Raw genomic sequence first — 241,991 nt, 5'->3', positions numbered from 1 at the left:
TCACATATGTGGACAGCAGGACAAACTTGTGAAATTTTAAGTAATACCAAGCTATAGAAAGTCAGATTGTTTTCATCAAATAGTTTATTATGTGTACAGGAGTGTTGATTATTAATGTTTAACATATGGACATTACAGCTGATTTTCTATAAAGCTGAATAATTAATTCTGATTAAAAATAATGGCCAGCATTATCAAATCACTGCCAACCATGCTAAAATACATTTTGCATTATAAAATTCTGAATTTATGTACTGATTATCATTGTCCTATGTCTGTCAAACAAGTTGAGTGGCCCAAACATCATCTGCAGCCTGAAACTGAACCTTTGGTCAGATTTTAGGAGTGAATACACTTGGCTGCATAGAAAGCTATAGGATGCGGCCTTGCTCCCTTGCTCCCTGTTTAGTGAATGACTTAACCTCCAGTGTGCTGTCTGTCTGCACTGGTCTCAGTATTTCGAAATGCACCTTATTTTTATCCTAACGCCATAAAAAGCCTCTGAAATCTTTTCAGCTTTTGCATGAATACATTTATTCCCAATGTGAAAATGCACAGTAAATATATAAGAATGCATTAACTAATGTTAATGAATAGAGCCATATTGTACAGGGATAACAAAAAATAAAATATAACTACATTTATATTAAATGACCCACAGATTTGTTACTGTGAGAAGTTATTCAAAATATCGAACATGTTTTTGGAACGTTTGTCAGAAATGTCCTCAGCACTCATCTGAGTACTTCATGTTTATTATGGCGCCAAAGAACGAAAAATTAACGAAATATTTAAAGCAGCATATCAAACGAAACTAGAGACGCTACTCTTTACAACCAAACAGGTTTGAGTGAAAATTTTTTAAGAGGTTTCTTACCAGAGGCACTTTTGCTGGTGCTGCGCCTATAGAAGCAGTTCACGGAAATCAATGCCATGGTAACGTGACTCGGTGCGTCAGAAGTTTAACCCTTAAATGACTCATTAGCATGTCCTGAACAGTATGCAATGGGTTTAAATTCATTTAAATTATGCGTTACGTATAGCGAATCCAAAATGGCGAGTCCTTGCATGAGGCCATGGGGTCCCACAAGGTTAAGCAACTAAAATCTGATTATATTCTGTAATTTTATACATAAATACTAGTAAAAATATGTCTGTACTTACATTTGAAGTACAAAAGAGTTGAATTTCACTAAAAGTACTAAAAATAAAGTCTCCAGTGCATTAAAAGCATGGTTGGTTCAAAACATAACGTTCATTTGCAGGGGTGGACTGGGAAGAGAAATTGGCCCGGGATTTTACATAGAAACTGGCCCAAAAGTTGTTGGGGGGTTGGGGTCGCTGTCCTTTTCTGCATATGGCTGCCCCCTTCGGCATATCACGGTGCCATTATGTGGCCCGTTCTGCGGCCCATTTCAGCTTATCGCGGCCCATTCAGCCCCGTTTCACGGTCGGCCCATCGGGAAGAGTCCCGGTTCTCCCGATGGCCAGTCCGCCCCTGTTCATTTCTGTATTACGAGTGGCCATAGTAAGTATTAGGCATATTCAAAAGTCATTCTGAAATCATTCAGGATAGTTATTCCTATTGTTTAGTCTAACAGTCACAATAATGGTGATACACTATATTGCCAAAAGTATTCGCTCACCCATCCAAATAATTGAATTCAGGTGTTCCAATCACTTCCATGGCCACAGGTGTATAAAATGAAGCACCTAGGCATGCAGACTGCTTCTACAAACATTTGTGAAAGAATGGGCCGCTCTCAGGAGCTCAGTGAATTCCAGCGTGGTACTGTGATAGGATGCCACCTGTGCAACAAGTCCAGTCGTGAAATTTCCTCGCTACTAAATATTCCACAGTCAACTGTCAGTGGTATTATAACAAAGTGGAAGCGATTGGGAATGACAGCAACTCAGCCACGAAGTGGTAGGCCACGTAAAATGACAGAGCGGGCTCAGCGGATGCTGAGGCGCATAGTGCGCAGAGGTCGCCAACTTTCTGCAGAGTCAATCGCTACAGACCTCCAAAGTTCATGTGGCCTTCAGATTAGCTCAAGAACAGTGCGTAGAGAGCTTCATGGAATGGGTTTCCATGGCCGAGCAGCTGCATCCAAGCCATACATCACCAAGTGCAATGCAAAGCGTCGGATGCAGTGGTGTAAAGCACGCCGCCACTGGACTCTAGAGCAGTGGAGACGCGTTCTCTGGAGTGAAGAATCACGCTTCTCCATCTGGCAATCTGATGGATGAGTCCGGGTTTGGCGGTTGCCAGGAGAACGGTACTTGTCTGACTGCATTGTGCCAACTGTGAAGTTTGGTGGAGGAGGGATTATGGTGTGGGGTTGTTTTTCAGGAGCTGGGCTTTGCCCCTTAGTTCCAGTGAAAGGAACTCTGAATGCTTCAGCATACCAAGAGATTTTGGACAATTCCATGCTCCAAACTTTGTGGGAACAGTTTGGGGATGGCCCCTTCCTGTTCCAACATGACTGCGCACCAGTGCACAAAGCAAGGTCCATAAAGACATGGATGAGCGAGTTTGGTGTGGAAGAACTTGACTGGCCTGCACAGAGTCCTGACCTCAATCCGATAGAGCACCTTTGGGATGAATTAGAGCGAAGACTGCGAGCCAGGCCTTCTCGTCCAACATCAGTGTCTGACCTCACAGATGCGCTTCTGGAAGAATGGTCAAAAATTCCCATAAACACACTCCTAAACCTTGTGGAAAGCCTTCCCAGAAGAGTTGAAGCTGTTATAGCTGCAAAGGGTGGGCCAACATCATATTAAACCCTATGGATTAAGAATGGGATGTCACTTAAGTTCATGTGCGTCTAAAGGCAGATGAGCGAATACTTTTGGCAATATAGTGTACTATTGGCTTAAACTATGCTTAAACATCTGGTTAATATGAGGGGGATTTGATCAGAAAAAAAAATTCCTCTTTCTTACCAGTTTGACAACTTTTTTATTGCTTGAACAGTGACAGACAGAATCAGCAAAAGACTTTAATCTCTCCAAAGCACCTCAGAAATATGGAAACAATACTCACAGCAGAGGATTTAACATCCGACAGTGATCGTCTTGTAATGTATTGTTGATGCGGCGCGTTGATGGCTGTAACAGCAGTGGTGCAGATATGCTTTAAAACTTACAGCATTAAAGAGACGAAACTTCTTGCAGAGGGTTTTACTGTGTCAGTGTTGGGTAAGTTACTCAAAAATAGTAGTCCACTACAAATTACTTCAGTATTACTTCTCTAAAATTGTAATCAAATTACTTCACTGATTACTTCATACGATTACTTTGCTTTTAATTTACTTTCTAAAACAATTTTCACAGAATAGTTTGTTTTTCCGCTCAATGATTTCAAAATAATGTCTATATTTCCTCTTTTTCACTGTTGTTGTTACTTCAGCTGTCACAGAAACACAAACAGACATACGTATGAACATAGTTTAAGTGGTTCCTACATAATGTTATTTTAGAAATGTGTAACCTAAGTAACGTACTTAAAAGTAATTAACTTTGAAAGTCAGTAACAGTAATATGATTACAATAATTTAAAATGCAATGCATTGCACTAGTTTTTGACTACAAAAGTAATTACATTACAGTAACTGATTATTTTGTATTCAGATTTCACACAACACTGTACTGTGCTGACTATTATTCACTATTAAGCACAGCAAGCTATAATCTCTCAATTAATTGTGTCTCCCATTAAAACCACAACCACTAAAAATTTTAATGTTATTAGTCGACCCCACTAATTGACTAGTCAGTTGTTGGACAACTGGTAGATTAGTTGTCCACCGTAGCACATCCCTAATATCCACCAGCCGACAGGATAGTGAAAAGCATAGAAATAAACTCCCCTTCATTTTGACAAATTGAATGAAACAATGGGTGCAAACACACTCCCCCTTGGCAATATATGTATGCCACAACCGCAGTGCTGTCCTTGCAGTCCAAAACGTGAAAGCCCTGCATGTCTGCCCGAAAGTCTTTCAAAGCCAAGAGGACTGCAAGCCGTTCTAAGCAATTTTTGTGTCATGTGACTCGCGCACCTGTTCAGGTGCCGAAAGCCAGACGACAGTCGCACAGCGCACCCCAGCCGTCGTGACAACTTTGCATCTGGCCACTTTTCCCAGAGCAACACCCTTCTTATAGAACGAGGGCAAGAGTGCACAGGTGTTTCCAAATTGCAAGTGCGGCTACACAGCAGTGTGTCACAAAAAGGTCTAAGCACTGTGTCGAGGCATTTTCTAGTTGACCTAGCACTGGAGAGGAGTTATGTGTAGTAAACCCAGAGGTGTGACAGTGGCTACAGTGGCCATCAACCGTTGCATAACGTATAACGTGTAAGGAAGGGCAGTCGGTGGATTTTCTGGTGCACCCCTAGAGTTGGTGCCCTAGGCAGACTGCGTATATGCATATTGCATATAGGGAGCGGCGGTTCTGCATGAATTGGTTCTATCACTCTACTCTCTTCTCTCCAGCAACAGCAGGTATGTGGTGAGTGTACTGGTGCACTATGGCTGCTGTCGCATCATCGACCCTGTCCCAGATCGCACCCTAAGCCCTTGCATTCCTCCTCTGAGTCCAGACTTTGGTGACATAAATGAGTGTAGACAGATGGGGCGCTAGTCAGCAAGTCCATGCATGAGTGATAAAAAGTGTGCATTTGGGACAGACTTCAAGACTTCAATCAGATGACAGTTTTTATACATTATGTTCTTCATATTCACGCAGCAAGTCGTCAAGTCATTTTTATTTGTATAGCACTTTTCACAACACACATCAAAGCAGCTTTACAGCAAATCATGCATTAAAAAAAATTAAAATAAAAAATGAAACTGTAATATCTATAAAGTTTTAGAGTGATCATTGTGTAGTTTGATTAAAAATGATTATAAATTGTGTATAAAAATGTAATAATTAAACAGTATTTATATTTAGAACCCCTTTGAGCAAGTTAAAGGTGACTGTGGCAAGGAGCACAAAACTCCATAAGATGTTGGTTAATGGAGAAAAATAACCTTGGGAGATACCAGGCTCACTGTGGGGGCCAGTTCCCCTTTGGCTAAACAACATGAATATAATGCCAGTATTAGTTATTTGTGTGTATTGCAAGTCATGGTTTAAAATGTGTAAATTAAGTAAGCGTTAAGGTCCAGTGTTAAAAAAATAAAATAAAATAAAAATATTTTTTTTTATGAACTTTAGGATTAATGACTAATGTGTTTGAAGTCAATCCTGGATTAACTGCAGAAGTTTACATAAATGCATTGTCCTTGTTAGTTGGCTGATGAAGGCTTTTGTTGGCAATTAAATGATAGTCTATTTATTCAATTTCAAGAGTGTAGTCCATCAATAGACAAAGGTGATGCAGGCAGAGATCAATGAGGTGGGGTTCGGTGGGGTCCATCCTAAATCCAAGGTTCAGGCAGTGGCATATGAAGTGTCCAATGTCTTACAATTGGAGATGGCATCAGTTCATCCTCTGAAGTCAAAAGACTGAAGTGATGTCTGGCTAGCACCGGCTGTAGTTTGTCACCATCACTCAGTGACACGTATCAGTGGAGTCCGACACAAAGCAGGAACGGAGCTGGACCTGGCCGGCTCTGGTAACCTCAAATATGAATCCCAAGGTTGAGACATGGAAACAAACATAATAACATTAGCGCAAATGCCATTCAATTGTATGCAGCGTTATATATCATGATAGATGTTTCTGGTTCCGGCAGACCTAACTACAGCAGCCTAATTGTGTGGTGAAGAATAAATTAGGTGTATGCCTGGCTAAATAGATGAGACTTTAGTCTAGACTTAAACTAAGTGAGTGTGTCTGCATCCCGAACAGTGTTAGGGAGACTATTACATAGTTTAGGAGCCAAATATGAAAAGGATCTACCTCCTTTTGTAGATTTTTATATTCTTGGAATTATTAACAAGCCAAAATTTTGTGATTGTAATGAACGTGACGGAATATAGCGTGTCAGAAGGTCACTTAAGTACTATGGAGCTAGACCATTCAAAGCTTTGTAGTAAACAGAATTTTAAAATGAATACGAAATTTAAAAGGTAGCCAATGTTACGACAACAAAATTTGGATAATATGATTATATTTCTTGGTTGTAGTCAGCACTCTGGCTAATAATCATTTGAAAAGTCTTGGCATTGATAGAAAGGGTAAAGGAACACACTTTAAACTTACCCTTAAATATTTGTTTTTATTAAATCATTCCAGGCAACACACTGACAATAAAGCATTAGATAATTTAACCAAGAACCTCTGAACCACAAAGCGCACATACTGTAAACAGTAACAACAACAGCAAAATCCCATCTTAGACTGAATGTTACTATATCAATAAATACAAGCAATCTTACTAGCTACAGCTATGTACAGGACAATACTCACTCATGCCTTAATATTTTAGAGATTCACAATAACATTAAAATCCTCTTTGAAACAACAATACAAAGGTTTAGTGTAGATTACTTACTTTAAGAATGCACAACTTCCTCAAGAAAAACTATTCAATAAAAACTGAATATGAATAATTTAATCTATGGAAAACTGAATAAAATAAAGTTTTAAACCAGTTATACACATCAGACAAAAAAGTGATACATTACACACAAGATAAGCAAGTGAACCGTCATTGACAATCAGGAAAAAACTATTATTGAAATCAATATTTAATCCGCAAATGACATTGCAACGTCCGCCAGGATTTTTCCTCCAGCATGGAAACTCCACTCCGCTGTCATTGGATGAGAGGATCAGCAGCAGGGTCTGTTGGGTAATAGATCACTGTAGAGCTCAAGTAGGTATAGACCTCACAGCAGCGCCATCTTTGATTTTTCACGGAAATGACAACAAGGCTGTGAGGGATAGACATACAGTCTCTTCAGTGGGATGTACTCCAGTTTAAATTGTTTTTGGATCTTTCCGTGGACAAAACATTCAGTAGACAAAAAACTCAGGACAACATGAGTTGTGGAAAATCAGATGTGATCTAGGAGCTTTTTACAGCTTTATAAGGTGTGTGCCATTGAAGAGATGGTATTCCTATCCCTCACAGCCTCGCTTTCATTCCCATTAAAAATAAAAGATGGTGCTACCATGAATAAGGCCAGAGAGACCTCCAAATGGGGGTGAAATCTCCTAAGAGGGCGGGGTTACTCCAGAAGGGGCGGGGTTACTCCAAAAGGGGGTTGTGCCAACTCCACAAGGGGGCATCACTTCCACTCACAGTTAAGGTTAGGGAAAGGGTTAGGGGCTCCCTATATCTTTGCTAGCAGTTTGCAGTTCCCTCCCCTTTTTGGAGCTCTATCTGCAACTATGGGCGCATTGAGGATGCAAAGGGGGCGCTCGTGAGCACCCTTCTGAGCGCTAAAACGTTAAACACCCTGCGGTCTCCTGGACTGCATTCATTCATCCTTAAACAACTGTCAGTTGTCTTTTAATACAAAATAGCCAAGCCTATTTTCTAAATATGAGTTACCATATCTTTCTCTCCCTCTCCTCCATGGGGTTCTTCATCATTATAAAACAACACTTGATTTAGATTTTGATCAACTTGTTAACATTCTAAAATAAAACATTATTATTTAGACTGTTAGAATCAACATTATGTTACAGCACTTCCTTTTGGTGGGATAATGTGCTTGAGTTAAACAAGCTGAATAATGAAAATAAATCAATAAATAAATCCAGCTATCTGCTCTCTTGCAGCTGGATTTCCAAGTGCACAAGTGAGTTTTGCTACAGGATTAATACAAAGGTTGTTGCAAAAGTCAAGGCGTGAAGATTTGAAGTTGCAGTGCCAGATTTGAGAGATTGTGAGTGCAGACTTGTGGTTTGTACTGCGAAACTGAATTAAAGGGGTTATTTAATGCTTCTTCTTTTTATTTTATAAAATTTGTATTACTATACTTATAATGTTAGAATAATAGAATAATAGAATTAAAACGTACAAGCGATTTACAAAATCGCCTAAAAGCACTCAGTCCAGGCAATCATTAATAGCTATATGTACCAATTTATGTGTTGCACGTAATCAATTTGTTGCTCCCCAATGCTTATACTATTAGGCATTCAAGTTTTGGTGATACAATAATGCTATATAAAGCTGAGAACCGTGAAAATAGTCCACTGAGGGAGTTGGACTTTTCTGAGGTCATAAGGGGAAATCCATAGAAAATGACTGTACAGTAACCATCTGGTTAATTTCACAGTATGCGGAATCGACTAATTTTAGGCAGTAACATCTGTGCATAGTTTAATATGACCTCTACAATGTTTCAGTCTGAAAAGTCACATTTAATGTTACCTGTGAGTTTTTCCTGAATTTTAAGGTTGCTGGGCATTCTTGCACACATACTGTCCCATATGGAATCCAGTTTTCTCACCGATCCAATAAGAAATCATATGCTTCATTATCTTCTCCGTCCAATTATTTGCATTATATATGTATAAAACATGCCAAATACCATCTGTCCTTGTATGCAAATATATTATTGCAAAACAGCTTTAAAATTATATAACTGTTACCTGTTATTCTGCCTGATGAAGCCTACAGGGAATAAATGTATCTGGTTCAGTAGCCGCAGTCAGCACTGGACAGCTGAACTCCTCTCATAAGAGCACACGGGCAATGCAGAATTCAGGCAACATTAAAGGTGCAATATGTAAAAAATTTCATGCAATATTAGCCTTTTTTTTTTCTTTTTTTTTTTATGTATCTACTGAATCCTGTCTGGCTAAGTGGGACGTGATCGTGGTCGAGCGTAAACTAGAGTGAACATCGGCAGGGCATTTGATACCTGGAGGGACCTTCGTTTGGTTTTTGGGATCAAAACCGACCCTGAATTGGCATTCTTCTTATTGGACAGGTAAGCTTACATAACTGCAAAGCATGTGAAATATAGTGCCATAAGGATTGATCTGTGCAATTTTAGCTAAACTACAATAACACATGAAATGAATGCTAGACAATGTTCAAGATAATGCAAAAAGCTCCATTCATTAGTGTAACGTAACTTGGTTATACAGAAAATATATACATTCTATTATTATAAAACAACAGCGCATCAATATATCAAAATGACAGTTGTGATGGAATCACATAAATACTGAATTGTGTCAACATATTTATTGTAATGATGCTGGCACTGGCAATGATGAAGATGATGACGAAGGAGTGAAAAGAACCCAAGTGCAGTTTATTTACAAAAGTGAAACCAAAACCCTAACTATAAACGTGAAACATGAACTTGACTAGACTTAAAAAATAACATGGCTTGACTTGGCTAGAACAAAACACATCCACATACATTCAATACTTGACAACTAGACAATGCAAACATGAGGGCTTAAATACAAGACATTGGGGAATATAAACCAATGAACAAACAAAACTGATAACAAGCTAATTAAACAATAAACCAATGAAAACATGACACATGAACATGGAGGGAAAACAGGAATCACATGACATGGGAAACAGGAACTAAACATTTCAAAATAAAAGACAAGAATCAACAAAATACATGACATATCCCCCCCACTAAGGGGCGGCTCCTGACGCCCCAACACATAAACAAAACACGTAAAACATGACATAAATTCAAAGTTCTGTAGAGAGCTGGGGGGGGGGGGTGTCTTGAGGCGTGGGGTGTGTGACCAGGGCAGAGTCTGTGGGGGGTGGAGCCATGAGAGGCTCGAGGGGCGGAGCCATGGAACTTGGTGCCCGGAGAGTAGCCGAAGACTCGAAGGGCCAGGGTGGAGCCGATGGCAGGGAGGACCAAGGCGGCGCTGGAGGCTCGGAGGAGCAAGGCGGAGCTGGGGGATCAGAAGACGGAGGTGGAGCTGGTGGGACTGAGGACCAAGGTGGAGCCGTAGGGAAGGAGGTCCCCGGTGGAGCTGACAGATCGGAGGGAGGAGGCGCAGCCTGAGGATTGGAGAGCCAAGGCGGAGCCAGGTGGCCGACAGACCAAGGAGGAGCCGGAGAGTTTATTTTGGTAATAAACAAAAAATTACCAAAACGGCAATTGGGAATGGGGCTATTGGCCACCCTAGCTCCGCCCCTGCCAAAGACAGCATTGAGACTAACACCGAACAGTAGAGCAGCAGTGCATCTTCTCAGGGTTGTCAATCACAACAATAGCAAAATAACTGTTATGAATCTGAAAATGGCATTAAACTTGAATGATTAGCTTCAACTACAAAACTGTGAGCGCACAATGATTGACAGGCAGAAAGCACATCAAAGTCTTCAGATTGGCTGATCAAAGAATGTGACCGCGGGTCGCTGTTTGCTGTTTACACTGTCTAGTGCTGTCACAGATATCTCAGGACACTTATTTCAGTGATATCTTTCAGGGAGAAGGAACATTTCCTGCATTCCAATCCATGAAAAATTCACATACAGCACTAACATACCTATTAATCCAAATGGTTTGATTATCATTTAGGCATTGCATTCTCACCTGACTCAGGAAGTGATTGAATTATGAACAATGATGATATAGACCTAGTTAGCATGAGAAATATGTCTTCATTCACACACACAGTTTGACGAACAGGTATGCAGCTATATCTAAAAAAAAATCACAGTGCTTCTTGAATGCCTACTACAATGCATATAACTTAACATACAATTTTCCATGTGATAATACTGGAAAGATTCAACTGATTTTAAAGCAACCCTTAAATTTGGAATCCCACCAGGGTTTCCAAAGGAAAATGTTCTTAAGAAAAAAAATATATGAACGTTCTTAGCGAAAATTATAAGAAGCTCCTAAAATCAAAAAATTGGCCACATTGGCCTTTAAGAAAAGGAGGGACGAGTCCAAATACATTTTTGTGGTAATTAATATTATTCCACAAATGCTGTCAAGTGAGCTCAACTTGTGTTGAACCCGGAACATTCCTTTAAAGACACATTAAGACACAATAAAGTCGGTAGCACTTTATTTTACAGTACTGTTCTACAACAACTATAGTAATTACTAGTAGCTAACCCTAAACCTAACCCTAACCTTAACCCATATTAAGTACATGTAGTTATGTACTACTACTCAGTACTCTCTTGGGTAAGCACACTGACAGTACACATACTGTATAATAAAGTGCAACCATATAGTCATAGCATTATGAAATTAAAGTCATAATATTTTGAGAATAAAGTCAAAATTATGATAATAAAATCATATCAATATGAAATTAAAGTCATAATATTTTGAGAAGAAGTCATAATGTGATGTGGACAGCAGCAAATTGGAGCTTCTGGGTCTGATACAATTAACACCACTAACCTGAGAGAAAACACTGGCTTTGCAACTTTGTTATCAAGTTAGCCAAGCTGAAATTGTGGGACGTTTTTGTGAGCTCTCTGTTCATGAATGAGGTGTGCATTAGAACAGGAGTTTTCAACCTGTGGGCACCTGTCCCTCAAGTGAAGCAAAACATAACTGGAACTGCTGTGAATTATATAGGTACATTTCAAGACACTGGATGTGGTAACATCCCCTCAGTTCTATTATTGTTTTGGGAGCAAAAACAAACAAAAAAGCAGACCAAGCATCACTCATGCCAAGCAGGACTGTGCGAATGTCTGTCTATTTTTTTCTCCTGAATAAATTCAATTTCCTACATGACTGCTGCAGTGTCCGGATACTAATAATAACTCCACCCTAATGCACCAAAAGACCAAGGATTTCTTTATTGCTACATCCTATCCTAAAGTAGGATCCTCCACATCTATACCTTGCATTGATGAATCTGCTGGCTCAGCTATCTATCTTTGTGATAATGACACGCTGTTTCTCATAATATTGTGACACAAAACACATCACATTTCTACATAAACAGCCCATTGCAACTTCCGACTCATAATAGAATGTGCAAATGCTGCCTTCATGTGCTTCTGAAGTGGTTCCGGGTTCACTTACATCGCTTATGTTGCGTTCAAGTGCTTTGTTGTCGGAAAGAACAGGAAACATGGACCATGCCAGGATCAGCCATACATATTTCTTGAGGAACATTTATTTTTTACACCATAATACATATTAATTAGTTAGCTTGCTGATGATAATGATAATGTTTTCACGGTGTAAAAATTTACAACATGCATCAAATGGTTGCTGATATACATAAATGAATATGACCAAAAACAGCAAGTGCTAACAATCTGCTGTATTTAGAAAACTCGGGAATCAAAATTATCTCCGGTATCCCAGTCATAATTATGACTTGAGGAGTTGGAAACTTGTATTTACGATAATTACGATAGCACGTGAAGGCAGAAAATGTCCCTTTCTTAGGCAAGTCAATCCTTATTTTAGGCTGGTTCAGCTAATGCACATGTGAAGTGGCCCGTCTCTGCTAAATTGTCTCTGGAACACATCACATTTGTAACCCAGTAAATTCAACATTTACCTTTTGGGATTTAAGACAACTGTGAGGTTATCCTAACTTTCAGATGTTATTTAAATTTTTTTTAAACTTTTTTTTCTAGAAAATTGTAATTCTTGAGTTGATTTTTTTGCTTGAATTCAATTTACACCTTGGATGAAAACGTCTCCGGTTATGTATGTAACCTCGGTTCCCTGAGATGTAGGGAACAAGACATCGCGTCGCTGACGCTTATGGGAAAAACTCCTTTTCTCCGATTTCTGAACTATTGGATCACGCCAATTCAGATGCAACTGAACTAAGCCAATGGCGTTCGCGCCCACACAGCCAGTGACACTGAGCGTGTGGTGCTCAGCTCTCTATATAAGTGGGCAGCATAACGGCATCAGTCACACTTTATCGACTGAAAGTGGCGGCATTAGCCGTCTGATAGTGACGTCCAGTAGCGCGGCTAGCTACGCGATGTATTGTTCCCTACATCTCAGGGAACCGAGGTTACATATGTAACCGGAAAAATTCCCTTTCGATTTTGGTCACTTACATCACGTCGCTGATGCTTATGGGAACGTGTACGATCACGCCGCGGTACTGGACATAGGACACGTAACACATAACACTCAAGAGTGAATCGTATAGTGTATAGAAGGCCAGGACATGAAATTGTGTCATACAGATACAACGCTTAGCTTACAGGAAGCATATAAGAAATCAACCTCGCCCTGACAGTTCTGAGGAGGCGAGGTAACAAGCACATCCGCATCACTCAGTAGCAGGATGCTTTGCCTTTAAGAGGGCTCCAAGCGGACCTAGTGGAGCACAGCCAGGTGCACAGTCCCGTAGTGAAACAGCTAGCTGAGTTCCACTAAGGGAAATACAGCACATATCTATCTTTTAACCAGAGAATGAGTGTCTAAGGCCTGACGAGACACAAGTATATTCATGTATTTGTGTGGGAAACACAATAAATATATATTCAAGCTGTATGGCCCGAGTGTGGCACCGCTTTACATTCGAATGTCTAAAGCACAGAGGAGACATAAGAGATATTGCATGTAGTGTAATTAGGCAGTATAAACGAAGTATGATGGCGCTTAACATGAAGGGCCGAGTATTGCATTGTTGAATAGAAAACGCTAAGCAGACCTAGGAGAGCACAGGCGCGTGCGGTCCGGAAGCGAAGTGAATTCATCGAGTTCACGAAGCGGACCTTAGAACACAATGAATTAATGCTGCTGCACAGACAATATCTGTGAAGCCACCGAATGCACGTCAAGGTTGTAAAATCGTTCAAAGGTGCTGGGCGAAGCCCAACTCGCCGCCAGGTAGATTTCTTGTATGGACACACCATTTTCCCACTCCCAAGTGGTGGCCATACCTCTCGTTGAGTGGGCCTGAATGCCAATAGAGCATTGGGTTCCCTGAGATTTATACGCCAGTGTTATACCGTCGACAATCCAATGTGACAGTCTCTGCTTTGAGACAGGCATGCCTTTCGAGCGACCTCCGAAACAGCGTGGCTCTAGATTCGCTCGGACCGAATTCCACCGAATTCCCTGGCATCCGTTAAGAGGGTGAGTGATCTGCAGGTGTTCTCAATGCACAGCTACTGTCTGGAATTCGCTCGGACCGAATTCCAGACAGTAGCTGTGCATTGAGAACACCTGCAGATCACTCACCCTCTTAACGGATGCCAGGGCGAGTAAGAGAGCCGTTTTAAGGGAAAGAGAACGCAGATCGATAGTCTCGATCAGTTCAAAGGGGGCTTTAGTCAGTGCGTTCTGCACCAAGGCCAGGTCCCATGTAGGGATTGTAGCTGGGCAGGGAGGATTCAATCGCCTCACACCTCTTAGAAAGCTGACCACGAAACAGTGTCTACCTACTGGCATGCCCTCTACAGCTGCATGATTTGCCGAAATAGCGGCTACATATACTTTTAGCATAGACAGAGTAAGACCTGCATCTAAGTGCTCCTGCAAAAATTCCAAAATGACAGAAATAGGGCAATTAACGGGATCGTCACTTCGCGTTTTGCACCATTTCACAAACACATTCCATTTGTGGGCATAGAGCCGTCTCATAGATGGGGCTCTAGCATGCAAAATTTTATTATTTATATATTTTATATTTATGCATTTGGCAGACGCTTTTATTCAAAGCGACTTACAGTGCACTTATTACAGGGACAATCCCCCCAGAGCAACATGGATTTAAGTGCCTTTCTCAAGGACACAATGGTGGTGGCTGTGAGGTTGGGGATTGAACCAGCAACATTCTGATTACTAGTTATGTGCTTTAGCCCACTACGCCACCACCTGTCTGACCATCCGATGCGACCCGCTCAACGGCCACACGTGTAGATTCCATAACTCCGGCCGCGGGTGCCAAATCGAGCCGCGAGCCTGAGAAAGAAGGTCTCATCTCAGTGGGATTTCCCACGGATGCGCATAAAGGAGCTCCACTATTTCTGGAAACCACGGTTGATTCGGACACCTTGGTGCAATCAGTAGTACCGTTTCCATTTCCTCCCTGATTTTGGAGAGGAGTGGAGGAATGAGGCGCAGCGGGGGGAATGCACACTTTCGACCCGCTGGCCATTTGTGAGCTAACGCATCCACCCCCAGCGGGACCTGTTCTGTCATGGAATACCACAGGGAACAATGAGAGGTCTCCTGGGAGGCAAATAGATAAAAAAAAAAAAATAATGACAAGAGACACTCTCCGCTCCATTTGAAGAGCTGCTGTGCGAGTGTCATCATTGTTGGAGATTGCACACCACCCTGGTGATTGATGTATGCTACTACCGACTTGTTGTTGGTGCGAATCAGAATATGACGCCCCGTTACCTCTGACTCGAATGCTTTTAGGGCTAAAATAACCACCAACATCTCCAAGCGGTTGATGTGCCAGGTCCGTTTCACATTCGTCCATTCCCTGAATGCCGGGCGGCCATCGCATAATGCATCCCCAGTCCGTGTTGGACGCATCTGTAATAACTACTTTGCATATGGAAACCTGACCTAAGGTGACCCCAGGCCGGTAAAACCCCGGAGCTGTCCATGGTGCTATTGCAGATAGACAGTGGTTGGTGACTACAACACGATGGTGCCCGTAGCGCCATGCCCGTTGAGGAACTTTGCGGTTGAGCCAGCATTGCAGAGGTCTCATGTGTAATAGACCAAGGAGGGTGACCGCCGCTGCTGCTGCCATAAGCCAGAGGATTTTCTGAAAGCATTTCAGAGGCAGAGCCCTGCCCAATTTGAATCTCGCTGCCATGCTGCATATCGAGTGCATTCTCTCAGCCGAGAGCGAAGCGCACATTGTTACAGAGTTCAAACGCAACCCAAGGAAGTATATTTCCTGACAGGGAATAAATGAGCTCTTCCTCACATTGACCCGTAGGCCAAGTGTATTCAAATTGCGCGAGCAGCCTGTCCTTGTGCGAGTGCGCCACAGTCTCTGACTGTGCTAAAATGAGCCAGTCGTCTAGGTAATTGAGTATGCATAGCCCCTTCACTTTCAGAGGGGCTAAAGCTGCATCCACACATTTTGTGAATGTGTGCGGAGCTAGGGAAAGGGCGAACGGCAGGACTGTGAATTGATATGCTGTCTCTTCTAATGCGAACCTCAAGAAGTGTCTGTGATGAGGAACGATCGAGATATGAAAATAGGCATCTTTCAGATCTATTGAGACAAACCAGTCGTTCTGACGGATGTGTGCTATGATCTGCTTTTGTGTCAACATTTTGAACGGGCAATTTTACAGTGCGCGATTCAGAAGCCTTAAGTCCAGAATTGGACCCAACACACAATCTTTCTTTGGGACAAGAAAATAACGGCTGTAAAGGCCCTTTTGATGCTCGCTGAGCTCAACAGGTCTATTGCTTGTACTGCTAGCAGGCTGTTGATTTCTGCATGCAGAATGTGAGTGTTTTGAGATGACATTGTGGACGGCATCATGCCATTGAAGCGCGGCGGCCATCTCGCAAACTGAAGTGTGTAACCGTTCTTTAGGGTTCTTAACACCCAATTTGATATGCCGGGAAGGGATTCCCATATTTTATTCACTCAAACAGTGGGGATAGTGAGATCACTGAAGAGGTTAACACGGTGCCCGGCCCAGGGGTGGGGCTGATGGTTTGTGGGATGTGTGTGGGTGCGTGAAGAGGAACATAGCTCTTTTCGTGAGTGTTTGTGTATTTTTTTCTTTTTGCACTGCCGGCAAGGCAGAGTGCACATTTTTTATACAATTTATTGGCACAGATAAACACTTGTGAACAATCTCTCGAACAGGAATGGCGGGAGGAGAGAACAGGGATTCTGTGCGAGTCCGCTTGGGGCCAACAACCCTGCAGTGAACAACGCAGACTCCTCTTCACGCTGCTGAATCCATTAGGAACGCTAAGGCTGATCAGAGGAAGGTTTTCCCGATGGGAGGGGCCCTTGGCACGGTGGCTGTGGATAGCGGTGCTTCGGCCAAGGCTTTTTTGGGCGAACGGCCGGCTCAGATGGACTCTGAGGGGCCTGGGGAGTAGAGTGCTGCTGTTTCGGGGGGCGCTGCGCTGAAGTGGAGCATGAGCGGCTGGGCTGAGCGGCGGTACTGCCTCATTTAGGCGTGAAATGCTTCATAGCCTGCTGCTGTTTTTAGGCTGTTTGGAAGCACTCCGATAGGGCTTCCACTGCGCTGCCAATGAGACCAGTGGGGAATGTCGGTCAGCGTCAGCCAAAGGTGAAGGTCTAGGACGACCAGATTTCCCATGGAATGCCCAATCGCTCCAGCGGTGGCCTTTGTTCTCTTAGCGCCAAATCGGTCATGACACGAAGTTCTTTAAACATGGTTGGGTCGGGACCTGATTCGTTCATTTTTTATTTTATTTTGGCCTGGTAGACCTGGGGTACTGCCATTGTGTGCAAGGCGGCACCAGCTTGCCCAGCTGTATTATAGGTGTGTCCCACTAGTGTCGAAGTAAGCCGGCATAGCTTAGACAGGAGCAGTGGGTGGGATCTCAGAACAGTTTGAGTCGAGGGACATAAGTGGGCTGCTACCGCCCGTTCAATGGGGGGAAGCGAGCCATATCCCATTTGGTCTCTGCGGTCGACGGATGTAAAGGCTGCTGTATTGGAGAGGTGCAGCCTCGCTGAGTATGGTGAACTCCACGATTTGGAGAGTTCAGCGTGGACCTTGGGGAAAAATGGGCCAGGTCTATGCAGGGCGGTCTTAGTTTGGCAGCCCGGCAAAAACCGCTCATCCAGACGAGAACAAGTTGGGTCTAACAGAGGTGACCATTCGAGCTCCAGCTCGTCTATAGCCTTAGTGAGAATGCGGACAAGCGCCGCATCCGCTGTCGAAAAACTTTCTCCACCTCTTAGTGGGGGAGAAGCAGTGTCCTCCATTGACGTGGACGAGGCGACAGTGTCTGAAGCCATGAAAGATACGCCGTCATCATTCTCCTCTTCTTCTCCATGTTCACCGCTGCCGAACTGCATGAGGGCGGAAGCACCGTTGGGCGGGCGAAGATTTTTAGTGAACAGAACGGGGGAAGAAGAGTGTGGGGGTGTGGGTACATGCGGGACCTGAGCCGGCGGTACAGCCTCACAATCCATTTTCTCCATATCCTCGCCTTGAGCATCATCGTTCCCCAGGTCCTCGAGGGATGGGGGAGGCAACGGAGCAAGAGCGGTTGGGTCATTGCGCTTAAACAGTGCTATCCGAGAGCGAAGCGTTTTGAGGCACATTGCCTCGCAGTGTGGACATTCAGCCTTGACCAGCGCTGCTTCTGTGTGGCCCAGGCAGAACACACAGCTCTTGTGGCCTTAAGGGTTAGCGACGCGATGTAAGTGACTGAAATCGAAAGGGAACCCAGTGACTCATTTGTCACCACCTACTCGCATAAAGATGTAATCTGCAGAAATAGTCACGGAACAATTCAGTGAATGAAATTAAAATATACAATGAATCAAAATCCCCACCACTATTTCGAAAGCAGGGAACACAGACAAGCGGAATGATACAAATAAGCATCTCCGTGCCGTTATACAAAATATCAGCACTCTCGAAACACTGCTTGTTCGATCAAATATGAGGCCACTGTTATATAATGCATATTTAGGGCAATGTAGTAAAAATATATATATATATATATATATATATTTAATATTTGCATACTGTTCACAGTACACACAGCAGATATACCTGTACTGTAGTACAAGTGTATGGTAGTATGCTATTCCAAATGTATGGATAGTATTTAATTTGCAGTATGAGAACCTTTTCAGAGAAGCTGGATTTACCATATACTGTAGCAAAAGGTTTTGTTTTTTTAGTTCACTAGATTTTTAAAGCTAGATAAACTGTTTTTCAAACTGGTTTTTGTTTTTAGGAATTATTATGAAAATTCAGTGCAGGTTTTCAGTGGTTCCAAACACACCCATAGTTTAAACTGCAGCTAACCTGCAGGGAATAAAGGCAAATGGCAGAACAGTCCTTTAACAGGACTATAGTTGAGAATGTTTATACTGTTTACAGTGCACAAAGGCTTAATATATATCCTGGACGTATCACAATTAACAGACATACCAGTCAACTCTGTAATCCTGCTACATTTATGTAAATGATTTATGATGAGTATTCATGTTTCCAACCAAAAAGACATGATTAATGTTTTTACATTAGTTCAGTGTATTTATGTGTAGCTCATGCAACAAATTAACCCACATTCATAAACCCACAAATAAATCTGCACAAGTTGCTACTGTATGTATGTGCATTACGGCTGTTTCAGAATATCGTTCTATTTTACAACTATTACTGATTTTGTACTGTAGTATGTACACTCTGCATAGTGTGCTAATTCTCTGTATGCATTGACTACCTGGATGACCTACAACATTTGCCAAAATGTGCATATACAACAGAGCAATTTTACAGTTTGAATAACATTACTATTTCAATTACAATGTCTTGGCACCAAGATACATATTGTTAAGGGCATACTGACGAGAGCTAAGGGCAACACATGGCTATGCAGTGACTGCATGCCTCTACTTGCCTATTAAAGAATGCGAAATATTCGCTTCCGTGTGCACAAAAAAACCCCTCCAATGACATTGAGAGGTGTGGCATTTATTGTTAGACGTACGTGGAAGTCCTCCTCCCTACAGAACAAATGGACCAATAACAATAGAACAGAGTTCCCGTTGTATCTCGCGATCGAGACCTCAGAAAAGTCATTGAGCATCTATAAATTCGGCCATTCCGAAAAGGGTTGGAGTCGAAGAGCTGCTGGTCAAAAGGGGTTGCGGGCCGTTGAGTGTGAAGAGCCTCGGAAGGGACTTTGGAAGAGCGTCCTTTAGCACAGCCAAAAATGACCGAGACCGCTATTTCATTCGCCAAGGATTTCTTGGCCGGGGGAATCGCCGCCGCGATCTCCAAGACAGCTGTTGCTCCCATTGAGAGAGTCAAGCTGCTCCTTCAGGTATGAGTTGCCCTTGAATTTGAGATGACACGATCTGTTCAAACCACTGATCGTGAAAGGTCGTAAATAAATGTAATGGAAATGTAGGCTGTGAATGTATTTCCCTTAGTTCAGTATTTAATCGGCTCTAGAAAATAGTCTAGCTTTCATTCATCAAATCATAATACGGTGTTAACCAACGACTGGTAAATTAATGGGAACTCATTGGTCAAAAAGTGCGGGTACCCTGATTGTTGCGTTACTTCGCTCTCTCTGTTTACACAACTTTATACGAATGTGGTACTAAACGTAAATTTAATGACACGACTAACTGACATGTTAGTGTACATTGTCCTCTAACTCTTGTAGTTTTGGTGGCTATAGCTAACTGATGAAAGACTAGTGAAAAGGACATGGTGACATTGGCGTTAACTACATTTAGTAAAATTAACAACTTTTAAATGCAGCGGGACAATAATACCAAAGTGTAGCTTTCTGAAACTAGCTGCTCATATTGAGGGCTTGTATTTGGAGCGTGAAAGTGATCCCTAATCATGTAACATTTAACGATTCTTTCAGACTAGTTAGCTGGTGTTCTGGCTTCTATCGAGTCACGAGAATGGTTATAGTTTAGTAACGACCGCCTCCACTGAATTGGCATTTGTTGTAATCGCTGTTAAGCACCAAGGTCGTGGCAAGGTACTCTATTTGCAGGAGCTGGCCTAACAACTTCATTAAGGGTCACGGGACTGCTACTGCCATTGACAAAGTCACACTTATAAATCAAAATTAGACTTGTGTGGCTTTTGGTCCATGTCTGATAGCGTTGAGGCCATCAATATGCTAGTGTACTCCTAAAATTGTATCACTTTAAAACAATTTACAGTCTTTCTCTTCTGACTAAATATATTGATGACTCCTCTTGCACTCATAGGTGTATCCAAATTTTTCAAACGCTCTCTAGAATCAGTCCCCTCACCTTAATACCATTTATTTTTGACTAGCAACACAAAGTAATACAATTAAAACGCATCAACCAGAAAGACCACTCCGCTTGTCAAGCCAGTTAGTTAAGTTTTGAAGAAGAGTTTTGACATTTTTTTCATGCTTACTGACAACTTTGAAGGGACTTTGCGGAGAACTAAATACTTTCTGAGCCTTTATATATATATATATATATATATATATATATATATATATATATATATATATATATATATATATATATATAAAATGTATCTTTTCAAACTTTTAAATGGTTGGAAAAATTTGCCTTTTTTTCTTGCAGGTCCAGCATGCCAGCAAGCAGATCACAGCAGACAAGCAATACAAAGGTATTATTGATTGTGTAGTACGTATACCCAAGGAGCAGGGCTTTGTGTCCTTCTGGAGGGGCAACTTGGCCAATGTCATCAGGTACTTCCCAACACAGGCCCTCAACTTTGCCTTCAAGGATAAGTACAAGAAGGTCTTCCTGGATGGCGTTGACAAGCGCACCCAGTTTTGGAGGTACTTCGCTGGAAACCTCGCCTCTGGTGGTGCTGCGGGAGCTACCTCACTTTGCTTCGTCTACCCCCTTGACTTTGCTAGAACCCGATTGGCTGCTGACGTCGGAAAGGCTGGTGCGGAGCGAGAGTTTTCAGGCCTTGGCAACTGTTTAGTGAAGATCTACAAGTCTGATGGTCTGAAGGGCTTGTATCAGGGCTTCAATGTGTCTGTGCAGGGTATCATCATCTATAGAGCGGCCTACTTCGGTATCTATGATACTGCCAAAGGTGGGTTGCAGTGGTTTTACTTGGGCTAAGATCAGTTATTTTTTTTTTTTTTTTGTCCTATTAAGTTGTACTGTCTAGGTGCCATATGTTTTGCAAAAAGCTATTCATTGGTAAGGTGAAAATCTTTTTGCTTTAATGGTGCAATATTTTGTACATAATCTATTACACCTAAAGAAATTAATAGTACTTTTGACAGATGTTTAAAGTGATGTACACTCTAGTCATATCAGTGTCCTAGAAAAATCTATATACCATTCCAGCCACCAAAAGGGAGTGATACCCTAGCCTTAAGGTGGATACATCGTTATTTTGTGTTGTCTCGCACATAATTAAGTGTTTGAGAATTTTGCCATGAAAATAGACAGAAGCTGGCATGGTGTTAAAAACAAAAATAACATGTCTGTGTTTTATAGGCATGCTACCAGACCCCAAGAACACCCACATAGTGGTGAGCTGGATGATTGCTCAGACTGTCACTGCTGTTGCTGGTCTCACATCCTATCCCTTTGACACTGTACGTCGTCGTATGATGATGCAGTCTGGACGCAAAGGAGGTAAGATCCAACACCATCAACCTCCCATATTCCAGTCCAAAATGGTAGACTTTGATTCATGGGTCTTTCGGTGTTTAGTTCTGTACAATCTTCAAGGTTCCCATGGTCGTGGTTGTTGATGAAACAAACCACTACGACCTGCAGCTCTCATGGCATGGATCGCGGATAAACAGTGTAACATCAAGCACCGAGCACACAACAGTCTCAGCCGCCAAAGAGCTTGCTAGGTCACAGTCCACGGCACAATAATGCTCATATTTGTTTGGATTGAATCCAAGAATGTCCATTACATGGGTTTGTGTGTGTTATGAGACAGAGAAAAACACAGACTACAAGTGGCAAAACAGAAAATAAACTTGGTGTGAAGCAGAAGCAGTTTGCAAACAAACTTGGTGCAAGCATGGCGAAAGGTATCAGTATAAAGTCTAAAACCACAGATACTATTGGGATGAATAAGAGCCAGCTAAAAACTTAGAGTGCACCTTTACACAGAATTTCTAAAAAAAATTAAGTTGGGGGAAAAAAAAAAAACCCGCTGATGGCTTCGATTAACAACTCATGGTAGGTCTGTCTTAAAAGTTTCTTCTAAAAAGATTCTTAAAATATTTATAAAAATTAATTCTCCTATGGAAAAAAAATTAACAGAGTTTTTACCTCTGGAACCCAACTGTTGTTGCTAGTTAGAATGAAATAAGTAATATTACACCCTGTTAACATTAGACGCATGTCTACATTGGAAGTGTTGAAGCGAACATTCTAAACGATGTGCAGAAAGCATGGATAAATCAGCTATGAGTTAGAGTACACTTCAGCAACAGTTAAATGGGTGATTACTTGTATATTGGGCAACCCACCCAGTATCTTTAATATGTTTAAAAATAATCATGTTTATATTTAAACCATCATTTTGATCCTGATTTTTAAGTTTCACAGTAAATTTGAATGAACGTTTAATTCTGTTGCTCCATTACCTTAAATGATTTAAACCTCAGTTAGGGATTAACTTAAATTGTAGCTGATGTAAGGCATAGGTGATTTTAAATAAAAATAAATCCTACAATTAAACATGAATGACTAGGTTAATGAACAATGGATGTGCCGTCAGCCCTCTGAGTGACATTTATCATACACTATATTGCCATAAGTATTCGCTCACCCATCCAAATAATTGAATTCAGGTGTTCCAATCACTTCCATGGCCACAGGTGTATAAAATGAAGCATCTAGGCATGCAGACTGCTTCTACAAACATTTGTGAAAGAATGGGCCGCTCTCAGGAGCTCAGTGAATTCCAGCGTGGTACTGTGATAGGATGCCACCTGTGCAACAAGTCCAGTCATGAAATTTCCCCACTACTAAATATTCCACAGTCAACTGTCAGTGGTATTATAACAAAGTGGAAGCAATTGGGAATGACAGCAACTCAGCCACGAAGTGGTAGGCCACGTAAAATGACAGAGCGGGGTCAGCGGATGCTGAGGTGCATAGTGCGCAGAGGTCGCCAACTTTCTGCAGAGTCAATCGCTACAGACCTCCAAAGTTCACGTGGCCTTCAGATTAGCTCAAGAACGGTGCGTAGAGAGCTTCATGGAATGGGTTTCCATGGCCGAGCAGCTGCATCCAAGCCATACATCACCAAGTGCAATGCAAAGCGTCGGATACAGTGGTGTAAAGCACGCCGCCACTGGACTCTAGAGCAGTGGAGACGCGTTCTCTGGAGTGACGAATCACGCTTCTCCATCTGGTAATTTGATGGACGAGTCTGGGTTTGGCGGTTGCCAGGAGAACGGTACTTGTCTGACTGCATTGTGCCAACTGTGAAGTTTGGTGGAGGGGGGATTATGGTGTGGGGTTGTTTTTCAGGAGCTGGGCGTGGCCCCTTAGTTCCAGTGAAAGGAACTTTGAATGCTTCAGCATACCAAGAGATTTTGGACAATTCCATGCTCCAAACTTTGTGGGAACAGTTTGGGGATGGCCCCTTCCTGTTCCAACATGACTGCGCACCAGTGCACAAAGCAAGGTCCATAAAGACATGGATGAGCGAGTTTGGTGTGGAAGAACTTGACTGGCCTGCACAGAGTCCTGACCTCAACCCGATAGAGCACCTTTGGGATGAATTAGAGCGAAGACTGCGAGCCAGGCCTTCTCGTCCAACATCAGTGTCTGACCTCACAAATGCGCTTCTGGAAGAATGGTCAAAAATTCCCATAAACGCACTCCAAAACCTTGTGGAAAGCCTTCCCAGAAGAGTTGAAGCTGTTATAGCTGCAAAGGGTGGGCCGACGTCATATTAAACCCTATGGATTAAGAATGGGATGTCACTTAAATTCATATGCGTCTAAAGGCAGATGAGCGAATACTTTTGGCAATATAGTGTATTTATGTTTATTATGGCCCGAAATGGGCCGTCAGCTGTGATACGTGCTTCCAAGTCTGGGGTGCGAGTTTGATGGCTCATCTCTGTGGCGGTGTGATTACCTGCTTCCCCTTCCTTTACATGCGGAGATTCGGGACACAGACGACTGTCTAAGTGAGAGGAGAGTGTTAATTTGGCATTTAACGCTAACTGTGAAAATTGATGCACAGCATCAAATGCACTGAATGTATGATATTCCTTAGTGCCGGTCTAGCCTTTTGGGGGCCCTAAGCAAAAATTGTGTACGGGGGCCCCCGTCAGTATGCTCGTAACATTACTTATAATGTCTTTGACAGTGTGGGGGCCCCCTGGCAGATCAGGGGCCCTAAGCAACTTCCTTAGTTTGCCTATAGGGAGGACCGTCACTGATAGTCCTAACTGTAGAGAGCACATCAGTCAGAAGACAATCCAAATCCTGGACATTTTTAGCCGATTTTGAAATCCCGGCTGGACACGATCTACAGCTTGGTATAGAATCCATCATGGTGGAAAAAATTATTTGCAGGTTAAAATTGCAATCTCTAAATTGTTAAACAGTATTTAAAATTAAGTGGTGCAACACAACTCAAATAAAACATACTTGGATCAACAAACCCTGGATTAGATCTAAACTCTGCTTAATATAATCCTTTTCTGTGCAACCCACACAATCTACTTACTATAGAATTATTATTGTAATGTTATGGTTTCTAAAAGTGTGTGTACATGTGGTTAGAAACAAAGTATTTAAATTAGTAGACCAGAGACCAGAATCATCATGATCTGTCTTTAATCTAACAGTCAGAAGTTATTTAAATATGTAGCAAATCAAATTCATGGTAAAATGATTCACATGTATGATATTTAATAAGTAAAATAATTTCAGACTGGATAATAAAGTGACTGGTGTATCTCTCTAGTGCGTCTGCAATAGAACGGGGTATACGTCTACTGTTGGTGCAGCACAACATGTCGCTATTTGCTTTTGACCTGACATGCTGCTCGGGTGTTAGGGGTAGGGACATCCTGATTCTAGAGCATCTTATTGGACAAAAATTGGAGTGCAAGATGCATCAATATTATTTGGTCCATTTTCCCAGAAGAAATGTGTATATCTGCTAAAAGTTAATTGAATCTACTTTTAGGCATACACTAGCATATATTTTGCCTCAAAGTTAGCAGACATGGAACCAAGAAAACTCCTTGGTCTGCTCTTAATATATTGAATTTGATGGAAATTTCTTATTGTGACTTGTGAGTATCTTAAAAGTTATTTTTACAAACTGGGGACGCACCGATGTATTGGCTGCCGACATTTATCGGACAATTATTGACCAAATTAAAACCATCGGCATATTGGTTTTAAGTATTAAAATGCTGACATGAAAAATTGTTTATTTATAATTAACTCACTTTGTAAAAACTCTATGAATTTAAATGCACAGTCCAGAAATAATAATAGCCACAATACAGGTGCATCTCAATAAATTAGAATGTCGTGGAAAAGTTCATTTATTTCAGTAATTCAACTCAAATTGTGAAACTCGTGTATTAAATAAATTCAGTGCACACAGACTGAAGTAGTTTAAGTCTTTGGTTCTTTTAATTGTGATGATTTTGGCTCACATTTAACAAAAACCCACCAATTCACTATCTCAACAAATTAGAATACATCATAAGACCAATAAAAAAAACATTTTTAGTGAATTGTTGGCCTTTTGGAAAGTATGTTCATTTACTGTATATGTACTCAATACTTGGTAGGGGCTCCTTTTGCTTCAATTACTGCCTCAATTCGTCGTGGCATGGAGGTGATCAGTTTGTGGCACTGCTGAGGTGGTATGGAAGCCCAGGTTTCTTTGACAGTGGCCTTCAGCTCATCTGCATTTTTTGGTCTCTTGTTTCTCATTTTCCTCTTGACAATACCCCATAGGTTCTCTATGGGGTTCAGGTCTGGTGAGTTTGCTGGCCAGTCAAGCACACCAACACCATGGTCATTTAACCAACTTTTGGTGCTTTTGGCAGTGTGGGCAGGTGCCAAATCCTGCTGGAAAATGAAATCAGCATCTTTAAAAAGCTGGTCAGCAGAAGGAAGCATGAAGTGCTCCAAAATTTCTTGGTAAACGGGTGCAGTGACTTTGGTTTTCAAAAAACACAATGGACCAACACCAGCAGATGACATTGCACCCCAAATCATCACAGAGTGTGGAAACTTAACACTGGACTTCAAGCAACTTGGGCTATGAGCTTCTCCACCCTTCCTCCAGACTCTAGGACCTTGGTTTCCAAATGAAATACAAAACTTGCTTTCATCTGAAAAGAAGACTTTGGACCACTGGGCAACAGTCCAGTTCTTCTCCTTAGCCCAGGTAAGACGCCTCTGACGCTGTCTGTGGTTCAGGAGTGGCTTAACAAGAGGAATACGACAACTGTAGCCAAATTCCTTGACATGTCTGTGTGTGTCTCTTGATGCCTTGACCCCAGCCTCAGTCCATTCTTTGTGAAGTTCACCCAAATTCTTGAATCGATTTTGCTTGACAATCCTCATAAGGCTGCAGTTCTCTCGGTTGGTTGTGCATCTTTTTCTTCCACACTTTTTCCTTCCACTCAACTTTCTGTTAACATGCTTGGATACAGCACTCTGTGAAGAGCCAGCTTCTTTGGCAATGAATGTTTGTGGCTTACCCTCCTTGTGAAGGGTGTCAATGATTGTCTTCTGGACAACTGTCAGATCAGCAGTCTCCCCCATGATGGTGTAGCCTAGTGAACCAAACTGAGAGACCATTTTGAAGGCTCAGGAAACCTTTGCAGGTGTTTTGAGTTGATTAGCTGATTGGCATGTCACCATATTCTAATTTTTTGAGAGTGAATTGGTGGGTTTTTGTTAAATGTGAGCCAAAATCATCACAATTAAAAGAACCAAAGACTTAAACTACTTCAGTCTGTGTGCATTGAATTTATTTAATACACGAGTTTCACAATTTGAGTTGAAGTACTGAAATAAATGAACTTTTCCATGACATTCTAATTTATTGAGAAGCACCTGTATGTAGAAGGGTTGGCACTCCTAAGAGCATGTAAAATTTCATTTCTATTCTTTCTCATTCTCACATTATTGTGGAAAAAAACACCATAAATGGACGTGATGGTTGTGAAAGAGGCACTTGCCTATAGACTACATGTTGAGGGAAACCATTCAAAATGCTTTGAAACCAGCAAACTTTGACTTCTGAGATATCGGTATGATATTCATTAATGCTGCATGATTGTTTGAATTAAGACTGAAAATGCAATATGGCCTTGCGCAATTGCTAAACCCTAAAATGCAGTGTTTTAAAACATTTTGCATTCAGGTTTAGTCAGTGCTGTGTGAGCAAGCGGTGCCCTCTAGCAGCCTGGATGGCATTTTCCAATATACCACCATAATACAGAATTTATAATGGGGTTGGTTCCTTTTGATTAAAACTTTTTATTTTTCAATGATGTGGTTGACATTTCTGGGGATTTGCACAACATATGCATAGTGCAGATTTGTAATGTGTTATATACAGTGCGTTAATGTAAAATGTGAGTTCTGTTGTGTTGAGTGCTAAAAATAAAAACAAAGGATAAAAGAACTTTTTTTTTTTTTTTTTTTGTTTTTTTTTTTTCATACATTTATCTTTCATTGTGGCTCTCTTTAAAATTTTGGCCTGTCATGTGTTCAACAGATCCAATCCATGTTCAATGGAAATTATTGATTGTTAGAACAGTTAAAAAAAAAAAAAAAAAAAACCTTTGTCCTTTTTTTAAAAGCATAATTTCTAAGAAAAACAGTTATCTGATGAGAAAATTAGGTAATTGGCAAAATATTGGTGTTGACCAGCAGGTTTTAGTTAATATTGTTGCATCCCTCTTAAAAACACTTATCCACAAATCACAAAAGGTATTTACATTTTTTAAAAAATTTTTTTTTTTTTTTTTTTAGCTGACATAATGTACAGTGGCACTATTGACTGTTGGAGGAAGATTGCACGTGATGAGGGTGGAAAGGCCTTCTTCAAGGGTGCCTGGTCCAACGTACTCAGAGGCATGGGCGGAGCCTTCGTGCTTGTTCTGTACGACGAGCTCAAGAAGATCATGTAAACACTGTTTATATAAAACATGCCATTGAAAAACAAAACATGTTCAAACCTGTAATGTATTATCTGGCTGGACCCCCCCCCCCCCCCCCCCACACCTGAATTCCCATGACTGGTTACCATTGTCATTCCTCTATGATCGTTTAATGCTGAAGACTCCCCTGTTCTCTCGTTGGTCTGTTTTTAATAATGACTTGAATAAAGTCAGTCCACTGAATAAACTGACATATGTCTGGTGTAATCTGCCATGGTTGACTTATCTTCTCATGGGTTTAACTAACTTTGTTCACTGTACATGACCACATGACCAAATATAATGGGATAAAATCGTGTTGTCTAATGGATTTTCTCATTGGCATCTGTTATATTGCATTTATTTGGAATTGTTTACCATAATTGGATTAATGTGTATGTTTTTTTTATATATATATATATATATTACACATACATACAGTCATGATATGCATTTCTTCTTTTCAAACAAAAATGGACATCGCAATAGTTTATGGAAAGGGCAAGTGCACCGTTAGTTCTTCCGATTGAAAAAAAAAAAGTGAGGATGAGCCTGGCTTTAGTGACAATGAAAATAATCAACAATATTGAAGAATGTACGATAACACGTATAATTTATTTATTTTGGAGTTAAAATTTTTTTATTTTTTTATTTATTTATTTTTTTTTATAATTTTTGTTAAACTACTTTTTCAAGTATTTTTATAATGTTTTTGTCAAATTTTCAGACAAATTTCGTAAAACAGCACAATATGGCTGTATATAATAACATTAACTAATGAACTGGTCAAAATGATGTTGGGGAACTACCCGCCCCTCCCTCTCGTCATCGTCGCCCCGCCTCTTAGGGCCGTCTTTCAGCTAGGCTCGCAACGGCAGTGGGCTGGAGACAAGGAGATGCGCAATTCTATAAGTTTGGGCAGCGGATGATGAGGCATACCTGATGTGAGTGGGGTTCTCATCAACACTGCCATAAAAACGCAGAGTGTGCCTCTCCTCGGGGAGCCGGCTTCTGTCTCCTTGTGTCTCCAGGAGCAGAGCGGGGAGGGTACCTGTCGATTTAGATGTGCGCCGAGGCGAATTAGATGCGACGCCGGGGAATTAGAGCACGTCTCGCGGCCGACAAGCATTCATAAACCTGAAACACTTCCTGGATCCTAATGTAGACATTCCTCATCCTTACACGACAGCCCCCTTTCACCGCGAGGACACTATTCCCCTTTATTTTGGATACTTTCCCCTTTAACGCTATTTATTCCCATTTTAAAATATGGTACGTGTATTATTATTTACAATAAACGCCTCTCCGAGGCTTGACGCCAAACCCACTGTGTCAGATTCTTGTTCACTCTGCCACAATGAACTAACAATGAAAAAATATTTACAGCATTAAGTCTATTAATGGTGGTGTACTATATACTATTGTTAATATTTAGTTTATAATGCATTCATGTTTAATAATAAATTTGCAAAAATGTTTTAGTATATGTATAACGAATACAATAAATACAAAAACGTACAATTTAGTGCTTGTGCTAAATTATGTAAAAGCAAAATGTTCCAAATTAGGATAAAGAAAATAAGAATGTTTTTATTAATCATGTACAAAATCAGAGTCCAGAAGTTTGAGACCACTGGTAAAAATGTGTTTTGCATTTTTTTTTTTGTTTTTACTCTCAATTTTTTTAAATTTGTAAATTTATTTATTTATTTTTTTTTTTTACAAAATTTTTTTCAAAACCTGCATTAAACATTTCATTCATTTTTCACACTTTGGCGTGCTGATAAACATGAAGTACTCGGCTGAGTACTATGGAGCGGTTTTCTGGCAGATGTTCCAAAAACATGTTTGATATTTTGAAAAACTTTTCACAGTAACAAATATGTAGGTCATTTCGCTTCATTTTAATCTAAAATGTTTTATATTTTTGTTTGTTAACGCTGTACAATAAGATGCTATTCATTAAAATTAGTAAATGCATTCCTATATATTTATTGTGCATTTTCACATTGGGAATAAATGTATTCATCCAAAATCTGAAAAATGTAGCTTTCAGAGGCTTTATATGGAGTTAGGATGAAAATAAGCTGCATTTCAAACTGTTCTGAGACCAGTGCAGACAGACAGCACACTGGAGGTTTAGTCATTCACTAAATAGGGAGCAAGGGTGCATTCTATAGCTTTCCTGCGAAGTGCATTCACTCCTAAAATCTGACCAAAAGTTCAGTTTCAGGCTGCAGATGATGTTTGGACCCTCAACATGTTTGCAAAATTTTATTTTAACACAATTGGCAGTGATTTGATGATGCTGGCCATTACTTTTAATCAGATTTATGTATTCATCTTTCTAGAAAATCAGCTGTAATGTCTATAATGTCTCAAAAACATGAATAACCAACACTCCTGGATACAAACTATTTGATAAAAAAAAAAAAGCTTTTCTATAGCTTGATATTTCTTACATTTTCACAGCTTAGTCCCACTGTCCACATATGAGGACATAGAGTTTTAAGAAAGCTATTTGCTCTAGAAAAAAACAATGTCACTGGCAAACGACTGAATGAAGTTGCGGGGGGGGGTTTCAATGAATTGTAAGTAAATATTCACTTCATTCAGCATTGTTTTTGTTCTCTATCTTCTAAAGCATCCCTTTACTGTTTTACTGTGTGACAAAGCGCTTCAAATGATTCAGCCCGCACGTTAGACAAATTCATTGAAAAGAACCGACTCAAAAGAGTGATTATTTCTTCTTGCATTGGGCATTGCTCTGATTCACGATCCCCGCTTGAGTCTATGGCTGTGTTCACAATGGCATACTATCCATACTACTCTCACTGTTTTTGCCAGACACAGATATAACAGAAACAGTAAGAGTAGTATGGTAGTAAGGCATTTAGTACGTGTCCTTTATGTTCTGTGGTGGGCGCCACAACACGTTATCGGAAAGCACAGGGCGCATTTTGTTCGAAACAGATTGGACACATGTTGAAATTGAAATGGTAGATCTGCGCCCCCGAATCGATGGCGCCCTAGGTGGTCGCCTAATGGGTTGACCGGCCCGGCCCTTAATGGCAGAGAAGTACGTTCTTCATCAAATGCAGTACATACTCTGACAGCACGCAAATCTGAACGCAGCACATGTTATCCCAGCATGATTAGAGAATGTTCCAAAAGTTAAAAAAAAAAAAAAGGTTTATTTCCAGGTTTTCAATGAATAAAAAAAAACTTGATTTTAGACATTTGGACCCCACTGTACTGGCTGGATACTGCATGTACATTTATTACAAAACCATATTTAGCATATTTTGACTTTGACCTAGTTAGCTTTATCTTCATGTTCATCATATATTTTCCTGTACTTTTCTTATAATCAAACTTAACAGACCTGTTGTATTGTCTTTTGTACTCTGAGGGACTCAAACTGGATTGCATTTTTTAAATTTCACATTAGAGTTGGGGTACTCGAGTTTGGACTCGGACTCGAGTCCAAGTCACGAGTCCAATTTTAACGGACTTGGACTTGTCACGGTCTCGGATGTGTTTTTACTTGGACTTGACTCTGGATTTTTTTTCTGAGTCCAGCTGAGTCCATGACATTTGTGATGCAATGAAAAAATAAATAAATAACAAAACAAATTAATGAACACATCTCTGTCTGCATGCAGCTGTATTAGCCCCTGAAGTCGTAGAAGTAGCCAGAGTTGTTGCACTGTTTAAGCAAACACATGCACACACACATACCCACGTCCACAGGCACACTCATTAGTCAGCCAATACACTTGAATGTTACTACAGAGACTACTGTATAACATCGACTACCGAGGTGGCTGGCACGACGAAAACATAAAGACGGGTATGTATCCAATGTAATAGAAACTAAACAAGGCAGTTTCACACGACACGGGACCTTACAACTGGTAAAATTGCATATGGCGTTTGTGCAGCCAAGACGTGGTTAAAAACGGTTTCATCGTGGTTAAAAACTTAAAATCAAGAACTTCATTGAGTCAAGTCACCCACATCATGTCTCTCATAGTTTACTAAAAACAGCATATCGAAATAAAAGTACATAAAAATTGTATTAATCTTGGATATTATGTCTTTTTAGGCGTTGGCCTACTGTATCTACACATGTAGGCTTCTGTAGTCTCTTGTGGTCCACGCAGTGTTGTCAGCTTTACCTGGTCCATAATAACTTGATGAATTAACTGTGTAACTTTTTAAAAAGTCGGGGGAAAAATGCGTAATTGCTAAAGCAGACATCAACTCTAAACAGAAAAACAGCACCTGTTTATTATTGATTGACTATTTTCAAAGAATTGAAGAGCTGTTTAAAATACATTCTTTTACAGCATTTGTCCACCATTCACAACATTCAAACATATTTTGGGCAGTGAAATGTTTTGTTTATAATTTAATTAGGCTATAAAATAAATGTATTATTCGATGACAGAGTTTGTGTATGAAGCTAAACTTCATGTTATGAGATGAATTTAGTTGGTTATGCTGTTTTTATTTTAAAATTTTATTTTTATTTATTTTATTTTTATTGTAAACCACCAGGTAGCCTACATCTCTGACACTTTTGAAGGACAATTCTGTTAAATTTATGACTCAAAATTATTATTCTCCATGATTTTGTGGTTAAAGAAGAGCTCAGTGAAATTTTCTTTGGTTGGTATGTAAAGATTTCAGACTGATTGCAGACCAACGTGGCTGGTCAAGCAAATCAATGATTTGTTTTTGTTTTTTTGATCTTCTGTGGCAGCTGCTGCGAGACGCACAGGGATTGGGATTTAGGTAGCTACATGAGCAGCACGCAGAACTGCCCTGCATTGTGTGGTTTCCCGCAAATTAACTAGAAAATCATGTCTGTGTTAAATGGCCCTAATATTATCAGTGGGATTTTCCAGTGTTTTAGGATGTAGCATTTGCAGTCAAATCTTTTCAGCAAGTGCTAATTACTACTGTATTGACTCATTTGTATGTAATGTATTTTTCCAAATCAGTCGGCAGATAGAGAAAAAAGACTCAGAAATAAATCTCAGTATAGACTATTATTTCTTTAGATAGGGATCATTTTAAATAAAGCTAAATTAAAGTTTTATTTAAATTGAATTGAATTGACAAATTAAAAAAATGAAGTAGAAATAAAAACTAAATTAAAATTAGGAACATAACCTTGGTTGTAATGACTAACGTAGCATTCATTTTCTTTGGTGTATGTTTGAGTGGAGGGAAAAAGCAACAAATAATTGAAATATCAACAGAACGCAATAAGAAGTGTGTTGAAGGACAGTTTAGTCTTCAAACACCTAAAGCATATACTTTCATTCTGAAACCACTTTGAAGTTTGTTCAGCAGGAAAGTAACATATATATATATGAAAGGCAACAGAGGTTTTCTTAGTTGTGAAGTTTAAAATATTGATGTTGAGTTTACGGTTACAATTTTAATTCAGATTCATGAACAGATTTATTTGGACTCGACTCGGGCCTTATATGGACTCGGGCTTGAGTCCAACTCGGCCCCTTTTTGACTCGGACTTGACTTGGACTCGATTGTTTAAAGACTCGGACTCGACTAAGGTGGACTCGAACCCAACACTATTTCACATTTGATGGTGATAAAAATTTTATTTAGGAAATTAAAGTAGTGAATTCAAATCCAAATCACAAAGGAAAATTGTAGTACAGATTAATTCTGTTTCTTTTTCACGATTAAAAAGGAATTAAAATGAGGCAGGGTCGATTAAAGACTGTATAAAATATCAGTTAAAAAACAATCACGCAAATAAAAAATGCTGACTAAATATTTTATACTGACTAACTGAGCTAGGATACATTACTCAGTCTGGATCTTATTCAACTAGAAGTTCTGGATCCTCATTCAACTAAATATTGAACATTTGCCAGCAAGACAATAAGTAGTAGCAGCATGGCAGGTGTGGCCTTTTCAGCACTATCGTTTATGTCAAGCGATGTTCCTCCTCCACCACCTGATAATTAGAAGATAAAAAAGCATAGAATTGAATAAAAGTTGTATGAATTTGTCCTTGTACAAATGTCATTAAAGGAAAAGTTCACCCAAAAATGGTAATTCTCTTATTATTAACTCACTCTTATGCTATCTCGAACTCAACATTATTTCTTCTGCAGAACACATGAATTAAACCCCTCCAGCTGTATGGATTACTTTTATGATGCCTTTATGCCCTTTTTGGAGTTTGAAAGTGTTGGACTCACTGAATGGACAAAAACGCATGATGCATCCTTCAAAATATCTCCGTTTGAGTTCCGCAGAAAAAAGTCATACAAGTTTTAAAATGGCATGAGGGTGAGTAAATGATGAGAGAATTATAATTTTTGGGTGAACTATTGCTTTAAATTGTGAAATAGGCTTTTTATTTGATCTTAAATTTTAAAAATAAAAACTAAAAAAAACTTAATGACCCCATGAAATGACTCGACGAGCGCAGTTTTCTTTGATTGTTGGGTGGGATATATCGAAGGGCTTTAAAAAAAAAATCAAATAACCATTAGTTTACATCAAAACTGTGAACCATGATTTTCCTCCTGCGATTGTTAGTCTAAAGTAAGTCATATTAGGAGGAGACATTCTCATTCTAGAGAGCATTTGATTGGACAAAAAAAAAAATATATATATATATTTTTTTTTTACACCCATTAGTGTAAGATGCGTCATGAATATTTTTGGTCCATTTTACCCCCTCCAAAAAATAAAAAAATAAAAATAAAACAAATATTTGCTAAAAGATTATTTTGTCAGGCTTTTGGAGTTCACTAGCATATAACTGACCTCAAAGGTAACAGACATAGATTAAAAAGCATATATATATATATATATATATATATATATATATATATATATATATATATATATACAATTTTACATTTGATTTCATCGTATCAATACAGGATTCCAGAATTACCCCAGTGTTTGAGGGGTTTTTTTTTATTACATTTTTTTTTTTACTTACTTTGGGTCAGAGTCGATGACTTCACATTTAGCCAAAACACAGTGCGCTGCTGGGCTACAGTGGCCCTAAGGAAGGAGCAGACAAATATTGAAGTGTCTTAACCAGTAGTCACTTCTTTATGGCTGATTTCTTATTTGGAAATCTCATATACTAATATAAAATGGAGAAAAGTATTTGCACACAAATGTAACATTGTTTAGATTGCACAATTTGAATAAACTAGAACTTAAGAGTGACAAACATGACAGTCATACAGTAAGAATGAGAGATTGTTATTGCCCACTCTTACATAAAGTAGACGTTTTTGGCTGTAGCTGGTGGAATCCAGGTATAAATGGTGGAGTTGTCTTTTATGTTGGTGTTGGCATGGGTGATGGCACCTTGCTGGTTTCCTGCACACTAAGAAAGACAAGTCTAATTTAGGTAACATATTTCCCAGTATATGACTGGAATTACCAAATTAATAATGACTGTGGTCGTGTTATATTTAGGGTCCAACGGGGCTAAAGGCCCCCCCGTGGTAAAAGACTCTTGATTTTATTTTCTCCCAAAACACTAAACAGAAACAAAAACTACAACAGTACTTTCCTTAACATCTGTTTGTCACTATACACTGCAAAATATTCCTGATCCATGAGATCACTGCATGCAATCTCTAAAGTTTGATTTTGAGGTAATTTTATCTAACATTTAATCATTTTTAAAATGTTGCAAATGTATGTAGCAAATGAGAATCCCTGAAACTATCACATTTATTTTGAGACAAAATACTTATTTGTCATTTTCAGTTTTGTTCAAGGTGATTAAATCAAACATTTTTAAATAACTGTCCAATAAGTGAAAAGATAGTATTTGGAGTTGAAAGGGCTTTTTACCCCAAATATTATCTTTTCACTTATTGGACAGTTATTTAAAAATGTTGCTGCAGGGGCTAAAGGCCCCCATGAAACACATTGTTTTTTTTTTTTTTTTTTTTCTCCAATTAACATTTTTATTGATTCATAAATATATAACAAAATAAAAAAAATAAAAAAACACAACATATGTACACTGAATCAACATTTAACCCCACCAATACCCCTCCCCAATCACCAAACCCACCCTAACCCCAAACAAACACCTCTATTGTCACAAATAGATACACAAAACAACAGCAACAACAACAACAAAAAAAAAACAATCAAACATAATCATATAATTAAAACAAAACATCTCTCCCCCCAGCCCCTCCCTCGAGAGACTCCCAAAAACACCAAGTAATTACCCCACTTCCTGTCAAAAAACAGATTGGTTTTCTTAAGTGGGGTCAATAGATTTGTTATGAAGAATGTTCAAAGTGGGCCCACACTGATTGATCCAATCACAGTGGAGATTAATATGTTTATAGAATACTTGTAAATGCCAAATGTGACTGAAATGAACAGAAAATGTTTAACCCTTTTTTGAAGTGGTTATTTTGAGTATTATCTTAATTTGTTACTCAAAAAAGCATCTTGCTGTCTTAAAAGTATTTTCTTGAGTTGACAAATTTTGCCCTATAGCTATTGTCCCTATATTTACACAATATCACTTTAATCCCCCTGGGGGATGTTTACGCCTTAAAATAAATAAATAATCAAAACAACCTTCCATTATTATTTATTTTCACACAAAGTTTGTTGCTCCATCAATATTCAATAAAAAGAAATGCATTTTTTTAAATCTTGATACACTTTCTTGTTTACAGAAAGGCACTTACAATGGAAGTGAACGTGGCCAACGTAAAATACCTTTTAGGTAACTAAGTAAATAAGGTATTTTGGTGGAAACTGCAGTCACCATGGTAAATGTTTGTTTTGAGTGCAATATTTTCTAACTTGTTGAAGTTATGATGAGGTTCTGTGTCAGTTAAAGGAATTTTTGGGTTCAATATAAGTTATGGTCAATCAACAGCATTTGTGGCATAATGATTAGAAACCAAAAAAAAAAAAAAAGAAATCAGTCTTGTGCCATGTTATAAAATAAATAAATAATAATAATAAAAAAGCAGAAATCACAGTTCCCACTACAATGGAAGTGAATGGGGCTAGTCCATTAACACTAAAATACACATTGTTACAAGACAAACATTATACACATTACATTATTTTAGTTTGATACAGTCACCTACCAACCTTATCTGTGTATAGTTTTCTCCAACATTACAACTTTGTTGTGATGACAACACAATGCTGGTATAGCCTGATATAGTTTTATCATACTAAAATCATGCATAACATGTATAATGTTAGTGTGCTGGGACTATACTTTTACTGTAACCATGATTTGCCTTTTTTCTTTCTATCTATTTTTTAATATATATATATATATGAGGGACAAGTTGAAAATAGTTTTTGTGCTAATCAACATTTTGCCACAAACCCTGTTGAATGAGCTTAACTTGTATAGAACTTGGAACATTATTTTTTTAATAAGTACAATAGAAGTGTGATAACTGACTCTACACAAAGCCTTACCTCTAAGAACTTTGTGTTGGTTGGAGGTGTTTGCCAGGTTCCTATTGCATTTGAGTCTGATCCAGATCGAGCCTCCAAGAGCACACCACGATAGTCTGGTCCTTTGATTACAACTTACAAACAAACAAACATTTTCTATCAGTGATGCTATCATAACTTTAAACATCTGAAATCAAAAGGCTACTTAATTTATTTGAACACTTTAGTCACACATGAATGTGTATAAATATAATTGCATTATACTGATAACAAAATATCAAGCCAAGCAGCATTCATTTCAAAGAAAGATAGTAAGACATGTTGTACTCTTAACATTTAAAGCCATGTTGTTACATTTCAAATGATAAAATGATAGGCTACAGTTCATAATAAAAACATACAGTATACTGTTAAAAGTTAAACATATTTAGACACTTTGTTGTTGTCAAACTTTAGTGGAACATGGCCATAGTTAATGTGATGAGCTACACCTGTGTGACTTCGAGGAAACTGACTTTTGGGGCCAGTTAGTCTGTGAGAATAGTACATAAATATGTGAGAGAATAGAGAGCAAACAACAATATAGAACAAAATTAAAGGTTTTGTTGCACACTTTTCATTATGGATGCAGTTCTAAATGAGAAATATTCCCCAAATTCCCTGATTACCTAGAATTTCATGGAGAAGATACAGTATATTTTCACAAAATCAAAACAAAACTGTTTTTTCAATATGAAGTTCTGTTTCCTAATACATTTTTCAAGGATGATATGAAGGATGATACATTTATTATGTTTTATATTATTTATAGGATATTTCATAATATAAGACTTCCATGCTATTTCAAGTATGAATCAATTGCAGTTTTTGCCGGGAGACTACTCAGTAACAACAATTCTTGACAGAATATGTAAGTATAATATAATCACAAATTAATTCACAAAAATACTCTTCCGAAACAGTAGTGGCGTCCTACCTGTGACAGGTTTGCCAGTCTGAAAGGTGCTGCTGCTGGGCTGTATGGTGTAAGGAGCAGGGCTTGGCTGTGGTTCAACCCCTCCATGTCTCGGTATCATATCCACACATGCTGAAGTTGGTGCTCCGTTTGGATAGCACATAGCACAGTGTAAAACCTGTAGTAGGACAAACCCTAAAAGCACAGCATCCACCATTCCTGTAATGGGCATCTTTAACAGCTTATTTTCAGTCAGACAATCCAGCACAGAGTCATTTAAACACACAAGATCCCGTGTTGGACAATCGACTTTTGAAAGGCAACATTGCTGAGTCACAGTGGCATGAAAATTGGTTTATTCATGTCAACAGAACGCTGCCACTCCTCTGCATGAAGTATTCACATGGTGTCAGGTGAGATGTTTTTTCATGAAGAAAAAAAAAAAACTCCTTGTTTTAGGGAATCTGCCATTGATCTAAATGGAGGAACAAAGACATCCTTTGTCATGAAGGAAATAAGCACGAAAAATCTCAATTTTCCTCCCTAGGATCATGCTGTTTCACTCTGTTGTAATGGTTGGGTGGTGGCATGTCGAAAAGGATGTTTTAAAAAGCATCTTTGTTAGACAGCCATGTAATGTTATTATGAAATACTTCAATTGCTAAAACTCATGCTCTAATGCTTATTATTCAGAAAATGTACACAGAATTACAGAGGCACCAAAAGTATTTGGAAACTTCATACTTTCACTAAAAATCACCAATTGGTTAAAAGTGTAAGAGCCACCCCAGTGGGCCAAGGAAAGTATCCAGTAGAGTGGTGAAAGTTTCTGGTCGCTTGTCTTTTCTGGCACATTTAGTTGTAGCGACTTAAACTATTTGGTTAAGTTTAGACTGAATCTGACTCCATTAACATTTAGTTTGACTCCAATTGTATAAGAACTCGAACTTGATTAAGATTCCAGTTATTACTGATTAATACTTGAGATTTTAACTTGATTTTATATTTGACTATTATAGTTAATTCTATACTTTAAATCGCACTTATTCATTAAGAATCTGTCGCTTAGGGTCTCGTGCTGGTCGTTTAAACGGATCCCACGTCACAATGTTTTTATTATATTTTATATTATTTTAGTATATTTCATAATATAAGACTTCCATGCTATTTCAAGTATCAATTGCATCAACATTTTTTGCCAGGAGACAACAATTTTTGACAGAATATGCAAGTATAATTTAATCACAAATTAATTCATGAAAATACTCTTTTACCAAGCTGAGACGGAAAGACTCAAATACAATGTATACAAATCTTTTTAATTCAACAATTTAAAAACAAGACAAAATCAATATTAAATTCATAAAGAAAATTGGCATCACACAGAAAACACTTACAGTAAATGGGTGCTGCCTACAGCTGTGAAAAGTTCTTGTTACACTAAGCTTACTGGCTGTATTTATTATAGTAGAAATTCCTCCAATAATTCTACAGAAAAGAGAAAGAAAAGAAACAAAGCGGTAGGTAACAGGGTTGGTGGTCCTCCAACACCAAACACACACCATCAAAAAAACAAAACAAAAAAAAACACAGAAGAAATTTGAACACCCCACAGCACTATTAATGTGTTCTAAAACTCATCCAAATAGGCACCAGTCTTCAATACCAGTGACTAACCACACCACGTAAAAGTAGCCTGCTGAAGGACTGTGAAGCACATCACCTGCACCCCCAACACCGTGCCACACTAGGAAAGAGAAATACAGAAAAAAAAAAACAGTTAGTTAATGGAATGAACACACCTCCAATAATCTCTGCATGGTCTCATAAATCAGCCACGAAACAAAGAAAAGTGATCTCTCAAAAAAAAAATAAAATAAGGTATTTATCTAGACTGTAAAGTAAACAGCAACCAAACTAAATAAGACAAACTTAACCAATTATAACAACAAAACTTTTTTCCACAGCATTCAGATGAAGAGAACACGGTATCAGACGTAAAAAAAGACATTCAAACGAAGCAATATACAGGTGCATCTCAATAAATTAGAATGTCATGGAAAAGTTCATTTATTTCAGTAATTCAACTCAAATTGTGAAACTCGTGTATTAAATAAATTCAATGCACACAGACTGAAGTAGTTTAAGTCTTTGGTTCTTTTAATTGTGATGATTTTGGCTCACATTTAACAAAAACCCACCAATTCACTATCTCAAAAAATTAGAATACATCATAAGACCAATAAAAAAAACATTTTTAGTGAATTGTTGGCCTTCTGGAAAGTATGTTCATTTACTGTATATGTACTCAATACTTGGTAAGGGCTCCTTTTGCTTTAATTACTGCCTCAATTCGGCGTGGCATGGAGGTGATCAGTTTGTGGCACTGCTGAGGTGGTATGGAAGCCCAGGTTTCTTTGACAGTGGCCTTCAGCTCATCTGCATTTTTTGGTCTCTTGTTTCTCATTTTCCTCTTGACAATACCCCATAGATTCTCTATGGGGTTTAGGTCTGGTGAGTTTGCTGGCCAGTCAAGCACACCAACACCATGGTCATTTAACCAACTTTTGGTGCTTTTGGCAGTCTGGGCAGGTGCCAAATCCTGCTGGAAAATGAAATCAGCATCTTTAAAAAGCTGGTCAGCAGAAGGAAGCCTGAAGTGCTCCAAAATTTCTTGGTAAACAGGTGCAGTGACTTTGGTTTTCAAAAAACACAATGGACCAACACCAGCAGATGACATTGCACCCCAAATCATCAGACTGTGGAAACTTAACACTGGGCTTCAAGCAACTTGGGCTATGAGCTTCTCCACCCTTCCTCCAGACTCTAGGACCTTGGTTTCCAAATGAAATACAAAACTTGCTCTCATCTGAAAAGAGGACTTTGGAACACTGGGCAACAGTCCAGTTCTTCTTCTCCTTAGCCCAGGTAAGACACCTCTGATGTTGTCTGTGGTTCAGGAGTGGCTTGACAAGAGGAATACGACAACTGTAGCCAAATTCCTTGACACGTCTGTGAGTGGTGGCTCTTGATGCCTTGACCCCAGCCTCAGTCCATTCCTTGTGAAGTTCACCCAAATTCTTGAATCGAATTTGCTTGACAATCATAAGGCTGCGGTTCTCTCGGTTGGTTGTGCATCTTTTTCTTCCACACTTTTTCCTTCCACTCAACTTTCTGTTAACATGCTTGGATACAGCACTCTGTGAACAGCCAGCTTCTTTGGCAATGAATGTTTGTGGCTTACCCTCCTTATGAAGGGTGTCAATGATTGTCTTCTGGACAACTGTCAGATCAGCAGTCTTCCCCATGATTGTGTAGCCTAGTGAACCAAACTGAGAGACCATTTTGAAGGCTCAGGAAACCTTTGCAGGTGTTTTGAGTTGATTAGCTGATTGGCATGTCACCATATTCTAATTTTTTGAGATAGTGAATTGGTGGGTTTTTGTTAAATGTGAGCCAAAATCATCACAATTAAAAGAACCAAAGACTTAAACTACTTCAGTCTGTGTGCATTGAATTTATTTAATACACGAGTTTCACAATTTGAGTTGAATTACTGAAATAAATGAACTTTTCCACGACATTCTAATTTACTGAGATGCACCTGTATATATACGAGTATTTGCAGTATTGGCAGGTCCAATACAATCAAACAAACAAAACAAAAGAAGAAAGACAAAATATTAACCTGTGGCAGACAAGCCTCTTGTTCATCAGAATGGAGGAAGCAGGAATCGGGTTATCAACCAAAAATACTTTTAATAAACAAAACACAACATAAAACTGCTTTTCAGCATAATCAAAACACATGTCGAGACACACACAGACACACAGCTCCATGTGTCTCTCTCTCTCTCTAACTGGCGTCTCCGGCTCCTCCTCATCTCTCTCTCGTTGATTGGGGCAACTCAGTGCCAGGCGTCCATCATCACGGCCCGGCCACGCACTCCTACTTGTCACAGAACAGCAGTGGCACAACTCCTAAACAAAATACCCACAAAACACAGTCATGCCACAGCTTTATTAATACCAACCAGTAGCGGTTCTAGCTTGTATGGCACCCTGGGCAAAACCCACTTTATCATGCCCCCATAGTTGTTGACCGGGGGGATTGTAAATGAGATGGATGGTGGAGTTCAGGGTGCCCACTTGTCTGTGTGGGCACCTCGTGCCACCACCGGCAAGATGCCGCCCTGGGCAGCTGCCCATGTCGCCCATGCCTAAATCCACCACAGATACCAACATTATCAAAATACAGATAAAAACATAAAAAACAGATATCACCTTCCAGTCATACCTCTCCTTTCTGTGTGAAGTGGAAATCTGGCAATCTCATGCTCTATCAAAGGCCACTTGCAATACATTCTGGTGTTCTTGAACCCACTCACAGACAACCCCACCCTCCGATTCACGAATGCGGCCAAGGAGAAAGTCAACCGGCAACTATGGCTCATGCCAAAATGTCAAAGAGTGAGTGGATAGTATAATTATAACTAGATAGGTACATTTCCTGAAGAAAATGTATGTGATGCTTGCCGTGGCAAAATTTGTCACCACGATGTCCCAGCAACTGCCCAAAGTTGAAAGGGGCCACCTCTATGACAGTAGGATATTCTGGTGCAGAGATATTGGTGTTGTTCAATGGTTGCTAAGGTAACCCCATCTGGTTGCTAGGCAGTTGCCGAGGTGATACTTAACATGGCTTCTTGCCATCCTGAGTGAAATAAGTCAATCCGGATGTCTCTACGATGTTCAGTTGCAGAGATATGTGATTTGTTACTTGGTTACTAGGGTAAGCCCATCTGGTTGCTAGGCAGTTACCAGGGTGATGCTTATCAAGGCTACTTCCCATTCTGAGTGAAATATGTCAACCCGGAAGTGTCTACGATGTTCTGGTGCAGAGATATGTGATTTGTTACTTGGTTGCTAGGGTAACCCCATGTGGTTGCTAGGCAGTTACCAGAGTGATACTTAATGAGGCTCCTTGCTCTCCTGAGTGAAATAAGTCAACCCGGAATTGTCTACAATATTCTGGTGCAGAGATATGTGTTTTGTTATGTGTTTTGTTATTGATATTGGTAGGGTAAGCCCATGTGGTTGCTAGGAAGTTACCAAGGTGATATTTAACATGGCTCCTTGCTATCCTGAGTGAAATAAGTCAACCCGGAAGTCTCTACGGCATTCTGATCCTGAGATACCCATCTTAGTGATTTTGAATGGAAGTCAATGGTGTTTGGTTGCTAGGGTGCTATAAATGGTTTCTAGGGCGTGGCTAAGTAGTTCCCTTGATGACAGTTGTAGACTGATTGCTCACCCAATTAAAACAAGCCAACTGTCATGTCTCTAGAACATTCTGATCCGAAGATATCACACTCTAAGTGAAAGCAATAGTGTTGGTCGCTAGGGTGTTCTAAATGGTTTCCAGGGCATGGCTAGCCAGTGAACAGAGAGATTCTTATTGGCTGCTTACTAAGCTGACTCATAAGAGCCAATCCCCAAGTGTTTATGACATTCTGTTCTGAAGATATTCTTCTGAGACATTTTGAATGGAAGTTAATGGGGGGTGGTTGCTAGGGTCCCATAAATAGTTGTTAGAGCATGGCTATGCCATTTCCAAGGTGATACTTAATGAGTGATTGGTATCCCGATTGAAATGAGCCCACCCCCATGTATCTATGTCATTCTGATTGGGAGATATGATCTGGCAACTTTCTTGCATTGACTGCCATAGTAGGAAAAAAGTTATCTTCCCATAGTACCCTATGGGACTTTTTGGTACGGTTTTTTGCTCCCCTTTTTACCCCATGGGTACATTTTACCCCCATACACAGGGTATGTTCGAACACGGCTTGCTAACCCGAATCAAATGAGAGCACCCGCATGTGTCTAGGACATTCTGATCAGAAGATATCACACTCAGCCATTTTGAATGGAAGTCAGTGGGGATGGTTGCTAGGGTGCTCTAAATGGTTGTTAGTGTGTGGCTAAGTAGTTTTTCAAATGGATACATGAAGACTGATTGCTCACCCATGTGAAATAAGCCAACTGCCATGTCTGTAGTATGTTCTGATCCAAAGATATCCCTGTCAGCCATTTTTAATGGAAGTCAATAGGGCTGGTTGCTAGGGTGCTCTAAATTGTTGCTAGGGTGTGGCTAGCCAGTGACCAGAGAGATGCTTATTGGCTGATTATTAATCTGACTGAAAAGAGCCAATCCCCAAGTGTCTACGACATTCTGTTCTGAAGATATCCTTCTGAGCCATTTTGAATGGAAGTCTATGGGGCGGTTGCTAGGGTGCCGTAAATGGTTACTAGGGCGTGGCTACACCATTTCCAAGATGATCCTTAAAGACTGATTGGTAGCCCGATTGAAATGAGCCCGCCCTCATGTATCTATGTCATTCTGATTGGGAGATATGATTTGACAACTTTCTTGCATTGACTGCCATAGTAGGGGGAAAAATGTTTTCATGGGCGAGACCCTTGCCATAGTATGCCTATAGGAAATTTTTGGGATGTTTTTTGGCCCCCCGGGGGTGCACCATACCCCAATCCCTTAGAAAAGTCATAGCACAGGTGTCGTCAATAGGCCGGTAGATTTGACACCTAATTCATGGGTCTACTACAAATGGTGCGGGATGAGTTAGGAAAACCGAAGTTTTGTATGGAAATAGAAGAATAATAATAAGTATGTGAGATTACAATAGTGATGCTTTGCTTCGCAAGCACCACTAATTAAACATCACTTGAGGAAGACACTGTGGCCAGTGTAGCTTCTGTTCCGCTGTAAGTGTCCGGGGAAGATTACCCCATCATGGAAAGGTTCTAAAATAGAAAAGTCAATGGCAACCACCTAGTTGTGTCTGGAAGCGAGCACATGGCCCATGGGGCATATATCTGTGGGAAGATTGCCTTAGCAACAGTGCACATTTCACACCCCTGACACCAATTCTTGATATCTTTGGCCATCCCATGCCAGTAGTACTGTCGCACCAATTCTGTTGTTCACTCTGAACCTTGATGTCCATGATTACCATGTAACTGCATAAACACCTCAGGCTGCTGACACTCAGGTAAGAGAATCTGAAAGACATCCTTTCACCCCTCTGTTTGATAAATCTTATGATGCAGCAGACCATTCACAAAAACAAGTAGATCCCATTGATGTAGGAATCCTTGTGCTCTCACTGACAACTGAAGATGCTCTGTACAGCTAGAGAACCTCTTCTCTTACCAAAAAGGTAAGATGGCCAACACAGCATTGCTCTGTAGCAACTTTGCAGTACTCAGTTGACTCAGAGGGTTATTATCTGTTCATACTACACACTGTTGACCCCACAGATGGTCATGAAACTACTCTGTAATGGCCCATTTCAAACCCAAAAACTCATTTCATAGAGCTATACTATTTCTCGGATGGATTCAGGCTTCAGTTGGCATAGGCCACAGGATGCACCTTCCCATTCTGTTCTTGGGAAAGCACCGCTCCTAGTCACTGATGACAGGCATTCACTTCTAGGATGAATGGAAGAGAGAAGTCAGTGAACTCAACACTTACAAACTTAAAATTCTGAAAACTGTGGTCACAGTGGTCAGACCAGTATTCATCAAATCTAACCCCCGGCCTTTCCGACTCTTTGCGCCACCTACTTCTGCAACTAGACAGTGAAGTGGAGCAGCCAGCTTGGAGAAGCCTTCAACAAACCACCGATAATAACTGGCGAACCCCAAGAATGATCTCAGCTCAGACAAAGTGGTTGGATGGGGCCAGTTGGCAACAACAGACACCAGGCTTTTACCTTTTCGCAATCAGATGTAGGTATGCGCCTATACCTGTTTTACGGGCTTGTCATCCAACAAAGGGAAATTATGAGACATACAATTAGTAAAACATAATTGAATATCATAGGCAGAAAACACTGACACATACCTTTGAAGCAAGGCCCTCACTTTATCCTATTCCTGATCAAAAAAGGCAGACAGATCAACATCCTGAATCTGCAATGACAACAAATTTGTCTGAACCTCATGTGAGTCAACAGAGGCAGTTGCACCATCAAACACCTTCACACATTCAGTAACACCTGCTGGTAAACTCACCATTTGTGCCTGTGTTAACAACCCCACTGGACTATCTGGATGAAAGGTCAACTGTGAACAGCACATTTACAAGGGGAGTAAATGCTGTACCCCTCACCACCAATACCGGTGCAGAAGAAACTAACAACCCCTCTGGCAAATTATAGCCATTAATAAGTGGCTCTAGCAACACAGCATTGAAAGACTTGCTAAGCTGACTGGGACAAGCAGCTGCTCCAGTCTTCATTGTACCCGCAGGTATACATGCAGGTTTCCTACCCCTGACCCTGGCTAATCTTGGCAGGATTCTTGACAAGCTGAGCTCAGCTTGATGACACTGTTGTAAAGCTTGCTGCCAACCAGAAGATGCATGCACTACAGGGGTAAGTTCAAACAAAGATGAGCCATGCTGGCCAAACAACTCTTCATTTATTTACTTTATTTTTTCTCCCTTTTTCTCCCCAATTTGGAATGCTCAATTCCCAATGTGCTCTAAGTCCTCATGGTGGCATAGTGACACCTCAATCTGGGTGGCGGAGGATGAATGTCAGTTGCCTCTGCATCTGAGACAGTCAATCTGCGCAAATTATCACGTGGCTTGTTGAGCGCATTATCGCAGAGACATAGCGTATGTGGAGGCTTCACGATATTCTCCACAGTGTCCACGCACAACTCACCACACGCCCCACCAAGAGCGAGAACCACATTATAGTGACCACGAGGTGGTTACCCCATGTGATTCTACCCTCCCTAGCAACCGGGCCAGTTTGGTTGCTTAGGAGACCTGGCTGGAGTCACTCAGCGACTCTCAGAACTCGCGACTCCAGGGGTGGTAGTCAGCGTCTTTACTCGCTGAGCTACCCAGGCTCCCCCAAACAACTCTTCATAACATTCTTTAATGACATTCATCCCCACTACTCCAGGAACAGTAGGTGAACTAGTAGAACCTGGTAGATCCACCATCGCCTAGGAATAGCTTTCCCTAGAACTTCAACTGTTAGCTCTACATAGCCAACATATAGAATGTCCTACCCATTACCTCATAATTGAAGACAGTGACAGGGCTAGAGATTACCCCTTAGGTGTTGCTGGAAGAAACTCTCCACAATTGTGGAGACCATAGACCATGTATCTAACAGGCAATCTATCACTACCCTACCCAGTCTTACAGAGACATTAGGACATTGTGCTACCAAAGAACCTCCCCCTCCCAATTGTTCTAGATTTTGCACTTCTGAGCCAGATCTACCCCCACTCAACGTATGGCTCCAAACATCTGTTCTTGCTGTTCCAGCAACATATTCTTCAGTTCTACCATGGCTAGGTTGTTAGCGGCAAAGAGGTGGCTCAGTAGCCTGCAGGGTCCTGGAAGTTTGCACCACACAAAAAGACAGAACAGAATAACCCCCTCTCCCTTCAAATATCTTAAAAAATACATATACTAACAAAATAAATAAATAAATAAATCAACCAAACAATATTCAAACTTAAAACAGCTCTCAGCTTGCCCACCCACCCGACTATGCCAGATTGTAACCCCTTGGGGATTGCAAAGCAAATACCCCTTCCCTCTATGCAGAGGTAAATGTAGGCTTCTACAAAGCTGATACAGAAAGACTAAAATAGAATGTATAATAATCTTTTTAATTCAAAAATTTAAAAACAAGACAAAATCAATATCAAATTTATAAAGAAAATTGGCATCACACAGAAAACACTGTAAATGGGTGCAGTCACAAAATACAGTCATACCACAGCTTTATTAATACCAACATTATCAAAACCTTAACTTGTAGAATTGAAACATTTTTGATACAATCACTGTTAATACTAGCCATGATTTGTGTGTCAGTAGATGAAATGATTAATAATACTTATATTCTCTATAATTAAACGGAGCTACATATCCTGACAAGAAATCCATATTTGTATTCTTCTAATTCATTGCATACAGTAAATTATTACACTACCAACTTCTTATGAATGTGCTGTCATCGTTTATATCACTGGTGCTTGAGGGAATGGACTATTTAATAGGGAATTCTGAGAAAAACCTCAGAATTTAATTGCACTTGACCTAGCCCATTTAGTCCTTTGCGTGCATTATTTTGCCAACCACACTTGCGCCTAGACTTTGCACATGCTTGCACGAAAAAACAAAACTATATAGGCATGCACACTGGCATTGCACTTAAGACTTAAAGCATAGTGCTGGGCTTAGTGCTTTTAAAGTAGGGCCCTTAATCTAATAATGTTTATGTTAATAAAAGTTATTATAAATAGATATCTATGGCTTACAGTGAAGAAATATATGTAGGTTATTTCTGAACTACCAGCAAAACAAGTTTTAACTTGGTTCAATAGGCCTGTATGGTTATGTTGGACATGTAACAGGTTGATAAATACACAACCTCACATATATAAATCAAATCAAATCAAATCACTTTTATTGTCACACAACCATATTGCAATAGTGTGTGAAATTCTTGGGTGCAGTTCCGAGCAACATAGTAGTCGTGACAGTGATGAGACATATACCAATTTACAATAAACATCAGATTTACACAACACAATAAAATCTAATATACACATAATTACACATAACACAATATACAAATAATAACATTCAATGTACAGTATACAGTGCATCCGGAAAGTATTCACAGCGCTTCACTTTTTCCACATTTTGTTATGTTACAGCCTTATTCCAAAATGGATTAAATTCATTATTTTCCTCAAAATTCTACAAACAATACCCCATAATGACAACGTGAAAGAAGTTTGTTTGAAATCTTTGCAAATGTATTAAAAATAAAAAATAAAAAAAATCACATGTACATAAGTATTCACAGCCTTTGCCATGACACTCAAAATTGAGCTCAGGTGCATCCTGTTTCCACTGATCATCCTTGAGCTGTTTCTACAACTTGATTGGAGTCCACCTGTGATAAATTCAGTTGATTGGACGTGATTTGGAAAGGCACACACCTGTCTATATAAGGTCCCACAGTTAACAGTGCATGTCAGAGCACAAACCAAGCCATGAAGTCCAAGGAATTGTCTGTAGACCTCCGAGACAGTATTGTATCGAAGCACAGATCTGGGGAAAGGTACAGAAAAATGTCTGCAACATTGAAGGTCCCAGTGAGCACAGTGGCCTCCATCATCTGTAAATGGAAGAAGTTTGGAACCACCAGGACTCTTCCTAGAGCTGGCCGCCCGGCCAAACTGAGCGATCAGGGGAGAAAGGCCTTAGTCAGGGAGGTGACCAAGAACCCAATGGTCACTCTGACAGAGCTCCAGCATTTCTCTGTGGAGAGAGGAAAACCTTCCAGAAGAACAACCATCTCTGCAGCACTCCACCAATCAGACCTGTATGGTAGAGTGGCCAGATGGAAGCCACTCCTCAGTAAAACGCACATGACAGCCCACCTGGAGTTTGCCAAAAGGCACTTGAAGGACTCTCAGACCATGAGAAACAAAGATTGAACTCTTTGGCCTGAATGGCAAGTGTCATGTCTGGAGGAAACCAGGCACCGCTCATCACCTGGCCAATACCATCCCTACAGTGAAGCATGGTGGTGGCAGCATCATGCTGTGGGGATGTTTTTCAGTGGAAGGAACTGGGAGACTAGTCAGGATCGAGGAAAAGATGAATGCAGCAATGTACAGAGACATCCTTGATGAAAACCTGCTCCAGAGCGCTCTGGACCTCAGACTGGGATGAAGGTTCATCTTCCAACAGGACAATGACCCTAAGCACACAGCCAAGATAACAAAGGAGTGGCTCCAGGACAACTCTGTGAATGTCCTTGAGTGGCCCAGCCAGAGCCCAGACTTGAACCCGATTGAACATCTCTGGAGAGATCTGAAAATGGATGTGCACCGACGCTCCCCATCCAACCTGATGGATCTTGAGAGGTCCTGCAAAGAAAAATGGGAGAAACTGCCCAAAAATAGGTGTGCCAAGCTTGTAGCATCATACTCAAAAAGACTTGAGGCTGTAATTGGTGCCAAAGGTGCTTCAACAAAGTATTGAGCAAAGGCTGTGAATACTTATGTACATGTGATTTTTTTTTTATTTTTATTTATTTATTTTTTTATAAATTTGCAAAGATTTCAAACAAACTTCTTTCACGTAGTCATTATGGGGTATTGTTTGTAAAAATAATGAATTTAATCCATTTTGGAATAAGGCTGTAACATAACAAAATGTGGAAAAAGTGAAGCGCTGTGAATACTTTCCAGATGCACTGTACAATACACACAATATAGAATACACAGTATACAATAAAAAAGTATATGTAGTATATATAAAATGTACAGTATGTTGTTTTGTACTGTATTGACATTCAGGCTGTCGGTTGATAGTAAGTTGCCAGTGTGTTGTTAAGAGAGAATATAATATATAATAATATAATTTATGACAGTCCGGTGTGAGATATAAGAGTAATAAAGTGCAGTGATGATGTATATTGATCGTGGGAGATCAAGAGTTCAAAAGTCTGATTGCTTGGGGGAAGAAGCTGTCATGTTTTCGGCTGGTGCGGGTCCTGATGCTGCAATACCGCCTGCCTGATGGTAGCAGTGAGAACAGCCCATGGCCCAGGTGGCTGGAGTCTCTGATGATCCTCCAAGCTTTTTTCACACACTGCCTGGTATATATGTCCTGGAAGGAGGGAAGCTTACCTCTGATGATGTGTCTGGCAGTTCGCACCACCCTTTGCAGGGCTTTGCGGTTGTGGGCGGTGCTATTGCCGTACCAGGCGGAGATACAGCCAGTCAGGATGCTCTCTACAGTGCTGGTGTAGAACCGTATGAGGATGTGACGGTTCATTCCAAACTTCCTCAGCCGTCTCAGGAAGAAGAGGTGCTGATGAGCCTTCTTCACCATGGCTTCAGTGTGGATGGACCATGTGAGTTCCTCAGTGATGTGGACACCCAGGAACTTGAAGCTGCTGACTCTCTCCACTGGTGCTCCATTGATGGGACTGTATTCTCTGTCTTTTCTCCTGAAGTCCACCACAAGCTCCTTTGTCTTACTGACATTGAGGGAGAAGTTGTGCTCCTGACACCAGTGTGTCAGAGTGTGCACCTCCTCTCTATAGGCTGTTTCATCATTGTCAGTGATCAGACCTACCACCGTCATATCATCAGCAAACTCAATGATGGCATTGGAGCTATGTGTTGCCACACAGTCATGTGTGTACAGGGAATACAGGAGTGGGCTGAGAACACAGCCCTGCGGGGCTCCAGTGTTGAGGGTCAGTGATGAGGAGATGTTGCTGCCCATTCTAACCACCTGGCGTCTGCTTGACAGGAAGTCCAGGATCCAGCTGCACAGCGAGCTATTTAAGCCCAGAGCCTGGAGTTTCTTATCAAGCTTGGAGGGCATTTTGGTGTTGAATGCTGAGCTGTAGTCTACAAACAGCATTCTCACATAAGTGTTCTTTTTTTCTAGGTGGGAGAGAGCAGTGTGTATTGTAGATGCACTGGCATCATCAGTGGAGTGGTTGTTGTGGTAAGCAAACTGCAATGGGTCTACTGATGGAGGCAGCACAGAGCAGATGTAATCTCTGATTAGTTTCTCAAAGCATTTGCTGATGATGGGGGTCAGAGCAACAGGACACCAGTCATTTAAGCAAGTGATTTTGGATTGCTTTGGAACAGGCACAATGGTGGAAGTTTTAAAGCATGTGGGGACTACAGACAAAGAGAGGGAAAGGTTGAAAATGTCAGTAAAAACACCAGCCAGCTGGTTCGCGCACGCTCTGATGACACGGCCCAGAATGCCGTCTGGACCTGCGGCTTTGCGGATATTCACCCATCGGAAGGATCGGGTTACATCCGCTACAGAGATGGAGAGTGAACTAACCTCTGTAGCTTCGGCCGCGAGAGCTCTCTCCACGAGGGCGGTGTTATTTCCCTCGAAACGAGCATAGAAAGTATTTAGCTCATCCGGGAGAGAGGCAGCGGTGTTCACGGCAGAGTTTTTATTCCCTTTAAAGTCTGTGATGATGTTAATTCCCTGCCACATGCTTCTAGAGTTGGTAGTGTTGAACTGTCCTTCAATCTTGTTCCTGTACTGATGTTTTGCTGCTCTGATAGTTTTTCAGAGAGGATAACTGGCTTGTTTATGCTCCTCCGCATTCCCGGAATTAAAAGCGGAGGTTCGCACATTAAGTGCCGTGCAAACATCGCTATTAATTCAAGGTTTCTGGTTCGGATAGATCCGTATTGTTTTGGTCGGAAAGATGTCCTCTACGCACTTTCTGATGAAACACGTTAAGCTATCAGTGTAAAGCTCGATGTCATCATCAGAGGCGGACCGGAACATCTCCCAGTCCGCGTGATCAAAACAGTCTTGTAGCATAGAGTCTGATTGGTCCGACCAGCACTGGATCGTTCTGAGGGTGGGTGCTTCCTGTTTCAGTTTCTGCCTGTAAGCGGGCGGAAGCAGAATGGAAGAGTGGTCCGATTTGCCAAATGGTGGGCGGGGGAGTGATTTGTAGCCATCCCGGAAGGGAGAGTAGCAATGGTCCAAAACCCAGTCCCCTCGTGTGTGAAAACTAATGTGTTGGTGGTATTTTGGTGCGACTGATTTGAAACTGGCTTTGTTAAAATCCCCGGTCACAATGAACGTGGCCTCAGGGTGCGCGGTTTCCTGCTTGCTTATAATCCCATACAGTTCTTTGAGTGCCTGGTCTGTGTCGGCTTGTGGCGGGATGTACACAGCAGTGATAATGACTGCTGTGAATTCCCTTGGTAGCCAGAATGGTCGACACAGAAGCATGAGAAATTCCAGATCAGGAAAGCAGAAAGACTTGATAGAATGTACGTTCCTCTGATCACACCAGGATTTGTTGATCATAAAACATACACCACCACCTTTGCTTTTACCTAAGAGGTCTTTCGCTCTGTCCGCTTGGTGCACGGAGAACCCCACGGGTTCAATGGCTGAGTCTGGAATCTCCGCAGACATCCAAGTTTCTGTAAGGCAGATAATGCAGCAGTCCCTCGTCTCTCGTTGGAAAGAGATCCACGCTTTCATCTCGCAGAGCTTGTTGTCCAGAGACTGAACATTTGCCAGTAGAATACTGGGTAGCGGGGATCGATTTGCACGACGTCTTACTCTGATGAGAATGCCTGCTCTGTTTCCCCTTTTCCTCCTGCGTTTCCACGGCCGGGCAGCCCAGACAAACGGCTCCGCTGGTGTGTTTGTAAACAGCGTGTCGGCATTGAGGGATTTGAAGTCCGGTTTACAGTGTGTAATTGCAGAACCGATGTCCAAAAGTGTTTGTCTGTCGTAGACAATAAGGCATACAACATCCAAGACAAAAAACATAAGAATAGTAAACAAAACAAACAAAACACTACAATGTTGTGTCGGAACTTGCAACGCAGCAGCCATACTCAGCGCCATCTTGAGTCCAGTCCAATATAACATGCTTCTAAAGCCTTGTTCCATATACAAAAATGAGTACCAGGTCCTGTTTGATCTTACTTGGTGGTATAAGATAATAATTAGATAACATTTAACAATTATCAATCACAGCAGCTGCACTTAGATAATTAAAAACAGACGTCTGTGATCAGAGTTTGTGTGATTCCTTCATGAAAAGTCTCAAATCTACTAACAGTAGCTGTTGAGCAGCCGCGATAACAATGATGGTGGTCTGTGAAATATCATCATTCATGTCGAATCCTGAGATTGTCCTGATGAAAAATAAAAAACTTGAAAAACTGGAAAAGGGTGTTTCAACCCTACAAAGAGCACTTCTTTGGCTCAGAAGCTCAATTTGAGTCAAGACCCCATTGAAAGTAGTTCTTTTCTACAGTGCCAGAAGAACCTGGAAGTGCCAGAGCCGAGCGTTTGTTTACACCCATGTCATTATTTGAATTGTACCGGAGTTGTGACCATTTGCAGACCCCCAATATACAAACACCGTAACCAATGGGCTGATGGATCACTATCAGCACCCTCTGTATGTCTTGGAATTCAAGAGGTCTAGCTGTTTTCATAAGGAAATGGGGGTTGTAACACAGAAATTAATTCCCTCTTTAATGTTTAACCCTACAGGTTCTAAAATCTGTGTCAAATCATTTTAATTTGTAAAATGTTAATTGTGCTTTTAACAGCACACTTCATTTCAAAGCAGCTTTACAGAAATATTATGCTTCAACACAAAAAGAAGCTGTAATATCTGTAATGTCTTAGAGTCATAATTGTGTGGTTTGATAAAAAAAGTGATTGTAAATTGTGCCTTAAAATAAATAAGTATATAGTATTTGTATTTAGACCCCCAGTGAGCAGGCTAAAGGCAGCTGTGGCAAGGAGCACAAAACAGCATAAGATGTTGGTTAATGGAGAAAAATAACCTTGGGGGAAACCAGGCTCACTGTGTGGGCCATTTCCCCTCTGGCTAAACAGCATAAATATATTGCCAATATTAGTTATTTATGTGTAGGACAAGTCATGGTTTAAAATGAATAAACTAAGTAAATGTTAGGGGCCAATGTTTAACCTCCCGTGACCCCCGCGTGACTACTGTGTGCATTTTCCGTTTCCCTTTTTGATTTGTAACAAGTAGCAACTAATAAACAAGCAAAATAAATAAATAAATAAAATAAAAATAAAATGTACCATGTCCACATATGTGGACAGCGAGACTACGTTGTGAAATTTTAAATGACACTAAGCTACAGAAAGTCAGATTTTTTTTTCATCAAATTGTTTATTATATTAACAATATTAGTGTTGATTATTCATGTTTTGAGATGTTACAGACATTACATCAAAAATTAGCATAATTAATTCTGATTCAATGTAATGTCCAGCATCATCCAATCACTACCAACCATGTTAAAATAAAATGTTGCATAAAAATTTGAATCTATGTACTGATTACCATTGTCCATGTCTGCCAAACATGTTGAGTGGTCCAAACATCACCTGCAACCTGAAACTGAACTTTTGGTCAGATTTTAGGACTGAATGCACTTAGCTGCACAGAGAGCTATAGGATGCTCCCTTGCTCCCTATTTAGTGAATGACTTAACCTCCAGTGTACTGGTCTCAGAACAGTTTGAAATGCACCTTATTTTCACCCTAAGCCCATATAAAGCCTCCGAAAGCAACATTTTTCAGCTTTTGGATGAACCCATGTGAAAATGCCTAGTAAATTATTTTGAGTTATCAAAATAAAATATAACAATGTATATTAAAAAGAAGCGAAATGACCAACAGATGTGTTAGTCCTTTGCTATTTCGCTGATGAAGGCATTAGTTGGTAAATAATTTTTGACTATGTATTCCATTTTAAGAATGTGGTCCATCCTTTGACCAAGGTGATGTAGGCAAAAGTCAGTGAGGTGCATCACAGTTCGACTGGAAGCTTGTGGCAGTTCATTTCCAGTGCAGTCCATCTTAAGTCAAAGTCATGCAGTGGCCAGTGAAGTATATCATGTCTTACAGTTGGAGCTGACATCATTTAATCCTCTGTGAAGTCCATCGTGGTAGACTGAAGTGATATCTGGCTGGCACAGGCTGCAGTTAGTCGTCCTCACTCAGCAACACATAGTAGTGGGAGTCGGACATCAAGCAGGACCGGAGCTGGATCTGGCAGGCTCTGGTAACCTCAGGATATGTATTCCGAGGTTGAGACAGGGAAACAAATAGAATAATATTAGTGTAGATGCCATTCACTTTAAAGCAGAATTATAGAATATAAGAAATGTTTCTGTTTTGGCAGACTTGACTAATGCAGCATAAATAGAGTTGATGGATAAATTAAGTGTATGCCTGCTGAAAAGATGAGTCTTTAGTCTAGACTTAAACTGAGAGAGTGTGTCTGAGTCCCGAACCACGTTAGGAAAACTATTCCATAGTTTAGGTGCCAAATAGGAAAAGGATCTACCTCCTTTTGTGGATTTTGATATTCTAGGTATTTTTAACAGGCTAGAATTTTGTGATCATAGAGAACATGATGAAATATGTACTGTAGAGTACTGTAGAGCTAGACCATTCAGAGTATTTTAAGTAGTTAACAGAATTTTTTAATTAATAAGAAATTTAACTGGTAGCCAGTGTAGCGACCATAAAATTGGGCTGATATGATCATATTTCTTAGTTCTAGTCAGCACTCTAGCTGCTGCATTTTGAACCAATTGAAGTTTATCTATTGAACCTGCAGGATATCCTCCCATTTTAATCAGAGCCACGAATGCATGAATTTGTTTTTTGTCATCAGAAACAAAGAGCATGTGTTGTAACTTAGCAATATTTCTGAGTTGGAAGAATGCTGTTCTACAAATATTTGAAATGTGATTTTCAAAGGACAAATTGCTATCAAATATAACACCTTAGTTCTTCACTGTAGAAGACATTGATAGTTAAATTATATTTTAGCAGCGTATTTTAGAGGTTTTTGGGCCAATAATTAGTAGCTCTGTTTTGTTGAAATTGAGTAGTAGAAAATTTCTAGCCATCCGATCTTTGATATCATTGATAGACTCTGCTAACTTGGAAATTGTGAAATTTTGTCGTGCCAGACAATCTTCATTACAGAATAACTGACTGAATAATGATGGCGCCACGGATGGCCGCCTCGGTGTGGAGCGCTACTATTGTTTTGTTATTTTTGTTGGTTTGTCCTGTGTTTAGTAATCTTTTTCAGTCAGTTTTACCAGAGACGAACTGCTGAACATTCGACAGCATACACCAGTCAATCTTTTCCCGGATTTTGAATATTTTGACATTTTGTTTGACATTTTAGTTGGAGGCGCGGCTGTGTTGTTTATATGTGCTATGAGACGCAGGCGAGGGAGACGAGCAGATGCGCTGGTCAAACTCCGTCGGCGGGGCTTTCAAACAACGCTGCCGAGCATTCATCTAGCGAATCTCCGCTCTCTCCCTAACAAAATGGACAAACCACATCTCCTCACCCACACAAACAAGGACTTTTCAAACTCTGCTGCCTTGTGCTTCACAGAAACCTGGCTGAGTGAAGCCATTCCGGACAGCGCGTTACATCTGCCGGGCTTTCAGCTGTTCAGAGCGGATCGCATCGTGGAGTTAACAGGGAAAACGAGAGATGGTGGAACATGCTTTTACATCAATGAAAATTGGTGTACAGATGTAACAACATTAAAGAAGATGTGCTGTCCTAATTTGGAAGCACTCTTTATTAACTGTCTACTCGCTGCGGGAGTTTTCCTTGTTTATTCTGGTGAGTGTGTATATCGCGCCAAACGTGTGTTTGAATGCGGTGCTGCAACAGCTGGCTGATCAAATCACAGACACGGAACCACAATACCCAAACTCACTTATCATTATTCTTGGGGATTTTAACAAAGCAAACCTCACACGTGAACTGCCCAAATACAAACAGCACATTACATGCCCAACCAGAGACAGAAATATACTGGATCACTGCTACACAACAATAAAGGATGCATATCGCTCTGTTCCTAGAGCAGCTTTGGGACTATCTGATCACTGTCTGGTTCATCTTCTTCCAACCTACAGACAGAAATTAAAATCTGCTAAGCCTGTATTAAGGACTGTAAAGGGATGGACCAACGAAGCAGAGCTGGAACTACAAGCCTGCTTTGACTGCACGGATTGGAGTGTTTTTGAGGCTGCAGACACCAATCTGGACGAGCTCACAGATACTGTTACATCATATATCAGTTTTTGTGAGGATATGTGCATTCCTACTAGGACTTATTTAACATTTAACAACGACAAACCATGGTTTACAGCGGAACTCAGGCAGCTTCGTCAGGCCAAAGAGGATGCTTACAGAGTTGGGGATAAAGTCTTGTACAATCAGGCCAGGAACACACTGAATAAGGGAATCAGAGTGGCTAAAAGAAGATACTCTGAGAAGCTGAAAAACAAGTTTTCAGCTAACGACCCTGCATCAGTGTGGAGTGAAACAACTTACGAATTACAAGACTCCTGCCCCCAACCATGTGGTGGACCAACAACTGGCTGACGACCTGAATGTGTTCTACTGTAGGTTTGAAAGGCCCAATCACACACCCCACACCCTCTCTGACCTTCACTTCTCACAAACACCAACACCTCCTGCAACCCCCCTTCTCCCCCTCCTGCTACTCAACCTGCACTTAAGATCTGTGAAGATGATGTGAGCCGCGTCTTTTGACAACAAGGGATAAGGAAAGCACAGGGCCCAGATGGTGTTTCACTTGCATGTCTTAGATCCTGTGCTAACCAGCTGGCCCCCATCTTCATACAGATCTTCAATAGATCACTGTGATCACAGTGTGAAGTCCCATGCTGCTTCAAACGTTCCACTATCATCCCCATCCCAAAAAAACAAAAATCACAGGACTTAATGACTATAGACCTGTCACCCTGACATCTGTAGTCATGAAATCATTTGAGAGACTGGTGTTGGCCCACCTGAAGAACATCACTGGACCCTTTCTAGATCCCCTTCAATTTGCTTATCGAGCAAACAGGTCTGTGGATGATGCAGTCAGCATGGGATTGCATCATATCCTGCAACATCTGGACAGACCAGGGACATATGCAAGGATCCTTTTTGTGGACTTCTGTTTGGCTTTCAACACCATCATACCAGCTATACTCCAGAATAAATTACACCAACTCTCTGTTCCCGTGTCTATCTGTCAGTGGATTACCAGCTTTCTGACAGACAGGCAGCAGCTTGTGAGACAGGGGAAACCCACTTCCAGCACCTGTACAATCAGCACTGGTGCCCCCCAGGGATGTGTGCTCTCCCCACTACTCTTCTCCCTCTACACCAATGACTGCATCGCCAAAGACACCTCTGTCAAGCTCCTGAAGTTTGCAGATGACACCACTGTCATCGGCCTCATCCGAAATGACGATGAGTCTGCATACATAAGGGAGGTTAAACAGCTGGCTGTCTGGTGCAGTCAAAACAACCTTGAGCTGAACGCGCTCAAAACGGTGGAGATGATTGTGGACTTTAGGAGGAACACCCCAACACTGACCCCCCTCACCATTCTAAACAGCACTGTGGCAGCAGTGGAGTCATTCAGGTTCCTGGGGACTACCATCTCACAGGACCTGAAGTGGGAGACACACACTGACTCCATTGTGAAAAAGGCCCAGCAGAGGTTGTACTTCCTTCACCAGCTGAGGAAGTTCAACCTGCCACAGGTGCTGCTGATACAGTTCTACTCAGCAGTCATTGAGTCTGTCCTCTGCACTTCAATAACTGTCTGGTTTGGTTCAGCTACGAAATCAGACATCAGAAGACTACAAAGGACAGTTCGGACTGCTGAGAGGATTATTGGTTGCCCCCTGCCCCCCCTTCAAGATCTATACACTTCCAGAGTGAGGAAAAAGGCTGGAAAAATCACTCTGGACCCCACTCACCCTGCCCATTACCTTTTTGAACTGTTGCCCTCTGGCCAACGCTTCAGAGCTCTGTGCACCAGAACCGTCAGGTACAGGAACAGTTTTTTCCCTCAGGCTATCCATCTCACGAACAGATAAATTGCCCCATTGAGCAATAACTATGTGCAATACACAGTTTAGTCTTTCTTATATTTATCCAACACATCCAACCTCTTCTGCCATTTCATTCCTCTGAAAAAAAAAAAAAAAAAACTTGCACTGTACATAACAGATTGTATTAGATTTGCACTACCCATGTGTCTGTACGTATGTGTATAATTATTATTTTTTTATTATTATTATCTATGTCTTGTTGCTGTTTTTGTATTGTTTTTGTATAGTTGTACACTGGAAGCTCCTGTCACCAAGACAAATTCCTTGTATGTGTAAGCATACTTGGCTATAAAGCTCATTCTCATTCTGATTCTGATCCTTCTGATTCTGATAATGGATCTATCTAGCAGCTGTGGAACTCCTGTCCCTCCAACAGGGAACTGACTCAATAGTCCTCTGTATATTAAGTATATGGAGCTGTTTTGCATATGTTATATTAGATTTTTTGTTTCAGTCTAAACAAGCCGAATAAATAGTGTCTGCCAGGAGGCACATGTGAACTCTTCTTGGTCGAGTACATTGATTACGATATACTGTAGCTGACCCATTGATTATGGATAGTTCACCCAAAAATGAAAATTCAGTCATTATTTACTAACCCTCATGTAGTTGTAAACCCATTTGACTTTTTCTTTTTTGGTAAAATAAAGGATACATTTTGGAAAAAAATTCTGCTCACTTATATCATAAAATGGCAGTGAATGGTGACCACTTCAAGCTTCAAAAGGACACAAAAGTATAATTTACAAGTCTAATAAATTATTCCAAGCGACAATATTTTGAAGGCATAAAATACGTTTTGGTGACAAACAAACCAAAATCAAATTTATTTATTTAGAATCTTCACGGACCATTGCTCTCTGGTGCGCATTTTCTAGTGTACAAGAGCAGCAGATCACACAGGCCCCCACTCGTGAGATGGGGCATTCAAGCGAGAACTCGCTTTGTTTGCTACAACGGGACTACAACAGAGATATTAACAAAAGAGAACAAAACACAGCTGCACACAAACCAGAGAACCGAACTTACAAAAAATATCTGAAGATTTTGAAGTCAAAGAGGAGATGCATTTCTATGCCCAGGCTTATTTGTATGAGTACTAGGAAATCTAGAGAAATGGAAAAGGCTGAAACAGATACAGTTACATCGTGTCCTAACCAGACACAACATGACACATGATAAAAGGTATCTTTTTCATGTTAATCAATTTTTGTCCGCAACAGGACATTCTGTCGATTACTTGGTTTTTTTCTGCTGCATTGCACAGGGTAGCAAGGCATTTATTATTTATTTTATAAAAAAGGTATACAAAAAAAATTAAAAATAATTGTTGGTAAAATAGAACACAAAAATGCCCACCCACGTTTTCAGCCAACTGGGTTCTGGAAGTATTTTTCACATTCATTTTTTTCCCCATAGACTTCATAAAACAGTTAAAAGCCATGAACCAAACTAACCTGCACTGAGATGAATCACAACATTACAAACTTTGATTTGAAGCAAAAAAGTATTTGAAAATCGGACAAAAAGACTTGTACTGTCTTTCATGAGGGCACAAACTACAATCCCATGAAGCATTGTGAATGATGAAATCAAATAAAAAAAGCTGGAAATAAATAAATCTATAAATTTTAGGTTGTTGGAATATAGAAACAATATATTTTAGGTTTACTGCAAAATATTCAGATATATACAAATATATATAGAATTTGAGTGTAGGGAGACTGTCTCGATTTGTGTCATGGAAGTGGGCGCTGGCTTCTGGACTTGTTTGGAGGGCTTTGTTGGCCATGATTCTCTGATGGGTGGATCCTTCTTTGCTGGACCATTGGTAGTGTAGTTTTTACCAAGAATTCTGCTATTTTCCATGTTTTTTAAACAATGAAGTTGAAATAATATGAACTGATGGCTTCAACTGAAGCATATAAACCTTTAAATACAGACCTACCGTGAACTCTGAGGTTGTTCATCAATGGTATAAGTTATCGTTGAAAATCAATTAGTCTATGGAAAAAACTAATGGGATTTTTACTTCCGGAACCAGACTATTGCACTTTATTTTAGTGGTAATATCCCAGATATAACAGTATTTACTTTTGGCTTTGTAATGTATTTCTGTAAATATGGTTTTTAAGAAGAAATTATTATTATTATTATTTTTTAATGAAACATTTGGTGACTTAAAACTAAATTCAGACTCATGATGAAAGACTCGAGACTTGACCCAGACTTGTCCATCAGAGACTTGACTTGGACTCCGGCCTTAAGACTTCAGACATGACTTAAAACTTTAAAAAACTTTTTGTTATATGACGATGTCATTAAAACAACGTATTCTTTCTTTTTTTTTTTAAAAAAACCCTTTATGGATAGATTTTTATAGTTTTACTCTTTTCCCAGACCCATGCTTTTAAATGTAAACTTTTAAAATGTATTTCAATTTTTAGTTTTTGCACAACTTACAACTGTACCAAAGCTGTGGCATCATTTCCCATCATGTGGCATCATGATAAACAATTTTTTTCACAAGTTAGTGTGCTTTGTTACAAAGGAGACAAGTGACCGTAAAGAGCCAGAAACAATTCAGCACTAGACGGAGCACTGGTTTTAAAATGAATGGGAGAAATTGGAACGCCCAATATGGCAGATGTAGAATAGGAAGTCCTGCCTTACACGTAAAAGAGCCAATCAGCTTTTAGATACAGACATCACCTGTCAGTCAACACAGGAACACATATACTCATTAGCTGGACCAGCCTGAAAAGCAGTGTTTTTTGGCCTGATCTGAGCTAAAGAAGCACAATTCATAAATACAGCTGTTGTCAGATTCTACTGCTGATTTAAAATATGTTCTTTGATAATCTTGACCAACCGTTTTGAAGATTTCAGTGTTTCTCCATTCAAGTAGATAGGAGCTGTACTTTTATGCAGCTTGCATCCATAGAAAATAGCTGCCCGGGAGCATTCCAAAGATGCCGAGTGGACTGACTTGCCTTGAGATTAAATATGCAGTGTGAAAAAAAAAAAAAAAAAATCAAGGTAAATATCACTTCAGTAAAATATTTTATTGTGCATCATTTCTAATCAAGCTGTAATTTTACCAAATTATGCAAAACTTTTGAAAATACTATGTGTGTGCATTTAGGATAACTTCAAATTCTATCTATTCTAGGGGGTATGCTATTTTATTCCAAATACATTTAAATAAGTTGTAATTTCCACCACCGAATGTTCTCAAACACAATACAGATCTTTAGATAAGGTAAATATTACATGTACAAATTACAAAAAAAAAGAAAAACACATGACGTGGAAAAAATTTCAATGAAGCTCAGCAGTTTTGCTTTATTATAGAAATGTGTCCTACATCAATTTCCATACAAATCTTTGCTTAAGTACAAGGTTCCTGTCACTGTTGTTGCATACTCTGAAAGAAGTCACAAAGTCTTCAAAGATTGTTTCTTTTTCTCCTCTTTGATCCTCTTCCGTGATTTTTTTCTGATGACCGTTGTCTGCCTTTTTTTGGTCTTTTATTGGCTTCTCCCAACATGATCGCTGATCCTTTATCTGCTGCTGTGGTAGTCCTATCCTTTATGAAGTCCTCTTTGACCACAGGCTCAATGATTGCCCCCATTTTAGTGACGATCTTGGGTGCTGTCATCTTCTTCACAGTGATTGGTGTGTTCCACGTCTGTCCGATAGGAGTACGGATGCAGGACTCAAACTGTGCAGTGTTTTGAAAGGGGAACGGTAGGTGGCTAACCTATGAAATAAGAAAGAGTTTATATTATAAACTCTATAAATATATTAAATTATATTTAATTTAACAATACAATTCATATAATTTTATGGTAAAACATTGTTAAAAACAAATCAAAAAACCTAACCCTTTAGAAATATAAGTATGATTTTCCTTATCGTTAACAGTGAAAATTTTAATTGTTTGAAAAGACAAAAACGTACTTTTACAGTAAATTGTTAATTACATTGAAAAGCAATAATTGGTCCTTCACAGAAGTCTTACAAATGTTAAATTTTATGTTGTTTAGTTAATGTTTATTGCACTATTTTAGTGTCACGTGTTTTACCTTGATGGCGTTTTGTGATTGTGTGAGTGACAATACACATTTATTGCCATTGCTTCTGGAAGGGCCACTCTTGATAAAATTTTGGTCATTATGTGGCATTTTGTTTTACCTTCTGTGTTACTATGGTGTTTAACAGTTCATTTAAAAGTGCAAAGCAGATTTTTGTAGTTCTAGTAGGTAGGAATATTAACATTAAATCTTTCACTAACGTATCTGATATAAAATAGTGAACTGTAAAATATACAGGCAACAAAATGACATCCTGAAACATGGTCAATGAAGTTTTTACGGTGAATTTCTGGCAACCACAGCTGCCAACTGTTTTACCGTAAATTTAACAGGATTTTATTTTTTACATGGGTGATAACCGCTAGACCACAACTCCAACATAAGCTGTCAATTTAAAAAAATGACAATTATATTATGATATTACAAACTTATTTGAGCTGAAAATGCAATGTTTTGCGCAGTTGCCAGGTTGAGACATAGCCAGGTGCTTGTAGAGCAACAATAAGATCAGTTACCTGATGGGCAGCAACTGATGTATTTCTCTTCTCTGATATGATGACATCAGGCAGTTTCTGGTCTTGCCTTGGAGGTGGAGGGGCCATTTTTACTCTAAATCTACAGAGAGACATATGAATGTTAGAGAAACAGCAATGAATCTGTAGCATTTTTAATTCCTAAGGTATACACATTTATATTCAAATTGATATCTAATAAAATGCTAATACCACATGCCACAGACTAGTCATAATAATTGGTATTTGTATATTGGTATCATGGTTTAAGGCTGTGATGTAAACTAATAGCTATTGACCAGGGAGGAGCCCTTTGATGCAGCCCAGCCCAACTTCCTGTTTAAATTTGATATATGTCAACAAAACTACCTTTTGCGTTTTTGGCGTGATGGTTTGAGACCAACACCCCCCCACTCTCCCCAGCCAGGCAGTGTCAGGTCCACAATTTTTGGCCGTCCCGCCGCCTCCTGTTTCCTTTTCTCTTTTAGGAAATCAGATATGACATCATCTCCAGCGAAAGCCTCCTTGATGATGTTGATCTGTTCATCATGCTCCTAACAAAAAAGGGAAAGCATTTTAAATGCAGCAAAAGGCTGCAAATAGTTTTGGTAGGAGTTTTTAGAAATTTTATTCATTGACATATTCATCGATCTTATTTACTTAGCATTATTTAGCATTCACTGCTAAACTAAATGTCAAAGTTAACAGCACAACAGTGAGGTTCTGGAAGTTAAAATCTGATTTTTGAAATACATTTTCTCCAAAGATGGATACATTTTTAACGATAACTTATAAACCTTGAGCTCTGAAGTTGTGAACTGATGGTACATGCTTCTGTTGAAGCCATCAGTCCGTGTTATTTCAACATAAATGTTTAATGGCAGAATTTTTGGTAAAGAACTAGACTATACATGATCCTGAAGAGAAACGCTCCACCAGAGAATCGCGGCCAACAAAGTGCGCCAAACAATTGCTGCAGCGGCCGCCCACTTGCATGATGTCCTATGAATGACTCAATCAAGTGGGTCTTACTACACTCTCAATCTACAGTATTGTGCAGAAGTTTTAGGCACTTGAGTAAAATGTTGCTTAGTGAGGATGTCTTCAGAAATAATGCCATAAATCGTTTTCAATCATCAATTAACGTCATACAAAGTCCAGTAAACATAAAAAAAGCTAAATCAATATTTAGTGTGGCCACCTTTGCCTTTAAAACAGCACCAATTCTTCTAGGTACACCTGGACACAGTTTTTCTTGGTTGTTGGCAGATAGGATGTTCCAAGCTTCTTGGAGAATTCACCATAGTTCTTCTGTCTATTTCGGCTGTCTCAATTGCTTCTGTCTCTTTATGTAATCCCAGACTGACTCGATGATGTCGATATACGGGCTCTCTGGGGGCCATGACATCTGTTGTAGGGCTCCATGTTCTTCTTCTATTGAATTCTATTTGCAAAGGGAATGTTGAAATCTAAAACTGACATTTCCTACTCATACACTAAAAGCAGACTATATAAAATTATTGTTTGAAGACAAATGTTTTTGTGAAAAATCTAAAGCGCCTAAGAATTTTGCACAATACTGTACTTGTATATTTGTTAATATCTGAATGTTTAGCAACACAATTAAAATATACTGTTTATGTACTTATAATTGACAACTTTAAATTAAGTTTTATATATGTTGTTTTTGTCAGATTTTCAAATACCTTTTTGCTTCAAATCAAAGTTTGCATTATTGTGATTCACCTTGGAGCTGGTTGGTTTGGAAAATGGCACAGAACACTTTAATGAATGATTTTATGAAATCCCTATGGAAACAATTAATGGGAAAAATACTTCTGGAACCAAGACGACTGAAAGTGGGAGGACACTGTTGTGCTCTATTAAGTTCCTTCTACATCATCTTATAGGCTCTGTACCAAAACCTAGCGGGCTGTCTATGAAGCATGCATTTTAAGGAAACAATGGCATAAACACGCTGCCTTCCAAGATATTTTATTTTGGCAAAATTCTAATATAGCATATACACAGAACATGGGATGACTCCCAAACAAGTCAAACACAGGAAGAGGACTTTACATTTGCATTAAAAGGTGCTGTTTCCTCATGGTACGTTAAGATGGTTAAAATGAAAACTGAGGCACTTATTCTGTTTCATGCCTCATAAATGGTTTTCTTTCTTGTGTGTGTTCTTAAAAATGTATGCTGTCTACACTGGATGCATCAAAGCAGACATTTTGAAAATATGATGAGCGATCCAGTGTAGACAGCATCATTGATGATAATGAGTTCTACTTGCTTTAGACACGATGCTCACGCCCGGTGTAGACGAGGTTTCCTTTAGCATTTTCTGTTATTACCTAATTTTAAAACATAACACCGGATAATTCCAAATGCTGTTCATCACTATGAAAGATAAAAAACAATTTTTAAGAACACACACAAGAAAGAAAACCATTTATGAGGCATGACAACTTTTCTCCTGAAAACACGGAGAGAGAAGCGATCACACTGTGTAAATTAACCCTTAATTATTAAAATTATTAAACAACACCTGTGTTTGTCATCCTTGTATTTACACCTAGTATATATATTCAGCAAAATATTTTCCAGTAGACAAAATCCAAAACAAATATGGGATGGAGGGGTTTGCTTCAGAATCAAAGCAAATATTGCTTGGATTGAATAACAATGCAGAGTAGATAACACAGACAAAATATTATTTCGAATATTTATAGGGCTGTTGATTAAACGTGATAATTCATTGCAATTAATTATATAAAAAAATAACACATTTTTTTTACGCAATTAATCATGTCCCCAGACTGTAATAAGTTGGAATATTCCTTCCATATAAGCAGTTCAAGCATGTAGTACCACCTGTTCTCGCCAGGGGGCAGTAAGCGAAACTCGCTGTATAGGCAAAGCGCAGCTTACATAGAGAACAAACCACACTTACCCAGAGCAGACAACACAAGATGAGAACACATTCTTGCGTACTAACAGCTTGATGGAGTGCAAATTCGAAGGCATGGATCTCAAGACATTTTTTTTTCTAAGTTTCAAACTTTAACTTGTCACAGCCACCTAAAAATGGGACGTTTATGATGCAAAACAACAGAGACATCCAAAAACATCCGTCTGATGCAGGTGTACATTGACACATCCTTAGACAAGCCCTTATAATAAATCTCTCACTGATTGACGAATTAAATTGCAAAATGTATTGCTGTGAACTGTAGGCCAATGATTGACTTATGTTCAATGATATGGAAATAAACAATATATTGGATTCTAAAGCCTGTTTTGTATTGTCTTTTTAACGCTTCACTTGTGTGCCAAAATTATGTAATGCTCAAAATTATGTAATTATCTGTATTCTCTCTCTCTCTCTCTCTATATATATATATATATATATATATATATATATATATATATTACATATTACACACACAGTTGTGCTCAAAAGTTTGCATACCCTGGCAGAAATTGTGAAATTTTGGCATTGATTTTGAAATAATGACTGATCATGCAAAAAAAAAAAAAAAAAAAAAAAATTTTATTTAAGGATAGTGATCATATGAAGCCATTTATTATCACATAGTTGTTCGGCTCCTTTTTAAAATCATGATAACAGAAATCCCCCAAATGTCCCTGATCAAAAGTTTACATACCCTTGAATATTTGGCATTGTTACAGACACACAAGGTGACACACACAGGTTTAAATGGCAATTAAAGGTTAATTTCCCACACCTGTGGCTTTTTAAATTGCAATTAGTGTCTGTGTATAAATAGTCAATGAGCTTGTTAGCTCTCACGTGGATGCACTGAGCAGGCTAGATACTGAGCCATGGGGAGCAGAAAAGAACTGTCAAAAGACCTGCGTAACAAGGTAATGGAACTTTATAAAGATGGAAAAGGATATAAAAAGATTTCCAAAGCCTTGAAAATGCCAGTCAGTATGTTCAATCACTTATTAAGATGTGGAAAATTCAGGGATCTCTTGATACCAAGCCAAGGTCAGGTAGACCAAGAAAGATTTCAGCCACAACTGCCAGAAGAATTGTTCGGGATACAAAGAAAAACCCACAGGTAACCTCAGGGGAAATACAGGCTGCTCTGGAAAAAGACGGTGTGGTTGTTTCAAGGAGCACAATACGACAATACTTGAACAAAAATGAGCTGCATGGCGAGTTGCCAGAAAGAAGCCTTTACTGCACCAGTACCACAAATGACAACACCTTGACACGCCTCACAGCTTCTGGCACACTATAATTTGGAGTGACGAGACCAAAATAGAGCTTTACGGTCACAACCATAAGCGCTATGTTTGGAGAGGGGTCAACAAGGACTATAGTGAAAAGAATACCATCCCCACTGTGAAGCATGGTGGTGACTCACTGATGTTTTGGGGGTGTGTGAGCTCTAAAGGCATGGGGAATCTTGTGAAAATTGATGGCAAGATGAATGCAGCATGTTATCAGAAAATACTGGCAGACAATTTGCATTCTTCTACATGAAAGCTGCGCATGGGATACTCTTGGACTTTCCATTATGACAATGATCCTAAGCACAAGGCCAAGTTGACCCTCCAGTGGTTACAGCAGAAAAAGGTGAAGGTTCTGGAGTGGCCATCACAGTCTCCTGACCTTAACATCATTGTGCGGTTCATGCAAGACGACCAAAGACTTTACATGACCTGGAGGCATTTTGCCAAGACGAATGGGCAGCTGTACCACCTGCAAGAATTTGAGGCCTCATAGACAACTATTACAAAAGACTGCATGCTGTCATTGATGCTAAAGGGGGCAATACACAATATTAAGAACTAAGGGTATGCAGACTTTTGAACAGGGGTCATTTAATGTTTTTCTTTGTTGCCATGTTTTGTTTTATGATTGTGCCATTCTGGTATAACCTACAGTTGAATATGAATCCCATAAGAAATAAAAGAAATGTGTTTTGCCTGCTCACTCATGTTTTCTTTTAAAATGGTACATATATTATCAATTCTCCAAGGGTATGCAAACTATTGAGCACAACTGTGTGTATATATATATATATATATATATATATATATATATATATATATATATAATATTATATTGTTAATTGAGGGGGTTTCTCAGCAAATATTTATGCATGCATTAATTGTGATTAATTCAATTAATTAATCGGCATACCATGTAATTAATTTGATTAAATTTTAATCGACTGACTGCACTAATTATTCATTGATAAAGTTTTTTCATTGCAATGGACATGACAGGCCTACCATTAGGCTACTTTGGAGATCGTTTAAAAAAAAAAATCCCACAAGTTTTTGAATCACTTTCCATCAAAATGTGTAGGCTATATCGTCATTTCTATAGTTATCGACCAAATATTTAAAATCAATCGCTACAGAAATTGTTGCCCACCCGTGCCACATGGCTATTTAATATATATACCTCATGTTAATTTTCCAGTAAAAAGAACTATGCCGTGATACATACCGTTACCATTAAAAATTACTCTTACCAAGAATCGAATTTGTTGCATCTTCCTGTATTTTTATGCTTAGTAGAGTATTACAGTGTTAACTTAGCAACATGCCAACAGCAAACTCAAAATCAACTGGGAGTCGCGCCATGTGTGCTTCATGTGAGGAGCGCAATTTGTATGATTCACAGCGAGTGTTTACATGCACGTTCTAATCCCAATTATGCTTAAAAGCCGATGTAAAATCATGGTAACACTTTAAACAACGTTCATGTATCGCAGTAAGGTCATAAACGGTTAAAGCATAAACCGATCGGCGCATATAGATTTTTGACCATTATCCTGACTTCGTATTGCATGTGAATACCTTAATTGCCATTCTTACCAGCTTATCCAATGTGCGCAAGTGTTGTGTGCATGTTTGTTTATATTTTGACATCAAAAGCAGAGGATAAACCAATGATATCAAGTCTCACGTAAAGTGCTGTTTTCTTGCGTTGTTGCATTTTTGTTATGAGCTGATTTTAGGTAGTTATCACTCAGCATTTTGGTGTGCATTTAAACACACTCAGTATTGCTACCCATGTAGTGTTCCGAATCAGTCACTTATGAGGTGTCACATCAGTCATGATACTGACTTAGGGGCCGTTTACACGACAACATTTTCAACTAAAAACAAAAAATGTTTTATGCGTTTTGGCTGTTAGTTTATACGACAACGGCGTTTTGGGGCCTGAAAACACAAACTTTTGAAAACGGGTTTCAAAGTGCAAGTTTTTGAAAACGATGCCGTTATCGTCTCTGTGTAAACATACAAAAAATGCGAATTTGTGAAAACGATGATGTCATGCGCACGCGTCTTACGTGTTCAGTCTATAGGAATGAACTTCAAGAACTTCGTCCTTACCTCCAGGGTGAACAGACTAACATGAGATCACCAGTTGGTGTCCTTAAAAAGGTGGCGTGCTTTATAGTCCAGGGTCACTTGTAGTAATAAAGCAACCTTATCGTCCGTCCAGACAAAACTGCTCAATGCTTTCGCCATCTTCATTGTTTGTATTCACCGCTCTGTGGAAGAATGTTTATGTGCGCATGCGCGTAGTGTTTCTTTACAAAGTGACATCGCCAACTACTGGCCTGGCATGCATAATACAGTGGTTTTAGTCATTTACGTGGATCCGTGTGAATGGGGGATCATTTTGACAACGTTGTCGTCTGTACGCGAAACTTTTCAAAAACGCAAAGGAAAAACTTTTCTGTTTTTAGTATATCGTTGTTGTGTAAACGTACCCTTAAAAGGCAGTAGACAGCAAGGCAGCTCACTAGGTTTTGGAACGGAGCCATAATAATTTTTTTCACTCACTTCTTCAACGACTGTTGGCGCAAAGGGCACTTTGATGACTTTAGCCTCTTTAGTCAGAACTTCATTGAGGTTGATTTCCTTGTTGTTCTTCTTTTTAAGTGGTTCAGATGTTGCCTCCACAGCAGCTGTTTCTGGGACTGATGGAGCTGTGCTTGGTTTGGGGTCCAAAACTTCCCCCAACACATCCAGATCTTCCATATCCCTGACCCAAATGTGTCCCTCTTCTAAAAGCCCATCTTCATCTTCTTGCCCTTCCTGTGTCTGAGCTGGACCTTCACGTGTCTTCTCACTTCTCATAAGCTTGAAAATAGTGTTAAACTCAGAAACAGCCTCCTCCTCTTCATCATCATTCTCCTCACTGTCAGAAACCTCAACCACATCTTCTCCAACCACCTCTTCTCTCAATACCTCACTTGTGTTTTCGGCTAAAATATCAGAAAAATAAGATTCTAGAATTTAGATGATATTCACACATTGATCAAAGAAAAACATCAAAGCTGACATTGTCATCACAAAAATGGAAGACCCTTTCATTTTTTTTTTTTTTGTTACGTTGCAGCCTTATGCTATGTTTTAAATTCTTTTATTTTTTCAAATCACTCTACACTCCATAACCCATAATGACAAAGCAAAAACCAGATTTTTGATAACTTTGCAAATGTATTAAAAATAAAAAAAACTGAAGTATCACATTGACATAAGTATTCAGACCCTTAACTCAGTACTCAGTTGAAGCACCTTTGGCTGCGATTACGGCCTCAAGTCTTTTTGGGTATGATGCGAAAGGGATGCACCTGAGCTAAATTTCAAGTGTCACAGCAAAGGGTCTGAATACTTATGTCAATGTGATATTTCAGTTTTTTCTTTTAAATACATTTCTAAAGTTATCAAAAATCTGGTTTTTGCTTTGTCATTATGGGATAGATTTATGTGAAAAAATAAATAAAAACAATTTAAAGCATTTTAGCATAAGGCTGCAACATAAAATGTAAAAAAACAAAACAAAATGAAGGGGTCTGAATACTTTCTGAATGCACTTTATGTCCAAGCTGCTCTTTTACAGCAAACGTGTTTGTGTGTCCCACTTACCCATATATGCCCCGATGCTCAGCTATATACATGACTTATAAATGTCACATTATGATATATTAGTATAGTATTTGAGTGGATATTCATAGGGATGTGCACAAGTAATCAAGTACTTGTTCTGCACCAGCTGGTCGACCATTAAAAACACTTTACGAATATCGTAAATGGATTTTTCTTGGCGCATTTGCCTGCAGAGAGCAGTGCTGAATACTCCACTTTTCACCTGAATCTCTCACCAAATCTTGCAGTTACAATCGAGTCCACTGGGGGCGCTGTGGATGTATGTTGTCGGTGTTGGATGAGAGAAAATATGATGATCTGTTAGCATAGTGTTGCACTAGCAACAGAGCTGTTCAGCTGTGATGCCAATTTGTAGGCGAACCCGGAAGTCTAATTCGCCATGGGTTCCCTCTGGATTTTCCTATGGGTTTTTATAATGGGATTTTTGAACTTTTGTATAAGGTCTGTGGTACATATTATTTGACAATACATGGAAGTCTTGTTCTACAACATAAATTACACACTTTCATACCTCAAACGTGAATTTTAAAGCCACTGTTCAATTTTTAAAAAAGTATGTAATTCAATACAGCTTCAAAATTCACGTTGATGGTATGAAAGTGTGTAATTTATGTTGTTAAACAAAACGTCCACGTATCATCAAGTAATGTTTACCACAGACCTTATTTATACACAAGTTCAAAAACCCCTTATAAAAACCCATAGGAAAATCCAGAACCCATGATGAATTCTCTTCTGGAATTTTGGACTACAAGCTGAACAGATCTATACTTATATATTGATTCTTATAGAATTCTGCCCTATTAATATTCAGTTATTGTTGGAGTCATGCAAACCAACGGACCAGGATCTGCTTTTATGGTGGAAAAAACTGAAGCGGTACGAGAAATTCAGAAGCTTACCAGACCAGTATGCGTGTATGTGCGTTAAATCTCTTAACACTGGGCATTTTATAAAAATCCAACCATCTCCACTTGTTTTTCGGAATAACATGTAAAATGATAAAAATGTGATGGCCTTTATGTTGACTCAGTTTATATATGTGCATTATCCGAATGCCGTCGTCATTGGTTCCAATGATTCTAAGCTATGGGTGAGTGCAAATGTGTTTTTTATATATTTATTTTTATTAATGCATATTGTTTATTTCCAAAAGAAAATTTGCTTATTTCAAAACTGTTCTTGGTCAAATTTGTTAATAAAACCAAATATAAATTTCACGTACGTATTATACTTGATTTGACTTGCATTTTAATTTACCAGTTTACTAGTTTTTTTTGTTGGTTAGAGTACTTGACTACAAAATTACTTGAAAATGCCCATCCCTAGACATTCACCCCATTCAGCTTTCACATAGTGAAATTGCTTTTTCAAACTACTGCATAGCTGAGCAGTTTTAGAAAATGAATCAACACCATACGGGACGTCACATTTTCTGCACCGCCAATGAACACAAAGTTGGACAACTTTGTTGCATTGTAATCGCTGAAGGCACACAAACACAAATATACAGTGCAATCAATGAGCTTGGTTGGTGCAGTTCTTTATTTATTTATTTTTTTTCCTCCCCAATTTGGAATGCCCAATTCCCAATGCGCTCTAAGTGGCGTAGTGACTAGCCTCAATCAGGGTGGCGGAGGACGAATCTCAGTTGCCTCCACGTCTGAGACCGTCAACCCGCGCATCTTATCACATGGCTTGATGAGCGCGTTACCGCGGAGACATAGCGAGTGTGGAGGCTTAACGCTATTCTCTGTGGCATCCACGCACAGCTCCCCATGCGCCCCACCGAGAGCGAACCACATTATAGCGACCACAAGGAGGTTACCCCATGTGACTCTACCCTCCCTAGCAACTGGGCCAATTTGGTTGCATAGGAGACCTGGCTGGAGTCACTCAGCACACCCTGGAATTCGAACTCATGAACTCCAGGGGTGGTAGTCAGCGTCTTTACTCGCTGAGCTACCCAGGCCTCTGGTGTAGTTCTTTTTAACAAACAATTTGAATCGAATGGTGAGTCAGAGTGAATGAAACACAGGAGTCATTGGTCTGAACGGGACTGAATCGGCTCAGATGACTCACTCGCTCGCTCACTGAACAGCAGGTTATTTATATGTCTGACTCGAAATTAATATAGAACCGTTACTATGTTACTTTTGAAAGCAATCTTAAAATGCTACATTGTAGGGTTAGTGAAACTTAAATCATTGTAATTACGGACAAGTTGCTTATATGACAAGAGAAGCCCTCGGCATTAGTGCCCTCCAGATTATTTAATTCCTTCAAGTAGCTCTCACTCACAATAAGGTTGGCGATCCCAAAAGTACATGGTGAATAGGTGCTGTTAAGCTCCAAAAAGCACCATAAAAGTATCAGTCATGAAATCACTTATGTGCTATACTCCAAGTCTTCAAGAAAAATGACAGCTTTGTGTGAGGAACTGAACAAATTCATTAATCACTGAAAATCTTCCCCTCCGCCATTGCTCTCAAATGCCATTCCCGCTAATGCATATTCAAATCTTGCATGAGAACCAGAAATTGGACATTACTGACATCAAACCTAGTGCCGCAAGTTTTGAGGAATCAGGTTTAAATATGTTCAAGTTTGAATGAGATTTGAGAGCTACAGCGAAGGAGATATTTTTTTCAGTGAACTACTTACATTTGGGCTTGTTCCTTATACATACATGTTGACCTTTTTGGAGCTTGACAGTATCTGGTCACCATTTAATCTCATTGGATGGAAAAGAGCATCTTGGACATTCTGCCTAACATCTCCTTTTGTGTTCCACAGAATACATTTATTTGGGTTTGGAACTACATAAAGGTGAGTAAATGATGACAGTATTTATTTCTAGATTAATTACTCCTTTATGCTTGGTCTCATACCCTCTTCATCTGTGGGTGCAGGAATCAAGTCCTCTTTATCTGCTTGCCTCAGCCTCCTCTTCATCTCAAAGTCATCAAGAAGTTCCTCGTCCTCATCCTCTTTCTCCTCCTCTTCAGCAGTTGGAGCATGCTCTGTTGTGACTGTGCTGACCTCAGGTTCTTCACGTGTAAGCTTGCCTCTCATCCATGGATTGACGTTGTCATTGATCAGCTCAGGATCGTTTACAAAATCAGGAACCCTCTCAGATTCTTCATCTTCATTTTCATGATCATCATCAGATAGCACCACCATCTTCTGGGTCAGATCTTTATTCATCTGCAGCTGCTCCTGCATTGCTTTACGTGCCTGATAAACATGAGAGAAACAGACAAATATCACAACCTCAACTTTTCATTAGCATGGATGACCTCTTGGGTTATACAGCTAACCCCTTAAGCTCTCTGCATGCAATTTTTCACAACAAAACATAGCTCACCTTACAAACATACAGTGGACTAATCGCAAAATATTGGTCTCATTTTACATTGTGTTTAATATGCTAATATTATGGTAGATAGGTATAGGAAGCTCTATTTGTGCAGAGTTTCAAACAAACAGGTTTTCTCTCCAAGAAGTTACATCTTTCTTATTCTTTACATGTAGTCCTTTAATTCACTGCTGTATTAATGCACAGCCATCAAAGCGTCACTTGTTCACTATCGGACATCAAATACTGTGGGTAATGTTACTGTTGTTATTCATAATCTACAGGTTTATTTGTGAGGTGTTGTGGAGATTATTTTTCAGAGTCATTTTGCAGATTCTGTCTGACGCTGTCTTTAAAAAGATTGCATTAAAAAGGCTCATCGAACAGTTGGATGCCATGAACTACATGTTGTGCGTCTATGTGATTTGAATGCAGAGTGATGATCGCCCTGTGACTCCAAGAGGTCTGGTTACATAGAAGCGCATCAGGGATGTTTTTTTTGCAGCTCTGTTTTGAAGCTTTTCTTGTTTCTTATATTTCTTACTGTAATAGTTTTTTGTGATAAGCTGTGACAGTTCATTTATTATTTAGACTATTTATTTGTTGAATATACGTTAATTACCCTGTTAAATGGCTGTGCTTAACTTCCATATATCCTTACGAAATGCGTCTCATTGGGTCACATTGACATAATGCAGCCACTACAAAAATGTATTAAGTAAAAATAAACAATTTCTTAATTAGTATTTTGTCTTTTCCAGTAAATGTCTTTTTTTTTTCCTCCCCAATTTGGAATGCCCAATTCCCAATGCACTCTAAGTCCTCGTGGTGGTGTAGTGACTCACCTCAATCCGGGTGTCGGAGGAAGAATCTCAGTTGCCTCCGCATCTGAGATTGTCAATACGCACATCTTATCACGTGGCTTGTTGAGCACGTTACCGCGGAGACCTAGCACGTGTGGAGGCTTCACGCTATTCTCCGCTGCATCCACGTGCCCCACCGATAGCGAGAACGAGAACCACATTATAGCGACCACGAGGAGGTTACCCCAACATGACTCTACCCACCCTAGCAACCGGGCCAATTGGTTGCTTAGGAAGCCTGACTGGAGTCACTCAGCACATCCTGGATTCGAATTTGTGACTCCAGGTGTGATAGTCAGCGTCTTTACTCGCTCAGCTATCCAGGCCCCCCTTCCAGTAAAATGTCTAAACATTCTTAAATAATATTTATTCACTTGACAAGCAAAATGGCATATTTAAATCTTGTTTTAAAAGAAATCTAACTAAATGTATTAAGGTTTATGCTTAAAACAAGAAAAAAAATCTACAACTTATTTTAAAAGGGAAAATGTGTATTTTTCATACCCCATTATCAGATTTTTTTTTTTTTTTTTAAATAATGTTCGCTTCATTTTGTCAGATTTCTCTAAAAACAAGACTTAATATCTAATGCCAATTTGCACATCAAGTAAATCTATTTTGTTTTAAGGATGTTTAGATATTTTTACTGGAAAGACAAAAATATCAAATAAGAAAATTATTGTTTTTGTTTGCAGTGTAATTATACATGGGTTCCTTTCCTAGCAGAATAATAGCTCAGACAACACATCCACTAATCGCTTATGAAAACTGACCCTTAGCTAAGCCCCGCCTTAATGTTTCTGACCAATCCTGTCTGAGCAACTGTTGCCCCGATGCCATTTCTCCAACAAGCGTTTGCCTTTTAACAATGAGAGCCTATAAGAGTAATGTGTGTTCAAGTAGTTTTAAGTGCGATTCTAACGAAATGATCCAAAAAAAATAATAATAATTTAAAAACCGTTGATGGGTCACTTGTAACAGTGACACGAGGTACCTAGAGAGGATACACAGTGTTTTTTTTTATATTTAAATAAATATTGAGAGGAGCATGCTATGGATTAAAGTGTGTCATTTCTCATACCCATATGAACATGTATAACATCAGCAAGGACACCCTACATTTGCTCCAAGGTAAATTAAAGCTAAAACTTTAATTAATTTAGGTACCGATTCAGATCTTAGTAAAGGTGATAGTAAATAAAGAGTTCACGGTATCAAAATGTTATGAGGTTTGTAATCGCTATCAAATGACGCTTTTCTCTTTTCAAGTGACTGTAATAATTGTTTGCCTCAATTCTGAATCACAGTTTGCAAATTACTGTGTAATTTAACAATTTCTTTTACAAAAAATGGCAGATAAATAAGCTTTACAATGTCACTCTTCATTTCAGCCCACGTAAGAAAATTATCCATTGCATTTGAGAATATTTTGCCAAAACTGCGCCATTCACGGCAATCTCCCATTCATTCCTATGGGGAGTTCTGCAGACCTTGTCAGAGCGAGCGACCGTAACCAAGTGGGGCGGAGCTTAGAGAGGGATCAATTGGTAGTTTTGCACATCTTTACCTTTGACCTAAAATTCTGTATTACAGACACAACTGTTCTGCAATAAACTTTTCCTTCTTATAAAAAAAAAAAAAAAAAGCTAAATTTAATATCAAATCACGATACACATCAAATCGGAAACTAAATATAATTGTAATATCAAATCAGGAGGTCTGTGGCAATTCCCAGTCTTAATGTAACTGAAATTTTTGTGTGAACTAAACTTTTAAAATGCAAAAGCTAAAAACAAGTGGCATGAAACATTTCCACACTTGGAGTCGAGATTTTGTTTTAATAGTCCACCATTCTTACCGAATCATCATATTTGGCCATGATGGCTTTTGATTTGGCCCATTTGCCACTGTTCTGGTGTTTCAGAGACATCCTCTCCTGCATTGAAAAAAGAGGAACAAAAAGATAGTTAGTCTGATTGATTCTGTCTCTTTACAGGCTGTTCTTCTCATCAACACACACACCTCCATCCTGGAGAGCTCCATCTTTTTTAGCTCTTCCAAAGCTCCTGTGGGATCCGTTTTTAACATTTCATCAAACTGCTTCAGAAATTCCTTACGTTTAGCTTTCTTCTGAACTTTGTGGTACCTAAGACAGAAATATTTCATACTTAAAGAAAAAGAAGGATACTACAAAAGTTGTTTAAATATGTTCATTTATAGAACTCACTTTTTGCTCTTGATTTTCTTCTCTCTTTTGGTTTTTGCCTCGTAGTATGACTGGAGTGCTCTTGCTTTCTGGAGCTCTGCACGACGAATCTTAGCCTGCCATTTAAAACAAAATGTTACATAAACTGAAGAATACGAAGAAGTCCAAAAGCCTTTTTTATTAGCCTTTGTTCCATATATTTAAAAATATTGGAAAACATTTTATTGCAAAATTTTCCAACATTAACCAGTAGTTTGTAGGAAGACCAATTACATCATTCACAATGCTTTATGGGAGTAGACAGTCACTACTGAGCATCTATAGGGCTTCTATAGAAGGATAAACTATCGCTTAAACTCCTACCTCATGGTGGGCCTGTTCTAAAAGGTTTATAAGTTACTGTTAAAAATCTATTTCTCGGGGGCCTAGGTAGCTCAGCAAGTTAAGATGCTGACTACCACACCTGGAGTCACAAGTTCGAATCCAGGGTGTGCTGAGTGACTCCAGTCAGGCTTCCTAAGCAACCAATTGGCCTGGTTGCTAGAATGGGTAGAGTCACGTTGGGGTAACCTCCTCGTAGTCACTATAATGTGGTTCTCGTTCTCGGTGGGGCGCGTGGTGAGTTGTGCGTGGACGCCGTGGAGAATAACGTGAAGCCTCCACACGCGCTATGTCTCCACGGTAACGCGCTTAACAAACCATGTGATATAAGATGCGCGGGTTGACTGTCTCAGGCATGGAGGCAACTGAGATTTGTCCTCCGCCACCTGGATTGAGGCAAGTCGCTACGCCACCACGAGGACCTAGAGCGCACTGGGGATTGGGCATGCCAAATTGGGGAGAAAAGGGGAGGAAAAAAATAAATGTATCTATTTCTCAGGGTCTGGGTAGCTCAGCGAGTATTGATGCTGACTACCACCCCTGGAGTTGCGAGTTCAAATCCAGGGCGTGCCTAGTGACCCCAGCCAGGTCTCCTAAGCAACCAAATTGGCCCAGTTGCTAGGGAAGTTAGAGTCACATGGGGTAACCTCCTCGGGGTCACGATTAGTGGTTCTCACTCTCAATGGGATGCGTGGTAAGTTGTGCGTGGATCATGGAGAGTAGCATGAGCCTCCACACTGTCTCCACAGTGTCATGCACAGCGAGCCACATGATAAGAGGTGTGGATTGACTGTCTCAGAACCGAAGGCAATTGAAACTTGTCCTCCACCACCCGGATTGAGGTGAGTAACTGTGCCACCACGAGGACCTACTAAGTAGTGGGAATTGGGCATCCCAAATTGGGGAGAAAAGGGGATTAAAAAAAAAAAAAAAGAAGAAGAAAAAAATCTATTTCTCTATGGAGAAAACGAATGGGATTTTTACTTCTGGAACCCGACTGCTGCACCCTTTTGAATCTTTATTGAAAGTCATACCTCCTCCAAACTCATGGCCTTAAGCGATGCCTCTTCTACAGGAGTCAGGACAGGATCATGGACTGGCTGTTTGTTGTTGCGCAAGAGTTTGAAAATCTCTTGTTCAAGAGGTGTCTGAACCTGTCACAGAGAATATACATCGAGTTATTATGGAAAAAGAAGGTGCTTCTTATGAATACATGCTTTAGGTACACCAGGTTAACATGGAAAGAAGCAAAATAACTTTGAAGCTAAATTTTCAGCTCAAGATCAGATTCACAAATATACTTGGCAGGAAATGGTTTCAGGAGAAACAGAGTCTAACAAATTGTGAGGTGTCCATTTTCAAGTGTATATACAATAATTCTCCATATTGCTGAATTTAGAGAGGAAAAAAAAAATAAAAACTGCAAAAGCATGTCACAAATGAATTTGAATCAGAGTAAATTTGATGAGCAGCAAACACAAGCATTCTTCCAGTTTAAGTTGGCTAACAGGGAGTTGTTTTTTGTTGATTTGCACTCGCTGATATTTGGTCACTCGTGCCTGACTGAAATTTAATGCAGTTTGGAATTTCATTCTAAATCAAATCAAGAGAGAGAGAGAGAAAAAAAAAAAGGAATTTTATTTTGCTTTGTAATCATCACACAATTCATCTCGCGTTCGCCGTTTTAAACATGCTAAATATGCTTCTCATCTGAAATGCGCATTTGAGTGGTGCAATTGAAGCCTGATTTTCTTGTGTGTAACAAGTCCCATCACGAAACCACTCACACAGGTGATCCACTCTGCTTTATCTTATCTCTGGAGGGCGAGCGCATCAAATGGGCTTTTTTTTTTTTACATGTTGCTGCTTTTGTCCAGTTGTTGTTGATTTTTTTCCTTTCATAGTTTTTCTCTCTCTCTCTCCTCTTTCACAGGATTGGACAATCCATGATTGATCTCCACCCATGATAGGTGTGGCCCAAGAGACCAGGAGTATAAAGGGGTGGTCACACTAGGCTTTCACGCAAATTTTTTTCAGAAAACACGAGTTTATTAAAAAAAAACACATTTCTTTCTAGCAACAATAAAAACACAGATTTGAACTATGTATCCTTTGAATTAAGACAGAAGGTCAGTGTGTGACGTTTCGATCTTCTGTTGGTCACGCGTCCTTTCGTCATGCAGATTTGCAGTTCGAAATTGACTAAATTTGTTCGCATGAGCTTGTTTTCCAGTCTCCTGCATTTGGATGCGTTTTAACGGGAGTGAATGGAGCGTGAAGGGTGTGACCGCCCCTTAAGGGTCTGCTGCACTTGTAACACTAATCTTCTTGATTTTCTGCGTTACCCTTGCTAGTGTTGAAATCTGTTGCGATAGAGTGTTTGCTGTGTGCTTGGTTTGTCTATTTGCTTGATTGTTTGCTTGCTTGTTGCAAGTATTATTGTTACTGTTGCTTTGTGTGTGATTGTTATCAATCATAATTTCTTTTGTACATTTTGTAAATAGCTAATCCACTTGGGAAGTTGTAGGGGTGAGTGACATTTCTTTTGTATACATCTTTTTTCCCGCGTCATGTTGGTTAGGGTGTGAAGTTATTAATTGTATTTTTTGTTAGACAATTTAGTACTTTTTTGTACTTCTGTTAGGCAATTTAGTTTCTGTTGGAAGTTAGGTTAATGTTTTGTCATTTGCTCACCCCTGAAGTAGTTGTTCTACTTGTCGTGTTGTTAAAAAAAAAGCTGTAATAGATTATTTTCTGTGTCCCGAGTTTAAGTTACAGCTTCACCCTAAACAGGGTCATAACATCTTAGTCAAATCGGCTTCTGCCTAAATGTCTAAAGTCTACTATTTGCCAATAACAAATACTATAATTCATCTTTTTTTTGAAAGATTAGCTACACTGACCTAACCACATAATGATGAGCCATCCATGGTCTTATAAGGGCAAGTACATAAAGGGCTTTGGAGTCTGGACCTCGAAGACTTATGGACTAATTACAAACAAAGTTTTCCACCTGTATAATATACACTGCTGAGAACATTATAACCACTCACAGGTGAAGAGAATAACATTGATCATCTAACAAGGCCACATGTCTGGGTAGATTAGATGGTAAGTGAACAATCAGTTCTCGCATTCAATGTGTTGAATGCAGAAGAAATGGGCAGGAGTAAAGACCTGAGTGACTTTGACAAGGTCCAAATTGTTGACTGGGTCAGAGCATCTCTGAAATGGCAAGGCATGTGGGGTGCTCCTGTTCAGCAGTGGTGAGTACCCACTGACAGTGGTCCGAGGAGGGACAACTACAAACCAGCGTCAGTGTGTTGGGCGCCCAAGGCTCATCGATGAGCGAGGGCAACGAAGGCTATCCTGTCTGGTCCGAACCGACAGAAGGTCTACTGTGGCACAAGTCACAGAAATTTTAATAATGGTTACGGGAGGAATGTGTCACAACACACAGTGCATCGCACCCTGCTGCATATGGGGCTGCGTAGCCACAAATTGGTCAGTGTGCCCATGATGACCCCTGTCCACCGCTGAAAGTGCCTACAATGGGCACACGAGAGTCGGAACTGGACCTTGGAGCAGTGGGAGAAGGTCACCTGGTCCGATGAGTCCCGTTTTCTTTTACATCAACGCTGTGTACGTGTGCACCATTTACCTGGGGAAGCGATAGCACCAGGATGCACTGTGGAAAGACGACAAGACGAGGGAGTGTGATGCTCTGGGCAGTGTTCTGCTGGGAAACACTGGTTCCGGCCATTCATGTGGACGTCAATTTGACACGTGCCTACCTACCTAAACATCGTTGCAGACCAGGTACACCCCTTCATGGCAATGGTATTCCCTGATGGCAACGGCCTCTTTCAGAAAGATAATGCGCCCTGCCACATTGCACACACTGTTCGGGATCTCAATCTGATTGAGCATCTGTGGGATGTGCTGGACCAACAAGTCCAATCCACGGTGGCTCCACCTCACAACTTACAGGACTTGAAGGATCTGCTGTTAATGTCTTGGTGCCAAATACCACAGGACCCCATCAGGGGTCTTGTAGAGGCCATGCTTCGGCAGGTCGGCGCTGTTTTGGTGGCACGCGAAGAACCAACAACATATTAGGCAGGTGGTCATAATGTTTTGGCTCATCAATGTATATGATCTGTTTGAATTATGTTTGATATTAGGAAATAAACTAGCCTTGTTTGCCTTCAGATTTTCATAAAGATTACTTAAAGGAATGTTCCGGGTTCAATACAAGTTAAGCTCAATCTAAAGCATTTGTGGTATAATGTTGATTACCACAAAAATTTATTTTGACTCGTTCCTCCTTTTCTTAAAAAAAAAAAAAAAAAAAAAAAATGCAAAAATCTGGGTTCCAGTGAGGCACTTCCAATGGAAGTGAATGGGGACCAATTTTTCCTATGAAGGGCCAAAAACCAAACTTGATTGAGGGCTGTGGGCTAAAAGAGAACATTGCATTATAACAAACTCAGGGCCTGAAATGAAGCCTGAAACTAAGCAACTCCAAGCCAATTTAATAAAACAATGAACATTAGTCAGAGAAATGATTCATACACCCCAAGTGGTTCATGTTCTGTAAAATTATTATTGTATCATTAATAACATTTTATTTAACATCAAGGCCATTTAACACATCCATATATTTTTTTCTATTAATATTATTATTAACTACATTATAGCATTTGGAATTTTTAGTGTGGGAGCACGACACCTAACTGATGCAAAGCGTGAGAAGTGGAGTGCCTGTCTGTGGGCGTTTATGGCACGAGCATCCACCACTGACTCAGAACCATCTGCACAACGGACGGCACAAAACAAATAAATGTTCAGCGAAACTTCAAATAAAGAACGTGATGGATATATTCATTTGGAACTATGTCGGATTGCAGGGGATTTTTTTTTTTTTTTTGCCCTGAGCCTGGATGGAACAAGAGATGGAGATGAGAGATGTAACAGGTGTTTACGCATCTCTCTTCACCATGCAGCTGGTACATTATGCAAAGCATTTTTGCCATTTCTGCCTTTCTTGCAAATGTGCTGCATTATGAAAAAGAGAGCTTGCCAAGACATGAAATGCATTCGCCGTCACGCTCTTGCTATGATTTTTTCTTTCTCCCCTTTTCTCCCCAATTTGGAATGCCGAATTCCCAATGCACTCTAAGTCCTCGTGGTGGCATAGTGACTCGCCTCAATCCGGGTGGCGGAGGAAGACTCTCAGTTGCCTCTGCAACTGAGACAGTCAATCCGCGCTTCTTATCACGTGGCTAGTTGAGCGCGTTACCGCGGAGACATAATGTGTGTGGAGGCTTCACGCTATTCTCTGCGGCATCCACGCACAACTCACCACGCTCCCCACCGAAAGAGAGAACCACATTATAGTGACCACAAGGAGGTTACCCCATGTGACTTTACCCTCCCTAACAACCCGGCCAATTTGGTTACTTAGGAGACCTGGCCGGAGTCAGAATGCCCTTGATTCGAACTCGCGACTCCAGGGGTGGTAGTCAGCTTCTTTACTCGCTGAGCTACCCAGGCCCCCCCACATGCTTGCAATGTTAACAGCTTTGTTGATTATAAACAGGAACAATATAGTTTTATCACGCCGCTCACTTATGGAGATGTGGTTTAATGCCATTTGCATGTTGAATTAGCAGGTTTAGAAAGGTTTATACATCTGTAACATCTTAAGTTCAGTATCTATGCGACAAAGCACTTTTTCACTTCACGCACTCACACTTCTGACAGCTGCACGAGAGCGAGAGAGGGAGAGACAGAGCAGATTTACTCGTGCAGCTTCTGGAATTACAGTTTGATACAAGTTTATTGATTTGATTTGTTCATCCATATCTACTGGTTTACTTATTCACAGCTGCACTGTAAAGTATATAAATGTGTGCGGGAATTTCCCGCATCATGACCGTGGAAACTGTGGGAATTATTAGACCAATTTCAGGCTCTGCAAACTGTATTATATTAAAGTTGCCCTGGTTATGATTTCATTATACAAAAAAAACAAAAAACATTACTCTGCAATTGGCTAAATTAATGCACAGAAGCTGCATCAACAGCACCCCCCCCCCCCAGTTTTTTCCCCACTCGTCATATACGTCAAGGCAGGCCAAATCAAAGGTCATTGCAGGCCAACTTTACAACTTAAATAATACAAAAGTGTTAACAGAAGAACTAATGTAAGTGCTATTATAAAATTGTAAGCTTGACATTTCTGACACAGGAAAAACCCTGTAGCATCGCTCCAGTATTTACAGAACCAAACCGAAACCCTGACAGTGTCAACAGAAGCATGAGAAATTCGTACTGTCACAGTCCTAAAATACACCTGTCATCAAACATATATCATACACAAAAAAAAGCATTATTCACACCTTCCATCCAGCTACAATCTGCTCCACCCTTTTGGGCCCTGAAGGCTCCTGGTTTAGAGGAAAGACCAGCTGCTCGGCCTTCTGGTTCTGTACTATCATGTTCTGCCAGCGAGACACTTCTTTAGTGGTCTTCTCATATGCTATACTTCTCTGAATCTGTGGACACAAAACAGAGAAGACTTCAGCAAATAAAAAAAAAAAGAGCGAGTGCACGCGCGCACACACAACAAATTTTGCCTGCATGTTATTCCTGTTGCATAATTTATTAATCTCAATTATGGGATGGATTAGTGCTGTTGATACCCAGAAATGGGTATGTGACTTTATGAAAGGTGAAAGCCAAGCACTAGTAACCGGTGTCAGCTACAGAATTAAAATGTGCTTGTACAATTGATTGTAACCACATAGTCACTGCCTCTACAAAGTCATTATCACACTTCTAAAATGCTCAGCAACATAATTTTCTCTGCTCAGCTTGAAGCCAGCTCCTTGCTGATTACAAGTATATTTGAACAGAAAATTGTTAAGGGCACAGGACAGAAATCGAGATTTTACTGCTTTTTACTGAATTGTTTGTACTTTTACTAACCTATCATTAAAAAAAAAAAAAACTGCTGGCACAAACGTCGTTTTTTTTATAAATAACTGACTGTAGAGAACAGAAAGGATATTAAAAGAGAATTTTAATCTCTAGTTTTGGACTCACATAACACAGAAAGAGAAACTTTTACTCTCAACATGCAGTGAAAAGATCTTGGTGCTGAACTTCTTCGCCACTACACCACTCAAACACTGGTGAGTGAAATCTAAAAAATTACCAGCCAGTGGATAATCACAGACATTTTTTGTAGCATATGGGAACTATTTACGCACATATGATTGATGGGGATTGCAGATAGAAAGGGGCGATTTTGGCATTTTAAGAATCAACATTGGGATCGTACAAATGAAGATTAAGAAGAAAATCTATATTTATGCCCAGCCCTGGATCCAAACGCGTGAGAGAGGTCCAGCATGTCTGTGAGAGAAACTGTGAATCCTGCAGGACCAGTTTCAGTCTCTTTCGTGCCTCTTAGAAGCATCTCAGACTGCACTGAAAATATCACGATACATGGATCTCAGTATTGACACAATATCGTGAGAAAAAGTATCGTGATATATCGATATTTGATTGTATCGACACAGCCCTAATCAAAATTCATAGTGAAAATAAGTCAAAGAGCTGTCATGGAATTTTATGCAACTGAAAATTTAGCATTTTATGACCCCTGACCTTTTCAGTCTGCTGTTTGTTGAGCGGGAGCTCCAACGTGTCTTTTCTGTTCTGCAGGTTCCTTAGCTGTTTCTTAGTCTTGGAGGTTCCTGAAGTTTTCTCCATGGTTCCCAGCAGGTCAGAAAGGTTGACCTTATCTCCAGCACCTTTAAACAGAACAAAGATAAACTAAATATTGATATCTTCCATCTAGATCAAGGAAATAATGTGAATAAAGGATGTGATGCATTCTGCATGTACCCTCCGCATTGACAAAGAACTCGGAGACTTGCAGACTCGCTTCAGAGCGCTCGTTCTGTTTTTTCCTTGGAAAAACAAAAAAACAATCAAATTGTATAGCAGTGTTCTTAGCGTTTGACAACATATCTATTTTCTTTTTAAAGTAATGACTCTACTGAGAGTTGATTTATTTCGATAGGGGCTGGGAAACTGGGTAAAAATCTTAAATTTTTTTTTTTTTTTTTTTTTATCCCCTTTTCTAACTTAGGATGCACAATTCCCACTACTTAGTAGGTCCTCGTGGTGGCGCGGTTACCTCAATCAGGGTGGCGGAGGACAAGTCTCAGTTGTCTCTGCTTCTGAGACAGTCAATCCACGCATCTTATCATGTGGCTCATTGTGCATGACACCGTGGAGACTCCGCATGGTGGAGGCTCATGCTACACTCCGCAATCCACGCACAACTTACCATGCACCCCATTGAGAGCGAGAAGCACTAATCGTGACCACGAGGAGGTTACCCCATGTGACTCTACCCTCCCTAGCAACCGGGCCAATTTGGTAGCTTAGGAGACCTAGCTAGAGTCACTCAGCACACCCTGGATTCGAACTCGTGACTCCAGGGTGGTAGTCAGCATCAATACTTGCTGAGCAACGCAGGCCCCCAAAAGTCTTAAAATTGCATTATAGAAAAAAGGTGCAAGACAGATCTCAAACCTTCTTCTTCCACCCAGAGAACTGATGGCTTCCAGCATCTTGTTGTGTTTCCTCTCATCATCGCTGCCCTCCTGTGTAAAACACATAATATAGACAATTATACAACATAAGGTAAGAACAGAAGCCATAGGCAGTAAGAACCATTGACCCTCATATTAATAAATAATATACAAGAAATAAAGTAATTTTGAAATTAACCTATTATTTTTTGTTTGTGTCCTCTGACTTCATCACAACCCAGCTGAAACTTTAAAAGTCTGTTATATCACACAATAGGCATGCACTTTTCAGAAAGATGATTCTTATCCAGGATTGTAATTGTTTGCTTTTGTTTGGGTCAGTTTATAAAAATAAAATAAAAGAACGGTAGAAAAACTAAAACTAATAGAAAATAACCCAAAGCAGTGTCCGGTTACAGTGTGTACAACGGTCAGTAAACTGTACCATGCAAAAATTAATTGCATTTTTTTTTTTTTTTTTTTATGCCTAGGGTTACTGGGATCCCAAACAGAATTAACGTAATTTATTTTAATTTTTTTTACATTTTAAATATATTTAAGTTGAAATTTTGCGCATAATTCTTTATAATCTAACGAGTCCTAACGGAGTTCATTTTTATACAAATAGGGAAAAACCATGCATCAACTGGATACAAAAAATTATATTTCTTTTTCCAAACAACAAGGGCTTTGCTCTCTCTAAAGGCCGAAGTATACTTCAGGTGTTTGCGTTGCGGATCCCTCCACACACAGTATGTGTGACGCAAATTGCGTCATCATCACAGCCGAGCGGCTTGACCGCGTGCCGCCTAGATTTTCTTGATTCGCGCACGTGGTCCTCGTCTGTGCGCGTCGTCTGCGCATGCGCTGGCCATTGACTGAACTAAAAGAGTGTCACAAAGCAGTTGTGGTGCGCATGCCTCGAACGCATTCCTATTCTTTCGAGCTCAGAAAAGTATACTCAGAAAGGCAACGCATTCGGCCGGGCGCGATCCAATCCAAAACGCGGAAAAACGAAGTATACCCGGGCCTTATGAAAGGCGTCTTTACACAGCCGAGTTAAGGCTGCTCTGTGCCTTTACAAAATTCTGTGTAAAGACACAGTGCCGCATAAAAGCCAGACTTAATTAGGCCTACTCTGCCTTTGACCCACCTCAGCCCCTAGTATCAAAGGCAGTTCTGATACTGCTTTGGTTCTCTGTAAATGAAATGCAGCTCAGAGCTGCCACAAGCCCCATTTTCACTGGCAGCGATTTTGTCGCTAGTCACTCTGTGTCACTTGTGGGCATTCCTACTGCTGATGCTCTAACATTATTGGTTAGCTGCACAAATGGCCATAGCTTCAGAAAATCTGATCACAGATTGAATATATTAAGATATTCTTAGGCTATGTCCACATTAATCTGGATTCATTTGATAACTGCATTTCGGAACGCTCTCCGTCCACACTGCCGTTTTCAAGAGTTTTCCAAAAGTTTCTCTTCCACACTGAAATGAATGAAAACGCTTTAATCCCCTCACTGCACATGCGAAAAATGGCCGTTCCAAGTATGTCTGAAACGCGACTGTCCTTGTGTTCCATCGCCGGACAGCAATTCCAAGTAAACTTCCGTCACCTTTGAAAGAATGCAATGTTAAGGTTGTACAAAGTAACATTTATTTTTAACAACGGTATTAAAAGCACAACAACGCCGCTACAACATGGGCTGCCATCTTGATTGTTTTTGGAAGAATGGATCATGACTACGTCACATGACAACAAATGCTTCATCGTTTTCAGATATCTCAGTTTCCTTGTCCACACAACAACGTGAATACGGCGTTCTCAAATGTATCCATTTGGGAAAGCATTTTCAAAAAGCTAATTTTTCGCTGTCAAAAATGCCATCTTAGTGTTGATGGAAGGCCAAAACATTGTGAAATTAATGCGTTTTCAAACAAAAACATATTAGTGTGGACGTGGCATAGCATTCTTGTTTGATAGGGAATAATTTTTTTGCCTCTAATAATAAACATTCTGCAAGGGAGAGTGTTTTTATATAAACTGCAGCTGTGCTCAATGAATCATTATGAACAAGACGAACAATCCATTAATGTATCAATTAAACTCGCTCACAATGCCGACTATTTCTGGTACATCATCCAATCTACATCATCCCGGTGAAAATGAGCATTCTGGAGGGGAAAGTGTTATAAACTGCAGCAATGCTCAATCATATCAATGAAAGATGTTTCAATGTATCAATCAAACTCACTCAGAATGCTGTCAATTTCTGACACAGTTTTCCACGCATCACTGTTTTATTATATCAATGTGTCAAGGTGAAATCGATGACAACAACAATCTTTCCAGCTCTTGGCTCCATTATCTCACAGGAGACAGATGACGTGGGCTCCACTGTCTTCTCTCATTAGTAGTCGATGCGTGATATCGCTCTGCATTTGCAAAAAGTCTCTTGACATGCCCACATCCTGTCACCAACAGTCACTGTAGCTCATGTCACCGGAGTCGCCAAAATGAATGGTCTCCTTTCGCATCCAGCGACAAAATTACCTTACAGTGCGAATGGTGCTTTCACACTTGGTTCGATTGCTTGGACTGAACCAGAGTTAATTTCCTCCCCCCTCCCACTGGTCTCTGTTCACATCTAAAACCTGTACACACATGCAGCGACTAAATGACTAGATCCCATTCATTTTTAATGAGAGCTGGCGAATTCTGGCAACTCGAGCAACAGCGACGTTCAAGTTTCTGTGAGTGATTTCACTGTTCTATATGATTCGTCTGCAACAACATACATGGATTTAATAAAAAATTATGTGTGGAAAAGAAAGTTTCGGCATTCTGAGTGAGTTTGATTCCTACATTGATAAGATTGTTCATCTTGTTAATGATATGATGCATTGAGCACTGCTGCAGTTCATATAAAAACACCCTCCACTGCGGAATGTTCATTTTTAGCAACAAGAAAACTGATTCCTTGTCAAATTAGAATGATTTCTTAGTTTAACTTGCAAAATGCCTCATCTGTGATCAGATCTTCAAGAGATATGGCCTAGAGGTCTGCAACCCGACCCTGGCCCAACGGGACCAGAGAACCTGCCAGGTTTTGGGCTGTGTTCAGGTCAGTTTTTTCAAGAAGGACTTTGGTTTGGGATGGGTTCGGCTTCGTAATTACTGGAAAAAATAAACAGGCCAACCGAAAGTATTCGCGCACGCGCTCTCGCTCACAGACAGGCACGAACAGGGTTTAGGTTACAAATGGGGGGCGTTTATCACTCATAATAATCAAATCTATTGACAAGTTCTTCTTTGCATTAAAATGTTTATCTAGACTTGGAGTATATCAGTTGGTTGTCATTATAAGGGTTGGTATGCATTTGTACCACAGTTCATCTGATTTTGAAGTCTATCGACGCATCTGAAGTATCTGGTTTAGCAGCGTCAAATACACAGGGAGAGGCACAGCCTCGGTTAATTCACCTGTATGGCTCTGTAGATGGATACGGCTCAATGGACAGAGCAGCACGAGGCAAAGGAGGTCTGTTTTTACTCGCAGACCGGTCTCGAGCTCTTAAACATGCAGCTCTGCGAGAAGCAATGCGCAAGAAGCGGAAACCATTTGAATTCAGCACAGAATTCTACATCACCACCCTTGGATGAATAGAGTAACACTAACTGTACTTTAGGCAGAAATAGATTGATAATAAATATCATTTCCCTATTAAATTTGTCATAGGCTACATTAGGGGAGTGAGGGAATATAATTATTTTTGTTACATCTTACAAATACTTATATTTTGTATTTATTGTTTTTACATGTGTTTAGAGTAAGTCTACTGTTCATAAATTCAAAAATGCCATAGCATGTTACATCTAACCATGTTAGTGAAGATCCATGCTTCCATGTGTTTACTATGGTCATTACAAATACCACTGTTAAAACTATAAAAATAATGAATGAATAAATTACAATTTTCAAAAGGGCAAATGCAAAATACACGATTTTTTTTTTTTTTATATATGAAACAAATGTGTAAATCCTAAAAAATAGGCTAAAATATTTTTGAGTGCAAGAAAAAATAACTGGTTTACTTTTTATAGATGTTATAGATAACCTTACTGTTGTTGATATGAGTAAATTTACATCTGCATCCAAATCAAAATCAATGCTGTAATGTAGAATGAACATTTCAGTGGGACAAAATATGCAATATTATTTGTCTTTTCAAATATTTTTGAAATATATGAACAATATCACTTATTATTTGTTTCTGTTTTGGCATTTTCATTTTATAGGCCCCAGATATAGCCCTCCATCTGTTTGAATTCAAAAAGCGCAAGGTTTGGTCTCACATTCATGACATGTAAGCATGCTGAATTTATTAATAAAACGTTAAAATTATGCAATGCATCGAAGTTGCATCGAGCAAATTAAGCAAATAACACAAATATTGAGTTTTGTGTTTTATGTTTTTTTTTGGTACAACAAAGTCTCAGCTTGCAAATTACGTCACATGATTGGGGGCTTGTAGGGTGTGATCATCAAAAAAAGGTTGAGAACCACTGTGCTAGACTTTGTTGTACTGCGTCTCCCTGTTTCTTCAGCGTCTCGCGCAGGACCAGCACATTTTTAGACGCAAGTTAAAAACAACTTCTGAGTTTCTAAAACGCATGTCGAGACACCTGTGTTCTGTTTCATTCATTGTGCTAGTTCTAGATTTTCTTTAACGCAGGTATCACAAAGATTCAACGTTCTGAACAAGTTCAGGCTGCAAAGAGGTGACTTACATTATTCCAGATTGTTCTGCACCATGCAAAGTTTCGGCACTTGATAAATGGTAAGGCAATTTTGTTTTCCCTTCTGCTCTAGTGTCCTGAGGGGCTGCCGTGCCTTGTTAAAACTGTGTATGTTTACAATACACTACAGTTACATAAAATACAGCCTACTGCAACAGAACTTGCTAGGAGAAGAAATTATTAAGGGAGTAAGTGATTTCAGGTTCAGGTTTCAAATCGGACGGTAATGTTTGGGCCAGGTAGGGTCGTGCCACACGTTCTCGGGTATGGGTGGGTTTCATTTTAAGGCCCATGCAGACCTCTAACATGGCCAGACTTGCAGTCCACCAATAAGGTTAGAGTGACAGCAATACGAACGCCCACTAGTGACTTCACAGTACAGAGACTAGCGACATCAAGCATTAAAGTCACTGCATGTGTATACGGGGCTTTATTATTTGGGTCCATATTATTCAGATTTCGCAAAATAGCTTTCAAATGATCCAAACAAACAGTCTTTCATCATTTGACCTCATTCGAACCCGGGTGCACACCAAAAGTGCAAGTGTGAAAGCAACCTTAAATGTTATTGTTGTCATGATAGGGCATATATTTCATAATTTATTTCATATTTTGATTCATTTCTATATTCACAATTTTATATTTAAAACATTAATCTTATTATTTATGCAATTGTAATTGCGGTTTATATGTATTTATGCAACCTCTGAGCAACATTAAGTCATCCGTGAAAATACACCTTTTCTTGGTATAAATATGCAACTTCAGATGCAGCCTCTGTGCCACCTTTGCAGTGTAAAGTGGGCTTTTAGACCCCAAATGGTGTATTTAAGCAGGGTATTCATACAGGTTTAATCATACAAACCGTGTGTGACACTGAAACATAACATAACAGATGTGCAGCAGGTTAAAAATCAATGTGCAGCTGATGATAGTGAGTTTGTCAAACCTCATCTTCACTGGCACTGATAACATGTTCATTGTCCATGAAAAGTTCCTCTTCAACACCGCTAGCAGCAGCCATTTCTGAAGTTACCTTTACACCTTGACTGCTGGAGAAAAACAAAGAATGCAAAGCGTGAACGTTGCTCTTTTTCTTAGTGACAAACAAACGTCACATCGTGGTTACCAAACCTTGATGGATCACAAAAAGTGATTCTATTGGAAAACGTCCACTGACGTTTTAGACTGGCGTTAGGCTGAGCTTTACACTCTTAAACAAACAAAACAAAACAAAACAAAACAAAAAACAAAGTCGCCCAGTTATTGACATTCGTACTTATTAATTATTTAAAGAAAGAGAACACGATTATTAGATGATCATGAAATATGCTGCCATAATTAACGACAGAAAATACCTGCGTTTGTTAATCGAATTGGTTTAAATGGCTAGCAGCCCACCGTGTCCAGCCAGGGCAAAGCCTGGTATTGTATTATAAACTAGAGAACTGTAAACAAACCTTGATGTTTTTGATTCTGTCTGAGAGCTGGATTTAACCATGCTGATCTGTGTAACCACGTGTCGAGTAGAAATGAGAAAACAGTGTCGATGAATCTCCGATCTCCAAACTGGTGTAAAATAAAATCAGCTATTTAGAAAGTCAATATAGCCTTAGAAAAAATAACAACATAACATTATTTCAAAACCCGAATGACAAATTTACCAGTCGACAAATTCACTATTTAGTTCTACATCGGCAACCACAAGAGCAAGTATTCGGCGCATAAAGATGACGCACGTCAGTAGGATCGGGCTGTGTGCAAAATGGCCGAATTCGGAATTGCACACTACTATTCTATGGCAAAAGTATTAAAGGTGCACTCGGTAATTGTTTCCTCATTAAAAAAAGTTTAACTCCTGAAGACCTGAATTGTGATTTTGTAATATTTGTAGGAAATCATATCACATTAAAATGAAGACTCTCGTCATATCAGTATCCTTATAAAAGCTGTTTTACATGGAGGGGGTCCACACATGGGGACTGCCATGTTAGAATCACATGACCAGCCGAATACTACTCACTTAATCTCAGTAACCGTCCTGTTATTTGACACTTTCACTCATTGATTAAAATAATCATGGCTGACTGTGAACACTAAATTTCTACAATGGCATCTGAAACTGAAATCAATTGATTTAAAATGATACTGCATCCAAGCCGCGAGGTGTCAGTGTAAGTCCAAGATGACACAAAGACAAAGGTTACTGAGTGCACCTTTAAGAGTAGTATGGGTAGTATGCCATTTTGAACTCAGAGCATGCTACTCCTACTATGTTAAGCCAGATGATCATACTAAAGTATGGCAAGCCCTTTTGACATTAAATCATGTACAGGTCAGGATAAGACTTACAGATTCACTTTTCACTAGTTAAAATGCTTTTGATATCAGGAATGGAATTTCACAAAAGTAATTTTTGATATCTGTAACTGCATTTTCACTAGCAGAATTTCACAATTATCTGTCAATCATTCAATGCAATTACTGTTATCTATAGTTTTTTTTTTAGGCTACTAGTTGAAATTCTAATTTCACATATCAGCAATGTAGGCTACTACTAGTAAAAACAATATTTTTTTATATCAATAATTACTTTTTACTAGTGCAAATGTCCATTTGTGATTTTAACAATTGAATTACAACTAGTAAAAATGCTAATCTTAATATATAATATAAATTTTGTATTTCAGAAATCTGGAAATTAATTTAAGATATAATTAAATTGAACAATAATTTAAAATATCTTAAAAGGCTTTCTTACTACAGTCACATTACAGATATTTAAAATGAACATTGCCACTAGTAAAAGAAAACAAATTAGAGATATAAATTATTTTGTGCATTTTTACTAGTTGTAATTCAATTATTAATGAATAATTCTTTATATTTAAAAAATATTGTTTTTATTAGTAAGTAGAACACTTTTGATATGTGAAATTGAAATGTCAATAGTAAAAGATTAGTTAAAGGAATAGTTCACCCAAAAATGAAAATTTGCTGATAATTTACTCACCCTCAGGCCACCCAATATGTATCTGAGTTTCTTTCTTCATCAAAACAGAATTTAAGACTTTTAGGATTTCATTTCAGGCCTCCTCCTCTAAAAAATGCAAGTGAATGTCCTCCATTTTTTGACGGTCCAAAATGCACATTTGGGGTGCATCAAAATAATCCACACGACTCCATTCGACAAATAAAGTTCTTCTGAACGCAAACAATTGCTTATTTTGAGAAACAAAACAATACTTATATACTTTTTAACTATAAATGTTCACTTCCGTTCATCTCTGTGACGTGCGCTCATGAGAGGGATGACGTAAGCTTGTTGGTAAGGTCACGCGTCACGTGGAGGAGGAGTCAGGAAACGCATCATTGTTTACAAGAGAAACTTGTGCAGTTAACAAACCAAAACAGATAAAATACAAAATCATTTACAAATAATAATAATAATAAAACAAAAACAATGTAAACAATGACGCGCTTCCTGACTCCTCCTCCATTTGACGCGTGACCTTACCAACGAGCTTACATCATCCCTCTCATGAGCGCACGTCACAGAGATGTACCGAAGCGAACATTTGTAGTTAAAAAGTATATAAGTATTGTTTTGTTTCTAAAAAATAATCAATCGTTTGCGTTCAGAAGAACTTTATTTGTCGACTGGAGTCATGTGGATTATTTTGGAGTACATTCACTTGCATTGTTTAGAGGAGGAGGCCTGAAATGAAATCCTAAAAGTCTTAAATTCTGTTTTGATGAAGAAAGAAACTCAGATACATCTTGGATGGCCTGAGGGTGAGTAAATTATCAGAACACTTTCATTTTTGGGTGAACTATTCCTTTAAGTGAAATAAGTAAAAGATAAGTAAAAGGTTAAATTAATTACTAGATTATTTGAGAACATTTGGTTAAATCTTTCAAAATAGTAAATTTAACAACCAGTTATTTCAATAGCTATAAATTTTTAATAACTTTTAAAATACTTTAATGATAATAATAATAATGATGATGATAATACATTTAATAATGTTTATATAATGTAATAATGCAAATTGCCCATGGAATTGTTGTATTAAAATGTTGCAGTTCATGTCACATTAGACAACACTCAAATAATCTAACCAAAAATTAATAAATAAAATAATAAATAACACATCCATAAAGTCTGCATTATCTATCCAATATGTAATCAAAGGGTGTAATCAATGAAGACATGACATGGCCATTAGGTTTTCTGTAAATTCTGAGAATAGAACAGGGAATAGGCTACTGTCAATACTGTAAGAATTGCATAAGACATACTTGCCCTACAATGTAGTGCAAATCCTGCAGACTTATTGGTTTTCTTGACAATACAGTATGTTGTTACAGTATCATTGAATTGACAGTTGACCTTGTCTTTTTCGGATGAGCTAATTAGGCAACCTCTGCCATGATAAGACCTCTGTTTGGTGGAGCATAGTGGATAATAATTGCCTGGACTTCATTTGATATAATAGTTTCCTGCCCTCTAATTCCCAGTCTATCCTGCTCTTTGTTGACAAAATGCAATGTTCACACATATACACTACCAGTCAAAAGTTTTGAAACACTTATTCGTTATTATAATTTTTTTTTCTTCACATTTTAGAATAATAGTAAAGTCATCAAAACTATGGAATAACATAAATGGAACTATGGGAATTATGTTGTGACTAAACAAAATCCAAAATAAATCAAAACTGTGTTATATTTTAGCATCTTCAAAGTAGTCAGCCTTTGCCTAGAATTTGCAGACATGTACTCTTGACATTTTCTCAACCAACTTCTTGAGGTATCACCCTGGGATGCTTTTTAAACAGTATTGAAGGAGTTCCCATATATGTTGGGCACTTATAGGATGCTTTTCTTTATTATTTGGACTAAGTCATCAATCTCAAAAACTAATTTTTTTTTTTTTTTTTAATTACATTTTAGTTTTATAATGAAATACATTAATATGGTGGCACAATTATATTTTTGTCTACAAAATTAATTTAAAACATTTAAGCATAAGATTTTAGTTCTTTACCTGTTTAATCACAATTTTTCCCAGCTGAGTGGCCACATGTGTTTCACTCCTTGGATAGCCCAATGAAAAAACTGTATGCCTTTTCAAAATGTTTTTTAAAAAGTAAATGAAAGTTTAAGATTTATTCTTCGTCACAGTTGTAACCGGTGGGAAAATACAGTGTGTGAAACAGTCATTTTGCTCAGCTGCTTAATAGGAACCAATATAGAAAATTGCAAACAATAAAGTAATATAATAATAATGTTTTTTATTATTATTATTTTTTTTTTTTTACTATCAAGCAATTGTGGGGGAAAAGGGAATGACAAACCAAGAATAACTGCTTATTTATTTTTACTTAGTTTTATTTATTGTAATAATACTTTGAAATCTAAAATGTTATAATGGGAGTCAATCAGCTGTCTATTAAAAAATGGTTCACTGTATTTTCCCACCGGTCACAGTTGTGACCACTTACATGTTTACTTGTCCTGTGAGAATGATTTATATGAGGCAGAGCAATCTTATTAATAAATCAATAATAGACCCTTTAAACATTATATGTACAAAATATGGTAGTTGTATGTTTATCACGACAGGTTTTATTTGCTTCCTTTTATGGAGTTTTTACACAGAAATAAACTTTAGATGTTTTATAGATGTTAATTTCAAATAACTATTATTCGAAGTGTTATAAAGACAAGTGAAATATCACTAATCACATATTTGTTGTATTTTCAGTTGAAGTGATCATTTGATGCTTTGAAAACAGACTCTTTTTTTGTCCAGTAGGTCCATTGTGCAAAATGAAAACACAAATCATTCGTCTTGTAAAGTACAGGAAAGTACTATTTTTATTCCTTCATATTCAAACTTCACAAACAGAGTGAACTTGTACAATACCTCAGAGAGTGAAAATTACAAAAAAAGGTGCTGGTAACATTTACAAAAAAATCATCCTTACTTTGCAACAATCAGTTATTCTTCCACTCTTTTTTTTTTTTTTTTTAGTCTTTTGCATTAAGGCTTAATACTTCTGTATAAAGTATATGCAAGTCTTCACAGTTTTTTCGAAAAAAGTCACAATATTATGTAACATAATGAAGCTTTTACAGCTATTTTCTGTTTAATAACAAATACACATCACTGGTAAATATACGTGAAAATACAGGGCTTACTGTAAAATGGCAGGTAATGATACTGTTTGCTGAAATATTTTATTTTTTTCTAAACACAATTGTAAGAAAGGTTACATGAGATACCACTGAAATAACTGAAGCGAAAGGAACAGAAAAAAAAAAAACGAATAATAAGCATAAAAACAAGGGAGATCGCCTCCAAACTTTGGCACATCCCTTTAAATATATTCACAAAATATATAAGGTTTATTTTTTCTGTCAAATCATATGCATGGAAGTATAGCAAAACTGGCATAAAGTGAAATCATGCTGTGTAGTAAGGTGCTAAATTAGAGATATTACAAGGCCCGTCTCTTTAGACAGGTGAGAATAAGGTGCATTTGTAAGACTCAAAAGCATGTAGGCCTTTTTTAAGGTATCAATAAACAAAATTAAAATAAGTTACAAATGCAACGCAAAATAAAACAAAAACAATAACATGACCAATAGTCTTGAGGCGACCTCATGAACTCATGCATCCCCACTGATTCAGAGCAACGCGTGACAGTCTTTTCCACATACATGTTAAATACTCTATAGCATGTAATATTATATTTGAATTTATGCATGTTTGGTGTTTCTTTTGAATATGGAATATGTCACTGCAAGACATGATGATGTGATCAGATGGCATTGGAACTAAACAGAAGAATGCGGAGATATTATTCTGGGGATTTCCTAAGCTGCACTAGTTTACAAATCAACAGATAAGAGCTCTATCCCTAGAACTTCACCAGATATCACCCTCATGCATACTGTTAAAGTGACGCAACAAGCTTGCTCAAATTACCTACATCACAAAAGCAGTTTGGTTTTAGTGCAAACACAACTGGCTGGCTTCAGCTTCTTATTATAACAAGCTCACCAAGAAGATAACATGAAGGCACATACTTATGCTTCCTCTAACACGCAACATATTTAGACAAACTGCAACACCTTTCAACAACACCATAAAGCAGTTTTAACAGGAAAGCCACTATTTCCACAAATCAAAAACCATCACTATTTATGACTGCTGTAAGTTATTATAGATCACGCATAATTAGCCAAAAAGAAAGCCTTGCTGTTTTAATCAGTTTCCTCCTTTGTGGATAAATAGGGCTTTGAATGTGTTGGTGTGTGGAATTTTTAAGGAAAAGAGCCATTTCTATTGGTAGGCAGAAACCAAGCCATGTGTCAAAACACCTGTCTTTCTAATAAAGTCCCAGAAACATGGCAGTACTGACATCTACACATTTTATTGTAAAAGATCACTGACATCAATGAAAAATATTATTTAATAACAAGAAACCAGAAGTACATGTTTGCACCTATTTAAGGTCTCTCCCAAGGAGTTCTCATATACTAGTCTCTCCAAAAGACAAGCGAGTTGGCCTGCTATAAATATTTTATTAGTGTTGAAACACCACAACACAATGTCTTCATGTTTCTGGGACAGCTTGCCATCTCCACCTCTTTTTTTCCTCTGGGTTTGTAAAAAAAGAAAAAGAAAAAGAATTGTTCAAAACAATCACACAAGGAAGTATAACATGTACTGTACCTATAACTCGGACATGTTACATGTATTTTCTTTAACAGAATTTATACCCAAGTTTACAGCTTTAGTATTATCACACCTCTTCCATATTGTGCCTGTATACACAAACAAAAATCACCCCCTTTTGTTTTTTAAACAGCATAATTGAAGAAAAGCTTTTAATGTTTTCCATGGTTTGTGTAAGTGTGAGTTAAGTGTTCTATTGCTATTTATCAAAGAAGACCAAGAATCATTTTAGTGCAAAATTATTTTCTGGTTTGATGAGTGGTATTTGGGTTTTTGAGTCAAAGAGGATTGCTACAGGGAACAACCGTGGGGTTTGGTTGACAGAAAGTTTTATGCTTAGTGGTTTCTTTCTGTTGTTGTATTAGATGAGTGGTTTCCCTTTAGATATTTTATCATGCAATTGTTTTACAGAGGGAATGATTTAAAAAGATTACTTCTGCTTTGTGGGAAAAGGTTTAACTCTGGTTTTGTGATTTAAAAACTGATGCATTGCTTAACGTTTTTCCCAACAAAAATCAGGCCAGAAAGTTGAGTGAAGACAACCCCTGTAGCTGAATGAAGTTGCTGAATGTGTTGGTTGCAATAATTCTATATGCTGTGCTGCTTTGTGGGCCATACTTCAAAAATAATAACTTTTGAAATTTAAAAAAAAAAAAAAAGAAAAAAAAAAGAAAATCACTCTAGTCCAGTGTTTGACATTTAAAAATAAAACAAAATGGCCTTGTACACACACTAAAAAACCTTATTTAATATCTCTAAACAGCAGGTTTTACAAAGCAAACAAACTTTTGAAGACTATAAAACATACAGTGACGTGCACAGACCTTAGCAGGGGCAGGGGCGAAAGGACGTGGACAGAGTGTGAAGAGAAATCTGCTTGCGCCCCTGTAGCCCCCATGCTGTGAAAACATATGACATTAACTAATGCAGCATCCAATGTTGGGGAAGTTTGAATACTGTAAGATATTTAGTACCTTTACTACAACAGCTCCACATCTGCTCAGTTTTGAATTTTTAATATGAACTTAAAGAATACTATGAAGTATGTGAAAATAAAGCATGAAAAAACAAAGCATCAGATATGGCTTAAAATAGTGACTACTAGCATGTTAAAACCAATCAAGTTTCCCTAAACGTCTTCAGTTTATAGCACATAACCTAAAAAACAAGAAGTTGGGGATTATGCCCTCTACATTCTATTCTACTTTTGTATATAAAAGTATATATATATATAATGTATATCTAACCCAACAAAGCAACATAAGGTATAAAGAAGCCTTTGTTGCGTCATATTACAACATTGTCTATTTGCCAAGGGGTTCAATTTCACAATGATATGCACATTTCCATCCAAATATTCACATAATAAGAAATATCTTTATATGATTACACTGTGTGTTGCAAACAAAAAAGGGAATTTGGTCCTTAAAGATGAAATGTTGGCACAAATATATAAACAGATACATTACAGTGTTGTTCTATGTTAAATGATTCCATTATTAAAATTAGGGTATATTTAACTTTGGGTTAAACATGTTTGAAAATCTGTTAAAATGTTTTATTTGTATTTTTGTTTGGTTTTGGTATATTAACCTGATTGTATTATATGACTGGGAACTGTTAATTCATTAATTACTCAATCAACAAATGGTACAAAAATATAAACAGTTATGTGCAAACACAACAAACAAAAGGCTTGGTCCAGCTTGATAACTGAAAGAAAATCTTAGAATCCATTGCACTCTAGCAGAGCAGCAAAAAAAAAAAAAAAAATAAAGTTTTTAACCAAAAAATTGAGACAGCAAATGAATTACATCTCCCATCAGTGCAATTTATTTCTAGTATTAGCTTTGTTTGATTAAAAAAAAACATGAACCAATTTGTCAGCAACCAATTAACCAATTGATGAATGAACGCCTGCTGCTGACTGCAGGTGAAAACTGTCTTAAGATTGAGAGTCCAAGACGAAGGCAAAATAAGTATTACCAATATTGGAAATTCTATTCTCCACCATATCTGTGTAAGCAAAGAAAATGAATCTTCATGTAAGTTAACATTTAAATGTGAGTTATGTTTAAATGGCTTTTGGAGCTTTGGACTCAATTTTCACTTCCCCGCTTTGCGTTGCTCAGGCATTAGCACATTTGGTGCAAATAAAAATGGCGAAAATAAAGGTTAAAGGTTCAAATTAAAAGCAAGTGAACCAATGACAATTATTATATGAAGCAAAGGTTGGATAATTCCCAACCCCCCCGATTAAAATACACATTATTTAAGAGTGATTAAAAAGCAAACAACCTTGGTCAATGGAAGAGTCAACCAATTTATATGGATTGCAGCATTTCTAGATGAAAACCTGGAAAACCTTTAGATTTGACTGATGACAGTAAAGTAATAAAGTATATTAGCAGAGCTTTTCTTCTTTAATTTACAATTTCTTTTAAATGTACGCTTTTATATTCTTTTACATTTCATATTATGTTTGCTAAGCAGTAAAGGAAATGAATAAATACATTAAAATGTCATCTCAGGAAAATTCAACAGAAAAGAATAAACAAGAGGGTGAAAAAATAGTAATTTAGTAAACATATAAAGGAGTGCTTAGGGGTATGATGATTCCGTGATTATTTATTAAATTGAGTCCCTATTAAAAAATGGGTTTAGAATGATCAAATACTAGTAAGCTTACCAAATGTTCATCATGAAGGATTTTATTCTGTCTTATCAGCTTTTCCTGTGAGTTGAATACATCAGTTCAGCACTGGTTAAAACATAGTAAAATAATTTGGCAGATTAAAATCGAATGGCCAACAAAACAAAACATTATTGTAAGAAATTGACATAATAATTAATAATTTATCATCTGCTAGACTTGCTGTTTAGTTTAATTGCAACTATGTGAAGTACCAACGATTCCAAGAAATGTAATAATCTTAAAGAGATAAGTGTATTATCTATCTGTTACACTAATCTACTTCTTGCCTATACACAATACCTGTATATCACATTGTCAAAAGCATCAGCCAAAGGAATATACAGTATATAAATGTCCCTAACTTTAAAGTTTCAAATTTGCAATGTGTATTATTGTTAAATGTTTCTTACGTACATAGAAAAATCTGTATTTATGTGAATGAACATGAAATTAGACTGCTCTCATGGAATAATTGCCCCCCACTTTCTCTCTCTCTCTCTCTCTCTCTCTATATATATATACACACAGACACACACTCACTCACATTTATATATACAGAGAGAGATATGACTGATAGCTTCAGGATTGAACTTTACAATATTATGATTATGTACAACATCATGTATGTACAATGAAGTTTATTTCTATGGGATCTGTAAACTGAAAAGCAATGCATGGGAAGAAAAAATATGTACTGACAATGAACTTGTAGATTTACAATGTGTAAATCATACTGAGAGTGTAGCTACAGTACTCTACCAGACATAAAGGACTATACAGTACATGGACTGAGTAGGTACTGTTATTGAAGATCAGGAAATGTCTGCCTAAGTCTCAGAAGCAATTGTTAGGTTCTCTTCTGTTTGTCAACAAACTGTCCACAAATTTGTATTACCTCACACAAACATTGCCTGTTGGAATGAATGCAGAGGTCAAATTGTGCAGCTTGTTAAAAGGAAAACATTTCTCCATGTGCTCTTAGAGTCCTAAAGACCAAAGTATCAGAAAACCTGTGACACAAGCCCACATCATTTTCATAACAATCGACTGGGTTAAACTCTTGCTGCCCCAATGGCAACTGTTAAAAGGAGAAACCATGAACAGTAACAGCAGGGTTGTGGACCTTACCAAACTGAATTTAGAATGCCCTTTGTGTAAAGTGCACTTCCTGTCATTCCAATTCAACATCCTGTTGGGCGTGGCCAATTCAATTCAAATGATCTCATCATTTACTCACCCTCATGCCATCCCAGATGTGTATGACTTTCTTTCTACAGCAGAACATGAAAAAAGATTTTTAAAAGAATATTTCAGCTCTTTAGGTTCTTTCAATGCAAGTGAATGGTGACCAGAATGTGAAAGTGAAAGTGGAAATGTATGGTACAAAAGGACTTAAATTTTGATCTGTTTCTCAACCACACCTATCATATCGCTTCTGAAGACATGGATTAAACCACTGGAGTCGTATGGATTACTTTTACGTGGCCTTTATGTCATTTTTGGAGCTTCAAAGGTCTGGTCAACATTCACTTGCATTGTAAGGACCAACAAAGCCAAGATATTCTTCTAAAAATGTTCGTTTGTGTTCTGCTGAAGAAAGTCATACACATCTGGGATGGCATGAGGGTGAGTAAATGAGAGAATTTAAATTTTTGGGTGAACTATCCCTTTAATATCTACTAGAGTATTGCATCAATTTGTAGTCAATGTGTAAACGACCATTTGGCATGCTTTGATAGTGGGACTGATATGCGGTAGTTTTTCAGTGGTATATAGGAATTATAATTATAGCAATAAATCATTTAGAATTTTTCTTTTTGGTCCAGCATTGCGATTGTGACACCAAATTATTTTTAACCAGAAGTAATTCACATGGAAAATGTATTTTGTTTAGGAATTCTTAATTATGACAGTAGTGGAACAAATGTGTTACGTGAATTGATTGTTTAGCTGATTTACCGTTTAACTGAAAATACTTCTAATTGGTCTATTAAAATCATCATGTTACCGGTCAACTGAGATTTAATTTTAACAGGACAGATTTCTTCCTGTCTATATAGACTGCGATTGTGGGGATATCGACAGCACAAAACATGCATGTCACAGATAAGGGAAGATGGCATCATGACTCCTTACAGCTTAGTACAAGGAACACCATCTGTCCAAATTCCTTGCAGGCCCTTAAAGCTGAAGTGTGTAATTTCTGCAGCATCACCAAATGGAGTTGCAAATATACGAAACAGGTTTTAAACAGGTTTCCTAAACACTCCCCCTGTCTTCCACTGGCCGTCAAACAGTCCTACCCCAAACTCATGCATTGGTTGAGTCAATGTTGCTGTGTCGGGCTGGGCGAGATGCTGCAAAGCAATGTTTTGAAAGTGCCACTGAGTCAGTGTTTACATTTTAAGGAGGAATCAATCTATGAAAGGCTTACTTGTAGTTGTCTCTGCTAGCACAGGAGAAAGTATTTAACGAAAAAAAAAAAAAAAAATCACACACTTCATCTTTAAGTCATTTTTAAATTGTGTAGTCAGCAATCATGTTAAAAGTATGCCTTGTGTGATTAGTAACACAAACTGCAGTATCTGCATCTGAACTTTCATGAATATATGCTTCTTCTAAAGATATTTTGTTACTATGTTTGCTTGTTCAGTTCTGCATTGTACTTTGTCCTGAACATATATGTAACATTTTCTATTGTTTCTGAAAAAAAAAAAAAAAAAAAAGAACCATTTGTAGTCATAGAGTAAATGCTTTTGTCTTTGGATTTGAGCATATGATATGGTTGTCTACTGAATAAGATACAAACTGTATGTCTCTGACTGTACTAATTTCACTTTAACTGCTTCTGTTAATTCTCTCCTTTATATGGCTAATCTTATAGATCAATGAAAAAAAAACAATGACTATTGAGTATTGTTTTCATAATATTATGTTGATCATAACAAGCACTGCTCAAAGGCATTTAGTATTAAAATCCTTGCAAGGAAAGATGTCATCTCAAGCAAATACAACAGGAAAGAATCAAGAAGAAGAGAGGAAGAAGAGGAAATAGAATAGGAAGAACAAATTGTTTTGGACAACCTGGGTCCAATAAACTAGCTGCATACTGAAAATGCAGACATTTTAAGTAGGGCGTCTACAATGTGTGGCTTATTTAACCATGAAACTCTAAAGGCAGTTCAAAATTAAAATAAAATAAAATAAAAAACATGTGCAAACATGTATTTTCTTTTAAATGATTAATTTAAAACATTTTGGTGATTTCAGGGGTTAAAAGACAAAAGAACACCCTTACTTAATAATGGTCCTCAAATGTTACAAGTCAAGTTTTTTTCTTCTTTTCAGATCTATTTTGTAACTCTATTATTGCTGGTAGTCCGCATACTTGCCTCATAGTGGGATGTGTCAATAATTAACTATGTACGTGTTACATTTTAGGCAGTGAATACTTTGTTTGTTTGGTTTTTTACTGTTTCGTGAAAGTATTATTATTATAGAATAAAAATAACAGTATTATTGTGAGCTTTATTAAGCCTGGAGCTGTAAAAAGAGGCACTTCATTTTTTTTTTTTCTTCTACAAAGGAGAGGCATTGCAAAACTTCACATGTACAGTGTTAGGTGGTATATTTTGGTTACAGTACTGTATTATAGATGCTGATGAGAATATCCTGTCATTTTTAATTGTTATTGACCAGTGTGTAGAGATTAGAAGATAAAGTTGTTTGTAAGAATCAAAGAAAAAACTACCAGATAAAAGATTTATATGCAGAAATGTTAGTTTGAATCTGGTTATTTAAAAAGGGTACAGTATATGGGGAGATGGGGAAAAATAGTCTGAATCGGAATGATTACTAAAATCTAGTGGGAATTTCTCAAACCAGTATTTCGGGATGCACATGTATTTTTTTGTACGTTGTTATGAAAAAGAGCATATAATCAAACAAATCATTTAACTGTTCATATTCATTCCAATCATATTCACTCTTATATAAATATTGGTAATGTGTTTTCCAAGGCCTTTCTTTTCTGCCCACAAGCTATCATTTAGAAATAGATAAAATTTATAAAATAAGTTTTAAAAAATGTACCTTTGTTAAAAAGGAGAAAAGTAGCTGAAAGTCCTACAACAAAAACTTACTGTATTAGCATTAGAGATTGCTGTAGCTATACTGTACACTGATGAAAATTATCATGTATTCTAAAATTACCATTTTACGCAGCAACAGAAACAAAAATAAGAGCTAATTCTACGTCTACGAACCGTAAATATATACTGTATTAAAAAACATCTATCTGAACTAGCCCACTGAAGTGATCACCATAGTGCTTTTTAGAACCCACAGGAACGGTGTCCAGTAGATGTAATGAATAGTGAGCAGACTATGACATTTAAGCATCTGAATTGTGTCTAAACATTTTCGTGCAGGTTTTTCACACTTTCACAAACTACACAATTTTGGCTAACCAAAGTCTTGGTGAAATAAACCATTTTTGTTGTTGCCATTGTTTTTCCTTTTTACATATGAACAAACATAGAGTCACAATAATGTCCAATGTTAAAGCCTATCATAGAACTTTAACAATGAAGCCTGATACTTGGTTGGTTCGGTGACACTGTCTCCATGCATGGTTATGAATCCATACCAGAATGAACAAAGAAATTACAATACATTCGCATGTAGCGGTACATGTATGTCCTACATAACTTTTACTAGACAGTTGTCCAATACTGTACTGCAAAGTTGGTATTTCTGTCGCCATCGGTTTTTCTCTGCCCTACTCTAAAATATATCCCTTGTGTAAATTAGACTAGAATGAATTGCAACACCTTTACAAGCAATAGTGCATTTGGTTGCTTTATTTAAATATCATTGAGGCTATCTGTAAGGACAGCCACGATGGCCAATGTAAGCATTTTTGGGTTATTTGAAATTCATTTACAAACCATTTGGAAGTAATATCTACCTATCAGCTCTTTTTCGTAGCACTTATTAGGAGATTTAAAGCTGAAGTGTGTAATTTCTGCGCCAGTAGCGCTTCCAATCTGACCTGCAAAAATAAACAAGGACTATGTTTACATGGACACCAGAAAGAGAGTTATTGTGAGAAAGCAGCGTTCTGGTTTACATGCACTGCATAAGCGGCATACTTTTTGCTCCTGTATACATGCAGCTCAGTCAGTAAGCAGTATTACAAAACATGGCATCCGAGGAAGACTTTGCTAGTTTATTCTCCATGTTCCGCTTTATTTCCAGATATTCCAAAGTTGTTGCTGTTTGTTTCCTTGACTTTCTATCGCGATCTCCAGTGGAATTGCGCTGCAATAGTGGGGTTTCTCTCTTACGCAAAACTCCGGAATTCCCTCAATATATGAGCGCATATTTGCGAACGTGAGGGACCATCGATATTTTACATTGGTGTGTATAAATGGGTATAGTTTATAGTGTATGTGCGTTTCCCACTGTATTTCTAGAAATGTTAAATTCTTTCTATTGTGCTGGCTCAATGACGTTTGTTATTCGGTCTGTTTACGCAATGCACACTCTTCAAACACCCATTAGAACGCTGCTTATGTTTACATGACCACATTAAGCTGCGTTCTCAAGGAGAAACCTATGTGTCTTACACCACTTTCTCTTAATACCTTAAGCAGCGTAAGAAACCGGCATTCTCGTTTACATGACGTTTTAGAACGCTACTTTCTGCAAAAACCCTGGAATAAGCCGTTTTCTTAAGTTCATGTAAACTTGGTCATTGTTTTCAAACATCTTTCTCGAGAACTCCCCCATCTGACATTGATTAAACATAATAGTCCTGCCCTAAACTCAGACTATTGGTTGAGTCAGTGTTGTTGTGCTGGGCTGGATGGGTCGCTCAAAACAAGCAGAGCGATATTTGTAGCACCACAGATTGACAGTGTTTACAGTTTTCGAGGAAATCCACCTAAGAATGTCTTACTTAAGGCCAAAGTATACTTCAGGTGTCCACATTGCGGATCGCTCTGCGCACAGTATGTGTAATGCAAATTGCGTCATCAGCACAACAGCGTGGCTTTACCGCACGCCGCCTAGATTTTCTTGACCTGCGCACGCGGTCCCCGGCTGTGCGTGTCGCTGACGCATGCACCTGCTATTGCCTGTACTAAAAGAGTATCACAAAGAAGTTGTAGTGGGCATGCGTCAAATGTGTTCATATTCGCTTGTGGTCAGAAGTGTATACTCACAAAGGCAATGCAAAAATGAAGTATACCTGGGCCTTAATATTTGTCACTGTCTAGTAAGCTGGGATGGCAGAAACCATTTTAACACACTTCAGCTTTGATGTGTAGAAATACATTTTAACTGGCCCGACGCTCCACTAGGGATATATCCGACAGGTATTAAACGTTATTTTCCTGTGAATAGAGAATAGCAATTTTTGCTGCTGTAACTTTTTTTTAACTTTTTAAATTCCACATGGACGGTAATTGATTTTATATACATTGGGGTCTGAAAGTTTGAGACCAGTAGTTAAAAATGCTTTTGTTTAGCATTTTTGTAATTTAATAAAAAAATTTCATTCTAAATTTTATTATCAAGCACAACCATTAGAGTGAAACAATGTATTGAAAAATGAACACAAGTTTCAGAATTTCTTAGTTGATCCATGTTATCCAGAATGATTTGAGAAAGAGCATCTTGTGCGCTTCAATGGAAGCAAGGCAATCTGACCATTTATACGAAAGAGTTAACATTGTCAATGTCACAAATTTGGTTATTTAATTAGTGACAAATTAATAGTGCAACATTATGTCGCAACATTTATTTTTTTAAATTCTAAAACTTTGCTTATTTCCAAGTTTAAATACCCTAGATTTTGAATCCCAGATTTTCAATATGGTCTCAGGCTTTTGAACCCCACTGTACACTGTCTGAATATTTTTTAAATGATATTGTAATTCTTTAGATAATGCTCATTATTATTAATTTTCCGTTTCTGACAAAAAGCACCCTTTGATTGGCTGATAAAGGCAGGTCTCACAAACAATGTTGGATGATATCAACTATAGCCACAATTAAAAATGGAAGAGACACAACCACCACCACCAGAACCACCACCCAAAATCTCCATTATCAAAACCTCATAAATGTGACCAACACAAAACATATCACTTTTTGCTACTTAACACAACCATTTGGTACACCAAGGGCCTACGCTGTAGCACCAGGAGCCATTCTTCTCAAGAAGCGGACAAAAGCTTGATTTGAATATTTGAAAATCATTCCAAATGAGAAGAACAGACCAACAAACACATATCCTAGTCTAAGGCAACACCTCGGACAGATACATCACAGCCTGTGGCCAAGCTTTGCAGCATAGTTGAGTAAAAAGTGATGTTTGGTCTCAAAGCACAGAAGTGTACTGCAGAAGATTCGGCATGGTTGAGAAGAGGCCTATATTTGTTGAAATCACACACTGGCATGTCATTTGTGTCACACTGGATCATATCAGCCAGGTTTAAAGCAAGAGCCTTAATAGCATAATTTTCCTCTTGTTATTTATGTGAGGGAAAATAGCAATGATTGTTCTTGAGAAAGTTACCAAATGCACTCCCAAGTTTGTAAAATAACATGTTGTCACTGTTGCTGTACCTGTACTGCATATTGCAAAGGAAGCCCTACAGTTCAGGCATCACAAATCGTACAACGCACAAATTGAGACACACCAGAGGAATATACACACAAACATGTTGCACACCACACATGCTCACACACACACACACACACACACACACACACACACACACATACAAATGTGTTTGATCCCTAGACAGCACTAAAAGCTTTGCACAACGACCCTCTCGGAGAAATGTTCTTGTTCTAAAAGACATGAATCATATATTTAGGCACACACTACAATTCTTTTTTTTTTTTTTTTTTTTTTGATTTTTGAAGTTTTTTTGATTTAGTTGGGTATGAATGCTTTATGAATGAGAAGAGAATGGAGAATTTGCTTTAATTAATTAACAGCGTTGGGGGGTGTTGGTGGGATGTATGGGGGGGGGGGGGGGGTGGCATCATAAGGTTCTGACATAGGTTCTCACAATGGTTTGAATATAAATAAACAAACAAAAAAATATGCTTGCATAAACAGCACAAAGTAAATACAATAGCAAGTGATGATAACAAAGCCAAGAAATTTAATTTCATCTATAATCAAAAAAGGAACAAACCTACTCAAACACAATTGAACTATAGAACCAAATATTTGATAATAAAAAATGGTTATCTCTAAAACTAGAACATCTCTGGTAACAGTAGTGCACTTATTGGTTTAAGCAGTGCAACATATATGCAAGAAAAAAATGCAGTCTTCTTATCAAGCTTTTAAGAAAGATATTTCCTTTATAAACAATGAAAAAAAAAAAAGAAAAAACAAAAAAAAAGGAAAAATGAAAATCATAGAATTTCATTTCTTAAGTAAAACAATTCATGTTTAAGCACAGGATTTTGAAGTAAATGTGCAAATTAGCACTGTTTTTCTTTTAAAAAACCTACAACTTATTTGACCAAAATTCCAAAAAGGAAAAAGTCTAAATAAATTGTGTGATTGTGTATGTTTCGTCATCATTTGAACTACACTACAAAGGTGTTTCTGTTCAAATAAGTGAGCAAAATTGCCAGATTGCAGTTGCACGGCAGATGAGTCTTTCATATCCATAAAATAAGTGTACAATAAAGCCAAATATGAACACAGAACTTTTGAGTGACGGAACACCAAAATTACAAACCTTCTTTCCTCACTTCCAAAAAAACACTTGACACACACAATGTCTATATGGTGATACATTTGGGAATGTTTCTTATTGTCTGGAGAGATTCTCTGAAAATCTGTGGTATATTAAAAATGAATGACCGTGTTTATTGTATTGTGGTTCAGTAGATGTTTCTGTTGCCTTGTGTCCCTATTTCCTTCTCTGTCTCTCTAGCGCCCTCTGTACGTCCCGTCAGGCAACAATCACTGACGGCTATTTGAGCCACTAGGTGGGGCTATAGGAACAGGAGTAGTGCATTTGAATCACCTCACCGGCCCAAACAGCTGAGTCATAGTAGTCGCCAACGACAGGAAATACAGAGTTTTACTCCTTTAGGAGGTTATTTCTGTCCAGCTCACTTTTGATCTAACCTAGCCAACGGCCCTAAATAGCTTAACATTTCCATGTCACTAACAAATAATAATAATAATATTAGAAATATCCACATCACGTTGGATTCTACAGCTGACAACAGTCTCCAAGTGAGCATGTGAGGAGCAGCAATTAACTTGGGTTCTGGGCCAGTTTGCATACAGAAATCTGCCATTTTCCTTGCCTTCTTTTGTTTTTAAACAAAAATCACGGAACATATGAAAAGAACAAATCAATTGTCCAAAAGTAAAAAGGAACTTTGTATTACATTTTGTTATGAAGTGGAAGAGGTCAACTAACAGTCGTCTTCTTAGTGGCAGTGTATGCGAAACGAATTGGAAATTCTTAACGGCGTTCATAGTTTTTGCTCAAATACTGTCATTTATAAACATTTTTTTTTTTTTTTTGTAAACTTGACCTTAACCATAAAAAAAAGTGTGGTGGGGAAAAAAAAAAATCATAATCATAATCGTTCACAAAACCACTCCCAAAAATTCCCATTTGAATACAGTTATTAAAACTGGCTTGTACCTTTACAACAACAACAACATCATCATCATCCCTCATTGCCATAATAATAAATAAAAACCCAGTGTCAAATTGAACAACTCTCCTATTCCTATCGCACGATAAAGGCAAACACGTGACCATCATATCTTTAGAATAAATCTAGAGCCAAATTACTTTTTTTTGTAATTTTTTTTTTTTATATATATATACCACAGTAAGCTTGGACGCTTATAGTGTCCAATACGGTCTACATGGGAAAAGATTTACAAGTTAAAAAAATTCACTGCAATTTTTTTGTGCACACACGCTCACATGCACAAATACACATACGTACAAAATACCTCTACCATATATAAGGGTGTATAAGAAGTTTGTGCGTGTGAGTGCATGCATGGGTACGTGTATTTGTTTTTGTGTATGTGTGTAAGTGTATCCGTGCATGTGAATCTTTTCTTTCTTGTGTGTGTGTGTGTGTGTGTGTGTGTGTGTTCTTTCGCAGGCCTTTCGGTAGTGTTCAACACATAAATCAGTATTTTAATGAAAGCATACGTATTTAGAGGCCAGTAGTATGGATCCAGCCAGTGGATCATTTTCCAACTACACAGCCTTAAGGCCACCATCTTTTTAATTCTTTAAGAATAGCAAGGACAAAAAAAAAAAAAAAAAAAAAAGAAGAAAAAAAAAAAGAAATTAAATGCTTCTTTTTCTAGAAAACTTAATGTGCCAGTGTCTATACTCATTACTCTTCATGCCCCAATATAAGAAGGAAAAAAAAAAAATCTAGTGCCGTTTTCTTTATCATTTCATTCTTTTCATGTGTACGGAAGTTTTTTATTTATTTGTACTTATCCGTCGGAGACATGCTTGCGCATGTGGTCATTGAAGTGCTCGATTTGGTCAAACTTGACTGGGCACACGGAGCACATGTAGGTGGTCCCCTCCTGGCAACTTGCTTCTGCAGCAACGCCCACTCCGGTGCTTCCGACTCCGCCCCCTGCTCCGCCCGCTCCCACCGGCATGGCGAGAGCCACCACTCCTGCTCCTGGCTCTGGAACGGCCATCGGAGCCGGGATGGATGCGGGGCCACCGGTGTTTCCCGTGGCACTGACACCAGAGACCCCCGTTCCAGTGCTGTGCAGGGCCATGTGGCGCTCCAGCAAGGTTTTATGGGAGAACTTCTTCTTGCAGATGTAGCACTCGTAGGACTTTTCTCCGCGGTGCAAGCGCATGTGGACGTTAAGTGAGCTCTTCTGGGTGAAGCGTTTGTTGCAGATGCTGCACTGGTAAGCTCGGACGCCCGTGTGCGTAACCATGTGTTTGATAAGATAATCCTTCAGCGAGAATGAACGCCAGCAGATACTGCACTGGTGCGGTTTTTCACCTGAAAGCACAGAACAGACTTATTAGTGAGGAAACGTATACCAAAACCTCATAAACCATTATCATATAGCAGGGGTTCTCAACCTTTCTGACTCCAAGGCCCCCATTGTCAAATGAGACAATATTTGAAGGCCCCCATCCCCCTAAAACTAGGAGTGTCAATAGATTAAAATTAGGGCTGTCAATCGATTACATTTTTTAATCAAATTTATTACATGGTATGCCGATTAATCAACCGAATGAATCGCATACGTAAATATTTGCTGAGAAAGCCTCATAAATAATAATTCAATATATAATGATTAAATAATTATAAATAGTTATATTTAAATAATTATAAATAAAACATACATATTATAAAAATTAATAATACAGATAATTAAAATACATTACATTATTTTGGCACACAAGTGAAGCATTAAAAAAGACAATACAAAAAGTGGCTTTAGAATGCAATATATTGTTTATTTCCATATTATTGAACATAAGCCAATCATTGGCCTATAGTTCACAGCGATACATTTTGCAATTTAATTCGTTAATCAGTCCGAGGTTTATTATAAGGGCTTGTCTAAGGATGCATCAATGTACACCTGCGTCAGACGGATGCTTTTGAAGCGCCTCTGTTGCGTCGCATCATAAACGTACCATTTTTAGGTCGCTGCGTCAAGTTAAAGTTTGAAACTTCTTGAGATCCCTGCCTTCGGATTTGCGCTGTGTTTGTACGCAAGAACGTGTTCTCATCTTGTGTTGTCTGTCTGCTCTTGGTAAGTGCGGTTTGTTTTCTGTCTGTATAAGACGCGCGTTGCCTATACAGCGAGTTTCGCTTTCTGCCCCCTGGAGAAAACAGGTGGTACTCCATGCTTGAACTGCTCATATGGAAGGAATATTCCTTATTACAGTCCAGGGACATGATTAAATGCGTAAATTTTTTTTAACGCGTTAAATCATCAGCCCTAATTAAAATACTTAATCATGATTAATTTCATTATTTTAAAAGTTTCCGAAAATATCAGTTTATATTGTATAGGCCTACATCTTGATTTTTAGCTGTTTAAGTCATCTCGAGTGTCATACAGCACAGTGGTTCTAAAGTGATGTTGCCTTAAAATCCAGATTTTACATAGGACAGCAAGTGGCAATCCAACACAGTACCAAAAAAGGTAAAAAAAAAAAAACAAAACAAAAAGAAATCAATAAAATTGTATGATTTTGATGAACAATTAAAAAAAAAAAAAAAAAGTTAGTTCATCCAAAAATGAAAATTATTTCATCATTGACCTCATACTGTTCCAAACACATATGACATTCTCAGACACGAGTGGAATGTTGTTATGGACCATGCGCGACACGGACAGGTTAAGCCGTCGTGCACAGTCTCAAGGACGCGAGCGAGTTCCGAGTTGGGTTGGCAAGTGGGATGGCAAAGCTCATTTTTAGGGTGGCATCTGCCACCCCATGCCACCCTTCTAGCCCCGCCCCTGAGACCATTCACTTTTACTGTATGGCAAAAAAGATACAATGAAAGTGAAAGATGACTAAGACTGTTCCTAATATTCTGCCAAAAATCTTTTTGTGTTCTACAGAAGTAATAAAGTCATACAGGTTTGGAACAATAATGATATTTAATAATGTAAATAATGACAATTAGCATTTTTTAGGTGAACCATTCCTTTAATATTACCATGAACTTCATAGGGCCAATAAATATCATAGCAAAATTATTAACATGGCCTATTTATTTTGTGATCCTAACTATGCACAATTATTTGTTTAGTTGAATTTTATAAATGTTTTTTTTTTTTTTTTTTTTTTTTTTTTCTGCTGTCCCCAGCCCTATCAGAACAGACCTGTGACCAATTTTTATGTTAGGTCACAACCGACCAGTTTAAAACTAATATAGCAGATCTTTTTTTAATTTTTTTTATGTAATTAGAGATACATACATACATCATAGCTGTAGCAGCCCTTTTGCTTTTTGTAAATGTTCTTCTTTTTACTTATCTTTTTTTATTATTATTACTTTTTAAAATAATTATACCTTCAGCATTGTATGGTGAAATTTTACCAAATTTAGCTTGCAGTTAATTTATTAGGCTAATTTTAATAATTATTGATTGACACTGTGGTTGCTTAGCAATGGGTATAGTATAATAAAATTACAGTATATTAAAGCTCTGATCATTTGAGCAACAGACCTAAAATTTCACACACATGTACCTCTTCTCATGAAGAACAAATTTGCCTCTTGGACCCATGGCGGCTGTGTTTAGGATTTTCCACTTTTTGGTGTTTATAATTACAAATTTCAAAATGTTCACATTAATTAAAAAACCTTTTTCCATGATTAAACTGTGGAAAATTTGAATGGACAAAAATGACAGAATTGTTAGAAAATTGTCACTCTCATTCTTCCTTTTTTAAACTTTTTGAGTTCATGGTGAAAAGTTCAAAGTTGCATTTCTCACGCAGGTTATTTATGTTGCTAAATTTATTAATCTCAATTATAGAATTAATTAGTGCTGTGGTTACTTAGTAACGCTAATTTGAAATTTTGAGCCACAGTCTTGAAATGGCATGCACATGTTCCTCTTCTCACTAAGAACACATTTGCTTTTTGTACCCATAAAGTTTGTGCGACCGAAATGTTACAATAAATTATGGAAGTGTGCGAGATTTTTTCTTTTGTCTTTATATAGCTTTTGTCTTATGCATGCACCAACTATTTTTCATGTGTGCAAGGTTTATTTATTTATTATTTGCACACATGTAGTCTAACAGAATGTTCCAGTCAATGTTAGTAATTGGATTAGATGTTATTTCACTGATTTCTGACAGATGGGGCTGTTGCCGACAGATTTTGAGCTATGAAATCATAACATAAGGTGGTTATCATACCATTACAAATTCATGTTTAGTTTAATATATTGGTCAATGACAAATAAAAATGTCCAAGATGATGAAAATCCAATAAACAACGCATGTGTCAATTTCTTAGAAATGTTATCTTTGTATTCAAGTTGGTTTCATCCGTTTTTGAAACCATACCATTTTTACCATTTTATACCATTTATACCATTGCCCTACAAAAAAAAAAAAAAAAGTGCATTCAAGTCACTGTGAATAATTTGAATTTTTAATGTATACTTTGCATGAATTATAAATCCTGACTCAAACAAAGAGTGTTATGTTCCCTATCTGTCACTCACTCGACTTTGTGTCGATGTAGTGACACTAGGGGTCACTCTTGGGAGCCCTAAACACCTCTGATCTTTGAAAAAAGGCCAATAGGAATTGGCCAGTGGAATTTGCATGCCACTCCCCCGAACATAGGGGTATAAAAGGAGCTGGTATGCAACCACTCATTCAGATTTTCTCTTCGGAGCCGAGCGGTTCTATTCATTGAAGCTGAATTCATCCGCGATTTCATTCAACTAATTTGTTGGATTTTACGGCACATTTCAGCGGCTTCTCCCCCTCTGCACCCGTGGAGTGCAGAGAACGCCCCTGGGCGCTTCGGCAGATTAACAAAAAGAGTATATTTAAAAAGAGTATATTTTCATTCTAAAAGAGCGGCACACACGGATCGTATTTTTAAAGAAGCCTTTCCGTTTGTGTGTTATGCCTGGTTGTGGTCGTTATCTCTCCTTCTGCTTCTGATGGCCACGATCGCTGTCTTACATGTCTGGGTGTTGCCCGCGCGGAGACATCGTTCGTGGATGGGTCTTGTCCTCATTGCGAGAACATGACCATGGCAACACTGCAGTCGCGGCTTGCATTCGTAAGAAAGCAAGCCACCCCAGCGGCTCTGCGCCTCGGTCCTTCTACCTACAGGTATGAGGCCATGCCGGTTAGCACTGGGGGCGATTTGGGGACCTCAATGGGAGCACCTCCGCCGGGTAAACCCCCACGGACCTCTCATTCCCCAGCACGCTCGCTTGCCCTGGTCGGGCTCTCGGATGAGACCGGCGGCTCATCTCACGGTGAGTTCGACCTCTTATTCGGAGCCTGGGAAGACGATGAGTTATCGAACGCAGCATCGGAGAGCGGGCTCTTCCACTCTGACGCGTATGCCTCGGCTGGGCTCCCTCCTTCGGGTGTGGTCGCCCAGTCTCAGGCCGATGCGGAGATGACGGATATGCTTTCCCAGGCAGCTGCGAGTGTTGGGCTAGAGTGGAACCCTCCACTCTCCCCTGAACCCTCGCGGCTCGATGATTGGGTCCTGGGCCCAGAGTGCCACTCACGGCCGCGCCCTGCCCTTTCTTCCCGGAAGTGCATGAGGAGCTGACAAGATCGTGGGGGTACCTTTTACTGCCTGATCCCGATCTTTCAGCTCCCTTGCTCTCACCACCCTCGATGGTGGGGCGGCCAAGGGGTATTCGGTGATCCCCCAGGTGGATAAGGCACGGGTGCCCGAAGCTCCCGTCCAGGGTCTGTAGGTTTACATCGTCCCTGACGGCTAGGTGCCGCTGGACAAGCCACCTCCGCCCTGCACGCCATGGCTCTCCAGCAAGTTCACCAAGCCAAGGCGGTGTAGCAGCAAACGGAGGCCATTCAACACATCCTGCCCCGGCGCAGCTCAAGACCCCGAACCCCGTCTGCTCATCGCCAAGGGCGTCCTCCTGCAGCAACAGCACCGGCTCCACCGCAGCCCGCCCCCACGGCCTGGCCCCAGCGTGGAGCCCACCGCAGGAAGCAGATGCCACCCGTCTCACTGCCGGCCGCCAAGAAACCTAGGAAGGCTTCGAAGCGCCCCTGAGATGGGCGACCCAGGGATGAGGAGATCCGCTTCAACGGAGCTGGTAGACAGACCACTCCATTCACCAGTGAAGGGCCGGGAGGAGAATCTTTTGTTTCATTTTTTGCCGCATGCCCAAGAGGCTGCGGTACCCAAAACTTCAACAAAAGAGTGGTTTCCTTGTTCTCTGGGTCACATGTCAGGTGTGCACGGCCGTCGTCACAACTGCCGTCCACCATCCCATTTTCGCAGGTTTGGCGCTCCAGCGGTGGACCCCCCGCCCCTGCGTGCCCAGCTGTGGCACAAACATGCCCACACCGGGTTGGCTCTGACAGACTGCGGGGATGATGTTCCTCCTCCCCCCTCCTCGACCAATCTTATGGTGGGTATCAGGAGCCAGGTAAGTGCTTCAATGTCCCTGGACTCAGCACGGCCACGGGGCTCGAGACCCCGCGATGTGGCGCCTCAGGCTCTGCCCCGCTGCGAAGCCCCACCCGCCGGTACATCCGACATGATTATCCTCATGGTCCCCCTCGCCCGGAGTTTGGACGCATGGCTTGCGCTTTCCAACCCATCACGGTGGCTGACCCGGACCATCTGACTCGGCTACGCGATTCAGTTTGCCAGGCGCCCGCCCAGGTTCAGCGGTGTCTGCTTCACCTCGGTGAAGGGCAAGAACGCCGCTATCTTGTGTGTGGAGATCGCGACCCTTCTGCGCAAGGGCACGATAGAGCCTGTCCCTCCATCCGAGATGAAGAAAGGGTTTTACAGCCCTTCATCGTACCGAAGAAAGGCAGTGGGTTGCGGTCAATCTTGGACCTGCAAGTTCTGAACCGGGTCTTGCACAGACTCCCGTTCAAGATGCTGATGCAAAAACGCATTTTAGCGAGCATCTGGCATCAAGATTGGTTCGCGGTGGTAGACCTGAAGGACGCGTACTTCCACGTCTCGGTTTTACCTCGACACAGACCCTTCCTGCGGTTTGCTTTTGAGGGCCGGGCGTACCAGTACAAGGTCCTCCCCTTCAGCCTGTCCTTGTCCCCTCGCGTCTTCACGAAGGTCGCAGAGGCAGCCCTTGCCCCGCTAAGGGAAGTGGGTGTCCGCATACTCAACTACCTCGACGACTGGCTGATCCTAGCTCACTCTCAAGAGTTACTGTGTGCACACAGGGACCTGGTGCTCAGGCACCTCAGCCGTCTAGGGCTTCGGGTCAACTGGGAAAAGAGCAAGCTCTCCCCGGTTCAGAGCATCTCTTTTCTCAGCTTGGAGTTGGACTCAGTCTCGATGATGGCACACCTCATAAACGAGCGCGCACAGTCAGTGCCACTGACTGTGGTTCCACTGAAACTTTTTCAGAGGCTCCTGGGGCATATGGCTTCCTCTGCGGTTGCCACACCGCTCGGGTTGATGCATATGAGACCGCTTCAGCACTGGCTTCAGACTCGAGTCCTGAGATGGGCATGGCGCCGCGGGACACATCACGTGGTCCTCACGCCGATCTGTCGCCACCTCTTCAGCCCTTGGAACGACCTAGCATTTCTACAGGCAGGGGTTCCCCTAGAGCAGGTCTCCAGGTGCGTCGTGGTTACGACAGACGCCTCCAAGACGGGCTGGGGTGCCGTATGCTACGGGCACACAGCCGCCGGCTCCTGGACAGGCCTGCAGCTGCGTTGGCACATCAACTGCCTCGAGTTGTTGGCAGTACTGCTCGCCCTGCAGAGGTTCCGGCCGTTGATCCAGGGCAAGCACGTGTTGGTCCAGATGGACAACACGGCAACGGTAGCGTACATCAACCATCAAGGCGGTTTACACTCCCGCTGCATGTCACAACTCGCCCACCGTCTCCTCCTCTGGAGTCAGCAGCGCCTCAAGTCACTACGAGCCACTCACATCCCAGGCGACCTCAACACCGCAGCGGATCTCTGTAGTCCTTCGGGGTCTACGCGGAGCCCCCTTTGAGCCCCTGGAGTCAGCTGAACTTAAGGCACTCTCTTTGAAGACTGCCCTCCTGACTGCGCTCACTTCCATCAAGAGGGTAGGGGACCTGCAGGCGTTTTCTGTCAGTGAAACGTGCCTGGAGTTTGGTCCGGGCTACTCTCACGTGATCCTGAGACCCCGACCGGGCTATGTGCCCAAGGTTGCCACGACCCCGTTTAGGGATCAGGTGTTGAACCTGCAAGCTCTGCCCCAGGAGGAGGCAGACCCAGCTTTGGTGTTGCTGTGTCCGGTGCGTGCTTTACACATCTATTTGGATCGCACGCAGAGATTTAGAAGTTCCGAGCAGCTCTGTCTGCTTTGGTGGACAGCGGAAAGGAAGCTTTGTCTCCAAACAGAGGATCGCCCACTGGGTTATTGACGCCATCGTGATGGCATATCATGCTCAGGACGTGCTGCCCCCCGTGGCGCTATGAGCCCACTCTACTAGGAGTGTAGCGGCCTCCTGGGCCCTGACCAGTGGCGCCTCTTTTGCAGACATCTGCAGAGCAGTGGGCTGGGCGACACCCAACACCTTTGCGAGGTTCTATAATCTCCGGGTTGAGCTGGTTTCGTCCTGTGTGTTGTCAGGTCTGAACAGGTAAGTTCCGGGACAGCTGGCTGGGTGTACTGCTTGTGTATAGTGCCTTTCCCCTCCCATGAGGTGAAGACGTGTGCCTTTGACTCCCGGTCGTGTTCACAAGTTGTGATCCCTGGATGATTTTCCTCCTTAGCCCTGTGGCAGACAAGTTTGCGGAGAAACTCGCTGCCGGCCCAGTACATGTGCTAACTAAGCCCTGTACTGGGGTAGGTGCTCCAAATGCGCTGGTTCCCCATAGGTGACCCCATGTGATATATCTTCCGCTAAATCATTTCCCTGTTGGTAAACTGCGTCTTCCTTGGGCAAAGGCCCCTCTGCCCTCAGTCACCATGCTTGTAGAAACTCCTCCCCCCTCGGGTAGGACCTACCAGGCGACTTCTCCACATGACATACTTCCGACAAGACTCGGAAAGACCATGTGACGTATTTCCACTCGAAATACCCCCCCCCCCCGGGCGGGGTGTGGTCTCCGCTGTGTCCTCCCCTTGGGAGTGACATCCCCCTGACACAGACATTTATGGCCCCCAGTCGGTTAACAAATTCCACTCTTTTTGGGGAGAAAAAAAGAGGAAAAGAGGCCACGGCTGGGCTAGCCTGTCCCTATTTGTTGGGCAGTTGACTTGTTCCCGAAGGACCGTTCCAACGCTTATAAGAGCATTGGGGGAGGTTACGTGACGGCCTGGAATAAAGATTTAATCACGGCCTTAATCAACCGTTAAGTGGATTTTGGTTTAACGTGTGGTGGTGTGGATTTGATATTGTGTGATGGTAATCTGCTCCCATCACTTCCCAATTCCATGATAACCCAATATAAATTATTCTGGAAAAACACAACTGTTCTCTAAAATGCCTGGTGTGATGGCAATGATAGAAGTATGGTGGACGTCCATTCATTTTATAAAAATTATAAATTGTACATATAAATAATGAATTAAAAATATGATTTTTTAAAAGGTTCTTAGGAAAAAGTGCAAAGTAGAAAAAACTACATAATATTACCTATAAAACTAAAATGTTTGTTTTGTTAAAGTATTTTTTCTTTAAAATAATTCTAGGGGACATAACCATTCCCCTAATGTCACAGACATAGGACGATGATGTCACGGTCCTGTCACATAAAAACCCAGGCTGACAGAGTGACAGGACCATGACATCATCGTCCAATGTCTGTCTTGTGTTGACTTCCCTGTCTGGTTTCGATTGGTGTCGAGATCCGGACACTCATGCTCTTTTTTTCTGTCTGTAATTGGCATAAGTGCATTGCGCTTATGTCATCTTGGAGGCATGCACTCACGTCAATCTCTTCGGTCTGTCTTGTTTCATGTCCGGAGTATGGTGTCTGGATCCTGACTTCCCTGTCTGGTTCGGTTTTGGTCTGTGTCGGGATCCGGACACTCATGCTCCATGTTCTGCCTTTTATTGACGTGGGTGCATTGCGCTTATGTCATCTTGGCGGCTTGCACTCGCATCAATAGTTTATTTCTGTCTCTTGTGAACACAGGCGCGCCTCGCGTCTTGTTTTGTCACCTGTTGAGTGCATGTACGCTCAGGCTTTTTCTAGTGTGGGAATGCGTGGCATTGCTTTGTTTGCCATTGTTACGCATTCTCTCGTCTTGTCTGTCAGATGGCATGAGTGTATATTGCCTTGTATCATTGTATCATGCCATTCGGGAGTTTTGTGTCTTGGGAAAGCACGTGGCTTTATTTTGTTTCTGTATTGCCGCGTCTCTCAGTCTTGCGTCATACCCCGCCTATTATTAGTTTATTAGTCACACCTGCCCTGTCTGTTAACCTGTTTGATTTTTTCTCCCTATTTTAGTCTCCTCGTGTGCACTGTCCAGTGCCAGTTCGTCTTCTTTCGCGTCTCATGTCTCCTGTTCCCTTACCTGATCTTTCTGTCGGTTCTGGTCAGTCCTGGTTCCTATTCGTCTGCCACAGCCCCACTTCACTCAGCTCTGCTTTGGACTTTGTGTTTTTCCCCTACGGGGTCATTTTTGTATATTTTTATAAGAATAAATCCCCTTTATTTTACTCTTCGTTTGGGTGCTGAGCCTCTGTTGATTCTCTGCAAAACCCTGACACCTAAATTTCTGTAATTTTAGAACAGTGAAATTTGCAAGAATGTAAATGCATACTGCTGGAAATGTCTCTTTTTTAAGAAAACTCCATAGCGAATTACACTATTTCATGGTGCTAATTACAGAATTAAAAAATATGTTAATTCAGTTTGTGTGTGTGCGTGCGTGCGTGTATATATATATATATATATATATATATATATATACACGAAAAACTATTGGACACTCTGAATATCTTTGCATATATCTATAGTACTTCCACACTAAGGCCATATCTGGCCAGGTATTTATATGTTTATGTTCTTGGCAGCCATCATCAGGCATCTGTTGTTATTGGAAACTGTATTTTGTGCCATATCATAAATATTGCATGATCAAAACTCCTGTGATTTAATAATGACAGCATGTTTGATGACAAACTAAGAATCAAAGTCTGATTTTCTATAATGACATTAAACTTGGTTGTGGCCTGAAGTCACTTTCATTATTACACAGTAATCTTCTACAGAAGTTCATACTGTCAAATTCAATTGTCTTACTAAATTTAACACTGCCATTGCTGAATGTTGTGTTGAAGGCTGGTTATTTTTCTGTGTGAGACCAAATTTTATGGGAGAGGGCGGTTGATGCAGGTATCATTTGCTGCAGTTTGTTTGCTGTAACTCACTGATTGGAGGATCTATCTCATCAGGATTCATGGGTAGTGTAGTTCTTCACCAATAACTCTGCTATAAAACACAAATTTTTTAAGAATGAAGCTGAAATAACACGGAATGATGGCTTCAACAGAAGCATATACCATCGATTAACAACCTAAGAGCTCAGGGTAGGTCTGTCTTTAAATGTTTATAAGTTATTTTTAATAATCAATTTGTCTATGGAGAAAATGTATGAGATTTTTATTTCCGGAACCCGACTGTTGCATTCTATTGCATTCAGCACAAAAGTTTGGTCTGTGTTTGAGCTGTTAAACCACGCTAACAGGTACTGTAATTCCTCACAGTCTCCTGAAGTGGTGACTCAGACTATCAGGAAGAGTTACTAAAACACAAACCCTGCTTCTCTAACCATTGTGAACTTGGAGAAGTCACTTGAAGAAACCCAGGTTGCTCAAGAGACTATCTCCTAAAGACTGCAAGTTCGTTTGGATGAAAAGCAGCTTGCTAAAATGACATTAATGATGTTGTGGCATGTCAAAACATTAGTGCAGACATTTTCCAAAGACAAGACCACACCCACATATATGCACTCACAAAACAGTAACTAGCATGCATTTATCAAATAGCTTGAGTTCTATATTCTGTGTAATCCTTAGACTTTGCCTAAGGGTGAAAACAGCTATTAGGGATGTAAGAAATCAAAACAGCTTAGAGCAGATGTCTCACTGCATCATAAATTGACCAGGCAATCCTGTGTCAACCAATAAGGCCCATGTTCATTAAGTAAACACTTTAATTATTGACTAGGGAATTTACTGTAATCTTATTAAGTATACAAAAGAAAGGCCTTATGGCACACAAGACATAGAAGAAACTCAATATCTTGTAATCAAACTCAAGTTGGTCTCAAAAAGGCTGTCATGGCTTAAGAGGGTGTGTACAGATCACAATCAAGCACTTGCTTAACAACTGTAAAATTATAGCTAATAGACAGTTTATATGTGTTAATCACAGTGCACTTTTAATCTGAAGTGTTATGTTTTGAAGGTTTTTGAAACCAGAAACCTAAAGGTTGCTGTGGTACCTTGCAACCTTAAGCTACAGTATGTACTGTCTTAGTGTTCCAGTAACAGTGTCTTACAGTTACTCAACTTGTAAGTATGACTGTTATGCCTTCAAAATGCAATATTCACCCATTACGTCGCATAATATCCCTCTGTAGTGCCTGAAAAAGCACCACCTTTTCATTTATAAATGATGTATATTTTGGTTCTCTTGCACAATAGTATTTTGTACAGAGACTATTTAGCCCGAAATGGATCAATTGTATAAAATGAATGGGAGAAATTGGAACACCCAATATAGTGGGTGTATAAAAGGAAGTCTCGCAGTAAAAGCAGTTACAGTAAAAGAGCCAATCACATTTAAGATACAGACATCGCCAGAGAACGTGTATGCGCTTTAGCGGGACCAGCCTGAAAAACATAATTAGGCATAATTTATGATACCATTGTTGTCAGATTTTATTACTGATTGGAAATTCATTATTTGATTGTAATCTTGAGCAACCGTTTTGGCGATTATGGTTTATGCCACTTATAATGAAAATATCTACCCGGGAGCGTTCCAAAGATGGCCGCCGACAGGACTTGCCTTGAAAGGGAGTTTCGAAGTAATGAAATACCCTGACGAATACTAGTCAAACTCGAGACTGAAACACTTGAAGTGAATTGGGTTATGTATAATGTAATACCTGATGCACAGCAGACAGTGCAGACAACCAGAAAGTATGATTCACTGTGCAGTCAATAATTGCTACAGATTATTTATGTTGACGCAAAAGCTTGCCTTAATTGCTTCAGACCAACACTTCTCCAAAAACTAGCTAATTTGAGAAGGCTTAACTAGCTAACCGTAGAGAGATGAGGGCCTAGTGTACTCACCAGTGTGCACAAACATGTGTTTGACGTAGTTTTGTTTGGCAGTAAAGGTCTTACAACAGAGAGTACATGCGTAGGGCTTCTTCTCCCCATGCTGTCCCACTGCCGCACCACCTTGCTGTTGACCTCCACCTGGTGGCACTGACAGCCCACTGGGGAATGGGGGCATGCTGGGAGAGGGCACTGCCACAAACTGGGGCTGCTGATTCCCCATGGATTGGGGCAGACTGAAGAGGAAAGGCTTGTTGTCGCTGGCTGACTGGGTGGCAAAGAGTGTGGGCAAGAAAGTGTTGCCTGCAGTTCCCATTACCTGCGTGTTGCTGGTCAAGGTGAGGGGCATGCGCAGGTTGCTGGTAAGTGGCTCACCTGGCCGTAGGTACAGTTGCCCACCTGGCACGGATTGGGGTGCAGCTAGGTTGGCTTGAAGTGGCTGATGGATACCAAGTTCACCCCCTTCTTGCGCAGGACCATTTCCACCACCATCTTCAACTGCCTCATGGGTCTGCTCAGGAGACGAATCGTTGACCTCGATCTGCACCGGAGTTCCACCATCACCTTGTTGGCCTTTATTTGGACAATTTTCCCGAGTGAACCCAGACAAGAATGGTTGCTCAACAGAATCAGTCTCAGTGCCAATGGAGGAGCTGACACCCGAATCAAAGCTCTCACCTTTGGGTTCACTTTCAGTGCACTCTGGCTGCTCGTGGTCCTCACGACAGTCCTCGAGCCCATAGCAATTATACTCATCACCTTGTTCTTGCTTGATGTGAATGTCACCTGTCTGGAGCCTCACAGGTCGAGGCTGTTTGCGGCAGTGTGTACTCTCTGACGTGGCCAGGAAGCGTTCCATCTGTTGGGAACGCTCGTGAATGCGTGTAATCCAGGCAGGGTCCTGCCCTCCCTCCTTTTGATTTAGTGGAAGGGGTGAGTCGTAGCTGGCTGCCACAGCAGCACTGGCATAGTGGGAGCGGTTTCCCCGGGTACCATTTTGCAGGCCCAACCCAGAACAGCTGGAATAAAGCGTGGAATAAATGCGGTCAAGGCTGTGGTGTGATGATGTTTGCATGTAGCCTGATTCGGCGTCACTACTGGGACCGGAGGTGCCAGACTCTGGAGTTCCCCGTGGCGTTTCTTGCCCCGAGTCACCCGGGACCCCAGGGAAGCTGGCAGATCCAGAAATCCCAACATTCTGTGAAACAATGCGAGTGCACTCATCAATAACGGTTTTGATTTGAAGAATGCTGGCAGCTGTGAGGATCTGCAGGGCCTCGGACTGGGAGACCCGCAGCACACCACTGTACATAAAGTCGATCAGCTTCTGGACGGACTGTACGGACACCACAGAGGGGATCTCGATGTCGCTGTAGCCCAGGAGCAGCTTGTCCTGAAAGAAGGGGCTCCCTGCAGCCAGCACACAACGGTGAGCTCGCAGCATGCTACCATGGATCCGAACGGTCACGTCACAGAAGTGCCCGCGGTTTCGCTGCTCATTGAGGGTCTCAAGTACAGAATTGCTAAAGTTGTGGAGATTAATGTGGTGAATGCGTTCGGTCATCCCCTTGCACCTGATGTCACCTGTGCAGAAGACACAAACACAAATAAAACTAAATCAGATACAAATTAATTTTTTAATACATTTTAGTATACGTTCCAAATAAATGTATATTTATCTAATGCAAAATTAATTATTTAATTTAATTAATTAAAAATATATATTTTTTCCTCTTACTATTACAATGATGTAAAATTTCTTATTTTCAGAGGTCAGGACTGAGGCAGAAAAAATCTAGTATAAGTCATATCAAGTATAATGGTTTCATTAAGCACAAACACTAGTACAAAATAATAAGATTAATATAATAGATAAAGAGTACAACAGTGAGTTCCAAAAGTCTGAGACCACATTGAAAATCTGGGATTTTAACTTGAAAATAAATGGTTGGTTTTAAGATTAAACTAGAAAAAAGTTAGTTTTAATTAGAAAAGAATGCTAAATAAAAGCATTATCACTTGTGGTCAGACTTGTGGACCCCATTGTATGCATACACACAAAAAATATATAAATGTTAAAACAGCAGCAAAAGTAGCAGCATTTTGTGTAAAGCACTCAGTGTGAATTCTGGAATGGATTCTTTTAACACATGGATTCTTCAAAAATTCTGAAGTTTGCCACAAAGACATTAGCATTACATTTTATCATGTTTTCTTCCTCTAAAATCATAAAGACACATGGGGTAAGAAAGGTTTGCCATTGCTTTAGGCATCTACTGTAGAGATTGTGTATGACCAGTAAATAACGCCTAGATGGCCATGGGCATGTGCTTCAATTTTCCATTATCCTAGGGAATGTGCATGTTTTTAAAAAAATTGTTTTTGTTCATAAACTTCAGTGCTCAGCTGCTACTTGTATCTGTATATGTATATACACGTGTGTATATTCATATACATGTGTATAGTTATATGCATATTTAAATTATATCCATACATGTATATACAGCACTGTATACAATTTATACTTCTGTTTATTATTGTATTCTACTCATTGTGTAACTTTATGTAAGGGTGTTTTCTGCATAAGTATGTTCAGTCATTGTTTGTTAGTTGACATTGCACATTGTTGTTGTCCTAGTTCTGCAAGAATGTTAAGGACTAAATGGTCATGGGATGCTTGGGATGATTGTTAGAGTGTACATGCTGACCTTGTGATTAAACTTTAGCGGATCACTATGTCTTTTAGATGAATAGATTATATCATGTTGATACGCTACTGAAGATAACAGATGTGTGGGAGATGCGGGTTTGATTCTAGTACACGTCCAAGTCCCATTCCACATTTCTATATTTGGAAGAGCATACTGCTATACTATTTCTGCAGTATGCATGCTATACACAGTATGCAAAGTTTCTGCATGCAAAAAATACCCAGATGATTTACTACATTTGCCAAAATGTGCAGGATACAACAGAGCACACTGCACACTGTATCCCACGATGTAATGCACTTGACCCGACCTTCCATTTCCAGTGTGACAAATTTACAGGAAGTAATAATAATCATGATTTTTAACATCTCTTTCTCTACTTATTTGATCAGACTCTAAATATATCTATATTTTTTCAAAAATACCGAATTACCGATTTCACCGTTTCACATACTATTTGCAAAAAAAAAAAAAAAAAAAGTACAGTATGCAGTACGATAGTGTAATGTATACAGACTTACATTGAAAGAGGGACCCGAGTCATATCTAGAGACCAAATATCGATGAGAATCTTTTGACTTGGGCCAGTATGCATCTAACCAAGAAGCACCAAGAACACCCTAGTATCATAGGATTCTTGCTTGGGCAAGCAATCACATTTTGCTCAGAATTAGAAAATGTTAAAATATTATATTATATATTATTCCATTGTAATGCTGTAAATAATATTTGCTTTTCTGTTTATGTTTGCAACAAATTCTTAGTTATATGGCATTTACCTGTTTCATGAGAGTGGATATTTGTGTTTACAATAAAGAAAATGTGTGTGCCTCATTTGAATGGATCTGACCGACTGATCGAAAAGAATCGCCTCAAAAGAATGATTCATTTGTAAATCGGTCACTATCACAGAGCTGCCAATGAAACTTAAATTTGCAGCTGTTATTTTTTCTAAGGAAATTATCGTAGTAAAAGTAATTAATTCGTTTTCTAAATGTCAACCGAAACAGTTAAGTAGAAATATTCCAAAAATCTACTAGTATAAACACCTACGCAATGTATATATTTAGGCATTATCTAATTTGGGTCTGTATTTGCACATAACTGGTCAATAATGTACATTTGTTTAATCATTTTAAATTTAAAAAAAGAGAAGTCTTTACAATTATGTCTACAAAACAAACAGAATCCATTTCTAAATAGACAATATCTTGGAGATCCTTGAAAATGATGCTAATCAGGACCCCCAAAAGGAAGCAAAGAAGACTTTTTCTTTTTTGCTTTATTGTAACCAAAGTTTTTATTAACTATAAACTATATAGACCATTATAAACTATGTTAAACAGCATTTTGCTCAATTTTATAATTATATAAATGCAATGAAAAAATGTTCTTAAAAATATACACTTTCCCTTATTAATCTAAACATTTTAACCTAAAATATCCATGCTATTTTTCAACTCATTCTGGAAAAGAGCATTAGGATTCCAAACACCACAAAAACATACTGTGACAGCCAAATTTAAGACATTTTAAATAGCATTTAAAGCACATGCCAAAGGAAATTCACAATCTATAACCCTGCAATGCATAGTTAAGACTAATTTCTGATTGTATAATTCACCATCTATATTGCTGCATCATACATTACACTTACAGATACAAATGTTTGAAAACCCCCCCAAAAAAGATTAGATTATATTAAATGTGATATGACAACCACATACTTTAGCTTAAAGCCTAAGAGTGACTGAAACTCATAAACACAATGATCAAGTGAATGTCATTCTTTTCAACATGCCAGATGCCGTTGCCAGTTAAGTAGCGTGAATCATACCAAACAGCAATAAACGTTCACAAATTAGCACACCAGAGACATTATTTACTCAAAGTAGATTGGCTGGATAAGTGACTGAATAAGGCTTGTCTTTTCAAAGACAGAGGGCAGCCTTGAGCTACAGTACTCTATGTGCATTAGCACTCATACAGCATGTGTTTCTCTTTTGCATTACATATGTATAAATAACAAACAAACAAATCAAACTATGGTGGGTCAATGGGATCATTATTCAACCAACAACTTACGTTCATATCTTTTTGTACTACTCTGAAACACATTCATGCTGGTCACCATCTTTCATTCATGTGTACTGTCTGTACACACACACACACTACTGGAGTGAACACAAAATGGTCTACTTTGTGCATGGTGCTTCACCCATTTTCTACAACAGAAGGCTTGGAGACTCTGTGAAACTTTTAGGAGTACAAACACTTCTGAAAATCAATCATAATTGCAGTGGACAGTGGTGACATCAGTTCTTTTAGCAAAATATCATCTCGCACAGACCCACACATATGCGCACACACAAAAGCTGCACTTGAAAACACACTCTGTTTCGCTCCTTTTGATTCTGACTCATTTTCTCTCTCTCTCTCCCCCTTTCCATGTGCATTCCTCTCAGCTGAACGCTTTCACTTTCACACATTCTCATTTTTGTACCGCGTCTTACTCCAGTAAATTAGCTTTAGCTCATTACAATAGTAAACCTTTTTGAAACAGTGTTTACTAGGGCTGAGCAGTATAGCAAGAAATCAAAAAAATAAATAAAAGTAAATTACATTTCTCAGTATTTTTCAGCCATTTGATATTATTCAATATGTATCTCTATATTTTTGGAGGAGACCAAGGGGCTAGTTGTGAGATGGAAAAATTGTCACAAGGGATATCTGTCAGAAGTCCAATTACACTAATGTGTTTTCTCTAGCAATGTTATTTTATGTTCTTTAAATTAGCTACTTAAAACCCTCTTAAATTAGAATTGTTGTTAATTCTATCCTCCTAACTCAAATTACAATATCACAATGTTTTTGTTAATGGTTTACATTCAGGCAATAATTGTTTTCTTTCTTTTTTTTTCTTTCTTTTTTTTTTTTTTTTTTTTTTTTAAAGAAGGTTGCACTGGGTATTTTCAACAAAGTCGGGGGAAGTTGTCACATGTGTAATATTTGGTAGCCAAAACAATGATTTGATATGATTTTATAACCTTTTACAAATATAGCTGTTTCATGAATTGTTTTACTGAAATAAGTGACACAGTTAGTCCCAGGTTCCACTATTTGCACTGAAATGGCTGGGTTTTTTATTTTATTTTATTTTTTATAAAAAGGAAACCATTATTTCTATGAAACTGTAATTGAAAAACCAAAAGTACATTTCAGCTAAAATACTGTAAAAGATCTAGTTAAAAATGATCAAGACATACTTTTGACAAAACAAATGAATGGAAGAATGATATTTCATCATTTCATTTACATGCAGCACTATATCAATACATAGTAAAAAAAACCAGCAATATTTATCTAACATTTTGCATTTTGACGTGAACAAATAGAGTCAAGAATTCACTGAAAATGAACTTACTAACTCTAACAAGGTTTTTGCTACTTAAGTATAAACCAGAGACCTTCTTAAAACATCTCTGTCTTAAAGCTGTCATATTTGCGAGACAAGGAATAATCGCAAAACAATGACATGGACTTTAGCGACTTTAAAAGCAATAACAAGCACATTACAATTATTACGATATTCACAATGTTGCTTAATTTTATATCTCCATCGAAATCACTGTGAATACTGTATCAGGAATATTGGATATTGCCAAGACCTCGTGTTTACTGTTTCTGTATTACACTGAAACTTCACCTCTCTCTGCTCAAATTTTCAAGAGCATTTAAATGCTAGTGCTGTGTAAAAGAATATGAAAAAGATGGGCCTTTATTCATAGCATGTTGAAAACAGTAGAATTTTGAGTATGCAACCCCTGGGACTTACTGTGTGGAGATTTGGTTCGTTTTTTAAAGTTATCGAGGCAAAGTGTTGAATGAGAGAATGAGAAAAACTGTGTACTTACAGTATATGTGTCTACTCTAGAGAAACTCTGAAACCTTTTGTAAAACAAATCAATTTGTGTGTGAAACCGTCTAGATCTTCACGCAAACACCAGTGAGGTACTATATTGTAAACAAGTACAGTATACAGTATATGGACAGCTGTGGTCTTCTTTAGGTGTGCATTTCAAACTGCCATATGTTACTGTTGTGTGTGATACCTGGATAGCAGTAATTTCTTTGTGGGAGTGCAAGGCACTTTTCCAAAACTTAGCAAGCTACCTTGCTGCCTACTGTCTAGTGCGGCATCCTAACTGCAACTGAATCTCATAAGTGACCAATTTGTAAAGCTCTACATACTGTAGGTAGCAACTCTGTGCATCACACAAATAACACTCCTCATGCTAAGTGCATGAGACTCAACACACAATTGATTTTAATAGAGGTTGGTTTTAGCCAGGTGCGTGCAGAAAGGGGTGGCTCTAGGGGCTCGAGCCCCTAGAACCACCCCTCTGCATGCATCAGTGCATTAATATTTTGCTGAAACTTTGATACATCGATTATGGAATTTAATAATCAATTATAATAACTATAATAAAACCCAATGTGTTACAGAGGCCGTCTCGGATTACACACACGTAGCCACAACAGATGCAGGGCGCATAACTGAGGAAACAAATGCACACTTTAAATTAAGAAAGTTTGGTTCGTATTTCTGCCTCATTGTTCATAATTGCATGTGTCTATATAAGCAAAATAAGTTAATTGTTGTCCTTTTCTTCACCAATAATGATATATTATGCATATTTTTCTAGTTAAGTGTTATCTGCTTGTATAGATGACAGCTTTCATTTAAATAAAAAATTTTGGTTCAGTCAATGTTCCCATGATTGTATGCAAATCTATAACGCATAATCAGCTATCTACTTTATGTCTGTTTGTGTTAGTTTGCATAAAGTCAGACATGATTTTATCCTTTATTCATATTGGCTCAATAATTAACGTAACGTCCTGGTTACTTTCGTAACCTCCGTTCCCTGATGGAGGGAATGAGATGTTGTGTCGATGTAGTGGCACTAGGGGTCACCCATGGGAGCCCCAAACACCTCTGATCTTTGAGAAAAGGCCAATGGGAATTGGCGAGTGGAATTTGCATGCCACTCCCCTGGACATACGGGTATAAAAAGAGCTGGCTTGCAACCACTCATTCAGGATTTGTGCTGAGGAGCCGAGACAAGGTCCCGGCCATTTCAGCGGGTAGTTCAGTGTTGTAGCAGGAGGGACATTACGTCTCATTCCCTCCATCAGGGAACAGAGGTTACGAAAGTAACCAGGACGTTCCCTATCTGTCACTCACTCGACATTGTGTTGATGTAGTGACACTAGGGGTCCCTATACAAAACGTGGACTGGCAGTGCGAGACGGGCAGACCTTGTGTGCCTCGTAGCCAGCGCGCCCGGCCGTCACGTAACCTCCCCCGATGCTCTTACAGGCGTCACACGGTCCCCTGCACCTCGGGGACGGGTTGACTGCCCAAAAATAGGGACCGGCTGACCCAGCCACGGCCTCTTCTCCTTTTTTCTCCCCAAAAAGAATGAAATCATTCAGCTGGGGGCCATATAGTGGTCCATGTTGGGGGGTGTCCCTCCGAAGTGGAGGACACTGCGGAGACCACACGCCGCCCGGAGGGGGGGTATTTGAGTAGAAATACGTCACATGGTCTTACTGAGTTTTGTTGGAAGTATCTCATGTAGAGAAGTCCCGTGGTAGGTCCTACCCGAGGGGGGAAGAGCTCTACAAACACGGTAACCAGACGCGGTTCACCAACAGGTAAATCATTTTGCAGAAGATACATCACACGGGGTTACCTATGGGCAACCAGTGCATATGGAGCACCTACCCCAGCACAGGGCCTAGTTAGCACATGTACTGGGCCGGCAGCGAGTTTCTCCGAAAACCCGCCTGCCACAGGGCTAAGGAGGAAGGTCATCCAGGGTCCACAACTTTGTGAACATGACTGGGAGTCAAATCGCACATCTTCACCTCGGGGAAGGGAAAGGTGCTATGCGCGAGCGGTACACCCGGCCAGCTGTCCCAGAACTTACCTGCTCATACCTGACAACACACGGTATGAGACTGGTTTAACCCGGAGATTGTAAAACCTCACAAAGGTGCTGGGTGTTGCCCAGCCTGCTGCTCTGCAGATGTCTGCTACAGAGGCGCCATTGGTCAGGGCCCAGGAGGCCGCCACACTCCTAGTAGAGTGGGCTCGCAGCCCCAAGGGAGGCAGCACGTCCTGGGCGTGATATGCCATAGCGATGGCATCAATGACCCAGTGGGCGATCCTCTGTTTGGAGACAGCACTCCCTTTCCGCTGTCCGCCAAAGCAAACAAAGAGCTGCTCGGAGCTACTAAGGCTCTGCGTGCGATCCAAATAGATGCGTAAAACACGCACTGAACACAGCAACGCCATGGCTGGGTCTGCCTCCTCCTGGGGCAGCACTTGCAGGTTCACCACCTGATCCCTAAACAGGGTCATGTGAACCTTGGGCACATAGCCCGGTCGGGGTCTCAGGATCACGTGAGAGTAGCCCGGACCGAACTCCAGGCACATTTTGCTGACAGAGAACGCCTGCAGGTCCCCTACTCTCTTGATGGAAGTGAGCGCAGTCAGGAGGGCAGTCTTCAAAGAGAGTGCCTTAAGCTCAGCTGACTCCAGGGGCTCAAAGGGGGCTCCCCGTAGACCCCGAAGGACTACAGAGAGGTCTCATGAGGGGATGAATCTGGAGGGATTCAACCTCCTAGAGCCTCTCAGGAACCTGATGATCAGGTCATGCTTCCCTAAGGACTTACTGTCCACTGTGTCGTGGTGTGCCGCTATAGCGGCTACATACACATTCAAGGTGGAGGGGGACAGCCGCCCCTCCAGCCTCTCCTGCAGGAAGGAAAGCACTGATCCGACTGTGCCGATCTCTGGGGGTCTTCGCGTCGGGAAGAACACCACTTAGCGAACAGATGCCACTTCAAAGCATACAGGTGCCTCGTAGAGGGAGTCTCCACTCTCCCCTGAGCGTGACCTGCCGTGACAGCGCGTCCACTGCACTGTTGAGGCTGCCCGGGATGTGAGTGGCTCGCAACGACTTGAGCCGCTGCTGACTCAGAGGAGGAGACAGCGGGCGAGTTGCGACATTTGACGAGAGCACACGCCGCCATGGCGGTTGATGTACACTACCGTGCTTGCCCTGGATCAATGGCTGAAGCCTCCTCAGGGCGAGCAATACTGCCAGCAACTCGAGGCGGTTGATGTGCCAACGTAGACTGCGCATCTGTTGCACACGGCACCCCAGCCACGCTTGGAGGCGTCCGTCATAACCACGACGTGCCTGGAGACCTGCTCTAGGGCAACCCCTGCCCGTAGAAATGATAGGTCAGTCCAAGGGCTGAACAGACGGCGGCACACCGGCGTGACGAGCACGCGGTGTGCCCCGTGGCGCCATACCCATCTCGGGACTTGAGTCTGAAGCCAGTGCTGAAGTGGTCTCATATGCATCAACCTGAGTGGCGTGACCTCCGCTGAGGACGCCATATGCCCCAGGAGCCTCTGAAATAGTTTCAGTGCGACCGCCATTTTCCATCTGAAAGCTCTCAGACAGTTCAGCACCGATTGCGCGCGCTCGCTCATGAGGCGCACCTGAGTCTAACTCCATGCCAAGAAAAGCGATGCTCTTCTCCCAGTTGACCCGAAGCCCCAACCGCCTGAGGTGCCTGAGCGCCAGGTCCCTGTGCGCACACAACAAGTCCCATGAGTGAGCTAGAATCAGCCAGTCATTGAGATAGTTGAGGATGCGAACGCCCACTTCCCTTAGTGGGGCAAGGGCTGCCTCTGCGACTTTCGTGAAGGCGCGAGGTGACAGGGACAGACCGAAGGGGAGGACTTTGTACTGGTATGCCCGGCCCTCGAAAGAAAAACGTAGGAAAGGCCTGTGTCGAGGTAAAACCGAGATGTGGAAGTACGTGTCCTTCAGGTCTACCACCGTGAACCAATCTTGATGTCGGAATGTGTTTTTACATCAGCATCTTGAATGGGAGTCTGTGCAAGGCCCTGTTCAGAACTCGCAGGTCCAAGATTGGCCGCAACCCACCGCCTCTTTTTGGGTACGATGAAGTAGGGGCTATAAAACCCCTTCCTCATCTCGGCTGAAGGGACAGGCTCTATCGCATCCTTCCGTGCAAGGCAGCAGCATTCTCGCCTTTCACCGAGGTGAAGCAGACGGCGTTGAACCTGGGTGGGCGCCTGGTGAACTGAATCGCATAGCCGAGTCGGAAGGTTCCGATCAGCCACCACGATGGGTGGAAATCAACAGAAAAGGTAAATAAGGATTTTCCACTTGGCCCTCCACCGGGGGATGGAGTGGTCTGCTTACCAGCTCCTGTGCAGCGGGTTCCTGGCTCCCTGGGTCACCAGTCTGAGGGGCGCTTTAAAACCTTTCTTGGGTTCTTGGCGGCCGACCGTGAGACGGGTGGCATCTGCTTTCTGCGGGTGGCTCCAAGCTGGGGCCGGCCTACTGGGGCGGGCTGTGGTGGAGCCGGTGTTGCTGCTGCCGGGGGATGCCCTTGGCGATGAGCAGACGGGGTGCGGGACCTTTTAGTCGCACCGGGGCAGGATGTGTTGTATGGCCTTCATCTGCTATTTGACCGCCAAGAATTGCTGGGCGAAATCCTCTACGGTGTCGCTGAATAGGCCAACCTGGGAGATGGGGGTGTCAAGGAATCGTACCTTGTCAGCCTCCCTTGACTCGAACAGGTTGAGCCAAAGGTGGTGCTCCTGCAGTGCAGAGGCGGCCTTTGCAGTAGCACCGTAGGCCTTAGCTGCCAGTGATTACGTAAGCCTACAGGCCCTGGACAGGAACCTCGGGTGGCCCCGCCAGGTGGCAGCGCTCTGCAGGCACAAGTGCACCGCAACCACCTGATCCACCTGGGGAATCGCTGAGTATCCCCTGGCCGCTCCACCGTTGAGGGTAGTGAGAGCGGAGGAGACTGCGAACCGGGTCCGGGTAGTAAAAGGTGCCCGCCACGATCGCGTGAGCTCATCATGCACCTACGGGAAGAAAGGTACTGGGGCGGGGCGGGGCGTGGCTGTGAGCGGCACTCTGGGCCCAGGAACCAATCATCAAGCCACGAGGGTTCAGGGGGGAGTGGATGATTCCACTCCAGCCCAATGCTCGCAGCCGCCCGGGCAAGCATGGCCGCCAGCTTTGCGTCAGCCTGCGACTGGGCTACCACACCCGAGGGTGGGAGCCCAGCCGAGTCCTCCACGTCGGACTGGATGAGCCTGCTCTCCAATGCTGCTATCGACAACTCATCCTCTTCGCGAGCTCCGAATGAGATCGCGAACCTGCCCTGAGACGAGCCAGTGGTCTCATCCCAGAACTTGACCGGGGCACATGAGCATGCTGGGGAATGGGATGTCCGTGGGGGGTTTCCCGGCGGAGAAGCTCCCATTGAGGTCCCCAAATCGCCCCCAGTGCTAACTGTCTCTGCCTCATACCCGTAGGTGGAAGGAACGAGGCGGGGAGCCTCTGGGCTGGCTTTCCCTCTGACGAAAGAAAGCCGCGACCGCAATGTTGCCAAGGTCATGTTCTCGCAATGAGAACACGAACCATCCATGAAAGATGTCTCCATGTGGGAAGCACCCAAACACGTGAGACAGTGATCGTGGCCGTCAGAAGCAGAGAGATAGCGACCGCAACCAGGAATAATACACAAACGAAAAGGAAAAAGACGCTTCGTAAGTGCCACTCTTTTTGTAGGAAAATATACTCTTTGTGAGGAAAGAATATACTCTTTTAGCTGCTGAAGTGCCCAGGGGCGTTCTCTGCACAACGCCGGTGCAAGAGGGGGAGAAACCGCTGTAATGCGCTGTAAACCCAACAGCTTCACTGGATATTAGAGGTGAATGGATCGGCAGAGTAATTCACCTCGCTGAACATAACCGCTCAGCTCCAAAGAGAAAATCTGAATGAGTGGTTGCAAGCCAGCTCCTTTTATACCCGTATGTCCGGGGTAGTGGCAGGCAAATTCCACTCGCCAATTCCTTTTCTCAAAGATCAGAGGTGTTTGGGACTCCCAAGGGCGACCCCTAGTGTCACTACATCGACACAACATCGAGTGAGTGACAGATAGGGAACAACAGTATTACTTTTCTTTTTTATTATGAACCAAACCTCCCTGTACTCCATAAATACAAAGAATGTTCGGAATAGATTTAGAATCTTCTACAAATTTTGTATTCTTCTGTTCAATGCATTACGCATTTATTTTTTTAAAATGTTTGAATCAGTGAATGTAACCTAAACCCAGGTTTTTTTTTTATTCTTTTCAATTTTCCTATACTGTGCAAATTATCTCACCAAGTATTTTTTCATGTTTAGCATAATTTGGAAAATACTTATGAACACAAAATAACTTAATCAAATTGTATTACTAATTATTAAGCTAAATATTTTAATACATTAACAAGCCTACATACTCCATTGATAAAAATGTAATTACTTTGTTTAGCTAAGCATTAATATATAACACAGCGCTAAAAAAAATAAAAGCCAGTTATAGCGAAAAAGAAATTGAGGTCGCAAACACGCACAGCATTTTTTTATCAAATTAATTACATGACAATTAATTAATTGAATTAATCACAATTAATTGCATATATCAATATTTGCTGAGAAAGGCCCCGAAATAAATATAATTCAATATAAATAATACATCATAATTAAAATAATATCTAATCCACAGCTAGATGTTCGGTAAAGGATTTAAACGCATACTGCTTTGCATCGGGTGGTTCTTTGCCTCCACGATGTGTGCTAAAATGTTAAAATCGTTTAACGCACACCTAGTCATGGAATATCCCTTTCATGTAATATGCACTCACTTAGCACTTTATTAGGAACACCTGTACACCTACTTATTCATGCAATTAAATTAACCAATTGTGGGGCATCAGTGCAATAAAATCATGCAGATACAGGTCAGGAGCTCCAGTTAATGTTCACATCAACCATCAGAATGGGGAAAAAATTGATCTCAATGATTTCGATAGTGGCACAATTGTTGGTGCCAGATGGGCTGGTTTGAGTATTTCTGTAACTGCTGACCTCCTGGGATTTTCACGCACAACAGTCTCTAGAGTTTGCTCAGAATGGTGCCAAAAAAACAAAAAACATCCAGTGAGTGGCAGTTCGTCGGACAGAAAGGCCTTGTTGATGAGACAGGTCAACGGACAATGGTCAGACTGGTTTGAGATGACAGAAAGGCTATGGTAACTCAGATAACCGCACTGTGCAATTGTGGTGAGCAGAATAGCATCTCAGAATGTACAACGCATCGAACCTTGAGGCAGATGGGCTACAACAGCAGAAGACCACATCGGGCACTTTATTAGGACCACAGTGTTCCTAATAAAGTTCTTAGTTAGAGTATATAAAACAAAAAGTTGCATGTACATCTAATAGTAGGAAAATATGTACTTTTATTACAGAATTTATATACGGGTCAGAGGGCATGATTAATTGTGTTACACGTTTTATATATATATATATATATATATATATATATATATAATTAATCGCACTAAATTAACGCATTAAATCGACAGCTCTAATTTTTATCTATATTTATATATTGCATAAACAAGAAAATTGTACATTTAAAATTTTCTCACTTCGTCCACTTTTTTTTTCAAGCTAAAGTGTGTATTTTTCAGCTTAACTCCTTTGACATAAATGATTTACCTAAGTATTTTAAGTAATATATATATATATATATATATATATATATATATATATATATATATATACACACACACATAATTTAATTTAATTCACCATTGGCATTTCTATCCTAATCAGAGATTGCACTACATATAATTATTATCAGTCACAGTAGTTCAATTTAAAACAAAAAAATTTTTTTTTTTTTTATCTGTCATTTCTGTTCTCATTTCACTGATAATTTTATAAGTGTATGTTATTACATTTGTGTGTTTACATTTGACATCGTAATATCATATAATCAATAGTTACATGTTAATAATTAATGATTCAAAATGTCTTTTTATAGAAGTAAAAATGCCAGAGCTGTAGGAATATAACCTGGGGTGGGAGAACATGTCCCCCTTACTTCTAGAAATATTTTTTAGGAAATGTAACATGACATGTATATTTTTTGGATATTATACATTATATTTTAAGAGTTTTGGCAGCCGTGCAAGGAAATAGTAGCCGGCCACATTAACGACACCTTTAAGACCCAACAGAAGCAGTGAACTGAACCAACGCACAAGCGGTTTACAGTGTACAGCCCAAGGAGGTACAGCCATCACCTAATGCTTTTCAGGAATACAGGGCATACAATATCAAGTTAATGGGCCTCATTCATGAAACACAAGGGGATTTTTTTTGTGTGTGTAAATCATTCGCAAAGCCGTTCTGATGTAAATTCTCGGCTCCATAAAAGTTTCAGTTTTTTTCAAAACGTTAGTTGGTACGAACAACATTTACACCTGCACCCGACCACGTGTAAATCGAGCGTAAAATATCCCAAACTTTTCTGTTCTTTCAGCCAAACTGCAATGACTACAGTTTGATAGAAGTGAAATTAAATAAGTAATGAAAAACTTAACTAATAATTGAGTGAAATTAACCTTAAAAAAATAACATTTTCTTTTTAAACCATAGCCTCTACTTATTTAAAAATGCTTCTTTGCTGCTTGCATTTATTTCTTCAAAGTTTTTTCCCAACTCTGCTTATCGTTTTTCCAGAAGAAGTGAAAAGTTAAATGAAAAGATGCAGTTTGCCTTTGATTTTCTCGAAAAAATTAATGCCCTCTAACGTGACTTGTTGGACTGTTTTTTTTATTATTTGAAATGAGCTCTTTAATTTAGGTTTCATAATTTAGTATAGGCATCAGTAAATCGCGAGTTGATAACGAATGGTCAATGCTAATGCTGTTAAATCCATAAATAAAATCACGGGCAGGTGTTGACAAAATACAACGGCCATAAAAACAAAAACAAAAAATAGAAAAAGCCCACACATTGTTGTATAGCTTGCAAATCTTTAATTCTGTTCACTGTTACCATCATAATTTACCCGACAAGTTTCATCAATGATAAAGGTGATGCGCTGCAAACTGAACCAGAGAAAATGAATAGTGGTGGACATCCTCCTCCCAGCATGAACTGAATTTTTTTTTACACTCATGTCAAACCATTTTTATTGACTTCTTGGACTGTTTAATTCACAAAAGAGCCTCAGATGACAGCAAAAACATGTGAAGACAGTAAGTTCCTCACTTTCTTTGAGAAGCTATTGTGCTTGCTAAATAAAAATTTTACAATGTGAATGCACTTCATTCATAAAAATTATTCCATTACTGTCCCGCATAGATGTTAAAAACATTTACTAGCGAGTCTTGTGCCTTCATTATATGGCGTTTTCATGGGCATAATTTATGATAATTATGAAGGAACGAGCACACGCTCCCCATTTTCGAATGTTTGGAATTCACTAACATACACACATTTTACTAACAAATCTGGGGATTATGAAGCGTTTGTGAATCCGGCAGAACGTTTTCGGGAAGGTCCATTTTACGTGCAAATTACATATATTTACGAAAGACTCATGAATGAGGCCATTTGACTCTAAGTTTACATTTAAAACATGATTGTGTTGCATATAATGAAAGTAATTGTTATGTCATAACTTTGTATGTTGCGCGTGATTTACTTTTGCAATATAAAGTGCCATTTCTCATCATCAGTTGCATGAGAGTGCACTCTCTCGCCCTTATTCTCTCTCTCTCACACTATACACATGTGCGGCGAGGCAGAGAGAAGCCACATAAACACAAGGATGGTTAAAAGGAAAATTGACGCACTTGGTTTCAGTTGTGTTTTTCTTGTTCCCTATCTGTCACTCACTCGACGTTGGTGTCGATGTTTTGACACTAGTGGTCACTCTTGGGAGCCCGAGACACCTCTGGTCTTTGATAAAAGGCAAATGAAAATTGGCGAGTGGTATTTGCATGCCACTCCCCTGAACATACGGGTATAAAAGGAGCTGGTATGCAACCACTCATTCAGATTTTCTCTTCGGAGCCGAACGGTCATGCTCATTGAGCTGAATAGCACCGTTCATTCACCTCTGCTGGATCTGATGCCGCATTTCAGCGGCTTCTCCCTCCTCTGCACTGGTGCACTGCAGAGAACGCCCCTGGGCGCTTCGGCAGAAAAACTAGAGAGTATGTTTTCTGAAAGAGCATTTTTCCCCTCTAAAAGAGTATATTTCTCTAAAAGAGCGCACACACGGAATGTCTTTTTAAAGACGCGTCTTTCTAAAGATGCCTTTCCGTTCATGTGTTCGTAAGAAAGCAAGCCACCCCAGCGGCTCCCCGCCTTGGTCCTCCTACCTACGGGTTTGAGGTCAGCGCGGCTGGCGCTGGGGGCGATTTGGGGACCTCAATGGGATCGCCTCCGCCGGGTATCCCCCCGCGGACCTCCCATTCCCCAGCACGCTCGTCTGCCCCAGTCGGGCTTCCGGATGAGTTCGCCGGCTCGTCGCACGGCGAGTCTGGCTTCTTGTTCGAGGCCCGCGAAGATGATGAGCTTTCGAGCGCAGCATCGGAGAGCGGGCTTGTCCAGTCGGACGCAGAAGCCTCAGCTGGGCTTCCCCCTTCGGGGACGGTCGCCCAGTTACAGGCCGACGCCGAAATGACGGACATGCTTTCCCGGGCGGCCGCGAGCGTCGGACTAGAGTGGAACCCTCCGCTCTCCCCTGAACCCTCGCGGCTTGATGATTGGTTTCTGGGCTCGCGGCGCCGCTCAGACCAGCCGCGCCCCGCTCCAGTGCCATTCTTCCCGGAGGTGCATGAGGAGCTGACGAAGTCATGGAAGGCACCTTTTACTGCCCGACCCCGACTCCGCAGTTCCCCCGCTCTCACTACCCTCGATGGCGGGGCGGCCAGGGGCTATACTGCGATTCCCCCGGTGGATAAGGCGCTCGCAGTGCACTTATGCCCGCAGAGCGCCGCCACCTGGCGTGGATGCCCTAAGCTCCCCTCCAAGCCCTGTAGGCTCATGTCGTCCCTGACGGCCAAGGCCTACAGCGCTGCTGGACAAGCCGCCTCTGCCCTGGACGCCATGGCTCTCCTGCAGGTCCACCAAGCCAAGGCACTGAAAGAACTGCACGAGGGTAGTTCCACCCCAGATTTGATGCAGGAACTGCGCTCGGTGACTGACCTCGCCCTCCGGGTGACGAAGGTCACAGCGCGGTCTCTCGGGCGGACGATGGCCACACTAGTGGTCCAGGAGTGCCACCTGTGGCTCAGCCTGGTCGAGATGGGCGAGGCCGACAAGACACGGTTCCTTGCTGCCCCCATTTCCCAGGCGGGCCTATTCGGCGACACCGTTGAGGACTTTGCCCAGCAGTTCTAGACGGTAAAGCAGCAGACGGAGGCAATCTGGCACATCCAGCCCCGGCGCGGCTCAAGACCCCGCACCCCGTCTGCTCGTCGCCAAGGGCGTCCCCCTGCGGTGACTGCACCGGCTCCGCCGCAGCCCGCCCCTCCGGCCCGGCCCCGGCGTGGAGCCCACCGCAGGAAGCCGACGCCACCCGTCTCACAGCCGGCACCGAAGAACCCACGGAGGTCTTCGGAGCGCCCCTGAGACGGGCAACCCAGGGACGAGGGAACCCACTCACCTGGAGCTGGTAGAAAGACCACTCCATCCCCCGGTGGAGGGCCGGGTGGAAAATCTTTTGTTGCCTTTTTGTTTGATTTCGCCGCACGCCCAAGTGGCTGCGGTACCCAACAGTTCAACAAAAGAGCGGCTTCCTTCCTCCCTGGGTCACATACCCGGTGTGTACAGTCGTCACCACGACTACCGTCCACGGGCTTTATCTTGCAGGATTGGCACTCCAGCGGTGCCCTTTCCACCCCTGAGCGCCCAGCTGTGGCACAAATCCACCCCGATGTGACAGCCTCCACGGGTCGCAAGGACAGGCCTCTTCCTCCCCCGTCCCAGGCTGTTCCGGGGGTGGTCACAAGGAGCCAGGTAAGTGCTTCGATGTCCCTAGACTCAGCACGGCCACGACGTGCTGTGGCACCTCGCGCTCAGCCCCGCCACGAGGCCCCACCTGCCGGTACCTCCGATGACGTTGTCCCCTTGGTCCCCCTCGCACGGAATTTGGACGCATGGCTTGCGCTTCCCAATCCATCGCGGTGGTTGATCCGGACCGTCCGACTCGGCTACGCGATTCAGTTCGCCAGGTGCCCGCCCAGGTTCAGCGGTATTCACTTCACCTTCGTTAAGGGCAAAAACGCTGTTACCCTGCGTGCGGAAATCGCTACCCTCCTACAGAAGGGCGCGATAGAACCTGTCCCTCCAGCCGAGGTGAAGAAAGGGTTTTACAGCCCCTACTTCATCGTACCAAAGAAAGGCGGTGGGTTGCGGCCAATCTTGGACCTGCGAGTACTGAACCGGGCTTTACACAGACTCCCGTTCAAGATGTTGACGCAAAGACGCATTCTAGCGAGCGTCCGGCATCAAGATTGGTTCGCGGCGGTAGACCTGAAGGACGCGTACTTTCACGTCTCGATCCTTCCTCGACACAGACCCTTCCTGCGGTTCGCGTTCGAGGGTCGGGCGTATCAGTACAAAGTCCTCCCTTTCGGCCTGTCCCTGTCTCCTCGCATCTTTACGAAGATCGCAGAGGCTGCCCTTGCCCCGTTAAGGGAGGTGGGCATTCGCATTCTCAACTATCTCGACGACTGGCTAATCTTAGCTCACTCTCGAGACGTGTTATGCGCACACAGGGACCTGATGCTCTCGCACCTCAGCCGACTAGGGCTTCGGGTCAACTGGGAAAAGAGCAAGCTCCTCCCGGTTCAGAGCATCTCTTTTCTTGGTTTGGAGTTGGACTCAGTCTCCCTGATGGCGCGCCTTACATACGAGCGCGCCCAGTCGGTGATGACCTGTTTGAAGGCGTTCAAACAGAAAACAGCGGTTCCACTGAAACTTTTTCAGAGGCTCCTGGGCCATATGGCATCCTCGGCAGTGGCCACCGCCGGTGCATATGAGGCCGCTTCAGCACTGGCTCCAGACTCGAGTCCCAAGACGGGCATGGCGCCACGGGACACACCGCGTGGCCATTACGCCGGTCTGTCACCGTCTTTTCAGCCCTTGGACCGACCTCTCGTTTCTACGAGCAGGTGTTCCCCTAGAACTGGTCTCCAGGCGCGTCGTGGTCACGACAGACGCCTCCAAGACGGGCTGGGGCGCTGTTTGCAATGGGCACGCAGCCACCGGCCTCTGGACGGGTCCGCGGCTGTGTTGGCACATCAACTGCCTCGAGTTACTGGCAATTCTGCTCACCCTGCGGAGGTTCCGGCCGTTGATCCAGGGCAAGCACGTGCTAGTTCGGACAGACAGCACGGCAGCGGTAGCATATGTCAACCGCCAAGGCGGTCTGCGCTCCCGCTGTATGTCACAACTCGCCCGGGCTATGTGCCCAAGGTTCCCACCACTCCTTTTAGGGACCAGGTGGTGAACCTGCAAGCGCTGCCCCAGGAGGAGGCAGACCCAGCCCTGACGTTGCTGTGTCCGGTGCACGCTTTGCACATCTATTTGGATCGCACACAGAGCTTTAGACTCTCTGAGCAGCTCTTTGTCTGCTTCGGTGCACAGCGGAAAGGAAGCGCTGTCTCCAAGCAGAGGATTGCCCACTGGCTCGTTGATGCCATATCTATGGCATATCTTGCCCAAGACATGCCGCCCCCGGTAGGGCTACGAGCCCATTCTACCCGTGGTGTAGCGGCTTCTTGGGCCCTGGCCAGAGGTGCCTCTCTAACAGACATTTGTAGAGCAGCGGGCTGGGCAACACCCAACACCTTTGCAAGGTTCTACAACCTCCGGGTGGAACTGGTTTCATCCCAGGTAGTGGCACGCAACACAAGCGGATAAGCCCGGGATAGCCGGCCGGGTGTATCGCTTGCACACAGCACCTTCCACCTCCTTTTGAGCTGAAGACGTGCGCTGTTAATTCCCAGTAGTGTTCACAAAAGTTGTTCCCTGGTTGACTTCCTCCGAGCCCTGTGGCAGTCGAGTCTTCGGAGAAACTCACTGTCGGCCCAGTACACGCGCTAGCTAAGAGCCCCCATGCGATCTATATCTTTCGCTAATTCGTTTCCCTGCTGGCAAACTGCGTCTTCCTTGGGCAGAGCCCCTCTGCCCCAGTCTCCATGTTGTAGTACCTCCTCCCCCATTGGGCAGGATCTACCTTGAAGGCTCTCCACATGGTTGGAAAGACCATGTGACGTATTTTTCCACTTAAATATCCCCCCCCTCTCTGGGGTGAGGTGTGGTCTCCGCAGTGTCCTCCCCTTGGGAGGGACACCCCTCGACTAGACCTGGCGGCCCAGTCGGATAATCCCCCTTCTTTTTTTAGGGAGTGGAAAAAGAGAAGGGGAAAAGAGGCCACGACTGGGTTAAGCCCGTCTCTATCTTTGGGTAGTCGACTTGTCCCCAAAAAGGGCCGTTCGACACTCATAACTGTGTTGAGGGAGGTTACGTGTCAACCTGGTGTGCTGGCTATGAGGCACACAGCAAGTCTGTCCACCACACACCGCCAGTTCACGTAACACAGTTCAGCCTTGTGGCGTTTTGTATAGGGACCACTAGTGTCACTACATCAACACCAACGTCGAGTGAGTGACAGATAGGGAATGTCATGGTTACTGGTGTAACCTCCGTTCCCTGATGGAGGGAACGAGACGTTGGTCCCTCCTGCCACAATGCTGAACTACCTGCTGAAATGGCCGGACCTTATATCGGCTCCTCAGCATAAAACCTGAATAAGTGGTTGCATACCAGCTCCTTTTATACTCGTATGTTCGGGGGAGTGGCATGCAAATACCACTCGCCAATTTTCATTGGCCTTTTATCAAAGACCAGAGGTGTCTCGGGCTCGCAAGAGTGACCCCTAGTGTCACTACATCGGCACCAACGTCTCGTTCCCTCCATCAGGGAACGGAGGTTACACCAGTAACCATGACGTTTTTTATTTGTTAAATGACGGACAACTGGAATTTACTGTCAATGTTTTTCAAATTTGGTAAATGATGGAAATATTTCAGTACACAACCTCGCCACTCTCTCACAAACCCCCTGTCCTATGCCATTCCTAGCTGTCATGGAGTCGGCTGGTGTGGGTCCTGATGCTGCGATACCGCCTGCCTGATGGTAGCAGTGAGAACAGCCCATGGCTCGGGTGGCTGGAGTCTCTGATGATCCTCCGAGCTTTTTTCACACACAGTCAGGATGCTCTCTACAATGCAGGTGTAGAACCGTGTGAGGATGTGGCGGTTCATTCCAAACTTCCTCAGCCGTCTCAGGAAGAAGAGGCGCTGATGAGCCTTCTTCACAACGACTATCTCCGCAGACATCCAAGTTTCTGTTAGGCAAATAATGCAGCAGTCCCTCGTCTCTCGTTGGAAAGAGATCCACGCTTTCAGCTCGCAGAGCTTGTTAACCAGAGACTGAACATTTTCCAGTAGAATACTGGGTAGTGGGGGTCGATTTGTGCGGCGTCTTACTCTGATGAGAACGCCGGCTCTGTTTCCCCTTTTCCTCCTGCGTTTCCGTGGCTGTGCAGCCCAGACAAAGGGCTCCGCTTGCATGTTTGTAAACAGCGGGTCGGCATTGAGGAATTTGAAGTCCAGTTTATGGTGTGAAATTGCTAAACCAATGTCCAAAAGTGTTTGTCTGTCGTAGACAATAAGGCAGACAACATCCAAGACAAAAATCATAAGAATTGTGAACAAAACAAACAAAACACTACCATGTTGTGTCGGAGCTCGCAACGCAGCAGCCATACTAGGCGCCATCTTGAGCATTGAATACATAGGCAGCTCACTAGGTTTTAGAACAGAGCCTAAGTCTACACTTTCATATGTGGAAAGATGTTTGCAATGTAAGAAGTGTGTGTGTGTGTGTGTATACTTGGTGGCCACTACATTAGATACACCTCTCACCTGCTTGTTAATGCAAATATCTACTAAGCCAATCATGTGGCAGCCACTCAAAGCATAAAAGCATGCAGACATCATCAGGAGGTTCAAATGTTGTACAAACCAAACATCAAAATGGGGAAGAAATGGTGACTTTGTTGATTGTTGGTGTCAGACGGGGGAGTATCTCAGAAAGTGCTGATCTCCTGAGATTTTCACCCACAACAGTCTCTAGAGTTTATAGAGAATGGTGTGAAAATGTCTTGTTAATGAGAAAAGTCAGAGAAAAATAGCCAGACTGGTTCATGCTGGCAGGAATGTGAAAGTAACAGACAGATTTTCAAATTTTCAGAAGAAAATGTGAATGTTTCTGTGCAAAACTTGCCACCGCGATACTGGGGTGTTTTAGGTAGAAAATGTGAACAGTGTGGAGTGTAGCGGGATTGCATGATTTCATGTCAGCAAGAATTCAATGTGTTAAACACGGGCGAATTCACCAAATGCTGATTTTTCACGTGGTATTTCAGCCCAAAAACCTGCGTCTTATTCACTAACCACCCTTGTTTAAGCAAGCGCAATCAATACTGAAATTCCCTTACAAAAATCGAGAGTTCATGGCAAATTTGCCGCAAGTTTGCAGCTCTTCTTCTTTCTTCTTGAGCCTTGGGCGCCCAACACCCTGTCGACGGTTTGTGGTTTGTCCCTCCTCGGACCACTGTCAGTAGATTCTCACCACTGCTGACCGGGAGCACCCCACAAGTCTTGCAGTTTCAGAGATGCTTTGACCCAGTCATCTGGACATAACAATTTGGCCCTTGTCAAAGTCGCTCAGGTCTTTACTCCTGCCCATTTCTTCTGCATTCAACACGTTGACTACAAGAACTGACTGTTAACTTACCATCTAATCTAACCAAACCTTGACATGTGGCCTTGTTAGGAGATGATCAACGTTATTTGCTTCACCTGTGAGTGGTCAGAATGTTTTGGCTCATCAGTGTATATCCAAATGTGTGGTGTAGTTGAGCGTACTTTTGGCATATTAAAGAGATGATTCAGGTGTCTGGATCACAGTAGTCAGTGATGCTGTTCAGTTCTACCAAAGTATGTCAGATAACATTGGTCCGCTATGTTGTGCACAAAGTTGATCCGCAAGATTGGAACTGCACTCGCAAATTGCGATCAGAATTACAACGATCAAACTTGTCGATCAATGTCTGTAACATTTAGGGATAACGATCAAAATTACAAAACATTTTGTGAAAATTAATGAAGAATGTGATGGGACAACTAAAGATATTTTGTAGAATTTAACAAAACTTGTGTCGATAAAAACGTGTTCCCTTTTCACAGTGGGTAATAAGTCACACTTTCCTCTCAGATGTGTATTCTATTAGTTGGTGCTTCGCACTGGGACCCATAAGATCCAAGTAACGCCACTGTTCGCATGAAACCTGTCTAGAAAATATATTTTTTTCACATTGTGTTAATGAGAATAATTTAATATTGCAGTAATGAGAATTGGGGGGTAAAATGTGCACTACTTTCATGAAAATAATGTCACAATGTAAAAAAATCTTAATGATCAAAAAAATAGGCTTTTCTTTCTATAGGTAAAATATAATTTCTTACATTATTTATTTATTTTGGAGTAAAATAGGACCAGGAGATTTTCTTGACAGATTTCGTGAGAAACACCCAACTGGTTTTACAGTAACTGGCATGAACTCGGAGCAGGGTTTCTCAACATGATCATTTGGAAAGTCGGCATGCCGAATGTTCCAGTACCCTTGCATTGGCCCTATCAGTTACTGACAATTGCCATCTCCCATCAGACATTTCTGCATAGGCTTAGATGGTGCTATCAGAAGCATGTTGCGTCAGCAGTGTGGGAGACCCAGGTTCACGTCCCACATTAAAACCAGGAGGTAAATCGCATTTGTCTAATGAGTGATGACCGTGATTAGGAGGTTCCATTTTTCCCTCTAAGAATAATTTTTTTCCCCACTGACCATTAAGTTTACGTTTGGGTTTGGGGGTAGAGTTAATAAAATATGCATTCCTCTTCACTTTATTACACCCTTTAAAGGTGCACTCTAACTTTTGTCTTTGTGTCATCTTGGACTTACACTGACACCTAGCGGCTTGGATGCAGCATCGTTTAAAATCAATAGTTTTTAGTTTCAGATGCCATTTGTAGAAATGTAGTATTCAGTCAGCCATGATTACTTTAATCATTGAGTGAAAGTGTCAAATAACAGGACGATTACTGAGATTAAGCGAGTAGTATTCAGCTGGTCATGTGATTCTAACATGGCAGCCCCCATGTGCAGACCCTCTCCTTGTAGAATAAAACAGCTTTTATAAGGTTACTGATATGACTGAGTCTTCACTTTAATGTGAGTTGTCATTATTTCCTACATATATTGCAAAATTACAATTCATGTCTTTAGGACAGACCGAGTTTAGCTCAAGAAAAGTCATCCAACTGTTTCCGAATTCATTGTGAGATCAGTCTGGCTCAATGGACCCTTTTTACATAAGCTGGTTTGCATTGCAGAAGTAAAACGACAGCAGGGTTAACTTGTATAGCGTTGAATGGGAGACCACAGCAAATGTATTTTTTGCTTACCAGTTTGTTTCAACAGCAAAATAAAAAATCCACTATCACAGCTAGTGATGTCCAGTTTGTGAACGAATCGTTCTTTTAAACCGGTTCTTTTCAGTGAATGAGTTTAACTAGTTCACCAAATCAGACTGAATCATTTGAAACAGTTCGCGTCTCGAGTCAACACCGATCCACAAGTTACTATATCTTAACCTATCACTCGTACATGACTGATACTCCAACTCAAAAAAAGCCGATAACTTGGAGTAATATGATCCTAGAACTGGTGATATCTGCTTTTCCTAACTCTTCTTTGCAATTAACCGCTCCAACTAGTTCACAAATCGGACTGAACCATCCGGGAGCAACCATTCTGGTGTCAAAAGTACAATGAGTCGCTCACAGCAGTTCTCAAGTGAAAATCGCATCTTTTGGAAGTGTCTGACAAACTGAGAATGGATGAGCTGCTGATACTTAGTAAGTGATTAAGGGGGGCCGAAATGTGTTTCTTTCTGATGTATTTTACTGAACAGCAGAAAGTATAACAAATACAACATACTATTGGGGGCCTGGGTAGCTCTGTGGTAAAAGACGCTGGCTACCACCCCTGGAGTTCACTAGTTCGCTAGTTCGCATCCCAGGGCGTGCTGAGTGACTCCAGCCAGGTCTCCTAAGCAACCAAATTGGCCCGGTTGCTAGGGAGGGTAGAGTCACATGGGGTAACCTCCTCATGGTTGCTATAATGTGGTTCGTTCTCAGTGGGGCGTGGTTGCCACCAACGCGCTCAACAAGCCACGTGATAAGATGCGCGGGTTGACGGTCTCAGACGCGGAGGCAACTGGGATTCATCCTCCGCCACCTAGACTGAGGCAAATCACTATGTGTCCACGAGGACTTAAAAGCACATTGGGAATTGGGCATTCCAAATTGGGAGAAAAGGGGGAGAAATAAAAAAATTAAAAAAAATTAAAAAAAATACAACATACTGGTAATATGTTTATGACTTGATTGTATTACCGTTTTATCAACGTATGATGATGATCCGGTCGCAGCAGTTCTCATGTCACCAGTACCCTGAACTGAGAATTGAAATACTGAGAACTGATGAGTGAGCTGCTGATGAGCATGCGTGAACCGAGGACTTGAATGAGGGGGCAAAATGAGTCAGTCGAGACATGTAAATTAATTTTAATATCAAGTATTGTTTATGCAGTTTATATTTGAAGTTGTTATGAGCTGGATCATGGTTTCTGTAAAAAGGATGAGTTGATTAAGACTAATTTATTCACTTTATATGCATTAGACACAGAGAACATACGTGTTTCAGTGTCAGTATTGGGTGCTTTAGGTGAAAACCTTTAATTTAGGAAACTTATCCAATATGTAAGATCACTGAATGAAACACTGATGACAATAAACACCCCTATTATTATAACTTCTATTATTATAACTATAATAATAAGCAATATACACTAACATATGACTTTACTAAATGTGTTTGAGTGTGTTTTTCACAACACCAGGGTATTAGCATTATATATAGTGACGTCATTACGCTATGAGGTAAACGAACTGGTGAATCGTTTATTTTTAACCAGTTCATTGAAACTAAATGTCCTAAAGAACCGGTTCGCGGAAAAGAATCAGAATTCCCATCCCTAATCACAACCGAAAAGTGGTGAATTACAGCAGTCAGAAGAAAGAAAGAAGCCACATTTTCTGTCACTCCCTCAGCAGCTGTGGTAAATCGTTTTTTAAAACTAATTCCAGGTTTATATACAACAAAGTATAATGTTATAAATTTACACTAAATAATAAAAAAATTGCAAATATAAAAAATGTATGCTGCTAAATGAGGCGGAAATGCGTCATCACAGTCTGTGAAAAGGGTCACTAGGCTGCACGATTTGAGGAATTATTCTGTAGCACAAATGGTGGAGGACAAGTAAAGCCAAATCCACACTACAAGACTGAAGCTTTTTTTCCCTTGATGTTTTATATTTAGGACTAGTTTGCACCAAAAAGCCCCAGATCCTAGCCAACTCACAGTGACTAGTCACATATGCTACAACATCAAAATAATTTGAAATATGGCTGCCAAGTCAGCAGGTGAACACACTTTCCCGACAAGCAAGAGAGCAGCAGCAACCAACAGCCAATGAAATAGTGAGACAGCAATGCATTGGGATGCGGGAGCCAAAAAAGAAAAAAAAAAAAAAAGAAAAGAAAAAAGAACACTTTTTATTCTTCTTTTTCCCGTTCTGTACAAATCAGTGTAAAATTACCACAAGCCCTTCCATTGTTGTTTGTGGTCATTAAGAATCAAGAATCAACTTATGCATTGCTACAGTATGTGCGCATATTTGTGTGAGAAAGGAATTTAGGGATTGTAGGGCTATCCAAAATCGGATAGCAGAAGTTTGGAAAAACGTCTCATGGTCTGAGGAATATCTAGCTGCTGTGACATGTAGATGGTAGGGTCAAAAACAAGCATATATGGATTCATTCTGGCTGAGTACTGTTGTTGACCCTGGCTATATCCACCCAGCAGCAGAATATGGCTGTTAGTACTGCCTACTGTATAACTTTAAAAAAAAATGTCTGTAACAATGTCTTCAATTAAAATAAACAAAGGCAGACGTACCATGATTTACATTATAAGTACTAACTTTTTCTAAATAAAGTACTATATTTTTTCGCATTACATTACTTTAAAGATAATTATTAGTAATTTTTTTTTTATTGTATAAATATTTTTGCATTACTGTAATGAGAATTAAGGTGGAAATGTTCTTTGTTTCTTTTAAAAAACAGTTCACCCAAATGAAAATCCTGTCATCATTTACGCACTCTCATGTCATTCCAAACCCACAGCTGTTCACATCCACTTTCATTGGGTGAAAAAGAGGAGATTGGACACCCTGCAAAATATTTCCTTTTGTGCTCCACAGAAGATAGAAACTTTTATAGGTTTTGAAACAAAAAAGGGGTGTGTAAATGATGACAAAATTACTATACTTTAAGCAAAATATAATTTCTCTATGGAAATTGCTTATATCTGTATTTTCTTAAAGTTCAGTGGGTTTCTCTTCTAAAGTCTGTTGTGTATTTTTTTAATATCAGAGAGAGAGAGTGTGTGTGTGTGTGTGTGTGTGTGTGAGAGAGAGAGAAAGAGAGAGTGAGAGCGTTCATATTCACAAGTCATCACATTGCAACACAATAGTGATAACAGCTTGATATTAATCAACAGAGAAGTTTAAAATGAAAAGCTCAAAAAGAAATGTTTGTGCGAGGTTACTGAATGTAAGCTTGTCAAACTCACAGTCTGATGGTGTTCTGTTGGTAATTGTGTGTATGTGGGTGTATTTGTGTATCAGGCTGGTGAAGAGGCACTGGTTAGATGCTACAGGTTGCTGGTGGTGGTGGTGCAGCGGCACAGGTCATTTGTTAGCCACTCATTTCATTTCGATGCGGCCACAATCTAACCTCACGCAGAATCTTCAATATCGTCCTGCAAGAGGAAGCAGAGAGAAAACAATTACTGCATGCTTGCTTTCAGAGACAAAATGTTTAACGTGGGAGTAATTCAGTTATGCATATATATATACAGTAATATATATTATTTTTTGTTTTTGACAAGCATCAAGTTCCCACAATTCAAAGGTGGAAAATAGGGCTACACAATTAATAGAATAAAAATAATATATTAAAATGGGTCGCAGGTCTGTTCTTATAGGGTCACAGACAACAGGGAAAACAATGCTAATTGCAAATATAAAAAGGAATTTACAGTACCATATAATCATGCATAGTTAGGATAGCAAAATTTAGGCTTTCCTACATTTAAAAGGGAGAAAACCCTTCCCTTATCATTTGCTGTTTAATTCAATTGAAGTTTATTTGTATAGCTATTTTTACAATACACACTAGCTTTACAGAAAAAGTGTGACTTACAAACCCACTGTGAATGACTTTGTTGTAGTCAAAGGCTTTTTGGTATATTTTGGTCCATTGCAAACTATTTAGGGCCCTATGATTTCCACGATGTGGAAAACGTGAATGAAATCACAGAATCCAGTCATAAAAATGAAATTAACAATGAAACGCGGAATGTCACGAAATTGGATAAATTTGTGATAAAAATGTTTGAATTCACAATTAATCAAATTAAACTCACAATATGTCCTAGTATGATTATTAAACCGCAAAAGGCTGCTATTTAATTAAATAAATATATAGTCTGCATGTGCTGTGTGCTTCTCAGTGAATGTGTGAAGCTCATACACTGAAAACACAGCATTATGACAGAGAGCACTCATTTACATTGAAGCACGCAGTACATAGACTATTTTTTTATTGAATCACAGCCTTTTTTCGGTTTAATAATCACACTGGGCAACATAACTACCAGTTTATCAGCAGGCAAGAAACAACTGTCAAAAACACACAGAAACTGAATGGGTTTGATTTGTTTTCTGGGAAAATAAAAGCTTGATTTAAATGGGGCAGGGGGACAAATATATTACTACTGTATAGTTATGTAATATTCACTGAAGTAGTAGTTATAATAGTGGTGGTAGCAGTAATAACAGTAATCAACAATAAATATATGAAATTGCAAAAATAATGCAATATTATGTTGAACATTAATTGTTTTATTTTCATTTTATTAAAGTTTTAATGAACAAATTTCTTTAGAAAACATTTTGATGATAAAAATTGAATTAAACTTGAATATGGAATTAAAACAAAAATAAAACGGAAACACAAAATTGTGAAAAAGTCTACTCATCTGTAACTTGGTAAAGTGGTATTATAATACTAATACAATATTTAGCTCAGGGTTTGTAACATGTTAGGCTGACAAATCACACTTCTGCTGTTATGCATTTACAAAATGGCCAATTTTCCTATTCAGACTTTGTTACGTCTCATGTTAATTTTGCATATTGTTGGGCCTACGCAGTTTACTTTTAGGTTTCAAAAAACCCTGAACTTTTATCAAAAAAGCAGAACTTTTGAGCTGTGGCAGGGGAAGGCTTGCTTCATTCATATTAATGCATAAAAAAACTATAGGCACCATCATACAATGTTTTGTCAATTATGTGATGTTTGCGTGCATACTTGCTTGAATGGGGGTGGACAGGTTCTTTGTATCATATCTCTACACTATGTACGCAATGTGAGCATCAGAGCCAGAACTGACCAATCAGTCAGTCCCCTGCCATCCTAAAACTGTGGACCAAATACAGTACAATGTCTTTTGGAGTCCCCTGCAAATGCAGAGGCCCTAGGCAATTGCCTAGTCTGCCTATAGCTTAACCTGACCCTGACTCTTTCTACTGGTAGAACAGGACAAGTAAAACACAACTTAATTTGCAGACAAAAGGCATCACCTTCAAGTTTGTTTTTCACAGACCCTGTTCAATATAAGAGCTGTGATTTTATGTTTTTGTTCCTTTAGCCTTGATATCTAAGCAGCAATATGAGATGTCCAATGTTTATCATACCACAGTAAGGGCTGGGCGACAATGCTAAAGAACTACATCTCAATATTTTTCAGCTTTTTGAAGATATTTGTTACCTCAATATTTTTTTCATTGAACCAAACCGCTATTTTAACCAAATAGATTCAGAAATTAAATAATTTTCATGTACATGCAACAAAAATACACAGTAATAAACATCATTTTTTACTTGTATACAGTACATATATTTTTAATATACCCTAATGTTGGTTAATTTTATAATGCCAGCAAATTCATTGTAAATATCTCATGAATTGCAGCCCTAATTGCTGTTCAAATCATAATGTGTCAAAATAATCACGATATGATTTTTTGACTAAAATTGTGTGGCTCTAGTGGAATATTAATGAGGCAGAAACATTTTGGCACTCAACATAATACACCACAAAAACGTCTGATCTTCCGTCATGCACCAATACCTTCATCTATCATAAGAAAAACACCAATCCTCCACCCTTTACACTTATGAATGAGGCAGGAACAATGACACTTTGTAACTGAATTTTTCAGCTGCCTTGGTTCTGGAAGTATTTTTCCCATTCATTTCCTTCAGACATTTGTTTAAAGCCAAGAAACCAAACTAACCAGCTCTGAAATAAATATCAACATTAAAAACTTTGATTTGAAGCAAAAAAGACAGAAGGTGTAAGACTGTGTACTTTTAATCTTTTATAAGGGAATGAACAACATATATACATACAATGAAGCATTGTATATACAAAGATATAAGCAGTTTACTGAATAAATTACATAAATCGCAATGCTTCATGGGAGCGAACCGTCACGGCAGAGCTCTTTTCCACGATTTTGTTTCCATGGTAACAGTGACTTCCCTGATACAGTAGCCGGATCTCTCTACAGGGTTAGGGACTAAAAACGGTTTAAGGAACAAAAATGAAAACTGAAAATGAACACATTTCTGCAGAATGTGACCGAAAATGGAAACAAAGTCCCTTTTAAAGGGGTCATGAAATGGAGAATTACATTTTCCTTGATATTTAGACATATAAGTGACATACAACTGTAATATAAAAACATACTGTAAATTTCAAAACTCACAACTTTCTCCCCAGTCTAAAAAGAGCATTTATAGTTGCCACTCTGCTGAAAAGTCTCGTTTTGAAATCTGTCTGTTCGTGACATCACAAAACATTGCTCATTTGCATTTACACATCACACAACATGTGTCAACACACCTTTAGCCCCGCCCACCGGCACGCAGTTCAAGTAAAGAGAGCAGGCCTTGTGTGGCTAACTATTCCTAACATAACACCATCTGTGCTATTTTGAATTATTTTTGTATATAAACGAACTACACAGACTCTTTGACTGCTGCCATGTATCTCGCTGCTTTTAAAAGATGCGGCGTCAAGTTACAACTCTGATAGGGAGAAGCAATTCTCTTTCATTCTGCTGCCTCTTGTTGTTTGAGTACAAATGTGTCATGGACACACATTTTGCACATTTGCACTAGGGGTGAAAATCTGAAAAATCAATACAATTGTATTCCATATTAAGCCATCGACGCAATGTGTCATTTTGAGTAATCCAGTCAGTGAATTTAATACATTATAAATGAAAACAGCTTCATCTTATATAATTTTCTCTTTATTTGCAAGTTGACAAAGTAAAAAAAATAAAATAAAGAAATGCCACATTTCAGTCTGATGATCTGCACTAATCTTCTTTTTCTTTTTATTATTCTAATTATTTTAATTATAATTATTATTATTAACTTTCCTCAAGAAACTTAACATCTTCTCAAAGCAATGCAACAAAGAAAATAACATAAATAAAAAAACTATCCATAAATAAACACTTAATTAGGCTCTTAGAGTTTTTAGTAATCTATATAAAGAAAATATAAAATATCTGAAGGAAAATACGGTATGGATGGTTTGTTTCCTCATATCAAACATCATTCGAACTGCATTTTAGATAGGGTGTTTATGTGCATTTTAAAAACCTAAATGACATTGAGAGAAACCAGAATGAGTAGCAGGTGTGATCTGCACTTTTACTGTCACAGGAGCACAAATGAAGGGACTGGGATGCCTTCAACACTTGCGCGCACTTGAGTTTCAGATTGCGCATCCGTGCAACACTTGCACAAAACACAGCTGCATATGTTTGGATGGGAGGCATGTTTGGAGCGCGGGATGAATCTCATTGAATTTGCTTTGACAGTTGCTCAAATGAAATTTTGGGCCTCAGAAGTGGATTCAGTGACATTTTCTTGTGTTCTAGACATGCTTTTCATCTAAAGACATGTGCAGCTGTCAGTGAAAACCATGTGTTTCATCATTTCTCTCAGTCTCACGAGAAGCCCTGACCACTGATAGACACGCGCACATGAATATTTACATATATCGACATACACAATGTACAAACCTTGCAAATCGCTGTTTTCTGCTCGGTATCATGTTTTCTAAAGCCAAACCAACTCCACACCATGGAAGATGCACCTTTCCCTTCATAATCTCCCCTTATCTTCTCATTCAAATGAATTTGAGGAAAGAGCAGTTGCTCCGACTTCCTCCATTTATACGATAGAGTGTGTAATGCGTGCGTGTTATGTGCTTTACACATTTGTTGTGTGGCAATTTTGCGTTACCGCGATAGAGACGATATCTAAAATTATCGGTTGGCAAATTTCTACTGGTTTATCACGTCTACCGGTATATTGCCCACCCAAGCGTTTCAGACAGTGAGCCAAAAACAGGGTGGAAAATAATCATATATTACTAAATTAAGACTGTTTTGGTGCAAAAATACTTTTATAATATTATCATTGGACCTCAGGGAAGATAATAAAATTATAAAAATAGCACTTCATGACCTCTTTAAATTGTTCCTGAGTGAAAACATTATTTTTAAATGCAGGTGACCAGTTCATAATATCTTTTTGTTTCGACAATTTTTCATGAAACGAAAGACCAAAGGTTTTATCACAGTACATTTTCAGAATTTCAGCACTTCCTGTTTCCCTTTTTAACAACTATATACAGTATAATTACTACATATAAATGCATGGTTAATCTAGATACAAGGAAAAATATTAGAGATAAAAAGTAAGCTTATTAGTTGTTTACAAGTCTTCAATGAATTATTGTTACATATGATGCATTAACCCTTAAATGCATGGTAATTTTCCATGCATTTAAGGAAAATTACATACATATTCAGGTCTTAAGAGACCTGGCACTTATATCGTTCAAAAATTGATGTACAAAATGCCCAGATAGTGTAAAATTGTACAAATATTTTCAAGACAATTAGAAAACAATAAAATAAAATATATTTATTTATTTATTTGTTTTATTTTTCAGAAATTAAAGAGATAATGCAGTAAATCAGGACAAATCAAGAACAGGATTCATTATTTTCACACTGAAATTTCATGAGATGCAACTGGCTGTCAAACACATATTAAGCTACACATAACACATAATCTAAACATGTGTAATGTATGTGTAACTTCTGTGTAGCTTATGTGTATTTTCTCAGGCACTGGTTGAGTCTAAATAGATGCACAACTTACATTATTTCAGTAGTACACCCAAATGACAATAGTATTGTTTCCCCTATATGCATTTTGCATGTTGGGATTTCACAAGGTTCATTTAATATTCTTGATGCAACATAAAGCTTGTCAGCCCCAGTCAGCTGTGCACTTTCTGCACTGCAAAAGAGAACTCACCACACACAAATGCATGCACAATCTCACAGTGACGTCTCCGCATAACAACACGTGTCAAACTCGCTTCATTTCAAGTGGCCCGCGAGCTAATTTCTGAAACATAAGATGGCAGGGGATCGCAGCGTTTCACTGACCAATCAGTTAGTGCTTTCCTCGTGAATATTAATGAGCCTTTCAGTCATTTGTATGTTTTGGAGCACATTTTGCTCGCTTCAAAAGCTGAAAGAAACAGCACTACACGGGTCAATTAACAACATGGATAAAGCAGCACGAGCGCAGAGCAGGTGAGGTAATTCGCGGACTGGCCTCAACCACACAGACTATTTTAAATACGCTTGTGAACCAGTGAGATTCATGGCGGGGACTGCGAAACCCATTTGAATGCAGTATTGACCTGTTTCATGTGACGTTACTGTATGATCGCGTCGCCATGTTTGTGACCAAAATTCCATATACCTTCAATGTGCTGCAAAAGCCGGTGAAAATGTTGTTGCTATTTATAAATCTTGTAAAGCAGATACTGCTGTTTAATTGCCAGAGGCAAAAACATTTTTCTTCTTCAATAAAGTTATATATGTTATATAAAAGTTTTATTTTAAGTGACACGGCTTCATTTCACCAAAGTCAAGCAAAGAACATGGTCTTCGCTAATTTATTCAGACATATCAGTTATCAATACATGTCTACTATATTTTTAACATAATCGAGTCAGATACAATTAAACTGGAAATGCACATAGGCCGATGTTATTCATAACACCCAGACTGTAAAAAAGATATCATAATTATAACACATTGTAATAAATAAAAAGCACTATAATGTGAATACATAGTACATATTTAATGTGTATATACTAATATCAGTCAATAAACAACAAACCATATGATCATGAAGTACAGACTTTATTTACAGCACCAGACTACGTAAAACACTAATATGTAGAAAACAACAAAAAATGTTTACTTCTAAATGAGAGATTTTACGGTTTTGGACCTGTAGGCGTGTGCACTCACCGGTCACACATCAGACTCACTGACATATGGAGATAAATAGTGGATAAAATATATTTAAATGTCCGCGAAAGTCAAATTTGGCATTATTTGTGCTGACATCAGACTTGCATACACCTTTCCAAAGCATTTTTTGATGTTTTTCTTGAGATTGTTTTACGGATGTTTTCCATTCACTGCCATTTTTTTTCTCCCGCTGATGGTCACAAATATGGCGGCTGCGGGGAAAAAGTGACGTCATTGAAACAGGTCAATAGAATTGTCTGTTGCAAAACTTTTATGTCTCGGTAATGAAACTGGTTTAAAACAAACAGCCTCCACATTCTAAATGGAACTGACAAAGAAAACATGAGAAAACATAAATTAGTAGGCTTTTCAATTCACAGATCACAATGCATACAAAAATGTACCATTGATTTACTGTAGTAACACTAACTGTACTGTATTAACTATGCTAGTTGTGGCAGAAAAAGTTTCTAAGTGTATTTAGATGCTGTTTTTTCATTACAAAAATGCCATAGTTCTTTATATAGAAACCGTAGCTACTAATCATGGTAGTGAGGAGCCATGCATGGTTTTACCTATGTTACCATGAACTATATAATTGTTAAAACTATGGATACTATGGAAGAACTATGGTGCATTTTCATAATTATGGACCAAGCTATCAGTTTTCCATCGGTGTAAAATCTGTACTCTTGTAATGCTCTCTGATTGTAGGAAAATGTAAGTTGTTTTAATTGCCTTCAGAAATTCCAAGACATGACTGTAGTTTAATCATTAAGGGCCTGATGAAAGGAAACTGTAAAGAAGACCCAACTTAGTCACACTGTCAGAATATTTCAGTTTAGCCCTATTAAAATTAGGTGTTCATTTTTTCCACAGATGTTACTGCTATTAATATCATAATTTTCATCTGCATCCTGTTGTGGAAAATGTTGAAGATTCTTTCCCTCTTTGTCAGAAATATCTCAGAGTCAGGGGTTCCAGATGCCAAAGGTAAAAGTTTATTGAGCAACCAATAAACCTGAGAAGGCCAGCTGTCCGTTCTGTCCTCTCAGTTCCAAGCTCCCAGTCTTTATACATTTCTGTTATCTCTTCTCATTATCTCTAACCAATGGGCTTGCTTCCTTACCTATCTTCTCTCACCACCATTATTTCTTAGATCATCTGACTTCTTTTTAATGGTGGAATCCTAGCAACCCATCTATTTTTAAAAAACAGTACATTTTGGTCCCATTTATTTAGGAAGTGTACATTCTAGGTAAACAGATTAAAGTGATTAAACATAATGAGTATCCTGCCTAATGGGTTACCTAAACATAATAAACATCTTGTCTACCGAGTTAACATAATGAGCATCCAATCTAATGGCTATACTGTGTCTTATGAATGCCTTTTTCCAGGAAGTGTACATTGCTGAATGTGACCTCATATATGCACTTCTCATAGTACAGGTTTCTGGCTTATACAATGCTCATACTTTTTCTATATTAGTACCTTTATTTCTATATTTGATACTGAAAATATACTATAATCCCAACCTCAAACGCAATGCTGTCAACATGATATAGTATTTATTTGTTTGAATATAGTACTCATTCCTCTTGTACTACACAAATAAATATAGTACCGTGCAAAAGTTCTAGGCACTTGTGAAAAATGTTGCATAGTGAGGATGTCTTCAAATATAATGCCATAAATAGTTTTCATTTATCAATTAACATCATACAAAGTCCAGTAAACATAAAAAAGCTAAATCAATATTCGATGTGACCAACTTTGCCTTTAAAACAGCCCCAATTCTCCTAGGTACACCTGGACATAGTTTTTCTTGGTTGTTGGCAGATAGGATGTTCCAAGCTTCTTGGAGAATTCGCTACAGTTCTTCTATCTATTTAGGCTGTCTCAATTGCTTCTGTCTCTTTATGTAATCCCAGACTGATTCAGTGTTTAGTGGGGGGCTTTGTTGGGGTCATGCCGTCTATTGCAGGGCTCCCTGTTTTATATTCTAATCTTTTCTATTTACAAAAGTAATGTTTGGGAGTCTAAAATGTATTAGTTCCTATTGACACACTAAAGCTGAAGTTATAAATAACCATCTTGTGAAACATCTTAAGTGCCTAAAACTTTTGCACAGTACTGTATATATTCTGTGTTAGTAAAATTAAATAGATATGAAATAATTATAAAAAATATAATTTATGGAAGTGCAAAAAACAAAAAACAAAAAACAAAAAAAAAAAAAAAAACTGACACTCTTACATACCTCAGGTCTCTAGAGACCCTATATTTAAAGCATAATAAAAAATACTTTTTTGCAATTTTGGCATTTTTTGTGTATCACATTATTTATAATAAATAGATTGAGGAATACTAAAGAGGTGTGGTACAGGGGGTGGAATGAGTCCCCATGTTAGGGTTAGATATCCCAGGACACTTATTTCATTAATATCTTTCAGGGAGTAGAAACATTTTTGCATACCTTTTTTATGAAAAAAAATAAATAAATAAAATAAAAAAAATTTCGCTTTAAGGCTATTAATTAATTTTAAATGGCCAGTTGTATAGACTAGGTTGCTTGTTTCTTATGCAAGATCTGGCAACACTGCAGCTGATATTTCACCCACCCTTAGTACAGAGTACTGCAATTTTAAAAAGAATGTTATAAACTGTTCATTCTAACCCGTTACCATTTGGAAAGGAGGCCTAAGAGCAGAACAACAATACAAAAAAAAAATATATTTTATATATTTATATATTTTATATAATATATTTTATATATATATATATATATATATATATATTATATATATATATATATATATATATATTAGTTTCTGCTCAGAACAAATGAAAAACATTTAGTTTAGTCCATGTTGGTTTAAGTAGACCTTAAATTGGAATTTGCCTATTAAACAAGTCACTTGTGGCTACAGTGGCACATATAATCACGTAACAATTTTAGAGCACATGGTGAGTCTGTGTTAAAATGTTCATGCGTTATTGTTAAAAATCAATCTCTCTGTGGAGAAAATGAATGGGATTTTTACTGGAGGCAGTATTCCTCCGGGTTATCACACAACACAGAGCGTCGAGTGGACACACTTCACCACCAATTACAGGGTCAAGCTGTGCTGAAGGAGAAATCATACGCTCGCTGGGCCAGGTGTTATTATGGAAGACGGGGATAAAAGAATGGTCAGCCTACCACAGCCACACACATCCTTCCACAACACATCACATTCCTATTCCACACACAAGTACCTGCTCTCTCTGAGGTAAAGGGATGTGAGACTAGATTTATTTCAGCAATTGAATTGTAAACAACTTCAGACACTGATCATGTGAGGATAGGAGCTAATATCCAATCTACGGCTATGTTAGGAACAGCGTAGTACCATACTACTCGTAATATTTTTGCTGTATGTGCAAAGTATGCATATTTTCAGTATGTATGGAATACTAAGTTGACAAAGCTAAACAGGAAAATCTTAGTATATCCCTGGAGCATAATGCTAGAATTATTGTAAATATATACCGCAATATTATATTCTGTAATACTGTATACAGGCTTCTGAAATACTGTACTAACCAAAATGTGAGAATCTAGACTTGACTAGGGATGCACTGATCTGATACCTGGATCAGTATCGGCTCTGTGACTGATGTTTTTAACCAGATCGGGTATCAGTCTGTTACTGTTAAGCTAAAAATGACATAAAAGAACTCTAAACCTAACCCATGAAAGCACCATCAAAGTAGTCCATATGACTTGTGCATTTTAGTCACAGTCTCTTTAAGACATACAATAGTTTTGTGAATCGAAATGTTTAATAAATAAATATACAGTCTGTATGCACAGTGCATTTCAATGAATGAGCGCTGCTCTGCTGACACACATACACACACACACACACTGAATGCACATGACTTGTGATGTGCTGCTATTTTTAGCTTTCAGAGCGCAGCCAAATATTTGAACGCTAAAAACTAACTCCATCTCAGATGATGACCCCTGTCCACCATTGAAAGTGCCTACAATGGGCATGCGATCGTCGGAACTGGCCCTTGGAGCAGTGTAAGTAGGTTGCCTGGTCCGATGAGTCCTGTTTTCTTTTACATCACATGGATGGCCGTGTACGTGTGCGCCGTTTACCTGGGGAAGTGATTGCACAAGGATGCACTGTGGGAAGACGACAAGACGGTGGAGGGCGTGTGATGCTCTTGAGAATGTTCTGTTGGGAAACCCTAGGTTCAGCCATTCATGTGGACATCAATTTGACACATGCCACCTACCTAAACATCGTTGCAGACCAGGTACACCCCTTCATGGCGATGGTATTCCCTGATGGCAGTGGCCTCTTTCTGCAGGATAATGCACCCTGCCACACTGCACACATTGTTTGGAAATGGTTTGAGGAACATAATGAAGAGTTCAAGGTGTTGCCCTGGCCTCTAAATTCTCCAGATCTCAAGCCGATTGAGCATCTGTGGGTTGTGCTGGACTAACATGTCTGATCCATGGTGGCTCCACCTTGCAACCTACAGGACTTGAAGGGTCTGCAGTTAATGTCTTAGTGCCAGATACCACAGGACACATTCAGGGGTGTTGCAGAGTCCATGCCTCAGCGGGTCTGCGCTGTTTTGGCGGCACACGGAGGACCAACAGCATATTAGGCAGGTGGTCATAATGTTTTGGCTCATCAGTTATATATATATATATATATATATATATATATATATATATATTTACAGTGCATCCGGAAAGTATTCAAAGCGTTTCACTTTTTCCACATTTTGTTATGTTACAGCCTTATTCCAAAATGGATTAAATTCATTATTTTCCTCAAAATTCTACAAACAATACCCCATAATGACAACGTGAAAGAAGTTCGTTTGAAATCTTTGCAAATTTATTAAAAATAAAAAACGAAACAAAAATCACATGTACACAAGTATTCACAGCCTTTGCTCAATACTTTGTTGAAGCACCTTTGGCACCAATTACAGCCTCAAGTCTTTTCGAGTATGATGCTACAAGCTTGGCACACCTATTTTTGGGCAGTTTCTCCCATTCTTCTTTGCAGGACCTCTCAAGCTCCATCAGGTTGGATGGGGAACGTCAGTGAACAGCCATTTTCAGATCTCTCCAGAGAGGTTCAATCGGGTTCAAATCTGGGCTCTGGCTGGGCCACTCAAGGACATTCACAGAGTTGTCCTGGAGCCACTCCTTTGTTATCTTGGCTGTGTGCTTAGGGTTGTTGTCTGGTTGGAAGATGAACCTTCGCCCCAGTCTGAGGTCCAGAGCGCTCTGGAGCAGGTTTTCATCAAGGATGTCTCTGTACATTGCTGCATTCATCTTTCCCTCGATCCTGACTAGTCTCCCAGTTCCTGCTGCTGAAAAACATCCCCACAGCATGATGCTGCCACCACCATGCTTCACTGTAGGGATGGTATGGGCCAGGTGATGAGCAGTGCCTGGTTACCTCCAGACATGACGCTTGCCATTCAGGCCAAAGAGTTCAATCTTTGTTTCTCATGGTCCGAGAGTCCTTCAGGTGCCTTTTAGCAAACTCCAGGCGGGCTGTCATGTGCCTTTTACTGAGGAGTGGCTTCCGTCTGGCCACTCTCCATACTGGCCTGAGGTGGAGTGCTGCAGAGATGGTTGTTTTTCTGTAAGGTTCTCCTCTCTCCACAGAGAAATGCTGGAGCTCTGTCAGAGTGACCATCGGGTTCTTGGTCACCTCCCTGACTAAGGCCCTTCTCCCCCGATCGCTCAGTTTGGCCGGGCGGCCAGCTCAAGGAAGAGTCCTGGCGGTTCAAAACTTCTTCTATTTATGGATGATGGAGGCCACTGTGCTCATTGGGACCTTCAATGCTGCAGACATTTTTCTGTACCCTTCCCCAGATCTGTGCCTCGATACAATCCTATCTCAGAGGTCTACAGACAATTCCTTGGACTTCATGGCTTGGTTTGTGCTCTGACATGCACTGTTAACTGTGGGACCTTATATAGACAGGTGTGTGCCTTTCCAAATCATGTCCAATCAACTGAATTTACCATAGGTGGACTCCAATCAAGTTGTAGAAACATCTCAAGGATGATCAGTGGAAACAGGATGCACCTGAGCTCAATTTTGAGTGTCATGGCAAAGGCTGTGAATACTTATGTACATGTGAGTTTTTTATTTTTAATAAATTTGCAAAGATTTCAAACAAACTTCTTTCACGTTGTCATTATGAGGTATTGTTTGTAGAATTTTGAGGAAAATATTTAATTTAATCCATTTTGGAATAAGGCTGTAACATAACAAAATGTGGAAAAAGTGAAGCGCTGTGAATACTTTCCGGATGCACTGTATTGTAAAGAACAAATTATGTGTCGTTAGAAGTTTGTGTTACTTTACACATAAAAGAGTACTTCTAACTATACTTCCACACAGTGAAGTATAGATATTCTAAACTGATTTAGGAAAATGCAGCATTAGTATCGGATCAAGATCGGTATTGGCAGATACTGAGAGTTCAGGAATCGGAATTGTATCAGGAGAGAAAATTTTTATTGGTGCATCCCTAGACTTGACCTTCCATTTCCAATGGCACAAATGACCATTTTACACAAAGTTAAATAAAAAATACAAGATAATCATATTTATTTTGTAGACGATAGCTGTAAGCAACTCACAGAATTAAACATGCAAGTGTGCATGTAGTGAGTGCACTATACTGCATTTAAACATGTAGTGAGATACATGTGACAAAAATGTAGCATATCATTTGAAATGTTTTTTGTTGCATATGCTGCCTTCAAGTGATGTCAGAACAATCATATTTACAAAGATGACTACACATGAACGCCAACACAGTGTCAAACGTATATACCAGTGGTAAACTCAACTAGTCAATTTAAGAATCTTGTCTGAAGTAAATACATTTTCATCATAATGAAGTTGTAATTATGTAATGTCGACCGTACACTTTAGTTTGTACTCATTTTGTGTTCTGTCCATAAGGAATAGCAATAATGCTTGCAGAAAATACTACTCATTTAGCCGGTTTATGAGGCGACAGACTCACTTTCTACAAAAATACTTTGCCTATCATCCTCTGTGGAGGTGTGAGAATGATAAAAAACACAAATGAAGCATTAATTACACACCTATTTATTGCATTATCCCTAATAAGCTTCCTGTCTTTGTTGTGATGTGAAACAGAGAGAAAGATATATGAAATAGCCCAACAGTGTTAATTTTTTTATTTTAGTCATAATTTTTGTCTTTTGAAAAAAATTTCCTTCAGATTTAGTTAATATTTCATCATGTAATTTTCATGTAATTTGTAAAATTATGTTTGTTACTGATTTCTCTCACATATATAGGTTTGAGTGTTCAGCTTTTTCAGCTCACAACTCAAGTGGGGAAATCCCCAATATACTAAGAATGGATTATTTAAATCAATTATTTTTAGATTTTTCTTTCTTAAAAAAATAAATAAATAAAAGATAAATAAATAAGTGTTAGTGCATTAATATCTTGCAGTATTATTTTTTCTCGTCATATTTCATCAACAGTATTTTTTTTTATTAAAACCGTTTGATTAACGTCATGCTGCATCTTTTTTGTCTCATTTTGTATATTTGACAAAATTAAAAACCCTTTGTCAAAGAACATTTTTGTCTGTAATTAACAATTAACACTGCTGACCAACACAACCAATTTATTCTGACCAAAATGATGTGAACACACAACAGAATTTCAAGTTACGAACTCTGAAGTAGAAACCTCCCTCTCTGAAAGCGACAAACAAACACATACACCAAGGAGTCTTGTGACCAGCATAGACATGGCTAACACTATGCACTCCAGTTTAAAGTAGCAGTTCACCTAAAATGTAAATTCATTTACGCACCATCATGTTGTTCTTAAACCCTATGACTTTCTTTCTTGCATGGAACCTAAATGGTGAATATTTGGATATTATTTTGGTCACTCTTTTCCATGAAAGTAAATGGGGACTGGGGCTGTCAAATTCCAAAATGACAAATAAAGCACCATATTAGTATCATTAGAGTACGCCATATGACTCTTTCCAAGCCTCCAGAAGCCATATGATAGGTTTAAGTGACAAACAGACTGTAATTCAAGATGCTTTTCCACAGCTGTAGCTGTCAATTAAAATACGGCGCTACTGATATCAATGACGTTTGTCATGAGACAGGCGAGAGACACTAATGCTTGGCGTCAATGTCATCAAAATGGCGTTGATGTGCCATTTTTGTAGTTCATGTGATTTTTGTTGTCCATTTCAGAGCAAACACAGGAAGGAATTTTAAATGACCCTTGCCAATAGCAATATTTACAGGCTTATCACTTTCTGATCAATGAATTCCCATGACCTCTCCAGTCTTTCATAATTACTAAATTAGTTAATTTTTTTTAATGGATTTATAAAAAATAATAAAGAGATTGCACTTTGAAATATTTCAGAGCTGATCTCTTGAGAAAAAAAAAAAAAACATTATTAATATTTATATATACACACACACACACACACACACACACACACACACACACACATACATACACTGGCAGCCAAAAGTTTGGAATAATATACAGATTTTGCAGTTTCGGAAGGAAATTGGTACTTTAATTCACAAAAGTGGCATTCAACTGATCACAAAGTATAGTCAGGACATTACTGATGTAAAAAACAGCACCATCACTATTTGAAAAATGTCATTTTTGAGCAAATCTAGACAGGCCCCTGTAACACAGCTTCACATCAAAAGGGAAGGAGAACACAGGGAAGCGGGTTTTCCAGGTTCAGGTAAGACTTTTAATCGGCCACTTGAGTGCTTTACAACTTCACAAACTCAACAGCTTCACAGGCATGAAGTTACTTAAACACATCAGCTTCACAAACACAATAGATTAAACGCAACAGCTTCAGGAGCACCTTGGCCTTCCTTGTGCCAGACTCTTTCTACTCTCTGATGGTGGCTTGGCTGCTTATATGCCGCTCTCCCCATGCTCACTGGAATTAGAGACAGGTGTTAAACATAATCTAACTCAGGTGCAAGTGCCCTTACCGCTTTCTCTCTCTACGGATGGATGCTTGACCACGCCCCCGCTGCCACATATCCCCACCACCCGACTCAGGCCGGGGAGACATCCGGCCTGTCTACCACTCCCCCCCCCATTTCTGGAGAGAAATTCGGCGACAGCCATCTGTGCTCCCGACTGTGGACCACCTTGAACTTAAATGGCTGAAGAGCCAGATTCCAACGGGTGATCCGTGCGTTGGTATCTTTCATGCGATGGAGCCATTGGAGTGGGGCGTGATCCGAGCAGAGGGTGAAGGCCTGCCCCAACAGGTAGTACCGGAGAGTGAGGACCGCCCACTTGATGGCAAGACACTCCTTTTCTATGGTGCTGTACTTAAGTCTCCCAAAGTGAGAGCTTGCGGCTAATGTACAGCACCGGACGCTCCTCCCCCTCCACCACCTGTGAGAGTACGGCCCCCAGCCCTCTGTCTGAAGCATCCGTCTGCAAGACAAAAGGGAGAGAGAAATCAGGTGAATGTAAAAGTGGCCCCCCGCAAAGTGCGGATTTAACCTGCATGAATGCCTGTTGACACTGCTCTGTCCACTGGACCGGGTCTGGAGCTCCCTTTTTAGTGAGATCTGAATAATTAGGCACGAATCTCCTATAATAGCCAGCCAGCCCCAGGAACTGTCTCACCCCCTTTTTGGTCTTAGGCCTCGGGCAGGTCGCAATCGCCGCAGTCTTGTCAATGTGGGGACGCACCTGCCCATGGCCCAAGTGGAACCCCAGATACCGTACCTCCACCCGCCCAATCGTGCACTTCTTGGGGTTTGCTGTGAGTCCCGCTCGTCGCAGCGATCTCAGAACCGCCCTCAGATGCTGCATGTGCCGTAAGCCGAATGCGGTCTGAGGATTCGGTCCATGATACGCTGAAACGTAGCCGGGGCTCCAAACAAACTGAACGGAAGCGTCACAAATTGGTGTAATCAAAACGGTGTTTGACAGCAACGGGAGGAGTCGGGTCGCCTGCTGATCACGCGGCCAGCTCCAGGTCTCGGTGTTTCGCTCGAGGAAGGCTTCCAGGTCGTCTTCCGCCCCCATCTTCAGAAGCGTGGGTGGGGGCAGGGGGCTGTGGTTGTCCAGGGATGCGGCCAGGTCTCTCTCCTGGCTGAGGAGGCTCCGAATCACATGCCAGTCCTCTGCTTGAGCTCGAAGGATGTCAAAGAACCGTCAGTCTTGGTCTTGACATAGCTCAAGCAGGGATTGTTGGTGCATCTGGTGTAGGCCGGCGAGGGACTTGAGGATCTCGGCCAACTGTGAGGACTCAAAGGGGCGTACTTCAGGATCCCTGGTTTCGGCGCCAGTGTAACAGCTTCAGAGCAGAAGGGAAGGAGAACACAGGTTTTCCAGGTTCAGGTAAGACTTTTAATCGGCCACTTGAGTGCTTTACAACTTCACAAACTCAACAGCTTCACGGACACGTAGTCATTCAAACGCAACAGCTTCAGGAGCACCATGGCCTTCCTTGTGCCAAACTCTCTCTCCTCTCTGCTGGTGGGGTGGCTGCTTATATGCTGCTCTCCCCATGCTCACTGGAATTAGAGACAGGTGTTAAACATAATCTTACTGCTTTCTCTCTCTCCGGACGGATGCTTGACCACGCCCCCGCTGCCACAGCCCCATTTCCAGCAGCCATCACTCCATCACCTTATCCTTTTTTTTTTTTTTTCAATTTAGAATGCCAATTCCCAATGTGCTTTTAAGTCCTCGTGGTCGCGTAGTGATTCGCCTTTGGGTGGCGGAGGATGAATCCCAGTTGCCTCCGTGTCTGAGACCGTAAAACCACGCATCTTATAACGTGGCTTGTTGAGCGTGTTGCCACGGAGACATAGCGCGTGTGGAGACTTCACGCCATCCACCGCGGCAACCACGCTCAACTCACCACGCGCCCCACCGAGAACGAACCACATTATAGCGACCACAAGGAGTTTTACCCCATGTGACTCTACCCTCCCTAGCAACCGGGTAAATTAGGTTGCTTAGGAGACCTGGCTGGAGTCATTCAGCATGCTCTGGAATCCGAACTAGTGAGCTAGCGAACTCCAGGGGTGGTAGCCAGCGTATTTTACCACTGAGCTACCCAGGCCCCCCCAACACCTTATCCTTGAGTAATCATGCCAAATTGCTTATTTGGAACTATCAAATCACTTGCCATTATATCAAACACAGTTGAAAGCTATTTGGTTCATTAAATGAAGCTTAACATTGTCTTTGTGTTTGTTTTTGAGTTGCCACAGTATGCAATAGACTGGCATGCATAAGGTAAATATTAGGTCAAAAATGGCAAAAAAGAAACGGCTTTCTCTAGAAACTCTTCAGTCATTTGTTGTTTTGAGGAATGAAGGCTATACAATGCTTGAAATTGCCAAAAAACTGAAGATTTCTTACAAATGTGTACACTACAGTCTTCAAAGACAAAGGACAACTGGCTCTAACAAGGACAGAAAGAGATGTGGAAGGCCAGATGTACAACTAAACAAGAGGATAAGTACATCAGAGTCTCTAGTTTGAGAAATAGAAGCTTCACATGTCCTCAGCTGACAGCTTCATTGAATTCTACCTGCTCAACACCATTTTCATGTACAACAGTAAAGAGAAGACTCAAGACAGCCTACATCTAAGTGCTACAGGAAGTGTGGGGTGAAATGTCACCTGAGTATCTGGACAAACTGACAGCTAGAATGCCAAGGATCTGCAAAGCTGTCATTGTTGCACGTGGAGGATTTTTTGATGAGAACTCTGAAGTAGTTTAAGAAGTTTTGAACATATTTTTCAAATTGTAATAGCAATTTTTCACGTTATTAATGTTCTGACTATACATTGTGATCAGTTGAATGCCACTTTGGTTAATAAAAGTACCAATTTCTTTCCATAAGAGCAAAATCTGTATATTATTCCAAACTTTTAGCCGCCAGTATATATATATATATATATATATATATATATATATATATATATATATATATATATATATATATAGATAGATAGATAGATAGATAGATTTTCAATATAGCAATTTCAATGATGGTTCCACACTGAAAATCACAATTTTAAAATTACCTGATATTTCAGATTTTCATGACTGTGGGAACCTTGCATTTTGATCCGAGATATATAATACAATGTAACAGGAGAAAATTGTATTTTGAAATTAAATGAACATACTAAAATGTTTTCTTTTCTCCCCAATTTGGAATGCCCAATGCGCTCTGAGTCCTCGTGGTGGCATAGTGACTCAATCTGGGTGGCGGTGGACGAATCTCCTGAGACCGTCAATCCGCACATCTTATCACGTGGCTTGTTGAGCGCGTTACCGCAGAGACCTAGTGTGTGTGGAGGCTTCACGCTATTGATGGGACTCTACCCACCCTAGCAACCGGGCCAATTGGTTGCTTAGGAAGCCTGACTGGAGTCACTCAGCACGCCCTGGATTCGAACTTGAGACTCCAGGTGTGGTAGTCAGCATCTTTACTTGCTGAGCTACCCAGGCCCTAAAATGTGCATTATTAATTGACAAGGCTGGAGGTAGATTTTTGAAAATGGCACAAGGGGAAAACTGCATTATTACTGCATGCTAAAAAAGCATTTTCGTGAACTGAAATAAAATAACAAAAAGTAAATAACAAAAAACAAACTAATAAAAAACTAAAAACTGTGATTGAAAAATTAACTGAAATAAAATATACAACAAAAACAAATAGTTGTTTTTGTAATCATCGAGCTACTATATCGTCACATGACAGTGGACCTGTTTGTCTGTGTGGATAAGACATCCTACCAGCATGTGGCGGTATTATGTGTGACGCAGGTTATTTTGATGATTGCACTGAAAATACATAATCAAAAATCTAAAAATGTGAAAATATCAGCCGATTAATTGGCCTGGCGATCAATAGGTTTTAACAATGATTTATAAAATTTGCACATCAGTTGCATTGTATATTAATGCACCATAATGCTAAGTTGTTTTGCAACTACGAAGAAATTAAAGGCCCTTCATGTATAATGCTTTTTGCATTCCACCTTATATTGTACTCAGTATTTTATTAACCTTTCACACAATAATATATTAACAATGCAAAATAACCGTTTTATTTCTGTGATAACTGGACACCAACCGCTTTGATTAGATGCACGTAACATGGTTTGAACTGTTTGAAATGTTTATTGTTGCATCATGCATGCCATTTTACAAACTATTTTTTTTAAAGTAGTAGGTAGTAGTTCACAAGCATCAAAAATCTCAGTTCATTGTGCCACATCTCACACCATGGGCATTGTGATTTTACGACGCTGTTCCATTCTGTTGCACACTGGAACTGCATGTACACCCTCTTGGGCTCAATACTTAGATAGTTTATACTGAATATGATAAATAATACATTTTAACTATTATTTGAACACTGGGTGTATCTGGTATTGCTTTTTACTGCACATCATGGTGTATTGCTTTATTTTATGCTTTGTAAAAGCTCTTCGTGTTATTCTGATGGTTAGCTAGCTGAAGTCTGACATGCAACTCAGGCCAGAAAATGTCCAACACAAGACACGAATTACAAGATGCTTTTTTTAACAGGGAGAATACGACAATGGGTAAGCCGTGATTCCAGTTATTTAAAAAAAAAAAAAAAAAATTCTTCTCATATTTCACAGCGTCCTTGAAAAGGCTGATGTTTGTTTCTTCAAATATTAGTTTTATTTACTCCTGCATATTTTCCATTGTATTTGTATGCCTCTGGCAGACAGCACAGATGCATGCAATTAAGAATGTGTTTTTTTTTTTCTTTAAAGATGCAACACTGAATTTCACAGATAACCTTTGTGCAAACAATGCCGTCTTTGAATTCTCAAAATCTCATTATTTTTCCATGCACCCATAAGGAAGACAGAAGCAGCATTTTTTAAATCTATTTTCTTTGTCCGTTTTCATATGTATTTTAGCGAGGACACAATAAGGAGACTATTGAAATGTTTAAATAAATGTTCAAGATGGAAAACTGCACAGTGCCATAAAGCCTTGTCTGTGATAACCATGTACAAGCTGGAATGTACAAGCTGTTCTCTTTGCCAGACCACACCATATTTGCCTGATATCCGTGTGTGTGTGTCTGTGTGGAGAGTAACCAGTAACCGTCAACATTTGCCAGGTGCCAACCCGCTCCCCCACTCACCAAACTTGCACGTTAATGAGTAGAATCTATTATACACTCAGTGTGAATTTTTTTTTGATTAAGAACGATTACTCTCGGCTCCAAATCTCAGACAATGTTTGTTTTTTGTTTTTTCAAAAGCAGAAATCTTAAGTGTGTAAACCAGTATAACTAGACTGCCTCCATGTTACAAACGGTAAGATTAAAACTGCTGATACTGAAGTAAATACTAAAGTAAAAAAATTATAAAAGTGGCTGACTGTGCATAATGAATTTCTACAATGGCATTCGTAACTGAAAACTATTGCGTTTAAATGATGCTGCATCCACGCCCCTAGTTGTCAGTGTAGGTCCAGGACGACTGCCATATTGACCAGCAAAAACATAAACAAAAAAATTACCGAGTTCACCTGTGGACTCTCATTTCCGGGTAAAAAGTTTGCCATAATCTAGCGCTAACTGAAAGGAATAGCAATGTAATACAGCAAATACTATCTCTTAAAGAGCCCTGTCCCTTTAAGAGAATATGTCAGAGTCGTGTGTGCGTTCTGGCAGAAAAATTAGCTATGTTTATTGCTTCAGAAAAGTTTACACAACCATGTAACCAGTGCCATGTACACAAAGAAACTCAGGAAGGTTTTAGTTTGGCAAAACCCAACAAATCCAACAAAAACGAACACAGCGACTCTGAGATATGCTCTTAAAGCAGGCTTCATTATGGTTAAGTGGTATCAAGACGCTGGTTATCAACTTTCTTTATCAACTCAGAGTTTGATCCTGAGTTTGTGATTAGTTTACGTGCATGTTCACATGAATGAATGACATTTGCTCGTGAGGGAGTCATTTACATCGTCACTGAATATATTTTTTTTTTTTTTTTACCCAATTTGGAATTCCCAATGCACTTTTAAGTCCTCGTGGTCGTGTAGTGATTCGCCTCAATTCGGGTGGCAGAGGACGAGACTGTCTACCCGCGCATCTTATCACGTGGCTTGTTGAGCACGTTGCCATGGAGACATAGCGCGTGTGGAGGCTTCACGCCATCCACCGCGGCATCCACGCTCAACTCACCACGTGCCCTACCGAGATCTAACCACATTATAGCAACCACAAGGAGGTTACCCCATGTGACTCTACCCTCCCTAGCAACTGGGCCAATTTGGTTGCTTAGGAGACCTGGCTGGAGTCACTCAGTATGCCCTGGGATTCGAACTAGCGAACTCCAGGGGTGGTAGCCAGCGTATTTTACCACTGAGCTATCCATTCCCCCGCTGAAGATCATTGTTAAAATTATGAAGAACTTAACAAATATATATAAAACAAATATAAACAGCAAGAACAAACACCACTGTTGCCATGAGAGCTTGAGGACTTGATAGAAAAAAAATTGGGTTGAATATTGATACATATTTTCTGATTCGATTCCAAATCACAAGCTCTCGATTTAATTCAATTCAATTCCATTTTGATTCGATATCAATTCATTTGGGTATATTTCAGTTATAATGCCCATTTTGCTTACATATGAAAGAAATTCTCTTCCAGCTTATGCTGTTAATTATACAGGGGACCTTTTAACTAGGAACATTACAAAAATCTGAATTTTACTAATTATATTTTGTTTTTCATCATTTTGGTCACATTTAAACTTTTTTTAAATGTAGAAATCCATGTATTCCATCAACAAATATGATATTATATTGCATATATATATATATATATATATATATATATATATATATATATATATTGCATATATTTTGTTACATGTTTATTGTTTAATGCATAATTTGTACTATTTATGAGTAATTTGATTTATAGAACACATGTAAAAAATCTGTACTGTCTCTTTAAGAAAACCGCCACTCGTCTTTAAATAAGCGCAGATAAATTTCATAGAAATTTCATTAGACAAAAAACTCCAAACAACATGAGTTGTGGAAAATTAGATGTGATCTAGGAGCATTTTGATATCTTTATACAGTGCATGTCATTGAAGTGATGGTAAGTCTATCCCTAACAGCCTTATTCCTGTCAAAAATCAAAGATGGCGCTACTGTGAATAAGGTCAATATACTAAGTTATTGGTGAGTGAACTCTGTACATTTACCAGCCAGTGGGTAATCACTGACATTTTTAGTCGCATAGTGTGGAAATTGATCTAATATGCGAGATTGATCTTGGGATTTAAGAATCGATATCGAGATATTTGTCATTTCAAATGAAGACCGCGATGCATTTGAAAATATATATAATTCTATATTATTATATAACAAGAAAATACAGGCTTATTAATTTTAAAAGTTTAAATCTTTATCAAATCTTAATTTAAACAAAAGGGTATTATCATTTAATATAATTATAAATTAATATAGCCTACTATTGATATTAAATAATTAAAAAGTGGGCACTTGGTAGTGGAGAAAATGGTACGCATCAAGACCTTTTGTTCTTCCATTCTAGCGACATGACAAGCAATTAAGACATATTTAGTGTACCAATGTACTTTTAAAAGTGAAATATATGAACAACAAATCCATAAAGGAAGGGTTTTGGGTGGCATTTACACCTCTCCCTCTCTCTCTCTCTCTCTCTCTCTCTCTCTCTCTCTCTCTCTCTCTCTATCTATCTATATATATATATATATATATATATATATAAACACACATATACATACACACACACACGAGCCAAAACATTATGACCACCCGCAGGTGAAGCTAATAACGTTATCTCCAAACAAGGCCACATGTCAAGGTCTGGGTAGATTAGATGGTAAGCGAACAATCAGTTCTCGTAGTCAACGTGTTTAATGCAGGAGAAATGGGCAGGAGAAAAGACCTGAGCGACTTTGACAAGGGCCAAATTGTTATGGCCAGAAGACTGGGTCAGAGCATCTCTGAAATGGCAAGGCTTGTGGGGTGCTCCATGTCAGCCAGGGTTGAGTACCTACCGACAATGGACTGAGTAGGGACAAACCACAAACCGGCGACAGGGTGTCTGGGGCCCAAGGATCATTGATGCGCGAGGGCAACGAAGGCTATCCCGTCTGGTCTGAAGCGACAGAAGGTCTACTGTGGTACAAGTCACCAGAAAATTGTAATGATGGTTACAGGAGGAATGTGTCACAACACACAGTGCATTGCACCCTGCTGTGTATGGGACTGTGTGGCCGCAGACTGGTCAGAGTGCCAATAATGACCCCTGTCCACCGTCAAAAGCACCTACAATGGGCATAAGAGTGTCGGAACTGGACCTTGGAGCAGTGGAATAAGTTTGCCTGGTCCGATGAGTCATGTGGACTTCAATTTGACACACGTGCCACCTACCTAAACATAATTGCAGACCAGGTACACCCCTTCATGGCAATGGTATTCCCTGATGGCAGTGGCCTCTTTCAGCAGGATAATGTGCCCTGCCACACTCCACACATTGTTCGGGAATGGTTTGAGGAACATGATGAAGAGTTCAAGGTGTTGCCCTGGCCTCCAAATTCCCCAGATCTCAATCCAATTGAGCATCTGTGGGATGTGCTGGACCAACAAGTCTGATCCTCGGCGGCTCCACCTCGCAACTTACAGGACTTGAAAAATCTGCTGCTAATGTCTTGGTGCCAGATACCACAGGATACCTTCAGGGGTCTTGTAGAGTCCATGCCTCAGCGGGTTGTTGCTATTTTGGTGGCATGAGGAGGACCAACAGCATATTAGGCAGGTATTAATAATGTTTTGGCTCATCAGTGCATACACTCACTGAGCACTTTATTAGGAACACCTGTACACCTACATAACAATATAATTATCTAATCAGCCAATCGTGTAGCAGCAGTGCAATGCTTAAAATCACACAGATACAGTTCAGGAGCTTCAGTTAATGTTCACATCAACCATCAGAATGGGGAAAATATTTGATCTCAGCAATTTCGACTGTGGCATGATTGTTGGTGCCAGATGGGCTGGTTTGAGTATTTCTGTAACTGCTGATCTCCTGGGATTTTCACCCACAACGGTCTTTATAATTTACTCAGAATGGTGCCAAAAAACAAAAAACATCCAGTGAGTGGCAGTTCTGTGGACAGAAATGCCTTGTTAATGAGAGAGGTCAATGGAGAATGACCATACTGGTTTGAACTGACAGAAAGGCAAAGGTAACTCGGATAACCCCTCTGTACAATTGCAGAATAGCATCTCAGAATGCAAAACACGTCTAACCTTGAGGCGGATGGGCTACAACAGCTGAAGACCACGTCGGGCCCTTTATTAGGACCATGGGGTTCCTAATAATATATTACATGTGATTAAAATCGATCAATACTGACAGAATGTATTCATCCATCTTACTTGCTATTTGATAGATTTATCTTAGGTTTATTTTTTCGTATAAACTTTATGACAAGAGTGGGTACATGATCAGGAAAACAATTAAAGTGTCTTTAACAAAAAAAACAAAAAAAAATCGAGACTGCTAAACAATTGAAATATGGATTTCTAAAATTGTTTCTTTGAAGTGTGCTTTAAATTAGAGTGGGAGATACAGAGGGAGTAACCTTATTGTGTCAGTGATATCTCTTTGCTCACAGCTGATTGTTTCAGTATCTGTGTGTGATCCGTGATCAAGAATATAACCTGCAGGTTTGCCATTTAGCGTGTTACAACACAATCACACAAGAAGTCAGCATGTTGTTTCCGAGAGGTCCAGTACCCTAGGATCGGCCATATTATGCTGAATTACCGACAAGCACCATCTCCTTTCAGACATTTTTGCATTTCCGCATTTAAACCAGGAAAAAAAAAACCGCTAAGACGATCGCAATTCAGAGGTTGCATTTTAAAATCTTAACATTACATTTTTACTCTACTGATGGCTGATGGTTAGGTTTAGGTTTGGTGTTTGGGTTGGGGAGTACGGTTCATAAAATATGCATTCCTCTTCACTGTATAGCCTGTACAATTGGAAACAACTCCATTAACAACTCGCTTTTGGTGCCCCTCTGTGGACATCTCACCCGGAAAATGGAGCTTACACATGCCCACACGCCCAAAAAAACGGTTACCGCTTTGGCCGCTGGGGGCAGTGTTTCACATTTCAGTAAGCACAGACCAATTTTAGCTAAAGAAAAGTCAACCTACTGTTTCCGATTTCACTGTGAGATCAGTCTATCTGTTACTATGGCGATAAACACAGAAGAAAACCTACTCACCTTAGTTTGCTAAAAGTTTAAGCTAGCCACTTAATCCTGCTTTGTGATAAAGGGCACTTATTTCAGATTTATGCTTGCTCATTTATCCATCATGGTATTAGCGAAGGCACTAATTTTCACATTGTGTCCTATGCCATGCCTTTTTGTTTAAGTGCACATGTGAAAAGTTAAAATTGTTGATTACTTTCTGTGTTTATCTCTGGGCTACAAATGTTCATGGTTGTAGTATGTACATTATAATTAATACCGCATGTTTATCCAACTCTCTTTGAAACCACATAGACAAACTCTTGTGTATAATACCCAAATAATCCATGTGTATCTCTCTGAGCTCTACTCTCTAACCAGAGACACCTGTTCTTCAAGGACTATCTAACCAGCATCCCAAATATCCCACTTCTATTAAAATAAGGACTTATTTTTTCTCATTCAAACAGTGTACGTTTTTCTAAAGAACATTTCAGTTACTTTGTAAATTGTATATCAGTGGTTCTCCATTGGTTTTGCTTGAAGACCCAGATTTTTACATGGGACATAAAGTGGTGACCCAACACAGTATCAAAATTGTTTATCGAACAAAATTAAACAATGAAATCTATTCATATTACCATGAACTGCATATGCCCAAAAATATACAAATTTAGTATAAAATTAGTAACATTACAATGGCTGAATAGTAAAAATGAGAATTTTACAAATGCATAAAATGTACCAGAAGTGTGAGGTACCAGCCTAAAACATGGAACAAACACTGGGCAAAATATTGTACATGTATTATCCACATTACTAAGTAACGGATTGTTACAAAATATTGAGTTTGATTGGTAAAGCAGGAAAAGCATGGATTTTGCTTTCAACAACAAAAATATGGAAAGTGCTTTTTCGTCCTGTTAAATGTAATAAGTTAAAGAATAAGCTTATTTATTTTGATATTTTAACTATGCAAGATAATATGATTAGTTGCATTCTATTATCTGCATTTAGCATGGTTAATTTTGGGGGGGGGGTTTGGACAAAAAAAAAAAGTACAGGTCTATAATATCGGCCATTATCAGCTAAGGACCATAACATAAAAATAATTATTTATATCCTGGATATAATTCTGGATATCACATAAACTGATGAGCCAGAACATTATGAACACCTGTCTAATATGCTGTTGGTCTTCTGTGTGCCGCCAAAACGGCGCCAATCCGCCGAGGCATGGATGGACTCTACAAGACTTCTGAAGGTGTCCTGTGGTATCTGGCACCAAGACATTAGTAGCAGATCTTTCAAGTCCTGTAAGTTGCGAGGTGGAGTCCGCCGTGGATCGGACTTGTTGGTCCAGCACATCCCACAGATATTCAATCCGATTGAGATCTGGGGAATTTGGAGGCCAGGGCAACACCTTGAACTCTTCATTATGTTCCTCAAACCATTCCCGAACAATATGTTCAGTGTGGCAGGGCACATTATCCTGCTGAAAGAGGCCACTGCCATCAGGGAATATCATTGCCATGAAGGGGTGTACCTGGTCTGCAACGATGTTTAGGTATGTGGCATGTCTCAAATTGGCGTCCACGTGAATGGCCAGACCCAGGGTTTCCAAACAGAACATTGCCCAGAGCAGCACACTCCTGGATGGCTTGTTGTCTTCACACAGTGCATCCTGGTGCCATCACTTCTCCAGTTAAACAGCACACACGTATATGGCCGTCCACATGATGCAAAAGGAAACGGGACTCATAGGACCAGTCGACCTTCTTCCACTGCTCCAAGGTCCAGTTCCGATGCTCGCATGCCCATTGTAGGCACTTTCAACAGTGGACACGGGTCATCATGGGCAGTATGATTGGTCTGCGGCTACACAGCCCCATATGCAGCAGGGTGTGATGCACTGTGTGTTGTAACGCATTCCTCCCATAACATCATTAAAATTATGTGACTTGTGCCACAGTAGACCCTCTGTTGGTTCGTACAAGACGGGATAGCCTTCATTGCCCTCATGCATCGATGAGCCTTGAACCCAACACCCTGTCACCGGTTTGTGGTTTGTCCCTCCTCGGACCACTGTTGGTAGGTACTCACCACTGCTGACCGTGAGCACCCCATAAGCCTTGCTGTTTCGTGGTCGTCTGTCCATAACAATTTGGCCCTTGTCAAAGTCGCTCAGGTCTTTACTCCTGCTCATTTCGCCTGCATTCCTCACTTTGACTACAAAAACTGATTGTATGCTTACCATCTAATCTACACAGACCCTGACATGTGGCCTTTTTAGGAGATGATCAACGTTATTCGCTTCAGCTGTGAGTGGTCATAATGTTTAGGCTCATTGATGTATATACAGAATTGCAATATCGGTGCATCCTACTAAATAAGAACACTAGAAACTTTTCATGAGAGTTTGAGCAGATCAAAACTCCACTGGCCTTGCTCTTTATCACGGTCTTATCACTTCAGAGTCATCCTGTTACAGCGCCTTTGTTCATTAGCGCGATGTACAGTACACACTCATTCCCTCATGCTCTGATTAACGCTGTTGTTATTTGTGATTGTGTCACCTTTGAGGTACCAGCTAATGCTTGGCATGAGTGATCTGACTTTGTATTTGTTCTTGCATTTTAACCGCAAAAATAACAGTAATGTTATTCACATCGCAGTAATGACACGAGCATTGTGTAAGATAATGTTGCAAAATACCCATGAACTCCAGAGATCAATGATATACTGTATGCCTAAAATGGCCTGTGTTAAGCCTTCACGCAGTTTCAGTTAAGTGCAGAAGTTTTCACCCCCCTTTTGAGCTTACATACCCATTTCAGTATTTATAAAAATATAAGAGATAAAAAGATCATATTTTTTTTAGTACTGCCCTTTAGAAGCTACATAACAGATATTTACATATTTCCCCACAAGACAGAATAATAACAATTTACACAAATCTTCCTGGTCATAAGTTTACATCACCTTGGTTCTTAATGTAGTGTGTTGCCTACTTGAGCATCAATGAATGTTTGCACCTTTTGTCATAGTTGTGTTTGAGTCCCTCAGTTGTCCTAAGTGTAACAAGCTAAACATCTAAACATCATATTGTCACTGTTGGGAAAAATATAAATGTGCAGAAGATGCTGGTAAACCAAAGAACATGCAGTATCTGGAGGATTTTTCTTAAGAACAGTAGTCAACTTCACTGCTCAAGACAAAGCAGGGACTTGTGCACAACAAATCACACAACATTTTAAATGTCATTAATCATCAAGGAAGCAACACACCATATGAAGAATCAAAAGGGATGTAAACTTTGGAACAGGATCATTTATGTGAATTCAGTTATTATTCTGTCTTGTGGAAAAAATGTAAATCTCTGTCGAATAGCTTCTTTGGGGCAGCACTAAATAAAACAAAATACCATTTTATGAACCCTCTTTCTTTTTTTTTTTTATGAAATGAGAATCTTGCAGATTCTGCAAAGGGGATCCAAACGTATGCATTCAACTGTATACAGTATATCATATCCACTCCAGCTTAATAACATGCCACAAGAAAAGTTTCAGTTCTTCTGAAAAGCAATTAACACTGATTATCTGCAATAAATAATAATAATAAAAAAGATCTATTCGAATGAATAGACAGAGCCTATTGTCATTACCTAATGGGGGTCTGTTTTCAAAAAATTACTAATTGTGAATTTACAAATTTGCTCTAAAAATAATAATGATTTTAGAAAGTCTTTACGACTTCATTCCCAATTATTGTATTTATCGAGTCCTGTGGCATGACTCACAAAATCCATTTTTAAAAATGTTGCTAATCAGGACCCCAAAAAGAAATAATGCTATTATCAGAATAGCATATTACTCTTAATACAGTATTTCTTCTGTATCTATATATGGCAGAAATAGCAAGAGTAGTATAGTATAACATATAATTTGGCATTTTTCAAGCTTAGAATAAAAGGAGAATTTTACCTCCTACTACATTTTTAATTACTACTTCCATAATAACTACTTCCATGTCAAATGTTTTAAGTTCTGTGGCATGATGCGTACATATAATAAAAAGAGATTTTCAGCATTAACGGAAAATTCTGGGTTTAAGCTCAATTGACAATATTTGTGGCATAATATTTATTACCACAAAAATGTATTTTGTCTTGTCCCTCCTTTTCTTTAGAAAATAAAAATAAAAATCTGGGTTCCAGTGAGACACTTAAAATGGAAGTGGGGTCAATCTGTAAATGTTAAAGTACTCACAGTTTCAAAATTATAGCCACAAGACATAAACAATCTGAATGGTAACATTATTTTAGTGCGATAAAATCGCCTACTAACCTTTTCTGTGCAGTTATAGCCAATTTTACAACTTCGTTGCCATGAGGATGTAATGTCAACAAACCCTAAAATCGACTGTAAAAATTATGATTTAAACAACTTAACAGCTCAAATAATACTTGAGTTTGAACAGAAGAATTAATGTAAGTGCTTTATAAAATTATAAGCTTCACATTGGCCCCATTCACTCCATTGTAAGTGGCTCACTGTAACCTCGATTTCTGCTTTTTTTTTTTTTTATTATTATTATTTTTTTTTTACAGAAAATGAGAACGAGTCGAAATAAATTTTTGTGGTAATCAATGTTATGCCACAAATACTGTTGATTGAGCTGAACTTGTATTGAACCCTGAATTTTCCCTTAAAGAAATAGCTCACCATTGAAGAAATAGTTTACCCATAAATGAAAATACTTTCATGATTTACTCACCCTCATGTTATTCCACACTTCTATGCCTTTCCTTTTTCCATGGAACACAAAAGGTGAATTTCTGAAGAATATCCTGGCCACTCTTTACCATTCCCAAGTGAATGGGAACTGGGGGAGAAAAGCACCATAAAAGTATATTAACATTATTCCACATGATGCGTGTGCTATTTTTCATGTCTTCAAAAGCTGTACAATATAAATACGCTGTTATTAGGGCTGCACGATTTGGACAAAAAGTCAAATTGCGATTATTTAAAAAATATTGCGATTTAAACTGTGATACGATAAACAAAAAACTAGTAAGTGATTCCTTTTGACCATGTTCTACTGCCAATAAAAATGCTACTCTTTTAGGGTTCATACTTCTGTCCTCTTAAAAAGAACTAAACATGGACCTTTTCACTTCAGCCACAAATAAATAAATAAAGTAGTGAAACGAAGAGAGAAAAAAAAAAAAAAAACAAGAAAGAAAATTGTTTTAATTCACATTGCACCTGTCCACTGTGTACCTGTTTTTGTCCATTTTGTTATAGGGTCTTAGCCTACTATTTATCATCATTATTTTTGGAACCCATTCAACTTCAATATTATATTACTGTAATATTATAATATTATATTGATGATGATGGTGATTATTATTATCATTATAAAATTGTAATATCTTTCTGTAATATTATGTAGTATTACTGTAATAAAATCTTAACTTGCATGGGGCATTGCGGTTCAGTTAAAACAAGTTCTAAGCTGTCGAGCTTTTATTTTGACGACATCTGCATTAAGAGTTTGAGTGTAGCTAGTTCACATTCACAACAGCTGTATAATGTGCTGCTCATTTTAACATCTCCTCCTCTGTCCACAAATACCCGGTGCCATGGGGTGTACTATTTGTATTTATATATTCTAGCAGCGGCCGAACATATTTGGAATTAATCAAAAGTGATATTAAAGTTAATCTGGAGTGCTTTATATATAATGCTGTCAGCAAACGGAACTGAATTCGGACCACATCTGTTACTCTGAGCATGAGATGAAGTTGTGGAGAAAAGAAATCAAGCTCTGAAAACACTGTAAAAATACATGAACAAAATACAGACAGTACAGAGCAGCGCACATAAACTTTTGAAGCGAGCAGCGTTAGCAGATTTTTTATTTATTTAATTAAACTGCAGCCCTTTGCGGTTTAATAATCGCCCGAGGTCATGTTGCGATTTTGATTTTATTTTGATTAATTGTGCAGCCCTAGCTGTTATTCACTGAAAATCTTCCCCTTGGCTGTAGCTTCAAACTCAAATATGGCAATATTATATTTATAATACTTTTATGGTTTTGTTTAGTTTTTATTTTTATTTTATTTTTTGTTTGACCGTTGTAGCCCCTTTTACTTTCAAGAGAGCAGCCAGGATAAAATTCACCTTTTGTGTTCCATAGACAAAGAAGTAATAAAGGTTTGGAACAAAATGAGGGTGACTAAATGATGACAGAATATCCTTTTTTTGATTAACTATTCTTTTTAGTAAGCATGAAATAAGTTTAAGCTTTAGATATTTGTGTGGATGCAGTCTAACTGTTGGGAACAGTGTCAAAATAACATCATGTGGTGCGACATGCTATATTCCATCAAAAACTGTATTAAACAGCATCATTTTCAAATTATTATTTTGTGTATGCAGTTTTCATTACCATATTGTAATTTAGAGACTATATGAAATATTTGTACTTCTAAAAATTCATTTGTCACACCATCGGTCCATTCAAATGAACTAGTGATAACAAAAAGTTAATGATTACATTTGGTGAAAAGCTTAAAAGAAATGATGGTGACCAGTTACAGCACTTAAAACATACATTTAATATACAAATATTACACAAATATACATATTTCAACCTAAAATCTTGATTTTGAAAAACGTTAATATCAATGTCCATTTCTCAACCCAAATACAAAAGAGCACTGTACACAGTCTGTATCCCTTCATAATGCATAAGCACAAAATCTTCAGCCCCCTCCTCACACCAAAATCCCAGAGTTAATGTGCCATTTTTGTCTTGGAATATTATAAACTGTTTATGTACAATATGTGTCGCATTAAGCAAAACCTACTATGCAGGCAAAATTTCAGTGTTATGGATGACTATGACATTTTATACATGTTACAATACTGTTGAACCTACAAAATATCGCAATGCACAGATAGTAGATAAGAGTCACTATAACAACAGGAAATCAGTCGATGATTCATTATGGTATGCAGGAGCTCTTCAGTGCTAAAATAATAAAATCCAACCAACCATATAATTGTGCATAGTAAGGATAGCAAAATAAATAGGCTTATCAGCTTTTAAAAGTGAGAAGAAAAGTTTCCCATATATTTTGTTATTGAAGTCAAAGGATGTACATTCAATCAAACTGTATGCTACCTGTAACTTGGTAGAGGCAACACAAATGAATCATGCCAACAGGACAGGTTGCATAAACCCTGAACAAAACTACACAAGGTAAAAGAAAATATGATCCAGACTAGATTAAATATTTTTTTACGTTTGTATGATAAACAATTTTGGCACTGAGTTGGGTCGCCACTTAATGTCTAATGTAAAATCTGGGTTCTAAAGCAAATCCAGTTTGGAACAACTAAATATTATGAACAGGCCACTCTTAAGTAACTTAGACGTGCTGTCCAATTGATTGTTTGATAAAATGACAGTGACCCAAATCCATCCGTCATCATATGAGCCAGATGCTGATTTTAAAAGACACTAATTTGATAGACAAACTGAAGGCAAGGTACTGTAAAGCCTGACATTAATGTATCCACAGCCACAGCTGTCCCCTAGTTAAGAGTTTACGTTTGCATGTGACATTTGCATTTCCTAGTATTTGCCAATTCATTGCTAAGGTGCCCAGAGTGGTTTCTAGGGTATTACTATGGTGTTCTGGGTGTTAGCTAGTAGAGATGTGCAAAACTACATATTTTAAAAATCGACTAGTCAGTGGGCTGTCTGAATGGCTAGTTCAATATTTAGCCTTAAAGAATATATATATACATATATATAAGTACTGTATATAGTTCTCCAAACTGCGATTGGGGGCGTTTACTATGCATTCAAAAACTATTCAACAGAGTGCAACAAAATGTAACAGAATGAATGAGTCTGAAGACGCATTTAGAAAGTGGTACTATTTTTAACTTGACGCCCCGTCTTAAAAATAATTGCACATACTGCAACAACTTATATTTCAAAATACTACAAAAAGTGCTGATTTCATACATTCAAGATATAATTTCCCAAATCATTGAGGAATTTGAATATGCAGCCTATGCAGTCCAACTATATGAACTATAGTTCATATATATTCATGGCCATATATCAGATTTCTGCATGGGAAGGTATATGAAATACCTTTATTCCTGCACTGTTAATAAGCATACAATACTATAATATTTTTGTATGTTCATTTTAATGGACTATACTACATCAAGTCAAAGACTCATCAAGTTTATGCGCTTTATAATAATACTTATTTTTATATTGCTTGAAAAATAATACCTACATTAATACAGGAACAATCATGTTTCATGTATCTTTTATCTGTTAGTCCATTCACTTCTACCAGTCATTCCTCGCAATATGGAGACCCGGCCGCAGCGAGCACGAGAGCATGAGAGACGGGCAGTATTGCATTCATTGACTGACAATGTAATGGACAAATCAGTGCACAATAGGGATGTCAAAAGTACCGGTACTTCGATACCAAGTCGATACTAAAATAGAAAAGATGTAATGATATCGGTGTTTCTACAGTATCGGTACCGAGCACCCAGTGCCGGTCCTCCCTACAGGCAAACTAAGCAAGTTGCTTAGGGTTCCTGATCCACCTCAAGGCCTCCACATTGTCAAAGACATTATAAGTAGTGTTACGAACATACTGACGGAGGTTCCCACACACATTTTTACTTAGGGCCCCCAAAAGGCTAGGACCGGCACTGCAAGCACCGACTCAATTCGGTCCCCGCACTGTCTGACTGCTCTGTTACTCCTTTTACACTGAAATGGACAATTAATCAAAATAAAATCGCGATATGTCCTTGTGTGATTATTGAAACCGCAAAAGGATGACATTTAATAAAATAAATATATGGTCTGCATGTGCTTCAAAGTGAATGTGTGAAGCAGCTCATACTCATATATGCTCAGCATCAGGCGCTGTGTTCGTTGTTGTACCTGTAGATGACAGAAGAGAGTGCACATTCACTGTGAAGCGCACAGCACCTGCAGACTATATATTTATAGTTTTATTTATACTTAAAAAAAGATGTAACGATACCAGTGTTTCTGCAGTACTGATAGCACCGAGCACCGACTCAATCCGGTACCAGCGTGCAGTATGACTGAGACATGACTGCTTTTAAATGCTCACAGGCTTATTTTGAACGTGTGCTCTGTTACTCCTTGTACACTCCTTGTACTCCTTGGACAATTAATCAAATTAAAATCGTGACGTGTGATTTATTAAACCGCTAAAGGCTGCAATCTTACTGTGGATAAGCGTACTTTAAATAAATCCGACCGCTCATCCACTAGAAACTCAACAGACATTGAGAATCATTCACATTGTATGAGATGACAGAGCAGAGCACTAATCTAATGTGAACCACTCAGCACATGTAAAATATATATTTATATAATTAAAATCACAGCATTTGCGCTTTAATCTCAGCTCAGCTTTATATATATCGCATTTAAAACAACAGCATTGACTTCACAGTAATACAATTTAAAACATTTCAAAATTACCACACAAACACCAGTAGTCTAAAATACAAATACTCCAAACTGTGTCCTACATTTCATTTGTCAGACTCAAAGGCCAGTGTAAACAGATGAGATTTCAGACGTGACTTAAAAGTCTAAAATGTTCACACTGCGCCGTGTTGCAAACCGTTTATCCGGAAAAGTGAAGCTTCCGGCAAAAAAACACATGTTAAAATAAAAGCACGATTCAAAATAAAATCTAGATGCCTGAAATTGAAGAAAAATATATTACAATTGTATAGTCAAATGTAATATTCACTGTAATAATAATAATAATTAATAAAAATATAAAAAGCAATACAGCAATACAGAATAAAAGTTTCGCCAAAAAAATGCAATGACATTTTGAAAAGTTCTATTTTCACTTGTTAAAATAGAATCTATTGATTAGACACCATTTTGATAATGAAATTAAACTTTACAAAATGTTCTGGAAAGTTCTGGAAAATAATTAAAAATAACTAGTGTGTTAAATAGCACATTATAATATTAGCATATTTTTGCTGTGGTATCGAAATTGGTATCGAGATCCGTAAAATTTCACTGGTATCAGTCCGACTACTGAAATTTTGGTACCGTGACAACAATACACTGGGCCATATAACCAACGTCTTATCCTGAGGTGTGAAACTACTGTCAAAAATACTCTGCCCAGCTCTCTTTGAATGCAAGAATGTGTCCTGCTGTACGAGGTTCCTCATTTTGTGCTGCCTGCTCTCGCTAAGTGTGCCTGGAGATTAGATGCTGCACTGCCCCCTGCTGACTGCTACTCGCAAAAATTTGAAGGTGGTACTTTAAGCTTGAATTGCTCCAGTGGTAGGAAAATTCCTTATTACAGAGGATATATATGGTCAGGGGGCAATATTAATTGCATTAATTTGTTTTGTTTTTTTACAAATGTTTTTTTTTATTATCTCTAACTTGTTAAATTTACAGCCTTACAAAATTATTTATACATCTAAGAATAAATTGAGATGGGGGCCTGGGTAGCTCAGCAAGTAAAGACGCTAACAACCACATCTGGAGTCACGAGTTCGAATCCAGTGTGTGCTGAGTGACTCCAGTCAGGCCTCCTAAGTAACCAATTGGCCCGGTTGCTAGGGTGGGTAGAGTCACATGGGATAACCTCCTCGTGGTCGCTATAATGTGGTTCTCACTCTCGGTGGGGCACGTGGTGAGTTGTGTGTGAATGCTGCAGAGAACAGCGCGAGCTTCCCCATGCGCTAGGTCTCCGCAGTAACGTGCTCAAGCCATGTGATAAGATACCCAGATTGAGGCAAGTCACTATGCCACCACGAGGACCTAGAGCGCATTGGGAATTGGGCATGCCAAATTGGGGAGAAAAGGGGGGGAAATAATCTCTCCCCCCCCCCCCCCACACACACAAAAAAGAAGAAAAAAAATCAAGATTATTCAGACTCACTAATCAACTAGTTGGATGATTAATCGACCATCGTGACACATCCCTAGTTACTAGATGGTTGTTTACTGGCCTTAGTCAAAAGACACCACATCAAGTCTGTAGATATGGTTCTGATTCCTCTTTCAGTGAAAGTCTATGGGATTTTTTTTTAGTGTTTCAGTGTCTGACACAAATTTTACGATAGCTTAGAAGTAATAGTACATCTCTCCTCCACAAGCCGGATGATTCAAGGTATCATTTATTAGCAGAAACTAATTTTGTTATTCAAATCATTACCATCAGTATATTCATTATATTAATTAAGAGCAGGACCCCTAAAGGTGACAAATTAACATTAATGTAGTCTGAGATGCATACTGTACTGCATATACTGCATGCGGATCCGTTTGATCACCATCCACACAGACAGAATATATGCATACGAATATAAGTGGCAGAGAACAGAGACCGTGATCAAAGCCATGTGCTCGGTATAAACAAAAAGGTGCTTTGTCTGTACTGTCTATCGTGCTACATGGTATAGACAATGCCTGTTTCATGCATATTGATACAGGCAGAGGAGGTAAACGTTTCCTGATAAACACACACACACACACACACACACACACACACGCAAGCAGCGAGACTTTAATAAAAGGAGCTCATTAGGGTGCGTAGTTTGAAGACCTTTCAAAAGCTTTTTAGGGTACATTAGATGTAACAGACATAAAAGCTTTACAAAACACTCCATTAGCCTCTCAAATATTTCATACATTTCATTCATTCATACATATTTTTATACATTCACTCCACACAACACACTACAGAGTCAGAGTGCAACAGTGAAGCCCACTTTTTTCAGTGGCCTTGGTTTTCCCATTGATTTTTTTCCATAGGAATTTAAATAAGAGTTCTAAGCCTTGAACCAAACCCACCAGCTCTGAGATGAATCACAACATTACAAACTTTGATTTTAAGCAAAAGTGTATTCTAAAATTAAAAAAAGGACAAAGGCTGACTGTGTAATTGTTTTTAATTTTTTTTTATGTGGGATGAAATAATCCTAGCACTGCAAATAAAGTAAATAAAATAAAAAATGCTGGTACAATATAAAATGTACTTAAAGTATTGTCATTGATTATTATCAGTGGTGGAGTGTAAGAAAGTATTTTTACTTTGTTACTGTACATAAGTAAACATTTTAATCTATCTTTAAGAGTATTTTCATACTGGGAAACTTATTTTTACTCCACTACATTTCAAAGTATAATATCTCACTTTGTAATCCATTTAAAAAAAATAAATTAAAAATAATCTGCCGACTCATCCTTTTGAGACAATTCTTTTCAGTGACCTTGTTGAGACTGACAGCCTGAATGATTCGTTAGCGATTCGGACTTATCCGACTGCAGAGGTTCTCTATTAAATACTGATTCAGTATGTGGCCGACGCGGGTCTCAAGATAGCAGCTGGTCGGACTCAGTGTTGTCCAAGTCCGACGTGAAATATGCCAAGAACTGAGAATAATATTATCCTAGAGTAAGTGTATTTGACTGATGGAGCGAGAAGTTAATAGCTTAATGCAACATATATTTGCAAGAAACATGTTCACAACTTTTTCAAATGACACAGTTTTAGCAACACACATATCCTAAAAGGGTTTAGTTTGAACATACTGTCTGGATTTTATTAAAATTACAAAAGAATTCGAGAGATAAATAACTTTTATCATATTAAATGGAAATCATATTTAGGTTATAAATGACGTTAATATGATGTTATTAATGGTTAATGATGCTAAATCATGGCTACTGTGAAAGGGCTAATTGTTTAAGAGCTCATTATATATGCTTAAAGACACAAAGACCATAAATATTTTTCCACATTTGTGATAAGTGATGCTCTGATTGGTGGATCACTCTGCAGGATTATGGGTAGTGTAGTTCTTTACTTGGAACTTTTTTTTTAGTTCAAATCACCTTGACTTGTGGCTTCTGCAGAAATATGTAGTATCACTTAACAAAAATATATGCCCAAATTAATCAGAATAGTATTGCATTCAGAATCAAATCGAGAGCTTCTGGATCTGACTCCAATCGGTTCAGGTAATCTGTTTCAAAACCCAGCCCAACTGAAGACACACTGTTGATCTAAGAATAGTTTTATCTTATAAAAGATGGCACAACCTGAATAGTGGAATCCATTACAATCATGGCTGACGACAGTGGGCAATGGTGGCTCAGTGGTTAAGGCTTTGGGTTACTGATCAGAAGGTTGGGGGTTCAAGCCCCAGCACCACCACTGTTGGGCCCTTGAGCCTATCTGCTCCAGGGGTGCCATATCATGGCTGACCCTACACTCTGACCCCAGCTTAGCTGGGATATGTGAAAAAAATAATTTAATTGTATATGTGTGATAAATAAATACAATTAAAAAACCAAATTAACTAGCCTTTCTGACTAGCCAACTAGCTTATTGCAATAATAATAACAGCTTTTCTACACTTACCATTCTGCTCTAGCATTTTACAACTCTGGTAATATATCAAATTCAGTATGGTAGCGGTACTTGTATTGTGTTCTTCCTTAAAGCTGTCAAATTAAAATTTGAAATTCGAATAATCATTGAATTTAAGATAAAAATGCACATTTGCATGCTAAAATGAGAAATAAAATTTTGAATGTGTGCCCAGTACTGATGGTGACTTACATCATTGAGCTAAAACAGACGCAGTTCAGTGAATAAAACAGAATGCAAGTGTTAGTTGAATTTTCTTTTAAATTGACACAGCGTCTAAAAAGATGCATCGTTACTGCAAGAGACACTGACAAAACAGCGAGACACAACGCACCGGTCAAAGTAGTCCATCTAGCCAATACTAACATAAAAAAAGACGGACGTATTCAGAGTGAACGGCCCCCAGAGGTGGAGGTCTTTGGCGGTTGTGTCTTGACCATGCCTTGCTTTCTTACAGTATCAGCGTTACGCTGCATAAGGTACGTACATACTACGGTATTTAAAGGAAAACACTGTGGTACCGCCAGTATTATGAAGCCTGAGTTCTCGGTAGTACTATGGCACTAATTTAACATAGAAGCGTCTACTGAAGCATTTTACATTTTTACTTAATATTTGAGAATATGAACTGACAAAATCTTTTGGCTTTATCATTTTACGCACATTTGTTAAAAGCCAGATATGTTATTTGCAATAATAAATGTTCCTGTAGCTCAACTGGTAGAGCATGGCACTAGCAATGCCAAGTTCATGGGTTTGATTCCCAGGGAACACACAAACTGATAAAATGTATACCTTGAATGCACTATAAGTTGCTTTGGATAAAAGCATCTGCCAAATGCATAAAAAATGTCCCACTATAATAGGTGTCTTTAACTACTATGTACTCAGTTAACATACATACAATACAGTGTATTCATTGTGTAACTACATGTTGTTCTCACAAGATAAAGCATTTGTTGCTACTGAGGTTCAGGTATGGGTAGGTTAAGGGGTAGGGTTTAGATTCGGTGTTAGGGTTTAGGGTAAGGATTGCGGTAGGGTTAGGTTTAGGGTAAAGTGTAAGGTTTTCAGTGTAACTACATAACATGGTGGTTAAAGACACCTAATGTAAATTCGGTCCAAAAAACAAAACAAAAATCGCTACAACACGGTGCTGATTGGTTTAAACTGATTCATTCTGCTCTCTTGTGGATGTAGGAGACGATGTTGACTTAAAAATCAGATGTCTTGTAGATTTTTCCACCACCTGGGATGATGTCTTCAAAATGTGAATATAATTTACATTTTGGTAATATTTCAAAATCGGTTCTATATGCATTATTCTAATTTGTAAGTTGCTTTGGATAAAAGCACCAGCTTAATGAATAAATGTAAATGTTAATGTAAATATTACGACTGCATAGGTTTGGAATAGTGGCATACTAAACCGAAAGCCATTCGGGGTGATTTAGGGTGAAAGTTGGTAACAAAAGTACGGTTGAAGCATTGAAACCCGAGATCACCACACACACATACACACTTCGGAAGGCGGGCGGGTGTTCCCCTCCTCTCTGCCTGGCCCACAGTGGGTGCACAGCAGCCGCCTGCTACCTGCCCAGAATTCTAATCAGTCTGCACCCCCCACCCCCCACCCCCGTCGCTCTTATTCTCTCCCCAGTCTCGCTCCACCCACCCGCTCACCCCTCTGTCGCCCACCCACCCTCCCTCTCTCACTCACTCACTGCTTTGGACGAAAGGGGCCGATGATCCTTCAAAATTAATTAGATCCCTCCCAACCCCCTTTTTCACAAAAAAATTAAATAAAAAAAAAATGTCATTTTCCTTTCCCCCTCTTCTTTTCCCTCTCCCAAAAATCTTAGAAGGGAATCTCTGAGTTTCATGGCCACAAAAACAGGAAACTGGTTTGTGTGTGTGCTGTATCCATCGTTGTGGCTCTATATGTCTGTTCGCTCAGTAAAGCGTACTGTCAATACGTCCCTAGAGGTCAGTTTGTCTGGAAGGGACCCAGACGGATTTGCCCTGCTGGCATGACAAAGAGTACAGGGCGATTGCAAAGAAAGAGAGGATAAATAACACAGAAGAAAGATAGACAGAGCGAAAAAGTAAGAAAGAACCAGAGCCGAATTCAGGTTAATCAGAGACGCTTATTAATGAGGCGGCCATCTCATAACGCATGCCGTGCGGTGACTAGGAATAATAATTTTTATCAGGGATTTGGGGGGGGGGGGGGGCAAAGAGAGGGAGAGAGAGAAGACAAGAAAAAGGTGAGGGTGGGGTGTCGGGCAGAGCGAAGGAGGGAGAAGAGCTTTCTGGGAAAGGATGTCAAGCATTTGAATAATATAAATCTCAAATATGCAAATGTGACTTACAATGCTCGGCATTCACGCATTGTCCTTTGCCTCTGAGGCTGGTCTTTAATGGCACAGAGGCAGAAACAATAAGAGCGTGAGGTAGCGCTGAGAATTTATTTATAACGGAAACAAACTATAGTGTATAAAATGGACATCAATATATTAATGAAGCTGAATGGTATGCTGACCTCCTTTCCTCCAAATTCGACATGCTTTTTGATGTCATGGACATCCATACTGTTTTTTTACAGGTATTAATAACCTGATTGGGTCTTTCACAACTGTCAAACCCTCAGTTAAATTAGTATGTTGAAATACCCCCAAAATACCCCCAAAAAGGAACAAGACAAGAAATCAAAGTGGCAGTATTGGTCTTCATTTTGGCAGCAATTCTGAACCAGAATAATTCAGAACAGGATGAGAATCGTGAAACCCAATGAATCACTGACGTGACATGCTTTTCCTTGCTCGTAGGTTTTAGCCAATTTCAAATTCACAAAATGTCCTTACCATACACATGGACACTGCAAACTGCCACATGCGAAACTGAGCAAGGTGAGCAATCTATTGAAATTAGCGAAATACCCCATAAAAACTGGACACCCATTGAAGGCAAAAACAGAACGCACATTCATTCAAAAAACTTAAAATATTGGTTTGTCAGTAATGACAGACCATTATATCAGCCAGTACTGTAGAAAGACTGGTCTCATTTTTATAACTATTTAGTTTTTATGTATTTGCTTTTAGTATTGTAGTATCGACTTGTTACGGAAGTACCAGTACTTCTGACATAGCTCATTTTCAAATATTTATAGTGATTTTGAGTAAATATTGCATAAAATAAGTTTTCATTTTAATTCAGAAATTTTGTGAAATTTTGAAATGCATCGTATTTGCTGTCATTTAATTGTATAATTCCCTGTATATTAGCGATTATCGGCATAGTTATCGGAATCGGCCATTAAAAAAAAGATATTGTTCGGCCACTACTTGTTTGACGGGGTTAACCCAAAACACCTGAACATTTGAAAAACCACACTCATTTACAACATTTTCAACCAAAATTTTCAGAGCGTATCCAGCTCTTTGCTTTAGTTAATCTAGTCAACACCATGTACTATGGTTTATAACCAATCCCTGGATTACAGCAAAATTACTCACAAGAGTGCCGTAAAAATCAACATTTGCAATTTCAAATTAGACAATAATATGCCGTTAAAACCTTCTCTATGAAAGAGCGGCTAAATGATCAATCAAAGGATTTAATTACCTTTGCTCCAATTACATGAACCCTACAGGCAGGTTTGCATTAAAACACCTACACAGCACATCAACTGTAACAAGTGAAATGCTGTTGCCATCTGTGGAAAACAATAATTAAATTCAAGAAGAAATATCACAGAGAACGTATCATATATTTATTTGTTAAGCAGAGATGACATTTACACCAAGAGAAAGATTTCCAAAGTTATCCCAAATAACAGCAGATGTCACATTTTGAGATTTCTCCCCAAGTTTCTTAGTAAATTAGAAATCAACAGCACACACACACACACACACACACACACACACACACACACACACACATGATGAGATATTAGTAAAACTAGCTGTACACACACTCGGCCGAGGTCCGTTGAGGGGATGGTAAACTCTGCCTTAGGTTAGAGGACTAAATTATGTTAGCATATAAATGTAGACCAGATTGCATGAGAACGCACAAAGACAGACAGCCCTAATGAATAAAATATCACTTTTGTCTTTTCGTTCTTTTTTTGTGTAATACAGACATTCCTTAGACAAGCTAAAACAACAGACTTTTACCAGTCGCCAAATGAGATGGCAAAATATGTGTCGTTCTCCTGGCGGCATTCATCATTTATTTAGTTATTTATTAATTTATTTATTTAGCTAGCATTCATTTCTAGTTGAATAGGCGGCTTCACTAAATGTAGAGCAACTGCTTTTGGGAACCCTTTTAACGTGCAACAAATGCACAAATTGAGCACAGGATGCACATTAACGAAGAAAAAAAAAATCAGTTAGTATGCCTTTACACCAAGTCAAAAGTATCTTTTAGCCATTCAAATGCTTGCATGTGAAACACGAGAAGCAAAATTCCAATATAAATAGGCCTTCAAAACAAGACTATCATGCCATCCTTAAACACAAATAATACTATAAACAAATGTGGAGGGAAGAAGAAAAGAAACAAAAGCCCATGTTAAACATCCTGACCTGTTCAGACTGATCCCCAGTGTGTGTGCATGGTGACTCCTCATGCATTTTAGATGCACAAACTGTGTGTGTTTGCTGTTGTACACAAAAAAATGTATAAAAAACTTAAATTGTGACGTGCTCATCCACCTTGTGCTGCTTTGCCGTCTTCTCACTGTCTTATTTCTCAAATGTGAGTATGGCACGTGAAAAACAAGGAAGTGAAATACAGCGAGTCGAATGCTCCGCACTTCCTATACAACAACGCGCCAGGCCTGACCTGAAACGACCCAGTGCTCTGTAGGCAAAGTGCCAAGAAAGTCTTCCGGAGTAAAGATTGTTTTTTAGATTGTGCGTTTATGGCCTATCGCCACCTAATCATAAAGTAATGCATGTTCCTTCTTTATCTGATGAGCTTGTTTCGTATTTTGCTGTCAAATTAGTCATTATCCTCTCACTTTTTAATACGTTTAACCATTTGCAAGGCTCAACACTAAGGTTTTCTGCTGGCTGGGTTGCAACAGTAGTTCAGATTTTTGCTGCCCTGCCAAAATTTTCACTGACCCTGCCACAAATATGATAAAGAACTATTTTAACCAATATATGTTTATATAAAATACATTTGCAAATAAAAAAGCACTATAATATCTATACACTCAAAAACACAATTTTGCTGGAAAATGATGCCATTTGATTTGTTTAAAAATGTTTACCTACACAGTAAATCCTAATGCTCAAAATAATTAATTGTTTTGAGTAGGGAAAAATTTAATCATCCATATTAGTTCAAATAAATGAACCATGATGAGTATTTATAACTTTCCCTCTCTTTTGAGTTCACAGTACTGACACCTTTTAAGTAACCTGAATTGTTTTATTGTTTTGAGTTTTATGAACTTGTCTCTTTAAATTTACCACTCAACATGCATCCAGCATGCTATCATTCACTGTACTAGCTAATTCTAGCTAGTTTCCTTTACCTGAAGTATTTAAGTTGAGATTGTTAATTTGAAGTTCAGTCAGAGTTACCATCAAAATGTGTGAGTTTACTAAGAGTGATCAACACGCATGAGTAGTATGACAGTTCTGCTTACTTAAGCTTGTAATTTATTCACTTAAAATTGTTGATGTAACTGATTACCCCAAGTTGCTAACTTATTTGTGTTTACAGTGAATTCTATCTTATGCTTCTAAGATTAATCACAAGAATTTAACAACAATGTTGAATAACATTTGAATAAAATTCAAATGTTTAAAGCGATAGTTCACCTAACAAGAAAAACACTGTCATCATTGTGTTGTTCCAAACTTGTATGACTTTCTTTTTTTTTTTTCCGTGGAACACGAACAGAGATGTTTGGCAGAATGTTAGGGACTGAAAGCTTCAGTTCCCTTTCACTTTTATTGCATGGGAAAGAGCAGCATAAAAAAAAAATAAAAGAATTCTCCTGGTGTTCCATGCAAGAAAGTAAATGATGACAAAATTTTCATTTTTGGATAACTAACCCTTCAAGTTTGCAAGGCCTAAAAGCACATGTATAGTTTATACACAGCCCTTGAGCCACCATCAAGTGGTCCAAAATTTTCTCACACTGACCCAGGGGTCATTGGGTCATCTTTACTGTGGAGGTCTGATTTGAGATTAATTATGAAGGTATTAGGATTTGGACTAGAGATGTTTTTGAACCAAACAAATTGATACAACCTTAAAAGAATATTAACTTGTATTGAATATCTGGCTTCAATACAAGTTAAACTCAAACGACAGCATTTGTGGCATAATGTGTGGCAAAAATAATTTCTACTCTTCCCTCTTTTTCTTAAAAAAGCAAAAATGGAGGTTACAGTGAGGCACTTCCAATGGAAGTGAATGGTTATAATTTTATAAAAGCACTTACATTAATTCTTCTGTTAAAACCAGTTTATTATTTGAGTTGCATGTTGTTTAAATGGTGATTTTTGCAGCAGACTATGCAGTTACTGGGATTACAGGGTTATGTGTTAACACTGTCATGGCAACAAAGTTGTAAATTTTGATATAACTTTACAAAGGTTACACAATTTTATCACACTAAAATCATGTTAACATTCATATTGTTTATGTCTTGTGGCTATACTCTTGAAACAGTGAGTATTTTAACATTTATGGACTGGCCCCAATCACTTCCATTGTAAGTGCCACACTGTAACCCAGATTTGTGCTTTTTCTTTTAAAGAAAAGGAGGGACAAGACAAAATACATTTTTGTGGTAATCAATACTATGCCACAAATGCTGTCCATAGAATATAACTTTTACTGAACCCCAAATATTCCTTTAATCCCCAATGTCTTCTTTTTTTTGTAAAAATGTGGCTTTGCTTTGTTTTGTTTTTTGTTTTTTGTTTTTTCTTGACATTTGTGTTTCTGAATATTACAAGAGGACAAAATCCTCTGTGAGTCACCCCTTATCAAATTTCTCCTGCTTTTGTGGAAATTACAGCTAATTGGTTTGCATGCATTGGTATTCGTTCAAATGCCATAAACACTTATTAGACAATTAGCAGCATATAGACATAGACCCATATGATTACCACCTCCAGAGATGTGCCTCCAAAGGTCCAACTGGTGTAGGCTTTGTGTGAATAATTAAAAGTTTAATTAATTGCACTTGCATTATATTCTGATGTGTATAACAAGTGTTAACACATACCACACTACATTTTACAATATATTTTTTGCAATGTTTCACACTATAAATGTTGTTTTTATGCTCTTAAATGTGATGTCAAATTGTGCTGCAGTCAATTCAGACAGGAGCACTGCATATAGCGTCTCTACTCTGATCAGCGTTCCTCTTTACTACAAAATTACACCATGAAAAACACATTAATTGAAGGTGCTCAGCAAATCAGAGTTGCAACCACGGGAAGATGTCAATGACATCAACAAAGTTTTTCGATGTCCATAGTTTGTTAGCTTAGTAAACTTAACTGTAGAGAAGCTTTTTAGAGAGCATTTGCTAAAATTTTAAGTACCATCACTGTCAGAGATGCAACAACAGATGCGGAGTGGATATAACTCATTTCAAAGAATCCAACCACTTTAGTGCCGGTGGATGCGTGACCTCTGCATGTCAGCGAGAAAGGAATCTTTAGAGGCCTTTTTATCAAAAACAAGGTTTTATGACAGCCAACACTTAAATTATTATATCTCGGCAATGGTTTGGTATAGAAGAACAGACAACGCCTGTCAATCAACTCGACAATGCATATGCGCGCATTAGCAATACAAGCTGAGAAAATAGTGTTTTTTTTAGTGTAATCTGAGGTAAAGAAGCACAATTTATGATACCAGTGTTGTCAGATTTTACTGCTGATTGTAAATATGTCCTTTGACCATAATCTTGACCAACCATTTTTGAGATTTTGTTCTTTTCCCATTCAAGTAGATAGGAGCTGCATTGTCATGACTGGAAATAGCCTCCCGAGAGCATTCCAAAGATGGCTGACAGTGGACTGACTTGCTTGAAAGACTTTGATAGTACTCAAAATGTGATTCTGTTACTATAGTTACCATAAATACTTACAATGTTTAATAACATTTGGTTTGGAATAATTAATTAATATTTACAAAATTATTATAAGGATCCAGATATCCGCAATTTCTGTCATTTGAAAAATAACACGTTGTTTTTTGGTTGCCATGGATTCCGTCAGTGCTATTTAATCAAAGACTGTCTCAGACTGTCCCTGAGCAATGTTGAACCACGGATTGAGCTGCAAAATCATACATCACACTGATAGGCCACATTTGACTGTTTTGATCCTAGATATGTATAATTCAGCATATACAAACACATTCAGTAATTTTTCCCTCATTAAAAAAGTTTTACTCCTAAAAACATGAATTGTAATTTTGCAATATATGTAGGAAATCAAAATGAAGACTCCAGTCATATCAGTAACCTTCTAAAAGCTACATGGAGAGGGTCCACACATGGGGGCTGCCATGTTAGAATCACATGACCGGCCGAATACTACTCACATAATCTCAGTAACCGTCCTGTTATTTAACACTTTCACTCATTGATTAAAGTAATAATGGCTGACTGTGAACACAAAATTTCTACAATGGCATCTGAAACGGAAAACTATAGATTTTAAATGATGCTGCATCCAAGCCGCTAGGTGTCAGTGTAAGTCCAAGATGACACAAACACAAAAGTTACTGAGTGCACCTTTAACTACTATGTACTTAAGCATTTGATACAATGCATTTATGAAAAAAAAAAAAAAAAACGTGTTGTTGCATTGTACTTACATTTAAAGTACCTGCATTTAAGTATATCTATATTTACACTGATAACCTTTACCCCTAATCCTTAAACCTTAACCCTACACCAACACTTACCCTAAACTAATCTAAACCTCAACCCTACCCCTAAACCTACCCGTAATTTCCCCACGACGATTGTGTAAATAACATACATGGTATCCGAGAAAGTCTTCGCTATTTTATTCTCCATTGCTTCGCTTTAGTTCCAGATATTCCGGAGTTGTTGCTGTTTGTTTCCTTAACTTTCTATCCTGACCTGCAGTGGAATAGCGCTGTAATAATGGGGTTTCCCCTCTTACATTAAACTCTGGGATTCCCCCAACGTACGAGCGTATATACACGAATGTGAGGGACCGTTGATATTTTACATTGGTGTGTATAAATGGGTACAGTTTATATCAGGCTCTGAGTGGCCTGACTTACGTAAGGTAAAGAACCCCTGCTCTATATGAAAGTGATACAAGCAAGTAGAATAATAATACTAGAAAATTTCACAAATATACACAGACCCTATGTTTTGTTTTTTTATTTTTAAGGTGCCACCGGAAAAGGTCTTAATGATCTCAATTGCCGATTTTTGCTCGCATAAGCCAGACCTTTTTGTAGAGCATGTTGTAAGTAAGATTTAAGAGTTAATAGGTCCACTTCACATATTTAGCTCCACTGACAGAATTGATTCCTTGGCATGCTTTAGAGGAGTATGAGCGCAACCTGATGTAACCTATACAATATTAAGATATATTTTCCCATTGATTTAGAAAGGACATTAAAGTGAAGAGCACCTATTATGGTTTTTAAATGTGCCTAATTTTGTTTTAAAGGTCTCATACAATAGATTTACATGCATCCAAGGTCAAAAAACACTTTAATTTGCTCATAATTTAAATTGCAGCATTACCTTTTTTTCCCAGTGTCAAAAACGACTCGTTCAATAATCCGTTCTAAAGGATTCATTCTAAACTCCTTCTTTCAGAGAGCCTACTATGCTCTGATTGGTCAGATGTGCCAGTCTGTTGTGACTGGTCTACCGCTTAGTGTAGTGCTTGAGGGCGGGTCAAAGCTGTTCGCGAGCAGCCAATGAAGGCTTATTTTGTTACCAAATAACATAGGTTAGTACAAGTATTAAGTCTGGAATTACTAATGACTCGTTTCAAGTGTTCAGAATCGGTTCTTTCTTTTGGGAGTCAATAACTCCATTTGTCGTGCACTTCGATTTTGAAACTTTGCAGACTTTTTTACATTCACAAACAGCTATATAACACACTACATGAAAGGTAATATTTGAAAAACCATAATAGGTGCTCTTTAAAGTGATAGTTTCACCTAAATATAAAAACAACTGTCAACATTTTGTCACCCTCATGTCATTCTTAATCTGTATGACTTATTCTGTGAAACACAAATGATGTTAAGAAGAAAGTTCACACTATATTTTTTCCATTCACAGAAGTAAATGGTGACCACTGCTGTCCAACAACATTTTCATTGAATAATAACTTAAATTTGGGTCTGTTCCACATACAAAGCAATAGTATGGCTTTTGAAGACTTGGAATATAGCGCAAAAGTCTAATGAACAACTTTCATTGTACTTTTCTATACTTTTGGTGCTTGACAAGCCCTGGTCCCCATTCCTTTTCAGTATATGGAAAAGAGCAGCTTGGACATTCTGCTAAATATCTCTGGTTAATATTTTTTTGGTGAACTATTCCACTAATATAAATTACTGACCGTTATGCTTTTTTTTAAATTATTATTCTATGAGATGCCATAGAATAATAAAAAACATTTTTAAATACACAACGGACAGTAATTGATATTTGTGGAATAGTTCACCACAATATATTTAGCAGAATGGTAATTTCCATCAACTGGATATTTGGTATAAAATTGTAAATAAGTTTAAAAAAAAAAAAAAAAGAGTCCTGTGACAACATGCCTATTTAATGGAATATATCACAAAGCTATTTAGAAGGTGGAGCATTTGACTGTTCATGTGACAGTCTGTAAAATTATTTGAACCCTGGAGCAAATATTGGTACAATTAAAGTCTTATCATGTTAGTACAGATGTCCATGGCAACTGCCATTTCATTTTAGAAAAAAAGCATAGAGCAAAAGGGTGATAGCCAGTAGAAAGAGGATGTCATGAGAATCCGTAAAAAGATCAGAATGGTGATACACCCACCAGGGCTCCACACTTCACACTCGACCACAATTACAGCAATGGATCCCCTCTACATGGCATCAATAAAGAATGTGAGGGTTTCGATTAGAAATTTAGCCTCGCTTTTGCTTGTTTGTTTGTTTTGTATGCCTTTTTTTATTCAGAGTAAACACACTTTAACCCCAAAAAACTGGACTCTGAATTCAGTTGTTTAACAAAGCTGTTTCATTCCTGTAGGCACAGGACATGTGATGTGATCATGTTAAATTGAAGTTTTATGCAGGCAACATTATAGTCTTTATCAGTGGTTCTCAACTGGTGGGTTGTGACCCAAAATTGGGTCACAGGTCTGTTATGATAGGGTCAAAAACAGCTTAATTCATACAGTACAATGCAACAAAGCTAATGAACGTTAAAATTGTATGGATAGTTATTGACGTCAAAGGCTGTGTCTAATTAAACTCTATGGTATTTTGGCACAAATTCATCTGTCACTTGATCAAAGCATGCCAAATTGGCAGATGCCAAAATGAATGAACTTGAGATACCCTCATTCTCGAAAACCATGAACAAAACTATAGAATGTGAAAAAAATAAAAAAATAAAAAAATAAAAATACAACCCAGACTACATTAAATATTTTTTGGCAGTAAGGATATCTTTTTGCAGTAAAGATAAACATGGCTTAAACAGGATGAACAGCTGCCAATTTCAATAGAATTTTATAAAGCAAATTTATAAATTTTCCTATGTGATGTAATCAGCCTATGTAATGTTAATCATATTGCATATTTTTGGTTCTTTGTAGTTCATGGTTATATTATTCTTTTTTTTTATTTTGTTTTATTGTTTTTTATTGTTATACTTTTGAGTATGCACTGAAATACATATTCGCAGAAGTTTACGAGTATCGTGTGTCTAGTATGTGCGCCGCTCTGATCTGTAATGTATTACACATACTTGATAAACACACATGAGGCTCATGATTCAGTCAGTGGTTTCAGAGCGGTTCTGTGCTCGATACAAATTCCATCTCGTGCTCTGATTATGTGTTAAACATAGAACAGATGTGCTCTGAGTTCGGTTCGGTTCATGCGGTTCAGTAATGTGCATTGACTGTGTTATATTCGAACTGCACCAGATTTACTTTTATTGCACATTTGCATAATATAAAGTAAATCCATCGCACCGGGGTTTTGTGGTGGGTAATTCTGCTCATTTATCTACCGGTCAAAAGTTTTGAAACACTTGACTGAAATATTTCTTAAAAATCTTTTGATCTGAAGGCGTATGCTTAAATATTTGAAATTAGTTTTGTAGACAAAAATATAATTGTTCCACCATATTCATTTATTTCATTATAAAACTAACATTTTATAAAAAAAAATAAAATAAAAAAAAACTTTTTGAAATGGATGACTTGGACCAAATAATAAAGAAAAGCATCCTATAAGTGCCCAACATAGATGGGAACTCCTTCAATACTGTATAAAAAGCATCCCAGGTTGATACCTCAAGAAGTTGGTTGAGAAAATGTCAAGAGTACATGTCTGCAAATTCTAGGCAAAGGGTGACTACTTTGAAGATGCTAAAATATAACACAGTTTTGATTTATTTTGGATTTTGTTTAGTCACAACATAATTCCCATAATTCCATTTATGTTATTCCATAGTTTTGATGACTTTACTATTATTCTAAAATGTGAAACAAATTATTATAATAAAGAATGAGTAAGTGTTTCAAAACTTTTGACCGGTAATGTGTGTGTGTGTGTGTGTGTGTGTGTGTGTGTGTGTGTGTGTGTGTGTATATATATATATATATATATATATATATATATATATATATATATACAAATATTTTTTTCAAATGTTACTTTAGAGCATTGTAATGGAGCAAAGTCTCTGTCATTTCAAAATAAGAGTCCCTGGTGTGTTTCAGTCTTGTTTATAGTTAAAAGTCCCATGTTATGCACCACATCATACGGCTGGGCAATAAAACGATCTCGATATTTATCGCAATAAAAATAAATCCACAATATCGATGATAAGCTTTTGAGTAATTTTAGTTTTTTTTAGCCTGTGTTCTACATCTAGACGATCAGGTTTGTGACGATAAAAGCGCAAGCTTTCTCAAACTGTATTAAGTAGCTAACAATTAGGCTACACCAGTCACCATGACGACGGTTGCGCCCTCTCGTCTCTAGTGAGCAGTGCGACAAAACAACAGTGCTGTGTACACCAGACCTGATCTTTCTGCGCTGTATTCTTTAATATTTTTCTCAAGCACCGAACATGCTTAATTTATGCCCTGTCCCGCTCCATACGTGTTTCCTCTTTCCTCCACATTTGAGAAGACATGAGGTGCCACATAAGTTAACGCGGTTCCAGAGTGCCTTTAGACCATAACGTTTTATCCTTCTAAATTTAGCTTAATTAATCAGCCTTTAATAATAACCAAATAGATTTTTGTTGTAAATTTGTGAAATTAATCAGATGTCATCATCTCTGGCATTGATGACAAGGAAAGACAATAAAATTACTAGTTTGTAGTTTCAGACTTTTACATTTTCAAAAATTTCTCTCAGGGGATACCCCTGAACCCACATACAGTATCATTCCTCAGTCACAAGGGCTTTAATGTCCCCATACTTGCTATCTGAATGTAACAAAATATAAAAATAATTTGAATGTAAAAATGATATGCTGACATTATGCTTCAAAATGAACAGATGATCTTTTAACATTCATATCCAACTGCACTTGTTTGATAAACTCTAAACTATTTTAACATTTTGGTAGATCTCTCAGAAACCAGTGCTTTGGCTGTCGCTATGCCCTCAGTACAGTTTTGTATAGACTATTTTGACTGTTTAGGATTTATTTTTTATTCTGCCAACTTGGAAATTCAAAAAAAATTTGCAATGTTCAGATGTGAATATATATCTTGATAAATATCGATATCGAACAATATGAAAAAGAATATCGTGATAATATTTTTGGCCATATCGCCCAGCCCTACCAAATCATAATTTTTTTCCAAGTACTAAGACATTTTTTTAACATTCTAAAAATCGATTTTAAAAACTACTGGCCAATTCGGTTATCAGCCTTTTCCACCACCTTAGTTATCGGTCACAATCCACAATCGACCGACCTCTAGTAAGTTCCTCAAAAAGTAATCCACAACAAATTATTGATTACTTTAATAAAACTGTAATCAGACTATTTTACTGGTTACTTCAGCAAAAAAGTACACATTACTAATAACTTTACTTTTAAGTTACTTTCTAAAACTTTCAGTTTTTTGCTTTTCTGCTCGGCAAGTTCAAAATAATGTCTATATTTCCTCCTTGTCCATTGTCACATGCCCTTCAGATGTCACAGAAATGCAAACAGATACACATATTTTAAATGTATAATACATAAATTATATTATTTTATAAATATGTGTAACCAAAGTAATGTACTTTTGTACCACAAAACATCGTGTTACCACAATAATAGAACCGGTGTGGAACATCTGATATGGTCCTGCAATTTAGAGCCTGTGACAGACGCGTATGAGCTCATGATGTTTAAAGTGCTCAGGTGTTTTATTCTCTCTCTCTCTCTTCTTTACAGTTCCCTGTAACTGTTAACTGTCTTGTCTAATGATAAAAAGGCAAATATCAATAAAATTATCATATTTCATCTGGAAATAAGCAGATATCTTGTTTAAACAGATTTAATTCACAAACCTCAGAAAACGTGCAAATCCATTTTCTTTCTGTGGAGTGCTCATTCCTCTTAAAGGGACAGTTCGCAAAAAAAATGTAAAAATTAAAAATAAATAAAATTATATATATATATATATATATATATTCATCATTTACTCACCCTTATGCCATTTCAGATGTGTATGACTTTATTTCTTCTGGTTAAATACATATCTTCAGAAACAAAAGGTGTGGGTGAGAAACAGATTGATATTTAAGTCCTTTTTTAGTATAAATTCTCCTTCCTGCCCAGTAGGTGGTGATATGCACAAAGAATGCGAATTGCCAAAAACAAAAGAAGACTGTGAAAGTCAAGTGGTGATTTATAAAAGTATATTAAATATTCATCTGTTTCTAACACACACCTATCATATTGCTTCTGAAGATATGGATTTAACCACTGGAGTCTTATGGATTACTTTTATGCTGCCTTTATATGCTTTTTGGACCTTCAAAGTTCTGGCAACCATTCACTTGCATTGGACCTACAAAGCTGAGACATTCTTCTAAAAATCTTTGTTTGTGTTTAGCAGAAGAAAGAAAGTCATACACATTTGGGATGGCATGAGGTTGAGTAAATCATGTGAGTATTTTCCTTTTTGGGTGAACTTTCCACTTAAGCATTTAATAGCCTGGATCAAAACTGTGTCACTCTTACTCACGAATGTTGCGCGACGGACCAGTCCATGACACTCCAAGCAGGCGATCCAGGCCGAGTAAATTGAAAGCTGTCAGCAGATTGCCGCTTGCTAAAAAATTTTAAAAAACCATTTTGGTCAACCTCTAACCTTAATTGAAAGTCAGTAACTGTATCTGATCACAATAATTAAAAATGCAATGGATTACACTACTTTTTTATTCAAAAATAATTAGATTACAGTAACTATTTTCTTTGTAATCAAATTACACCCAATGCCGGTTACTGTATCATGTTTTTTAAAGTATCAGTCATTTGTCTCTCATTATATAATTTTCAGTAATATTCAGGTTGGCTGGGTTCCAAAACAAACATAATATGTAAAGTTAATTTAGTGAACTTAAGTTGACAAAAAATACAAGTATTTTAAATTGTTGTAAATATTTTAAGAATTTAAGGGTTATTCTGCCCTTGTGAAATATTTGTTAACAAAGCCTTAAAGGAAATCTTACATTTTATTGTATGATAAATTATTTTATATGAATATGTGTGTTATGTCTACACCAAGTAATGAGAAAGAAAACAGATCATTTGATTTGTAATAAATTAATCATCAGCCATCAGCCACGAATTCGCAAACCACAGTGCATCTCTAAAGATGCTTCCCACACCACATTCATTAAATCTCTTCATGTGGTCACTCCTGTACCTGCCTAACAACAACTGATCGTTCATATATGCCCAATGACAACTGTACACCATTTCATAATGCCTTTACTATTATTATATTCCATGCAAATCAGCTTGTGATACAATCTGCAAGTTGGATCAAAATAAACACTAACCAGATAATAAGCTCCCACTGCTACAATATGACCAAAGCAAAAAAACAAAAAAAAACACAACAGTAAAATGATATCATGCTCTCAGATAGAAAGGACAAGATTACAATACATTTATTACATTTAGTGGAATACAAAATAAATTGAAATAAAGCTTAAAATCTTTATCTAAACTTACTGACAGACGTAATGGGAATACTTCATCCAAAAAATAATTTTGTCATTATTTACTCACCCTCATGCCTTTTAAAAACCACTTTGACTTTCTTCTGCGGTCACAAAGGCTACATTCACACAGTCAGTGTTTGGGATTGACAACCGCATTTACTTACAGGTGTGAGTCTCGAAACATCCTGTTCATACAACAGCGTACAGTAGCAGCTTGAATACTGTCTGTATAAATGAACAACCGAAGTCACAACCGTATTCTAACACCTGTAACCATAGTGACAGTGACTAAAGTAAATAATAAAGAAGGCAAAGTCCATAACACCGGCATGTCTTATCACAATAACGCCGCGTTATTAAATAAACAAGTCTAAATGAGGCGCGAGTTCATTCATCAGTGCAGCATTAGTTGCGTGGCTGGCAATCACATGCAGCTTCAGTGAAAGACAGCGGCTGGATTTCAGATGATACGCAGCTCATATCTCCGTCTCTGTGAGTTAACGAAACCCCTAATAATTTACACGAGACACGCTCGTGTACAATGCAGCGTGGCTTTCACATTATATGATATATGTCAGACCACTAGTTGTCAAGTGTGGTTCTGTTCACACAGCACAGGTTTGCTGAGAATGCGGTTGTGAGACCTGAAAATTTGCGGGTGTCAGTTCGGTTATAGAATGCGGCTGTCACACTCGTAAACCTTTGTGTGAATGCAACTGTATTAAGCACTCAAAACAGGTCTGACAACCTTATTCTGCTGCTGTGTGAACGTAGCCAAAAGGAGCTTTTTACAGCAGAATGTCCAAGCTGCTGTTATCCATACAAAAAGTAAATGGTGACCCTGGCTGTCAAGCAACATTTTCAATGAAAGATTTCCAACGAGTAGCAACTTAGATTTCAGTCTCTTCCTCACACAAAGCTTGGAATATGAGAATAAAACGTATTGACTACTTTTTTTTATTTATAGTGGTTTTTGGTGGTTTTTGCCTTTTTAGAACTTGACAGCCACCGGTCCCCAACCACTTCTTATTGTTTGGAAAAGAACAGTGTGAACATTCTTTAAAACTTCTCCTTTTGTGTTCCACAGAAAAGAACAAAAGTCATTTGGATTAGGAATGACATAAGCATGAGCAAATGATGAAACAATATTCATTTTTGGGTGAACTATGACTGAAATGTAAAAGTTTCTAAGTGTTACAGTGGCAAGTAGAAACATCCTTAAACTGTAAACTGTATATGTACCTGTTGCCATCATATTTTCACACACAAAAAATAATATGCTGTCAGTAAACTGGACTGTAAATAGTAAACTATCAGGATTGTTAAATTAAGTATTAATGCAACAAAGCAAACATTCTTACAGCTTTTCAAATTCCTGTCTTTCTTTTTTTTTCTTTCAGTTTAACAATGCTATTGTTTTGCTAGTACTTCAAATAAAGAATTCCCAGTGTGCCAAAACTCCAGTGTCAAAATGTAAGGCCTTTAGAAACCTGACCCTGTCAGATTAATAACCATGTTGCAATTGCAACGTGTTAGGACAGCCAGCAATTTCACAAGAGTTACACAGAAACTGCCAAAATCTCATTAATGCTTTTCAATTCAGCACTGAAAAGAAGGATGTGAATTAATTGAAAGTGTGAACTGTAAAATAAAGTTTAAAAATATCTAAACAAACATTTGGATAAAGGTTAGCGAGAGTGCAGATATTTAAAAAGTCAAATGAAAATAAGAGGGAATGTTTTCGCAAAAACTGTTTTCTTTTTCACCCAATTTGGAATTGCCCAATTCCCAATGTGCTTTTTTTAAGTCCTCGTGGTGGCGTAGTGATTCGCCTCAATCCGGGTGGCGGAGGACGGATCCCAATTACCCGCGCATCTTATCACGTGGCTTGTTGAGCGCAATGCCACGGAGACGTAGCGCGTGTGGAGGCTTCACGCCATTCACTGCGGCATCCGCGCTCAACTCACCACTCGCCCCACCGAGAACGAACCACATTATAGCGACCACGAGGAGGTTACCCCATGTGACTCTACCCACCCTAGCAACCGGGCCAATTTGGTTGCTTAGGAGACCTGGCTGGAGTCAGCAAAAACTGTTTTCAAAATGTGTCGATAACAAAGACCGTGCAAGCCAAAAAGCAAAGAAAATAACTAGGGCTATCAACTGATTCAAATATTTAATCACAATTCATCTACTAAATATTTCTGTCTCTAGTTAACTAATTAACCCTCTGGGGTCGACGGATGCGCCGGCGCATCCTGCTGGATTTTTTCCGCATAACAGCGGAAACAACTTAAAATACTCCGTCCGTTTTTGGGCATACAGATAAGTGTAAGACATCATTAGAAACTATAAAGGGTCTACTTTTATTTGTGTGCATTCACAATAACAACAAAACCTTGTGCTTTTGTAAAATATAGAAAATAAACAGGGCGCGCTTTCAGCCGTCTCTGTCTCCACGAGCATTTTTCTGAAACACGTCACAAAAATGAAGTGAAACTCCGTGAATATGTATCACACAAACATGAAACATATGTCTAAAGAAAGCTTCAAATGTCTACTTTTAAATAAAACAATTCAAATTTAAAACAAATATTCTCCTGCAATGTAATCTGTATGAAACAAAGCAATGTACAGTTTCTCCTGGCTCAGCTCATTATCTCTAATGAGATCACACCCACCAGCAGAGCACGCTATTCATACGGTAATGTGCTGAGGCGATCAATGCAAGTGACATCAAGTTCATCATCAGAATCATTCACTTTTCTGCGCGTTTGGAAGATGGCACGCTACGCAGGTGTGGAAGCTCTACAGATGGTCCTGGATAGTGAGGAAGAGTTCACATTTTCCTCAGAAGAAGAGTGGGACTCCGACGATGAACGTTTGAAGAGCGACTTGATCCAGCTGAGGATTCAATTTCGGATGAGTGAGTCTTTACTTACCTTAGTTGACATGCTATTTTATATAAACATGTACATATTTTACTACCATGTACATAAGTCTACTATTTCCAGACTTGCCAACCAATATTCAAAGTATTGAAATTTGAAATATGTACTAACAGGCAAGTTTAGTTACATTTAAATGTTGTTTCGGCTAAAGCAGGTATTTAAATTGTATGCTGTATGATATAAATATGATATAAAAATAATATGAACGTTTAGATTATATTTTAACCAGTGTTTATGCTGCCTCATTATCATCAATGAAGCTTGTGCTTGCAAATATCTGTTCGGGTGTAAATGTGTAAAATGTGCTGTAAATATGCCCATATTAGAAAATCAGCATATTAGAATGATTTCTGAAGGATCATGTGACACTGAAGACTGCAGTAATGATGCTGAAAATTCAGCTTTGATCATAGGAATAAATTGCATTTTACAATATATTCAAATAGAAAAGTTATTTTAAATTGTAAAAATATTTCACAATATCACTGTTTTTGCTGTATTTTGGATCAAATGCAGCCTTGGTGAGCAGAAGAGACTTCTTTTAAAAACATTAAAAAATCTTACAGAACTAAAACTTTTAAACGGTAGTGTAGGTCTAAAGTTTTTAAGTAAAGTCTTTATGTAAAGAAAATGTATAGTCAGAGATTTTGTGAATAAGCTACAAACATTCATTCTCTCTCAGGGGAGGGGTCTTTGTCTCCTCAGGTGTGAATCACATCAATATTCATGATCATACACGCCTCCTCGCATATGGCCTTTCTAACACTAAAAGTCTTACAGAAGTTAAATGACTATATTGTTTTGTATGAATGAGTGATCAGGATGGTTTTCACATCATTTTATAGCAAAAACTCTAGGCTAAGAGATCCAGTCCTCAAAAGTCTTGTGAACAAATGTTTATTATGTGTTATATGGCCTTATTTCAGTGACTTAACATTTTAGTTTTTTCAAAAACCACGCATAAACGTTATTTTATCAAAAATACAAACATGTACATACATGTTGCTCACATATTATTGTAGCCCCATTTGTGCTGAATACAGTGTTATCAGACTTTAGCCATTAATATGTTTTTAAGCAACTGAAAAAAGCACAAATGTCAAGGCATGTCAAAACTTCTCCAGGGCCTAAAACACCCTCAGACCCCAGAGGGTTTTAACACATTCAGTTCCTTTTTAAGGAAATAAAGTTTTTGGATTCTTCTAATCTAGATGGAAGTCTTGCTGTTTTTCAGCATTTCGCCCTGAGAGTGCCATGTCTTTAAGACACTGTGTCAAGTTAAAAACGGATCACCTTTTAAAAACGCCTGGGTTGGTTGATGTGTTTGGACATCAGAAGTTTAATAGTTATTTTAGAATAAACCCTAACCAGAAAGTTTGAGGAATATTAATGCAGTGCTGCCTTGCAAAAACTGCAAATTAAAGTTGAATGAAGTAAAAAAAATGTTGTAAATGCCTTCCTCAAAATGCTTGTACAACATATAGGTACACTGTACACATTACATTTTACAGGTTACTCATTACATTTATTGCTACAGAATTGGTCGACCAATATGGGTTTTTCAATGGTTGATGGCGATACTGAAATCTAGAGAGCTGGATGGCTGATGACCGATATAAATCTTGATATACTTTATACACTTTAACAGTAGCAAATCAGATGTACATAAAAATTCTAAAGTAAAACAAACACATATTGTATAGAATATTAACTAATTTGCTCAAAACACTGACAAATTGGAACTGGCCTGAGGGCAGAGGCGGGCTAGGAAGAGAAATCGTCCCTGGATTTTAAATAAAAACCAGCCCAAAATTTGTTGACCGGGTGGGGTGGAGGGTGTTCAGCCCAGTTTCGTGGCCGGCCCACCGGGAAAAGTCCTGGTTCTCCCTATGGCCAGTCCGCCCCTGCCTGAGGGAAAGTTACCGCTTCTGTTTATCGGCCATGCGAACACGGTTATCAGCAGGGTTGGGGAGTAATGGAGTATTGGTGTTACATATTTAAAGTACAAAATATGAGTAACTGTATTCCACTACAGTTACAATTTCAATAGTTGGTAATCAGAATACAGTTATTTTCAAAAAGCATTTTGAGTACGAAAGAGATTACTTGGCATTTTATTGTTATTTGTTTCATTTTATATTTAGTCTATTCAGTTGGAAAACATTTATGCGTTTAAATGAAGCGATCTGAGTAGCGTTTCAACAGCTGAGAAACATTATGATGTATTACTCATACTAGCGGTCAGAGGGCGCTCTCATATTGTTAAGAGTGAAAAAGTGGATCTGACGCCATTGCAAAAAAATAAGTTAGAAATGCTCTGACAGATGACATATAAATCCAATAAATACACGATTAACACAGCTATATGGTTTTTAAATTGTTTATGCAGTTTGGGTATTTTTAAAAGACTAAAGGATGCTAATATGACAAATACTAACCAATGTAGCCTGTAGCATCATATACTGTAGAAAGCTACAATTAATTGATTTTCTGCCTCATTCTATGAACAGAATCCACAAACAATCAGAAGATGATGTTGTTGTGTACACTCTATGGGGTTTTGAAGCAAGTTTGAAACATCAGAAACAGTCCCCTGTGTAAACTGATATGTGAATATTCAGCATTATGTCAAGGTAAAATTGTATTTCTGGCAATTAGATGCACTTGTTGTCACGATTATATTTTATAATAATTTCTATTAAGAAAATCCACGTTAGATCTTTGTTTTCCTCTAGTAAGACCTTTGATATTAGTGCAAAGATGTACTGCAAAAATATTACTCTAAGAATTTTAGTATTTTTGTCCTGAAAAAATCTAATAAATCCTTAAAATAAATTTGCCTGAGAAGCTAGACTGCATAACATATTTAAGCTTTTTCAGAGCATGTATTTTTTATATAAGTGTATTTTGTTTTACTATAATGGCAAATTTTTTTTTCATGTTTTTCACTTGTTTATATTCAAAAACAAGTGAAAAAAATCAGCCAGTGCTGAAGAAGTAATCCAAAGTATTTAGATTACGTTACTGATGATGAGTAATCTAATGGAATACGTTACAAATAACATTTTACAGCATGTAATCTGTAGTGGATTACATTTTAAAAGTAACCCTCCCAACCCTGGTTATGAGACGATGCCTATAATTGCAAAATGGACAATGGCAACAATATTGGCAGTGATAAAAAAAAAAAAATGTATATCTAGGCCTATAAAATAATTCATAGCAGGGATCAACAATAAGGATTGCTCGCTGGCCCAAACTGTCACTTGCTATATCGGACAGGTACTGCAATGTCACTATGTCTTTCTTTGTCTATGTACATATTACAAGTCCTTTGGATGTCTGTCACATATTGAGCATTTCTGTTGTGAATTCTGCTGATTTAAACTTACCCTAGAGATAACTTTATCTAGCTGGCTAACACAGATGAGGTTTTGTCCAAATTGCAAGACTGACTTGTGGTTGTCTTGGAAGCATCAGGGCTATGTCTTGCATCATATGCCAGCATTTTCCCGCAAAAGTGTGTTTATGAATTTATTTAAAGAGTAGGCCTAATTTTAGTAAACTAACATTTAATGAAAAATATACATACTTTTTGTTTTTAACATATAAAAATACATTGCTAAAAATAAACTGTACCAGTTTATTTTGTGGTGGGGCCAGTGACAGTTTAGACTGGGCAAGTAAAAATCTGAACTACTGGTCCAATTGGGCCAGTTCTTTTTTTTTTTTTTGACTGGCTAGAATAGAATTGAGAACTATTTGCCCTTCTGCCAAATTGTCTTGGCAACAGGTACGTACACCTATACACACAGTTTAAGGCTGTGCCTACTTCAAAACCTTTAAAATGTTTCTTTAGTTCTGCAGCTGTCCTCTTTAAGCTGGCCCAGTTCATACATACTCATAAAAACGTCAGTACTCTTTCCAAAATGGCCACATAATACAGAGTAGGATAAACAACACCTGGACACACTGCTATAACGTGAAGCTTGTTCCTTCTCTTCTAAACTAGACACAATTCACAGACAAATGTCCTTAAACTGCAGTGACACAAACAACATCAACCAATCCTGTTTAATGCCTGGGTTTCAGTGGGAAAGAAAGAATACTGCCTTTAAAATATTTACATGAAGCGTGGTGCACAATCATGACAATTACAACTTGCACGAGCGTCAGTTCTTAGTTCTTCACAGCAGCAGAAATCTTCCACAATTTAAATATATATCCATCCTTTAGTTGTATATATCTCAAAAAATAAAGTCATTAACCTCATTTAATTGAATTGTAGAAAGTTTTTACAAGCAATTTAATGTCTTTCAGTTTCATTGAGCCAACATAATTTTGTTGGATTAGGTCAAACCAATGTAATATAGTAGTTTTAACTCAGACTAAAGAATGACTTGGGAGCCATTGGCTCCTAAACTGAAATATTAAGGAGCCAAATGGCTGTTTTTAGTCGCCAAATCCCAGAATTGCTCGATTTAGATTGCTGTTCAGAAACAAGACAGAAAGCCGAAGAAAAGATAACCCATTCATCGAAGGTTTAATTAACAGAATACAATGTTGAGAAGACAAGTGTGCATTCCCTTTTGTCTCAAATGTTCACACCCCTTTCATACTTTACACAAATATAAGAGATAAAAGATTTTATTTATTTAGTTCTGCTCTTCAGAATCTACATTACAGATATTTACATAAAGTATAGTATGCATATAGTAGTGTGTTGCCTTCTTGAGCATCAATGAATGTTTGCACCTTGTAATAGTTGTGTACAGGTCCCTCAATTGTCCTAAGTGTCAAAAGCTTGATCGCATATATATAACATTTAAATTGTTTTAAAATGTTGCCTTAGTCTTTTTTTACAGTTACCAGATGGCCCAGACACAGAGATTCCAAGAGTGCAAATTGAAAGAAATTCCAAATGCAGTTTATTATGCTACTCCAATCCCAATCAATAATTACCAGACGAAGGAAAAAAGTGGTACACAATACGGGACTTTTAATTATAAAGAAGCCCAAGAGGCGGACTACCACCCCTGGAGTCGCGAGTTCGAATCCAGGGCGTGCTGATTGACTCCAGCCAGGTCTCCTAAGCAACCAAATTGGCCCGGTTGCTAGGGAGGGTAGGGTCACATGGGGTAACCTCCTCGTGGTCGTTATAATGTGGTTAGCTCTCGGTGGGACGCGTGGTGAGTTGTTCGTGGATGCCGTGGGGAATAGCGTGAAGCCTCCACACGCACTATGTCGCGGATTGATGTCTCAGACACGGAGTCAACTGAGATTCGTCCTCCGCCACCCGGATTGAGGCGAGTCACTACACCACGACGAGGACTTAGAGCGCATTGGGAATTGGCCATTCCAAATTGGGGAGAAAAAGGGGAGAATATATATATATATATATATATATATATATATATATATATATATATATATATATAATATATATATATATTATAAAGAAGCCCGAAATACACATGGGACTCTTATTTTTAAATGTCTGCGCTCCCAGTTGTGAGCTCATTGATGGCTGATTCTTTGAGAAAGTGAATCTGATTTAAACTGCTAACCTGAGCTCCTGAGTACAAACACTCAGTTCTTTTCGGTTGATTCATGAAAAAGACCTGGTTCAAAAGAGTAATTTGTTCACGACTCTCTCGCGCTGGGTTTGTTGTTGGGTGCGGTGCAGCTCGTCATCACAACAGAATGGGTGAAAAGCGGCTTGAGAGACACTGGCACTCTAAAGATGTATTCAATAACTAACAAGATGATATCTGACGAAACCACATATGAACGCACACAACCCGACTGTTGCCATTGGCGACTAGATGTTAATTTATTGTCGCAATAAATTATTTTTGGCCGCATCTGCGACCATTTTAGTCGCAGTCTGGAGCCCTGTTAGGTGTTCATTAGGTTCGTCAAACTCAAGGTTTATTTAATACATTTTCTTATGTTGGTCCAACTTCATTTCTTTTATTAATCATTAATAAAAGGTGAACAAGTGAAAACAACAGTGAAACTGTTGCACTGTCAATTTAATAGCAACTTCTTGTAGAGCTAAGCAGCACTCGATTCAAACATCACCTGAAAGTGTACGTCCATCCTCAACCTCAACCTCAACCTAAGCACAAGCGCCAATTTTCACCACAGTGGTAACCCCCAAAACTCCAGCATAACAGACACTCTTTTTAAATACAAATATAACAGAACATTAAACATGAACAAATCTCTTCCTATTCTCATCTTGCTCAAATGCATAAAATGACACTTAATTTGTTCTCCCTATTCAGTCCCATGCAAAGCATGTTGGGAAATGGAAATCCCATGCCCAGTTTCATCAATGCTACATTAACAGCAAAAAAAAAGTATTCATGTAGTCCCAATTCAAATGGATTAAGTAAACTTCCATTTTACAAATTTAAATGGATAGAACGCAACAAAATCAAGTTGTGACAAAATGTTCCAGAATTGTGTTTCTTTAGTTTATTTTAATAAAGTAAACTAAACAAGCAGCAAAAATCATTCTTATGAGTTTTTGTTGAATTGGTAACACTTTACAATAAGGGTGTATACTTTAAAAATAGTTAAAGATGTGAGATATTGCTTAGATACAGTATAATACATTTAATATTGATTTATTATATTTATTAGTAGTATTACAGTGAATATTACATAACTATACAGTAGTGATATATTTCTGTCTTTTTTCCATTTAAATTGAGCTTTTATTTTGGCGGCGCTTTTAAAAAAAAAAGAAAAAGTGTTTCTGTGTCGTTATTACTGTAGCTTCTAAATCCAGAAAACCTGGTCGCTATGTGACTCAATGTGATTATTAAACTGCAAAAGGCTGCTGTTTCATTAAATAAATATGTAGTCTGTATGGCCTCGCACTACAAAGTGAATTAGCGCTCTGCTCGCTGTCGTGCTACAAACAGAGCATGTGATGCTCATGATGGTGTTATCTGTATATGAGTCAAGGAGCTCTAAAAGGTATGAGCACTTTGTGTCTTTATGTCAGCACAACAACGACTCCACACATTCACAAGCGCTCACAGTTGAAGCACGCAGCACATGCAAACTACATATTTATATACATTAAATTGCAGATTTTGCAGTTAAATAATCTCACTTGGACATAACTTGATTTTAATTAATGCACTGAATGTTTACGTATTGACATCTGAATGTCAGATGGTATAGGTTTTTGGTATCTGAGCATTTTTATGAGCACGAATACAAGTACATGAGTGGGGTTTCAGACCCAATTCCGATACCAGTATTGGTATCGGGACATCCCTAGTTAAATTACTCACTGTTTCAAAAGTATAGCCAAAAGATGTAAACAATATGTGCGTTAACATGATTTTAGTGTGATCAAATTGCTTACTAAGCTTTTCTGTGTAAAGTTATCAAATTTTACAACTTCGTAAAATTTGCTGTGATATGGCACCCCTGGAGCAGATAGGGTCAAGGGCCCAACAGTGGCATCTTGGCAGTGCTGGGGCTTGAACCCCCAACCTTCTGATTAGTAACCCAGAGCCTTAACTGCTGAGCCACCACTACCCCTAAATTACAATTTAAACAACTTTAAAGCTCAAATAATACACAATTTTTAACAGAAGATTTAAAGTAAGTGCTTTTAGAAAATGACAAGCTTCACATTTTAGCCTTTAAACCCTTTACTTCAATTGTAAGTGCAAATTTAGCTTATTTTGAAGTAAAGGAGGGGCGAGTCGAAATAAAGTTTTGTGGTAAAACACTATGCCACAAATGCTGTCGATTGAGCTTAACTTTTATTGAACCCGGAATATTCCTTATATCTTATAATATTAATAAATCTTGACATGTAATAGTAGCCTACATTATAAATTAACTGTTAACCAAGATTAATAAATGCTGTAAAAAATAATAGTTAATGGTTCCTAATGCATTAAGTAATATTGACCTAAAGAACTTTACCTTAAAGTGTTACCGTTGAATTAAACGAATCACATCTCTAATGCTGTGTGTGTGTGCGCGCCTTCTATGACAGTTGTTAAAGTGTGTCAAAAGCTCGAACCACTCTTCCCAGAAACATGATACATTATATATTTGTCCCACCAGATCCTCCACTGTTTTGTGTAGCACGCCACTGAACGTCTTGAAAAAAGTAGTCTTTGCCAGTAACATTAAAGACTTGTTAACTATGTGGAGTGGTACTGTGCTAAACAGCGTTTGTTTTAACAGCCTTTGTCGATTTTGCATTCGTGCCACCATTTCTATTATGTGTCCGTTTATACTTCTCAGATCTGAACAGTGAACACGTTTCGAGCTGCCCTTTTCTCCAAAATGGAAGACATTCTATCTCTGAGTGCTGTGCAGCGCTCCAAAGCAGCTCCCTCCCTTGCATTCGCTGGGCCCGTTTTATACAGCCCGGTTGTAAACAAATAAGAAGTAAACTTGGCCAAGCTCTAAGAGAGAACTCTTTGACTACCTCTGTTTTATTTTTTCATTTCTCTTTTACAAACCATTTCCAGATATTTTCCTTAAGAAATGGCAGTGATCTCACTAAGACTTGTAGAAAACCATATGGTGCCGGGGTTAGCTGAGGACACCGAAGCACCTTGGCAAACATACAACTTCCCTATTAGAATCCAAGATACATTTTTCACATCAGTGAAATGCCTGCGTACTCGTTTATGTTTTTAAAGAGACACGCTGAAAAGGTCCTCGCAATGTCCATGCATTATCTTATGCCTACAAAGTAAAATTTAAGAGAAAAGAACAAACAGATGGCTTTTATTTGCGTGTACGAAAACAAAGTCCTGTCTCTTTGCATTTGATAAGAACAGACCTTAGGAAAGCATGCTATGCTGTCTAGCAAAAGTGTTTACATTAAACGTGACATAAAAAATATATTCTTACTTGTTTCACTAAACTTTAATCAGTAATCCACCTTTAGTGGGGGAAAAAAAACAGCATAAAAGAAGAAAAAGATTCACCAAGTTAATGCTGCAACACATGACAATTATGTATGCAAAAGGGCGGGCAAATTTTTTTGGCACACTCGGTGTGGAAAATCCCCATTGTACCAAACCAGCTTGTCTCTTAGAGGTAAATGTTACTAGTATGCCAGGTGAGGTCTAAACCTGGCTGCCCAAAACTGGTTTTCCCTATGTGGGTGTGTGAATGAGATGTGTGACGCGAGTATGTGATGCTGCCCTTATAGAAGTCATCTGAGGTAAACGATATACAGTGCATGATTTAAGAGCTTAGGCCAAACCACAAGGTTAGTACAGGGCATGTTAGAGAACACAAGGACGGCTCTTTCACTAACATTGTTTAAACTTAAAGAAGGGCACATGTACAAAAGACAAAGGTGTTTCAACTTTTTTCAACTTTGACTCAAATTTAGCATACAGTCAAGGCCAATATTAAAGGAATATTCCGGGTTCAATACACGTTAAGCTCAATCGGCAGTAGGGCTGAAATGATTATCACCAACGTCGACAATAAAAAAAATTGCTGACAAAATTTTTCGTTGTCGAATAGTTGTTTGATCTCATTTATCATAACATGATGACATGCATTAAACTCTAATGATGACACGCAAGAGCAGCACTGCAGCTCGCGCCTGACTGAGGAAGAATTACACAGCTCACAGTCCAGATGCACTCTAAACTTTCCAAACAGCTTCAGGTGATGTAGTTCGCAAAGTATGAGGGAATTATAATGCAAAAATACAAAATAAGTAAATACAGAAGTACTCTCATTGTGGAATAAGTGGAGCTGGAGCTGCAGCTCCACTTAAGCAAAACTTGTGTGGCGCGTCTTTAAAGGAAACACCACGGTGTTACATCTTAAATGCAGTTATATTAATGCGTTATAGCTTTATTAAAGTTCAAATCATACAGAAGCAGATCATGTAAACAACACTATGAAAGTATCATTGTGACGAGGAGGAGGGCATGGCGGGGCAGTGATGGAGCACAGTCGGCGCTGAATCAGCGGGAGAGCAAGATAAAGGGGTGGCAAGAGACGCCTGTTCAAGAGAGAGAGACGCACGTGGCCGCGCTGCACATTTGTTTATGTTGGTTTTAAGTTTACCATTAAACTCTATGTTTACTGTTCAGCTGGTTCCCACCTCCTCCTTGCCCATCCTGAACATGTTACAGTGGTGCTGAATCCCGGGAGGGAGGAGGGATGCACTGTCATGGAGTCCTCGCTGCTGCCATCCTCCAGGGGAGTAGCCGTGGCCGTCTGCCTGGGAACGGAAGAGTGGTTGAGGACCGGGTAACAGTGCGTCCGGGAGCCGGTGTTTAAATTTTGCTCTCTCCTCTCTCTCTCTCTCTCTCTCTGTGTGTCTCCGCTCGCCCTTTCCCTCTCCCCACGCCTCCCCTCGTATCTCCCCCCAGGTTCACAGGAGGCGGAGTGGGCCACCAGCTGACAGAATGGCCAGAAGGGCAGCGTCTCCCCCCCAGAGATGGGGGGGGGAATTAGTCAGAACGGTGGTGCCCCGGCCTGAATCGGTTGGAGGAGGAGTGTGACGAGGAGGAGGGTGTGGCCGTGCCGTGATGGAGCACGGCTGGCGCTGAATCAGCTGATCGGCGGGAGAGCGAGATAAAGGGCCGGCCGGAGACGCCGGTTCGAGCGAGAGAGAGAGAGAGACACACGCGGCCGCACTGCACATTTGTTTATGTTGGTTTTAAGTTTACCATTAAACTTTGTTTACTGTTCAGCCGGTTCCCACCGCCTCCTTGCCTATCCTGAACATGTTACAATTATAAAAGTAGTCCATATGACTCGCGTGCTATATTACAAGTCTTCTGAAGAAGCCATACAATAGTGTTGATCAATGGATCGAAATTTAACGATCTTAATAATCTACTTAACTTTCGGTCTGTTCATCACACAAACCTATACTGAACTTATACACAAACCTATTCTGAAAACACAAAATACAGCGCATAAGTCGTACGGACTTATTTTATAGTAATTTTTTCCCCCCGTCATTTTAGAGCTTGATAGCCCGATCCCTTTTTACTTTCATATATGGAAAAAAGTAGCCAGTTCATTCTTCAGCATACCTCCTTTTGTGTTCCACAAAAGTCAGTCAGTCATACAGATCTGCTGGAACAACATGAGGGTGAGTAAATGACGACATAATTTTCATTGCTGGATGAACTATCCCTTTAAGAATTCTATTTTAACCCCACAAGCTGTTGCGGAAAGCATTCCAATTGACATCTACAGTCACAGCCATGGTGGGAAATGCTGTGACTGCCACCAAATCATTCTGTGGAATAAAAAGAATTATTTTTCATAGGCATGAACCAAAAAAGAAAAAACTAAAAACAACACCAAACTGAGAAGACATCAAAGATCTAGTTTCTTGGTTAATAATCCAAGCGATTATTCTTGAAACTAGTGTAAAAATTAAAAAAAAGAATTCACTCATTAAGAATAACCCCATGTTCATTGAAAAAAGAATAGAATTTGTTCTTCTAAGATAAAGCCTTGGGGTAAGGTATGGAATGTTCAGCTCAATTAGGAAAAGTGGATAGCTCACTAATTCTGATAGATCTCTCAGATTCAATTGTCAAGTAACTACGTTGCAGGGGGGTGGCATAACCCAATTATGAACCAATTGTAAATGTTTTCTACTTTCTCAAGGGCTAACACAAACAATTGATAGCAACAGTTCTAACATCAGTGCGAAAATCAAATTGCTACTGTATTGGTGGTTTGGTTAAGCCTCCTTCACTCTTGAATGGAGACTGCCGTTTGTCCCCACCTTCTATCTCCCAAATACATTGGATATCTCTCTAACAGCGTTACTTATAGCCAAGTCAGATCTGCCACCAAGTTGATTTTCACATGCAATATGGATGTAAAGAAAAACTAAGAAATTGGTGCATTCTACATACATGCATGCATCCTTGGAGAATATTAATAGAGGGGTTGTGTATTTATTTTATTGTAGACCTAAGTTATGTGCGAAACATTGCTGGTCATTGTTACCATGCTTTCCCTCTGTCTAATTTGGGGGGTTTTGATGTAGAATTGTAAGAGAAACATATATAACATAATCATGTAAAATACATCCTACCGTTAAAATCCTTAAAGACTCCATGAAATTAAATTTGGAGTTTTGTGTCTTTTAGTCCATGTCTGATAGCTTTGAGGTGATCGTTATGCTAGTCTACTTCTAAATAAACAAAATAAATAAAATAATAAATTGACAAAATAAACTTTTACCAGATATAAGAATTTAAAATGTACTAACTTCTAATAGTCTATTGACTAAGGGACAAGCCATTTGAAGTGTCCCACCCCAACTTCCCATTAGGAAATACGTCAACACAGGAAAGAAATCTGCACTCAGCATGTGATTTCATAAGGTCTCTAAATAGCCACAATTCTTTCCTCAAGTTCTCTCATGTTATGATTGATAAATTCTGAGATTTTAGTTTTTATTAGGGCTGTAGATTTAACACGTTAATTTAGTGCGATTAATTCTCTAAATAATAACGCAATAAAATAAATTACGCAATTAATCATGTCCCCGGACCGTAATAAGGAATATTCCTTCCATATAAGCAATTCAAGCATGGAGTACCACCTGTTTTCTTCAGGGGGCAGTAAGCGAAACTCTCTGTATACAGACAGAGAACAAACCACACTTACCGACAGCCGACAACACAATTTTCAAAGTTTCAAACTTCGTTTAACTTGACACAGCAACCTAAAAACGGCATGTTTATAACGCAACGCAACAGAGATGCTCCAAAAGTGTCTGTCTGACGCAGGTGTACATTGACGCATCCTTAGACAACCTTATAATAAATCTCAGACTGGTTTACGAATTAAATTGCAAAATGGATTGCTGTGAACTGTAGGCCAATAATTGGCTTATGTTCAATAATATGGAAATAAACAATATATTACATTCTAAAGCCACTTTTTGTATTGTCTTTTTTAAGGCATTATTTGTGTGCCAAGATAATGTAACAAATTTGAAATATATCTGTATTATTATTTTTTATAATATATATATATATAATTATTTAAATATAACTATTTATAATTATTTAATCATTATATATTGAATTATTGTTATTTTAGGGGCTTTCTCAGCAAATATTTATGTATATTAATATATATTAATATTAATATATTAATTGTGATTAATTAGATTAATCGGCATACCATGTAATTAATCACATTACAATTTTTATCAATTGACAGCCCAAGTTTTTATTGTTAATAGTACATTTAATTTCTCTTAGAAAATGAAGAGAACCTGGTTTATATAAACAACATTAGGGCAAAATGACTGCGCATACTGGTTAGGACTAGAACATCAGAAAAATACAAAAATCTTCTGAAACAAAACTTTTAATTAAAACCCCAGAATCTGTATTGTTTCAAATTAAAACAGAATACCAATTGAAATAACATTTTAGGGGTGGGTGGGCTGATGTTGTTGATCTTATGGTCAAGGACTTCTAATAATCATACAACCAAGCAACCAAACACAATATAGTATGATCATTATGGTATTAAATATCATAACATATCCCAGGTTAATGTGATCTTCCATGAGCTATTTGGTTTTGCAACTACATCATGATAATAGCAAGGTTAAAAGGTCAAATGCCTATAACAAATGAAACATTATCATCCCATATTAGTACTGTCACCTTATAATGCTACATTCCATAAGCATTAAAGCTATTTGGAAGTCTGTGCGAGGAGCATGCCAGTGCAACGGAAAAAAGGAACCACAGTGTAACTCCAGATTTAACATTTCTCAGTTCCTGCCAGTATTTGCTGTAATGAATACTGTTAGCATATATGCGGCATATAGAGCTGGATACTGATATATTTATAATAAGTTTGTTTATGACGTATAGCTGGTGTCAGTTCTGCATCTAGGAAATGTAGTAACTGTAGAAGTATGTATTTGGTTGTTTTATACCCTCCTTCTCATGTGTGGACCACTGTTAGAATTTCAGCGATCTTCGTACAGCCTTGGACTTTATGGTCTTTAAAATATAACAATATGTGCCGCAATAATAAACTGCATTGTCAGATCATTGAGATTCTTCAATGAGAAATTAACAGACTCTGACCTTTACATTTAATTACACTAGTTAAGGTCATCATACAAACTTGTGAGATTAGTTATCCTGTAATCTGATTTAGTTACCTCTGATCTAAGATACGGCAAAGAAAATAACTCCGTAAACATTGCTATAGAGCCAGGGTATTCAAGCAGGGGCCAATGGACAGATATTTAAAACATATTAAGAATTTTCTAAAAAATATGAAAATATTCTATAAATTAAAAAAATATATATTATTATAATACATTATTGATCTGTGAACCATTATAGAAAGTTTTCATGATTGTTAAATGTATTGATGATATATTAGGCTAAAGTGTTCAAAAACGTTTTTATATTGGGGGGTCCCTGGGTCGACTGAGAGTCTGGATGGGGGTCCCTGGGTTGGAAAAGGTTGAAAACTCCTGCTACAAAGTACCATCCTGAGTATTACTAGTAGTCCCACCCACACGACAAATCTTACAAAAAGTCTTGCAAAGTTATTACATTTTTTTATACACTTGTAATTCATTGTAATTGTAATTCCGTAATTTCTAAAAGCATTGTTCTGTCAAATAATCAATTGAAAGCTGACTGACAAACTGGCTTTCACTTTTACATGTCTATGCTGTGGCACGTGCAAGTTATGTTTGAAGCACTAACTGGGTTTGATGTTTCCAAAATAAACACCACACAATGCCTCCTTTTGATCTCCGATTTCGAATATTCCTAAGATCATGATTTATTTGTTGTCTTTTGATCACATTAATCATTTTCATCTCTCCTAAAATAGACAAAAGATACACTGAACATACTGAAAAACTACCAAACAGGACTAGCAATTTAAATGTATCCTTATATTACAGCAGTCTTCTTGCAAGTCTGTATGTATTAATACTCCATCTTTCACTCAAGCAAAAACCAAAATATGCACAGAAAATACACCACTTTGTTACAATAATAAACATCCACTTATAATTTTTTAATGTTCAGGTATACTCCTGTCTTGACTCCTATTTTGTCAATGGGCTGATCATTATACACCATATAGACATCAATCTAAAGACACCTCAGATCAATAATCACACTATCAACAAATGGCATTACTAAACACATGGCCTATGATGCAACTCTTTAGCACAGAGAAAGTACCAAATGGCTTGTCTTGAAAAAAACACCCTTAAACACTGAAACTGTACGTTGGTGAAAGCTACCACAGAAACAATACATTTCAAGAGTGTTTTATTTGTATTATTAATAATACCGTAATATTTTAATAAGGAACATACTGTAAAGCCACCCAAGATCAATGATAGGCCTATCACATAAAATTTCCATGCAGGCTACATATGTCTGTATCTATACAGACGTCTAATGTGCATAAGCAAGTGTCACATACTGTAATTGACATACAACTAGCCTCATTACAGAAATAATCAAAACAATCTCATTTAGTAAACTATGCGGTGCATTAACGTGTGAAAAAATAAAACTTCAGGAAACAGGGCATGTTGGAATATCTATAGGCTACTGCATCTGTTGAAAGTTTCAGAATGAGTATTTGTATCACATATATAGTACTATCATTAGAAAAAACTAAAACGTTTAATATAAGCGTAGTACAGTTCACGTATAGAGTACAGCAACATACCAGTCGGTAAAGCCGACAACACACAGTCTACTCAGCCAAGGCCCACCTCCCCATTCCAACTACTATCCAAAACAACCATAAAACAACTGTACTTTTTTATAAATTGATACACATGCTTTATAAAAAAAAAATTAAAAAAAAAGAAAGAAAAGAAAAAAAAAGGATTTTAGTTTAATTAAACTCGTGCATGACAGGGAACAACAGGTCACGACTGCCCCGCACTCTATGTTACTTTCAACATAGGCTATAAGCTAGATGAAAACCGCTTGATTCATAAACTAAAATAGATCTTGAATTTTCATTGAATGTTCTGAATAGAACAAAAACCTAATTTGTCAAACATAGAGACTCACTGACTCAACGTTACCTGCAAACGCACAAAGAATTTTACAAAAGCGTTCAATGAAAAGGAGGCCGGTATCTACTAAAAATTATAGTGGGATAATTTTTTTCTATTTTGGCACAGATATATATTTGGAATACTATAAGAGGCAAAAAAATAATGACTGAAGAATGCTTTTATATTTTATAGTTATTTACAGTAAGACTGACCCTGTACACCAATGCATGCCTATGACATTCCCCTCAGCTAACCACTTAAAAGGTGTCTGCATCATGAAGTGGTAAAAAGAGAGATTCAACTTTTCATTGTGAACCTATTTAGGATAGACTGAAGTGGGCTAAAGACAAAAAAAAAAAAAAAAAAAAAAGTGCTTAATCAGAGTTTATTCTCCCATTACGGCCTGCTCGAGATGGCAACACTGAGGTGTAGCGCACAGGGTTAAGACAGAGGATGTGATTTACAAGTACAGGACCCTAAAATCGCGTTATTTAATAATAAACACTGACTTTCATTCCATATACGGCAGCACTTTACTTGAAAATTCCTTAACTCTGAATAAAGAAAAGCTTGACCGTTAAAACACAAGCTACCGTGTTTTTATCAATACGAAACGTGCAGTCAATAACGCGGCTCTGAGATTGGCAGGTGAGCAAACCAAAAACCCAAGTAGCTTAAGAACAAATGAACCATCTCTAACGCTGATCATTAAAATTAGACAATTTAAGTGTGATGTCGTAAAAGAGCACAGTCGTCTCCTTTTTATCCAGCCCGATTCTTTCAGATAAAACCTTCCAATAATAAAAGTAGCCAAAATCGCAATAGTGTCTCCCCACATAAATGTCAACCTTAGCGTGTCATTTGCTATAAATAAACCGATTATATAAGACGGGCATTTTATAATACAGCATCGGGAAGCAGAGGGTAAAGGGTAAATTGATGAAAAAGGCGACTGGGGTGTTTGTTCCACTTCTGGCCAATGTCATGGTTCTCATACCCGCCGGCTCATCCTACACAAAGATAACAATGCAATCGGCGCTGTGATCGGACCTCAGCTCGAAGGCCCCGTTGCCTCCAAAAAATGTAAGACGAGCTGTTCAGTGTTTCGGCAGATGAAGTTTCTGCTGTTGAAAATGGCCGAGTGTTTCGTTTGTTTGCTTTTTGTGCCTAAAATGCGTGCGTTTTTGGTCAACACGCTGGCACTTCACAACACGGAGTCAAAAAGAGGTCATTCAGTAAGTAAAAACCTTAGAAAACGGAGTAGACGAGCTTCGTTTTTCTTTTGTAACTGAAACTACATTTCGGTTTCTTAACGCACTTGGAAGGACGACTACAATTTCGGACACTACTTTAGGCTGCGTATCCTAATTTAATGATGACAAATAACGGACGTGGTAAAGCGCCAGATACACTCCCTAAAAAACTCACTAGCCTACTTTCGGACGGAATTTGTCCGAGCTGCTAACAACAAAGACGCAAAACTGCAACATTTGTAACAATTATGTTTGCCTCAGTTAGCTTGAGACCAAAGGCTAGCGCGTACATCTACCGGGGGCAATAAAATATTAGCAACAGCCCGGGAAATACCAGTGTTCCAGATAAGCGAGAGAAATTTTTAAAACATGGCTTCTACCTCATGTGTTCCTGAAATTGAACGGGACGTTTTATATTGTACCGCTCACGGCCTTTAATCTGCTATACATGACAGTTAACACACGATTAGAGCGATATTATTCCATCAAATATTTTGGTTGTGTGCACTGTAGGGAAGTCCCTATCGGCTCTCTTGGGTCGTATTGTGCTTGTCGTGTCATGGTTCAGTGTTGTACGGTTAACATTTCGTAGAATATTAAATATAGGCTACATAGTAAAATAATCATATTAATAAAACTACAGCCAAAGTCGTCCCAAGCCGACAACTCTTAAACTATTGGAAAATGAGCGCTCGAGCGAGGAATAATGTGGTAATTTTACCTGAGACGTCACTTCAGACAAGCACGGGTCTTTTTTTGTTTAACGCCAGACAAACATTGGATGATTTGAGAGGACTCAAATCCCTCAAAGCAAGCGAATCATATAATCCCATGTGACAGTTCTCTAAACAACCAAATGCAACTGCATTAAGTTTCCTATATCTTCTTCGTTGGTGGTTTATGTCAGAAATATTGATCAAAAAGGGCTACGTTTAAACTAATGGTATATGTTGAAGTTTTTTCTTCTTCACCTCATAGCAGGGGAATAACTGCTATTACTCTTCTTATAAATAGCCTAACATAAATAGTATAAGCACCCACCCTCCCTCTCCCTTCCCTCTCCTTATTTCTTACCTGCTGCTCTAAGGGTCTTTCTTCTCCAATGGCAACAGCGCTTCCCTGGTTTTCCCCCGGCAAGGACTGGGTTTATTAATATTGTCCCTTACTTTGTTTCATTTCTCAATTCCATCTTCTTTCATCTCATCAATAAACACACGCTGCAGCCTACCTTCGGAGAGGACATCACGCAGCTCACTCGTGCCCTCCCATTTTTTCACTATTCGTCGAAGATTTTGGGCAGCCACGCCTTTCTACTGGCGATTGGAACGGAATGGACTTTCTTGAAGCACGTAGGTTGTGATATAAATCGTTCAACATGACTTTACCCCAATCGTTGAGCCGCACGCCCTCCCTTCCGCGCGGCGAGGAACCTTGAAACTGGCTCCATTGTGGCTCTGAAAGTGTAACTATTTTACCTTCAACACAATTGTTGTGTTTGAACCAGCATGGTTCGTCCTCATCCTCAGTTTCTTAATTAATGGTCACTGTAGAAGCGCACGTGCAGATTTCCGTTGAGTATTTAAATGCGCTCGCTGTGGTCCCTCTTTGAAGGAGTTTTTGTTATTACGCCTTACCTCTCGAGCATGAAGAACATACGTAAACTAGCACGCAATTAATGCTATTTAATGTTACGCGAATCAAACTCCCTGAAGTCCATCGTCCCATCCTCGATCAAAAGGGCAGACATCCGAGAATCCTGCATGTTGATCATTAATAGATAGCCTACTTTAGATTGGTTCAGGACGACGTCAATATATTTCTCAAATTTATATCTTGCCCCACATTGGATGAGGCCACTGCCCGTCAGCTTGCGGACCAACAAGCTAGATTGCCCGCCGTGCCTTTTACTTTCTACGCATTTCTATTTCCCCATTTATTTATTTTTTAACGTCCCTAGCTGACCTCAAGAAAACGTAAGGAGAGCGCTGACGCTATTGCTGGCCAATCAGATCGTGAAAAGTGACACCGAACATTTTTGTTCACCAATACGTTCACAGAGTCATTGTGACTGACACAAAATAATGCAATAGTGGTTCACGAGTCCCTAACTACCCCGAGTGCCCCCCCATCTCCCTCCCGTCTAGACAATGACAGGTGTGTGTGCGCGCGCGCGCGGTCTACTCTAGACAAGGAATAATCAGCCTTCAAGCCTTAGTGATTTTTTTTTAGTTGACGCGCGGGGTTTGACATAAATGAATTTTTAGCTACAGAACAATCGTTGTAATACGTAGTTTTACAAAATAATGATCGTGATCGTGCCTCAGTGTTATGATGGCGGTGATCAATAATAAAAGCATATCATGAATATTTTATGTCTAGATATAGTGATATTGGATGATTGGAGTAAAAGTGACTTGCCAGTAACGGTTTCTTGCGGCCAAAGAGACGTTTATACCATTTTTGCGTAATTTTTTATGTTGTCATAAGGGTTTTCGACCTTGCCCCACGTAAATATTTCGTCACATGCAACAATCCCTCTCCTCCATAATATCATGCTGCTTAGAATGAGCTTTCCTTGATAATGAGTTCCCCCTGCCGGATATATACATGAACAGCAACGTTTTTACTCCGTGGTTCACCAGGGGACACGCGCACCGTCTGCCCTACATAACATGCACCCATTGTAGGCCGAGGTGTCAGTTGAGGACGACTTGCAACCTAGAAACGGAGGTTTCGCCCCTTCTTCTCTTTGTCAGTCGTATTGTAAACGTTGGCTAAGGGTCTTCTGATGTAAAAACTTTACTAAAATACATCTTAACATTGAAATTAACTTACAGAGCTGATAGTACGAATGTTTTTTTGTTTTTTTTTTTTCTGCGTTTGAACAAACCGTGTCTTGCAGACCACTCACGATTCTTTATAAAAGGCGCTGTCCCAGGCAACTGTTGTCTGTTCGCCCAATGACATCATCCAGTCTTTTGTAGACAGTTGCCAGGGGTTACTTGATGACATTTCAAGCGATGAAACAGTCCTGCCCTAGATATATTAGAGATACGTGGTCCCATTTCCGAATTAACGTATAAAAGGACTAAATAAGCTTCATTTTCATTTTGAGCAAAGGTAATGTATTTGATATGCTTTATTAACCAGTCTGACATTTAGTGAATGTTGAATATTTGAGTAATGATGCTAAGCGGAAGTACACTTCGTGACTTAAACATTGTATATGTCGTTATTAGTTCTACAACATAAAGTTTATGAGATGGCAGATTCCGGTCTAGCAGAAAAAGTGCTTATCACCGAAAGTGCGGAGACTATTCGCCCTAGTCTAGTGTTCACGGATCCCTATGAACGCTCTGTGAAGTATATGGAGTCTCATAATATTCTTCAGATTTTTCAGGTGAGACAGAACAAAGCTGCAGTTACTGCTTAGATATTTTCGCACGATGAAAATGGTAGACAGTGATGGATAGTTCAGCACAAAATGGCGAAGGACAATTTAGAACACAGTTGCAAAATAGCAGCAAAGTAAACAAAAACTTTGTTAAAATGTATTAAAATACATTGTCTGCATTACTTTAGTTTATTTCATTAAACGAAATGTTGTTAAAACATAATACTCCTTTTGGCTTTTAGGGACTAGAATGGTTGTTCACTATATTTTTCTTTCACAGTCTCCTTTGTCCTCTTTTAGGACATCACGGAGAAGCTGGTTTTTGATAGGCCAGATGATCCACTTCAGTTCATGTTAGAACAGGTATTATTTTATATATATATATATATATATATATATATATATATATATATATATATATATTTAAAATGATCTTTTTGTATTTTCATATTAATTTAGGCTTTTATAGCTTATATATAGATTTGTTTCAGACAAGCAGAAACTAGAAGACTGTCTGTCTACAGTATATCCAATATGTGATAACCGAATTGTTAAGTTTTTCAAGAAAATGTTTTCATGACTCATGAAAATATATTTAGGTCAAATGCATGTCAAATATTTTGCAGACTTGTACATTTTTTTTTATTTTTTATTTATTTATTTATTTATTTTAATCTCAGATGAAATCATATAAAAAATATAGGGGAGATTGGGCTAGTTTTTTACTCTAGTCAATATTTCTCAGGGTAGGTGTATTTTTGAAAGTCAGTTTCTTTAGGCAAAATGGAAAAAAACATACAGTGTTGTCACACTATGTGAAGGTAAGTTGTCACAATGGAAACGGCAAATAAATAGCCAATCAATAAAACAGCACTAATGTAAAAGATAACATACAAAAATATCAAACCATTGTTTTGGCAGACAAATATTGTAATTAATAAATTGTATACATTCATAATATTTAAAACACATATGACAACTTGCCTCAACCTGACATTTATAAAAAATACACTTGTCCAGAGAACACAATTCAAGCTTTTTGTTAAAATCTACCTTGAATATATACAGCTCTGGGAAAATGTATAATTTTCTCTGGATTTACTATTTACAGATATGTGTTTGAGTAAAATGAATATTTTTGTTTAATTCTATAAAGTACTGACAAAATTTCTCCCAAATTCCAAATAAAAATATTGTCATTTAGAGCATTTATTTGCAGAAATTGACAACTGGTCAAAGTAACAAAAAATATGCCGTGTTTTCAGACCTCGAATAATGGAAAGAAAACAAGTTCATATTCATTTTTAAACAACACAATACTAATGTTTTAACTTAGGAAGAGTTCAGAAATCAATATTTGGTGGAATAACCCTGATTTTCAATCACAGCTTTCATGCGTCTTGGCATGCTCTCTACCAGTCTTTCACATTGCTGTGGGGTGACTTTATGCCACTCCTGGCACTAAAATTCAAGCAGCTCAGCTTTGTTTGATGGCTTTTGGCCATCCATCTTCCTCTTGATCACATTGCAGAGGTTTCAATGGGGTTCAGGTCTGGAGATTGGGCTGGCCATGACAGGGTCTTGATCCAGTGGTCCTCCATCCTCCATTGACCTGGCTATGTGGCATGGAGCATTGTCCTGCTGGAAAAAACAATCCTCAGAGTTGGGGAACATTGTCAGAGCAGAAGGAAGCAAGTTTTTTCCAGGAAAACCTTGTACGTGGCTTGATTCATGCGTCCTTCACAAAGACGAATCTGCCCGATTCCAGCCTTGCTGAAGCACCCCCAGATCATCACCGATCCTCCACCTGATCGTCTAATGGTTAGACGGAGACCTGGAGAGGCCTTCAAGCCACAGTGTCTCACGCCCACTGTGAAATTTGTGTAGGATCGATGATGATCTGTGGTGCTTCAGCAAGGCTGGAATTGGGCAAATTAATCTTTGTGAAGGACACATGAATTAAGCCATCAAACAAAGCCGAGCTGCTTGAATTTTTGCGCCAGGAGTGACATTAAGTCACCCAACAGCAGTGTGAAAGACTGGTAGAGAGCACGCCAAGATGCATGAAAGCTGTGATTGAATATTAGGGTTATTCCACCAAATATTGATTTCTAAACTCTTCCTAAGTTAAAACATTAGTATTGTGTTGTTTAAAAATGAATATGAACTTGTTTTCTTTGCATTGTTCGAGGTCTGAAAACACTGCATCTTTTTTTGTTATTTTGACCAGATGTCATTTTCTGCAAATAAATGCTCTAAAAGACAATTTTTTATTTTGAATTTGGAAGAAATGTTGTCAGTTCTTTATAGAATAAAACAAATATGTTCATTTTACTCAAACACATATCTATAAATAGTAAATCCAGAGAAACTGATAATTTTTGAGTGGTCTCTTAATTTTTTCCAGAGCTGTACATATATATAGAGTTGTGCTCAAAAGGTTGCATACCCTGGCAGAAATTGTGAAATTTTGGCATTGATTTTGAAAATATGACTGATCATGCAAAAAAAACTGTCTTTTATTTAAGGATAGTGATCATATGAAGCCATTTATTATCACATAGTTGTTTGGCTCTTTTTTAAAATCATAATGATAACAGAAATCACCCAAATGGCCCTGATCAAAAGTTTACATACCCTTGAATGTTTGGCCTTGTTACAGACACACAAGGTGACACACACAGGTTTAAATGGCAATTAAAGGTTATTTTCCCACACCTGTGGCTTTTTAAATTGCAATTAGTGTCTGTGTATAAATGGTCAAACGAGTTTGTTAGCTCTCATGTGGATGCACTGAGCAGGCTAGATACTGAGCCATGGGGAGCAGAAAAGAACTGTCAAAAGACAAAGGTAACAAGGTAATGGAACTTTATAAAGATGGAAAAGGATATAAAAAGTCTTGAAAATGCCAGTTAGTACTGTTCAATCACTATTAAGAAGTGGAAAATTCGGGGATCTCTTGATACCAAGCCAAGGTCAGGTAGACCAAGAAAAATTTCAGCCACAACTGCCAGAAGAATTGTTCGGGATACAAAGAAAAACCCACAGGTAACCTCAGGAGAAATACAGGCTGCTCTGGAAAAAGACGGTGTGGTTGTTTCAAGGAGCACAATACGACGATACTTGAACAAAAATGTGCTGCATGGTCAAGTTGCCAGAAAGAACCCTTTACTGCACCATTGCCACAAAAAAGCCTGGTTACAATATGCCCAACAACACCTTGACATGCCTCACAGTTTCTGGCACACTGTAATTTGGAGTGACGAGACCAAAATAGAGCTTTATGGTCACAACCATAAGCACTATGTTTGGAGAGGGGTCAACAAGGCCTATTGTGAAAAGAATACCATCCCCACTGTGAAGCATGGTGGTGGCTCACTGATGGGGGTGTGTGAGCTCTAAAAGCACGGGGAATCTTGTGAAAATTGATGGCAAGATGAATGCAGCATGTTATCAGAAAATACTGGCAGACAATTTGCATTCTTCTGCACGAAAGCTGCGCATGGGACGCTCTTGGACTTTCCAGCACAACAATGACCCTAAGCACAAGGCCAAGTTGAACCTCCAGTGGTTACAGGAGAAAAAGGTGAAAGTTCTGGAGTGGCCATCAGAGTCTCCTGACCTTAATATCATCGAGCCACTCTGGGGAGATCTTAAACGTGCGGTTCATGCAAGACGACCAAAGACTTTGCATGACCTGGAGGCATTTTGCCAAGACAAATGGGCAGCTATACCACCTGCAAGAATTTGGGGCCTCATAGATAACTATTACAAAAGACTGCACGCTGTCATTGATGCTAAAGGGGGCAATACACAATATTAAGAACTAAGGGTATGCAGAAATGTGTTTTGCCTGCTCATTCATGTTTTCTTTAAAAATGGTACATATATTACCAATTCTTCAAGGGTATGCAAACTTTTAAGCACAACTGTGTATATATATATATAGTTGACCCTTACCTGAAAGTCTGTCAGTGTGGTTGTATTGCGTTCACTTGTTTGCCCGACAGCTATATCAATACATATGAAAATACTGGAATTGAAATTGGAGATTGGAGGGTAGAATATACACTATATTGCCAAAAGTATTCGCTCATCTGCCTTTAGACGCATATGAACTTAAGTGACATCCCATTCTTAATCCATAGGGTTTAATATGACGTCGGCCCACCCTTTGCAGCTATAACAGCTTCAACTCTTCTGGGAAGGCTTTCCACAAGGTTTAGGAGTATGTTTATGGGAATTTTTGACCATTCTTCCAGAAGCGCATTTGTGAGGTCAGACACTGATGTTGGACGAGAAGGCCTGGCTCGTAGTCTTCGCTCTAATTCATCCCAAAGGTGCTCTGTCGGGTTGAGGTCAGGTCTCTGTGCAGGCCAGTCAAGTTCTTCCACACCAAACTCGCTCATCCATGTCTTTATGGACCTTGCCTTGTGCACTGGTGCGCAGTCATGTTGGAACAGGAAGGGGCCATCCCCAAAGTGTTCCCACAAAGTTGGGAGCATGGAATTGTCCAAAATCTCTTGGTATGCTGAAGCATTCAAAGTTCCTTTCACTGGAACTAAGGGGCCAAGCCCAGCTCCTGAAAAACAACCCCACACCATAATCCCCCCTCCACCAAACTTCACAGTTGGCACAATGCAGTCAGACAAGTACCGTTCTCCTGGCAACCGCCAAACCCAGACTCGTCCATCAGATTGCCAGATGGAGAAGCGTGATTCGTCACTCCAGAGAACGCGTCTCCACTGCTCTAGAGTCCAGTGGCGGCGTGCTTTACACCACTGCATCCGATGCTTTGCATTGCACTTGGTGATGTATGGCTTGGATGCAGCTGCTCAGCCATGGAAACCCATTCCATGAAGCTCTCTACGCACTGTTCTTGAGCTAATCTGAAGGCCATATGAACTTTGGAGGTCTGTAGTGATTGACTCTGCAGAAAGTTGGCGACCTCTGCACACTATGCGCCTCAGCATCCGCTGACCCCGCTCTGTCATTTTACGTGGCCTACCACTTCGTGGCTGAGTTGCTGTCATTCCCAATCACTTCCACTTTGTTATAATACCACTGACAGTTGACTGTGGAATATTTAGTAGCGAGGAAATTTCACAACTGGACTTGTTGCACAGGTGGCATCCTATCACAGTACCACGCTGGAATTCACTGAGCTCCTGAGAGCGGCCCATTCTTTCACAAATGTTTGTAGAAGCAGTCTGCATGTCTAGGTGCTTCATTTTATACACCTGTGGCCATGGAAGTGATTGGAACACCTGAATTCAATTATTTGGATGGGTGAGCAAATACTTTTGGCAATATAGTGTATATATAAAAAAGATCATTTTGAACTTTTTAGACTTTTGACTCCAACCTTAATAGTTACTGAGATATAGCCCTTCTGACTTCCCGTGTGTAAACTAGCCTCAGTCTACCCTATAATATTAAGAAATTACATTTTTGAGTAGTGTGTGAACAATCACTAATCACTGTTTACAAAAAAACTTTTGCAGGTACAAATGAAGATCAAAGTCCGAGATGATCCGAGTAATACATTTGTGGAATCATAATGAAAGTAACAAGGGCTATGCAAGAAACTGAATTCAAGTTCATACTCCCAATTATTTTCTTAATTGAGGTGTGTTGGTTGCAGGTCCTTCAGTGACTCAGCATTCTTGTTGTTTCCAAGCAACTGTCTTCAGAATTTTATTTATTTTTTGACAAAGTTTAACTTTCTTTTCTCTTGCCGCAATTTTAGAAGATATTATTTGCATTAATTTTCAGTGAAATTGTGCCATAGACTTAATAAAGAGCCAAAGAATGGATGCTTTTTAATGCATTTTCACTTACAATTCTCAGATTTTATGGAGCAACTTCTAGCCTATACATTGCTGGCTGGACATTTGCCACTTGCACAAAAGTAGCTGGCTTTTGCTCAGCTCAAATATCCATCTTGAATTTTGGCTGCAGAAGTAAAGGAAGTCTTTGTTTATGGTCGGCTCTTCTTACAGTGTATTTCTGTAGTTATCTACCTTCCCTCTGGAACAACATCTGGTGTTTCAAGACTGGCTTAGTAAATGCTTTCACTCCATTTTATAATAAGTCTAAAAACACTGCTACAAACGAATTGTCAAGGGTTCATTTCACTAGTGTTTCGGCGGATGCATTGGCAAGGTCATGACAAGATTTTTTCCTTCACTTACTCTACGTTCTGTCTCAGTCTAGTACAGCACTTGAATTACATCACTCATTTATTAGGACATTGCAATTATATTTAATTATTTAATATTTAATTGGTTCTGACATTCTGCCATCAAAGCTGTCATGATGTTTTGACTTTATTAAATAGTAGTACATTGTCTGTTTGACATGG

General features: G+C 39.2%; 4 protein-coding genes across 9 annotated transcripts; 1 reads left to right on the top strand and 3 right to left on the bottom strand.

The window, feature by feature from the left end:
- Window positions 1–19,628: 19,628 nt before the first annotated feature.
- LOC127426315 (ADP/ATP translocase 2) lies at window positions 19,629–30,258 on the top strand. The gene is made up of 4 exons (XM_051673061.1): window positions 19,629–19,896; window positions 21,164–21,650; window positions 22,064–22,204; window positions 28,567–30,258. The coding sequence occupies exons 1-4, from the start codon at window positions 19,786–19,788 to the stop codon at window positions 28,722–28,724; spliced, it is 897 nt and encodes a 298-aa protein (XP_051529021.1). The 5' UTR covers window positions 19,629–19,785; the 3' UTR covers window positions 28,725–30,258.
- A 3,993-nt stretch (window positions 30,259–34,251) lies between these two features.
- LOC127426404 (putative defense protein 3) lies at window positions 34,252–39,480 on the bottom strand. The gene is made up of 5 exons (XM_051673190.1): window positions 39,184–39,480; window positions 38,229–38,341; window positions 36,023–36,132; window positions 35,734–35,798; window positions 34,252–34,731 (listed from the first exon to the last, which is right to left on the bottom strand). Exons 1-5 carry the CDS (start codon window positions 39,392–39,394, stop codon window positions 34,619–34,621), a joined length of 612 nt encoding a protein of 203 aa, XP_051529150.1. The 5' UTR covers window positions 39,395–39,480; the 3' UTR covers window positions 34,252–34,618.
- Window positions 39,481–64,091: 24,611 nt separating this feature from the next.
- Window positions 64,092–95,312, bottom strand: si:dkey-251i10.3 (uncharacterized protein LOC553498 homolog). Of its 2 annotated transcripts, XM_051672575.1 has the most exons (16): window positions 95,223–95,312; window positions 95,019–95,127; window positions 94,508–94,610; window positions 88,759–88,829; window positions 88,063–88,127; window positions 87,823–87,968; window positions 86,550–86,705; window positions 81,180–81,299; window positions 79,786–79,880; window positions 79,581–79,704; window positions 79,417–79,494; window positions 76,229–76,574; window positions 72,228–72,652; window positions 65,751–65,935; window positions 65,385–65,484; window positions 64,092–64,535 (listed from the first exon to the last, which is right to left on the bottom strand). In XM_051672575.1, the coding sequence occupies exons 2-16, from the start codon at window positions 95,057–95,059 to the stop codon at window positions 64,221–64,223; spliced, it is 2,370 nt and encodes a 789-aa protein (XP_051528535.1). In that variant the 5' UTR covers window positions 95,060–95,127; window positions 95,223–95,312; the 3' UTR covers window positions 64,092–64,220. The 2 variants fall into 2 exon arrangements, with proteins under 2 accessions (XP_051528535.1, XP_051528524.1); XM_051672564.1 differs by having other exon boundaries at window positions 95,019–95,305.
- A 4,101-nt stretch (window positions 95,313–99,413) lies between these two features.
- Window positions 99,414–234,130, bottom strand: LOC127426121 (zinc finger and BTB domain-containing protein 20-like). Of its 5 annotated transcripts, XM_051672692.1 has the most exons (7): window positions 233,308–234,130; window positions 186,759–186,866; window positions 171,650–172,106; window positions 155,643–155,831; window positions 127,057–128,628; window positions 114,529–115,064; window positions 99,414–101,230 (listed from the first exon to the last, which is right to left on the bottom strand). In XM_051672692.1, the coding sequence occupies exons 5-6, from the start codon at window positions 128,606–128,608 to the stop codon at window positions 114,529–114,531; spliced, it is 2,088 nt and encodes a 695-aa protein (XP_051528652.1). In that variant the 5' UTR covers window positions 128,609–128,628; window positions 155,643–155,831; window positions 171,650–172,106; window positions 186,759–186,866; window positions 233,308–234,130; the 3' UTR covers window positions 99,414–101,230. The 5 variants fall into 5 exon arrangements, 4 of the variants coding, with proteins under 4 accessions (XP_051528652.1, XP_051528642.1, XP_051528634.1 ...); XM_051672682.1 differs by lacking the exons at window positions 171,650–172,106; window positions 186,759–186,866 and adding an exon at window positions 210,963–211,053 and having other exon boundaries at window positions 99,414–102,207; XM_051672674.1 differs by lacking the exon at window positions 171,650–172,106 and having other exon boundaries at window positions 99,414–102,207.
- Window positions 234,131–241,991: the final 7,861 nt, after the last annotated feature.

The sequence above is a fragment of the Myxocyprinus asiaticus genome, chromosome 3 (genome assembly GCF_019703515.2).
Source record: "Myxocyprinus asiaticus isolate MX2 ecotype Aquarium Trade chromosome 3, UBuf_Myxa_2, whole genome shotgun sequence".
Taxonomy (NCBI): Eukaryota; Metazoa; Chordata; class Actinopteri; order Cypriniformes; family Catostomidae; genus Myxocyprinus; species Myxocyprinus asiaticus.
The sequence above is the reverse complement of the archived record's forward strand: the minus strand, read 5'-3'. Positions and strand labels throughout refer to the sequence as shown.

Coding starts and splice junctions, on each gene's coding strand:
- LOC127426315 (XM_051673061.1), top strand. CDS start 19,786: ATGACCGAGACCGCTATTTCATTCGCCAAGGATTTCTTGGCCGGGGGA. Junction 19,897..21,163: donor GAGTCAAGCTGCTCCTTCAG/GTATGAGTTGCC, acceptor TTTTTCTTGCAG/GTCCAGCATGCCAGCAAGCA. Junction 21,651..22,063: donor TATCTATGATACTGCCAAAG/GTGGGTTGCAGT, acceptor TGTGTTTTATAG/GCATGCTACCAGACCCCAAG.
- LOC127426404 (XM_051673190.1), bottom strand. CDS start 39,394: ATGCCCATTACAGGAATGGTGGATGCTGTGCTTTTAGGGTTTGTCCTA. Junction 38,342..39,183: donor GACTGGCAAACCTGTCACAG/GTAGGACGCCAC, acceptor TTTGTTTGTAAG/TTGTAATCAAAGGACCAGAC. Junction 36,133..38,228: donor CCAACACAAAGTTCTTAGAG/GTAAGGCTTTGT, acceptor TGTCTTTCTTAG/TGTGCAGGAAACCAGCAAGG.
- si:dkey-251i10.3 (XM_051672575.1), bottom strand. CDS start 95,059: ATGGTTAAATCCAGCTCTCAGACAGAATCAAAAACATCAAG. Junction 88,128..88,758: donor TCTCTGGGTGGAAGAAGAAG/GTTTGAGATCTG, acceptor TGTTTTTCCAAG/GAAAAAACAGAACGAGCGCT. Junction 79,495..79,580: donor TGGAGCTCTCCAGGATGGAG/GTGTGTGTGTTG, acceptor TTTTCAATGCAG/GAGAGGATGTCTCTGAAACA.
- LOC127426121 (XM_051672682.1), bottom strand. CDS start 128,608: ATGACCGAACGCATTCACCACATTAATCTCCACAACTTTAGCAATTCT. Junction 115,065..127,056: donor ACACATGTTTGTGCACACTG/GTGAGTACACTA, acceptor CTGTGCTTTCAG/GTGAAAAACCGCACCAGTGC.